General features: G+C 41.6%; 10 protein-coding genes and 2 long non-coding RNA genes across 22 annotated transcripts; 4 read left to right on the forward strand and 8 right to left on the reverse strand.

Annotated features, from left to right (window-relative positions):
* Window positions 1–4,903: 4,903 nt before the first annotated feature.
* thoc5 (THO complex 5) lies at window positions 4,904–19,034 on the reverse strand. 2 transcript variants are annotated; one of them, XM_072709115.1, is made up of 20 exons: window positions 18,894–19,034; window positions 18,483–18,607; window positions 17,981–18,124; window positions 17,694–17,807; window positions 17,291–17,388; window positions 17,018–17,164; window positions 15,097–15,211; window positions 14,752–14,884; window positions 14,463–14,540; window positions 14,119–14,162; window positions 13,062–13,161; window positions 11,706–11,814; window positions 11,487–11,588; window positions 8,639–8,735; window positions 7,845–7,956; window positions 7,464–7,567; window positions 6,961–7,048; window positions 6,526–6,641; window positions 6,216–6,406; window positions 4,904–5,072 (listed from the first exon to the last, which is right to left on the reverse strand). In XM_072709115.1, exons 2-20 carry the CDS (start codon window positions 18,576–18,578, stop codon window positions 5,009–5,011), a joined length of 2,052 nt encoding a protein of 683 aa, XP_072565216.1. In that variant the 5' UTR covers window positions 18,579–18,607; window positions 18,894–19,034; the 3' UTR covers window positions 4,904–5,008. The 2 variants fall into 2 exon arrangements, with proteins under 2 accessions (XP_072565216.1, XP_072565215.1); XM_072709114.1 differs by having other exon boundaries at window positions 13,062–13,164.
* A 1,778-nt stretch (window positions 19,035–20,812) lies between these two features.
* Window positions 20,813–46,465, reverse strand: tfip11 (tuftelin interacting protein 11). Of its 3 annotated transcripts, none has more exons than XM_023837110.2 (14): window positions 46,343–46,465; window positions 45,168–45,392; window positions 37,894–38,053; window positions 34,067–34,223; window positions 33,826–33,953; window positions 33,538–33,693; window positions 33,120–33,311; window positions 32,262–32,576; window positions 32,074–32,180; window positions 27,300–27,468; window positions 26,906–27,149; window positions 23,368–23,510; window positions 22,014–22,179; window positions 20,813–21,305 (listed from the first exon to the last, which is right to left on the reverse strand). In XM_023837110.2, exons 2-14 carry the CDS (start codon window positions 45,380–45,382, stop codon window positions 20,956–20,958), a joined length of 2,502 nt encoding a protein of 833 aa, XP_023692878.2. In that variant the 5' UTR covers window positions 45,383–45,392; window positions 46,343–46,465; the 3' UTR covers window positions 20,813–20,955. The 3 variants fall into 3 exon arrangements, with proteins under 3 accessions (XP_023692878.2, XP_023692876.2, XP_072565214.1); XM_023837108.2 differs by lacking the exon at window positions 46,343–46,465 and adding an exon at window positions 45,607–45,737; XM_072709113.1 differs by lacking the exon at window positions 46,343–46,465 and adding an exon at window positions 44,437–44,481 and having other exon boundaries at window positions 45,168–45,300.
* Window positions 46,428–52,509, forward strand: srrd (SRR1 domain containing). The gene is made up of 7 exons (XM_023837111.2): window positions 46,428–46,570; window positions 46,785–46,825; window positions 47,129–47,298; window positions 47,459–47,557; window positions 48,848–48,999; window positions 49,396–49,441; window positions 50,614–52,509. Exons 1-7 carry the CDS (start codon window positions 46,428–46,430, stop codon window positions 50,806–50,808), a joined length of 846 nt encoding a protein of 281 aa, XP_023692879.1. The 3' UTR covers window positions 50,809–52,509.
* On the reverse strand, window positions 51,069–69,496 carry LOC111856843 (clustered mitochondria protein homolog). Its single transcript, XM_023837107.2, has 26 exons — window positions 69,080–69,496; window positions 67,378–67,493; window positions 66,958–67,129; window positions 62,225–62,362; window positions 60,565–60,725; window positions 60,206–60,360; window positions 60,000–60,122; window positions 59,353–59,485; window positions 59,147–59,239; window positions 57,767–58,479; window positions 57,036–57,109; window positions 56,832–56,936; window positions 56,238–56,338; window positions 55,996–56,148; window positions 55,831–55,893; window positions 55,503–55,738; window positions 55,339–55,423; window positions 55,096–55,249; window positions 54,727–54,866; window positions 54,438–54,518; window positions 53,573–53,698; window positions 53,357–53,466; window positions 53,074–53,167; window positions 52,737–52,868; window positions 52,035–52,108; window positions 51,069–51,937 (listed from the first exon to the last, which is right to left on the reverse strand). Exons 1-26 carry the CDS (start codon window positions 69,123–69,125, stop codon window positions 51,397–51,399), a joined length of 4,119 nt encoding a protein of 1,372 aa, XP_023692875.1. The 5' UTR covers window positions 69,126–69,496; the 3' UTR covers window positions 51,069–51,396.
* A 3,448-nt stretch (window positions 69,497–72,944) lies between these two features.
* dhx37 (DEAH (Asp-Glu-Ala-His) box polypeptide 37) lies at window positions 72,945–113,250 on the reverse strand. Of its 3 annotated transcripts, none has more exons than XM_072709105.1 (28): window positions 113,041–113,250; window positions 112,715–112,831; window positions 112,196–112,359; window positions 109,408–109,520; window positions 107,916–108,285; window positions 106,546–106,694; window positions 106,150–106,242; window positions 105,600–105,696; window positions 105,374–105,487; window positions 105,133–105,234; window positions 104,774–104,888; window positions 87,733–87,831; window positions 86,987–87,045; window positions 86,649–86,787; window positions 85,868–85,944; window positions 85,524–85,756; window positions 85,326–85,437; window positions 84,981–85,087; window positions 84,554–84,742; window positions 83,826–83,950; window positions 83,379–83,495; window positions 82,864–83,036; window positions 82,624–82,738; window positions 81,916–82,053; window positions 81,327–81,421; window positions 79,429–79,502; window positions 78,935–79,032; window positions 72,945–75,667 (listed from the first exon to the last, which is right to left on the reverse strand). In XM_072709105.1, the coding sequence occupies exons 2-28, from the start codon at window positions 112,815–112,817 to the stop codon at window positions 75,591–75,593; spliced, it is 3,447 nt and encodes a 1,148-aa protein (XP_072565206.1). In that variant the 5' UTR covers window positions 112,818–112,831; window positions 113,041–113,250; the 3' UTR covers window positions 72,945–75,590. The 3 variants fall into 3 exon arrangements, with proteins under 3 accessions (XP_072565206.1, XP_072565207.1, XP_072565208.1); XM_072709106.1 differs by having other exon boundaries at window positions 113,171–113,248; XM_072709107.1 differs by lacking the exons at window positions 112,196–112,359; window positions 112,715–112,831; window positions 113,041–113,250 and adding an exon at window positions 109,607–109,735.
* LOC140587649 (uncharacterized) lies at window positions 95,490–99,011 on the forward strand. Its single transcript, XR_011989342.1, has 3 exons — window positions 95,490–95,799; window positions 97,163–97,272; window positions 98,096–99,011. It is a non-coding gene; the product is annotated as an uncharacterized lncRNA (long non-coding RNA).
* Window positions 113,251–114,766: 1,516 nt separating the features above from the next.
* Window positions 114,767–117,413, reverse strand: gp1bb (glycoprotein Ib platelet subunit beta). Of its 2 annotated transcripts, XM_072709110.1 has the most exons (3): window positions 117,349–117,413; window positions 116,496–116,582; window positions 114,767–115,761 (listed from the first exon to the last, which is right to left on the reverse strand). In XM_072709110.1, exons 1-3 carry the CDS (start codon window positions 117,399–117,401, stop codon window positions 115,203–115,205), a joined length of 699 nt encoding a protein of 232 aa, XP_072565211.1. In that variant the 5' UTR covers window positions 117,402–117,413; the 3' UTR covers window positions 114,767–115,202. The 2 variants fall into 2 exon arrangements, with proteins under 2 accessions (XP_072565211.1, XP_023692869.1); XM_023837101.1 differs by lacking the exon at window positions 117,349–117,413 and having other exon boundaries at window positions 114,767–115,870.
* septin5a (septin 5a) lies at window positions 117,131–157,909 on the reverse strand. Of its 5 annotated transcripts, XM_023837098.2 has the most exons (12): window positions 157,626–157,909; window positions 157,416–157,426; window positions 127,128–127,218; window positions 126,644–126,730; window positions 125,127–125,250; window positions 124,555–124,689; window positions 122,718–122,835; window positions 121,938–122,039; window positions 121,661–121,757; window positions 120,897–121,032; window positions 120,414–120,516; window positions 117,131–118,659 (listed from the first exon to the last, which is right to left on the reverse strand). In XM_023837098.2, the coding sequence occupies exons 1-12, from the start codon at window positions 157,666–157,668 to the stop codon at window positions 118,597–118,599; spliced, it is 1,110 nt and encodes a 369-aa protein (XP_023692866.1). In that variant the 5' UTR covers window positions 157,669–157,909; the 3' UTR covers window positions 117,131–118,596. The 5 variants fall into 5 exon arrangements, with proteins under 5 accessions (XP_023692866.1, XP_023692867.1, XP_072565210.1 ...); XM_023837099.2 differs by lacking the exon at window positions 157,416–157,426 and having other exon boundaries at window positions 157,626–157,728; XM_072709109.1 differs by lacking the exons at window positions 157,416–157,426; window positions 157,626–157,909 and adding an exon at window positions 147,183–147,511.
* A 1,296-nt stretch (window positions 157,910–159,205) lies between these two features.
* zgc:63587 (septin-2) lies at window positions 159,206–190,669 on the reverse strand. The gene is made up of 13 exons (XM_023837087.2): window positions 190,525–190,669; window positions 186,713–186,758; window positions 185,804–185,903; window positions 185,099–185,185; window positions 184,673–184,796; window positions 182,517–182,651; window positions 181,307–181,424; window positions 170,242–170,343; window positions 167,797–167,942; window positions 166,970–167,053; window positions 166,654–166,711; window positions 162,102–162,181; window positions 159,206–161,324 (listed from the first exon to the last, which is right to left on the reverse strand). The coding sequence occupies exons 2-12, from the start codon at window positions 186,737–186,739 to the stop codon at window positions 162,113–162,115; spliced, it is 1,050 nt and encodes a 349-aa protein (XP_023692855.1). The 5' UTR covers window positions 186,740–186,758; window positions 190,525–190,669; the 3' UTR covers window positions 159,206–161,324; window positions 162,102–162,112.
* Window positions 190,670–194,738: 4,069 nt separating this feature from the next.
* cldn5a (claudin 5a) lies at window positions 194,739–196,517 on the forward strand. The gene has a single exon (XM_023837088.2). It carries the CDS (start codon window positions 194,958–194,960, stop codon window positions 195,603–195,605), a length of 648 nt encoding a protein of 215 aa, XP_023692856.1. The 5' UTR covers window positions 194,739–194,957; the 3' UTR covers window positions 195,606–196,517.
* An 8,187-nt stretch (window positions 196,518–204,704) lies between these two features.
* Window positions 204,705–211,314, reverse strand: LOC111856828 (uncharacterized). The gene is made up of 5 exons (XM_072709251.1): window positions 211,218–211,314; window positions 207,196–208,227; window positions 206,879–207,034; window positions 206,677–206,769; window positions 204,705–205,800 (listed from the first exon to the last, which is right to left on the reverse strand). Exons 2-5 carry the CDS (start codon window positions 208,216–208,218, stop codon window positions 205,492–205,494), a joined length of 1,581 nt encoding a protein of 526 aa, XP_072565352.1. The 5' UTR covers window positions 208,219–208,227; window positions 211,218–211,314; the 3' UTR covers window positions 204,705–205,491.
* A 7,182-nt stretch (window positions 211,315–218,496) lies between these two features.
* Window positions 218,497–221,326, forward strand: LOC111856827 (uncharacterized). The gene is made up of 6 exons (XR_011989386.1): window positions 218,497–218,604; window positions 218,735–218,824; window positions 218,986–219,074; window positions 219,247–219,352; window positions 220,851–220,903; window positions 221,143–221,326. It is a non-coding gene; the product is annotated as an uncharacterized lncRNA (long non-coding RNA).
* The last annotated feature ends 67,032 nt before the right edge of the window (window positions 221,327–288,358 follow it).

Here is a 288,358-nt window from a genome sequence, read left to right on the forward strand (position 1 = left end):
CCAACCCTCACTGGAAACAAGTCCGACTTATTGCCGCCCATGCAGACCAGGCTCTGGCACCAGTCATACAGGGACCGAATAGCCCTTAAAAGGAAGCCCGACACCCCCCACAGGACTCCCCAAGGGGCACGGTCGAATGCCTTCTCCAAGTCCACAAAACACATGTAGACTGGTTGGGCAAACTCCCATGAACCCTCCAAAACCCTACGGAGAGTATAGAGCTGGTCCACTGTTCCACGGCCAGGGACCACACTGCTCCTCCTGAATCCGAGGTTCGACAATCCGGTGGACCCTCCTCTCCAGAACCACCGAATAGACCTTACCAGGGAGGATGAGGAGTGTGGTCCCCCTATAGTTGGAGCACACCCTCCGGTCCCCCTTCTTAAAGAAGGGAACCACCACCCCGGTCTGCCAGTCCGGAGGCACTGCCCCCAATGTCCACGTGATGCTGCAGATGTGTGTCAACCGGGACAGCCCCACAGCATCCAGAGCATTAAGATACTCCGGGCGGGTTGTCTGCTAACAGCGGGTTGTCATAAAATTTTACAGTACAATAATACAGTATTATCTTTTTGCAGTAGAGGAGTGAGCCAGTACTCCCCAGCACACATTAATTAGCAAGCATCTGGTAGTGACTTTTCTGATAGTGTGTCTTAAGGAGTTGGAAATTTAAATAATTTAAACATTATTTTCGTATAATGCTGGTACACCTGCTTGCAGTTGTAGTGTAAACGGTTTTATTTGATGTGTTTATAGGGTGCCACATCTACAGTTAAGTCAGTTAACACTGACCTGCCTAATATTAACACATATTAATTAATTAAAAGTGTTTTTCTTTTCTTTTGATAGTTGGCTATTGAAGTAACTGCTGGCATTTTATTTTTTTTTCAGCCTTGCATGTGAGACCTGAGGGACTGATACTCAATGCTGATCTAAGCTAATCGCAAAAGTAATTATTATAACATTTTTCTGTTATGATTATTTGCACACAGTTTCTCAATGTTGAATACATCTACTACAGCAGAATTTGAAGCCACCCTGACTTTACTGGCCAGCCCCTGTCTGATACTGCTTAAGTGAGGAATAGAGTAGGAACAGTTTGGTGTTGTAGAATATTCACACACATATTTTGTATGATAACTCCATGACTCTGATGGAGTACCTCACAGAACCTTAATTTGAATGTAATTTGTGATTACACAGAAGAGAAGACATGAAAAAATATATACATAGTTCCACTGGAATTTCTTGGAAAAAGTAAAAAGTTTACCTATGTATACCAATTATTGTATAAAGCCAATTATTGTGTCTATAACAAACTACAGTAGTTGTATATGAACAATACAAGATAACTAAACCGTTATCTCTGCAACAGGCGGCACTAAGCAAGTCATAATTAGATGGATGGTCAGCACTGAAAGCCGAATTATCTTTGAGGAGACCCAGCCAACGTTTGTTACAGGGCTTGCTGCAGTGTTTGCCACATTTTATGTGTTCAACCTACAATACCAAGATGAGGCAGCTAAGACGCTGTAGTTCATTCAGAGGTAAGGCCTCTGGAATATACACTCACCTAAAGGATTATTAGGAACACCATACTAATATGGTGTTTGACCCCCTTTCGCCTTCAGAACTGCCTTAATTCTACGTGGCATTGAGTCAACAAGGTGCTGAAAGCATTCTTTAGAAATGTTGGCCCATATTGATAGGATAGCATCTTGCAGTTGATGGAGATTTGTGGGATGCACATCCAGGGCACGAAGCTCCCGTTCCACCACATCCCAAAGATGCTCTATTGGGTTGAGATCTGGTGACTGTGGGGGCCATTTTAGTACAGTGAACTCATTGTCATGTTCAAGAAACCAATTTGAAATGATTCGAGCTTTGTGACATGGTGCATTATCCTGCTGGAAGTAGCCATCAGAGAATGGGTACATGGTAGTCATAAAGGGATGGACATGGTCAGAAACAATGCTCAGGTACTGTAGGCCGTGGCATTTAAACGATGCCCAATTGGCACTAAGGGGCCTAAAGTGTGCCAAGAAAACATCCCCCACACCATTACACCACCACCACCAGCCTGCACAGTGGTAACAAGGCATGATGGATCCATGTTCTCATTCTGTTTACGCCAAATTCTGACTCTACCATTTGAATGTCTCAACAGAAATCGAGACTCATCAGACCAGGCAACATTTTTCCAGTCTTCAACTGTCCAATTTTGGTGAGCTCGTGCAAATTGTAGCCTCTTTTTCCTATTTGTAGTGGAGATGAGTGGTACCCGGTGGGGTCTTCTGCTGTTGTAGCCCATCCGCCTCAAGGTTGTGCGTGTTGTGGCTTCACAAATGCTTTGCTGCATACCTCGGTTGTAACGAGTGGTTATTTCAGTCAAAGTTGCTCTTCTATCAGCTTGAATCAGTCGGCCCATTCTCCTCTGACGTCTAGCATCAACAAGGCATTTTCGCCCACAGGACTGCCGCATACTGGATGTTTTTCCCTTTGCACACCATTCTTTGTAAACCCTAGAAATGGTTGTACGTGAAAATCCCAGTAACTGAGCAGATTGTGAAATACTCAGACCGGCCCGTCTGGCACCAACAACCATGCCACGCTCAAAATTGCTTAAATCACCTTTCTTTCCCATTCTGACATTCAGTTTGGAGTTCAGGAGATTGTCTTGACCAGGACCACACCCCTAAATGCATTGAAGCAACTGCCATGTGATTGGTTGATTAGATAATTACATTAATGAGAAACTGAACAGGTGTTCCTAATAATCCTTTAGGTGAGTGTATATTCCTGTGATTCCAAACTAACCAGAAGAGTCATTTTAAATGTAGTTGTTTCAGTTATATAACTTATTTTATAAAAATGGATTGATGTTTTTTGAGGGCATCAAAATGACTTTGCTGTTCTATATCAATGTACACTCACCTAAAGGATTATTAGGAACACCTGACTTGCGCGCCCGTGTCACAGAGGAAACGGCGGCCAGACACAGCATCCGTGACGAAGAGCAGGCTGCTGGAACTGCCGATGCTCGCTGCCGCTAACGAGCGCCGGCCCATGCGTTTCCCGTCCCCTTAAAATGGCAAGGGGGGGTGCATTTTTTTGCTTTGTCACCGAAACGTGCATGGTAGAAACAGAGACCTGGTATACCGCTCCGCTGTGCGGCAGAAACAGTAGCGGCGGGGAGCTATCCGAGCTCCGAGCACACACGGCTGCACAAGCTGCCAGCCTGGTGGTGTGTACTTTGTCAGCCTCCCTAGCAAGCTCCCTACAGTCCTTAAGCGGGAGGTTAGCTAACGCCCCCCGCACGTCTGCGGGCAGCTGTTGCATGAAAAGCTCTCTGAAAATAAAGCAGGGCTGATGGTCACCTAGGAGAGCTAGGTATAACATAATTTGCATGAAGACCCAAACAAAATAATAACCTTTATAAAAAATAATGCTTCCAATTTTTGTGTTGTTTCCTGCAGTGTATATCGTTTTTACTCTGAATGCTGTGAGGTTCATGTGCTCTTCAGTGTTCAAGACATTCTGCATTGGTATGGTGGAGAAATGCAAAAATGCAAAACAGAGAAGACTTTCTACTTGTACATATTGAAAAACATATTGGAGAAAACAAGTCTTTTTTCATCTCTGATGCCGAAAAGAATGAAATGATATTGATATTTTTCATACCAGGAACTTGCATGGCTGCCGACAGCAAACTGTATGTGGACTGATGAGATAATGAACCCATTAAAAAGTGATCAGTTAAGGGAAGTAGCCAGATGCAACTATGTTTTTCAAACAATTATTTTTTTTTACTTTGTTTTAAAAAACATTGACTGCAATTTGTCATACACTGCAGCCATTCAATAAAAGTTATGATCCATAAAAATGCCTTGTCTTTTGTGTGTGGTTTTAGTGGTTATGCATTTTTAAAACTGCAGAGCTGATTATTGTTAGATCTCAATCCTGGATCACAGAGATTAAATGCTTTTCGTTATTTACATGTATGCAATTATTTTTTAAAATAAATTTTAATACAAAACTTTAAAGTAGTTTATAGTAAAGTTAAAAACTTCTGTTATCAGTTACTGTTAACTGTACATCATATACACAGCTACAGGTTTAAATGGTATACACCTTAAATTCTACTCTAAATAGAATTTACTATAATAAATTTTACATTAGTAATGACACTAATACAGTAAAATACTGGCAACCACAGCTGCTTCTAGAGTACTGTAATAAACTTCACAGTAATTGATGAGAAAAATACAGTAGTGATACTGTAAAAATACAGTAATACATGGGCAACCACAGCTGCCAATATTTTATTATAATTTTAAAGTGTTTTACACCCTGAAAAAATGCAGTTAACAGATTCATATAAACTAAGAAAAAAAGAGGGGTGTATGTACAACTATTTTAAAGCAGCATTTAAGTCAAGTGATCAGTAAATTAGAAGTTAATTTGGAAAGTAATTGCTAATAAAGAACAAGGTGAAGTGATGTTCAATACCGAGAATGAGCTTCAGTGTGTGTGGGAACCCAGTGTAACAGAGACCAGCTTGTGTAAAAAGGTGTCTGGTAGATAGGAGGGCATCTGTATGGAACGTGGGAGGAGATCCTGGGGATTCGAGAAGAGCCTCTGTCATGTGGGGTTTCAATGACTCAGCGCAAGACTGAGGGCTACGGCAGAATGCTAATCAGCTCTGGTGCAGCGGCTACTATTTTTAGATAGTGCTGTTAGTCTTCTTGGAGAAGAGAGCTGGGTGGGTGTTGGCTGGTGGGGAGAACAGAGACTGCAGCAGGAGAGTGAATGACTAAGTGATACAGGGAAAACTGAATGGAGAGGAAGAGAGCATATAAACCAGAATGTGTCAGTCCGAACATCTCCAAGACACGGAAAGGCATTCTCAGAAAAACAACCACCTTTATTGTCCAATTCACAGACAAGTAAAAAAAAAAACAAGCCATTCAAGGGAGAGGCTGGCATGTAGCGCAATCCTCATCTTCACTCAGCGGTGACTGAAGAAGCCCTGGGGATGGTTGTATTTAAAAGGCTTCAGCCTGTTCGGACCCCTGAAGGACAGAGGAGGGACATCACAGCCTCCATGGAGGGAATGTTTTCACACACTTAAAAAGCCAGCATGTAAAATCATACATGGCTGTCAATGTTTTTACATATTACATTGAGGCATAAGTGATCAAATAGTAAAATACACAGCAGTTAGGTGCGTTTCCACCGCACCAGGTACTGTATTTTTGGTACTAAAAAAAGTACCAGAAGTACGGTACTTCAAGTTGTTGGTTTTACACTAATGCAAAATGTGCTACCGGAGCTGAATGATATCACAATGCGAGGTGGGGTACTTAGTACTGAATTTGAAAAAAATGGCTGTAGCATATTATACGGCAAAACGATGTGCAATATTAATTCTGTCATTGTATGTTAAGCACATACAATTCTTACATTGCTAGTCAGATTAATATCAGGCTTTTTCTTCCATTCAATTCTGTTTGGACATTGCAGGGAATTTCACTAAATCTGTCAATAGAAAAAAATGATTATCTAGTAGGCCTATATATATATCGATCAATTTAAAGTTTACCTCCACTGCTTTTGTATGAGTGCTGCATACATGCTCTGAGACAATCAATCATTTTCATCCTTGCAGTTTAAATCACTCCAAAATGGGTTTGTGAGAAATTTGTTTCAAACAAATCTTCCATTTTGTTTTATAAATACCCTAATATTTATTACAACAAAATACCATGCTTTCCAAGTATATTATATAAAATACTTTATTCATGCCATTCTGATTGTATCTGTTCTTGCAACCAGATTGCAATTTAAGCTTTAATTTCTAATGGAATTGGTACATAAGCAGAAGTACCAAAAAATATGGCACGTGGCGCAGTGGAAAAGTGCCCCTAGGCTTTGTTTTACCATGGGTGACATACAGCTGTGTGTACAATTCAAACACTGAAATAAATACCCAAACAGCATCTGCGTGATAGCTGGATGAGATGTGGGATGTGGCACGCACACTCTCAGTATGAGGCCCTGCTCACAGGCTTACCTCACTGTCCATGGGTGACATACAGCTTTGTGTGCAATTCAAACACTGAAATAAATACCCAAACAGCATCTGCGTGATAGCTGGATGAGATGTGGGATGTGGCACGCACACGCTCAGTATGAGGCCCTGCTCACAGGCTTACCTCACTGTCCGCAGGCACATCTTCTCCCGAGGGAACTCACGTGGGCCCTCTACGCTATCATCCTGGCTCTCTGTCTCCAGATACACGTCCAGGCACAGGCAGAGCCGCTGCAGCTGATTGGTCAGCAGCTGATAGCCTGGGCGGGGCCCCTGCAGCTCCATCCTGAACACATTCACCTCGCTCTCCATGGCCTGAGCAGAGGGAAGTGTCAGTCAAGCCAGAGATCCCTAATACTTTGTTTTAATGCTGCTTCTGGCTACGAAACCTACAGCCAAGGCAGAGTAAGAGTAAAGTGGGGACAGGTGCTCACCCTCAGGTTGTCATCAGTACGGCCAGTGCGCTCCCCTTTCCAGTTGAGGGAGAGTGCAAACAGCGGGGTGACCTCAGGGTAGCGTGGGTTTAGCACCATTGCCGCCTGCAAGCACGCTGGAGAATAACAGAGAGATAGGAATTACTAGTACAGCACCCTGAAGCTGTACTGCCTGCCTGTATTCCCATCTAAACAAGGCCACCCCACACCACTGCATCACCACTGCTGCCTGCAGGCATGCTGGAGAATAATGGGGAGGCAGGAATTAACACAGCAGCCTGAAGCTCTGCTGCTTGCCTGTATTCCCACCCTAAGAGGCCCACCATGCCCCTGCATCACAACTGCCACCTGCAGGCTCACTGGAGAATAACAGGGAGGTAGAAATCAACACAGCAGCCTGTAGCTCTGCTGCTTGCCTGTATTCCCAGGACTCACCAGTGCCTCTTTCTACCTGAGCCAGGAAGTACAGGTCAGTGTCCTGCGCCAAGCCAGCCTGGACTACATGCTGGGTATAGGGAAGCTCCTGCAGACACAGAAACACAAGCTGCCATCAGACGAGCATCACCTTAACATTACGCTAGCTACAAACAGAAAACTTAACGCTTATAACTTATGATAGTACTGTTAACCCTCTGCAAGAGATCTAAACTGCATTTTGCAATGTCTATACAAACTTAAAATAACTAATTACAAACTTAATATAAATCTTACATATTTACAAAGTACATTAAAATAAAGATGAGTTTAATGCCAAAACAAATAAATAATTAATTTGCCATGAATTAAGTTTATGATATTGAATGTAATGTGTGATCATGCCCCAGTCAGTGAATGTGTGTTCCCTACCCCTAGACCCCAGATGGTTAAGAAGGGTGTACCTCCCGAAACAGGATCCACCACCTGAATTACTGAACTACAACAATAAACTCAGGACTTACCGCATACTCCAGGTAGGTCATAGTGGTCCATCGGGCCAGACGGGAGACCACTTTGGCTGGGAAAAGGTGCTGACATTCGCTTGATACGGGTACTATGCTGTGCTCTGTAAGACAGTTATCACTCTGGCTGTGACTCAAACTCTAGGTGAAAAAATACGTTCAGCTAAGAAAGGCATACAAAGACGAAGCTGATGAACTTACACAACTGCTAAGCTAATAAGACACACACACAGATGAGGACACACAGGAAGAGATGGGCAGTAATGACTGACATGCACGTATGCAGGGAGGCACACATGCACACACGCACCCTCTCAGCACACTGCACCCCACATAAGCAGACAAAGCACAATGCAGGCTGCTGCAGCAGCACAGTCTCACCCAGGGAACTGAACTGCTTGTGCAAGGCAAGGCGAGACTGCAGGCGGCCCTTCAGCAGTTTCATGCTGCTCTCCATGTGGCTGGCACTCAGGGATTTTCCATCTGGGGGAGCCTGCGCACACCATACCATTCATTACACACATAACATTACGGCTGAAACAACCAATCTCTAATGGCCACAATAATCAGTAATAATGATGATGATGATAATAATAATAATAATAATAATAATAATAATAAATATTTATATCACCAAATGGTTGTGTTTTTGTGGTTTGCGGTGTAAACTGCAATAACATCGACACCTAGCAATGTCAAGGTGTTAAGCCTAGTTTATGTTTCACTTTTCTGCGAGACTTTACAGTCCATGCACAGTTGTGCGTGCGGTATTTTGTTTTCACTTTTCCATGGAGCAGACAGTCAGCGTATGCATGTAGCAGTGATATTCCACCAGACCAGCAGAGGGGAGATGTATTGCAACAAACACAAATACAAGCAGTAAAGCGAAATGTCAAGATTTAAAAATGATGGAATAGTGTTGGTTTCAATAGAAATTCTCTATACCGGGTAAAGTTGTTATACCTGTGACTTAAAAGCAACATCAGGTTGTATCTTTAACAAAGCATTTGCACTTTTCTTAAACCCTCCATTTTGGCCCAACTAACTGATTAGTTGATCACCTGACCACATGACTATAATTATACTAAAGTAATTTCTTCCAGCCCTACATTAGATAAAGAAACATAAATCATACACACACATAAGCTCAGACACACACTCAGACATATTGTCACCTCTGGCCTGTCGCTGGGGAACTGGAGCCCTCCAAGATTTTGTACCCAGATGTAGGGGTGTCCCAGCTCTGACACGTAGTCCCCAAATGTGGCAATCCTGTGTGGTCAGAGCACAGGAGATTGGCCGTGGCTAATAAACAGCAAGACAAATCATCTGAAACACATGCACACAAACTATGTGCCATGAAATGGGAATCTACAGCATGGGCCTCTAACAGCATCTACAGATCCACAATTAAAGTGCCTCAGTACAGAGGAAGAGTCTCACTCAGGTAAATTATAAATTCAAGCAGGCAGAAAGAAAACCTGCACAGGGCTTGCAAAATTTTGAAATCTGCAGGCAGACATTCTTCTGATCATATGCACAAGCTAGAGTGCAAATGGGACTCAACTAAGCTAGAAGTTTTCAGATCTGCCTGGGAAGAGAGCCTCTCTAAGTACAGACAAGCACTAGTAACTGCTAGATCAGTGACTTTTTCCAGACTAATAGGAGAGAACAAAAACAATCCTAAATTCCTATTTGAATCTGTGTCTAGGTTAACACAGAATTCTTCGCCGTTAAACTCGCAAGTACAACGTTTTATGAGTGATGACTTTTAAATTTTTTAATGGTAAAATAACTTCGATTAGACAGACCATCCAGTACACGTTTGTAGCTACATAAAGCTACCAGCCTCCTGCTAGTCCTATTCATACTGATAATGACACCTTTGAATCTTTCCTTCCTATAAAACAACCGGAACTTTTGAGTTTAGTTTCCTTCTGCAAATCCTCTACGAGCCCTGTAGACCCATTTCCTACAAAATTCCTCAAGGAGATTGCACCACTGATTAGCGCTACCCTGTTAAACTTGTTAAACTCATCCATAAGGCTTGGAAATGTTGAAAAACATTTAAGAATAGCTGTTATTAAACCAGTTCTAAAGAAACCATATTTTGAACTTAGTGATTCTGGAAATTATAGACCTACTGTATATCAAATCTTCCATTCATTTCAAAGAACCTGGAAAAAGTTATTGTTCATCACCTGTCATCTTATCTATAGAAAAATATTGCTAATGAATCAGTCTGGTTTAGACAAAACCATAGGACAAAAACAGCTTTAATCAAAATAGTGAATGATTCTGCCCGTGGCTGTATATCTTTGTTGGTATCAGTAGATTTAACGGCAGCATTCAATATGTGGACCATAAAATCCTCTTGGACCGGCTAGAATCTGTGGCATTAAGGGGACAGCCCTCTCTTGGTTTCACTACTATTTAACCGATTGTTATCAGTTTGTCCATGTGAACAATAAATCTTCCAAGGCCACCAAAGTCAAATATGGGATTGGTGCTGTTGGCTTTGGATAAAGTGAGCTGTCAGTGCTGTCACTCTAGCTTCACAATCGGTTGTGGAATTGGGAGTGCTGACGTTTCAGAGACTCCCCATGCCTGCATTCCCACCTGCCTCTCCCTCCTACTTATACTGCCACAGCCATATCTGCCGGAGCTTATATATTGCACACACCGAACTGTTTGCACTGCCTCTAGTCTCCCCTACTTTGGCTAATTGCACACATTAATTGCACATCCTGGGCTGTGCTGCCTGGAGACCCCAAGTAATCAAGATATCCTGCCTATCCTGTTGCATATGACATCTCCACTACCAGTGGCGTCATTCTGGTCCACTCACCCTTCTGCCTGTGACGTCTTCCCTATATGCCCTGCTGCCGTACCACTGTTCATCCTGCCATTTAAAGCAGCAGCTGCCTGCCATCACCTGCCTGCCCCCCGCTTTGAGACTCAAATGTTAAAATTGTGACAGTGTGAATTGGGACTTTGCCATCTTGCTCATTTAACTTCCTCTGCCAGTCCCAGGAGGATATGCTCCCCCTTTGAGTCTGGTTCCTCCAAAGGTTTCTTTCTTCCAGTGAGCTTTTCCTTGCCACTGTCGCCTCTGGCTTGCTCACTGGGGGCTTTGGGCGGGAATGTTGGAAATCGCTTTGAGACAATGTAATGTAGTGAAAGCACTATACAAATAAAACTGAATTGAAAAATTCAATCTTCATATTTTGGTAAAATGAATTCTGACAAGTCCAATCCTAAAGGCCATTCTTATCCATTCATGTTAGGCAAACCAGTCAAAATTAACTAAAACCAGCAGTAAATTTGGGACACAGCAGTCTGTTAACAACACAGACATCAAGCAAAAAGAAACAACTCCTCAGATAGTCCATGCAGGTACACATACAGGGATAAAATAAATCAATCAACAATTTGCTTTCTTTAAAGTACTCAGAGTAGTCTATTAGGCTGACCGACAATGCACTGAGATGATGGCACAAGGCGACTGTGCAATAAATAGCAACCCTCCTATAAGTCACTCCAGGCACCGGAAAAACTTCACACTGTTCCATTCCACTCAAACTGGTGTGGTGCTGTGGTATCACCCACCGCACGACTGCACTCGGGTCTCATCCGAGGTGGTTCATCATGTGATGGGTGCGGCAATGCGCTGCATCAGCACATGGTCCTAACCTCTCTCCACTGTGCATAAATCAAGGTTTTAAGTGCACACTTCCTAGTGGACAAACACGTCATCATGATCAACATTTTGTTTGGTTTTCAAAGTTTTTCATCCAAATATCAAATTAAAAGGCCAGAAAAGGGTAATAAAGTAGAGAATTAAATTCTACTTAAATAACCTGTTGGGCAGGGTGTTACATTTTGGTAGCCTGATTGTCCCGGGACATCGGGCTAGCGATTTTGGTGAGGCTTGCTGCACACTGCAGCCCGCCAGGATGAGGTATAAAGACCAAGCAGTTAAATACATCAAGGCCATGTACCATGAATATGAAAATATCTTACCCCACTTTGTCAAACTGGTATCGATTGGCTGGATTAGGAGTCTCTGAACCTTTGTCATTAGCATACAGGCAGCTGAGCAAAGTCTCTGAATTCAGCAGCTCTCTGAGTGACAGAAGACAGGGAATAAGAAATCAATCATTTCGGTGTCAGTATCAGAAACTCAGGAGTGTGCAAGTATGATTTTTCATGTCTGAGAAAGAGCAATAATGCAGGTCTTACCCAGCACTGATGGCTCCGGCCAGGTCTGCAGCTGTAGACACCTTGGCCTTCACAGTCATAATGTTCAGGTTCATCAGGTAGTAGAAGAATAGATGCAGAACACTGCCATCTACAACAGCGAAGCGGTCCGTTGGCTTCACGGCGATACATCACAGACTCATGGGGTCCATGGGACAGTTACCATGCTCTAAGACATAAGGCCAAACTCCAGATATGGCAGTAAACCGAAAGCTATCGTCATTCCACAAGGTCAGATGCACAGTTTCTGAGTCCATAGCGGCATTGGCAAGAGCTGCAGCACGTTCAAACAGCCCAACCCTCATGATGCTGTCAAAGTACCAGCAAGCTGAGCTTATGCGTTAATTAAATGCTCAGCAATGTCAGAGACAGACTGAAAAGGGGCAAAGAAAAAAACACAAAGGTGACCTTCAGAGAGAAAACCTCTGCCTACAGCTCTGACCTTGGGCTCCTGCAGAGCTCTGACAGAAAAGAATGACTCCTGCCCACTGGAGTCAAAGTAAAAAATCCTGCTTGTGACATCATTGGTGTGAGAAGCTGCTCCTCTAGCCCAAGAAAATAATTAAACTTCCTGCCACACTGACAGATGCTGCAGCACATTCCCTTTCTTCACTAGTCACAAAAAACCTATTACACTAGCATTCTAACTACAGTTTCAGGGTATTTTTCCCCCACGCTGCCAAAGTTACACAGCATAAGATTTTCACAGGGAGTGTTAGCTAAGCATGTCAGCTACAGGAATAATGTGCTGCAGTGCAGCAAAGCCCTTCATGAGGCTCTCCCTGTGCATCATAGCAAAGCAGGAGGCACATTAGTGGATCAGAGATGATGCAACAAAGCAAAGAGTAACTTTCAGTCCCTATTGGGCATGTAGACATACCTCCCATAGGCAATTCTAAAGCAGAGTTAGCCTAAGCTGTGTTAAAACAGATGAGGAGAGCCCAAATTGAAGCAGCCACCACATGTTAGTAGCTGGTAGTTTTTCTGCAGCCAGTCTACGTGCTGCAGCTCGGCCTGGAACTGGCTCTGCTGGAGAGTAGCTGGCAGAGGCTCTGCGTGACCTTGGATCCCCTCTGGCCGTGTGGCTTTGCATCACACACAGGGGCAGCCAGGGCCACAGGATGGGATGTGGGGATGGGGAGGGGAAGAGGTCAGGTTACGCCTGCAATGCAGAGGCAGCCCACGCACCCACACAGTCACTGCCTGCAGTATCCAAAGACAGCACTAGCAGTGAGTGCTACCGGCCCGCTTCACCAGACAGACACCGCACGCAGGGCCCAAGCAAAATACCTTAACAACTGGAGTTAATGGTGAGGTACTTTCAAGGTCTACACACACCTTTACACTTGAGGTCCACACAGAGGGACAGGGGATGAGGCTTCAGCATCTCCCTGCGCTTGTCATCCAGCTGTACACCGAGTGTTGGCCGCCGTCTCTTCTGCTTAAAGAGAACAGCAACACAACAGAGCCAAGAGCATCTGTCAGACTCCACCCTCCATCACACTGCTGCTGCTTAAACTGGGACAGGACGCCCATGGAATGCTAACACTCACTCTGATTATACATACATACACATACATATGTATCTGACAACCACACACAAATCAAAACAGAAAATGTATATGCTCATCATGTTTCACACGTTTTAAACAACTCAACATACACATTAATTTGCAGACATGGAAACATTTGCTTGTTTGTTTCCAGCAAGCTGTCAACAATTTCCCCAGTGTTCTGTGTACTCGTGTGTGTGTGTGTGTGTGTGTGTATGTCTGTATGTATGTAGGCGATCAATCTTAATAGGTTTTGTTTAGCCTAAAAAGTCATGTTTGATCCATATCCAATATTTTTGTGTGATACGAACACAAATCCTAACTTGAATCATCTTCATTTACATAAACTGACCATAGGAAACACTGGCATAGGAAACACTGTGAAACAGAACAGCCAAGAGAAGCAGGGTGTTCTGTGAAAGAAGTCCAAATAGAAAAATTAAAATGGGACAGGAAAACCTGAATGAAGCAGAGAGCCTCAGAGTATGACACTTACACGACCACCAAGCAAAACGGACAAATTGGAACACTGACACACCCAGCAACCTTATTGATATACCACTTCCCAGAATTCACAGCAGGCAAAGCTTTGAATCAAAAAAAACTTTCCATTTATCATGGGTATTCAAAGGCAATCGATTGAAATCCTTCCCATTTTTCAGGGGAACAGAACTGGCTACTCTCTCAGCGTACTCACTGACCCCACTGCAGAGTACAGGCATACCCAGGAAGGGGTTTCACTGGGATGGCTCTGCAATGCCACCCAGTGGTGCCAAAGGGCACAGGTCTACCTGAAATAGGTAACCAACACGTATTGGGAGTAAAATGTGAACATCACTCACTGTGTTCTGAAGCTCCTCCTCTGCGTCAGAATCGCTCTCATCATCTGCGTGACGTAGAGATGGAGAACAGAGTTCACTTTAACTGCCTGTGCCACACACTTGCATGAACATTATCACTAAATAAATTTAGAGGTCTACAGCAGGCATGTTTGTATGAATGTTCAATGCATATTAAAGAAATAACAATGCATCTTTATATAGATGTGGAGTACAGCACCACCTTGGTTAAAGGTTAACAAAATTTCACATGCTTAGATACGCCTTGGGCACTGACTGTCAAGATTAACACAAACACTTTATTGGCCATTCTGAGTAAACCTGAAGGCAGCATGCAGGACTCTTACCTTGGGAGTCCTCTGGTGGTTTGGACAAGGCCTTGGCTTCATCCACATCACCACTAATTGACACAGTGATGCTTTTATCTGCAACAACACAGACCCATGCTACCAGAACTGACCCACAAACAGCACTGGCCCAATTATGTCCAGACCAAAGATGCAAAAGAGCTGAAGTGCTGAATACTAGCTATATCAAAATAGCTCAGCGCACAAAGGTACAGTGGTAGTTTAAAACAAATGAAAATGAAATGAAAAACAGGCATTTGAATGAACGGTTGAACAGTGCATGTCTCACCACAGGCCTGACTGTAGGCATTGACCTGGACGAGAAGCACATACAGAGGCGGGGGCAGGTGTCTGGCCACTTCATTTTGCTTCTGCACATGCTCAAATGGCATGCACAGGTACTCCTGCACAGGAAGGGAGGCCTGGGAGGCACAAAACAAATGGGAAATCTGGCTTTCAGCTCACCATCACTTGAACATGAACATCTTGTGTTCAACTCAAGACGGGCCTTAAGGTTTAAACTAGATCCCAAAAACGATGTAAATAGGTGTGGAGAGATCTACAATAGGTACTCAACTGGACACAGAGAGATCTGAACGGGTACTTAACAAGACTGTGTGGATTTGGCACCCACCTGCATGATAGCATTAAGACCTGGCTGCAAGCTACTCAAGTACTCCTTCTTCACCTCAATGCTCTTCAGAATCTTTTCCTTACTAGCCAGTGAGTCTTTGTACTTTTCTGCAAGTCTGTAGAGCAGAGACAGTCAGGTTGGAGGCCAGGGCTGACCAAACAGGTGTGATGTGGACTGCAGTGCAGCAGGGAACAAGTAAAGCAGGGATGGGGACAGGTACTGCAGTGCGGGGGGGGGGGGGGGGGGGGGACAGCAGGGGCACTGCAGTGCGGAGGGGTAGGTATGGCACAGACAGTACAATGCAGGGGGGGACAGCTACGGCGCAGACAGTGCAGTGGGGGACAGCTACAGTGCAGACATTGCAGTGTTGGGGGGGACAGCTACGGCATAGACAGTGCAGGGCAGGAGGGGACAGCTACAGCGCAGTGCAGGGGGGGACAGCTACGGCACAGACAGCGCAGTGCAGGGGGGAGACAGCTACGACACAGACAGTGCAGTGCAGGGGGGGACAGCTACAATATAGAAGTCTTTCGATAATATCCAGGGTGCCCTGCGAGATGAGGCACCTCCTTCTGGAAACACCACCACTAAGGGCGTTTTTCCACCGCACCAGGTACCGTACTTTCGGTACTTCCATAAAGTGCCAAAAGTTTGGTACTTCTTTCATGTCGGTTTTCCACTGGCATAAAAAATGGTACCGGCGCCAAATGACATCATCAGTGACTGCCCCTGACTGACAGCCCAAAATTAAAACTAAAAGTTGAGGCTGGAAAATGCGGTTTATTGTTATGTCAGCTTCTATCACAGTATAAGATTCAGTAAAATCCAAATCATGCTGCCATCAATTACGTTTACGTGGGTACACTTACTTTGGCTAAGCTGATCAAAGCAGTAAGAATTAGCTTACTGCTAATTCAGTCTTTTGAAAGCAAACAAATTATTTAATTATGTTTTTTGATTTTCAAGCGGCATTGTTCGGTGTTTCGCGTGTGCCGCATTTCTTCCAAGCGGCTTGGTATTACGGTGTTCCGGGCAATTCAGTTTCCCTATGTTTCTCCTGTCTATGAGGAAATAATGTTTCCCCTAATATTAAAGCAAAGAGGTATGTGAAATGTCTGAAAATCATTCAGGTACATTATTACATGTGAATACCGTAGATCGTCACGCATTATATAGTCTTATAAGAAATACTATACCGTTTTCATAAAGAAATAAAGAAATCCAAATCCCACTGGATCTGTTCATCCAACCATATGGCGATTAAAGCCTGTGTTTCCTCGTTTGTCCATCCTTCCATTTTACTTTTTTATATTTTTGTTTCAACTGCTTTTTATTTTGTTTCTCGCTGTGATCGCTCTGTTCGCTGTGTGTTTCAAAAGATGGCAGTTGTATTTTGTGTTTCAGCAGCAGGCTATTTGCATAACCAATCGACAGCAAATACGTTTGCAAGTCCCACCCCGAAGTACCGAAGTATCAAAGAAGTACCCCAAAAGGTTTGGCACTTTCGGTACTTTTAACTTTCGGTACTGGTACTCGACCGGAAGTCAATGGAAAAGCGAAAGTACCGTACTTTGTGCGGTGGAAAAGCGCCCTAACATAACCCTCAGCAACCTTAAGGGTCTTACCACAGAAGGCCTCTCGCATAATTTTCTTTTACTTTTTTCTTTCGAGCATGGAGGCTTTGCTGGTAAGTTAGCTATATTGACTTTTAACACTATGCCAGCAACCAGAACTATATTCATAGCAAAAGTAAATGGAGAGTAAACCAGACTGAACAATGAAAATGGGAAAAACTTGATTAATAATTATAAAATGTTACAAACATTTAAAACAATCTAAATGAGATGACATTGCTGGCCTAAACACTGTTGCTAAAGAAGGTGATCTGAGGCTGGGGTGTGCCAGTACGGGCAAGCCGAACCTCTTTCTCTGCTCCAGCTCCCAGTCTAGGCGGGCTAACGTCTGCTGGTGGGGGTCATCCTTTGTGAATTGTAGCCGAGAGATTTCAGGTGGTGCTTCCTGGAAAAATTCATCCAAAGTAACAAGTTCTATCTCTTCGTGCTTGGACCTGCACATGAAGAAATAACAGGCGGGGAGGAAACAGAGCATTAGAGAAAGATGTAAAAATGTGATGCAAGTCAAACTGAAGGCTCCCCACTGAAATCACCTCCCGCTGCATTCTCAGCTCACTCACTTGAATTCAAGACACTTGCTGATCTCTTTCTGAAGGTGCATGACTTCATACAGCAGATTCTGCAGCTGCAGATGAAGGGCATCAACTCGCTGCTTGGCCTGAGCAGATGAACAGAGTTACTTACAACTTGTTTAATACATACAAATAACTGTAGTATCTACACTGGGAAGATGACAGCATATTTCAATCAAGTTCAGTTATCAAAACCTTTCTACTTAAGTCTAATTAACGGTCAAGGTTCATGTATTTGTAAATAAGACACAGTATATTAGTAGATTAGGAAAATTATTAGCATGGAGGCCAAGTATTTACTCGCCCATCCCATTGATGGGAAAGTAAAATGTGACAGCAATGTGTAGCTGATGAATGTTTAGTAGTAAATGATCGTAAGACGCATGCTGACCTCATGGGTTTGGTCACGCCCCTTTTTCAGCCGCATGTGTGCCAGGCGGTTGAGCTTCTTCAGCGTCATGAAGTGGATGCAACTCTGCATTCGGCGCTCCTCAATTTCTACTGACTGCCGCAGACATACATGGGAAAACCCATGATGACACTTAATACTTTCTCTCTTTATCATTTGAATACAAAACCACAGTAAGCATAATCCAAGCACAGAGAATTCCTCAAAATAAATAGGAACAGAGTAAACAGGAGGAAATCTCCAAAACCCTGGCAGGTGTATTCACTCACTCCATCTTTGGCTCCTGCACTCTTCAGCTCCTGGATCTCAGCCATGAGCCTAGCCAGACTCTCACAGGTCTCCTTGTATTGTTCATGGTCTTGAGCGGGGCTCCTGCCTTCCAGCTCCGCCTCCTCATTATATACCTTCACATCCTACAAATCAACACACATATACATATACACATATATATATATATATATATATACACACATATATATATATATATATATATATATATATATATATATATATATATATATATATATATATACATACACACACACACGCAAATCTCTATTATACATACTACATATAAATTCATAGTAGGCCAATTAGTTGCATGGTCTGGAAATAGTTCTATACTTATCAAGACTTGGAATACATCGGAAACATCATTTTCCATTCTACACAGGCTTAAGTATGATGTCTCTAATAACTACGCCACCAAATGGAAGGATGGGCTAATTCTTAAAACTCTCTACACAATAAGCTACAGTTATAGATACTGGCCTGGTCACCGTCCCCTCTGCTGCGCTTGTTCTCTGGGGTGCCTCCCTCGTTGCGGATCACTTTAGGTTTTCGCTTTTTCAGGGCATCGGAAGACATGACAGCAGCTTGACCCGCTTATGTGGCTCCTAAACACAACAGCAGTGGTGTAAATTTAGCTAGCAGTTTATCTACACGCTAGCAACTGAAAAGCGCAAATGAAACCGCATCATTAAAAAAAAAAAAATCACCGCGGATTCTTAGTGTCCGGTTTGTGTCGACATACACTGACTATAATTAACTATTATCCGTTAATGTAAATGAAATTATGTTTACGGATAAAGGATTAGCTAACTTTCAATAACGTAGTCGTATTAGGACATTTAAACACCGTGGAAAGTTAAGATAGGTATTTGATACGTCTTTTTAACTTACCGGGAAATTTAAAAAGAACAGCTTTAAAAATATGTTTTACAAAGAAAGAAGACCAAACTAGGTGCTACACACTGCTCCGAGCCGGTCGCACAGCACTCTACGTGATCATACGTATTTCCGGCTTCCTCATCACACAAGTAACGACGAAGAGAAACTTTGCCGCCGCCTACTGCACCGGAGGCAACTGCGTCCAGTATGGTTATTGTATTCCCTGAACTTTAAGGTTTTGGGACCTCCGCCTTAGATGCGTAAGCAAAAAGAGGGCAATTTTTACTCTTTTGTGCTCTCTATGGGAATACACAGCGCTGCTGCAGCCAGCCACAGAAAGGCTGTACGCATCATGGAGGAGATGGGGGAAAGCCCTTCGGAGCCCTATCCCCGGAGGAGTTGAAACCGCCAGAGAGCCAATACGGTCAGGCCTGTTGGGAATAAGAACTGGTGTGGTGCTGAGGCATCGCCCGCTGCACAGCAGCACTCAGGTCCTAATCTGAGGTAGCCCATCTGAGTAGGCATGTGGACCGTCTTTCCCTTTCTGTTGGGGGAGCTTTGTGAACTTGATATGCAAGCTGGGGAGTGGCCAGATCTCTGTAGGTGGGTACACCTATTATGGGCCTTGTCCAGGGGTATTTCTGGCTATAGAAAAGATAAGGAGTTAAGTCAAGTTTACCTTGGGCTTGACTTTTGTCTGATGGAAGACTGGCACCGGGGTTAAAATACTCAGGGCTATAGCTGGATCGGACTTAAGGATGACCATGGTCTGGTTGCACCGATGGCTGCCAGATTCAGATAGTAACTTTTACTGTGGCACATCAGCTCCTCCCAATGGTGTCATTCCTTTCAACAAGCATATTATGAGACTCAGATTAAGGCACTCTCTGGATGTCTTGTTTGTCTTAGTATATGCTCCAACCACCATGAGTGATGTCTCTACGAGGGAGACATTTTATTCACAACTTTGTACGGTGGTTGACGGGTGCCCAAGAGGTGACACTCCACTGGTCATGGATGACTTCAGTGCAGCCACTGGCACTGATCGGTCCCCCCAGGTCTGGTGATCATGGTGAAAGTCGCTCCATATTCCATGGCTTTGCACAAGGTCAGGGTCTATGGGTCGTTGGATCCTGGTTCCAGTGCCCAGAGCCACATCGTTGCACTTGGTACTCCAATACTGGTAGTGCAGCAAAGGAGATCAATCATATTCTCAGGGGCAGATGCTGGAGGTTCCTACAGAAATGCAGGGTCAACAGACGTGCGCAGTGAATTTTGACCACAGATTAGTTCTTGCTACTCTGAAGATTCAGCTTAGGTCCAACAGACTACCACCTACCAGGAGAATAAAACCGGACCTGGCCAGACTCCAAGATGGGTTTGCATGCAGTTTGTGTGAGGAACTTGCTGATTCTACTGGTGTGGGAGACCTCTCATGATAAGACCTTTAAGGTTATCCAGGGTTAAAAAAGTTATTACCATGGTACACTACAAAAATCTTAATGGATTTCCACTGTATTTTATACTATGTAGTATACCATGGCATATAGGTGGCCACATTACAGTGGTTTTACCACAGGGGTACTACTGTACTATTACTTTGATAATACCATAGTACTTTTTTGTAAGGGTCATTTTCAAACTTCACATAGGTATTGTATCAGTGCTAAACTGGAACTATTTAAATTTTTAAACAAATCCCCCCCAAAACTGAGACAACGCCGCTTAGTGACAGCAAAGAGGATGCAATGATTAGAGGATTATTCTTGTAAACAGGATCATTTTATTTAATTGCACCTGTTTGTATATTTAGAGACATGTTATTTTCTGTGTTTTTTTTGGAATTGGGGGTGGTGATTGGATGGCTTTGTATTATTATTTATCCCAATACTTTTCAGTAGAAATATCTGAACCCATGATTGCAACCAACATTCCTCATTTCAAAACATTTATTACTTGGGATAAAGGGGACATTATTAAACAAATAATAAAAAAACAGGCAGGGTAAACCAAGCAGGGAGCTAACAGCTACTGTGCAGCAGGTCAGTCTGTCCGTGGCCGGTCCCCTGGCATGTTACTTGGCCTTATCAATGAGGCTCTGCAGGGAGGTGGGGACCCAGGTCTTCTCCCCCTGCACAAACACCACACCGCGGTCAATGTAGATGACGATGCGGCCAAACGTGTACAGCTGCTTGCCCTCGTGCCGCTTGGCCACCAGCGGCATGAACACTATGTTGTTCTCCTCAGCCTTGGCCTGGACCAGGTCCTTGAAGTTGGTGGGCAGGCCGGCTGCCCCGATGGCGCGCTGGGCCACGCTCTCAGCCTCGCGGCGCTCCTGCAGCGCCTCATACTGGAAGTCTTTCCGCCTCTCCGTATGCGTCAGGTAGGCAATGTTCTCCCGGGCGCCTGGCTGGAGGTACCCACCTGTCACAAGGGGGTTAGGAGGGAAAACAGAGCCGGAGGGAGATGGTCACAGACATGTGATACATCTGAGACACAGCAAACATTCTTCACTCCATCTGTCCAAGTGTCTTACATTATCGGCTGGATTCTTCAAGCAGTGCTCAATAATAAGTAATAGTCACTACCACTACTCGATTCATACACAGTTACTAAATATTAGATAATCATGTTCCTTATTTAGGAGATGCTGAAGCAGCATGTTTTTCTAACCAGAAAACTATCCACGATCTCTAGACTCTACTCATTAGCTATTCATTTAGTTTCTGAAACATTGGAGGGGGACAAGCGGTGCCAAAGTGACTTTTTGAATGGGACCCAGAAACAACAACCCCAGCCCTGTTAACAGTCAAATCTCTTGCAATGTTGCTGCTACATGCTATGTTAAGCACTCTGGAGGTCCTTTGAGAGGAAGAGCTCTATGTACAAAATAAACTTAAGGGAAGAGAGGAGTAGCTGATGTCACCAGTTTGTCACTGGTGCACAGATGATCTGAGGCCAGAGTGTGTCAATAACAAATGTATGTGTTTTATAAAGGTAAGCAATGTGGTACCATTTTTAATAGGAATATGAGAGAAATCCTTGAACATGGAGACTATGCTGATTGCATTTGAACTAGAGTGCATTTTAATTTCAGGTGACAGGGCAGGCTAAAAGCAGGGCCCAACTGACCTATTCCAGAGGATACGGCGCGGTTCATGATATCCAGTGCCTCATTGAACTTCTCCTTGACCAGCGGGTGGGCCAGCACAGCATCGGAGAACATGGACTTCCAGCCCAGGTACCACTTGGTGATCTCCTCGTAATTTGGGCTGTTGCTCAGCCAGGAGCATAGAACCTGATGAGGAACATGAAGCATTTTGGTATGTATATCTATCTTCAAAAGGCACCTGTTAACTAAACGCCAATATGCTGTCAGGGTATACGTCTACACACATCACTATATGGTTTACTCTTTGTATGATTGTTTTCTCTACCTCCGGTTGTATGTGTTAGTAAATAATGCATATATAGTGATTAATGTACATAACAGCATGTTAATATCTCTCGAGACAATAAAGTGCCTTGGCCCACTCTGAAATGATGTTGTTCTGGAAATCACGAATATAAATGACTGGTGAAACCTGACATTATGCTACAGAAGCTGTGAGTAGTAGGGTAACATTTCCTGTCCTGTGGGGTGTACTACAAAGCGAGTTTTACATACCAAGATAGAACTGCTAAATTTTTACTAGAACAGTGGTTAACTTGGTAAGTTGACCAAAGGGTTTCTTAATCATTCTGCGCATGTTCACAAAACAGGGGTGATGCTGGCAATACAAACTAAGAATGGAACAAGCCGCTCCTTGATTGGTGGGTAATACCCAGTCAGATAACTTTATCAAAAAGAAATTCTGTGGTATCAGACAATCACTACTATTCAATCAAAGGGCAGATCTTACTTAGGCTACATCTATGGTGAAACAGTGGTTTGTATATATGTTTTCGTGAAGGGTGGGACTTATACCTGTTTTAATTCAAAAGGCTCACTTAAACTTACTCTGAACAGGTTAGGTGTGCAGCGTAAATTATTATGGTAATATACCCTGTTTAAAAATGAGATGTAATTCATACTACCAAAACTTGGAAGTCAGCCTCAAGAAACCTTGATAATCCTGCTTTCTTTATAGTACACCCTTCTGACAGATGACTAGGCAGCTTATTAAACTGTTCTCAGACAAGTACTGAGTGAAATTCAAGAGGAAGAACACGACAGAGGAGAAGACGAGGAAGATGAAGACAGGCATGTTGTGTCTGGCTATGGTTTGTGTACCGGTTAGGCAGATCATTATCCTGCTACAGATACTGCTGATTAGCGGTTTATACTGTATTGTTAACCAGTAATCAATCAGGATATGGTATTAACCAAAGTTATAGGATACAAAAAATGTTAATCTGCACCACATAAATGTAATAGAAATCTAACCAAATAAATTATATTCCTGCCTTAAGTCACATTTAAACCCTCAGTTTCTCATTCTCTTACTTGCAGCCACTTGGGGAAGAAGTTCTTGTCAAGAAGCCCCACTAGGCTGGAGAGCGAGAGCATGCCCTCCCAGTCCATGACCCAGTGAAAAGGATCCATGTGTTGCTGGTGTGGGTTCACCACCAGTTCGCCCAGACATAGTGCTGCAGAGACAGGGCAGAGCACTTTCAGTAAGAGCAGCGAGAATGGCATACAGCAATATAACTGATAAGTATAAATAACAACACTGCAGGGGCCAGATGCCCTCACATCACATCAGTGGTTTTCAACCTTTCTTCCACCGCGACCCAATTTTTACCATACCAGCTGAGCCGCAACCCTGTATCAAGTATAAGTTTAATAAATGTGTATATATAACATTTATATATTTATACTATATATTAATATGTTTTACTTAATAAATATAAATAAGAAAAATGTATGTATGAGACATTTTGGAGTTCAATTTGAATATCTTCTAAGCAAGTGGCGAATTACACGGTCTGTAGGGGCTGCGAATGTGGGAGCGGGGAGAGCATACCGCTCCGTGTACAATGAGCGGAACTTCTCATCGTACCGCTAACATGCTCTGGTTCTGCTACACATTCTAGCATATTCTCAACCAGGGATTAGTTGTGCTTCACGCACCACTCACAGTGCCATGGGGAGCGTGCCACACATTTTGAGAAGCACTGTATTAAATCATGAGCACAATGTAGTTTAAGGAAGAAATTCTAAATCCAGCTGACGTAATTCCTAAAATGCACGTTAACTTATTTTGTGCTTTCAATTTAGTATTTGGAGCTCTCATAATAATTTTAAATTTAGTTAATGTTTTGATTATTTGTGTTCTTGCAGAAATAAAACATGATCACATTGCCAGACGCTAGAGTGAGCAAATACTCTGGGTTGGACAGAACTAAATTTATTAGCCGAATAATTGTATAATTGTAATATCATCAGTTAGTTTAAGAATTTGCTTTTTATTTTAATGAGTAATTTACACAGGTTTACATTTTTTTTTTTTGTGCAATACATTACAACACAAACACACAACGGGGTCAGCTGTCCCTGCGCCCTGGGACAAGGTGGGTTCAAACCTTTAAATAATTTGCTTGAATAATTTATCAAAAATACATATTTGCGCAAACTTTATATAGTAGTCGAACTTCGTTACAACGTACCTCGGGGGACATTAAGAATTTGTACGTTATAACCATAGTACGTTGTAACCAAGTCCCTCAAAATGAATGATAGAACACAAAATGTATATAAAAAACTTTTATAAAACACCCCTTTAGTTGACACTATGACATACAGCTTGTGTAGTTTGAAGAATATAGTTCCTATTCTGAATAGGAACTATATTCTTCAAACTAGGTTAATATCAGTTACTCATAGACAGCCGACATAAGCTGGCAGTGGATTTTGCGTTATCGTACAAATCGCCTTACTGTAACCTAATGTCAAACTGAAATTATGCACCTGTATGATTCAATTGGCTGAAATAAGTTTCGATACCATGACACCATGCAAAACCATGAAAAAACGGGGGCTGCATGCAAGGAGTCCGGCCGGCGTGGAATGCTTCGTGAGGATAGGTTCATACAGTTAGGCGTTGCTAAGCAATGTAGATGGCCGGCAACAGCTGATTCTGAATTGTGCTCGCGCTCGGAAGATGAGGCTGTACATTGTAACGAAGGTCAGTTTGCCTATTTTCCTCTGAAAATCATACGTTATATCGAAGTTTATGCTGTAAAGGTGTACGTTCTAAGCGATACCGGCAAATGGAATAATGCATTACGCGAATTCGGGACATTGAAATTTGAACGTTGTATTGGTGTAAATGTTATAAACGGGGTACGTTGTACCAAGGTTCCACTGTACTTGTAAATCGAGTAAAAGCTTATTTTTTTATCTTCCTAAATTTCAAATGTCAAAAACACTTTTATTTCCCTATGATGCAAAAAATGGTTTGTCTGTCACGCCATGGTAAAGTGAAAAGTGTAACATTTAGTCAGTCACTCCCCTTCAGTCAACTGTCAAAATGGCAAGTCATCATAAGTCAGTTACTCAGAAAGGGAGAGAAAAACGTAAAAGAGAACAATAGTGAAGGTGATTAATGATATTGACACAAATACATACAGTAAACTGGTTAAATTTGCAGTCGACACCAAGGTGGGCGGTGTAGCAGATACTGATCTAGCAGCAGAGAGGCTTCAACGGGATCTGGATTTAATTAGCGAATGGGCTGATACTTGGCAGATGAAATTTAACACAGATAAATGTAAGGTAATCCATGCAGGGAGCAGAAATATAAAGTACAGATATTTTATGGGTTCCACTGAAATAAAGGTAGCTGATTACGAGAAAGATCTCGGTATGTATGTTGATGCTTCCATGTCCCACTCTCGCCAGTGTGGGGAAGCAATAAAAAAGGCCAACAGAATGTTGGGTTATATCTCTAGGTGTGTGGAGTTTAAGTCAAGGGAGGTGATGTTACACTGATATAATTCCTTGGTAAGACCCCACCTAGAATACTGTGTGCAGGTTTGGTCACCATACCTCAAGGAGGACATTGCTGCCTTAGAAAAGGTGCAACGAAGAGCTACGAGAATGATTCCTGGTCTTAGAGGAATGTCTTATGAGGAGAGGTTAGCGGAACTGAATCTGTTTAGCCTTGAGCAAAGGAGACTAAGGGGGGATATGATTCAGGTCTATAAGATTCTAACGGGTCTGGATGCTGTTCAGCCAAATGACTATTAGTCTAAATACTAGAACTCGTGGCCATAAGTGGAAATTAGCGGGAGAACATTTTAAAACAAATTTGAGGAAGCACTTCTTTACACAGCGTGTAGTTAGAGTATGGAATAGTCTTCCTGCTAGTGTAGTGGAAGCTAAAACCATGGGTTCCTTTAAATCAGAGCTAGATAAGATTTTAACAACGCTGAGCTATTAGTTAAGTTCTCCCCAAACAAGCTTGATGGGCCGAATGGCCTCCTCTCGTTTGTAAATTTCTTATGTTCTTATGACTGAAAAAACAATTTTGGGTTATTATTAATGAATATGTTGGTTTGTCACAGACAACACTTAAGCCAGGGGTTCGAGTGCAGGGTCCGGCTATTTATCTGGTGACCCTGGAGCACTTTGTGTGACTTGTCTTAATTAGGTTCCCCAGATCTGCGCCAGTTCTTTCATGTGTCACCAATGACTTGGACTATGGTTAAGTGATCTAATTCAAGTGATTCAATTCCCTCATGATAAATTCGGCCTAGTGGGAAGGGGGTGGGGGGTGGGCTGGGTATTTGTCCACAACACATTTTGAGTACCTCAGTATAAAGAACATATTATCATTACAAGCCTACCTTACGCACTCTCCCCACTTCTCCAAAAAATGTGACAATTAAATTGTCCCACAACTGTCTCACAAAGTTTGAAAAAGATCCGTGAAATGGTTTGGAGTTATCGTCTTAGCAAGCAAAGCATCACCATTGGTGGTGCACTGGTGCTAAAACCATGTATTTCCAGGGCTGTAACACCATAAAGGTGAGGGCCTTACCCAGCTTTGGCACGATGTTCTTGAGCATGAAGGCCTCCCAAGCCCCGGGGGTGAACACATCCCTCCAAGGCTGTAAGATGAGGCGAGCGGAGCCGTCGCTGGGGTGCCAGCGCTGCAGTGCATGGGCAAGCTTGCTGCGGATGGGGGGGTACAGCGGCTCTAGCCGGACCTGCAGCAGTGGCAGCCAGGGGTGTAGCCAGGAATGGATGGGCACCGTGTCTGTCAGGGGGTTCCAGGCCTCCACCTGCAGCAGATGCATCACTGTGACCAGAGGACAGCATGGAGTACCCACAGCATGTGGAATGGAGGGCACGGAGGCACACAAAGCGCATGGTACACACACAGCGTACAGTATACACCATAACACACATCATATAACACAAAGAGTGCTCACCTCTCTCTGCAAACGTGGAAAGATGAGCTGCTCCAGCACATGGTCCAGGATCCAAAGCGGCAGCAGAGGCGACCAGCTCTCCACGCAGTCCACCATGGCGCCCACAATGCGGGGCTGCCAACTGGACACAGTGCTCCTCATCACAGGGACCCAGACCTCCCACAACAACCTGCCAGGGTGTGGAAGCACACACAGCATATAGTACACACACAATAATACACATCATATAACACAAAGACTGTATAACGCACACAGCATATAACCTAAGATAGCAAAGCAGCAACTGGAAGATAGAGACTACTAAACACAAAGCCGATAACTGCATGCACACCTGATTCCCTAACAGGTTCAGTCTGCCTTCAGGTGGTGACACGTGCTCTTGGGCTATAATGGAATACGTATTCTTTGTGGGCCATACTGTACAGCATTTTCATTTGTGGACCGTACAAAGAAACACATGGACACACTGACATGGGCGGAACCTAACTCACAAGTAGAAAAATATTACGCCATTTGTGGCTGTGAGCTGATTATGGCTAATGCTGGTTACAGGTCAGGTCAGGTCAGGTCAGGTTGGGGAGCTGCAGCGCATTGCCGCACCCACCACATGGCAAAACTCCTTGGGATTCTGGCTGGCAATCCCCCAGGCAGACACACGGTCCAGTCCCATACTCTGTAAATGGCCATCCATCTGCCACAGTCAGTTGTTACGCGGTTGTCCTCTCGGCCTGGTCCAGCCCCTCAGGTCCTCAGCAATGAGGATCCTGCAAGCCGGATCACCCTCGGGGAAACGCGCCATATGGCCATAGTGCCATAACTGATGCCCCCTCACAATGCAACTATGTACCTGCAAGATCGCTATTTTTCTTTTTGCTGCAATTGTTTTCATTATTACTTTTTTTAACTTGACACTTCACATCTTTAAATTCTCATCCTTGCATTAGAATATATACCAGTTAATACTGATGGTATCTCATGCTGCGTCATATGTTTTAAAATTACTACACACTGAATATTGAACTGAAGCTTGACATAAAAAAATTAAACCGCAAATCAAATCGTCAGAAAAATCGTGATTCGATATTTTCCCCAAATAGTGCAGCCCTACCCCAGAACCAACTGGGAAGAATTCAGAGGTTCTCCTTCCACTCTGCACAGCACTCACAGTAGATGGCATTTTGCTGGAGAGACAAGATGTTCCACGGGCCTACTCGGTTGGGCTGACTGAAGTGCCGCCATGCAGCAGGCTATACCTTAGCACCACACCAGCCCTGATCCCCAGCTGAAACTATCAAAATCGAATGCTGGTTACAGTCAGCCATAACTGCAAGTTTGGGAACATTTTGGTTTCCCAATAGATTACACCAGCATTGGAGAGAGTAGTTGATAAGACCAAGACTGTGGTGTGGTATACCAAACTCCGATATGCTTCTGAAAACACATCCAAAATGCTAACACATTTGAGATGACATCATCCAAATGGGTGTACAACTGAATCAAGATATCTAAGGTGCTTTTGCCAGGAAACTCAGACCGGGATAAACTATAGCTATAAGAGTGCTTAATCACTACAGGAATGTGACCAAACTCTGTAGTAGCGAACATGGAATTTAGGCAGGATTTAGCAGATTATGATTGTTATGATGCAGTCTTGTTTGTAAATTTTCATATATTGTACATATTTATTTTTACAACATGCAAATGAGTGTCTCTGTTGTTATTCAGACACACCACCATTGGTTTACAAGTGTTTCTAATTGCAGTTTTAATCTTAATTTCAAACTAACTTCAGTTTTCCCTGCTGTACCAAAAGGTGCACCAAACTGTGAACCAAAAACTGAGGTTTGTACAGAACTGGGAATTTTGTAGAGATGCACTGATCCAATATTCATATCGGTATCAGCACCGATCCAGACCTATTTGATGGAACAGGTATTGGCCATATGTGATCAATCCATGATAATTACTTATTTTGTTTTTGGCAGTTTGTAAAAAGATGCATGATTCTGCTACAATAGGTGGCAGTATTGGGCTTTTTCTGGTTGACCCATTACACCACAGATGTAAAAAAAAAATAATTAAATTAAAATGAATGAATTTGTGGATAAATTAAGTGACAAGCTTTAATCTGTTCAGAGGAACAGATACAACAAAATCAGGATAGCATAACGAGAAATAAAGCATTTTGTATAATATACTATGACAGCACAGTATTAGAAATTGTTTAAACATTGCAATGTGATTTTGTTGTAATAAATATTGGGGTATTTATGAAACAAAAGGAGTTAAACATAAATTTTTCACTAACCCGTCTAGGAGTGATTTAAATAGCAATTAAGAATAAAAATGAGTATGATCATCTTGGAGAATGCATGCTGCGCCCATGCAAAAGAAGCAGAATTAAACTTTAAACTGATTTTTAAACATATACCAGATAATCTTGAAAATTGCAAAACTTGCTAAGTTTTGTTTCCTATGAAACTATGTAAAAAAGTTTTAGTGAGTTCCAGTGTTTCCCCTACCATTATATTTGGGGGGCACCCCACCCCGCCTCACCCCACCCCCCCAACGGCACCTCCCGCCCCCTATTGAAGGTCAAGTTAATTTTATATTCTATATAGCGCTAGATCACAACAGAAGTCATTTAAGGTTACCTTTCCTATAGAACTGGTCTATACATTGTCCTTTTATTAAACAAACTAAATAGCCTTATGTTATTTATCTTATTTACACAACATTTTTGTCTCTACATGGTCGCGTGTTTACAATTCTCCTCTGCTCTCTGTATCGCGCATGGTGGAGTTTGGCCCCAATGTGCGCGCACAGACACATGCACGCACACACAGGTGAGCACACTCCCACCAGCGGACAGAGAGCGCGAGCCGGAAAATATGTTGCGTCAACCACCCGAAAAGCAGACAAAAATATCTGCGTTTTTTAAAGTCCAGAAAGATACACTGCAGTGACAAAAGCCGCACACTTTGTGGATAATTGTCATAAAAAGAAATGTTCTGGTGTTTAGTTCAGTTGTTATACTGACTGCTGTCATTAAAAGAAACACATGAACACCATGAATCTTGTTCTTGCGATGAGTTCTTGCGATGTGACAACTGTATGTCATGAAATGCCAGGTCGATATTAACATCGCACATGGTGCAAGCCTGTCAGGGTGGCACAGTGGCACAGTGGGTAGGGCTGTTGCCGAACACCGCTGCTTTGTGTTTGTGGAGTTTGCATATTCATCCTGTGTGTGTGTGTGTGTGTGTGTGGCTTTTCGGCAGATCCTCTGGTTTCCTTCCACTGTCCAAAAACATGCAACTTAAGTGAATTACAGTGCCTAAATTGACTAAATGTGTGATTGAGTATGCAGTCTGCAAAGGCAGGTTGGCTACTACTTTGCAACATTTGCAAGGTATACATTTCATATAAACTGTGACTTGATAAATCCTCACATTAAATCAGATTACTCAATTATTGATATAATTGATATTGACAGCCCTAATTTCAATTTGAGATTAAAAGAAAATATTGTAGAATACAAACAGTGTCAAACCAAACTCGCATTATACGAGTATGAGTTGAAACCCTCCCAAACTTTTGACATTTTTAAACTTTTGTTTATAACACTCATCTCTTCCTTTCGCTCCATTCAAGTGTTCCTTCAGGTTATTAACCTCGACTTGAAAAGGTAGCTGCGAGAATCTGGTAGTGCTAATCATATAAATCACAATACAATGCAGCTGCAGTTTAATGGGTCAGTGCATTCGGTGAAAAGTTCCAAAGCTGCTCATTCAGCAAAATTATCATTCTGACCACTATTATTGGTATAATAAAAATATGAATTCCTTAAAATATTGCTGAATAGAATTAGAATTGCTCAGGGTACTTCAGTGGTGCCTTGCTGGTCGGGGATTCAAACCGGCAATCTTTCAATTACAAGTGCACTTCCCTAACCATTAAGCCAGCACTGCCTCCATAAACTGGGGAACCTAACTATGCTAGCAGCTCATGCTAACAGCTTACTGCCCTACCTACAAATGGGAACAGTGTGTAAAACCATTATTTAAAAAAATATTTTGATAATGAGATTTTTGTACATTCTGGACTGTTGTGTAGACAATGAAGATGTGCAATAAACTGAAGATTTTGGCATGTTTTAATCTGACTTTCTAAAAATGTTATAGGCTTTAACTGACCTGATTATAAACTGACCACAGCCAATTTTCTCTATTCAAAGAGACTAAACAAATGTAATTAAATTCTCTCTTTTTCAGCAAACCACAGTCCCTTAAGGGCAACATTATGATTGTTCAGCCATGTTCACCTGAGCAGGCAAAGATTTTTACTGACAGCATTTTGAACTCACTCATTTGGCATTTATGTGGCCCCTTTTTATATTTGAAACTTCACCTTAGCAGTATAAACAGCCAAAGTTAATGAACAGCGGCATGACATGAAAATCACTACTTGTCTGTATTAAAGAGATCTGGCTGGCATAAGTTCTTTAATTTATTCTAACACTAACAAAATACATATTTAACCCAATTAATCAATTACTAATCAATAAAAATAATCGATAGTGAACTGTAAAAACAATCGACAGTTACAACCCTACATAGAATAGCCTTTAAACACAGTAGTTCTAAGGCAGCAATAGCCCAAAGACAGTCCACTTTGAAATCTGACATCACTAATTAAGCTCCAAAATGAAACGCCAAATATAAAAAGTGTAATATCACCACCAAGTTAACGTTACTGACAGGACCATACTGACCTGTGATATGGGTCCATCTGTGAGCTATCAGGGGCATTGTGGTGAATCTGCCGGGACTCCAGAATGGCTCTCCACTGGCCCACCTCTTCCAGGCCATATGTGCTGTCCTGTTGAGAAAGTGAGCGTCACATAAGAACAATGTACACGGCAGGTGTACCAAAGACGTCCAGTAGGAGTCGACAAATGACCTTCAAGGGGTCCCAGCTGCGGAGCTTCTCCCTGAGCAGAGGGTGCACCACTGACACGGCAAGGTCCCCCAGACCCAGAACCTTATACTCCTGGTAATACTCGGACTGCAGCGTCTCAAAGATACTGGCACATTCCTGCAGGGTGAGCGGAGTGCCCCCTTCACCATCAGAAGCCTCGAAACGCTCCACCAGGTCCAACACAGCTTCTAAGCGGCCCAGAGTCTTCTGCTCCTCAGTCAGCCGCTCCTGCAGGACCGAGCTCTCATGTGTCAGGGACACGACTACGTCACGCTCGTGCTGCAGCCTCCGTGCGCTCTGTTATCATATGTGAAAGGAGAGCGGAAGAAGTGAAAGGATGGAGGGGGAAGGGCTCCAAAAATAAATAAATAAAATGAATACATTATGAATGTATTTAAGAACGTTTACTAAGCCAAGCATAGTCGAGTAAATGTATGAGGAAGCTGATAATAATAATCGATACTTTATTGATTTGTCTTTACGCCTCCCTCAACTTGCTCTTTGTAGAGTAAGTTGGCCGTGAAGGGCAGCACTTGTTGGGGCACCCAGGGAGCTGGGGGTTAGGGGCCTTGCACAAGGACCCAAAACATGCTGAGGCTGGTGACCTTCTGATTACAGGCACACAGGCTTAGCCCACTGAGCCACACGCTGCCCCGGCATATGGGGGAAAGGCAAAAGAAAATGCCAAGAGCTAAGACAGAAAAGTCAGTCAAGTGAAAGCATCTTTATTGTCATCTTTAGCTATGTGATGCGTGGGTCCTATACAGTGATAATACTAAGAAAAGAAAAAGGTACGAGTAGCATAGATGAGTGGTAAACTGGGCTGGGCCTACAGCAAACCTGCAGGATGTCCTGTTCTGTCAGATCAATCAGCAGCTGAAGATTATGTTCCAGTTCGGGCAGTGCAAAGCTAGAGCCTTTCTGGTCCCGTGCTTCAATGCTCAGCGGGGTCTCCTCTGGCACGCTGTGCTTCTGACTCATCTGCCTGTAGCTATAATATACCTTCTGCTCCCGACCAGTCATGTCAATGACCTGTAATGGAAATGCAGTGTGCACATTTATACAGAGACATGGGCACACACATCCCATGCATTGGTACTCTAGCACATGGCCATTTCTGTAGAGAGAATGTCTGTATTTTCAGGAGAAGCAATCTAGGAAATTCCTTTCAAATTAAAGAAAAAAAATCTGTGCGCAGACATTAACAGCGGAGTGTGTACGCATGCAGATGAAGATGCGTGCAGATGCAGATGCCCACCTTGACCTGAGCCAGCTCTGCAGCAGGCGCGCTCAGACTCTTCCCGGCCACCTTGCCCCGTGCTTTCAGCTCCTCCACGGTCTTGTAGGAGTACTTTGGCTTCTTCTTCCCTACACCTGGCTCTCGGCGCCACTGGCCCAGTTCCCGTTGAAATTCCTGTGTGATGGTTACATGACAAGATTGACAAACCACTTTCATGAAATGGTCCAAGCAATTGAATGTACTGCTTGTGTCATGGTGGCAGTACAGGAATATAAAACAGGGACATGTTCACTGGGTAGTACTCACCTTCTCTTCTTCTTCTTCCGAGTCCACAACGGGGAAATCCTGCAGGGACTGCTGGGTCCTCTCATTTCCATAGGCTCCTACAGCACCTTTGCCCTTACGCACTTTGGCCTCAATCGGATTCACAATACCTGAAGGACACCATTCAGAAGTGCTTTGCAACCCAACTAGATAGGCCACATTAATGATGCAGTATAATGAAATGCCTGTAACTCATGAAAGCACAGATTCCCACGAGTCCTACCCTGGGAATTCTTGCCCAAGCCTTTTCCCGGCACATAACCCATCTTCTGTAGCAGTTTCTGCCCAATCCCACGAGTGTGCTTCTCCCACGTTCCTAGGTCATGTCCAGCCCGGATTCCACCAGCAAACGTCTTCTGGGAGCTCTTGAAGTTTCCACCCTAAAGAACATATCATATGAATAATTTAAGTAGATCAGATTAGATTAACTTTACTGATCCTAGAGGGAAATTCATGTGTATACAACAGCAAGTATGTAGACTGCAGGCAAACATACATGCAGTGCAAAACAGACATGGTGCAAAGACAGTACACATAGTGCAAAGTAAAAACAAACAAAAAAAAAAAGTAGAAACAAAAGAAAAAGTAAACAGTGCGCAAACATAATCTTAGAAAAAAAGTATTAAAAAAGTAGCGGGTGGCACCAAACTTTTTCCATTGCCAAGACAGTTTGCTTCCTGATGCGTGATGGCTGTAGATGGGGAATGGCACGTTGGAAGGTGGTGTTGGGGAGTCTGATGGCAGCTGGTAGAAATGATCCCTAGTAGCACACAGTGGTGGAATGAGTCAACAGTTAAATGTGCTCCCGGATAGCCCTCCCTTCAGAGGATGGCCATAATTGTTCATAATATTGTCCAATTTTGCTAATATCTTCTTCTTTGTTACTGCCTCCAGTGGGTCCAGGGTCAGTCTGTGATGGAGCGGTTTTTTATTGGCATCGCCTGCATTCATAGCACTTCCCCAGCAGGACATGACATAGAACAGCACACTGGTCACTATGGAGTAATAAAACATACACAGCAGCTTGGCACACAGATCAAAAGACCCAAACCGCCACAGAAAGTAGAGTTTGCTCTGGCCTTTCTTATACAGTGCCACTGTGTTATCCACTCAGTCCAGTCTGCTGTACAGGTGAACCCCCTGGATCGTGCAGCCCTGCACCACCTCTACTTCCTCCCTCTGGATGGTGACTGGTCTCAGATGCTCCCTGTTACACTGGAAGTACACTACTAGCTCCTTCTCCTTGCTAATGTTGAGCTGCAGGTTGTTCTCCCTGCACCACAATACAATATCTCGGAAGCATAGTCCCAGAGCCTCACAAACTGCCATTTGTTAGTCAGGTAACGCATGATCCAAGAGACTGTTGGGGCATCAATTTGCATTATCCAATCAGAGAGGCTGAATAGTGTTAAAGGCAGTGGGGAAGTCAACATGATCCTGACTGTGGTGCCAGCTTTATCAATGTGGGAATTGGCTCTGTGATGCCAGTGGATCAGAGTGTCGTCCACACTTGTGTGCCTGGTAGACAAAATGTAGGGTATCCAGCTCTTCTGTTACCAGTGGTCAAAGCTGCTTCAGTATCATCCTCCTAAAGGCCTTCATAATATGCAATGTAAGAGCAACTGGTCTAAAGTCCTTATGTTTCATCAGATGCTACAGTTTTGACAACTAGTGTGTTTTGCATACATGCGCGCTTGTGTGTGTTTGTGTGTGTGCGAGAGAGATGTCTTTCGTGCAATTTTCTGCAATCCTTCAATAAATAACGACGTAAAAATCGATCTTTCGGTTTGTTTGTTTTTGTTTGGTACACAGTTAATCTTGCATAAAATTGTGTCATCATCTTCAATGCGAATCTAGCACAAATCTATGTCATCTATGGGTTACAGTGTCACAAATGACACTTAATTGGTAGGTTCCATGGCAATACAGGCTCACTGGTGTTTTTTTTTTTTTCGGGTCGGGTTTTGGGTCATTATCCATGCGAATTTTTGCAGGTTGGGCGGGGCGGTTGGGATTTCCTGATGGGACGGTTTGGGGCGGGTGTTAAAAAAAGCCGACCCGCGCAACACTAGTAGGCACGTCCGACACAGACAGTCTCTGGTTGTGTGCCACATGTGTGAACGAGCAACTTTGGAATTTGCCTTGATCTGATTCTCGGGACAATGTTTGGAATTCATGCAAGAAAACAACTCGAAGTGGGAAGGGGGAGGGGGACCTTGGGTTTGGTGTCTTTGATAGGCAAGTCACAGGGAGGAGTGAAGATTGTGGAAGGGGGAGGGGGCAGTGAGAGGCCTGGAAGCCCCTCAGCTAGCACACTGAAGACCAATCCACACTTCACTTTTCCCTGTGCACTTTCGGTCTGCACACAGGGTGACTGACAAAAATTTCACCATCAGTGGTTTATGCGGAGAAGTGCGCATGTAACCCAGATTTTTATGTCCGGTGAAGATCATGCTCTTCGACTGCCATGTGCAAGGAAGCTGACTATGTGCTTGCTGTCGGTGACAGCACTAACTTTCATTGAGCAAAGGCCAATCAAGAAATAGTATCAAGAAAACCCCATTTCCAAAAACAGTTGGGATGCTGTGTAAAAGGTAAATAAGAACAGAATGTAATGATTTGAAAATCATGTAAAGCCATATTTAAAATTTCAGTTTCAACATTTGATATGTTATCTTTCTTCTATTTCCAATGAAATATGGACTTATATGATTTGCAAATTTGAAACATTATGTTTGCAAATCATTCTGGTGGAATATCACGGCTGTATGCACGCACTGACCACAACCACGATCTAATGTAGTATGAACATAAGCTACTGTACAGCCTGAAAGCGCAAGTGGAAAAGAAAAGTATGAGCTAGGCTTAAGGCTGATGGCACTGAGGGAATCAAATCCGTTGAAAAATAGATTCAGCTCATTAGTCCTGTCTGTGCTCCCTTCCACTGCAGTGTTACCAGCTTGCTTGTAGCCGGTGATGATACTCACTACATTCCTCACTTCCTTTGTGCTGTTCTGCTGTAGCTTATGCTCCAGCTTCCCCCTGTAGAAGTTGTTCGACTGGCGAGGTTGAATCTTCAGTTCTTCAGATCTCCAGACCTGCAGGCTCTCTTCTTGTGGTTAAGAAGGTCCTTCAAGTCATTTGTGATCCATGGTTGGTTAATGGGAAAACAGCGCACTGATTTCTGCCGATGGGGTTGCATACACAACCAAAACATAGCGTGCAAAAATTCCAGTGGCATGTTATACAGTCGCAGTCCGACAGCAAAAAGCTCCTCATTTCAGGTCACACACCTGTGCTTTGACTGAAATGTGTACAAGACTACATCATTTCTTATTTACAAAAACAAAAGTCCACTTCCCTTCTTCTTCCTCTTTCGTGTTTGCTCCTGTCAGCACAAGCAATGTTAAAGCTATCATCTGTGACCACGAAGTCCAGGCTTTCAGCTCTCAGCCAGGTTTCCGTGAAGCACATGAAGCTGCAATGTTTGTACTTCCCCGTGATTCCTGGTCAGCGCTGAGAGCTCATCTGTCTTGTTGTTCAGCGACCTTACGTTGATGAAAGGCAAGTAAGACTTGTACCTTCTGCCTTTATACCGCAGCCTGTCTTCTCTGGCGGCACTGCACCAGATCTGCCTGCAGCTCAGCAGCTTTGGCAGCGAGGGGGACGCAGGTCCTGCTGCGTGTAGGCGAACAGCAGTCCCTCCTTATTCGTGATTGAAATAAGCATACCAATGTCTATAAAAGCATATAACGGTTCCCGATCCATGCCATGGTAGTGACAAACTTTAGAAATTAAATAAAAATGCGAATTCAAAAACAAAGAAAATGAATAAATATACAAGAAGCAGCCGGAGCAGGCAGCCACTTGAGGCAGCGTCCGTTGTGTTCTATGATTACGGCTACAACAGGACATAAATCATACATCCACCACAATTCTGACAGAGTAAAACGTTCTAAACTGATGTGTAACCTCCTTTCTCACATTAACACTGTATATTGGATTATACATAAACAAATTTGAGATAAGAAACATGAACTACTGCAATACCGTTTGCAGTTTCTTTGGGGCGCTCTCACGGGCAGGTTGCACCCCATCTCTGTCTGAATCAGAATCATCAGAATCCTGCTTCTGCTGCTCTCTTTCCTCAGTGGCAGTTTTGCGCAGTCCTGCGCTCACAAAATTGACAGGGGCTGTGTAATCCTTTGACCTGGCCACAGAGAAAACACAAGTAAAGAAGATGCTTTTAGAAATACACAGATCCAAACACATACATTTTTCATCCATCCATGGTCTGCTGCTTATCCAGATTCAGGTTGTGGGGATTGCAGTCTGAGTAAGGATTTCCAGCCCTCCCTCTCCCCCAGCTCCTCTGGGGGAGGGGAATACTCAGGTACTCCCAGTACTGTGCAAGTGCTGGTGCCAGTGCTGACAGTGAGATGGTTCTCAGGTGGCATTTCCATAGGTGACAAACAATATGTATAACAGAGAGCGAGTATGCACATGGCGACATGCATGTAACACTTTAGAGTTTGTTGAATGTTTTTTGATGAAGAATGTTTAGGCTAATGCTAACTTAAGCGTTAACATTTTTAACATTATTCGAATCATGTGTTTTCATTTTGAAACATTTGTTACCTACATTACGAAGCATTACTAATATTTATAACTAATTTAGAACTACTCATACTGAAGGGATGTGAGTAATTATAATTAGAGCCCGACTGATTTATCGGCAGGCCGATATTATCGGCCGATATTAGGCATTTTCCAAACTATCGGTATCGGCATTTATAATGACCGATAAATGAATATTTAAAAAATAAAATAAAAACGGACGAAACACCCTTCAACCATGTCATGAGTGTTGGCGTTGTATAGTTTGTCCACCAGAGGGCACTCTACACCGTCCCTGTTGGCAACACTCGTGTATAACGCGCCACACATCCTGCAACCTGCTGATCCAGCCAGAGTCGGCAGAGAGAACCAGTTATCCGCGAGTGAGATCATCGGTGAAGTGTGTTCATGGTGAGTTGGTCACGAGACATACATTGCTTGAATAACAATTAAAAGAACATCCCCATCAGTTCTCTTAACTCAAATAAGCATGACAAAATTTGTGACTATCATGTCCAGTTTTGCTGCTGTTAAATAAGCCGAGAGTGAAGCGGAATTAGCTAGTAATTACGTTACGTTGTTACAGTGTAGTTGACTGACTGTCCTTTTAACTTTTGACAATGAGACTGAAGTATTTCTTTAATAGCGTGACAGTTATAGCAGTGAGACGTATCATCTCTCCTTGGCCTGTTATATTGAAAATGTATGTTTTACAATTTGCAGTATGACGTTATCCATTGCTAAATTATGGCTCATCATAGACTAGCTAACCACAAAGCTAGCTAATGCCACTATCAGTGGAAGACCGCTAACGTTAACATTAATGAGCTTGGAAACCACAACGAACTTATTCTGCCTAAATAAAGTAATGATTACTGTATTTATAACTAGCATATCTCTAGTTACAGTCCCTGCATTGTAAAATGTAAGTTAGACATTTGCGAGGAGTGAACATTTAGACATAGAGAAAAAGTATCAAACGTAGCTTGTGCATAAAAGTTCTATTGCTTGTGCTATTCAAAGTTATATTTATGAAGCTTTATGAAGTCTTTTAAAACTGGTAACTTTGATTTGGTTGTTGTTGTTTTTGTGTTTTTGTTCAAAGGACTTTACGTTTCATATCTTAAGTTTATATTTTTATACATTTTATTTATCAGAACTTTAATATATTTTGATGTTCCTCTGTTCTGTTGTGACAATAAAAGAAACAAGTTTCTTTTTAAAATGCATTATCATATTATGTTAGTTAAAACTCATAAATAACTACAAATAACTAATGTTAGGGAAATCTGTTAATGTTTTGTTGCGTGTTTCTGAAATTAAAAAATATATATATAAATATATACCTGTCCCAGAAAGAAGTCCAAAACCTACTTTACTTTTGCAGTTAATGAAGTTTGTAGTTAACCATTACACCACTAGTGAGTACAACATATAACAGTCAAGACTTTCTTCCTTATTGGAGTAACTCTCAATGTGCTGCTTTACAATGACAATATACCTAATATTCTGGTAATATACTCAAAATTCACTCACATTAACATTAGGCTAACCATAATCTAAACAGTTGTTAGTAAATTGTAATAGGTTAAATTAATAGGATTTAATCCTTATGCAATCTTATCTTTTCTACTAATTTTTGGCACAAAATAACTTCAGTATGAACAGTTATACTCAGACCCAAATAGATTTCCAAATGAAAACACAAGTTAAATTAAATATCCAACTTAATATGCTTTTCTTTACATTTGACTAATAATGCTCCACTACAGTCAGAAAATGCACTTTAACTAGGGATGCAAAGATACCGAAACCGGCATCGGGCTGATACTGCGTTCATATACTCATACTCGTAAAAACTGTCCGATACCAAGGACCGATACCACTTAATTGCAACAATACGTTAAAACTGAAAGCTGCGGCATTTTGTCACTGTAACATCTGTTCTCCTAAAGTGTCAAGAGGAGGAAGGGACAGCATGCCACTTAACATAAGCAATTTGATCAAAAGATGTACCATACTGCATAGTACATATAGTTTGCTAATGCTAGCAGAGAAAGACCACAACAACAAACTTTAGTGCAAATTATGGAGAAGTGAGAGAAAATGAAACAGAAAATGAAACATTAAATATGTTTAGTTATTTAATGTTAGATATAACTACCACTTCAGGTTCAATCATCAATATAAGTACACCTAGGTGTTTGCGTTCTTCACTCCTATAAAAAACACGAATGCTACCAAGCGGAACAGTCACAGTTCTTGCAGTCTGTGTCGCTGTGACGTGTAGGCAAATTTCTGGGGAGACGCACGTCAGGCTATGGCGTAGGGTCCACAGCTATGTCGTACTTATGGTGTCAATTCAACACAAGTATAAATCAGCCTTTACAGTCAAGGTTTTGTTCCTTTGTAAAGACCTTTCAAACTGAGAATCCTGATATAAATAATTGAGTTGAAAACTCAGGTTTAAAGTAAGGTAAATACACATTGGAAACAGCTTATAGTGATCAAGGTTATAGTGATCAGCCGCTTATATAAATAAAAAAGCTTGGGGCAGAATCACTCCTGTACAAATAGTTTAAATAATTCACTCATAGTAAACAAGTAGTCCACTTAAAGTGTTCATTTTGGGTCTTCCTATAAATGACAACATATGGAAACTAAGTGTTTTTTTTGTTTTTTTTTACTTTGCCTTGCGGTAATTACTCCATCTGCTTCTAGCTAGCTACCTGAGGCTAATGCTGCATGCATAGAAAACCTGACGGGGGGGGGAAAGAAGTCATTTTCTCTCAATGACGATATGATACATTGCCAAAAACCAGTCAACGAGATGCAACAGTGAAACTACAGTAAGCTATATATTATGTACAGTGGGCTACTGTATTATAGCATATTTATATAATAATAATAATAATAATAATAATCTTTATTTATATAGCTCCTTTCATACATAAAATGTGGCCCAAAAGTGCTTTACACTGAGAATAAAAATGAGAGGAAAAAAGCAATAAGGTAAGCAAATAGAAAGTATACAGGTGTAAGAAGATGGTACAAAAGAAAAAATATACAAATTATAAGAAATAATATGATTATATAAAAGGCAAAAACTAAATCTAAAATTAGACAATAATTTATGCATAAAACAGAATTATATAAAAAGAATACAGGGACAAATTAAAAATACTAAACATTAAAAGCCAGAGTCAAATAAATATGTTTTTAAAAGCTTTTTAAAACAAGAACATAAGAACATAAGAACATAAGAAATTTACAAACGAGAGGAGGCCATTCGGCCCATCAAGCTCGTTTGGGGAGAACTTAGCTAATAGCTCAGAGTTGTTAAAATCTTATCTAGCTCTGATTTAAAGGAACCCATGGTTTTAGCTTCCACTACAATAGCAGGAAGACTATTCCATACTCTGACTACACGCTGTGTAAAGAAGTGCTTCCTCAAATTTGTTTTAAAATGTTCTCCCGCTAATTTCCACTTATGGCCACGAGTTCTAGTATTTACACTAATATTGAAATAGTCATTTGGCTGAACGGCATCCAGACCCGTTAGAATCTTATAGACCTGAATCATATCCCCCCTTAGTCTCCTTTGCTCAAGGCTGAACAGATTCAGTTCCGCTAACCTCTCCTCGTAAGACATTCCTCTAAGACCAGGAATCATTCTCGTAGCTCTTCGTTGCACCTTTTCTAAGGCAGCAATGTCCTTCTTGAGGTATGGTGACCAAACCTGCACACAGTATTCTAGGTGGGGTCTTACCAAGGAATTATATAAGTGTAACATCACCTCCCTTGACTTAAACTCCACACATCTAGAGATATAACCCAACATTCTGTTCGCCTTTTTTATTGCTTCCCCACATTGGCGAGAGTGGGACATGGAAGCATCAACATACATACCGAGATCTTTCTCGTAATCAGCTACCTTTATTTCAGTGGAACCCATAAAATATCTGTACTGTATATTTCTGCTCCCTGCATGGATTACCTTACATTTATCTGTGTTAAATTTCATCTGCCAAGTATCAGCCCATTCGCTAATTAAATCCAGATCCCGTTGGAGCCTCTCTGCTGCTAGATTAGTATCTGCTACCCCGCCCACCTTAGTGTCGTCTGCAAATTTAACCAGTTTACTGTATGTATTCGTGTCAATATCATTAATGTAAAGAATGTGACTCTTGCTACTGATAACATGTTTAATTGCGACTGGTAGTTTGGGTGCATAATAACTAAAAGCTGCCTCCCCACAATATTTCTTTTTAACTCTTGGTATTTATAGACTCATAGAGTTTGAAGACCAAAGACCCCTAGAGGGAGTATAGATAGTTTAAAGAAAGGTCAATAATGAAACAAGGTGCCAAGCCTTTAAGTGTTTAATAAGTCGGTAAAAGAATTTTAAAATCTATTCTAAAAGACACGGATAGCCAATGAAGTTCATACAAGAGTTGTGCAACATGATCAGATTTCTTTATCTGTTCTAGCAGTGTTGGGATCTAAAACCTGACTGAAATGTTTCAAATATCTTGTAGAGAAATTCTATTATCTGGGAGGTACACAACCCTTTCTAAAATTGTACTCAAAGGGAGATTTGAAATAGGCCTAAAATTACTAAGAACAGTATTATCTAAGGCAGGCTTTTTAAGTAGTAGTTTAACCATAGCACATTTTAAAGAATCTGGAAAAGTGCTTGTTAAAAGTGATGCATTTACAATGTGTAAAATTAATTCAGAAAATAACAAAGGTTTACTTAAAATAATAAAGAAGGAATTGGGTCAGTACGACATGTGGATGGTTTCAGCTGTGAGACTCTTTCCAAACATTCAATCCCGTTAAAAGAATCCATCAAGGCAGGGGCTCCGCTATCTGAGCTACATGGATCATAACTTGGTGCTATAGAGGCTCTAATACTGGTTAAAGAACAGTGTGAATTGCTTCTTCTACCATCGGTTGTGAAGGGTGGGGGAGCCTATTAATAGCTGAAAATAGTACTCTAGAATTGTTTTTGTTGTCAGCAATCACTTTTGAAAAGTATGCCAGTCGTACTTTATGTTTGGCATGCTGATAAATTGAAATGCTCTTTCTAAATACATCTAATCTAGTTTTCCTCCATTTACATTCTGCTTTTCTGCAATTTTGTTTTAACTGATTAATATCTGTAGTTTTCCAAGGTACAGAGTGACTACACATTGATATTTTAACCTTTTCAGGAGCTGCAGCATCTAGCGCATGTCTTGCTGTAGAGTTAAAATCACATATAAGTTCATTTACAGAAGGACCAACCAACTTCACACCCATCTCGGCTATGAGTTCTGAAAATCCCTAAACAGCAGTTAAATCAATTCAATCCCTCCTTATGTCCCTTTCATGTGTTCTAAAATCTATGTTCAGTTCAAAGAACACCATGTAGTGATTGGATACAGTAAAATCTTTAACTGATTGTACAATTATTTTAACCCTATGTGATATAAGATGATCTAGGGCAGGGGTGTCAAACACACGGCCCGCGGGCCGAATACGGCCCACTATGGTGTCCAATACGGCCCGCGGGATGATTTGAACAATAGTATTAAATATCAAATCTTTTTTATTATCATCATTATTATTAGTAGTAGTAGTATTAAAAAGGAATGAGTGTTAATGAACAGTTCCTGAGGACTTGTTAAATGCAGTTTTACAGAATATAGTGCATTTGTTGTAATTTGATGCACTATGATTAAAAAAAAATAATAATAAATTCGGCCCGCACATGGTCACATTTTCTTCTCATCCGGCCCTCACCCTAAAATGAGTTTGACACCCCTGATCTAGGGTGTGCCCATACAGGTGTGAAGGCTCGTATTTGAATTATATACATTTCAGTAATTTTATTGATACAGTACTGTAATTTGAAACAGCTGTACTGTATTTTGAAAGGGTTAGGGAGAGTCAGTAAAATTCAGTAAATAGCAACGCTGTCCATTTTATTACCTTTTAGTCAGGTAATAAATATACAAATGTCAATTTGATGATAATCTGTCAAGACAAAGAAAATGAAAAGAAAAAAAAGGTTATAATGATCATCCGGTTATACTTATCACTAAAGTGGTTTCCACTGTGTATATAGGCTAAATGTACTGAATTGAAATTATATATATAAGCTTTGTTTAAGTTATGCTTGATGTTCCCTGACACACAAAGGAATGATCACATTTTCTTCTACACAGTGAGGTAAAGTCTACAGCTTATTAATTAAACACTGGCATCAGATCGGTACTCTGTATCAGCCAATACCCAAAGCTCAGGTATTGGTATCGGTATCGGTTTCCACCAATTCAGAAAAAGGACTACCTTAATTTCAGAGACAGTTTACCTAATCAAGTGTAAGTACTTAAAAAGAATATGCCATTAAAAATAGTAAAAAGCAGACATCTCACGTCTATATATAGTTCAGGTCAAAGTGTGCCTGTCTCACAGCTTCAAATACTCTTATGTCCAAAATATCTAAAGGTTTTGGCTGATTTAATGAGAGGCGTATCCAGTAAAAATCTGAACTACAGATCATGATTCCATTGAGTTAATTTATACATTCTTAAATCACTCATTGACTGAATTTGTGCAGTAACCGACATAATTTCGCATAAGTCCAGTCCGGAGCGCCTCCTGATCATCCCCTCATCTTCACGCAGCACCAGCCGATCGTGAATTCAAATACTCGGTACCTCTTCCCCCCGAAGCTCGGCCTTTCCTCATCGGAGTCATGCTCGGCCCATATGCCGTAGGTGGCGTCCTCTTTGGTTTGCCGGTGTCTACGGCGGTCAGGGTTGAATTCATTTGCTAGGTCCCACTCGGTCACCTCGAAATTCTCTATCTCCACTCCGTCGTCGTCATCCTCATTATTATTGCCCCTCCGTCCGTACAGGTGGGACATGGACATGATTTATGTTCTATAAGCAAAAGTAAAAGTAATGAGTAATATAGTCATGCACATAGATAAGCAAGTAGTACACCTAGCCACAAACTCAACACGTTTAAAGCTTAAAATTAGCCAGTTAGCTAGCCATGTCAAAAAGACTAGTAGACGAACTAAAGGTTTGATTACAGCGTTAAAACATAACCCACAGAAACGCTTCAGATTACAAGATAAGATAAACAACATACTTAAGAGACCAGTTCAGTAAATAAAAATCGTCCAGCTCCTCAAGTAGTAACAGTGTAGCGGAAGCAATAACATGTCGGAAAAATAATGTTCTTCCGGGAGCATTTCCATGAGCTATTTTTTTCAAATTAAGGGCTTTTTCTTTCTTTCTTTTTTTTGCATATGCGCTATTTATTACTGGAATTTTAGTAGTAGATAATCATAATTATGTAGTAGTATAGTTGAAAATGTGTCATTTATATATTTTTTTTCATTGTAACGTTGTTACAATGTGTTATTAATTGTTTATTATTATTATTATTAATATTATTATGCTATTTCTAAATTTTTTAATCGGATTGGATTGCGGGGTAACACTCAGAATCGCAAAATAGTTTTGGTAAAAATAAGGCTTTTATTGTGTCTTATTTTAACAGGAAATTACGTGACTCCCTAACTTCCGGTACGCCGAATACGTTATCCCCATGTAGTTCCTGCTTGTGCGCTGTGAATATTTTTCAGTAAGCTGCTTAGATATAAATTCGATATCGAAAGACTTTTATAGTTTCAGTGTGAAATCGAATGTCAGAAATTCATGCAGGTTGTTGGTTTTATTACCTTGTATCGGTATTTAAATGTCTGAAACGTATTCCATTCATCAAGGGGAAATTTGATAGTGGAAGGACTACGCTTTGGAAAGTTTACATAATTCTAGATAATTTCGTCTCTTTGATATTCATCTAATAGTGTCAGACTTACCTTTTTTATCAGGTGTCCAGGGTAGTTATTATTCGGTATAAGCATTTGTTTCTCTTTTTTTTGTCAGGCTTAACTCGCCTGCGGGATGGCTGGGAGCGACAGCGAGTGGCGACAAGTGCGGCGTCGCAGAAAGAAAGCATGTGACATTAGCACATGTCAGCTGAGCCCTAAAGATTTCATGGGCTCGGTGGACATGAGCAAGATACAGGAACGAGTGAGAGAGGCAAAGTAAGAAAGGGAGGAAGATAATCGTCCTATGAACAATGCCACCCAATACAATAAAGCTGAGCTACTCAATACTGATAACACATTAACCACTACTACTAAGGTCTATAGCTGTCTAGCTTAAAAACCATTAAATAACAAAATTAACATTAACATTTCTTGTCATTTAAGAAACGAAATGATACTTTATTTTTATACGTTTTGGACTTTTTTTCAGGATGGAACTGACTTGCGAAGACATCTGGCAGGATTGGAGAGGTCAGGCAGATATTGTGTTCAGTTTATAACTTGTCCAAAACAGCAAATTTCTGTACTGCCACTGCAAATGGTCCCATTGCTTGTTGTTATGAACACCTTTGTCTCTGTCTTTAACTGTAGATACAGACAGAAAATGGTGTAGACATTGATATGGTTACCTATTTATAAATTATTAATTTACTCGATATGGTTATTTCATAAATGCACATACTGGCAAATATTAAACATAATAGAAATAAAATAACACTGTATGAGTCGTGTCAGGTTTTGTAGCTGAGGTGTGACTGCTGGTTACCCCCTCAGAGATGCTGACGGGCTGTCTGCGTCTCCAGAGCCAGGATATCACAGAGAGCGGCCCTGACCCACATGGTCTGGAGCTTGACTGTGTTTGCTATGGGTTGGGCAGCTTCTTGTCTGGCGTCGCTTCCCGGTACCAGCTGGCCATGCTGCTGTTGCTTCTGGAAGCGCTAAAGGTGAGCCCCACTAACATTATATTATTAGTACCACAATTCTGTCAGAGCAAGTCATGGGTGTCAGTCTTCCTCTTTACAGGGCCTGGTTGGATGTTGTTGCTTCATTAATGTTTGTTAAACTATATTTACTCTATGCTTGTGTTAACACTCTCCTTCTCAGATTCCCCATGGACGCTGCAGTATGTTCGACCCTGTCTTTTCCCCAGCTGAATGTAATATGCTCCGGAAGATGGGCTTTACTGTCCTGTCTGAGAATGAGGTATGTCCCAAACACAACACCCTTACAAAGGCAGCTTTTCTGTGTAATCACTGCATCTGCAGTCCTGTCTGCGAATGGAGTATGCCCAAAAACCAGCGCCCCTACACAAGCAGCCTTTCTGTGTAATGACTGCATCGGCAGTCCTGCCTGAGAATGTGGTACACCCCAAACCCTGAGAGTGAGGTATGCACCAAATATAGCACCCCTTCAAAGGCAGCCTTTCTGTGTAATCACTGCATCAGCAGTCCAGCCTGAGAATGGGGTATGCTCCAAGCACAGTTCCCTGACACAGACAGGCTTTACACAGGCAGTTTGCCTGGTACATGTGACACAGTTCAGTCATGTTACTGAATTATATACTACTTCTTTGATGTGAAAACTGAGGTGACCTGGTGCATATAAATATATATTGTTTTGTATATATGTTTTTGTAAAGAGATTGTGCTGGAAGTACCTTTAGCTTTCCCTTATTTTTTACATTATTATCAAAATTAATAATTCAAATATATTGGTATATGAAAAGTGAAGCCCTTAACAAAGAGAGGCTGTGGTTAATATGTGCTAATCATTTTTGGCCAGAGATTTTCAGTGTTATTATTAGTGTTTTATTTAGTTGATTAACACTGTCTTTTTATATTATACCTTTAGTTGTTACTCCTATGCTGCACTGTCTTGTACTGTATTAGGGTTCCCAATCTGTGGCTAGTATTCCACGAGGCCACGGGATGCTGGGCTTTTGTGGAGGGGTTGGTTTATTTCAAAATTTAAACAACGTATTCCAACTCCTCACGTTCACGCTTTCTGTTTGCTGCATCTGCAAAAAATGCAAATGGGCAAATACATAAAGTTATAAAATTGCTGGTAGGTACGCTGCCCCTCCCCCCCATATACTGTACATGTGCAGTATAAACTGGCAGACATCAGAAGGCTGGTATTGCACTGCTGTTTGTCTGCTGCCGTCTCATCCCTCCATGCGCTCATTGCCTCTGCTCCAACAGTGCAAAATGTAAACCAAACACCAGAATTACATTTCATAGGTCAGACACTATTTGTGGTTGTATTGATGATTTGCATTTGTACCTGCTTTTAAACTGATGAGGGAAGATTGTTATTGATTAATATATTTACCTTCGATTTCATGCATATTTTGGAATATATAAAAATAACCAAAGTAGTAAATCCCAATTTGTCTTGGATGTTTGATGTAAGGGGCTGTGTTGTGTCAGCCGTTGATTTATTATGAAGCGGATTACCTGGTCATGGTGCTGTGTCTGTATGTGGCTCCCTTAGGAGGGTAAGAGGCCAGTAAGCCACCCCACACTCTTCTACCTTCTCCACTGTGGGACAGCTCTGTACAACAACCTTCTTTGGAGCAACTGGAGTCAGCAGAAGCTGCCACTGCTCACCATCATGGGCAACAGCTTCCAGGGTCTCCAGGACAGGTGAGGCACCAGCTCGATTTGCTTTCTTTTAGTTGTTGAATATATATGTTTTTATATGTGAGTTATATTTATATTAGAGTTTATATGTGATTATTTCATATGACTGGATATTGTTTTTGAAAAGTGAAGCAGCATTCAGTAAGTCAGGTACTCAGTCACTTTGTCACTGTGGTTGAAGAGTATCACCCCTGACAGATTTTGTTTTTAGCTCTTATGCCTCAACAAAGTTTATTTGCAAGTTAAAACTTGAACCAGAAATTTGTTTAATGTGTTTGACTGATGAATTCCTGATTTCATTATTTACAAGAATGAAATAAAAAGCTTTGCGCTGATGTGATAGGAATGTGCATCTGATGTCTTTGTAATACGATGTTTACCATCTTCCACATTTGCTAGGATGGTGCAGCAGGACCTTGAGAGGGAATACAGTTTTATTGCTAATGTATCCTTTAACATGGGGTTTCTCAGTATTTCCAGCCATGGCCCAGCTGCTGACCAGTACAATGTGTCGGCTGCCCATCAGAGAGGGGTCCCCTCAGTCATTTTTGCCAACCGGGGGGTTCACCCGCAATAAATTTTGCTCGCAGTACCTGCGTTATGTAATGGATAATGTATGACAAGGTATGCATTATACACTTTTAAATGCACAATTGCCAAGGTGAACCACCCAACATGCAGAGCGTGCATGGTGTGTCATAAGGCAAGGCTTGTCATGCATTGACCCACTAATTCAATGGTTACCATACATTTGGCTTATGCATTACTAATGTTAGTGCTTGAAAGTCATTATTTTCACATTGATGAACTGAAAACGCAAGTATTAGAAGAACCATTGAAATACTGTATATTACAATTTTAATGTCTGGAGAGAATGAAAAATTATATACCACCCAACCCAAGTACCGTTAAACGTTCTGCTTAGATACGACCCAAGCTACCATCATTATTTTGAAAAGAATCTGTTGTAAAGACTATAAACTAAGTGGTTAGTTTGAATTTGACTTTTGCTAAGCCCAAAGGCCAATCTTTAGGTACTAAGGCGAATATGTAATAACTGTGGTATTAGCGGGTTAATGTACTCCAAGCTATGCATTGCACTTTTTTAAACATATGGCTGTAGAAGCATATAAATGTGTTTTTGTGTGTGTGTGTGTGCGTGTGTGTCTTAATTTAGCTTAATGTACTTTGTGGTATTCAACTTATGTTATGAGTAAAATCCAACATATTCACTGTTTGTCGTTTATTAAAACTGGACTTGTGTGCCATCTCGTTTAGGCAGGTTACACAGGACTGTGAAGTATGACTGGAAAAAGAATAGAAACTTATATGAAACTTACATCTGCAACTTGTATCTAATTTTTTTTAAGGCTGCCGATCGGGTCCCTGCAGCAGCTCATTATGGTCCAAACCATGTTTAGCTCATATAGATCTGTGACGCACTGCAGGAGTTGAGAAACCCTGCTTTAATGTATTCAGTATTCTCTCCATTGATTTGTTGGATGTAACATTTTCTGTGAATCCAGTATTGTGTTGCACATTGTATAGCTTGCCTATGGGTGATGGTACTATTGATAGTGTCAGTTTTGTGTTTGAGTCCTTTACGGAGACTATCAGGTGAGTACAGTATGCCAGGAGACATCCCTTCCGTGCTCAACACGCTTCTCTGATGTGTTCAATGACACGGTCGTGTTGCAGTTCCCCCGACATCGACTGAGCACTCTTCCGCTGCATGTGTGGACCCATGCCCCTGAACCCAAGTACCTCAACTGCAAGGATCTGGAGATTATACTGAGGGAGGTATCAAGCTGAGGCTCTGGATAGGAACTGCGCTTGGTTCTGCTCCCACTGCTACCAGCTGGCCTCCAGGTGACTGGGCACCAGGTGTCTCCAGTCCTGCTTAAGGAATGACTTGTAGGTGGAGTCAGACACCAACATGGTCTAATGGTTTGTTGTTGTTTTTTTAGCCTTTTCACTGGAAGATGCCAATTGAGTTTGAATTTGCATGTACACATCATTGTTACACAAATTATGTTGTTTACTTAATTTAAACGTTATTCAGGAATCTACTATTAAATTTCCAGTAATTTTATTGTATATTTTTCAAAATACAATGATTACTCTGAACTCCCAGTTTTTTAAACCGTACTTGCAAGCCTAACTTTACTCATTGGAATTTAAGATTCCCATGTCTTTTAGGTCTTTATTGAGCTAGACAATATGATCCATGAGCTGCCTATGGTGATTTTTTTTTTCCTGGGCCCTTCCAGACTCACTGTTGACTTCTAGGATCTCCTCATTTCGTGTTTGTCAGTTGCTTGCATTCTCTGCTCCATACTGGTTCTCCATACGTTATTAGCTGTTGTTCTTGTAAGACTGCTTTTCTCCATCCTTCTGTGCTCACTTTGCCTTGTCCACAGTGGAGGCTCCTACTCCGTTAAACTCTGTTTCAGAGTCTTCTGTCATTATGCTGGTCTGTCTTTCTGTGTCAGGCTTTGCTAGTTCCAACTTGTCATCACTGGCTCCAAGGCTCCCTTTCCCATTGCATTGTGCTGTTCCTGATTGGTCAGTTATTTCTAAACCCTCCCCGTTGACAACGTTGGTTCCTGGTTTATCACTCTTTCCCATAGTGGCTGTCTCCCCAGCTTTACGGTGGTCAGTAGCTTCTTGTGCCTCTTCTTCAGCATGGTCTAGGTTCTCGCTGAGATGGTTGCTGCTCTCTGTTTCCTCTGGGTAGGGTATAGGTGGCCTTTGTTGTGTGTTCTCTTCAGGGACACTACTGGCACTCACGTCAGAGACCGTGACGTTCTCAGCAGCCTCCGCCTCATCAGCTGGGCTGCTTCCTGCCACCTCACCATTGCTGGGTTCTGCTTTCTCACTGTTAGTATCAGCAGTAGCTCTGAGCTCCCTGAGTTTCGCTTTGATTTCTTGGACCTTATCACTAAAAAATGACAATATGGTAGTAAAGGTATGAACTACTGAAATAAGTTGCAGCACCCACATTGTTTTGCTTTAAGAATCCATGTGAGGAGCATTACCTGACTGATACTTTCAGGATGTCGTTGACAATGGCCAGCTGCTCCAGCGTTGTCTCTTTTGAGGGAATCAAACTCTACAATAAAGTCAGTTTGTTTTTAAAATAATGATAGTTTTGTCTGGCTTGAGCACATACCGTAACCATTTGTGAGATGATGCATTAGAAACCTTATGTATTTCAGAAGGGATCCTTGAAGACTGTTTTGGTGAAGAGTTAAATACACCATTGAGTTATGACTCCCTTCTCTGTGCTCTGCGGTTCTGATGTTATATGCACATTAAGTGTTGAAAGAGTACAAGGATGGCCAAATGTGTGCAGATTCGTGTTGTGAAATCATCCAAATGTGAGTAAAAGAAAAAACCTTTAAACAGAAGTGGAAATCTCAGGGAGTACACACAAAATTTGTAACCCTTCCCTCTAAGTTGTGTTGCATAAAAGCATCAGATAATTTAATAAAATTTTACATGTAAATGGAAGTATTTGCAGGACTGTTCCTACTGTGCATACAAGGCAGGCGTCTGCATTTGCTCATCTCTGCAGTATAAACAGGACTTGGTGTGTGCTTGCAGTCCCTGACCGTGTCTGCAGCTCTGTGTGTCTTGAAGTATGAACAAGCCTTTACACTGTAAATATGTGGTCTGTGCTACGGGGTGTAGCACAGACCACATATTTACAGTGTAAAGGCTTGTTGGACTGGACTTACTTCAGGAGGGGGCACTGTGTCCATCAGATCACTCCCACCCTGTCGCAGGGAGCGCTCCACACGCACAGCCTGTTGGGTAACGGCCTTCAGGAACTCCGTGCTACACTTGGTCTGCACATGGTTGTCTCCAAACTAGGAGCAAACAAATTCTCAAGTTTAACTCTTACGTAATGAATTGATCAGATGTCTGAGAATCAGTCTTTGAAAATTTGTCTTCTTAAAAATACACAGGCCTTCTTGAAATGTATTAATTGTGCAATGAGTTTGCATAACCCTATGAATTAAGCTTGATATAGCATGTCGTGTGTTTGGGGCAAAGCCCACGGAGATATCAGACCTTTGCCTGGAACACGGCTAGTGCTTGTCTCTCGTGGCTAATGGCCTTCCGGTAATCTCCAATACAGCAGAGCCTTTGGGCGAGCAAATGCTGGCTGTAAGGGGGAGAGTGAGATGCAGCTAAAAGGGATGGCTGGAGAACGCAATCATCTACTAAAATCCACTATGATGAACACATATTGAATACTAACAACTTCCATGGTGATATATTCCCATAATTCTCAAATCTTCCCATAATTATGTTTTTTAGGTCATAGCAGCATGCGATCATTCGGCTTGGTTACTTTAGAGCAGTGTGCAAGTCCTCCAGGCCTCTGAACATGGTGTTGAGTCTGAGCGCACTCTGTAGATACTGTACTGACTGCTCTCCCTGCAGCACCAGACCTAGAGAACTCTGACAAATGGACCAAGATCATGTTTTATCCTTATATCTTGATAGAATGAGAACATTTGTAACTTTAGCGAGGCCCCCTAATAGTAGTGGATGGTCTCATACTCACATCCAGTGTAGCCATGTAGGGGTGCTCCTCCCCATGCACCAGCAGCATCAGCAGGCGCGCGCGGTACAGGCAGCGCTGTGCTAGGCCCAGCTCTTGCCCCGCAAACACATACATGGCCAGCAGGGCCTGCGGAACCGCCAAGTCACATTCAACAGCAATGAACAATACAACTGAGAGTTTATAGAAGGCAGCTTATTGATGGATAAACAGGGTTGGTTTGTTAAACACAGATGCATAGGGTGGTCTTTGCTTAAATAATCCATAAATCATGATGATAAAGTACAGTGGCTCAGTCCCCTCGTGTGCTGACTTTACTTGTTCTGCATGTGTTGACTTGTGTTTGCTCTAAGTGCTCCAGGTTTTTCTTGCTGTCCAAAACCACGGTGAGTATGTGTATGTTTGAGTGTGTATGTGCGCAGGTGGCCCCCTGCCTTATGCCCTGTGCTTCTTATTGTCAGCTCCAGGGTCGCTGTGACTGTATACTGGATAAGTAGTTGGAAGATGGATGCATGGTAGTGCTTTAGCTCCTGCGCTACCAGTTTTCTTAAGGTAAGGAGCATGCACTGATTACAGTGTGTTGCTGCACCACCACATGACAAACCACCTTTTTATTTACCACTAGGGAGCGTATAAATACACTCCAGTGACACGTGCATTTTATGGTGTTACATTTTCAATCACTTTATTCTTTAAATTTCAAATAAAGGAGGCATTGAGAATAATACCAAAGGAGAGGTTGAAGTCACACTTTTATGTGGGCTGAGCCAATTGAGCACACGGTGAAATGGGAACTGAGCCAGTAGAGAACATTCTGAAGTGACATTGGATGGACAAATGGCCTTTATTCCACTGGCACATCACTCACATATTCCTGGATAGTGCTTGGATGATCGAATCCAAGGACCCTCTCGCTCAACACCACAGCTTTCATCTGTACGCTGCGGGCCTGAAGCACAGGAAGAGTGTCCAAAGAGAAAGATGTTAGGCAAAATCCAGTCACGTGTCTAAAGAATGCAAGCAGGCATGACACCTAGAGTTTATCTGTGACTGCTGGAAATGATCAGTTTTATATATGGTCATGCTGATATTGTGATTGTGTGTCGGTGATACAAATGCAAAGAAGTGCCAAGCTGATGCGATCTGCAATGACACACCTCTGTACGGTTGCCCTGCAAGTATGCCACCCGGGCCAGGGTGCTGAGGCACATGCTTGCCTCCGGGTGCAGGTCGTCACACACACGGCCGAACAGGTACGTTGCCTCCTTCAACTGCTCATAGGCCCGATCCAGCTGTCCTGGAGGAACAGGAGCAGACAGCCTTAGGGGAGAAGCTGAACTTGAAGTTGTACTTGTCTCTGCAAATCTTGAACCAGTTGTTGCATCATTACATTTAATGGTCATATAATAAATCATGACAAATCTACTGTAAGCTGTGTTGGATTAAGGAGAATCAATCATGGGACTTGCATTATGGTTAAAATTTGATACCTTATAAAGCCATATAAGTAATTTTCTGACATTTACCCTTTTCAATGCTCTTCTGAGCAGAGTTGAACGCCTGCGTGGCATCGCTGGTTGTCATAGTTACATGCTTAACGACAGGGAACATGTTGATGATGTCATCTGGGCTAATGGGGGCCTTGATGCAGTTATCCAGTGTATAATCTCTGAGACGCAGCTGTAGGGAGGTTCAGAAAGCGGTTTGAGAGTAATACATGCTGTTAAAAGTCCTGGTTCTGTCAGTTGTTTCAATTACATGCCTCCTACCTGTATTCCTGTCTTCAAACTGAGTCCTCTAAGCAGGGAAAATTTCTGCAGTCCGTATTGCTCCATTAGATAGTCAGCACTGGTCCTGTAACAGCAATATACTTTAAGTACTTTATAACGCATCTGTATTTGCACATATAAATCATTTCTAAATTCCCACTCACCCTAAACCCTCTGTAAGATGGTAGGTGTCTCTAGCATCCTGGTTTAAAAGTCCCCACAGCTCTGTGCCACTGAGCGCGCTCCATGCCATTGTGTCAGATGTTGCCCCACCCCCTCGGCTACGCTTCTTTGACCGCTTTTTTGACTCTTCCGCTGCAGAAATGGAGCTGAAGTGGGGCACCAGCAGGCAACAGAGGAAGTGACTGACTGCTGCTGATAGGCTGGATACCTCCACATTCTGTAGCAAGAAAAGGGCTCACAGTTATAAATTATAAAGTAATGACAACACTCAAGAGATGCTTACAAATATGGTGTAAATCACAGACTCGCCTGTACATAGGAGCTGAAAATGCGTCTGGCTGAACGGATCACTATCTCACCAAACACAAGTCTCTGAGGGAGAGGGAACAAGAGTGAGAGAAAGTTTATTGCCACATGTTTGTAATTCATTTCTAAATTATGGACAAAGAGTACAAAGAGGGAACAGAGCCTTACAGTAACATGCTGCAGCCTCTCTCTGTGTTCTGACTGGCTGATAGCTATGGCCAGCTCGCCCAAGTACCGAAGGTTGATGCCTTTCTGATGCATGGCCTTACACAGTGTGGCACCATCCACTGGGTTCACCCTGAACTGCAGGCAGTCGTCTAGCTGAATATGCAAGAAAATAGTCCGCTGAGGCAAACATGACATCAGCAGCAGGTAATGTAGGCTGAAAAATGAACTGCGCTGGCACTCACAAAGGCAGGAATCTGATTGGTGATGAGGAAGCTGGCTGCTTCTTTCAGGAGCGTCTCCTGAAGGTGAACACTGTTGCTCTCTGAGCTTGGAAACTGCACACCTGCATTAGGTTAATCAAAACAGTGCGCACACACACACTCAGGTGCATAGACTCATTCTGTGAAGCACAAACCACTGTACTGTAGGGAGCTGGCTATTTATGTAACATACAAATTAAATATGTGCTGGTATAAGCAATGAGGGAGGAAAAGGGAACTTGAAAATGTGCCCCTCATCCAAGGGCATAGATTTGGGTACGGATGGCAGGGATATGTCCCTACCAATATTGTGGGAGTACCATGTGTATTTAGGGAGGCGGGGTGCTCGGGGCTGATTTGGTCCCTACCAATGTTGAAACCGAACCTACACCCTTGCACCCTCATGCCAATTAGAGGTCAAAGGATTCCGAACAACCTGATAGCAACAAGGTAGGGATAGATTTATTTTTAAGGTCTGCATGATATATGACGTCACATGACACCAATGAGTTCTGAGAAATGCATGAGACACAAAACTTGAGTAGTGACACAGCAGCATTCCAGAAGGGGGCGTACCTGGGCAAAATACATCAGGGTTGAAACGCATCTCAAAGATGATGTTACTGACTGAACCCACATCCTTACAGGCCCCTCTTATTGCTTCTGTCCCACGTGGATCTCCTGCACGATCGACACACACATCCAAGTTAAGAACTATTTCAGCTGAGAGTCTACTATATCCCTGAAGTAAAATCCTGAAGTAAATTCACCATTCCTTACCAGTCTTTGTGCATTCTGCAATCCCCCCGGACTCCTCCATTCTCTCCTTCACACGCTGAGTGAACTGGGACTGCCTGGCAGAGAAAAAGAATGAGAGGCAGGGGTGGTGAGGTTACTAAATCTCAGACGGTTACAATGGGAGATGCTCATGCAGGTAAGTCATTGTAAGAACATGATGCTACAACCAATTTATATTTAAAAATTCCTTGGATTTGTTATAGCAGTAACTGATCATATCATTGGTTAATCTTCAAGATCTGCAAGATCCAGATCATGGTGAGCCTGGAGCCAATCCCACAAGGCATCACGGGGCACATCCACACACACCGTTTACTTAACTGCATGTCTTTGGGCTGCCGGACCCAGCCCTTCCAAACACATGCAGAGTGCACACACATAGAGCTAGTGATGGATAAATCACAGCAGCAGTCAGAGAAATATTGCAGAAATATTGCTCCTTTCAAATATCAAAGAGAGTCAGAGGCATTGCATGGCCTTAATATTGACATATAGGCAGTCCTTGGCTTAAGAACATCTGTCTTATGGACAACTTGTACTTATAAACTGACTGCCATGAAACCTATTATATAAAAAATAGAGTTAAATACAATTGTTCATAATAAGAAACGCACACAACAAATTCGACCTTAACAGACACAGGGAACGGATCCTGTTTTGTAACGTGGGAACTCTGCCTGTGTTCCTGAATACAGGTATGGAGTCTTACTCACTTGTGCTGGATGAAGGCCTGGATGAGCTCTGGCCGCAGGAGGCAGAACTTGTGTGGGAAGCAGCGAGGGAATCCCCTGGAGGAGCAGTACTCCAGCCAGCCAGCCTGTGCCTCCTCCTGCACAGCCTGCTCCTCATTCTCTCCCACATGGTAGTTGGCGTCGGCAGGGTGGACGTGGAAGAGATTGAGCAGGTATAATCTGCCATCGGCGCCCAGCAGGCCCTGCGTGTGGACGGAGCTGAACAGTGGAACCTGCTGGCCGCTGGGGCTGAGCACCACATGCTTCTGGATGTTTAGGCTCTTGGCAGCATGGGCCAGCAGCTCTAGCAGCTTGCGTCGTTGAGGTCCCTCACTAACGGCGGCCGAGATGCCATACAGAAGCCCCCTGGCCTCCCCTCCCATGCCATCGAGACCTGGGGCCAGCCCTTGCACCAGCAGGCGGGAACCCCTGTAGTCCACCACAGCGCTGGGTAGTGTGTGCAGACCCAGCAGGTGGCCCAGCAGGTTGCTGTACTCCTGCACCCCCTGCAGCTCCAGCCTCTGTGCTGCCCTGTTGGCACGTTCACCCCCCTCACTGGCGCCGCCACGGCTCACAAAGAGGCCACCGCACAGGAAAGCCGGGTCCTCCTCCACTCCGCCATTGATTGGTGTCACGCAGCCATCAACCACAGCCTCCACTGCCTGAGCGGCCGCCCACACGAAGGCACTGTTCACCTAGCCAGACATACAACACACTGTATATCATAGAAGATAATAAAGGCTGCCAGTCCGGCTGCCTGCCAAAGTGTCCCCAGCTCTCACCCAGGATGTATCTCCATCATAAATCATGACTTCGTAACGAGCACACAGGCAAATGTCACATTTTTAAAGGATGCGATGTAAGAAAGATTTCAAAATAATTTAAAAATGATCAAGATTTCATCATTTAAAATAAGATTAACACTGTTTAGAGTCCAGTTTCACAACTGAACACAACATAATTAATAAACATAACTGATCTATATGATAAATGGATACAGGACTACAGTCTTCTTTAGGTACCTGTTTCGTCCTCATGCTTTGAATGTGCAGTGAATTTGCCTCAGTAACTTGCAGATTTATAAAGAAAGATAAGGAATGTGCTCTTAACTCATCTCATGTTTCATCTGAATCGTGACAGAAATGCTTTAAATAGGCAGTTGCGAAACCCAAAAAGATCACAATTTGATTTTTTTTCCAATACGGTTCAACCTTAAACAGATATCTGTTCATGTTTGTTTTTTGGGAAGAAGTGGGGGCATCTTCCACTTGTCCCCCACATTTCCAAAGCCCCTGCTGTACGCAGATAACAGCTGACCATCTGATGAGGGCTGAAGGATCTGATCCAGCATTGTACTGGTACCTGCAGTAAGACTCTGTCCCGGTGAAGACGCTCCTCCAGACTGCCCTGAGGAAGATCCCTGGCTGTCTGAAGCTCTTCATTCCAGTCTGGAGCCTGGCAAGCGTGAGGACAGCCAGGTGACATGTTTTAATGAGAGGCATGACCTGTAAGGCACTCACATGGCCACAGACGCGGTAATGACCGGGGTAGCATACAGAGGTACACACCTGTGCTGCCCCCTGCTCTTCCAAGCCTGAACGAGTAAACGAATTACGGTGACAGCGCACAGCGGAGGGGGGGCCCAGCCAGCTAAGTGTGCGGTAGGGAGTGGGCATGTTCTCCAGGGGGGGTGGCTGGGAGCTGAGAGGAAACAACAACACAAGGGTTCAGTCACCAGTGGGACAACATCACTTTTTTTTTTTCTTCTCAAATTGACCCTTAACAACCTATGAAGTTCCAAAGACATGTTTGAGCACATTCTGTTCAGTTTAATCAGGTTTAATCAGGTTGTGGATTGTGTGAATTGCATTGATGCAATTATTTATTATGTATTTATTTATTGTGTGATGGACATTATTAAACTTGCTGCATTTATGCAGACCTACTGCAAAAAAATAATTTCCCCCCTGGGAAAAAAGAATATACATTCCTGCCAACTTGCTACACACAGTCTTTCTGTCCTGACAATAACGCCCCAACCCCCTGTTTATGTGAAATTACAAAAGAAAAACAGTTTTTTTTATTGTCTTTCATTGATGCTTCTATTCCAAGTAATTTTTTTATATCCAACAAGCTTTGATGTGGTTATTTATTAGCAGTGCTTCTTTGCTTGTGTGTGTGCGCAGGTGTATATATCTGTGTACGTGTGTGTTACCGGTTCCTGAGGGTTGTGAAGGCTTTTTTAAATCCGGGGCTGATCTGAGACAGCAGATCTGACAGACAGTGAGTGGGTGGTGATGATGAGGCCGGCCGTGGGTCAAACACATCTAGAGTAGACCTTCAGAACAAACAGTAACATGAGAAATGGCTGACTCTTTCACAAAAGACAGGACAATGTAGGCATTTTGGGGAAAAAAGGACCTGTTGAGGAAAAATCCCTTGGGACAGGAAGTGATGTCACACCAGCGGCCCTCTAAAGTACATATGGTTATGTACAAAAAGTCTCCTTGTAGTTTACGGGTTCCTGGAGGTGGGTTCCAACAACTGAGGGACAGGTCTATGAGGCAGTTTGGGACCTGGGAGAGCAAAAAGGATAACTTTGATATGACACTTGTGTGTTATCATCAGCAGTGTGACAGTACACACTGTCAGTCATAGCTTGGCTAAACACAAAGGAAGCCAATGGGGAAGTGGGTCATTGAAAGCACATTGTAATTCCACCTTACATTGGGCTTTGAGGTTCATTTTACCCATCACTACTCGTCATTGTTGAGCTGTACCTCAGAGTGTGTATTGTTAGGCAGCAGTGGCACCAGGGGTCGTTCTTTGGAACCAGGAAGGATGTAGTCAGGTGGTGGCCCCTCCATGCTCTGCTGTTCTGGTTTTGAGTCACTGGGAAGGCGCCTTGCACCCCTCCCGCTATGACCTCCCGGAGTATTCTCTGAGTCAGGGATAAAATGTTGCCATTATCCATCTACCACAGCTTTGGTCCAGCCCTTGTTCGGACAACATAAACAGGGGAACCCCAAGCTTTGCAGTTCCGCTTCTGAATATATACTGGGCACCCCATCCTTCTTCAGTATTCACATTCAGACTAAAGTTCACAGCACCCAAATTTACCATAGCCTTTTTTAATCTTATGTTATGTTAATGGTGCTTGGAGGGGTCTCGATTTTATAATCATATAATGAAATATGTATAGACCAGGGGTCACCAACATGGTGCCCGTGGGCACCAGGATGCCCCCAAGCACCACATGAGTCGCCCGCAGACCTGTTCTAAAAATAGCACCACTCACCAGTGAACAACATCTAAAATTTAATTTTATCATGTTGTTATTCTTCTTTAATCACATTTGCATTTATATGGATTTGAAAATGACAATATCTTAAAAAAGCATTTAAAATATGTTTATTATACAAAAAGTTTAGATAAGTTTAGGAGGGCATTTCAAACTGGTAGCCCTTCGTATGGCTCAGTACCTGTGAAGTAGCTCTCAGTTTCAAAAAGGTTGGTGACCCCTGTTAAAGACAATATGAATTTGATTTTATGATTATCTACTCCTGTGATGGGTTGGCGCCCCATTCTGATTGTCCCCTGCCTTGCTCCTCTAGACTCTGGGATATGCTCCAGACCCCCCGTGACGTAAATAGCAGCAAATAATTAAATAGTGACATGATTAGAAACAGGTGATATCAACAAGTGATTGGAATAATGATTTGGTACGGGTGGCTGCCCTTCACGGACAACTTGCTCTACAAAGAGCAAGTTGAGGGAGGCGTAAAAAGAATTTCCCCATGGGGATTAATAAAGTGTAAATTATTAAATTATTATTACTCAACCATAATTATTACTTATTTATTTCTCCCTTTTCTTTCCCATATCTCACTCAGTCCAAGTTTTGTGTCATCAGAGGGAGTTAAGCAAGAAGAGCTCAAAAGCCATCAGTTTTAAGAACTTGCCTTAGCCTGTATGGCAAATGCAGTACTGCAGCCAAATGACTCACCAGAAAACATCTATCTGCAAGTCAACTGGCACCAACACACACATTATATTTTCTATTTGTTTAGTCAAGTAGGTTCACAGTCAGTCTAGGTATTCTTCATATTTTTAGGTGGACTCCCTATCAATTCAGGTTATAAAGCAGTCTGACATTGGTTCCCTAGCCATGCTGGATATAAAGCAGCCTGAGATTGGTTCCCCTATCTATGCTGAATATAAAGCAACCTGACACTGGTTCTCTACCCATGTTCGATATTAAGCAGCCTGAGATTGGTTCCCTACTCATGCTAAATATAAAGCAGCTGCACATTGGTTCTCTACCCATGCTGGATATAAAACTGCCTAACATTGGTTCTCTACCTGTGCTGGATATAAAGCAGCTTGAGGTTGGTTCCCTACCTCTGTTGGATATAAAGCATATGTGGATTGGTTCTTTACCTGAGTTGTGTGCTGGAGAGAGGGTGTTGAGCAGACTTGGGGAACGACCCTCTCTCAGGGCATCTTGTGGACTTGGGGCCCTGAGGAAATCTTGCAGGTGGGCCAGGTGGACTCGGACTGTTCTAGGAGTGTAGGAATCTGGGGGGAGGATTGTGGGCCAGAACACTAATTAGGAGGTCATAGTGAAATGATAAATTCACTAAAAGCCATATTAATTCAGAGTTACCTATGAAATAGTTATAAGTTTGCATCTGGAACTTGGTGATATTTTTTATAAATTCATTTTAAATGTGAATTTCATTTAAACCTCACAACAAACTGATTGTTTAAACCAGTGTAATCCATATTGTTCTCTTTAGATAAGAGGAAAATTAAGATTATAAAACATTACTGTCATGCCCAGCTCCGTCCGATCCTCGTGTGTGCCATGCCCACCTCGTTACCTCGTGTTAATTCCCGATTGTAATCACCTGTGACTTGTTAAGTTCAACCTGTCTTGTGTATTTAGTCCGTGTCTCAGTCAGTATTCCCCAGTTCTGTGATTGTGGTGTCATGTATTGTCATGATGTTTGTCGACGTCTGCCCGGATCTCGGCAATAAAGCCCGTTCCCTTGAGGAATCTCGCCTTCCTGCGTCGTCCTTCTCTGCCCAACGTGACAGAATGACAGAACTCTTCGAAAGCACAGCAAAGCAGACTGAGCACCAGCGGCTCGGTCTGCTGCAAGAAGTTGTGTATTGGCGGTCCCAGCCCGAGGTCCAGGAGGACCCCGTAGCCCTGGAACTGGCCAACCGGGGCGCGGACCTCCTCGTGAAGGAGCGCCCGCCCGGGCAGGAGTATCCCCTCCATAGGGCGCGAAAATGCCTCCAACGCCTGCGCCAACGCTTGACGGAGCGACGGGAGGAGCGCGTCGCCTGGAGCCTGGGCGATGTGTCGGAACCGGTTCCGCCTTCCGCAACGAGCAGCCGGAAGAAGCGGAGAAAGAAAAGCAGAGTGCAGCGGGAGGAAGCGTCCACACTCTTCCTGGGAACCTGCTGTTTGTTCCCCGCCTGGGAAGACACCGCTGCTGCCCGCCTGATCAGCCTCAACTGGGAGAAGCCGCCTCCCTTAGAGGCTTATAGCTACCGGCCAGCGCGCCTGGCTGGTAAGGGGATCAGTGCCGTGAGGGACGCCATTCCCAGAATCCCCACGGCTCTTAAAGGGGCGACGTCCGCTTTACAGATGCTTGCCCGGGCAGCCGTAACCAGCGTGCCAGACCTGCCCAGCGTGCCAGACCTGCCTGTCTTGATAGCGCCGCCTCTGCCCGCTGCTTCGCCTGTGGCCCCTGCTGGCCACGTGTTGGCGGCGCCCCCTGCTGGCCACGTGTTGGCGGCGCCCCCTGCTGGTCACGTGTTGGCGGCGCCCCCTGCTGGCCGCACACCCGAGGTGCCCACTGAGGGGCCCCCTGCTGGCCGCACGCCCGAGGTACCCGCGGAGGCGCCCCCTGCTGGCCGCACGCCCGCGGCCCTGCCCGAGGCTGCCGCTCTGCCTGGCTCGCCCGTCCAGCCCGGCTCGCCCGTCCAGCCCGCCTCGCCCGTCCAGCCCGCTACCACCTGCTACCTCACTGAAGGCCCTGACTCCTGTCCCCCCAGCACTGGTCCTAGTCCCCGAGGAGGTCCCAGACAATCAGACCCCCGCTCCTTTCTCCTTGGAGGAGGAGGAGCTTGAGTGGGACCCCTCGGGGACCTCTGTCATGACTCCGTCGATCTGTCACGTTGGGCGGAGAAGGACGACGTAGGAAGGCGAGATTCCTCAAGGGAACGGGCTTTATTGCCGAGATCTGGGCAGACGTTGACGAACATCATGACAATACATGACACCCCAATGACAGAACTGGGGAATACTGACTGAGACATGGACTAAATACACAAGACAGGTTGAAGTTGTTAAGTCACAGGTGATTACAATCAGGAATTAACATGAGGTAACGAGGTGGGCGTGGCGCACACGAGGATCGGACGGAGCTGGGCGTGACAATTACTAATTATTATTATTAGATTTTTTTTTTTTATTGCCCACCACCACCACCCCTCTTCGGAGGACAACTTTATTTTACATTAAATTCAAGAGCAAAGAGTGTGGCCACTCTGAACTCACCCGTCCTAGTACCGTGGAGAGAGAAAAAAAAAGGGGGGGCGGATACAGAAGCAACAATCGTAACAATAACAGATATTAATCACCATGGGGAGAAAAACATTACTAATTAATCCCAAATCAGAGAATGCAAAAAAAAAAAACGGCGATTTCTAAATTTACTTTGACTTGGATTTCATTACAGACAGTACGAACAAGGTATTTCATGTTTTAACTGATCAATTTATTTTATTGGTAAATAGACATCCATTCCTGCCATTCAGGCCTGCAAAAATTCCAAAACAAGTTGGAAAGATAGTTATGAGGTAAATAGCAGCAAATAATTAAATAGTGACATGATTAGAAACAGGTGATATCAACAAGTGATTGGAATAATGATTTGGTACAAAAGCAGTAAATGGGCTGAGGATTGCCGATATGGCAATAAGTGTGTGAAAACTTCATTGGGATGTCTGAAAACAATGTTCCTTGATGAACATTAGGAAAGGATTGGGATATTGCACCATGTACAGTGCATAACATACTTAAAAGATTCAAGGAATCTGGAGGAATTCAATGCATAAAGGGCAAGGGCGCAAGCCTAAGCTGAATAACTGTGACCTCCAATCCGTCTGATGGTACTGCATCATGAACAGTCATTCATCTATAATAGATATAACCACATGGGCTCAGGATTACTTTAGCAAACCTTTGTCAGGCACTGCAATATGTTGGACTGATTTCAGACAATAATGAAACGCAATATAGAGAGGAAATAGATAGATTGATAGACTGGTGTGAGGACAAGAACCTCACACTAAATATCACAAAGACCAAAGAAATCATTATCGATTTTAGGAAATACCGTGAGGACCATGCTCCCCTAATTGTCAAGGGTGAGGAAGTGGCGAGGGTCACCAGCTTCAAGCTCCTGGGGATTTATGTCAGCGAGGAGCCTCACATGGTCACCTCATCTGCTCTGGTAAAAAAGGCTCCACAGCGGCTGTATTTCTTATGGACACTGGAAAAAAACAATCTGTCTGCAGGGCTACTCAGAGCCTTTTATTGCTGCTCCATCGACAGTGTTTTAACATACTGCCTGATATCATGGTATCCAAACTGCACAGAATCAGACCGGAAAAGTCTCCAGCGGGTTATAAGAACCTTGGAAAGGATCGTCGGACTCACCCTGCCCTCTCTAGAGGACATTTTCAGAACCCGATGCCTCCGTAGAGCTATTAACATCGCGAAAGATACAACCCACCCCTGTCATCGTCTGTTTACTCTCTTACCTTCTGGGAGGCGCTACAGAGCTCTCAAAGTCCGCACCTCTAGATTTAAGGACAGTTTTTTCCCCAAGGGCCATAACTGAGCTGAATAAATCTAAACACTGCCCCCCCACTGTGTTACATTCAGCTGCAGTAAATATGCAATAATGGGACAATTTGTGCAATAAGATTTAGGAGACGCTTTTATTCTCATTATTGTTTTAGATGTTGGCTTTTATGTATTTATTACGTGTGTAGGTATGTATGTGTGTATATGTGTGTACATGTGTATATTACTTTTAAATTCAGGCTTGGCATAGAAAACAATTTCGTTGGACTTCGGTACAATGACAATAAAGTCTGTTTGTCTGTCTGTCTGTCTGTCTGTCTGTCTATCTATCTATCTATCTATCTAGGTACATCCACAATTTCAACTTACTGTCCCAAAAGGATGTCCTGTGTTAACTGTGTACAGAACCACCGTTGATTTCTCTGGGCACAGGGGCATCTGGGATAGACCATTGCAGAATGGAAATGTGTATTCTGGTTAGACAAATCAATATTCCATGTCCTTTTTGGAGGACCAAAGAAGAAAAGGACCACCCAGACTGTTACCAGTAAGGGCAAAAGTCAGCATCTGTCATGGTATGGGGTGGTGTCAGTGATTTGGCAAAGGTGACTTTGCCAAACTGTGATGGCACCATTAATGGTGAAAAGATATATAAAAATTCTTGAATAACATATTCTGCCTTCAAGACAACATCATGTCCAGGGATACCCATGAATACTTCAACAAGACGATAAAAAACCTCATTCTGCACGCATTACAAAGGCATGGCTGTGGAAGAAGAGGGTGCAGGTGCTGGACTGGCCTGCCTCTAGTCCCAACATGTCCCCAATAGAGAATGTGTGGTGCATACTGAAATATAAACATGACAACAAGGACCCCATACTGTTGTACAGCTTCAGACTTGTTTGCAGGAATAATGGGACAAATTGCAGCTAAAACATTTCATCACTTTATGTCTTCAGTCCCTAAACATGTAAGTGTGTTTTAAATGAAAAAGATTGCCAACAAGGTGTAACTGCTTTACTGTCCCAACTACTTTTTAAAATACATTGCAAAAGTCAAAATTTAAATGTTTATTTTGGAAAAATTGAGGTACAAAATCACATGTCGTGCTGTTGTATTGTTTTCAAAGTAATACAGGTCAAAGAGAAATTTCAATCAATTTTGATGTAAAAAATATCTCCACTTTTCTGATTTGGGGTTGTACATTTACAAAGCCTGTTTAAATGTAGCACAAATAAATGTGGTTGGGTGATCTGTAGAAGACTTTTATAAAGACTCTTACCTTCCACCAGCCTTAGAGTGGCCCCAGGTTTGAGACCCTTAATGGTCTGGAGTTCACAGATTGGGTCCAGTATGGTCCCTGACAAAGAGAGGGACAGCGAGGTGCGGGGGGCCACCTCCTCCCTCCCCAGTACAGCCATAACTGCATCCTGGACCAGCCAGAACCTGTGGACCTGAACAGAATGCTCATTATGACACCTCCACATATTCATCGTATTAGTGGACCCACACAGGCCAAGCAACATCCACATCATCACGTCTCCTTAAACGGCACCAAAGCTCTGAAAAACTGCCTCACAATTTCAGGTTGCATGTTATTTCTTAACTGAAAGGCATTTTTTTATTCCTCAAATCAGCCCTTCTAGACCCAGACAGATACAGCAATTCCTAGTTTACAGCAGAGTCAGACACCATGCTTCACCTGAATCTCAAAAGGTTCAACTCCTGCTCCCTGAATCTTCACAGGAAATGACACGTCTTCTTCTTCTCCTGCCAGCTTGAGCCCCACGGCATTGCCAGGAAGTTTGCTGCCATTGGCTGAGCATGGAATATGACATTCATGACAAAGTTTAATTACAGAATGCAGAATGCACTGCAGTGTTAAATCTTTCTAATGTTCAATCTTCACTCCCACTATAAATACGATTGAGCAAGATTAAAATGCCTTGGGGGAGTGTGCAGGCTGCATAACCTGATGAATGACCACTTAGCAGGTTTGTAAAAACAGGTGGAGCAAGAAAATCAAGGGACCAAGAATGCTCATAAATACAATGCATCTTTCCTTATTTCAGCTGTACATAATAAAAAAGTTTTGGAGATACCTGAGAATTTGAAAGAAACATTAATGATGCACATTTTTGTATTGTTTCTTGATTTATTGAGCTTTCATATACACCAGGCAAGTAATTTTCCACAACTCAAGCAACTGTGAATGTTTCATTTTTTTAATTCATATTTTTTTATAGACCTTTAAGCCTTAAGACTACCAACCAATGAAACAAACTGGGCAGTAACTCATGATCAGTTATGCTAAAGCCTACATTTGAATGTGAGTAACCTCCAGCAAAACAAGACCTGGCCTGAATCTGGCGGGACTCGTTTCAACCTGACTGCTGGAATTTGCCTACAAGCATGTGGAATACTCTGCCCAGGTTTGGCAACGCTACAGAGGCACTAAAACCATCTAACAAAACCACCTCCTGAATATTAGTGGGTGCTTGGCACTCAATGAAAAGCTCAATGCATGACTCAGTTGAAGGAGTTATGCTCACATGCCACCTACATTTTCCAGCTGGTGATTCAGTGCTCATTGATTTATTTTTTTCATGTAAATCTTCAATTACGAGTATCTGCAGCATCAGAATTTCAAGACTGACTAATTACTGTTCAGAAATATTATTTTCTGTTTCCAGTGCTAAAGGCAAATGGACAAATGTTCATTTTGCCCACTGTAGTAACATGTTAATATTATATAATTTTCCTAACATATTACAGAGTAACAGAAATGGGGTCCGTTTGTCCTATTTGCCTGTTTGGGATTAATTTTAAGGTTCAGTACAATGTCTTTGAGCTCCATGCCCCCTGTAGCCTGCCAAACTCACTAGTAATTTATCTGCCCTGCTTACAGTATTTGTCACTTTATATTAAAGCACCTGAACAATAAATATATGTAAATTTAATGTGAGAAACATTATCAAACAACATATACCAAATCTAAGAGCTGCATTTTTGCTCTGGGTAAAATATCTGTCACAGTAAAAAAAAAAAAAAGGAGCAAATTCTCTAGTAACTTTTACAATGGAGCAAGTGTAGCAAGCAGCCCAGTTTTACTGTTACTTCTATAGAAGTGATATACCCAAGTAAACAAGTTTTTAACATTAAGTGTCATCCTCTTTGTAGCCACCAGGGACATAGACTATAGACTAGAAAAGATACCCATAAACAGCAGAAAAACTGCACTGCACATACTGTAACAGTAACAATTGTTAATATTCACCAGTATTTATGTCAATACTTAAAAGCAGAGAATGACAGCATTTTCATTTCTGAGCAAGACAGCACACATGCAAAAACAGCACTGCTGTAGTCCAAAATAAGTCATGTCAAGAGACAGAGTTTCATACCTAGTTTTGCAATACTGTCTTCTGCTGGCTGCACTTTGTCCTTCATTTCTCTCTGAAACACAATATCTCTATTCCGTCTTCTGCGTCCGTCTGGCAGCGGGTCACAATCAAGAGAATTTGCCCCCTTTTTCTTCTTTTTTTTCCTACACTCCCGCACACGCGTGTGTGGAGTAACAGGGGCAGTAAATGTGCCTCTGTGTTGCTGTGGTTCCTACTTCTCTGATTATCAGCTCTTATCTCTCACAGTCTTTGTGGCTCGCCACGCCCTTGTCTTGCTCAATCCGAATCCTATCTCACTTTTCCTTCTTCTTTAGGGGATTTATAGCTGGAATGCTGTCCCTACTCTCACGCTGTGCTTTAATGGCTGCCCTGCTTCACCTGGGTGTTTCTGAGGTGTGTCTAGCCCAGCCCATTCTGAAACTGCCCTTCCACACCCTGTGTACGTGTGTGTAAATAGGGTGTGGCTCCCACACATCATCTTTCACATTTGCCCTGGGGTGGCAGCCCAACTGCAGTCTGAACGCTCTCATTGCAAAACCCATCTTTGTCTCAGCGTTTGGGTAATATAACACCACTTCACACTTTTGCAGAGAAAAGTGCACTTAACATAACTCACCGCTTTGAACGGGAGAAGGCAGCCAGACAGGACTTGAATACCAGACATTTTTTTTCTATACATTATCCATTTTAGATTAAATTTTTTCAGCGAGGTTGTTTGGCATTACAGGTGTTAATTAAAGAAAGTGTAGTACACAAAAAATCTGTCAACATGTTTGTCATCTAGAATTATTGCTACACTATATTTCAAGGCAACAGGCCCATACTGTATGTATATCTAACCCTGTAGGAAACATTAAGTGCTAAAAAGATAAAAGACAAGCATTACATAACTTAAGTAAATCCCTTTAAGCATGAGAAAGTACTAAGTTTGTAAACACCAGGAACTGAACCCTCTACCTGCAAAGTGTAGGTTCAGGCACCAACCTAGATCTGCTCAAACAATGCCAGAGTGGTAATCTGGTAATCCGGGGCTTTGTAGAAACCACCCAACATTTGGTCTACGATCATTTCTGAAGTGTGATTCAAAGAAAATGATTGTACGTATAAAAAACACACATACACCACCCTCTCAGATAGGCAATCTATAAACTGCAAATGACTGTAAAATCGTGTATAGCTGAATGCTTTTAGAGTTCCACCATGAACATGTCCCTTATCATTAGCCTACAAATGAGCTTGAAACAAAGCCCAAATCATCAACTCAATAATCACGTTACTCACATCTATCCTTTACAGTATATTACAGTATATAACCAAACAACCAACTGACTGCAAGTGCTACAATCAAATATACACAGTGTTCCAGTTTAACACGGACCATCAACAAACAACCAGCATGATTATGGTTTCCTCTCTAGGCCTGTGAAGTGTAGGGTGGGAGAGAGTGCTGCCTATAATGCCTGTTACAGAAGCACTATGATAGCCTGCCTGTGGGCTACTTCTTGTTTGGTGGAGGTTGAGGTGAAATCACCAGGTGTGCCAGAGTGATGTGAGCTCGTTGGAGTTGTGCTTGACAGTTACTCCCCCAGGTTAGAAAGGGGCCCAGGGGAGGTAAGCCAACCTCTTTACCATATGCTCAGTATTTTGTGCAGAAACTATGCACACACTAACCAATGTAATAATTAAAAATGGGCAGGACATGTAAAAACTCCTAGGGGCTTTTCTCTGCTGAATGGGGATGCTGATCTGTATCATCAGAAGTAGGAGCCTCTGTATTGTCTATAAAGTGACACTTTCCATGTGTTTTTTTCCTGCATGTAGAAATGTGCGTATACTTACAAGCACTACGTTCATGAGTACGCACAAACCCCTAATGCCAGAGAAGCGTAAATGAAGCAAATCCAAACCAAAACTAATTATAGTTCATTTACAACAGCATGATAAAAATAAAGAAATTTATGATACCAATATCTGCAATACATTGAGTCTTTAAAAAATTAGAAAAACGCTTTCCTTTATAAACCAGTGAAATTCTTAATGTAACTTTGAGGTTATGAACCACTACAGTACACCCCTGATTAAATTTTATCAGCTATCAGTCAGAGTTTTGATTAATTAAGTAGACTAGGGAAACAGGGGGGGGGACTTCAGTCATGATTTCCTGTATTATTTGCAATTAATTGCCCCCTAACTCTAACTTTAACAAAATTTAGTAGATAGATTCAGCTGATTGAACGTGGTCAGGATTGATTACGGCCTGCCTGTTGAACCTAAACCTCATTTATAGTGAACATTACATCATAGTCAAGTAGTAGCACAGTCTCTCTATATCACTATCAAAGGAAACTCCATAAGTCACAAAAGAAAAGTTGAAATATATCATTCTAGAAAGGATTATGAAGCTGTACATAAGATTCTAGGATTCCACTGAACCACAGTGACTCATTATCTCCACATGGAGAACACCTGGAACAACTGTGAATCGTCCCCTGGATTGGTCAGCCAGCCTGCTAAAATTTCTCTAAGGGCATAGTGACGACTCATTCAGGAAGTTACACAAGATCCTAGAAGAACATTGAAAAAACAGCTGGCCTCTCTATTCTTGGCTAGTGTTGGCGGCACCACGATGAGAGACTGAGCAAAAGGGGGATTCATGAGAAACTACTGACAAGCACAAAAATCCTCAGTACTCTTCTCACATTTGCAAAAAAAAGGCACCTGGATGATCTCGAGCTCTTTGGGGTACTGGTCTATGGATAGACAGGTCAAAAATAGGAACTTCTTTGACAATACACTGCATAAATAATTATTATGCACATTTGTTGTTTTGCAGATTTTTAAATATTTTAATAGACACATTAAAAGCAATTCCAAATCACTCCTTATAAATGTCATATGCACTACCTTTCAAAAGATTGGGGGCACTTAGAAATTTCCTTGTGAAAACATACACAAAATGAGTTTGAATAGGAAATACAGCTAAATAGGAAATAGTCATTGACATTAGAAGTAATCATTTTTGAAATTAAAATAATAATTGTGTTCTTCAAACTGTGCTGTTGTCAAAGAGTCCTCCATTTGCAGCAATTACAGCCTTGTAGGCCTTGGGCATTCTAGATGTCAGTTTGTTGAGGTAACCAGATTAGATTTCACCCTGTGCTTCCTGAAGCATCTCCCACAAGTTGGATTGGCGTGATGGGCACTTCATATGTACCATTTGGTCAAGCTGCTCCTGTAACAGCTCAATAGAGCTGAGTTCCAGTGACTGTGCTGGCCACTCCATCATACACAGAATATCAGTTGCATAATCTGGAGCTGTGTTTGGGTCATTGTCCTGTTGCAGGATGAAACTGGCTCCAATTAAGCCCTGTCCACAGGGTATGGCGTGCCGTTGCAAAATGTAGTGATAGCCTTCGTTCTTCAAGATTGCTTTTACCCTGCACAAATCTCCCACTTTACCATCACCAAATTAGTCCCAGACCATCACATTGCTTCCACCATGCTTCACAGATGTCATCCAGTACTATTGCAACACCTTTTAATTTGTTCTGTGTCTCATAAACGTTCTTATTTATGATCCCAACACCTCAAACTTAGATATGTTTACTCATAACACTGTTTTCCAGTCTTCCTCTGTGTTCATTTACCTATGTCAATCTTTTCTTTTTTTCCTGGACATTTTGAGATACGGCTTTTTTTTTGCAATTCTGCCTAGAAGGCCAAAATCCCGGAGTTGCCTCTTCACTGTTGACGGTGAGACTGGTCTTTTGCGGGTACTATTTGATGAGACACTCCAACTACACACTCCAATATATTTATCCTCCCTCCTATGATAATCACTTACAACATTAACAATGACAACACAGAATTTCTGTTATTTTAATGGACAAAAGCACGGAAATCTCTAAGTGACACTAAACCTTTGAACAGTAGTGTAGCTATTGATATTTTACATGCAGGATACACTGCCTGGCCAAAAAAAAAAAGGTCACCGCTTGAAATTAAATCAGATGTACTTAAAAGCCAATGATAACACCTTTATTAAAGCTTAGCAACGTTATGGAGCAATAAGGTGAAGTCAGCTGAATACCGGAATCTACTGAAGGGCCAGGTTATCCCATCAATGGATTTTTTCTAACCTAAAGGCATGGGCATATTCCGGGATGATAATACCAAGATTCATAGGGCTCTAACTGTTAAAGAGTGGTTTAGGGAGAAATCTTTTTCACGAGTGAATTGAGCAGCACAGAGTTTTGACCTTAACCCCATTGAATGTCTTTCAGATGTGATGAAGATGACTTTACGGAATGGTACTACTCACCTTTCATGAATACAAGATCTTAAAGAGAAATTAATAAAATTTTGGATGGAAAATTTTTTTTGAGATGCTGCATAAGCACATGGAAACAATGCATTAAAGAATGTGCACCACAATCAAAGTTACATGGGATCCAACAAAATATTAAACTTTGCGACTTTTTTTTTTTAAGCCAGGCAGTGTATAATGACCAAAAAGTAGGTCAGTGATCCTCTGTTTATTTGATGTGATCATGCCCTACTTTAGCTGAAGCATCCAAGAAAGATGCCCATTGGCTGTTCAGAGATGTGTGGCCCTCTTTAGGAGGGCCCACAGGATTTTCAATTGGGGTCAAATTAGCAGAGCAAGGGGGCCAAGTTATCATGTTACCATCTCTGAACCCTTTGCTGGTTAGCCAATGCTTGGACCAATGGAATGGAGAATTGTCTTACATAAGGATCATGAACTTTTGAATGACGCTGGCATCTTCTGGTACCAATCCATCTTCCACTCAAAATGGATCAACCAATTCACTCATCCATCCACAAAACCTTTGAAAAATCTCTCTTTGTGAATTGTTTTGCCAATTCTTGATGCTTTAGGTTGTTTTTCATTTAAGGGAGGCTATTTTTCTGACCTTCCCAGGTATGCAAAGCATTTTGCACCTTATGCTTCTCCAGAGTCCAGGAAGGCTGCAGTTCTAGAATGGTATTTGAGACTAAATGATGCCTGGATACTTCCTGTTTAATTATTCTGTAGTCTCTTATGGTTAATTTGCATAGTTTTTTTCTACGTTTTCTGTGCCCCTGTGATCTCACAATCATAAATCTCGTTTGTGATCATGGCTGAAAATCTTCGGATTTTCAATTCTTTTGTATCCCTCTGAAAGCCAGTTAACTATTTTTGCGTTTCCATCAAATGACGTCTTTTTTCGCCTCATATTCCCAGCAGCAAAAAGCTGCCTAATAATGATGCACATCAGAATTTAAGGCATTCCTCATTTTACACCACAACCACTTTCAATAAAGTAATAAAATCAACTGGAAATGTTTACACCGAATGCATAGAGGTTAGTATGGTTTTCATTTTTTAAAAAATGCTCTTGGAGATGCTATTTCATTACAAATAATAATATTATGCATTACAAATAATGCATAATAATCATGTGCACACTGTGCATATCCCATTATACTGGACGTATAGCAAATACAGCATTTTGCTGAAATACCGTCACCCCAACCACCAAACATGGCAGTGATAGTGTGGTGACACTTTGCTACCTTGGGATCTCCCATTATTGAAGAAACCATAAGCATAATTGGGTTATGCAGCAAGACGATGGTCAAAAACACAAGATCCAGTCCACATTTAGATGGCTGAAAAGAAAATTAGTAACTTACTCAAAGCCCTCACTTGAACCTGAAGCAGGATCTGCGACAAGCAGTTCATTCTTGAAAACCAATTCTTTCAGAACTACAGCATTTTTGCCAAGCTTAGGCTAAAATTTCTTCACAGCCATATGAATGATTGATATGAAATTATAAGAATAGCTTGACAGCAGTTATCGCTATAAACAAGCAAGTTTAAAAGGCAACTGCCTTTTCATACAGGTGTCTGGGTGCATTTTAAATATTTTAAAAAAAAAAAATATATATATATATATGTATTTACTCAGGATTTTTGTCTAATACTTTTTGTCCCTCAAGATCTTTGAATATTGATTGCGACAAATGTACAATACATTTTCAAATATGGAATATAATTTTTCATAGATGAACACTGACGATACCTGAATAAGAGTACTATAAAGTATCACATTTCATATTGTTTAAATGTCTCCAAATATGCTTTTTTGCGTTGTACTATACTCACAGTACTCAAAAGTAAAACATGACACAAATGTAATGAGTACAAACACATTTCTCTTAAAATATATGCACACAAAAGAAAGTCCCATAAAGACCAGATGTACACAAAAGGTGCTTCACTCAGGCATAATAAATCATTCTGCCACAACAGGAGGACTGACCAGAGCTGTCCTCAAAAATAAATTCGAGCCCACTGCTCCACATTATTCATAATAATACAGTTCAACAGAAACTTCAAGAGTTCCTGATATCTGACTGAGCAGAAGATGAGAGCTGCAGCACTGTGGAGGTCGTGGAGATGGACAGACTGTGATGCCAATCAGAAGATCACTTGTCCACTGTCAGTTCAGATAGGCGGCCAGCTCTTGGATACCTTCTCATGCAAAGACTCAGGGAGCCACTGGCAGTAAGCGGACAGCAAGTCTGCAGGGGAAAGAGCATTTGATTCACTTGGATGAATAGATACAGGGTCCATAATGTAGGGAGAAAGCCATGTATTTTTTTGCCACTGCATGCCACAATTTTAGATTTGTAATCAAACAATTCACATGTGGTTAATGTGCACATTCTCAGGTTTTAAAATTGGGTATTTTATACATTTTGGTTTCACCATGTAGAAATTACATCGCTTTTTATACATAGTCCCCAGCCATAAATAGTCTTGTTGCATATTCTTTTCATGCAAATCAGTGCTTGCCATCTACAAATTTGACATTACCAGGGGTCACATTCATCAAAGTGTGTGTAGATGTCAGCCTAAATGTGTGTGGATGAATTGTCGGTACGCAACAGGAAAACTGGTATTTATTACTCATGTGCATGAACAGCCATACAAAGTGAATGTTGATAGCAGCTGGTCATAAAAAAAGAGAAGGACCTCACATGGGGACAGGTAACTCATACAGTTACTGCTGTGTCACCTGTAATGAGAACGACGGTTCGATCTGAAAATGACCACCAAAAAAAGGACTGCAGCTCACAGATCCCATGTCCGTGCCAGAGGGGGTGACCCAAGCACCACGTCAATCTCACCTCTGCATGGTAACATGGCAGCCTTCATTGGCAAAACATCTCTAACAGAACTCATTCCAGAGGGTGACACTGATAGTACAGCTCCATCAACCAATGGATGAGGCTGGGCTGTCAGAAATAGATAAGATACTTGTGTGGTTGCATTTAACTGGCTGTAGCAAGTAATGCATATGGAACGGCAGAGTAGACCAACAAGTGAATGTTGCTGAAAATGAATTGTGCCAGACATGTCAATTGTCTTGTAAAGCATGTAACTGACAGTGATATATTACTAATTTGGTTATGGACCTTACATGACTTTGGAACAATTCATTGTCATTAGCATGTCCTGCCTGCACATACTTTTGTAGGAACAGAACTAGCTCATTATATTTGTCAGTCAAGGTTGATTATTAAGTGGGAGTATATGCGTATCCTTTGTATCGATCAGTTTGCCTCAGTTATGCTTCTCTTCCATTAGGGGTTTGTGCATACGCATGGTCAGGAGTGTTTGTAAATATATGCACATTTCTATGTATAAGAAGAAATCGGTAAATACCATCCTATCCATAAAAATGTGCATACACACAGTTTACACCCGAAACTCTTCGCAAGCACGGTTAAAAATGAGACTCCAGGTGCTGAGTATCTTAAATGGTGATGCTCTGCCAGGCTTGGGCTGAAGCCATCTTCAACCTTTGCTTGTTTCAAGGACAGGTTTTTTTCTTCAGCATATAAAAAGCATGCTCATTTCGATTGAGACTGGGTGGTTGACTTGACGTGGCCAGTCAAGAATTTTCCAGTTTTTAGCTTTGAAAAACTTCTTTGTTGCTTTAGCAGTATGTTTGGAAACATTGCCTTGCTGTATGATGAAGCGCTGGCCAAAGAGTATGAAGGTATTTGCTTGAAGCTGAGCAGATATGTTGTTTCTGTATACTTCAGCATTCATTTTGCTATGGCTATCAGCAGTTACATCGTCAATTAAAATAAGCATACAGCCTGCGGCAGCAATACACGCCTAGGCCATAACACTCCCAACTACCCCAACCACTCATGTTTCACAGATGAGCTGGTATGCTTTGGATCTTAGCCAGGTCTGTTCCATCTCCATACTTCGCTCTTGGCATCATTCTAATACAGGTTAACCTTGGTTTCATCTGACCATAATATATCTTTTTCCAGAGCTCTGCTTACTCATTCAAGTACTTCTTTGCAATCTGTAACCTGACTATCTTGTTTTTGTGGCTAACTTGTGGTTTTCTTCAAGCACTGTAGCCTCTGTTTTTCTATTCATGGAGCCTTCCACAGATAGTAGTCACTGACAAATCCACACCTGCCTCCTTAAGAATATTTCTGATCTGTCGGATTTTCTGTGCCACCTTACTTTTCAACTTCAAGTTTCACCTATACAAAATTTTTAAACAATCAAAAAGTCCATATTCATCCAAATGGCAATAACAGACTCCAAATGTTATCAAAAGCCTAGAAGCTGAAAGCTGTCTAATACCTGCACTATCAAAGTAATTAAACAAGGCCCATAACAGGTAGGTTAATTTCATAAAAGTCATAATGCATTATTTCTTAGATTATGTTTGATTACAAATATGGTATTTTGATATAAAGTTTAATACAGTTTAATAATTGAAGTTTAATAATTCCTACTGGTTGAGAACAATGCAAGAGCTTTAATAGTGATGTTGCACAGAATCTCAGAATTCATAGCTAAAAACAAACCACTCAGTATCTCACTGGGAAGCTGATGGAGGGCAAATGGAAAGACAGTTAATTTCTTTTTTAAAATATAACCAGATAGCTCAGAGCGTAACAAATATTTATTTTATTTTATTGAGGACTAATACCTTAAGTGATTTATTAAAGTCTGTTAAGTGGACTTTTAATGGTTTTTTGGGCTTCTATTTCTGTCTGTTAAATATGTTTTTAGCAAATATGATTTAGGTTTTTTGTTCCTAAACATTCACCTTGATTGGAGAACAATATCATACACTGAGAAGGAACAAAAAAAGTCTGATGGAGGACATAGTGAAGTGAAACACTTTTATGTTGTTTTATTTCACCCATGCAACACTGATAAAGGCATCATTTGTTTTTGTCTTTATTTTTGAGACATATTTGAAATACAATTCTGAACTGAATATACAGACTACAAAATCATTTTTTGGATGGTACCTCAACATTACTGTATATGCTATTAATTGTGATTTAAAAAATTGACAGCCCTGATTATAACAAATAGAAATTAATAATCTGTAGATCACAAGTTAAACCATCAAGCAAATATTAAAATACCTTGTATTAATTCATTAACTTGAGGTTTCAATGTGTAGTTATGACTATAGCTTTTAATGTAAGGCACAATTAATGATGATTAATCACAAAAAAACTGAATAATTTTTAAAATCTATTCACAGCCCTTAATTAAACACACCTGAGCACTCAGAAACACCTGTGAAACCATGTGTCCAAAATATTATGGTGTCCTGAAATGGGTGGGGGGCAAATAAAAAAATATATCTGCCTTTGAAAAAAAACAACCATGGAGGGCACAATGCATATAAAAGTGTGTCAGTTAACAGCTGTTTTGTTTGGCCAGTTTTTCTGGTTCAGAAACAGCAAATTTTTGTGCCATATGGTAGGAGCCTTGCACAGGGGTTAACTTACATGTACGGTCTTTCTTCCAAGCTGAGAGCAGGGCCTCTCGACAGTCTGTCTTCTCTGATACCAGAGCCCCAATTAAGGCTTCAGTACGGGGCTGCAATCTATATACGGAACATGATGTGCCCAGGAAAGCAAGGCACATAAAGGAAAACACACAAAGCACATAAGCACAATACATTTTCACTTAACAGAATAAGCATTATTTACATTACATATATCACATATATATTATAAATATTATATGTGACATTACTTATATCATTATACTATTTTAGTGCAGGGATGTTCAAATTCAAACATACGCTCCCAAATAACCATTTTATTCCAAATGGATATTTCATTTTGATACCCAATCTGATGGTTTAAGTGAAAATCACAAAGTTGGCCAAAGTATGTGAGCACTACAGCTGCATAACAACTCTGGAACACAGGCCACACATTCTCATATTACTATGGCAATGATATTCATGAAATAATGTATGAAATAAAGAGCTCACTTGGCCCAGGTTTTCATCATGATGGAGGGACTGGAGAGGAGGCAGCTGGTATAGCTGCCTAGCTGTGGGCACACCTGAAACAGTTACACACAAGCAGATCGATGCTACTCTGGCCCAAATTCATCAATTAGTGCACTTAAGTCCACAGTGTATTTTAGAGACTTTTCATAGAGTCCCTCAAAGTTATGTGGGACTGCGGACCATTAGTATAACACTAATCATCGGAGTCATATTCAAAACAGTTATATATTGTGCAGGAACATATCACTTCAAAGCATAAAACCCATAATTCATAAATATCATGAATGAAAATGCTTATATTCATTGAAATATAAATAATTCTTAGTTTCAGAACAAATTACCAACTAAACTGTGACCAGAGTCAAGCAAGGCTTAAGAGCACACCTATTTTTTCATCTTGTAGATATAAGATGATAGGGAGTGTAACTATCAATATACTATGGAGATAAATTTATGTCTAAAAGTAATTGTACCTAAATATTATGACAATCTCATAATTTTATGAAATGCAAATCCATATTCAGAGTTGTAAATGTGTACCTGTGCCTGCCACCGAAGGTTCATGGATACAATCCTCATTTGACAATTACAAATCCTCATTTATGAGTTTACGATGTTGTGATTACAATTCACAGTTCAAATTTCTGAATCACTAGTTACGTGGGGAAAGTTACATTGTCAGTGGCCAATGGGATTTGGCGAAAAAAAAAGTCACTTATCAAGTTCCGAAAAGCATAAGCGAAATGGAGAGCTCCAGAGAGCTGAACGTAAATTATCTTACTAGAAGCTACGAATAAAGCATCAGTGGATATTTTATGGGACTTCAGTCCTGCTTCTAGCAGCCTGATATAAATTGTCCTAATAGTGCACTTCACACTGCACTGAATGTTTCCCATTCCTTTTGAGAGTTACTTGATGTCATCTTCCGATTCATGAGGAACTGTCAGATAAGTTAACGGTCAATACTGGAATTAAAAAGCTGCTCTCGCCCATTACCTGGCTGTTTTCTGGTCGTTTCCAATGTCTCCTGCTTCACCTTACTCTTTTGTACTGGTGTCTTAGAAATTTTGAACCTGGAAGTAATCTGCTTCTCAGTGCAGCGTTCTGCCAGCAGAACCACGATTAAACCAGGATTACGGATTAAAAATTACGGATTTACAAATATGATTTTAGATTTGCAATAAATTTTTACATACGATTATTTTAGATGTAAATCTACTTCCACACAGTACTGCCACTCTGATCAAAGCAATTTCTTTATTTATAGTATAAGAAGGCTGGGTCCCAGGTACCTCTTGGTAAGACTTTGTATTATCGCATCTTGATTTCAGACATGCAGTGTCATTCAAAAGTCTGCTGGACACCTCCTTTTAATGGATATGTTTGTGTTTTAACTATATTATTCACCTTATAGTAAAAGGCCTCAAGGCAATGAAATAATACATATCAAATACTGCGACGACCTAGAGAAGTGTTTAACTACACAGAATTTTCTCAAATTTTAGACTTTGGTTTTGATTACAGGAGTGCAGACTCTTGGCATTCTTTCAAACAGCTTCCAGATGAAACCACCTGGAAGGCTTGCCCAACAATCCTGAAGGAGTTTCCAAAAGTTCTGGGGACAGTTTGGCTACCTTGCACTTACTCTTCAATCCAACTTAACCCAAAACAGCTCTATAGGGTTTAGGTTGGGGGATTGTGGGGGCCAGGTCATCTGCCTCAGCACTCCATCTCTTTCTGCGTTCACAATACTTACTACATAACCTTGAGGCGTGTTTAGGGTCATTATCTTGTGATTTACAGTAGATGTGTTCAGACCTTTGACTGGCTCTGTACTTTAATACTATGTCATCCCTCTCATAAGCTATGGTCCTTACCTTTCCTTCAAGCAGGAACTTGGCAAAGAGCTTATAGCGATCCAGCCCTTCTGGGTAATCGACTTCCACCGGAGGAAGCTGCCAGCCAACACGGACTGAAATGTAAAACAGAGTGTTTGCTGCTTGATGTGGTTTGCGGAAAGCTCACAGGGGTAAAACTACAATTAATACCGAATCCCATTCTTAGCTTAGCAAGACAATTCACTTGCATTTGAGGTCCCCAGGACATCTGCTGCTAAAACGTTATTTTTATTCATGGTGGATTTAGGGATGTACTTAAAGGTATAACAGCTAAGAACCAGCTAAGATTTATAACAGCAAAGGCTAATAAGAGAGAAAAGGTCATTCCCAATATTTGTACCCTGTTATTTAAAATTTCAAGCCAACAGGTAGTGCCCCCTAAACGTGAAAACAGAATAAGTAAAATGTTCTCTAATTTCAATTACAGCAAGACGCATGGAGCTGAAAGAAAGCCGTTGTCATTATGGAGTGGTGAAACATGCAGATGAAGGTAATCTGAATTCAGATCATAGCTGATCTTCAGTGAGAGCTCAGTTCTACAATACTCCATAAGGCCAATGGGACATACAGAAGGTGCTCTTGCAGTGGCACTTCACTCGGCCGCTTTCCGAGCAGAATCGCGGCGGTGGCGTCTCCAAAGGTGCCTCAAAATGGGAGTACTGGGGCAGGATCCCGGGGATCCACTCCTCCTCCACTGCTGACACACCTGCATCAGAGAGCAAATGTGTCATGCCAGGATGCATTTCCAAAAGCCTCCATAAGGATTACTGACTGCCATCAGCCATCAATGACAGCGATAAGTGTCACAAAATAAAATCAGAATCAGTTTCTTATGGTTCCAGGGACCAATTGTCCACAATTTATATTTTAAAGAATTCCTACAATAATTTGATTTAGACATCACCTCTATTTAGTAGTACATATCATAAATGGCAAAAATCAGACTTTCAAATTTTTTATTGTTTCAAGCCATGGAATACTGATGTGACTAATAGTTATTTATACATTTATTTGCCTGACCTAAATAGTTTTACAAGGAACACCCATTTAAAAAAAGTCACATTTGTCTTTCTGTCATTATAAACATTTACATAAAAACCAAGGAATGCGGGAAATCAAAAACAAAATTCAGTCAACAGCTATTTGTATTTTGATTGATCAGGAGCTCAGCTATGATAAGGACCAACAGGAAAACGATGATTCCTATGGATAAGTCACTGCAAAGCATGTTCTACAGTCCCTGAGATGGCCTCTGAATCAGTGGGGGTGCGAGTACCTCTCATATACATCTTGGATGTCTCCAGAACTTCCTGGTACACCACATACTGTGGCAACTTCTTGAAGAGGGCCGAGTTGGGGTGTATGAACACTGGGCCATCAAGAAGAGGTGTCTAGACACAGGGAAGTCCAGCACACACCGTCAAGCAGTCATCCTACTGAAGTAACATTCAAACACATAAACGTATGCTGCCAACAAACACTAGATGCTAAGTGCAACCTCTAGGGATGACCACACCTTGTAGCCATTGCGCCATTTGGGATCCAGCAATTCTTCTGCTTGCACCCGGCGTGCAAGGTGGTCACCCAACCCTGCCAAAACAATTTGCCGCAGGCACACCACCTGGCTCTCTGTAGGGGGTGCCATTTTGGCATCGAGGAACACCTTTGCTTCTGGGTCTACAGCATTTACTGCAAAGTGCAATGTAAGACAAGACAGTGTCACCGTCAGAAACTCTATTAGAAGGATGTTTGACTATTACCATTGAAACTACTTAAAATGTTCATAGAATTTAACATCAAATAAAGTTCATTCAGGGTTTTCAGTGTGCCAGCAACATTATCGAATTGTTCATAGAACAACATATTGACAAAGTACTACAGGTATTCTGTTGATTAATGGTTGTTTGTAAGAGCAAATTTGTGAATTAGAGTAAGTTATCATCAAGCTACAATCAATGCTACACTTAAATGTTCCTGAAATGCCACCTGGACTGTATTATCTATGGAACATGGGTAGAGAGCATAATATACCTGCGGTTGTGAGCTGCCCTCTCAGTCGCCGTATCTCCACTATAGCTTTGTAGCGCAGCCCGTTATCCTGACAGAACTTAGGGGTGCAGCCAGCATACTCACAAGCTCCCACGGCTCCTGCACACAGGAGACAAAGCCCATGAGCACAGACACTCTGAGATCTTGCAAACTCACACAGAGCAGGGACATGAATGAAAACCCCAAGTACTACAACCCTGGCCACTGCTGACCCCTTCAGATATCCAGCTTTGGAGTTCAGGTTAAGAATAGATGTTTTTAAGCCCATTTTGCTTGGTTTGTGTACTAAATATCTGTGATATTTTAATATTTATTGGATTATTTATTGTGATCAAATGTACAAGTTTAGGCCATTTTTCGTACTAGACTTTGAGCTTGTGATGGTTTGATCATGAGTCCCCCAATTAGACCCTTATGGCTGAGTCTTACCCAGCATCACCATGAGGTCCCCCAGCAAAGAGGACACCCCCTCTCCAGCCCACAGCCTCCTCATCTGGGTGAAACGCAGGCGTCTCTGTGCCAACTTGGAGTTGTCCTCTTCACTGCCCGCAGGTCTAAACACATAGAGAAACGAAGTCGGAGAAAAACATTAATTGCCACACGTGTGCCTTGTCAGCAGCATTGAAACATAATGCTGTAGAAAGGGCACAGTGAGAGAGTGTGGCGCTAACTGCTGGGGGTGTATGTCTCTGCACGTTAGGGCTCTGTCACCTAGGGCTGGGCGGTATATCCGAATCGTGACTATGCACATTCATATTGTCATATGAACACACTTGTTTTCTTGTATAATTAGCTAATTAACTGTTATAATACATTATTTTTACACAAATCAGTTGGAGTAATTCATCATTATACTTGTCTCGTGCTCCATACCACTTTGGTCATTATAATAAGAAAATCTCAAAACCACCTGACATTTTACTGTTCTCCACAAATGTATATTAGAATATCAGGATAATTATTTATATTGTGAAAAATCTCTGAAAATATTGTGATATCAATTTTAGGGCACATCACCCAGCCCTAATTTAACCGCTGGGCTCCTGAGCAAAGCGCCTCGGTGCTCCAGGGACTAGCTGACCCTGCTTTATCAACAGTACATCACATTGATAAAAGCGGCTGCTAAATAAATGCACTCAGATTTCTGCAGTACCAACCTATCCAGTTCCTCGAAAACCTCCCGGACCGTCATGGCTGCTACGATGGTGATGACATAGGGCAGGCAGGCCTGCTGCCTCCCCAGGGCCAGCATTTTGGCAAAGCGTGGGGCTACAGGGAAGGCAGCCATGGCGCGGCCCAGGGGGGTAATGGGACAGCTCAGCCGTGCCCGCTCCATCTCCTTCACCCTGAGGGGGGCAGTGAAAGCAGAGAGGACACCACATTCAGGCAAAAAATAAAACGCCCATAAAGACGACGCAAACGCAAAGAGAGCTGGGTCTGGATCAGGGCTGCAGCTTTCAGGGCAAACACTTTGCTGAAAGGTGGGACACAGGAATGTTTTATTCCGCTCCACAATCCCCAGGACACCTGCTGCCCCCACAATAACAAGCAGAACGTTCCAACACGCGCATCGCTAACTCTCACCGGCCGCCATGTCGTGGCCCTTCCAGCGCTCCCAGGGATACCAGCAGATGCTCCGCCACTATGAGGGCCTCAAGTGAGGGTGCAGTGGGGAACGGGAAGTTCACCACCTGGCCACAGACAGAGAAATGCTGTTATACTGAGGTGCATAATGTAATATTAGTCCAGGCCCACAGCAGATGTTTTTGAACAGAAAAAGCTGGCAGTTTAAAAATCCTAAATCTTTAATATTCTGCACAGAAGAATAAAACAAACATGTACTGGATTTCTGTACTGCCTTTATTTAATAAAAGGAATATGCATTTGTATACAATCGGTGTAACAATAATGAGCCTTCTTTTTCATCACCTTTTCAATGTTAAGATCTTTCATCTGTAGGACAAGATCATCCACGGGCCGTCGTGTGATTTCTGCCTCTGAGAATTCCTCAAAATCAGAGAAAACTGCAGAGGAATACAACCTTCACACACACACAAAGTTCATAAGCAACAAATGTAAACAAGGTTTATCTTAACATCAAATACAAACTAAGTTTATAGTACTGACCTATAGCAGTGGCCAGGATCTGTACGCCCCGCCCTCCCTGCTCTCTGATTGGCTGAGGCCTGAGATGTCCAGGTCACTTTGAAAGAGGAGATGCCAGTGACGCGGTCATAGAAGCGCTTCTTGACACGGCCACAGTCCACCACAAACTTGATGCCCGGGATGGTCAGAGAGGTCTCCGCCACGTTGGTGGCCACCACACACAGGCGGGTACCCGCAGGCGCTGGCTGGAACACCTGACAACATTTTCCGAGAGTGGGGGGAGGGAAGGATTTCAGACCCTTCTCAGTCCGGTGCAGACCTTGACACACAACTACACTGATTCAGAAGAGGAGTGGTTGATATACCTTGGCCTGTCGCTCTGGAGCCAGGAGGGAGTAGAGAGGGAGAACGAAGAGAGGTAGTGCAGGGTCACCCTTCTCCTCTAAAGCCAGAGTACAAAAACCAACGGAACATATTGAATTTTTATCCACAACTATTCAGTCATTTTTTTGCCTCGTCTTAATATGGCATGGCTATATGTCATACAGATTTATTTATTACCTTGCAACACTGAAGAACAATATTTCGTCTCGGTATATGACTAATGCATCACAGAATTTAGATGATACTTTGACTTTTGATTCCAGTTGTTTGTGCTATTGTCTGTATAAGCTTAGACTATCAACCTGGCAGACCAATCACCTTCTCACTCTATACTGCCCCATTCTGGGACTGTTCTCCTGTAAGCACCTAGTCACTATACTGCCCCATGCAGGGCCTGTGGCCCCGTAAGAACCCAGTCACTATACTGCCCCATGCAGGGCCTGTGGCCCCGTAAGCACCCAGTTACTATACTGCCCCATACTGGGCCTGTGGTCCCGTAAGCACCCAGTCACTCTATACTGCCCCATACTGGGCCTGTGGTCCCGTAAGCACCAGGTCACTCTATACTGCCCCATACTGGGCCTGTGGTCCCGTAAGCACCCGGTTACTCTATACTGCTCCATGTTGGGCCTGTGCTCCCTTAAGAACCCAGTTACTCTATACAGCTCAATGCTGGGCCTTTGCTTCCTTAAGCACCCTGTCACACTATACTGCTCCATGCTGGGTTTGTGGTGCTCAGTTCTGAAAGCAGATTCTTTTCACCTGAGTCATGAGGATCATCTCCCAGTTCCAGGTCCAAATCAGACCCCTCCTCCTCATCGCCAATTCCAGCCAGGCGGTCCTCATCTCCCTCATCCACTGGCAGCGCAGAGTAATTGTCGAGGTTGATGCAAGGAAGGCACTGGTGAAGTGGAGTGATATGGCGATCACATGACCTCATTCAAGGGGCCAGCTGAGATATACGTGCATCACAACCTTTTACACAATGCTATTCTCTGCAGAATTGGTCAGAGAAAAAGGACAGCAAGGGCCTGTTCTATTTCAACAGGATCTCACTTTAAAGGCACTATAAAGCGGGGGGGGGGGGGGGGGCTGCATACCGCTGGCTTTTTCTGCTTGGTCTTCTTGAACTGTCTGTCCCCCATCCCATCTCTCTGATCTGTTTCCGGTGAGCATAAATAACATGAATTCATTTAGTCACTTGTGAAAAAAGTTACATATCTTTCATATTTCTATGTTGCGTATTCATTATTCTGATGTGGTAAGTAAATCATTTATGTAGTACTGCATTAGACATTAATTTAACACTAATTTTTTTTTTATTGAATAGTCTAAAAAGTTAGTCGCATTGACATATAATGCAATGCCAGCACCCAGGGCTATATTCCTATATTCATGGAGAGCAAATGGACAGTAAAATAGACTGAACAAATAAAGAGCTTAAAACGTCATAAATGATGAGAAATTGTTAAAAACAGCCAAAACAATCTAAATAAGATGTTTAAGAGTAGTTTTCAGTAAAGGAACATTAAAAAAAATAAGTATCTGTCTTACCTGTCTCTGTTTTACTACAGCTACAATAACGGATTATGAATTTGAAACTTAAGTTCTTATCAGACACAAGATTAATTTTATTTGATACCGTAGTTCCCATACAAAGTTTAAGTGGCAGGACCCTTAGTATAATGACAGCTTAAGACAGAGATTTGTTTTCGGTGCCATACCAAGCTTAACAAGGTAATCCAAAAAAAAAAAAAAGTCACTTGAGTGGGTACTACACAGGGTATATTACGGTGTCATTTGTTTGTTTACATTTGGGGGGGGGGGGGGAAACAAACAGTCTCACCCGATTCAGTCTGGTTGGGCCGATAAGGGAATGCTTTCCTCAGCCTTCTGCAGACAGAATGGACCTCAGCCTGGCCTGTGAGGAACACCAGAATCCCACCTGGCAGGTGGACAGAGTAAAACAGTACCATACCGATGTTACATATATTTCAATGGTATAAATGCCACACACCAAACACACACCATGGTTATAGCAATTTATACTAGAGGTTGAATTATATGGGTTTTTTTTAGTGCCCACTGCCAATATATTTATTTATTTATTTAAAAAAAAAATTTTGGGGGGGGGGGGGGGGGGGGCAATTTTAGTTCAATATTCTTAAGTAGAAAAGAAATGAGAAATGCAGCTGCTTAACTTCAAAAATGTATTTAACTTTAATAACATACAAAAACAACAACTCTAAATATTAAACAAGGGCAGCATTTAAAAAATACAAAAAAAATTACTAAAAAAAAGTGAAGCACCCAGATGGAGTAGTGGAAATAAAATGAATCTGCATGTGGTGAAAAGTCATGTGACTGAAACTGATATAGTAAATGAGTTTGATAATTATTTTACACGGGTATTCACAGGGCCCTGATATACGGCGGCCGAGAAAGCCCAATGAAATTCAAGATAAAGAAACGCACATCTAATAGAAAAACGCGCTGCAAAGCAACAAAGCAACTTCATATATATGAACACTGCACTGCACTGATATTCATCAAAAAGCTTGGGACAGAACCAATTTTGTACAAATACTGTTTAAAATAATTCGTTTTTAGTAGTCAAGTAGTCATGACAACATATAGAAAAAAAAAATCAATTTTTTTACTTTACTTTGGAGGCCCTACTTTGCCTGTCTGCTTCTGTCTAGCTATCTGAGGCTAATGCTGTGTGCACATGCTCGTGCCGATCCTCCTGTGTGCCACCCCAGCAAACATGCCCTTTTTTGGGACCCGTGTGGAGCCACTGCTCACAGGGAGTGCCTTTAAATGGGGCCATCAAGGTATGATCAATAATTGTTTTAATTAGCTTTCGCTGTCGCTTTCTCTTCTAACGGTGTTTTTGATTGGAAACTGTCTCGAGATCGCGAGCTTCCTGCTGCACTCAAACGCCCAGCGCGTGTCCCCATTCCATCCATCCATCCACCTTCTGTACCCGCGTGTCCTATTCAGGGTCACTGGGGGTTCGGAGCCTATCACAGAAGCTACAGCACAGGGCAGGGAATGTGTCCCCAGTGAGTACACAAAATAAATGGCGGAGCCAGAACACTCTCTACGATGAGGTTGTTTTCTAACCCACAGCCAAAATGAGGTACACAGCTTTAGATACTAATAATAATAAACATTATCATTGATAAGAACTAATTAAGTAATAACAAACAACAATAACTTATTATTGATGTTTGTTGATAAATTATTATTAATTAATTTCATTAATCACTAATATAATTAATAATTACTTGGCTTGGTGACTGTGTGCAGTTCTAATTAGAAAGGGGCTGTCAAACAAAACTGCTGCAGGCCCTGCATATGGGGTTACTCACAGGGGGCCTGTGTGGGTTTTCTGTGGGCAAGCCCAACTGTGGGCTGGCCCACAGAAAACCCACATAGGGGCCCCAAAGGGCAAAACACTGGCCCACAGTAAACCCACACCTGCCCATGCGGGGCCCAAATGGGCATGTTTGATGGGACGCACCCCTCACTACTTCGTGTGGGAATCCCCATGTCATCAGCTGTTTCGAGTTGTGTTTCATTAGTTCAGTGTATTTAAGTCCGTGTCTGTGCACCTTTCGTTATTCCATTAACATTGCAATGTTGGATGTTGCTCGGTGTGGTTTCCCTGGTTAAAACCCCGTGTTCACCCGACTCCTGCTCCTATTTCCAGGGCCCGTGCACCCTCGCTACATGACGGAAAATAGAAAGTTATTTTCTCTCAATAACAAATATGGTCTCATCAAAGCTTATGATAAACTGCTAAAAACGAGCCACGGAGATGAAGTAGCAAAACTACAATAAGCTATTTTTCATGTACTGTATTATAACGTATTTGAATTATACACAGTTCAGTATTTTAGTTTGTACAGTACTGTAATTTCAAAAGCGTTTGACATGGTCGTACTGTATTTTGAAATCAAAATTTTGTAAATAATGATACTGTCCATTTTATTACCTTATATCCATGTAAGAAATATACATCGGTTAGATGGTAATCTGCCTGAGACATACAGAAAAAAATGGGTTATAATGATCATCTGCTTATAGTCAATTTCAGCCAGACAGACGTGATCACTGTAAGCGGTTTCCACTGTATCTTCTATTTGAACAGATTGCTACAACAATAATCAAGAAGCTATGTGGTAAATGGTAGGATTAATGTGATTGATAACTGCTGTACTATAGCCTATTACTGCTCAGAGAGCTACAGAGGTTAATGAAACACAGCTGCCACTAATTATTTACTGTACCTTAAAACCATGCACGTTTACGTCAAAAACATTATTACTAGCATGTGACCACCCGGACAAAGTGTGCTCCGGAAACACTTCCGTTGTGTTGTTGCTAGTTGCAGCGCGTTTCCGAAGCTGCGGTTGCTTTGTAGCGCGTTTCTCTATTAGACGTGCGTTTCTTCATTTTGAATTTTATTTGGGCTTTCTCGGCCACCGTATTGATGGCATCTTTTAAAAAAAAAAAAAATAATAAAATTTCCTTGGAAATGTCAATAAAATTGAGTACAATGAACATTTGACAGACATTTCCCCATTTTTCCCTTTAACACTGTATGAACACCGAACAACCCCCACCCCTCCCCCATAACATAGGGTTCACTCACATGGGCCAAAAAAAAGAAACACTAGTAAAAAATTACAGAGATAGATAACCAAAAGGGGAAGCTGCGTACACCAAAAAAAGGACTACCATTATGGAAGTGGACATAGTTTTAATCTTACCCAAGTAAGACAAAATCAGACCCCAAACAAAGAATTTATTTATTTATTGTAGAAATTGAGACAGATCGGTCAACCATAAGGACAATCTGGGAGGGTTTGCTGATTTCCAATGGAGTAATATTCTTCTACGTGCCAACAGAGTTGTAAATGTGATAATGTCTTTATATCTTTTCCCTAAGCACTTAACACCAGAGACACCAAAAATAGCTGTGAATGCATCAGGCTGAAGATATACATTGAGAGCATCCAATAATACTTTGAAAATTCCAGCCCAATAGGCTGTCAGGTTTGGAATGGCCAAAACATGCGAGTTGTTAGTGGGGGCATTGTGGCATCTATTACATGTGGCATCTAGATTAGGATAGAATTTGCGCAATTTGACTTTTGAAGGGTGAGTTCTATGTAATACTTTAAATTGTATAATACTGAGTCTAGCGTAGGAGGCACGGTTATTCACCCTTTATTGAGCGCAATTCCAAACGACGTCATCAATGTCCACCCCTAGCTCATCTGCCCTAATCTTTGAGATAGTGGTTGTCTTGAGAGAAGTTATAAGGTCATGTATTCTTGATATGAACCCCTTTAAATTTTATGTAATCCCCAGAATTGTATCTATGACTGATATTGAAGGTGCATTTGGGAAGTTGGAATTGTGACTCTTAAAGTGACGCGCCTGAATATAACGAAATAGGTTAGACCGAGGTTAATTAAATTTCTGAGAGTTCATCAAAGTATGCAAATACTCCATCTTTGTACAAGTCCTTGAACATGGAGATCCCATTTCTTTGCCAGAGGGAATATGTTGAATCCAATTTTGCAGGGAGGAAAAGGTGATTATTACATATTGTGGCTAAAGAAAGAAAGGCCTTAAACCCAAAATGCTGTCTAAATTGGAACCATATCGGTGTTTGTAGCTATTGGATTATTAGCAAAACATGAAACTGAGAGGGGCAGACTGGAATAGATCAAGGCTGGTAGGCTTGTGGGAATACAAGATCTGGCTTCTAAATGTCACCAGCTCATATCTGGGTCATGAAGCCAATAAAGAATCTTCTGAATGTCTACAGCCCAATAATAGTAGCAAAGATTAGGTAAATCCAAGCCACCCTGATGCTTAGGCCTCTGCAATAATTCTTAACGTATTCTGGGACACTTGCCATTCCATAAAAATGAGGTAAATTTTATCAATCAGTTGAAAGAAAGATTTAGGGAGATACACTGAAATAGATTCAGAAATTTGGGGAGCACGTTCATTTTTATGCAATTCCCTTTTCCTGCCAAAGATAGGAGTATGTTCCATTCTGGAAAGTCAGTCTTCATATTCTCGATAAGAGGGGGAAAGTTTTCTTGGAAAAGGCTTTGCATATCTCTAGTAATATTGATTCCCAAATACTTGAAGCCAGTCCTGGCCATCCAGAATGGTAGTGTGTTATCTTGTGTTTTAAGGGCCAGATCGTTTTACCAAAGTTAAGTTTGTACCCAGAATGCCGAATGTCTCTAGTATATGGATAATATGGTGGATACTTGAAATAGGGTCTGAAATGTACAGCAACAAATCTGCGTACAAGGAAAGCCTATGCTCCTGCCCACCTATATAGAGTCCACTTACAGATGACAATGATTTAAATGTGATAGATAAGGGTTCCACAGCTAGGGCAAATAGCAATGGACTGATTGGGCATCCTTGACAAGTCCCTCTAGAGAGTTGAAAATATCCTGATTGTTTACCATTTGTGACTATAGAGGCTTGTGGGGAATTATATAAAAGCTTAAACCAAAAAATGAAACTGGGGCCATATTCAAATTTCTTTAAGCATTCAAACAAATATTCCCACTCGACCCTTTCGAAAGCTTTCTCTGCATCCAGTGAGACAACCACTTCTGGTACCTTTTCAGATGCGGCAGAATAGATTATATATAAAAGTTAGCGGATATTAGTGAATGAATGCATGCCTCTGATAAAACCGGTTTGGTCAGCGGATATCACTTCTTGCATTGCAGTTTTGAGACTAAGGGCCTTTGCCAAAATTTTTACAGCACAGTTCAGGAGAGAAATGTCGGTAGGAGCCACAATCTGTGTTCTCTTTCCCAGGCTTTAACGAAGTGATTGATGCCTCAGTAAATGTTTTGGGTAATGACCCAAGAGAGAAAGCGTCAACAAACATATCAAGAAGGATGTTAGATAACTTATTAGACAATGTTTTAAAAAATTCAATCGGGTACCCGTCTGGGCCAGGTGATTTACCGCTTTGCATTGAATGTATTGCAGCAATAATTTCTGTTTGTTGCAATGGGAGTTCTGTTCTAGTCCTAAGTATTGTACCAATAGAAGGATTTTGAAGACCATTGAAAAATCATTCCATATTGACTCCACTAGCAGACTGCGATGTCTACAAGTTAGTAAGTCGCAAATGTTTCATTAATCTCCTCTGGATCAATAGTCAGTTCCCCATCTGGTTTCTTGATCTGTGTGGCTTGCAGAGTCAATGAGCGGTTCTTAAGTTGGTGTGCCAAAAGACGGCCAGCTTTGTCACCATACTCGTAGACATAACCACGTGACTTCAATAGTATACGCTCTGTCTCAACAGTTGATATAAGGTTGTACTGGGTTTGGAAATCTAGTTTCTTTTTATAGAGTTCAGGAGATCGGGAGAATTGGGCATCGAGATTAGCTATTGCTCATATGAGCTGGTCCTGTTTGAGTCTTCTCATTTTATTAATCCTAGCTGAGTATGAAATAATCTCACCTCGAAGTAACACTTTTAGTGTTTCCCATAAGAGTGAAGGGAAAACACCATTATTCTTGTTTAATTTGAAAAAAATAATCAATTTTCTCAGATATTAGTTTACAGAATTCTTTATCAGCTAAAAGTGTTGTGTCTAGCCTCCAATGAGGACATACAAGTCTGAAAGAGAATGTAAGATCGAGCTTGACTGGGGCGTGATCCGATTCAACTACCCAGAGGAAAAGAAAATTAGAAAAGAGCTCTCAAATATATTTCCTTTATTTCTCCTAGACAAGTATGAAGTCTGTGAGAAACCATAACGAGACTATGGCTTATTTCTCCTGTTTCTCATTTTATTCTCCTGAGCAAAAAGATGCACAAAATCTCAAATTAGACTCCTTTTAAGTTTCAAATGAGATTTCATCAAGGTCTAAAATAATTCTCATATTTTCTCAGCTTTTGTGTCTCTTTTTGATCTCAGGCAGAGAAAACCAAGAGTGCTCCCTATGAACTTATTCCATTCTCATCCCAACTTCTTTCCTATGTCTCGATCATACTAATTTCTCTGCCTTTAATGCATATATAATAATATCTTAAGTTGATCTCATTATCCTCCACACAATTTGTTTATAATTTTTAATATTCTGTTATAGGCTGAATGAATTCAAAATGACTTTATATGCTGCAAAGCTGGTATTGGTATAGTTATTGGTAATAACTATATTTTCTGTAAGTATCCCATGAGACATAATTCAGTTATGTTTCATGGACCACCTCATAAAACAGAGTTTAAGGCTACATTCACACTGCCAGCCACATTGTTCAATTCCGATTTTTTGCTCAGATCGGATTTGTCTATCTTGACGGTTCACATTCATAAGTACATGTGAACTGTATCATGAACGCATCAGTCCTCCGAAACGTCACGCATGCGCACATTGATACGTTTTTACACGACTTTTTACACGGGTAAAAAGCTGGTCGTAAAATTGGCACGTTGTGCGGCCGTGACCGCTGAGCTAATTCGAGTCTTTTGCCTCTTTAAACTTTGACTTCAGGCTCTTTATTTTTCTTTGGCATTGTAGCCACGTGGCAATTATTTCAAATACTACTATATTACGATAGGTTCCTTCCATTTTAGTTTGAACAGATTCATTTCCCCAAATAGTTTCATTTGCGTGTCCACACAGCCCTGAAAAGATCAGGGGTGAGTTTCCCGAAGCGTTCTTAACGCTACGTCGTTCTTAAGTTCTGTGTTAAAAGATATAACTAACGAACGACGTACTGTAGTGTTAAGAAGGCTTCGGGAAACTCACCCCAGATCTGTGTCACATTAAGGCAAAAAATCCGATTTGAGTTACTTCAGCATGGCAGTGTGAACGTAGCCTTAGACTCATTTGTCAGTGCGATATAATTACTATTTCAACGCAGTGCAATTTCAAAATAAAATCCGTTCTTATATATTTTTTTAACCTCCTGGTTGGCTCTCACTTAAAGTTTTCTATATGAAAATGTCTTCCATTTTGCCACCTTGAATCCTCACACAACATAGGCCTGTTACGCAATCATTAACAACAATAATAATTTGTAAGAAGATATGTTTAGTGTTCAAATGGCCTTACTTTTTGAGAGGAGGGGTGGATTGTGTTCGGAGAGGGGAGAGGGGCAGGCACAGTTTTGCAAGAGACGGACAGGGTGAGGAGAAACAGGCGGATTAGCGGCTCTACGAGTATAATTTTAAAGCAACTTTAACTATATCGATATAAACGATATTGTCTCATCATATATCCCGTATGAAAACATATCGACATATCGTAAAAAGTCGATATATTGCCCAGCCTTAGTCTATACAGTATATGTGTTTTAAAAAAAGACTTATCCCACTACCATTGAAATTCAATATTTGTCCCTGAAATCTAGTCGAATTAGATGTGCCATGAAATAAAAATACTGAACTAAAGTACAAGTATCTTAGAATTGTACTTATAAGTACAGTACTTGAGTAAATGTACTTATAATTAGCCTACTTATATGTACATACCATCTTCCCACTGATTCACCAGTCGCAGATACTTTTTCCTACCTCTGAGTACAATCGAATTCAACATACCTACACTTGCGTACTACTACAAAAATTTAATTATTCATTCTTGGGTAAAAGTAATATTTAATGGCTTTATATCCACTTACCGCTTTCTGAAGTTGTACAAACTTGGCGCAAAAAGCTCTGAACTGTGAACCTTCTGGCTGATGTACTGTATAGGCACAATGTCAGAATTAGAAAATGTCATTGGTGAAGAGCGCTATCTATTACACATGGTGCATCGTGATTGGTTAATTTACAAATTAGGCTGACTTAAGCTGTGACCGTTAAGTGAGCGCGAAAGATGCGAGGGACGAAGGAGAGAGGTACTGCCTCGTAAAAGAAAGAAAGATAATTTTTTGTTGAATATAATTTGAGTGAAGTTTTGTATTTATGTTGGTTACAATACTTTTTGAAATCTGGTCGGCATGTGCGGCAAATAGTAATTACTGCAGGCTGTCTTCTGAAAACTGCGGGAAGCCGACGACTTCGGCCGAAATACTCTATTTTAATGGAGGTTGTAGCTTTTCAGTTATAGCTGTAACTTAATCATTAGAATCCGACATATGCAAGATGCGTTGATTTTCGCACCCATTAATCACAGGTTTGTAACTTTGGATAGGTGTACAGTACGTACGCCTAGCTCTCAGTTGGTCGCGAGCCCTGCTGAGATAAATAGGGTCGCTGGCTTATTCGCGTATTAATCCGTTAATGACGTTAAAACTACGGTAGAAATTTTAAGAAGCGTCAAGATTTTATTGTTAAATAGATGAGAAATTAGTTTTTGTCTTGTTTCAAAACTGGAATTACAATTGCGTATTAAGACTAACGAATTAATTTAGCCATCAATGTAGGGCTGCACATATTGAAAAATTACATCGCAGTATTTCATAATGTGATTAGGCCTGCAATTAAATGCTAATTGGAAAAGTAAAATCCTTAATACTGTAGATTTATCAAGGTAATAATTATGAAAATCGAGCCGGCCCAGCAAATATGTTGTTATAGAGCTAAATAGAGTTAGAATCAATAAAACATAATCGCCATTTGAGCTAAAAATGTGACTTTGTCGAGGTAAAATAATAAAGGTTAAGAGAACGTCACTATCTATCTGAATATGCATTTCTAATCTAACATGTTTGTTATATGTAAACGATTTTTGTTAATTAAAAATCTTTTTTAAAAATTCGTAGACGTATTTTGTATAAGTAATAATATTAGGTATGTTACAATCCCCGCGATCGGCGGCGGCCTTTTTCTCCAGCTGCACCTGCTGGGCGCTTGATACGTTGCTCATGGGCTTCCCCCAAAAACTCGGCTGTGGATTGACTGTTTTTGGGTATACCATGGTGATTCCCTCTTATGGTGTAGAGGAGAAACCCCTTTCCTGGCTCGTTTTCGAATTTGTAATTTATGTTGAGATTTTCGTGCTTTCCCGTCGTTTCAAAAAATTTGGTCCACTTTGACGTGCTACAACTACTCGTCGGATGAATGGACACTGATATAATGTCAATGTCTTTTCTGTTATAATATGGTTAAATTCAGTTCCAAAACTGTGTAGCAAATGGTATCAACCAAAAATTGCTGCAACAACTTATGAGATGTACTTTTAATATTAAATTAAAAGAATTGAAGCTGAATTAACATAAGAACCACTTTAAAATTGAAATACTGTACTGTTATTCACAGATTGGAATGCCTGCCAGGGGAAAAAGATTTGCCCAAAAGAGCACGCTACCCACCAAAGAAGATGAGACTTTATGAACAAAATCCTGGCTCATCCAAAGATGACCAAGATGGTAATTGAATTATTCTTACATTACTGCACAACTCTTTTATACTATTTCTTAAAATCTTTTTATTTTAACTTTTAATTTTGGTGATATGGCAACCAAAATCTTAGATGATACCTAGTATCTAGGGTGGGGGCCACAGTGGACTGAGTGCACTCTACCTGGTAGCATACATGAATTATAAATAAACATAAGAAGCTGTTTCATTTGCAGCATATTAAATCATTGTAACATTATATACTGAAATAACAGACCCAAAGCCAACTAACATGGACATGCCCATATTCATATGATTTGGGCTATGATAAAACACTGTTTCATACAACATTGTCTGACAACAGGCACAGAAATATGCTAATGGGACCAACTATATTGTGAATTTGGCTGCAACAAAACCATAAAAGTAATGATGGAGAGCAGGAGGTTGAATGCTGAGTAATAGGCTCTGGCTGCAGTGAATTGGGTCTGTATCGCACAGGAAAGACGGCAGCTTTCTGTTGATTTTAACTTTTATTGTGAACACTGGTTTTCCTCAGTACTCTGTATACTACCTATCTCCCCATACTCTGAGATGATGCCATCGTTCATCACGTTGTTTCATTTTGAACATTGTGATATGACAGTTCATTAGGCATCACCCTACCCTGTTTTGAGTAGTTTATAAATTAAGATGTAGTAAAATCTCCATTATTCACTCTGTCTTCATTTTAAGGTCTTTTTGTGTTTTTGACATTTGAGGATGGATACACTACAAAAAATTTTAAGGCTTTTTAAGAATTTTTTAAGGTGATATATTATAGAAAGATGATAAACCCATTGCTTGCTTCAGAGATCTGAAGCCAGGAGATGTAGTACTGGCAAGATGGTCTGACAACAAGTTCTACAGTGCCACAGTGGACTATATTGGAACAGCTGACAAGACGGTGGATGCTAAGAAGGGCACAAGGAAGGACATAAAAACAAAAGATGCTGCTGCTGAGAGATTCTACAACCTCCCATCACTGCCTCAGGTAGTTCAATCCACCTCTGCACAGCAATACCCAATTTCTGTGGCGTGCAGTGTCAACCAGCCTCCACCTATTCAGTCACCTCTGCCTTATAAGCTACAGTCCCAGCCTCCACCTGCTCAGTCATCTCCTTCTACCCACCCACAGTATCAGCCTCAACCTACACGGTCATTGCCTGTTACTCAGCCATTGTACCAGCCTCAATGTTCTCAGGCAATACCAATGACCCACACACAATACCAGTGGGTGGGTTCTGTATTTGGTAGGATTTGGAGCGTTTGCATTGTAGTGATGGACACTAAATTTGTGGTAATATGCTATTCATCTGTTAAAAATTAATGTGCCAATGTGCAAAGTGTTGTAAACTTGGCTGTTTTAATAAAGGCCTTAATTGTTTCAGCATTTATAAAAGTGTCCATTACTGTAATATTGATTTTGTGTGTATGTGTGGGTGTGGGGATTTGTTTCTCCGTAGTGGCTCTAGTACTGCTCATTTTCTTTTACTAAGGAGAAAAAATGAGCCATTAATAAGACTGAGTTGAGTTTAGTGAGCCATCTCCCTTAAGTCTCAAGTATGACTCCTGTTGCTAGTTGTCCTGTCTCATCTATTTCTCCTAGTGAATTTTAGGAGAAACATATCAGAAACAAACCACACAAAATGGAAACTAAAATGAGGCTGAAATCAGAATCTCAATTTTGTTTCCTGAGCTGTAGAAGAGCAAGCTTTGAGCAGCAAATTTTTGCTCTGGGTATAGCTAAATTTTCTATTTTAGTAACGTTTGAGAGAAGAGTTTTATCAATAAAAAAGTAAATTCTACTGTACAAGTGGTGTACTGAAGAGAAAGAAAACGCTTGGCCTTGTGGAAAGAGCGAGCACCAGGGTTTTTATTTTTTATGTATCAGTATTGCTGTGCGACGATTTTAGAGTTCAGGCTAGAGGAAAAAAATTTGTCCCACCCAAGGTTTCCCAAGTCTAACTTGGTCTTTCAACAACAGATGGGTTTCTTGAAGAAATATGATGTCAGATTTTAAATGGTGAATATTCTCTCTTTTTACAGGCCCGTTAAGTCCTTTAACATTCCAGCTAATGAATCATATATCAGTTTTCACTGCGTTAGAGCTTCCCATAGTGATGATGTCTGGAATAAAGGTAATAAAGTGATTATAACAATGTACACGTTAATGAAAATGAGATTCCTCAAAAATTCAAATAACGGAGCTGAGGTCAAAAATCCAGAAGCAACCCAAACCACAAACATTACCCCCCACCCAAACGGAAATAAAATAAGAACTCTATCTATACTTGAACTTAACATATTTCGCTATGAGGTGTATACAATATCGATACCATCATAAAAATGATAGGTTCACGTTAATATATGAGCATTAACGTCTGTGTGAATCATCATCTTACATCGCCTCGGGCGCGAGTCTTTTATTCCGTCCTGAACTTCTACTCGTAAAACTTTTGCGCTTCGTCAGCTGAGTTAAAGGTGAGCATATCGTCCTTGAAGAACACGTGCAGCCGGGCTAAATAGAGTTGTTGAAATCAAACGTTCTTCTGCTATAGGGCTTGCTTTACACCACTGAATGCTGCCCGTTGTTTCGCTAGCGCTGGGCTAAAGTCCTGATAGATCCGTATCGTGGCACCTTGAAACTTCAACTCGTGGTTTCTAGCCCGACGGAGTGCGACCTCTTTCGAACTGGAAACTGGAGAAGCAAACCAGAAAGGGACGCGGGGTTTTCCTTTGGCCAAGACTGAACGTCAAGGACCGGTGAGCTCTCTCCAGACCAGGTAGGACGGTAAACACCTCGGGGCCCAGTACCTCCATCAGCAACTCCGACATGAATTTAATCGGATCCTTACCCTTTTCGCTGCCTTTGGGGATGTTTAGTATTCAAAGGTTAGCTCTTCATGATTGGTACTCAAGGTCATCGAGCTTGTCTAAAAGGGATTGGTTTACTTTACAAAGCAGCTGGATAGTGGCCTCCGCTGTTGCCAGACGTTCAAAGTTTTGCCTACTATAGATTCCACCAAGGTGAATCGATTCTATAAGGAGTTCACTGTTGTCTGTAAGGTATCCAGCAAAGCTTGGAGTGGCTTTGTAGACTCCCCAATCGGGGAAGAAATGTCCTACTTTATCAAGGATCTCAGCTTCACCAATTCTGCATGCAATAGTTCCATCGCAACTGGTGAAGTTGTATTGGCTTCTTCGGGTGTTGTTGTAGAGCTAGCAGTAGGCAGTGGATTAGCGGCGGAAAACAATGCCAGCTTACTAGCTGCGTTAGCTGCAGCCTGTGTCACTGGAGTGTGAGCACTATTGCTCTGCCTGTTAGACTTAGAGTGGTTCATTTCTGCAGATAAAAGTCTAAACGCAGACTTACACATAAAGTGGCTACATAATAAAGAAAAGGTTTCATTTAATAGAAAAAAGAAAGATAATTAACCCTAGGAGCTCTCTCATATGCGTCTGCTTCATACATTACAAACCGGATGTATGGTATCTTAACTATAGTTTTAAAAGAGATGAGGGATATTATTAGCCAATCTTTAATTTTACTATTCCAGAAATCATTAGCTGCTAGTGTGGTACCTTCTGATTGGAAGCATGCTAATATAACGCCCATATTCAAAAAAGTGGATAGAAGTAATCCAGCAAACTATAGGCCAATCAGTTTAACTTGCACAACTGGAAAAGTAATGGAAGCGATAATCCAAGTGAAAATGGTAGATTACCTGGATGCAAATAACATTGAGGGATAGCCAATAAGGATTTAGGAGAGGTAGATCCTTTTTAACTAATTTCCTTGAGTTTTTTGAGGAAGCTACAAGAGAAATTGATCACAAAAAGGCCTACGATGTGATCTGCTTAGATTTCCAGAAGGCCTTTGATGTTGTGCCCCACAACCAGCTTGAGCTCAAAACTGCAGGGATTTTAGGAACTGTAGCAGCTTGGATCAAAAACTGGTTAATTTACAGGAAGGAGCAAGTAGTTATTAGAGGCACAATGTCACAGTGGGCCTGTGTTCATAGTGGGGTATCGCAGGGTTCAATTTTAGGACCACTATTGTTCCTAATTTACACTAATGATATGGACACCAATACATACAGTAAACTGGTTAAATTTGCAGATGACACCAAGGTGGGTGGTGTAGCAGATACTGATCTAGCAGCAGAGAGGCTACAATGGGATCATGATTTAATTAGAGACTGGGCTGATACCTGGCAGATGAAATTTAATTTAAGATAAATGTAATCCATGCAGGGAGCAGAAATATAAAGTACAGATATTTTATGGGTTCCACTGAAATAAAGATAGCTGATTATGAAAAAGACCTCGCTGTATATGTTGATGCTTTCACGTCCCACTCTCGCCAGTGTGGGGAAGCAATAAAAAAAGGCCAATAGAATGTTGGGTTACATCTCTAGGTGCGTGGAGTTTAAGTCAAGGGAGATGATGCTACGATTATATAATTCCTTGGTAAGACCCCACCTAGAATATTGTGTGCAGGTTTGGTCACCATACCTCAAGAAGGACATTGCTGCCTTGGAAAGGGTGCAACGTAAGGCTATTAGAATGATTCCTGGTCTTAGAGAAATGTCTTATGAGGAGAGGTCAGCTGAGCTGAATCTGTTCAGCCTTGAGCAAAGGAGACTAAGGGGGGGACATGATCCAGGTATATAAGATTCTAACAGGTCTCAATGCTGTTCAGCTAAATGACTATTTCAATATTAGTTAAAATACTAGAACTGGTGGCCATAAGTGGAAATTAGCGGGAGAACATTTTAAAGTGAATTTGAGAAAGCACTTCTTTAGACAGCGTGTAGTTAGAGTATGGAATAGTCTTCCTGTTAGTGTAGCGCAAGCTAAAACCCTTGGTTTCTTTAAATCAGACTTAGATAAGATTTTAACAACTCTGAGCTATTAGTTAAGTTCTCCTCAAACGAGCTTGATGGGCCGAATGGCCTCCTCTCATTTGTAAATTTCTTATGTTCTTATGTATCACAATGATTATAATATCAGATCAAACGGACAACAGAGTTGGCAGTATGGGAATACTGCTGGTCCCATGTCAATAGGTTGTCGCACTCCCTTGGGCCAGGATTCATGCAACAATACGGTGTGGAAGGAAGTCGTACTGCTGTAGGATCCTCTCCTGTGGCAAGTCGGGCCATAGCTGTTGCAACTGGCCCTTGAAATCCTGCAGATTGGCACTGGGTCTGAGTTGATGTCCAAGGTGATCCCACACATATTCCATTGGGGAAAGATCGGGGGACCTGGCTGGCCACCTCAATATGACAAAGTAAGTCCATAGACAAAGGTGCAGTGTGTGGACTGGCGTTGTCTTGTTGAAAAACCAGGGTGCTCTCTCAGCACGGGTAAGACATGCGGACGTGGCACTGCGCTGTCAGAGTCCCCTCAATCACTACCAGAGATGACCTGGAGTCATACCCTATGGCTCCCCACACAATGATGCCAGGAGTAACACCGGTGTGTCTCTCCAGAAAATTGGCAGGATTTTTCCTCTCCCCTCGGCACCGCCATACAGGCACACGATGGCCATCCATGATAATGCAGAACCGAGATTCATCACTGAACATGGTACGACCCCACTCATCATCAGTCCATGACACCCAGTTACGGCACCACTCAAAACGCAGCTGTCTCTGAGCTGGTGTTAACGGCAGCCTACACAAGGTACTGTGAACCTGATGCCAGACGAAGAGACATTGTGCAGGATGACATGGGGTGTTGCAGAGAGTCCACTACCTGTGTCTGGATGGCAGGTGCAGATGTCATGGAGTTCTGTAATGCTTGGCGCACAATACAATACGACGATCCTCCCTTGTTTTGGTCTGTCTTGGGTGACCATAACCTTCACAACGTATGTGGGTGCAATCACTTGCCCATTGGTAACAAAATCAGGTGACTGCGACATCTGCATGCCCCACATGCTGGGCAATTGCACGATACGACCTCCCGGCCTCACACAAACCCATGATGCGACTCCTATCAAAATACGTCAAGTGCTGGTAATGCTGTCTAATACCTCTACAAGGCATCCTCTGTGTCTGGTGACTAGACATTCCAGCTACTTTCAAATCAAATCATTTACATACCCATCACTGGTTTGCACGTGTACCAAATTACATCCAAACTGGACCATTACTTCTGGGTGCTTACCGTATTTTGCGCACTATAAGGCGCACTTAAAAGCCTTCAATTTTCTCAAAAATCCACGGTGCGCCTTTAAATTCGGTGTGCCTTATGTGTGCACTGAGTTCCAAAATCTGTAAAAATGTTGTTGTGCATTTTAGTAAGCGCTCCGCTTGATTGACTGTCGGACCATTTCCTGCCGACATAGGGACGTACGGTAGTAATACGTACACTATGTACGCTGGCAGCGATAAACCAATTGCAGAACATTATGTAAGTCACGTACAGAGGTACGCGTACCTCCGCCACGCCTACGGCAGGTACGGTAGGTATATTGTAGTACCGGTGCGCTGCGAAACATTTGTTTAGCTAAGGACCCTGAAAATGGCATCAGAGAGGAGACATGCTTACGATGCACAATTCAAACTACAGGCTATCAGTTACGCGGTTGTAAATGGGAATAGAGCAGCAGCGAGAGAATTCAAAATCAATGAATCTATGGTTCGGAAGTGGAGGAAGCAGGAGAATGACAACAGACTGATCAAAAAACAATGTGAGTGTATTTTTAAATATGTAGTAGAATAAGGTTTAACTAAACTCACTGTTTTGCTTTTGTTACCTTGTTTTTGCATGCGCCGAATAATACCTTATGTATGGCTTAAGTACAGAAATAAGCCCCGCAATTGAGAGTGCGCCTTTCAATCCAGTGCGCCTTATGGTGAGCAAAATATGGTAACTTTTTTTGTCACTGAGTGTAAAAATAAATAAATAAATAAAATTTAAAAATTGAGATCAGTCTGGCTTTGTGGCAATGTTAACATTAGGTAAAACTGATGTAAGCGGTAGGAATTTAGAATTCTTACCTTTGATTTTCTGACAGGTTCACTACTGTAGGTGCTGATAAACCACACTACAACACTGACGAAGTCAGTGCTCTGCATGGCTGCATAGGAATCACGTGCTACCACGTGCAAATATGTGCAGCCATCACACAAGCAGCCTGTCCGATTAAATCAGCCAAAGGCGGTTGCTACAAAATGCTTACAATATGAAGGTACAGGTTCTTCAACAATTGGACAGCTAATTTTACACCAGCTTTGAGGGAAACATTTGGACCAGGTTTCACCCCCTTTGGATTCAATCTGGTGTTTTCCTCTTCATTCAGTAACACGGTACATATCAGGATCCTGCATGAAGTTACAGGTATCTAATCTGATCTGGTGATCAGGTCTGTTCTGGTGAGGCCTGAGTCTTTAGAACCAGACCAATGCTATACTAATGCAATGCAAACCTACCTAAGTGAGTATAGCAAGTACTCAGCTGATGCTGCCGGTGCCTCACCTGGGGGGAGCATGCGGTGAATTTTGCAGGTCTTCCGGAATGCCTCCCCCATGTAATCTTCCATGGCTGTGCGCTTACTGAAGTGAATGGTGACAGGAAACTGCCGTGCGTCCACCTACAAAGCAACAAAGAGACGTCAACATGCAATTGAGGAGGCTTCTCTAAGAAAAAAGGGAGAGGTTAGCTAAGGCCGAGTGAGCTCTGGGAGTCCAGTCATGTCATGAGTACATCACCCAGAAAACACATAACTAAAAGGGCTCATTCTCATAGTGTGGTTACTAATGTTTTAAAGGTGTCTGAAAGGTGAAATTTTCACTAACAGACAGGAGCCTGAAAAACATGTCAGGGTCAAAGTTCACCTTGATCACAGGAGGAGGGGTGGAGAACAGCTTCCGGTTTTCTGTGAAATCCTCGACACGGAGGGTGGCTGACATGACTATCAGTTTCATGGGATGTCCTTTCTGCAGAAAAAGTACATGAGTCTTAAAGCAGTGCCATATAGCTAGACAGAACCCTAAACAAATGCTTCACGTGTTTTAGCCATCAAACTCATTTCCAGCTCAAAACCGATGGTAGCACATCTTTCCCATTGGATCTCACCTTGTTGCGCAGTGGCACGATACGTGAAAGCAGACCAATCAGAATGTCTGTGTACACACTCCGCTCATGGGCTTCGTCAATTATGATGACTTTGTACTTCTGCAGCAGGAAATCCTGAGGAGAACCATTGCCCACATAGAGAGGAATCAGGTGTGGATTAATCATACTTCTGCTGGTTTTGGTTGACTGCATGAACAGTATGCATCTTCCTCAGAAACAGAATTACCTTTTGAATCTCCTTCAGCAGAACACCATCAGTCATAAACTTAATTTTGGTGTCACTTGTCACATTCCCTTCATACCTGATCTGGTAGGACACCACACTGACGACACAAAAAAAAATAGTAATAATGTCTAGGTCAGTACATAACTGGAAAATTGGTTACCATAATTGTCCATCTTACTTTCTAATATTTTGACTACTTTCTTAAGCAGAGGGTTCTAAAAACATCATCTGAGGTCTCCCTAATATTACAGATTACTGAAAATGCATCTCAATGTCAACTAATCAAAGACATAAGACTGGCAGTTATTTGGTTGAATAAATTCTTTAAATGCATTAAAGGGTAAATAAGACAAATGCATGATAAGATACCCTAGGCTAAAAAGGAGGAACTGATGAATGTTCAGTCATATCTATAACTATTTCCCTTAGAAAATGTGGTCTCATGATGAGAAGATCTAAACGTCATCAACAGAGACCTCCTGATCAGAGTCAGCCAGTTACATAATGGCTACTTCAAGGGAAAGCCCCCAAAAGCCTTGACCGCCCTCACCGTGAGGACAGGTTCATCTCCGTGGCAACTCTCTGGGACATGCTGACTGCTGCCACACGCCTGGGCTCTGTGATGCCAATGATACCATCTTCACTTTGGATGTTGAGGGGAAGAATTAGGAGGAGAATAAGCAGAGTATGAGGGTTATGGGCAGAAACAGTATACCCTGTGTTACACCCAAAAACCGCATGAACATTTACACCTTTATTCTGATCAGGCAGATTGACAGAAATGCGACAACTCAGTTTGGGAGGAATGAAAAATCACCTGATTGCTCTGCAAGGAGTTATATTCATGCTTCTTTCCTTAGCTTTATTTATCATGCATGTCATTAAGGTTAAGCTACAATACACATGTTGTCCTGCGATAAATGTGCACAGAAAGCCTGAGGAGTACCTGGCGTATCCAGCCTCATAGAGGAACTGGGGCACCTGGGTGGTCTTTCCGCTGCCCGTCTCCCCACACAGGATCACGCACATGTTCTCCCGAACCGCCTCCATGATGACTTGCTCCTCTGCCAACACTGGCAGCTTTAAGCGGGCCTCCTGAAACACACACCCCCACGCTGGCTGCTAAGACCCACACAGCAAAACTCTTGATCCTTTCACAGGCTTCCAAATACACATTGTAAATTCAACTTAATCTGAACCACATATGAAAATTATCAAATATGAAAATTAGAAGATATTGAAGAGTGTGTTATTAGGACATTCCTACTTTTTAACACCTATTCATAGATGTCTGATCCTTCCACCTTTTACTTCCTTGAACCACAATGGGTTTTATTATTGTTTGAGACCTGACTTACTTAACTATGAGTATGACTGAGCGACAAGAGTAGGGCATAAGGATTGGAGAAATTACTCTTTTTTTTGGGAAATAGTTCATTTGATTCAGTTCACTTTTAAGATGCATTCTGTGAACAACTTGTTCAGTGGCACTTACTATTTGCATAGAATAGATCTGAAACACTTGCTTACCAACATCAAAAAACGTATTTTATACGTTATAGGAGTTAAATATAACAAATAAGTCATACAAGAAAGATATTTGTTGTTGAATTATAGTCTAAATCTCTCAAAATAATATCTTAGGTACTTGTGTTTGTTAAAAATGAACACCTAACAGCTCATCACAGTCAGCTAACGAGTCCGGATGCTAACAAACCAAATCATTTTAAATTGTGAAAAAATGACATATCTAAAATCCAATTAGAGCATACACGAAGTCACTGCACATGTAGGCTATACATTACACTAGCAGATGGTGTATTTCAGTCCGAATTAAGGTATGGCTCTCATGTTCAGTAGCCTATCAGAGTCTATGGTTCACCGACTCACTCACCAACTCTTTCACTCCTTCAGGTCTCATGTTCAGAATTCTTTCAGAATGAAAATGAGATCCAAAGGAGTGAGTGAGTTGGTGTGTGGGTGAATGAGAGGTTCTCAACTTGTTCATTCACTGTAGGCGTATACTTTTCAGTCCCAGGTTTAGTTACAGCATGCCCTTACATGCCTCATTGGCCATAGCTGAGGAGTGAAGCAGCTTTCAAATGACATTTCTGAGGACAAATTCTGAGGTGTTATTAACCACTGGAAATCAGACAGGTTCTTAGGTCAGGCCACTTAGGCACCACCTGAGAGCCAGCTCCCAGTCAGCATCAGCACCGCGGCATGACACTAGTGGAAAAGAGATAAGTAACATAAATGTCATATTTTTTGGGCACAATCTGTTTTAGATGTACCATGTGGGCCACTTAAACTCACCTGGACCTTGGGCAGTCTATCAACAGGCACAAATATAGCAGGTTCTGATGGTTCCTTCTTGGGCATCAGTTTAGGAGGAACGTTATTTGAAGCAGCCTGGCCTTGGATTGCCTTTGCAGTGCTCTCCGCGGAAGGACCAGCAGGAATCTCTGGTTTATGGATCTCACTGTTTTCCTGTGCTCTATTCTTGGCCTCATCGTTTTCTTCATCATTGTCAGAGGAGTCAGTGGTTTCACTATTCTCTCCATCTTTCTCCTCCACCTCCTCCTCCTCCTCCTCTTCGGTCCTCCACTTTCTCTTCCGGTTGGCACCAGTCAGACTACTGATCTTCGGGAGCCCTGATGTCACATCCTGAGTTTCCTCAACACATCTGAAAACACAAAGATAAAAAGTGCATGAAGGACACCAAAACGCTCTTAACCCTCTGAGATCGAGTGCATCGTTGGCAATGCAGCATATTTTTCAGTCTATTTCAGTTTATATCTTACTGAAGTCTTTATGTAGAATCATGAAAAAAAACTGACAATCTGTAATCTGTCTTCTTTTCAAAACGTCAAACCATGTCACCTTTCTTTTATCTGCATCGGGGGCGGGTATATGGCGTTAAATTAGTGCCAAAACTCGCGCGCATAAGAACCACGCGCGCGTATGCGCTAGCGAGCAGAAAACCCATCCTCTCTACGCGCTCGCATTTGCACAGCACTCGCTCGCTCGGCGTTACATTAGTGCCAAAAGTCAAACCACGCGCTCAGGACCCCCCTGACAGTTAATACATATTGTTATACATATTGACAGTTAATTGATAACACAAATTAATCCATAAATAAGTTGTAAAGTGTGATTTAGGCAGTGGACCGTGGGACCGCAGTTGAATTGTTTGATTACGTGTTTCGTCACATTTAAAGTGATATTGAAAATCCAAGGGGTGTGCATTATCCCCCAGAGTCCACTGATGAAAGCACACGTACTCCATAGGACATGGCTGTCCCATTTTGTTTTAGAGCTATTAACCCCTTAGTTGTTGCTCCATTGCACTTTAAGTGGATGCAATATAATAATTAATAACTATTACAGACAAAAATTATATGAAAATCCATATGAGGCTAACTTAACCGCGGCCAGTGACAAGTTATCATCATCTTCTACCAAAGCAAATAGCCAATCGTAGTCAATATTTTAAAAAACCAATCAAAGGAGCGGAGATATTAGGCACTGTTCCCGCCTCCAAAGTGTCCCAAACTGCATTTTGCAATGTCTATACTTTGATGTCAAATTACAAACTTAACATAAATCTGACATATTTACAATATACATTAAAATTAAGATCTATTTTACCACAACCAAAACTACATAACTGTAACTGGTTTGAATAGAATACATGGATTTTCACGTTTTTAAGCTTGTTTGGAAATGAGCATCAATCAACACAATAAAAGAGCAAATTGAAAGAAAACAGAAGCACCAATACCTAACAACAGAAAAGCCATCATACCGTTTATTCAGGTAAAGCTTGTCTCCGGTTCCCAACTTAGATGTAGTATAAAGTAGCTTCATCTCAGATTCAGGTGCCTGAATCGCCGCCAGCTTGCCCAAAATGTCCTCACGCTGAAACAGAAAAACAATGTGATGACAGCAGGATCCAGAGTCAAATACGACAAATTTCATCCATTAGTGGAAATGTACAGGCTTACTTTCTACATTTCTACTTTCTAAGTTTTTTTGCATTATTGATTTTGAAAACCATGGCATTTTTTGCAACTTTCACTGCAAGCTAGCCTTCCGGTCAAGCCTTTTCACTGTACCTCCTACTCAGTCTGAAAATCCTGTTCATGGAGGCTTATGTTTATGAAGTTTTTCCTATTTTCATATCAGGGTATATACAGAAATCCAGAGGTTAAATTTAACACTTTTTAATGCCTTTTTTAATACTTTCTCAATATTTTTTAAAACCCGCACGGCATTGAGTTGCAACCGTTTTTAAACAAGTTTCAAACTGATTTAAAGATTTATAATGTTACACAATTTTGGCCTGTACAACAGAATTTAAATAGGGAACATGGGTCAACAGAATAAATTTAGTGACTGTGATTTTGAAAACATCTTGCATTTAACTTCTTCAGTCACAAGTCCATATCTTTATCCACTAGGCTATTCATGGCAAGTGCCTTAATTGTTTGGCTTTTTCTTCAATGAGTTTGTCGATTTGCTTCAGTTGACCAACTGCTCTCATCCAAGCATTCATGATTTATGAGTTGTGCATCGCATATGCGAAAAGAGAGCGCTGACTGTCATTATCATAAATTTATCACGCTGATTTAAACTCTTGGTGTGTAAACCTTGTAGTTGCCTGTAGGCATCTTACGTTAGCAAGATAAGTTTGGTGATCATTAATGCAGCTAGCGAATTACTTGCATAAAAACCTACTACTTGGGGTTGCAATAAGTTATATCGTATTGACCAGTAAACGACAAGAAACATAAATAACACAATCAACAAAAATCTGCTGCCAAGTCAATCAGTACTTGTACTGATCGCTTGCTCCATTTTGATCGCGGTTCCCGAAGAGAACTTTATCGGCAATCTATGGCTCATCCTGCTAGTCCCGGATGTAGAGGGTTGAATTTCGGATCGTATTTTAAACCACTGAAATTGTGGCAGCGTATTTGAAACAGCAAAAATAACGGGACTGAATATTGTAAAGCAGAAATAAGAGGACTGAATGTTACTGCTTGAATAATAAAGATGCGAATAAAACACATGGAATATTTTCAACTGAATTTGTTCTTTTGAAATTTATTTTGAGGCGAAATTAAATTAACTGAATTCATGTGGATGAATTATAAACATGCACTTTAAAATACGTATCTTTTGGAACTGAATTTTGGAAGCCGAATATTTTTGTACTGAATATTTAAGCAATGAAATTACGATTGAAATGTTTCAGTTGAAATGTTCAATGTTTAAATGTATGCATATATTAAATTACAGTCCCCAAAAATTCAAAGCGTCATTAATGCAATGCATTTTTATTCGATAAGTGTAATTCAACGTGTTTTTTTTTCCATCAACGACTTTTGTCATTAATTTACTTCCATAGTGCTTAAACTCTGGGTCCTCTAACCACTTACGTGCAAATTTGCACTTACCCATGATGACTATGACTTAGCTTTTCTGAGTGTAAGCAGCCAACATGTACTTCAGCGCGCAAACTGTTTAAGACGTCGCTCAACCACCGAATATGACGTCAGCATCACAGAGATCATCTATGAATGAAGGAATGAGCTAATCCACATTTAAAATAATTTGCGAGAAATTTTGCAGATAAACTTTAACACACAAATTGACAATTTTTAGTTAAAAAAAAATCTAAAATTTAATACCTCGTAAATTTGCGTGTAATACCTTTTAATACTTTTTAATGGCTTTAATTTTTGCTTATGTGATTTACTACCTTTTAATACTTTTTAAAACCCCGCGGACACCCTGCGAAATATTACTGTCCTGCTATCAGGAAGAAAAACTTGATTTCAGCTTATCAATGAGAATTTGCTGTAAAGCGTAGAATGTGGTGGTGTGATCAAGAGAGTCGCTTATGAATCAGAAGCTTTGGGTTTGAATTTCCCCTTCTTTTCTAGTGGACAATAAATGGGTAGAGTATGGGCCAGGCCTTCATCTTGTAAGACAAAGGAGAGATTCTCTGAAAAGTCCCAAAAACACATTAAACACTTTAGGTATGCTATTTTAGGTAGGCTATTTTTTATAAAAGAAGCAGATTAAAAGAGTGATATTAGTGTGTAGTTTCAGTGATATTTTCTGGAAGTTCAGAGCCTCGTATCTACTACACCACTTTAAATAACACTTTTATTTTCCGTTTTGAAAGCAGTACTTTCTTCCCAATTAACATTGGGAATTAACAGTCCGTCAAGGTTTTAGTAGTACACAAACATACACCTGTGAGCCAATAGTACTTGTACCTAATGTGTTGAATGGAGAAGGAATAAAGAAGCAGGAGAAAAGACCTGAGTTACTTTGATAAGGGTCAAATTGTTATGGCAAGAGCAATCACAAAAATTGCAAAGTTTGTGGGGTGTTTACGGTTGGCCATGGTGAGTACATCCTATTTCAGGAACCTACATTCTATGTTCAGGACCCACAAACTTCTGTCACATTCCCACCACAGAAACTTGGCCCATCTATATATATCTGTATTTAAGGCTATCAGACATCTAAAAATACCAGGGAATACATTAACAATATAATCAGTAAGATGAAGCCTTTACCTGAGCTTTTTTCTTCTTCACCTCCAAGACCTTCTGGAGATGTTTCTTCTGTTTCTTAGTCAATGGCTGCTTCTTGGGAACATGTTTCTCCACATCCTTCTTCTTTGTTTTGGTGGCTGGAAGCACCAAGGCATTGCACTCGTCGACACCTTTCAGGTTTTCATCTAAAGAAAGTAGTACATTAGTACTAGTCCAAAGGCTTCTCATTTAAACATGCTGTAAAGGCTGCGATCAATGGTATAAACTAGTTCGTATTTTGTAGGTGCCAATACTGTAGTTAATCTCTGGGTGCAACATTAAACATTAAATTTACCTCTACGTGTAGAGCACAGCAACGTAAAACCAAGAGGGATAACAAAACATGCAGTAATCAACGACCCAACTTGGCATATACATAAGGTTACGCTAAGCTTCCAAAGAATCCACAGGTACAAGAGGAAGTACCACCGGATAAACAGCAAGATCCCTAATCCAGTAAATCAAGTAATTAAAGTTACATGTAAAGTTCAATGTGCTGACCTTCAAGTTCCACAGTCACGTCGCTCCGCACCTCGTTTGTCTCGGCCTTTGAGTCAGATTGCTGTCTTCCTTTCCAATTGTGTTTCTTTCTCAGTCTACCCATAGCCAGCACATGCACTGTAAGGAGTGACTGAGCCTAAACATTATAACATTCTTGCATACAACTAACATGCAATAAAGATGCATTAAAACAATACACAGTAAATATATTTCTATATAAGGAAAGTTAGAACAATGTGTCAAACGTGCTATATACGGTTCAATGCGTTTCTATAAATGTCTACGCATAATTGACACTGTTGTATCTTAATCAGCTTGTGACTTACCGAAGAGATGCTACCCAAGTTTGATGGATTGAATAGTACAGCAAAATCGCGCTAAAACCGGAGCCAATGAACCGTTTTATTAAAGCACAATAAATTAAAACTGAATATGAAAACGATGTAAAAATCAAACCTAGAGAGGGTTCCAAATGTAATCCACATGTGAGTACAAACGAATGTGCATCCAACTAACAGTTCCGCCGTAACACCGGGATTCTGAAATAACGTTCCGGTGTCGAAACTTATGTTTCCTATCGAAATATGCTACTAATCTCAGGTTCATATTCGTTATTTTTTCAGCGCCTGTAAATTTGTGTTTCCTTGGTGTGGAAACTTCGGCCGGTGGTAACAGCATATAAATCTGAAAACACGCATTTTGACTAGGAAACATGCTAGTTTTGCTGCGCAATGCAGAAGTTAATATATAAAAATGTAAATAAAAAAAAAAGAATAAAAGGCATACTTTTCAGGGGAAAAATATATTATTTTCAAAGAATTACGATATCATCGTGCCATTTAAGTACGATTACTTCAAACATAAATCTATCTCCATGATTTAACTCGAATGAAATGTATTCATAGTACTGTATACAAACTTGCGCACAAAACAGGAAAACATTGTAGTCGAGATGCCAGTCCTTCGCTGGGCACACAACCAAACTCTGAAGGTAATTCGGAGAAAGCAGTTAATCTGTTTTTTGTACTGCGGGAGGAAATTTGCACAAACGTGGGGAAGACAGGCAAAGTCTCACCTTTCCACCCATACTGCTAGTGTCATTGCCAGGATTGCCAACTTAATTGTTTAGCTGGTTGGCGTGAGATTTTTAGTTCGAGATAAGTCTGCACGCACACTTACATGTATGTAACAGTTTTATTACCTGGTAAATAGTCTGTAGATTTTGCAAACGAACCCAGCGCTTTTGATGTAGCTAATTTTAGGTTTATAATGTTTATAATAAAATGCATGGTGTCAGTTAGTAGTTTCCTGCAGCTCAAACTAGTTTCACAATGTGTCCAAGGATATCGATCCCTTAATTGACTGAAAATGAATTCTGGGCCACATAATGGTACTGGTTGAACGACCTTACTTTTAAAATAAGACAAGTTTAAGAGTAATTAAAACATCCATTAATTAAGTGAAGGTCACAGCTACAATAATCTCTAAATTAAATAACATGGAATCAAATTCGTTTTAATTTGAAGTTAAAGTAAATGTTTACAGTAGCATACAGTAGGATCAGGCATAGCATACAAAGCTGCCAGTGCTTCCTCATATAACACAAAATACACAGTGCGTGGCATGTTTCATAGTTTTTCTCTTTTTGCCGTGAAATGTTTATTATATGCAAGTATAATTACTAGGATAATCATACTAGTGTAATATATATAATAATGACTGTTGAAGGCCAAACTGATAAAACTAAACTGATATATATATCTAAGACTAGTGAACTACTACATATGGCTGCAATAAATGAGTGTGTAATAGCTCTGTTAGATACTTCCAAATATATGTGTTAAAAAGAATGTGTAAAAAAGCATCAAAGGGTGCATGTTACTGAAGAATCTTTTCATTCATTCATTGCTGTAAATAACATTTTGTGTCCGGAAAAGCTACTTTTGCATCGTGGTGTTCTTGTTACAAAGCATAAGCCCATCTTATTCAAATATGATATATTTTATCTTCTAGGACATACAATAACAGGTATAAAAAGAATACACACAAATGTTTGGTAAATGATTTTTTCTGTTTAATTAAAGAGACAATGAATACAATAACTTTTTTATTCCAATACAATGTTTCACATACTTTTTCCAATTCTGAGGGGATAAAACAAGGCCCTTTGTGTAGGAAGTATCACTTTGTTGATTTAGGGGTTACCTGCCGTGTATCAAAATAGAATCCTTCTTGGCTATTCAATAGACAATGTTACTTTTATACTAGGAAATTACTTTTGTAATAATCTTTTATACAGGACAAGGTACGCCCGATGAGTGAAATGAAAACGCACAGCCTATCCAGCTGCCATTGAACTGCATGAAAATGAGCAAATTATTATGCAATAATGGGTGTCTGTGCAGAAGCAGAAATTGTACAGCTATCCTCTTCCAGGGAACGCCTAATTATTTCAGGGCTCACACTCTTACATGTACACAAGCACCCCTCACCTTGTCCCCCTTTTGCTCCCAGTTTCAGGCAGTCCTTTTAGTGGCACATATTCTTCTCCATTCCCTCCATCATCTCCTGCGAAGCTTTCTTGAACTGTCCTTCGGGCTTCACGGGACAGTTTTTCAAAACGGCGCAGAAAAAAGATGATTGAGGCCAGCAGGATGGCCTGCAGCACTATGAAGATGAAGAGGCTGACCTGTGAGGCAAGCGCCAGGCTGCAGTACCAGTACCTGCAGGACTCCAGTACTTCTTCCTCTGCCAAGTACATGACTAGCCTCCCCTGCAGACCCGGAGGCGAGCTGCAGGTGATATTGCGATAGTTTTTGCGGTTCTCCTGTCTGAGAAGCCAGCTGCGCAGGTAGAGCACGCCACAGTCACAGACCCAAGGGTTGCCATAGAGAGACACAGAGTGCAGGGCGAGCATATGGTCCAGCAAGCCATTGGGCAGAGAAGTGAGCTGGTTGTCATGGAGATGGATCTCTCTGGAGTCGGGAGGGAAGGCATTGGGCAAGTTGCTGCCTCTTAGCATACGGCCACTGCAATCAACATACCCCCTTGAACAGGAACACACAGATGGACAACCCTCAGTCACCAGTAGAGGGAGCAGGAGATACAGGAGCTGACTGAGGTATGGATAACTGATCTTCATTTTTCAAATGGTGCCTGGAGACAGAACCATTAAGTCAGATAGTGCTGAATTTAAGGCGTTAAATAAATAGTAAGGATGACTGAAATAGCCAAGAAATGAAAAAGTAGAGTAGCTATATTACAAAGGGTTTGTCAGAATACATGACTAACACAATCGACAATCTGCAGTGCAGGTGAACATAGTATTCTGTGACTCAGATCTTGTGCTGCCAGTAGTAAACACATTGTTTTACTATGACGCTGATGTATGTGTTTCCATCATTTTTCAGTTGGTTTTGTTCTTGGTCCTGTTTCTTTTAATAAACATTCTGCCCATAATTTAAGCACATCTAGACCTCTCCATAATAGGATTTTAATTTTGTAAATCTGAAAATATACAAAACAGCTTAATAATATATGCATAAAATGTGCACTAGCTAAAAGTTACTGGTTCATATGCTATAAGTGATTGTTGTACCTTGAAGAACTTACTTCCATAAATGTCTAGCTGTATAAAAGGGTTTAGGTTACATAAGTTTAACTTACATAAATTGATTAGAATTATTTTTTGCAAATTGACTTTAATGACAACAATAAAAAGCTTGATAATATTGCGTTGTAAGTATTCAAAATACAAACCAGTTATGAGCATGATGCTTACCTCGTGTTTGCAAGTTGTAGCACAGACAGGCTTGTGGAGAGGTTCCTAATAGGACTACGACAGCTGCCCTCTGTTGATAAAGCCCCTCTGACAGGGACAGGAAACAGGAAGTGTACTTGATCTGACATTCAGTCCATCTTCACCAATTGCCATAGCTCCATGCAGTCCAAAAGTACAGTCAAGCTATATTAGACAATAACAGGGCACTGGCATGGCACATCCTGCTCAATAAACCACAGCCTTCTGGTGACATCTTCATCTGACTTCGCGTTAAGAGCTGTTGGTGGCCTTTTAGCAATTTATTGTCATTTGTCACAAAATCAATACACATATCACCAACCATGGCCACATATAACAGTGGTTTAATATTTCAATTATATTTGACCACGTCTGTGAGAAGATGGAAAACCAGCCTTTCAAAGCCATGTAAGTGTTGTTTAAAGGAGAGTGACGTGTGGCTGAGCTGGAGAAGCGAGTGCCATGGAGATAAGCGGTGACTCAGCTCTCTGGTTTGGGTCAGATGCCCAGAGTTTGAGCCCTGGGGTTAACATGCTGAAACGTTGCATTTCAAGTGGACAAAAATGTCCCAATACTTAAGAAAAACAATGCAGACTGAGAAACAGCAAGTGACCAGGTTGGTGTATGAGTTTTAATTCATTGTCGTCATGTGTGCAGAAGTTTCACTTGCACAAAGCAGTAGTACTAAAATAAGCAACGTGGTCCACTAATAAAGCGGATGGCACAGCTCATATACAGTGAAGTGTGTACAAAGGGGCTCTAAACACACACACATACACACGCACAAGCATGTTATCACCTCCTGAACTATGCTCACTCACATTTCCATACGTACCTTGATAATTTACTTGGTGGATCTGTAAATCTTTCCAAAAAATTATTTAGCATACACAATTTTAAAGTCTGAAAGCCAAGCAGAAACAGAAAATACAGTCTATTCTGACCAATCAGAATCTTCTTCAATACCAAGAGAATAAGAAAAAAAATCCTGACAATGTTTTTTGCTGCTCTGCATGTATCTCAGTTTCTATTTATTTAAATAGTTTAAATACAAAAACACACAAAAAGTATTATGATTAAAGTACAGGAAGTGCGCTTCGTCTTGAAATAATGTCAGGCACTTACAACCTGCGTTTCCTCATTTCCATTGGCTATTATGTGGATGTGTAATAGTACACTAAGATGAGAGTTGCCATTTCAGTAAAAAAAATATTGCATTCACAAGAGATATCACATGACTTGATGAATAACTATTTCTTTTGTTATTGTTTTTAAACTTATTATTAACTACACCGAATAGCTGTTGTCTTTAGCACACGTACCTGCTGTGTTGGCTTGTATAAACATAACCTATACATCTTTTATGCCTGGAACAAAGCTTTCTTTTCATTTAGCTTTTTAATGAAGCAGTTGCTACTGGGAAGTGGATCTTAAAGAAACACTCACATACAATATCCAGAAATGAACTGACTGGCATGAACACAAGTAGTACAACTCACAGACAAATCAAAATAATTCTGTAAGTGTCCTGTTTCTTGGAATGTAATTAATTCTGTTCAGGACTGTGGAGCAATTTCAGGGATTCCAGAAAATCCAGGTTGGACAATCTTAAGATCCATGTCAATGCAACACTCTCACTCACACTCACTCTGAAAAATAATCATGAAACAAGTAGAGAATAAAATATTAACACCATAAATTGTATCAACAGCTTGGACAAACTTAAAAAGTCATATTCATAAATACAATCTTTTAAATATTACACCATATTAATTCTGTTAATATTATTAATAGGTTTTAAATGAACATCAAGTACAGTTTAAAAAACCATGAACTCCTAAACACCACATTGATCATGCTCCTGCATAGTGCCATACAGACCAGTGGATATCACAATTATACAGGCCCATTCACTGAACAGCAAAGAAGTCCTATATAGCTATATACACATTAGATATTTTGTGGGCATTCATTTTTATAATGTAAATAACATAGTTTAGTGACCTTAAGAAAAACTGCTAGTTTGGAAAGAGGGGTCCTTTGCACTACTGTGTTTTCTAGCATTTTGAAAGCAAAAAAAAAATCACTGATCCTGCTCATGCATTTGCTGTTGCATCTTCTGAATCATCTCCTGCATCCTCTTCAGCTGTAGAGACAGGGAGAGCTGCTATGAAACATACTTATGCAGCGTGATCCCATTTCAATTGGTAAATATCCTGATACTGCCACCATGTGGACAACATTGCTGTTACCTTACATTATGACTACCCATAATTACCAGCATTGCTTCTTCTATAAATTGTTTGTAAGGTTACTAACATATACATACATACTTTCAGCCGAGTGACCATGTCGGTATCTACAGCACCAGTAATCAAGGTTTAATTTTATCCAGCAGAAAACCACAGATATTAGGCACCACAAGGCCCAGAATCTGTGTAGATTTTGCGAAACAGTGATCCTTTACCTAGCAGTTTTTAGTCTTTTTCACTTCATGTTTATTTAAATGTGCATCTATATATAGACTATATTGCAAAAAGTATTGGGACATCCCTCCAAGTCATTGAATTCAGGTATTCCAATCACCTCCATAGCTACAGGTGTATAAAATCAAGCACCTATGCATGCAGACTGCTTCTACAAACATTTGCGAAAGAATGGGTCGCTCTCAGGAGCTCAGTGAATTCAAGCATGGTACTGGTACTAAGGATGTGCAATAAGTCCATTTGTGAAATTTCCTTGATACTAAATATTCCACGGTCAACTGTTAGTGGTATTATAACAAAGTGGTAGCAATTGGGAATGACGGCAACTCAGCCACAAAGTGGTAGTCCATGTAAAATCACAGAGCAGGGACAAAAGCACACCACCACTGGACTCTAGAGCAGTTCTCTGGAGTGACGAATCAGGCTTCTCTGTCTGGCAATCCGATGGATTGGTCTAGGTTTGGTGGTTGCCAGGAGAACGGTACTTGCTTGACTGCATTGTGCGAAGTGTAAACTTTGGTGGAGGGGGGATTATGGTGTGGGGTGGTTTTTCAGGAGTTGGGTTTGGCCACTTAGTTCCAGTGAAAGGAACTTAGAATGCTGTAGCTTTCTAAGCCATTTTGGACAATTTCATGCTCCCAGCTTTGTGGGAACAGTGGGATGGCCCATTCCTGTTCCAACATGACTGCACACTAGTGCACAGAGCAAGGTCCATAAGGACATGGATGAACGAGTCTGATATGGAGGAGCTTGACTGGCCTGCACAGAGCCCTGACCTCAACCCGATAGAACACCTTCGGGATGAATTAGAGCGGAAACTGCAAGCTAGGCCTTCTCATCCAACATCAGTGCTTGATCTCACACATTCTCTCCTGGAAGAATAGTCAAAAATTCCCATGATCGCACTTCAAAACTTTGTGGACAACCTTCCCAGAAGAGTTGAAGCTGTTATAGTTGCAAAGAGTGAGTCAACTCCATGTTAAAGCCTATGTGTTAAGAATGGGATGTCATTAAATTTCATGGGTGTTTAAAGGCAGGTGTCCCAGTACTTTTGGCAATATTGTGTATTACAGTATATGCTCACACATATATACACTGTACAAAACTCTGTACTTTCTTTTTTACTGCTATCATAGATTCTGTATTTACATATTTATACCACACCATTGTAACACTTTATAGATGCAGATTCACAGACTGTTATATTTTATTATTTATCACACATGAATTTGTTATACAGCTGTTTCTAATACTTTTGCACTGTTTTGCAGTTTTTAAATTAGACACCAAATAACATTTCATTGCACAAAATATTCTACTTTGTGCAATGACAATGAAGTTGAAGTCTTATCTGATATAATTTTATGTTCAGAGAAATTCAGAGATGCTTCACACCAAATCAACAGGAACTCACCTCCTCATCCTTCATCTTAATCAGCTTCTCCGTCTCCACGTCCGGGGTGGGCAGGGGCAGGATGGGTATTGGGCTGTCCATGCGATTGTCCTGGGCCAATTTACTACGAGAGACAAGATGTGCAGTGAGTCACCCTGGTCAAAATCCACCCACACACACCTAAAACTGCAAGCATACACATGCAAAACATTTTAATTAATTTACAATTAGTACTGATATAAGATATAAGATAATATATAAAATATTAGATAAGATAAAAGATAACAGTCATGTGTGTGGAGGATGAAAAGAAGCGGGCTGAGCACACAGCCCTGTGGTGTCCCGGTATTGATACTGAAAGCAGTAGAGGAGTGGGAACCCAGTCTGACCCTCTGGGAGCGACCTGACAGAAAGTGCTAAAACCATGTCTAAGCATTCATTTATACATGAGAACTGAGTGAGACGCCATTTGCACATGTGATCAGGTGTCCAGCTCTGTCCTACCTGGTCATCTGCTGTATGCACTGTGCTCTGTAGTTTTCATAGTGCACGTCACATGTCACATCCTTTAGATCATGCATGTGTGTTCGGATCAGCATGTTTCGCAGCTTCACAAAGTCACAATGCGATTGGTTCTCCACTGTGGAAGCAAAAGGGATGAAGTGGTCAAAGGAAACTAAGAATCTCACCCCCCCCACATCGTAAAATAATCTGCTATAGATATAAATAACTCAGGACTTCAATAGAATTCATCTATGATAAAGTTGAGTACTCTGTGACTGTGACTCTTTATACTCAACTGCTTGGTTGAAACAAAATTCTGGTTTGGATTTTTACTCTCTGGACCTGAAATGTCCACCTCTGAATACAACATTACAGCACAACTGAGAAAGACAAGCACAAGATAAATATGCTACTAGTGCTGGACACAAATTCCAGTTTCTGTTCATACAGAAATACACCTACTGCTACCATATGGACAACAGCTGTAATAAACTACTGCAGAGACTGATTTTGGTATAAACATGCTGAATATAAGCCAAAACAATAATCAAGCCAGAACAAAGTCAGACTCCAGTGTTTGAAACAAAGAATAGAAACATGGTTGATTGAAATCAGCACCAAGCACTCTTCAAACATCTGCTAGCCAAACTGATAATCAGTCCCTCCAGGATTGTGTTATTCTGTGATTGAAGAAACAAATGCAAAATCAAGCAAACTCCCAAAGGCAGAGTCTCCCTGACATATTACAAGAGTACAGTACCCACCTTCCACAATGCCCCAGGGGTAGAGTCTCCCTCGCACCCGCTGACCTCTGGCCTCCACTACCGTATTGCTCCCAATCACAGCAAAGGGGGTGCTCTCCTGAGATTTGACAGTGAGAAACATGTAAAATACGCCTCAGATCCTCAGAGTTTAATTCTCTGATTTATGCAGTGTCAGCCTTCAGCAGCAGGACAGTTCTGTTAACTATCCAACTCTAATTAGAATACCAGTGACAGTATTTTATTGCTTTGCAAGATAATAATTATAATTTTCACTGACTTTCAGTTCTTTGTCTTGCTGCTTAAACTCATCATCCTCATCTGAATCACAGTCTGGAAACTGGTACACTTTGATCCCAAATTTGTCAATCTCTTCCCGTATCTGGAATCGAAAGGATTAAGCCAGACGTAAACCATCTGACATGTATGCAGTGGAACACACAATGGCAAGTACTGTGACAATGCACTCTAGAAAAAACATTATTTATTTATTTATTAACCTTTATTTAACCAGGAAGATCCCATTGAGATTAAAAACCTCTTTTTCAAGGGAGACCTGGCCAAGATAGGCAACAGCAAATGTCTCACAGTTACAGAAAATTAATCAAACACAGACAGCAACAACACACATACCAAAGTAAATGAAATAATACAATAAAATAAAATTCAATAAAATTTAAAGTAAAATAACAGTTAATCTAATTGAAACAGTTGCATGTTATGGACTTAGCCTCAAGGATTCGTAATTTAGATTTAAAGACACTTAATGAAATAAGTTCAGTCAATTTCCATTCCTTCTGCAATTTGTTCCAAGCCAAGGATGCGAAATGGACAAAAGCTCTTTTACCAAATTCAGTTCTGCATCAGAATGGGAATTATCCACACACTGTGAAATGACATGAAAGAAATCTGTACAGTAAAGGTTCACATTCAGCCAGTCAGAATGAAACAGTGAAATGAACAGAAATACAGAGGAAGGCAACCACAGGAAGATACTGAAGGATGCAGGCAGGCAGGCCACCAGAGGAAGACAGACAGATGCAAACAGCTGCCATCTCACCCTGTCCTTCAGCTTCTTGATCTCATTTGGTGTCAGACAGTCTGCCTTGGCAATGAGAGGCACCACGTTCACCTTCTCATGAAGAGCCTTCATGAACTCCACATCCACAGGCCTTAAGCTGATTGACAGGCATCAAAGGCATGTTGAACAAGTGGTCAAAGCACAGACCATTAAAAACATACATAGATGCAATTTTATCCATTCTGCCAGAAGATTAGTTTATATATTCAGGGTTATGCAAAATGTTAAAGTATTAGTTGTAAAATGGTAGCACCAATAAAAGATTAAAATGTATCAAAAAGGTGACATATTGATATTATACATGGAGAAAGTACAAATAACTTTGGGTAAGAGTGTGTGTCTGTCTATCTACAAGATATTTCAGAATATACTGAATGCCATTTATTTATCCATCCATCTTCCACACAGTTAACTAAAACAGGGTCAAGGTGGCCGTATATGTACAGTGGTTCTCCCATATCCGTGGGTTTGGTGGCTGCAGTTTACCACGGTCCAAAATAAAAATGTAAAATGTGTAACATGTTTTTTTCATTGTTTCTTTGTCCATTAGATGCAAATGTTTTTTTGCTCTATTATCTCTTGAGAATTAAACTAAAACATCAGAATCACTTTCATTCAAGAGAGAGAGTACAGTACTGTATAATAATGTATAATATACTTTATTAATACTGTATTTAATGTTGCTAATGTCTTACTGTGCGTGATTTATCAATTACATGTTACCATATTTAAGTACACAAAAATCTCATTATATATCCGTAGTCGATTTTGGAACATATCACAGGGGACTATTGTATTACACTACCAGTCAAAAGTTTTTGCACACTGAGATTTTCTACATTTGCATGTTGTTATTCACTGAGCATTTACTAAGAATGTACTCAGTATTCTTTGCTAACAAATAAATTTACAGTATCTTCACCATTTGGGCACCTTTATTAGCAAGAAGTCATATCTTTGATTTGTCAAAGTAACCTCCTCTAGCAGTTATAACAGCAGAGAAAATTCAAGGCATTCTTTCTACAAGGGACATTAAATAATGCTGTGTTTCATGGGATGAAAAAGGTAACTAATGCATTTAAAATTAAAGGATAGCCTAGAATTTGAATATGCCATCACCACACAACCAGTTAGTAGGATGTCAGACATGCACTGTTACATTCTCTTTCCACGTTATAAAGAAAACTTGTTTTATTTGACTTATATTTTTATTTATAGTTGTTCACTCAGTAGGAATAAGAAATAATAAATCTACAGTTTATTAAAAAAATGGAAAAGTGCTAACAACCTTTGCGTGCAAAAACTTTTGACTGGTAGTGTATATTTTCATACAGGAAGCAATCTTCTCATTCTAACATTTGTTTATTTAGGGTGATGCCCCTGGGTTTTTGCTTTTAACAAATTCAGTTCTTTCAAATCACATTAAGTACTGTTTGTGAGTACCAGTTTACTTTTTATTAAGAGCTGCAATTTGTAATGTGCAGCTGAAGGTGTCATGCTCTAATTTGTTTGTCACAGAATGACGGGCAAGATAAAACTTGCTGGCATTGTCAAGAAATGAAGTTGCTCGGTATAAACACACCCATCGCTCTGCAATCCATTCACCTGAGGCACTGGACACGCCTACTCTCATCTTATATTTGTAAATACATATTGTATTTGTCTCAAGCCCTAAATAGAATGCTGAGTAAGGTAAGGTGTGATTATAAAATAAATACAAATGCATATTATTATGCAACTAAAACACCAATAAACTGCATAAATGACTAAATCTGGTGACTGAGAGATGGGACCAGGCACAGAAAAGCCGACGAACCCGTGACCGAATGGTGCAATGAAGTATAGGCAGCAGTGCACTCGGTTATCCAGAATGTTCTTCCTGTTGAGGCCGCTCTCGTCTCGGAAATACTGCTCAAATTGCTGATCAATGTAGTCTGTGATTGGCTTCCAGCTGGGAAATGCAGACACACAGAAACCATCGTTGCACAAACTGTCATTACATAAGTTTCCACAAAGCTCTATTAAAAATGTGCAAAAAAGCTGTTTATTCAAGGGTGGCCTGAACCCACACCAGGAGAAATCCTGAAAACATTTCAATTATCATAATGAGGCAGCTTAGCCGTCTGACTGTCCATACAGATAGAAAACCTACAGGAAGTAAAGGAGTTCAAGAAGGGTTCTAAAAACTGATATGTCATTGGTTAAGTGATTTTTTTCTTGGTTTGAATGTTTCTTTGTTTAATTTTAAGTGTGAGTTGATATTTATTTGACTTATACTCCTGTTTTATTTAGAGGATCACTTTGGCTATGGGAGCTCTGACACAACAGTGTCATCATAGCATGTCTCCTAATAGTACTAACACTGAAAACTGAAACCATACTGCTTACCACTCATTGTTGTTAACAGCGTCTCCAAATCCAGGAGTGTCTACAATGGTCAGTTTCAGCTTTACTCCCTTCTCCTCAATATCCACTGTGTGCTTGATGATCTCCACCGTCTGGCTGATACGCTCTAGAGGTCAGACAAAAATTAGCACTTCTGCTAGGAATTTTACTACATGAGACACTATTTAGCTTATCCACATATTGATTTATTCTGTATTGAAATGGATTATACGACAATATGCAATTGTATGAAAATCTTCCTCAGCAAGGATATTTGCAAGGATATACACTATATGGACAAAAGTATTGGAACACCTGGCCATTATACCCACAGGAACTTTTATGACCTCCCATTCTAAATCCATAGGCATCAATATGAAATTGGTTCCCCTTTGCAGCTATAACAACTGGAAATATTCTGTGAAAGCTTTCCACAAGATTTTGGAGTATGTTTGTGGGAATTATTGCCCATTCATTCACTGATGTTGGATGTGAAGGCCTGGTTCACAATCTCTGTTCTATTTCATCGCAAAGGTGTTTAGTGAGGTTGAGGTCATGGCTCAATGATGGCCAGTCACATTCTTCCACACCAAACTAACTCAACCATGTCTTTATGGACCTTGCTTTGTACACTGGAGCACAGTCATGCTGGAACAAAGAAGGCAAACTGCATAGAATTCTGTTTTCATGCATCCCAGTTGCCCAAAGGAGGATGGGGTCCCCTTCTGAGTCTTGGTTCCTCTAAAGGTTTCTTCCTGCTAGAGGGAGTTTTTCCTTGTCACTGTCGCCTCAGTCTTCGGGGCTTGGGCCGGTTATATGTAAAGTAGTTTGTAACAATGACTTGTTAAAAGTGCTATAAAATAAAATTGAATTGAATTCTCCAAAAAGTCTTGGTATGTGGAAGCATTAACACTTCCCTTCACTGGAACTAAGAGGCCTAGCCTAACTCCTGAAAACAACCTCATATCATTATCACTCCTCCACCAAACTTTACAGCAAGCATAAAGCAGTCCGGTAGGTAATGTTCTCCTGGAATCTGCCAAACCCCGACTTGTCTATCAGACTGCATTGGTGACTTCCACGCATTATGCGCCTTAGCAGTCGCCGACCCTGCTCTGTTACTTTTATGTGGTCTGCCACTTCGCAGTTGAGTTTCTGTTCTCCCTAAATGCTTCCGCTTTGAAAGAATATGACTTACAATTCAAAGTGGAATACTTTGCAGAGAAGAAATTTCACGGACCTACTTATTGTAAAGGTGGCATCCTTTGACAGTACCATACTTCAATTCACTGAACTCTTCAAAACGACCCGTTCTTTCACAAATGTAAACCTGCTTGCATGGCTAGGTGCTTGATTTAATACACCTGTGGCAATGGGTGTAAAGGAAATTCAATAATTAAGGGGTATGTACTAATACTTTTGTCCATACAGTATATATATATTATAATAAACACAGATATACATTATAATAAGCTCAGTGGTACAAGGAGTGTGTAGAGCATTGCTTGCAGAATACCTACCCTCAGCATTCAAAAGCTTGCGGTCTTTGTACAGGTCTGTGAGGAACAGGCTATTGACCAGAGTGGACTTCCCTAATCCAGACTCCCCTGAAGCACAGGCAGACTGTTACTCCCAGTATTTACCATCAGAGCCCTATAGCTGCAGCCATGACTGTACATGACAGGTACAAATAACAGTCATCATAAGCTGAGAAATATAAAGTGAGAATCTAATAACATACAACAAATTTCATAACTTCTTGACTATCTTGATTTACTGTTTAGTTTTCTATATAGTTATTCTTTACCTCTCGTCTATATTGTTTGTTTCGAGTAACAATGTTTTTGGGAGTCACTAATATAGTCTTGTTGTAACTCAATGACAATAAAACCTTTGAAAATTGACACTTAAAGAGAGGATTCCCACTATTACACAGGCCAGTGTACCATGTGAAGGCTGTTTGTGACACAGTTTGACTTGTGACAAAGCCTGGCTCTGCCTTACCTGCTACCATGAGAGTGAAGTCAAAGCCCTTCTTCACAGACTTCCTGTGTACCTGGTTGGGGAGGGTGGCGAATCCCACATACTGCTTGTCCTTGAGATAAAGTATGACAGATAAAGTAGAAAAAAAGAACGGCTGAGGACTTGTTAAACAAACACAAACAGGACACACTGGCATGACGAGTCAGAAAAAATGTGTTTGAAAGACAATGCCTGAAACAACAAGGAGAGGCTGCAAATGGCTCAGAAAGGTCATTACATGTCACGTATGATTCAATGAACACATTACAAAACACCCGAGAAAGGGTAAAAAGAGGGTAAAGGGTAAAAAAGTTTAATGGGCCTTTAACAAGGCACATTGTTGCAAATTACACTATGACTGTTGAGTGAGTGCAATGGGAGAGTAATTTCCAACTGTTTTCATGTGTGAGGGATAAGTCTTTGGGCCTGTCAAATGAACAACTGTGGGTCTTGAGGGCCCATAGTAGGGGGAAGAACACAAATGCTAGCATGCTTCTGAGCTCCCATCCCGGGCTGGCTGGGAATGGAACACAGGGCCTCCATTGAGCAGGCCTGAATGGCTCTTTCACCAGTCTTCCTCACTCGCCATGCAGAAACTCACCAAGAGCTTCCAAATCCCTGCTGAGGTTGTCATAACTGTCACTTGCCTCCCAAGTACCCCAAATATTTCACAAACACCAACTGTAAAGTACGGAAACAGTAAAAAAAAAAACTTGGACAGACATTTCTGTTTTTGTAACTGGGAACAGTTGGAATTAGTTATACTGGATATACAGTGGGTGTATTCAGTGTGCCATCTCTTACAGAATGTGGCTAATCCATAGCCTTTTTGTTTTGTTCTGTTAAGCATGTAAAACAGAAAGATCTTACAAATCAAACAGCCGTGTGCATCATGGTGACCTGTGATGAGAGGAATGGCACCTCTCTCAGGGCATTTCTCCCGAGGGCTGTTTGTCTGTGCTAGATAAGCATTCTCATAATGCCCCACTCATGGTTGGACATCCATAACAACAGGGCACAGCAAAACTATCCAGGCACCCACTGGGGGGCTCTGACAGTGCCCAAAAGCCCCCTCTAACCCAACATCATATCCTCTATGCAGAGGGTTACACAGCACAGTACACATGACAATAGCACCAGAGTAGTAAACAGGATCTCATCCCTTCCTAATCTCCAAACTTCCCTTCTATAGTAGCAGACCCTTGACCTGTTGAACCCTGCCTAGCTTTTTCTTCTTTTCTCTGATTTGTTCAAAGAATCCACCATCATTACTCCAGTCAGCACCAATAAGACTTCATATAGGAAATTTGTCATTCTGGTTTTAAAGCCACCATTGCTTTAACCTGCTCTAAACCTACCCCTATTCCTCTCAGAACATCTGCCACCCAGCTGTCTGCTCTGCCCCTTTCCCCCTAGGAGATTTGGTTAGCCATACTCCTGGGCCAGGCACCATCACTATACCTTCAGCCTTGTTGTCCTCACTTTGGGGGAGAGCAGACGCTCCACAAGCTTCTCCTGCAGCATGATGGCATCCATCTCAGACAGAGCAGACAGACAGAGAGGCAGAAGCTACGCAACAGGAGCAGCAGCGGTGCTGCCAAGAATAGACTTACTAGAGGAATGAGACGGAAACCACCTCCCCCTCCTACTCTCTCTCTCTACCTCTCTCCCTTAAGGGCTGCTGTTGCCTCGTGTTCTGGCATGTTCTGGAGGAGCCTAGGACTCATACATCACAACTGTTTCCTGTACCCTGCCCTGACCAGGTCAGGGTGGAGCTTCAGGGGAGGCGGCAAGAGTAAGACAAGGGAAAAGGGGGAAGGAAAAAGTACAGAGGGACAAAGAGTAAGACAAGAAGTGGGTGTGGCCAAGGGGGATAAATGCCACATTCATTCATTCAGTCTGCTATTTTTGCAGGAAAACTATACATTAACTCATGTGGTCTGAATATTGAGAAAAATGTGAGGAAAAGCTGCAAAATTCTGTGAACAGTGTAAGAAATGTACATAGCTGTTCAGAGTCAATGTCAATATTGACCAATATAACAAGATGTATAACCTACAATAATATAGATTAGTAATATATCACATAGATCAATAACATATCGCAATAAAGTATATAGTCATGTGTCATGGCACAACATAGATTATATCCACATATAAATAAAGGTTAGAGTCATTATATAATATTACTTAATCAGGTCATGTATGACACAGAAAAAAGTTGTGGTCTAAGCAAAGTCAAGGGTCGATGCTTCAGGTTCACAGACACGTGCAGTACCCACAAATTTCTCTGCACTGGTTGAAGAATGACAGGAGGAAACCAATGAACAGGAAGGCTATCAACAGCATCTTGTGAAACTTCCATTGTACTCCTTTTCTGAGTATTTCTGGTTCATTGGCCACCACATGCCTGCTGTAATTGCATTCTGAGATGGATAAAAAGACTAATGAAGGGATAAGGAGAACAATATTGTCTTATGACACACAGAACCTCAATTTCCCAGACAAGTATGTAACTCAGAATAAGAGGCGGTCTGCGTTTCCAGGGGTTAGGACTCCGTGCTGGTTCAAATCCTGTGGTGAGCAGCATGATTTCACCATTGGGTCCTAGAGCAAAGCCCTAAACCTTAAGTGCTCCAGTGGCTGATCCTACTCTCTCAATTGAACGTTTCTCTGCATAATGGCTTCTGCTTCTAAACAAATGTTATGTTCTAGTTCTGGAAAGGGACAGAGAGACAACAAACTGATAGTGTCCCAGTGTGGGAAGTCAGGGACACTGAAATATGGATATGGCGGTTCAAGTGGATGTTCTTCACAAATGCTGCTTCAGCAAGCTGTTTCCACAATACATCACACCACCTTAGCGGGGTCACAACAGAATATACTGCGCCATAGGTCTCTGTTCAGATCATTGTTGTCAAATACCAAAAGAGAATTTCTGTTTTTCAATAACTCTTCTCTTAAAATTAAGAGTATTAAAAGATACTGGGTCACAAGCTTCTCTCAATGTGTGTCCAGAAAATTTGAGGTTGTATGTGAAATAGTTGTGAATTGTTTTATTTAGGCATTCCTACTTGATTTTTATTATCCCTTTTTTGTTTGCAACTTATGAATATTCCTTTATGCTTGTGAATGCTATAAGGACTGTTATTTTGGTGAACGCACGTATTATTATATTTTTTTGGTTCTGCGTGAATATGGCACGTGGTGCGCTGTCCATCTCGGGAAAAAAAAAAGGGAGAGAACATAAGTCGGTAATGGCAGTTTAAACAGCAAGGGTTTTGGTGCCTGGTTGGAAGGGTGATCAAGGTACAGTGTTTCTTTTACTGTAAAGTTTAAGCTGTGCAGCAGTGGAATCTAAGAGGAGCTCATTTATGTTTATACGTTGTGGAATGTATTTATATTAATCTTTATTTTTTCCCCTTTCTTTTAGCTCTTACGATGAATTCATGGAAAATAAAGCCCCCCCCCTTTTTTATGAATCATCAGTCCCTGAACTGTTTCGATAATTCAATGGGGTAGCTACAGTATGGTCAATTTTGGTCATTGTGCCTTTTATTTATAATTTTTGACACGGCAGTTAGTAAGTTACAAATTAAGCATTGACTAATCTTACACACTCTCCCCAATATTTTTTCCCTGATAAATTTAGCTGACCAGGAAATGGCCTGCTATGGATAAAATTTCCTGAATGGGGAGGCTACCAATGAAAAATCAATATAAACTTTATTATAGAATATTCAGAGCATCATCTCGCGCCCCACAGTATTAGAATTACTGACCTGTACAATGTGCCTGAGAAATTTGCAAAAAGATTCACGGAATAAGTTTAGATGGCAGATGGTTGTGTTCACAAGATGGCAGCTGCAGACTACATTTTTCCTCTCAGCTGCCCTCTGTCTTGCAGTTCCAGTTTTCCAAACAAGTGATTTGAGATGTAGATTTTCAGGTATAGATTTTCATGCATATAACTTTTGTGAAGTGGTAATAAGAACCACAAATTAAATATCAAATAGAGTAAATATAGTAATAATAACAAATAGAATGATCCTGTTCATAATGATAATCATCTCATCCTTCTCTTTGCTTTCACTAAGTCTCTTTGCTTCAATGTTGGTGTGATTTGTCTCAAAATGTTATTATTTCTAGTTTGGCACCCATACAACACCTCTGCAAAGTTTCACAAGATCTTCACCTTTAAAACATGCCTGAAAGGTTGATCTTTCAAATACTTTTTGAGTTATGTCACTCACAGGATGAAATATTTGAAGCTATCCTACTTTTTTGATATCATTATGTGGCACTGCTTCAGTTTTCAGGTGATCTGTTTCAAAATGTGATCACTTCGAGTTTGACAACCCTACAATGTGCCTGCAGAGTTTGAAAAACATGCATAAAATAATTTTACAGTTAACGTGTACACAAGTCCAAGTTTCTTCTACTGCTGCTGTTTTCCATTTTTGCTGACACACAGTGCTACTGTTTTGTTTTTGGGGCAATTGTCTGAAAATGAAAGCCAATATACATCTTCATCCATACAATGTTCTTCTGAAGCAGTAATTAGATACATCACATACATTTTGATTTATCAAATTTACAAGGTGAAATGTTGTCTTTCACCCTTCCCTTTGCTGCCACTAAATGGTGTTGCTTCAATTTTGGGGTTATCTGTCTCAAAATTTACATAGTTTCAGTTTGGCACCAATATAATGCCTCTGCAAAGTTTGAAAAATATCCATCAAAAACAGTCCCGCCTTGGCACAGGTGTTAACCCCTCCATGAATCGCCACCTAATTGTGGTGGAGGAGTTCGTCTGCCCCTATGATCCTAGGAGCTATATTGTCTGGGGCAATTGCCTCTGGTAGGGTCTCCCAAGGTAAATTGGTCCTAGGTCAGCGGCCAGACTAAGTGCAGTTCATAATGACCCCTATGACGAAGAAAATCGAGGTTAGATGTTAACCCCACCTGGACTGGGGAGACCGGGCCCTGGAGCCAGGCTTAGGGCAGGAGGTCATATGCATAGCCCAAAGGGGTAACATAGCCTGAAGGGGTAACATGGGTTCTACCCCTGTGGGCCCACCACCTGCAGGGGGAGCCGTGGGGGTCGGGTGCAGTGTAGATCGGGTGGCAGTCGAAAACTGCGGCCTTGAAGGACCAACCGTCGGTTGCCCAAAACTGGCTGTCAGCACATGGAACTTAGTGGGAGGTAGAGAGATACTGATTAGATATAGTTGGGCTCACCGAATGCACGGCTTAGACTCTGGAACCAAACTCCTGGAGAGAGGCTGGACTCCATTCTACTCTGGAGTTGCCCATGGTGAGAGGCGCTGGGCAAGTGTGGGTCTACTTATAGCCCCCTGGTTTTGTGCCACTGCGTTGGAGTTTACCCTGGTAAACGTGAGAGTCACCTCTTTTTGACTTAGAGTCGGGGGAAGGGCTCTGACTGCGTACACACCAAACACTAGTTCCGAGTATATGGCCTTCTTGGAGACCTTGGAAGGGGTGCTGGAAAGTGCTCCTTCTGGGGACTTCATTGTTCTGCTGGGGGACTTTAACGCACACATGGGTAATGACAGTGAAACCTGGAAGGGTGTGATTGGGAGGAATGGGCTGACCAATTAGAATCTGAGTGGTGATCAGTTATTGAACTTCTGTGCTAACCACAGTTTGTCCATAACGAACACCATGTTCGAACAAAAGGGTGTTCATAAGTGTACTTGGTACCAGAGGACCCTAGGCTGTGGTTCAATGATCGATTTTGTAATTGTGTCATTGGATCTGTGTGGAGGAGGAGCTGAGCTGATCAACACCTGATAGTGAGTTGGATCCAAAAGCGGAGGAAGAAGCTGGATGGACCTGATAGACTCTGCGTCTGGCAGAGGCCTCTGTCCGGGAGAACTTTAACTTGCACCTCCGGCAGAAATACTTTTCGCTCCTGAGGGAGTCATGGGGCATGGAGCCTGAATTGGCCATGTTCCAGGACTCCATTGATGAAGCGTCAGTGCAGAGTTGTGGCTGTAAGGTTGTTGGTACTGTTGCAGTGGCAATCCCCGAACCCAGTGGTGGACATCAGCGGCATAGGGAGCTTTCAGGCTGAAGAAGGAGTCCTTCTGAGCTTGGTTAGCTTGTGGGACTCCTGACGTAGGTGGCAGGTATCGGCAGGCCAAGTGGAAAGTGGCTTTGGCAGTCACTGAAGCAAAATCTGGAGTGTGGGACGAGTCAGGAGACTCGGGAGCGGGGGGGAGGGGGAGTAAGGCTTTCCTCATGCTATTTACTGCACGGATGGAAAACTGTTAACCTCAACAGGGGATATAGTCAAGTGGTGGAAGGAATATTTCAAGGATCTCCTGAATCCCACTGATGCGGCTTCCTTGGAGGAAGTAGAGCGGGAAGAATCAGAGGGGAACTTGCCCACCTCTAGGGTTGAGATCACTGAAGAAGTAAAAAAACTTCAGTTGTAAGGCTCCGGGGTTGCATGAGATTCATCCTGAGTTCTTAAAAGCTATTGTTGTTGTTGTGCTGTGTTGGCTGACATGCCTCTTCAACATTGCATGGACGTTTAGGAAAGTGCCTTTGGATTGGCAGACTGGGGTGATGGTCCCAATTTTTAAGAACAGAACCCAGAGGATGTGTCCCAACTACAGGGGGATCACACTCCTCAGCCTCTTTGGTAAGGTCTATGCTGGGGTACTGGAGAAGAGTGTCCGTGCGTTGGTTGAACCTCGGATCCAGAAGGAATAAAGTGGATTCCATCCTGGCCATGGAACACTGAACCAGCTCTTCACCTTCAAAAGGATACTGGAGGATTCATGGGAATATGCCCAACCAGTCTACATGTGCTTTAAGATAAAAAAAATATACCAAAAAAAAAAATTCACATAAATAATAAATTCTAACTACATTTTTATGAACAGAATACAAAGTGGTCATGTGCAATTAGAGTGCAAATGAAAAAGACAAAGACGTGCCAGTTGTAAAAAGTGCAAATTTGGCATGAGGTAGATATGTTTGACAGATTCGATTGAGGTGTGCATAGTGTGAACTTCCAGATTGTAGTGTTTCTGTGTTGTGGGTCTAAGCAGGGATGTCTAACCCAGCAGCAGGCTAACCCCAGACACGCAGCAGAGAATGGATGGATGCATGGGCGTAAATCCCGGGGGGGACGGAGGGGACATGTCCCCCCCTATCCGAGGGTTGTCCCCCCAAAAAAAATTATAAAAAAAAAAAATCGCACTATCTATTGTGAAAAATATATGTATGTATACCTAAAATAATTCTGTAAGTGGAAAAAAAAAACAAACGCAAAAAATGCATTTAGAAACAGTTGAGTTCCCCCTCCCCTTCCTCACAGTGGTTTGGCCAACTGCCTGCTTTCCCAGGTCATCTCACCTACTCTACACACACGAATCAGGTGTGTGGCTGCGGCTCAATTAATGTTGAACTGCAGTAAGTAGGGTATTTTATTCACTTTAAATAAAGCGATTCTCTTTAATGTAGTTGATGCAGACTCATTCATAAATTAGTTGCGGCAAAATGCTGATTACCGATGTAATTTTCCACGAATCTGCTATATTAGCGATTAAAATATTACTTATCTAGTTAACGTTAGCTTGTTTACAATAGCTTGTTGCATAGTGCACTGCAACTAACACGCCAAAGCCGTTTTCCATGCATTGTTTTATTTGTGACGACTTGGCATAATGTTAACTTAACATTAACGGCCACAATTAGCATATTGTGTAGCTGTGCATTTACTAAATGAGCACTGTGCTACGTCCGAACTGACCCCACTGTATTTTTTTTGTTTAATCAATATCTATTATGCATTTAAACAGTCATGTTTAAATTTTATTGTATGTTGATGGCTTGACTGTAAACAACATAACAAACAATGCAATAAATAGTTTTGAAGAAAAATCTGCTTTGTCATTGAACCTGAGAAAAACTTTGAAAATAACCATAATGACGCAGTCTCCATGCTACAATAATAATGATAGAAGCAAAGTTTTTCATTGTGGGGACATATCTTTATAAGTACAATTTGACTGTATTATTTGTGTCCCCTTCAACAATTGCTCATGAGAAATTTTATATTAAATTGTCCCCCTCTACTGTTAAATGTAATTTACGCCCATGGATGGATGGATAATTCATTACAAATTGTTCTCTCTCTCAAGTACCTCCTGAAAGAACTAATCCTTAACACATATCATATCTAGCTGGAGGAGGTGGCTGGCAATCCTTGCTTAGATTGCTGCCCCTGCGACCCAACCCCGGACACGCAGCAGAGAATGGATGGATGGATAATTCATTACAAATTGTTCTCTCTCATGTACAGTACCTCCTGAAAGAACTAATCCTTAATTTACTCCTGACTGTGCGATATGACCAAAATCTCATATCCCGATATGTCATTTCATATCCTGATAACGATATATATCAGGGCTGCACCTCATATTTATATATTTTTTCTACAGATCAGCTGCGGTAGGAACTGGACAAAGATCCATAAATAAAAAGGAGCTAGGTCACAAATTTAATATGATCTACAAAGATGGGAAGTGATCCAGTAATTTGCAAAACCCTTTTCACATGTACTGTACAAATCGGTCCATATTTTTGTGGATATGATTTTACACAATACAAATAAAAATACATATTTGTGGATAGTGATGTATTTGTCATTTTTTTCTACATATAGCTGCATTATACAAGTCCCTAAGAGGTATGGGTGGGAAAATATGTTTTGCATTCACTCACAATACTTTTTCATTGCTAATAATAACTGTATTGTGTCCATGTAAAGTACAAAAGATAGAATTAGTGGACTAAGTATAAACTTAAATGATACAGATATATCCAGTTAAGGGAGTTTAAGCATTAAACTACAGGGGACAATGCACACTATGTAATTTTCATATACAGTGGTACCTCAGAACTCGAACTTAATCCGTTCAGAACTACGGATCAAATCCTAAAAAGTTCGAGTTCTAATCGAATTTTCCCCATAAGAAATAATGGAAGACCAATTAATTGGTTCCCGGCCCCAAAAAATTACACCTAAATATGTTTTCTTTTTTGCTTTTAAACACAAAATGAACCGCATAAAACAAGAAGAGCATATACTGTACTAAACACATCTGTACTAAACACATCTAAGCACATTTATCAAAACAGTAATTTGTAAAGTAAGAAAATAAATGCATCCAAACAATGTGTAAAATAAACACTGTCCGATCGTCCGCTCCTTCCGTGTGCCACGCCCCCTAGTTAACCTCTTGTGGAATCCCCGTGTGATCAACTGTTTCCAGTTGTTGTCATTAGCCCTCTTTATATAGTCTGCGTTTCAGTTTGTTTCCCCAGTTCGGTTATTGTATTGTCCGTCTGCGTTTTGCCTGCCTGATGCCTTGTCCACACGTACACGGGTATATTTTGTAAACTGTGTTTTTCCTCCTCCGTTTAAAAAAAAATCCCCGTCCACACGAACATTGTCAACTAAAAAATTTCCATCCACATGAAACCCCTAAAACGCGCTGTCAAAAGCATGACAAAACAACAGGCGGCATTATAACTCTAACCGTACTGCCATGTTAGCCAATCAGAAGCCTAATTGCCAGTCCTGTTAAGTTGAAAACCATGGCGCACTTTCCGACGCCTGTGTTGATCAACATTTATCTGTACACATGTAAGAAGTCCTGTCAGCAAGGTTAGCACAAGCACTATTTCGGCTAAGTCCACCATTGCTCAAACTCACCTAATGTATACAGCAAACAGCACACGCTCTGACGTTAAACAAAGTGCAGGACAACGGCGCAAAATCTGACGTTTTGAGCCAAAAACTCAGTTTTCCCTGTTTACATGTCAACGCTGAAAACGGAGTTTCTTAAAATCTTCACCCTGGATGGAGTTTTGCAAAAGCTCCATTTTCAGTGACCTGAGATGCTGTTTACATGTGGACAAAAGCCCAAGACGTATAGAAAAAGGTACGTTTTAAAATATACCCGCGTACGTGTGGACAAGGCATTACCTGTAATTATACCCCGTATTCCCTGATACCCTGACGTCTGTGCCTTTGTCTCCGTTCCATCCCTGCTCTGCACGACAATATTATTTTAATTAAATGTATTAATGGTTTATTATTAATATTAAAATAATTAATAAGAAAGTTTTATTTTTAAATGTATTTTATTATATAATAATAATTACTGTTACTGTCTATCATCTAATCCTTACTGTCTAAATATATGTATTCAACTAGTTTAAACATGCACGATGCTATCACAGCGAATGCGAGGCTGAGACTGAAGTATTACCCTTTGTTTCCGCTGAGAGATGTGCCAAATGACTCATTTCCGCACGTACAAGTTATCTTAGGTCGGCATTCACGGTTTGACTTATGATTATCAGATCGAGTTCAAGGTAAATTTTTTTCCGAACTGGTTGGTTCGACTTTTAAGAAATTTGAGTTCTAATGAGTTCGAGGTACTGAGGTACCACTGTATTTTTAACTCTTGCCTCTTTCACTTTTCACAGTATATCAAATCGTTGCCCAGAAAACAACAGGAAAATTGGCAAACAAGTAACTTTCTCTTGCCTGATGGCTGAAATCACTTTTTAAATGGTTAACCACTCTCCTTTTCAGACATACTCAGACAGACACACACACATATTCATATTTCATTGTGGGGACTCTCCATTAATTTTTATGCGCATAACCCTAATCTTAACCCTTAGGTCGGCGTTCTAGGTTAGGTTGACTTCTGAGATTCAGATCGAGTTCTACGTAATTTTTTTTCCGAACTGGTTGGTTCAACTTTTAAGAAATTTGAGTTCTAATGAGTTCGAGAACTGAGGTACCACTGTACATGTTTTTAACGTATTTAGTAGGCATGTAATGATGAATCGTGAATCGGTTAAAAATCTATGTAAATGTACTGTATGACGATTTAAACCGGCTGATGTGGAAAATGAATCACTACTTTAGGAATATTTCACATTACTTTACTTAACAGAAAAACTGGCGTAATATTACATTTGATTTCACAACGTCAGTTTAACGTCAGATGTCACTGCGTATTCACGTCAACGACGTACGTTATGGTGCGTTCGATTATTTCTCTCCAAGTCGGAACTCAGATGAAAAAGTCACGAAACGTCACGAAAAACGTCACTTCCCGTTGGAAACACGCCTCTTTTATGACGTTGAAGTCGGACAAGATTTTGTTGTCCGAGTTGCCCCAGTGACGTAATTTGAACATGGCGGCTTACACACTCAACAGTAATTCTATTTTATAAATCTTTAAAAATGTTTATTTTGTTAAATGTATTGTTATAAATGTAATTGCACGTGTTCGATTTAGAGAATATCATAACAGTATCCTAGAATGCAATGTCAGATTTTTACCAGACTTGTTGTCTTTGGTTTGTTTGTAGTTTGTTTGCCTCTTGAAAAAAGAATATCGCTATGAATGTACTAAAATACTTTATAAAGCTTTTAATGCGGTTTGACTAGTTTATGTTTCTTGTTTGTTTGTCTCTCGGAAAAAATAATCTCACTCCAAATTTGCTAAAATATAAAGTAACAACACACAGCAGCATGTTCATGGAGGCAGCCATGTTTATTCCGAGATGTGGGTAGCTTGAACGGGAGATTGTCACTCAACTCGGAATTTCCGAGTTCCGAGAGAAAAACGAACGCACCATTAGTTATTGGTTTTGACCGAACGCGAGATGGCGAGCGAATTTGAAATTGAGGACACACCCCCTGATCTTACATCAGCAGCATGGCAGCATTTTAGTTTTCCGGTAATCTCAAACGAAAACGCAGAGAAAAGCAAGACAAGACAAAAACTGCATACAAACATTGTAAAGACTGATAACATACACAAATAGCACAACGAACATGCTTCATCATGTTCACCAGCTCAATTGACCACCGCCAGAGCAAAGATTATTAAAAGGGCAAACCATGCTAAAAAGCTGCACATGCAAGCCTTAGTTTATTTGGTAACGCTTTATATTAAGTGCGCCTTCATAATGCATTCATTATGCATTTATAGAACATTCAGTGCACATTCATAATGCATTCATAGAACATTCATAAGCAGCATGCAAGTACACTTTAATTCACCACCTGCTGCCATGCACGAGGCCCCCGCTGCTCCGCCTACTGTAGCTGCCTGCGCTCAACGCCCGCCAGCCCGTCCAGCCCGACTCGCCTGTCCTGCTCGTCCTGCCAAGCTTGCCTGTCTGTGCTGCGCCTCCGGCTGCGCGCGAGGCCCCTGCTGTGGCACCCCCTGCTGGCCATGAGTCGGCAGTGCTTGCTGCCACCGCTCCGCCCATCCTGCCTGTCCCAGAGGTGGATGCTCCGGCCCCTGTGGCCAAGGTCCCGGCAACGCCCGCAGCCCGCCTGCTTGACGCCACCACTATGCCCACAGCCTGCCCGCCGGTTGACCCTCCGCCTACAGCTACGCCTGAGGTTCCGGCGCCGCCTCCGCCTGCAGCTGGCCACACGCCCGAGGTGCCTGCTGAGGCGCCCCCTGCTGGTCACACTCCCGAGGTGCCTGCTGACGCCGCTACGCCCATGGCCCTGCCTGATGTCTCGCCCGCCCTGCCTGCCTCGCCTGTCTCGTTTGCCCGACCTGTCTTGTCAGCGTCCCCTGCTGGCCGAGAGTCGGCAGTCGCTGCTGCACCGCTCGAGCCGCCGGCTGTCGCCGCTCTGCCCGAGGCGGCTCCTGCTGCGGCTCCCTCTCCGCCTGCAGCTGCACCCAGGGCTCCTGCGACAGCCCCGCCTCCTGCTGCACCCGTGGTCCCTGCTCCAGTCCCCCCAGCCCTTGTCCCAGCCCTGGTCCCAGTCCCCGAGGAGGTCCCAGACAGTCTGACCACCGCTCCTTCCTCCTTGTAGGAGGAGGAGCTCGAGTGGGACCCCTCGGGGATCTCCCTGACTACTCTGCCCTCTACCTGGCGAGGTCGATCCCAGCAAGAGCCCTGCCTGTCTGTGTCCCGAAAGAGGAGAGGACACAGGCGCAGGGCCAGGGTCCCGCCCGCCCTGACCCCTGGCTCGCCCTGCCCCCTGACTCGCCCTCGCTTGCCTTAGCTGGGGCTTGGGGGGCGCCTGCGGGTCCAGCGGCTCCGGGTTGGCCATCGCCTGCGGGTCCCCCTCTGACGCCTCGTTGCCTAGCCTCGGTCCTGCCTCCGACTCCTCGTCGGCTGCCTGTGGATCCTCCTGCTCCCGCACGTCGCTGGACAGCGCCTTTGCCAGCTTTGGCTGCGCCGTCGCTTGCGGTGGCTTCCTCCCCCTCCTGGCCTTTGCTGGTGTCCCCTCTGACTCCCTCCTTGTCCCCTTCGTCTGTCCCTCACCTTGTCTCCTTGCCCCCTGATTTTCGCCTTCCTGCCTCGTCTTTCCCCGCGATTAAAATTTTATTCAATTTCAGTTACACTGTTAAGAAGAGGACACGTTTTGCACAGTTTAGAAAAAAGATAAAGGAATACTTTTTAATAAATTTGTCTGCAGCTCATTCTGTTAAAAAATCATGAGAAAATCATCGTATTGTGAACTGAATCATGAATCGTATCGAATCGTGAGCTGAGTGTATCGTTACATCCCTAGTATTTAGTAATAATTGCACTGTGTCCATTCGCCGTCAGTGATTTTAAACAAGACAACTGGGCTATTTAAGGTGAAATGCACACACAAACATTGAAATATGAATTAAAATTTACCTATAAAGAAATATGGAAAACTAAGGGGTGTTGCTTGCTTTTGTTGAAAGATGTTACAGCCAGAAAACTGAATATAAAGCTAATTTTACTGTGGCATCATAGTTATAAGGTTTAAACCTGAACCCACTTTCGGGTATACCTCCCTGGTATTCTCGCTTGATGATGTATGTGGGGATATGCAGATCTATACTGAAATATTCCAGGAAGTGGGTTCAAGTTTAAACCTTAACTCAAACACCATGGTAAAGTTAGTTTTATATGCAGTTTTCCAGCTCTAATACAGTGGACCCTTTACTAACAAACTCAACTTGTTCTCGAGGGCTGGTTGTAACTCAAGTTAGTCGTTAGTCAAGACTATATAAGAAATAATGGAAATACCGATAATGCATACCAAACAATCCAAAGCACCTATTACCTAACCTTTTCATAATAAAAAAAGGGTTGTATAATGTGTGTAATTTACCAGAAACAACAATTTCATATTGTACTCACCATTCAAGTTGACATCTTTGGCTTTCAGGAAGGGAGGAGGGGGAGGGTGAAATAGAAAGTAGATATTGTTTGGAAGGAGAGTTGAGATTGTCGAGATGGTGTATTTCAACATGATGCATATATTAGCGAGATCTGTCACACAAATGCCACTCATATTTCTACATAATTTCCTTCTTCTTTTTGATTGTGATTGCTTTCTTTACCTTCTCTTCCTTCCTTAGCTTCTTTTCCAGCTTTTTTGGGGCCATTTTGATAGCAATTAATTAAATGAATTATGTAAAGCACTGCACTGATCAAAATTATGTCCACAAACGCGTACCTGGGCTCAGACTGACACTTATGAACGCCTCTCGGGCATCTCGGGGCATCTCGTATCTTTGTTTATAACCGCACCAGCAGATTCATGTTTTGGCCTCGACTGGCATTCGGGTCGTAACTCAAGACTTTGGTCGTAAGTCAAAACTAAAATTTTGGTTGTTCATATGTCAGGCTGGTCGTAACTCGAAGGTCCACTATATCTTTCAATATTTGTGAAATATTTCAGTGTTTGTATGTGTGCACTTCATGTTCAATAGCCCAGCTGTTTTGCTTAAAGTCACTGGTGGTGAATGGACACAGTGCAATTATTAACAAATAATAAATAAAACACTTAATATTATATTTAAATGGTGTACATTGTCCCCCATAGTTTAATGCTTAAAGCACACTTTGCAGGACATGTCTGTATTATTTAGATTTAACCATGTTGTCAAGTTACAGCAAATAGCAAGTGAGCAAGTGGGATTACAAAACTATTGCGAGTGAACATAAAACTCCACAAATAAATAGGAGGGAAGTCCCAAATGTAACGCAACCCTCAAATAGACAGGACGTGATCCACAAATGTGCAAAACATGTTTCACATGTAAAATTACCACATCACATGTGGTGATGTGTAACCTTGTACTGTCATCAAATGATGAAAAAATGTTGCCATAAACAGTGTATTTTGTGACACCATAAAACAAATATTCATAATATGAAATGATAGATGTTTTTATTTTGTCATCCAATATATATCATCATATTGCATAGCCCTATTCCTGCTGAGAGATTTTATTATATACGCGTCCGGCTGACGTTCTGTCAAATAGGATGTTAGGTGACTGGGACACTATGCCAAAGTCATAGACACTATTTACCTACCTATACAGTATACTGCATCCATGCTGTACCTGTACTCTAATGATGGCCAAAACGATGCTTCATGAACCATTTGCTGTATTTTCTGACCCCACTAGATGGTGCTGTCTGTTCTAAAAAGGGCTCAAAGCATGTCAACAACAGCACCCTGCAGTGGGGTCAAAAATACCACAAATCACTGCTGAAAAAAACAGCTTAGACCAGCATGATTTTAGGTGCTGGTGTAGGTGGTTGACCAGCATAGCTGTGCAGGTCTACCTACACATGAAGCTGGTCCACCAGCACTATTTCATTAATGAATGACCATTCGACAAAAGAGTATTTGCAAGTCCCACCCCAAACTACAAATGAACCAAAAAAGTACCCCAGCTGCTTTGGTACATTGGGTACTGAAACTTTTGTTACTAGTACTCAACCAGTCAATAGAAAATGGAAATTACTGTTCCAAAAGAATGGTACCTGCTGCAGTGGAAAAGCACCCTTAAAGGGATCAAATAAAAAAACTGCCCTTTTCTGGCTATCACTATGTGGCACTGCTTCAGTTTTTGGGAAATCTCTCTCAAAATTTAATCATCTCTAGTTTGTCACCCGTATAATGCCTTTGCAAAGTTTGAAATAGATCCATCAAATGGTTTTTAAGATATTGTCTTAACAAACAAAACATCTACTGCCCGGCGACAAAACCAAATGTATTCCCCGGAGTGTTCACCAAGAATACAATAAACAATATGTCTGTATTTCAGGAAGTTAAGCATAATGTGTCTATTATGTAAAATTAACAAATTTCCTCAAAACTGACAAGAAGTCTGTTTGAAAGAAGTGAAATGACCAAGAGCAGGTCATACTCCAGCAACGTGATGTTTTGAGCTTGAAAAAAGACTAATGATCTGAGAAATAGTGAATGTGAAATGTGGGACCCCAAGCCAGCTGCTCTTGGGGATGGTCAAAGGAGGGGGATGAGGGTGCTATATTGGATGATTTTCTTTTTGTTGCCACCCCCATGGGAGACTGATGTCTCTTGAATGGAGCAGATGTCTTGCTGTGACATCAAAACTAAAGGCCAGAGCCTTAACCCTCCCCCGATTTTTGATCCTCTCGGCTCTGCACTCACCCTGGGCAGCCCCCCACCTCCCTCACTAGCAAGCTGCTCTACCACCCCAGCACCAGTGAGCCACGCAGAGATGGGCTGAGCAAAGCTGATGGTCTCAGCCCACCAGCCCCACCCAAACTCAAGGACACAGCCTCATTTCAGAGCCACACACCAACACATACAGACACCCCCACAAACAACTCCCAGCCCAATCACACACTGAAAACACACTGACACACAAAGGTAGAACTGAACTCAAAGCTTCCAGCACTTGCTTTCAAGTATTTCTATGAAGGAAGCACATGGAGCAAACCAAACAGGCACAGGATGCTGCTCTAGATGCAACATCCCTCCTCAGTTTGGTTACTTCCGTCACCTCCAGCTGATCAAACAGTCCAGTGGTCAGCAGATCATGAGGTCAGTGCCAGCCAAACTGCACTCACATGAGGTGGAATGCTAATAGGCCTTTTAAAACTGCTGTGTCTGTTTACTGCCCATAATGCACTCCACCGGCAGAAAACTGTAACACACTGCATCCTTACAAACTCACAGACACTAGATATAGATGTCCGTAAATGTTCAATCCTTCAATGACTTCAATAACAAAATTCAGTTTTTTAAATAAATATATACTGTATACAGTGGTACCTCAGTTCTCGAACTGATTAGAACTCGAATTTCTTAAAAGTCGAACTAACCAATTCGAAAAAAAAAAAAACCTAGAGCTCAATCTGAATCTCAGTAGTCAAACCGTGAACGCCGACCTAAGATAACTTACGTGCGGGGAAATGAGTCACGCGGCACGTCTCTCAGTGGAAACAAAGGGTAACGCTTCAGTCTCAGCCTCGCATTCGCTGTGATAGCACCGTGCATGTTTACACTAACTGAATAGTCTACATATATTTAGACAGTAAAAATACATTTAGACAATGACAGACAGTAACAGTAATTATTATTATATAATAAAATACATTAAAAAATAAAGATTTCTTATTCATTATTTTAATATTAATAATAAACCATTAATACGTTTAATTCTAATAATATTGTTGTGCCGAGCGGGGACAGAATGGAGACAAAGGCGCAGACGTCAGGGTATCGGGGAATACAGTGTTTAATTACAGGTAAGGCAGGCAAAACGCAGACGGACAATACAATAACCGGACTGGGGAAACAAACTGAAACACGGACGAAATACAGAGGGCTAATGAAAACAACTAGAAACAGCTGATCACACGGGGATTCCACACGGGGTTAACGAGTGGGCGTGGCACACGGAAGGAGCAGACGATCGGGGCAGGACACATTGTTTGGATACATTTATTTTTTTACTTTACAAATGACTTTTTTGATAAATGTGCTTAGATGTGTTTAGTACAGTATATGCTCTTCTTGTTTTATCTGGTTCATTTAGTGTTGGCCTCATCAGACCGTGACCTTCGGCTCTCACTGGAACAGTTCGCAGCCGAGTGTGAAGCGGCTGGAATGAAAATCAGCACCTCCAAATCCGAGACCATGGTCCTCAGCCAGAAAAGGGTGGAGTGCTCTCTCCAGGTCGGGGAGGAGGTCCTTCCCCAAGTGGAGGAGTTTAAGTATCTCGGGGTCTTGTTCACGAGTGAGGGAAGGATGGAGTGGGAGATCGACAGGCAGATCGGTGCGGCGTCAGCAGTGATGCGGGCGCTGCATCGGTCTGTCATGGTGAAAAAGGAGCTGAGCCAAAAGGCAAAGCTCTTAATTTACCGGTCGATCTATGTTCCTAACCCCACCTACTGTATGGTCATGAGCAGTGGGTAGTGACCGAAAGAACGAGATCGTGAGTACAAGCGGCCGAAATGAGTTTTCTCCGCAGGGTGGCTGGGCTCTCTCTTAGAGATAGGGTGAGGAGCTCGGTCATTCGGGAGAGACTCAGAGTAGAGCCGCTGCTCCTCCGCATTGAGAGGAGCCAGATGAGGTGGCTCGGGCATCTGCTTAGGATGCCTCCTGGACGCCTCCCTGGTGAGGTGTAATCACTGATGTTGTTATAATTCTTGTTGTTTGACGAGTGTTATGTTTCTTATGGTTGTTTGTATTCTGTATTCCCCTATACTTAATTTTTTTCCATCCCACCTACATTATTAGTGTTATTATTTCTGTATACCTTTTTTTTTTTCTCTCCCCCTCTCCCCATGTTGATTGATGTCTGTTATTGTTACGCTTGTTGTTTCTGTATCCCACCCTGTTTTTCTTTTTTTTTCTTTTTTCCACGGTACTGGTGAGTTCGGAGCGGCCACACTCTTTGCTCTTGAATGTAATGTAAAATAAAGTTGTCCTCTGAAGAGGGGGGTGGTGGTGGGCAATAAAAAAAAAAACTAGATTTAGTGCTGTGGTTTCAGCATTGTATTCCTCAGACAGCGCTATCATTTGGTCTGCCCATCTACTCCATACTCATCCTACACTCACCAATTTGTGCAATTTCTAGAAGTACTGGATGCATCACCTGGAAATGTAAAAGTTAATAAAGGTGTTTTTACTTGAATGCTGTGAGTCTTTGTTGTGATATGTAGGTATACTTACTCATTTATTGCATACCCCAATTGAAAGACAATTTGAAGTATCTTTCCCTACCAATTAAGTGGTATTGTTTTATGTATGTTTTATTGTCCATGCTTGATAATTTTACAAATTGTTACATATTTATACCATAATTTTCTTTGACACAACAGTAACAATTGTATCAGACACACTAATGGTATACACTGAGGTTTCAGTATATATGACGTACATGTGATTAATTTATATATAATTGTTGTTTTTATCCAAGAAGGTTTACTGTAGAGGGAAAAGGCACAATTTATGTACAATTCATGGGATTTGAATCCCTAAGGTGTACTTTGTTAGCACAATGCTCTATATGTTGAGCTACTGGAAAGGTATTGACACATGACTAAATCGTGCTTTAATTTAACATGCTCATTAAATACTAAATCAAGCTTACAAAACTCATAAAATGTGCACAGAATTTACTTTTATTGTGCTTTTAATATACTATTTCCAGGTCTCAAATGAACTTTAATATAATTAAATTTAACCTTTTGGTTATTTATTAAATAAACCTTGACTGCAAAGCCACATGCTGTAATGACATATGCGAATAATAGAGGTTGTACGATAGTAAATCTATTTGCTAAAATCTTTGTAATAATGCATAATATAAAACCCAACTTCTCCCTTTATTTTAATAAGTACACTATACAGGTTTAATGTTTTCTTTATATCACATATACATATACATTCATATCTATATATGGGATATAAGGGAGGCCACTCCTCTACCTTCCCAGGTCGAAAATATGAGACAAAACTTGTCCCATATTGGATGAAAATTGGACACAACATTTCATTTTTCAATAATCCACACGTTTTACGAAAACACTTAATTGCATGACTACATAGACATGTTCCTTTTGTACAAAAAAAACTGAACAAAAATGAACACTTATTTATAGTATGTCACACCCTGCCTATACCGCCCTCATGTGGGCCACACCTTCCATGTGGAATCGTTCCGTTTACCTGCTGTTTTGCATTTCTTGCTTGTAGTCCTGTGTATATTAGGCCGTGTTCAAACGAGATGTTGCCGCCCGGGAACGTGCACTGCATCGCGGAAGTGCGCGAAAACCTCCGGCAGTTGGTGACAAGGGTGACGGAGGGGCGGCTCCAGCCGCTCACTCCCTCTGAGGCGACCCCGCCTCTAATGACTCGCCAAAGCCGGAGGAAGAAGAAGAGAAGACAGCGGAGACAGGAGGAGGAACTGGCGATCTTCCTGAGGGCTTGCTCTCTTTCCACCGCTGCTTTCTCCGCCTGTCCTGCCTGTCTCACTTGACTTGCCTGTACTGCCTGCCTGTTCCGCCCACAGCGCCCGAGGCTCCTAGGCCTCCGCCCGAGGCTCCTAAGGCCCAAGGTCGCTGTGCCTCCTCTGCCTGCTGCTATGCCAGAGGACGCTGCGCCTCCTGCTCCACCTGAGGTCCCTGCCGCGCCTCCTGCTCCGCCCGAGTCCCCTGCTGCACCTCCTGCTCTGCCCGAGGCCCCGGCTCCAGAGGCTCTGGTACCAGCAGCTGCTGCATGACCCCCCGGAGATCTAGCTCAACCTAGCCCCGAAGTACCTAGCCTGCCCGCTTCTATATTGCCTGTCCTGCCCGCGTCTGTTTTACCTGTTCTGTCTGACTCAGTGGATCCCGACCAGTTCATCCCGGCTGCTGCGTCGCCGCCCTCCGGGGTTCCTGCGGCCCCGCCTCCTGCTTCACCCGGGGCTCTGAATGGCTCTGCCCACAGCGACCGAGGTCCCGGCTCCGTCCGCAGCGCCTGAGGTCCCGGCTCCGCCCACAGCGACTGAGGTCCCGGCTCCGCCCGCAGCGACCAAGGTCCCGGCTCCGCCTCTAGCTCCGCCCGAGGTTCCTAGGCCTCCCTCCGATGTCCCTGCAGCCCCGCCCGAGGTCCCTAGGCCCCTGCCCGATGTCCCTGCTTTTCCACTCGAGACTCCTAGACCTTCGCCGCCTCCACCTCCAGCACCGCCCTATGGCTTGGCGGCTTCGCCCGCGCATGCCATCCTGGCTCCACCTGCTGTGGCGTCCCAGGCGGCCAGCGCAGGTAGCTCAACCCTTTTCGGGGATGCGCTGGGCTCTGAAGAGGGCCAGGTTTGGGGGGACTGCTATCCCGCAGGTCCCAGAGATCCTCGAGCAGACTCATTTCCGTGTGTACAAGTTATCTTAGGTCGGCGTGCACAGTTCGACTTCTGAGATTCAGATCGAGTTCTAGGTAACTTTTTTTCCGAACTGGTTGGTTCGACTTTTTAAGAAATTTGAGTTCTAATGAGTTTGAGAACTGAGGTACGACTGTATTTTTAATTCTTGTCTCTTTCACTTACAGTATATCAAATCATTGCCCAGAAAACAACAGGAAAATTTGCAAACAAGTAACTTTTTCTTGCCTGATGGCTGAACTCACTTTTTGAATGGTTAAAGATGGTTAACCACTCTCCTTTTCAGACATACTCAGAGAGACACATGCACAGTTCATATATTCATATGTCATCGTGGGGACTCTCCATTCATTTTTATGCGTATAACCCTAATCCTAACCCTAATAACCCTAACCCCTACCCAGCCTTAACCTTAACCATAAGTAACCAAATAAAATACAAGTCTTTTGGCATTTTAAGTTTTTTGATTGCAGTCACAGATTTTTATAAAATTGAATTTCCCCTTGTCGGGACCAAATACACAGTTCTTAAAATTAAATTAACAGGTTATCACATGTAATGTAATGTATACTTCGACCACATGCACACACACACACACTCATACAGTTGAGAGTGAAGCTTGGGGTCTGAGTGCACGGCAAAGCCATTTATCTGGCGACCCTGTAGTGTGATAAATTTTGCCAAATAAAAATACTGTAGTCTGTATTGAATATTATTATAAGCCTACCGTACACACTCCTCCCACCTCAAAAAAAAAGTCACATAATTAAATTCTCCCACATTTCTCTGACCGGCTACTGGATTACTATGGATAAAATCTGCCGAATGGGGAGGCCATCGATGAAAAATCAATATAAACTTTATTATAGAACATTCAAAAAATCATCCTGTGCTCTACAGTTTTTGAATCACTGTACTGTACAATATTTCTAGGAAGTTTGCAAAAAGATCCACAGAATAAGTTTAGACCAAATAACTGTGTTCACAAGCTCGTGACTCCAGGCTCCATTTTCACTCTCAGCTGCCCTCAAGCTTGCAATTTCAATTTTGCTGCTCTCTGTCATTGCAGTTACAACTTTGAAATGATTTTGAATATGATCAAGTGTACATGTTTATGTGTAGATTTTCATGCATATAATGTTTTTGTTAAGTAGTAATAAGATCTATCAAAGATCAAATAGAGTAAATAATAACAAATAGTTTAAGTCTATTCACAATGATAAGCTTCAAATCATTTTGCTATGACTATGGGGTGCTGCTTCAATTTTGGGTCAATAAATCTGAATTTTTTAGTTTCTCACCCATTCAAAGCCTGTAGAAAATATTAAAAAGATCCGTCATTTTTCTGAGCAATCGCCTTGCATGTCAAAGCATCAGGTCGGCAGCAGAAAGGTGCCAAAACTATATGTATGTATTCCCTGATGTCTGGGAAATATAATTAATAAAGTAGGTTATCAGTAAACTGATGATGCCAGATCCTGACACCCCTGAATAAAGAGGCAGGATTCTCAGTCAATGCTGCTTAAATTTTTATGTAAACTGTATATTAAAAAACTAAACACAGTAAATATAATAAATAAATGAAACTGAATGGCCTGGACCTTTGAATAAACTACGCTAGGACTATTTCAATAAATCTGTATAAACAGAAAATTAATTGCTTTTTAATCATTTGGATCTGGACCTAAAACAATGCAACAAAGACATTCCTTGCACAAAGACAAAGAGGTAACAGCATGAAAGGAAATCAGCTGAGCTATCATGGCCGGTGTGCATATAATGTGAGGCTATTCAGCCTATAGTATCTTTAGTATCAGCAGTCTGAAAGACATACTTGTAAACATTCCTCATCCTTTAACCCATTCTCTGTCACATTTAAGCACATTTGAACAGGTCTTTCAGGATTCCTGACATTATTTGTTTAACTTAATGGAGGTGTAAATTAACAAAGGACAAATACTTTGTTAGTGTACTTTTTTTTTAACTTTCTGAGTCAAATAACACATTTTATTATATAATACTATTTGTGAAAAGCAAGCAACACACCTGAGTGTAGGGCTACATGATTCTGCATAAAATATGGATCACAATTTTTTTTTTCCACTCAGAACTGAGATTGCAATTTTCTCTCACAATTCTTGAGCAACATATTTCTCTGTTAGAAAATATTATTTTTATTATTACTATTATTATTGTTGTTGTTGTGTGTCACGCCCAGCTTCGTCCGATCCTCGTGTGTGCCACGCCCCCCTCATTACCTCGTGTTAATCCCCGATTGTGATCACCTGTGTCCTGTTATTTTGACTAGTCTTGTGCATATTAGTCCGCGTCCTCTTCTGTTTCCCAGATCCGTCATTGTAGTGTTACTATGTTTGTGGATGTCAGCCCTGTTTCCCTGCCTATTAAAATCCCCGTTTACCCGTCTGACCGGCTCATCTAGCCTGCTTGCCTGTTCGCCTGATCCCGTAGCGTGACATTGTGTAGTACGATTTACTTTTGATAATTAAGTACTTTTAAAACCAGGTATTTTTTTTTATTATTTGATTAGTATTTTACTGGATTACATGCATGACATTTTGGTATTGTATCTGAACTTCTGCTTAAGTAGGAAAATTGAGTACTTTTTCGATAATTGATGAAAAAATAGCATCATGTAACAGGAACTGAATAATACAGACATAGAAGCACTTACAATAACACACAATTTATACACTTGGTCTACTTGTTGCTGATAAGTTTGTATAGATAATTTTGTACAGGTCAGTAAAGCCTAAAAACTAGGGAATTATGAAAGATTCCCTTGTGCCAGCAGAATAAATCAGGCATGTTTGAATAAACAGATACAGACACACAGCATGTTGGCACTTTCCTGTGTGCTTAGTTTCATTTATAAATCTAGTAAAAACATTACAGGATAAAGAGCCATGCTCACCTCCTCCTCACTGTTATGCAAGGCTGCTCACAGACACAACTGGGAGATAAATATTTGTTGCAACATAAAAACCCACAACTGTATCATGAACTTAGGAACTGTGTCACATACAAGCTATCACCTCCTACACTGTCATCACTTCCTTTCCAGCATTTTTGTTACTCACTACAAGACTTAGTTAACACTTTTATCTATAGAAACTCACAGTTTTGCAAATTATACAGCTAAATATTGTTTTTTTTTGCTCATTCAATTTAAAGACCTTGCTCAAGGGTACTAGCCATCCAGGTGCCAAAAATGGCAACCTTCAGTATGAGTCAATGTCCGCTTCTGAAACATGCAGTGAGGATCACCTCTGATGATTTGTACTGTGTGACAAGACAACAGAGGGAAAAATAACAGAAATGTGCAGCATAGCTGTATTAAAGCCCAAATTCTCAGTTATCTGTCAAACATTACGATATTATCACTTTGGTTTTTATTGAGGCATGGTGCTCAAGCCACCTAATACTGAGTGTGGCAGAACAGAAAGGCTAATTGTAGATTTCTGTAACACCAAAGTGGGGTACCATTTCTGTAAATGAAAGAATAAGATTATAGAGCTCAAAACCTGCATTCCCACTATATTGTCATGGGAACAGCCTTATTCTGACTGTCCAGGACCTTGGTGCTGTGTTACTGCATATCATGTTGTCCTTATATTGTGTTCTTACACTTTGACGCACATAATGTAGCATGAGAAAAGTGCCCTTTAGCAATCTTCCAGTTGCAGCTTCCGGCTAATTTGCTCTGAATGCCTTCAGCATTATCTGGCACAATCACTGACACTGCTGAGTGAAGCTTAAAACAAGCCCTTCAGAGAGCCCTCTGTTGGGGCTGGGCCATCTGCCTTCTAAACCAAAAGAATTTAACTAACAATGAGTAATAGCATAATGGGTCCATCTGCAAGCATCCAGGAGAGAAGCTGACCAGACAGCCCCCCAACTCAGAAGTTCAACTTCAGTGCTTGGGAGTGAGATCCTGACAACATTTATCGCCCTGAATTAAGAGTCTTGACTTGTGACAGGCAGAAGAGTGAACAGCAGAAATGTAAGAGGCCACGAAAGACACTCAAGAAGAATCACCCGTAGCTCAGTGCTGGATGAAATGCAATGTCCTTGACTCCTACAGGTTCAGCAGAGAGTAGAAGCAAGCTGCTGCACAATACATTCTTCCTTATTTAACATTTACTTGCATATTTTGGCAAAAACTTTTTTTAGTTCTTAATATTAAATTATATAGCTGAGATTTTTGTGCAGTTATACAGGCTACATTTCACATACACACAACAGGCAGAGCTCAAGCAACTCCATATGTGTTCAAGTTTTCAAAAATCGAAACTAAAAACTTGAACTTGACACAGCAGGCCAGTGTTCTCTTTGTAGTTTTACAAACGATGGCTTCCAAGATATCAATACTTTTCATTAAATTCAACAGTAAAAGTTTTTACTCTGAAATGTGAAATGAGGTCCATCCATCGATTTTCTATACCCACCTGTTTTGTGAAATCATGAAATAAAAACTAAATCTAAATCTAAAGCTATGACACTCTTTACATCCCTTCATTGAAATTTCACCAGCATTCATTTACTGCATCAGGGGCCATTTTTTTTATTAAAAATAACTGCTAAATTGTATTTGCCAAGATCCACACCAGTGGATGCCAAATCCTGCATTCTGAGCAGGAAGTACCACTGGCTTTCACAGCCAATCCCCTTATTTCATCTGATGTTTACTTGGAATTGTTTCAATGGTGGTAACCCATTCCAGCATTGAAGAAAACAAAAATGAAAAAAAGGCATAAATGGAGGCTTACCCTCATGTTCTGAACTAACCCTATGTATACCCTTCATCTATCCAGCCATCCAAGGCAGTGACATGAACCCCAATCCAAGAAGTGTCAGGTATCAGTGCTAACCACTGTACCACCGTACCGCCCTGCTAAATATATGCTATTTATAATAATAAAGCAGTGCAAGCACAAGGGTCTGATGTGTACATCAGAGTGTAGCATGAAAACATCTTTAATTACACAAATAATCAGAAGTGGGCAGAGAAGGGAAACTGATGTGTGTAAATGGGGGAAATGTATGGATAAATTTCTGGTATCACATTCACTCACTATAGTCACTGGGTTCTGCCTAGCCTTAGACCAGTGCAGTGAAGTAGGCAGATTTTCATTAGCATCATTTTGCTCAAACCCCTCCCTATTAACATCAACCAGATGGGAAGAGAGAAGGATGATATCTGGACACTCAAAGAATGTAATGCAGCAAATTAAAATTTCAAACCAGGATAAAATGTGTAAATATGCTTAAGTGTTTGTAGCAATAGGCTTCTACTGCACATCAATCAGAGTATGGAATAGTCTTCCTGATAACATAGTGCAAGCTGAATCCTTGGGTTCCTTTAAATCAGAGCTAGATAAGATTTTAACAACTCTGAGCTATTAGTTAAGTTCTCCCCAAGCGAGCTCGATGGGCCGAATGGCCTCCTCTCGTTTGTATAGTTCTTATGTTCTTATGTTCTAACACCAACAGCAATAAAATCCTCCTCACCCAAACTGGATGTGGTATTGGTGCATTGATAGAAATAGAGCATCTCTATAAAACTGGCTGCCAACATGTCACCTGTAAGCTATTAGCTAATGAGTAGCTCACTAGTAGCTAACACTTTTTAGAAATAGGATCAGTTATGTCAGTTTTGCAGTTTTTAGTTATTGTACATTGAAGCATTACACAGAATTTCACTTCGTTTTGGGTGATGAGCGCCACACTGTCACGCCAAGCTACAGAGTGCACGTGAAAAGAGAATATATGTTGTTGGCAACTTTCATCATCATCAGTCACATGGCAATTCTAAAACAAAATTCAAAAATAAGAAGCATCTTCCAACATGAAAACACAAAAACATAACCACTCTGTAAAACTAAAATCATCAAGAAAACCCCCGTTGATGGAAGACCTGCATGCTGAGAAGAAACACAGTGACCAAAGTCTGCTGCCATGGTAAAAACCATTCTGCAAAAATGTCTGGAACACAAGGCCTGGTTCATGTTAGCCAAAGGAGCTATGGTTGGTCTCAGCAGGGCTGTACTAGGTCACCTGATGATGTGACCTTGTTCAGAAACCCGTTTAGCAAGGTACTCCGCAAATACCCAATCATAGCAGGCGTTTTGGATATGTATCAGGATACGGTACACATCATAGATACTGAGACACAATGACCATACACACAATCCAAAGTAAAATCACATTTTTTACACCTTACTCATCTACTGCTACTGCTGTTTCTTATATGAGTGTAACAAAGATGAAAAAAATAATAATAATACAATCTTAAAGTGTGGGTAATGCTGGGTCAGTTTATATCTGGAGATCTTAGATCTTGTGTCCTCCTCAGGAGTTTCTAGAATGTGTATGGACACAGAGGGCAAAAAGCCATCTGATTATTCTCTTCATTATGCTGGAATAGAGACGAGATGGATAGAGAGCTGTTGCTAAGCAACACAGCATCTTATTTAATATTGAATATTATCATTGGGGTGACTGATAGAAAGTTAAGTTTTGTCCTTACCAGAGTATGTGAATGATGAGTTATCTAAATATTCAGTAGTGAGGTATAGAGACCACTCTGAGTAGGTACTCATGAGCACACCACAAACCTTGCCATTTCCGAGAAGCTCTGACCAACGTCTGGCCATAATGATTTGGCCCTTGTCAAAGTCATTCTGATCTTTATCCCTGCCCATTTCTTCTGTATTCAACATGACGACTATGAGTATGAAATGTTGGTTTACCATGTAATATATCCCAGGCCTTGACACATATTCCTAAACGGACACCCCAAAAACATCCAGACCTTGACACACATCTTTTATTAGATAGTCAACATGATTCGATTCACATGCAGGTGGTCAGAATGTTTTGGCTCATCAGTGTGTAAGATTGGAAAAGATTGGAGGTCACAGAAAATGGTCCTGCTGAATTCTGATATTAGCAATCTCTAAATTTGACACACTATATACATTTTAAATGGCTTCTGAGTCAATGTAGATATAGCAGTGAAGAACCGTGTTACAATTCACAAAGACCTTTCAGTAGACTGCTAATTCTGTCTACACATGATATGTGAAGCAAGACCTATAAACTAATTTATTATAGTGTTCAACTATTTAGCTGAGCAATACTTCAGCTGGTACAAAATGTAGCTGCAAGAGCTGTTACTGAAAGTAAAATGCTATCTTGGCTGATCATCAGATGTAGAGTGGAATATAAAATAGCATTTTCCCCTTTATAGCATTAAATGAACATGCACCCAAGTATCATAAGGATCTGCTTCTCCTATACACTTCAACCTACCTTGGTTATCTTTGTTGTACTAACAATTATGAGCACGGAAGGCAGCAGTTTTCTTAGTCTCTGGGTGTAGTCTCTGGGTTTTCCCATAATTATGTGTGTCTGGTCATAGTTAAGGTTAATGGGGTTACTGCATCTGGAGAACTCAATTGTCGTGTTATCCATTTATGTATGCAGCATTTACCTGTGTTTTCTGTATTCCTGTGTGCATCTTTCCCCTACTGGAGATAATCTTTTAATTTCTTCTGGTTATCATAAACTGCTGTAATGTGTTTTGTGAAACTTCAGTGTAAAAAGAGGTGTCATGCTAATTAAAATCTGACTGAGTCTGTTGCAATGTCACTGCACATCGCTGTGTGGTAGGCAAACAGCAGTGGGGCCTGAAGGGGCAAACAAACATGTGTCTGCCTCTATTCAGTACCATCTGGGTCCGGGCTGATCTTCAGCTGGATATACATGCTTGCAGGACCAAAGTACTGATCTGGATGTTTGCGTCAACCAATTCTTAGTCACTTTCACTGGTCACTCTCAGGGATTCTGATCACTCCAACTGCTGTCTTAAACATTTAAGACATTAGTACACCATTAAGACCATTTTAAATACTAGCCACAAATGCATTTGTGTTTGTTCATTCAATTTTTCCCAGAAATACTACCTCACCACCACTTTTCTAAAGTAATCAGTATATATAATTAAGCAGTCCTAATATTGGCATTTTGGGATACTTCTCTATATTCTCTTCAATTTGTTAAATTACTGTCACTACAATAGGAAGGTGCCTACAAAATATGCTACACCAACCAAAATATGATCTTAGCACATTCAATAATTGATGAAATCTGACAAATCCCAGAACGACCTAGATCATCTTATATTTCTGAAAATGTATTATGCAAAGTATCAACTTTCTTATGCAATAAAGATCAGTTGGATTTAAACAGATTTGTGTTAAACCACAAAGCCACTATAAATACTTTTTTTCTGCCCTACTTGGTACAACCCGGCTTTTATGACTTTTGCGTTTTCATAGAAACCCCCGATCACGTCTCCACGGGATCCCGGGAAAAGATCAGAGCAGCACAAGGGAAGCTGCACTCAACTGACCCGGCATCACCTGTTCACATGGTTCCCCTTAGGTACCCCTACCGCTACTCGGATTTGTTATATCCGAGTACATCTGTACTTCACAGTATAACCTGCTGAGATATTCAACAGAAGATCGTATCTTGCGCTACACAATAATGGATGAAAATGGTATATAGACACACTTCTTTTTCTATTAATCATTACACGCAGAAACACTCCTAAACGTCGTAGCACAAGCAAGGAAAAAACAAAAACGGTTCATATTCCTAAATGGACACCCCAAACCCATCCAGTAAATGCTGTGCTGGGAAAAAGAGACCGACACCGCAGGCGGAGGGTAGTGCTTATTACATGATTAAATTATATAACATTATCATCTCGTAACAAAAGATGTATGGAAATGATGTTTCAAATAAGCGATTAGTAACCTGAAAATACTGAAAATGTTTATTCAGCTCGTAACATTAGCATCTCCGTTTTGATTTGGGAATAGGCCAAAATGGCATGGTTTGTTTTCTTATAATGTTTGAAAATATTACCACCAAATAATACTTTTTTTTTTATCACACTGCTACCGAAATAAACGGATGAGCACAATTAAACTAAAAGAGGGTCTAGCCCGTTTTCTTACCTCGGAATCTTCTGTTTAAGATTTTTTCATTAAAAACGATGAAGATCCGAAAATAGAAACAGGTGAGAGGATGCAAATCGACGCCCAGGCATTTCATTCAGCGTGAAAGAGAGGGGAGACAGTAAAACGTGACAGTGATTCGCGATCTCAGCTTCAAATGCAGCTTAAAAATCCATATTTCCGCAGAAACGCCGTCCTTGTCGGACTTACCCGATTTTATCACCCGGCTCTTGTATCTTATGTTGGTAGTCATCGTCAATGTCCTCTCTCGGTACCAACAACCTCGTAGCAGCAGCAGCCTCTTCTGCTTCGCCTGCTCTTACCATTCGAGGAAGACATAAAAGCATAAAAGGCTCCGCCTGTCGCCCTATATCACCAATCACACACCAAAGGACATTATTTATTTAAAGCCCCTGAATTATGGCAAACACTTCTGTCACTGTTACTGTATATTTCAAAATTATTAATGCCGCTTTCCCTGATCATATTAAACGTGCAGAATTGGTAACGCAGTGCAACGGTGCTGCTGTAAGACATCTCTGCGTTGTAATCAATTTCTGATAAGCAGTTTATTTCAACAAATGGTATTTTTTCCTTTCTGTATATAATGGACGGCAACCTAAACTGTCATCCATTCATCCATCCATAGATATATACATACAGTACTGTACATCCATCTCCCTATCCTGGTAAGGTTTAAAACGTATGTAAGAAAATTGACCAACAGTCCGTTCATGTTTTGCCATACTTTTATCGTATTTTGAGCAGGTCCATACAAAATTGTTTTGTAGTATAATGATCAAGTAAGCTTCCGTTAAGCATAATAAGTGTAACTGAAATATGTGTTCTCATACCTTTATAGAATACTTTGTAGCACTTTTTGGTAAGACAAAATACAAAATAAGTATACAAACATGCAAAATATTCAAGCATAAATAACTAATGTCTATTAAAAAGGTATAATTTCTCAGAATCTGAATCAGAATCCTTATTGCGGCATGACCAAAGCCTGTGAAATATTTTTAATATAACATCACACTACTACTATATGACAGAATTAATTTAATTTGTATTTAAAATAATAAAACATACCCCATGGTTCCTACATCCCTGCTAATTGGTATGGTGTGCCCTTTATCTTCTTATATTCATTTTTAGATTCATCTTGTTAGTCAGTATGATTCCCAATTCAACTTTTCATGTTTCTATCATTTTTTCTAATCAACATATTTTTCATCAGTTGAAAAATAAACTAAATGCCCCCCCCCCAAACAAACAAACACACATACACACACCAGAGAGCTGGCTTAGGCTGGAAATACATATGATGTAAGAGTTTTCAAACTTTCAGTTTTATGGGAAGAAAACAATATATAATTAAATTAAGAAACAAAGTCCCATAAGTTAATGTGGTGAATAGTTTATTGTATGCATTTTGGAGTATAATTTTACTAAAACTCTGTTACAGCGTTTAATGTTCTGATTCCTAGGAACAGCCAAATGGAATCGTATGTTTCCTCCAGACACAAAGTGATACCTTTCAATGGTCACAACCCAGATTTGCTTATGCAGAGAAGTGTCTATTTGGTGGACTGAAAACCAGAACTTCTACATTGTGAAGTTGTTACCACCATCACTTTTGTTTCAGCCAGAATATTTTCTGGGTGACGTACAATGTATGACGACAGGGGAAAGAGCCATTGTTTAGATTATTACTATCCACATTGCAAAACTGACCTTGTGTCCATGCACTGTATGCAAAATATCAACAAAATAGGGTTCAAACAGACTTTCTTTTGAAAAACTTTATTTTTCAAATAGTTGAGTAAACCATTATGTTAAGGTACAAAAACAGTGAAAAATGCAGTACAGTTTTATAGTTTACCCCACATGGTTTGGCAGCAATTAAAAAAAAAAAAAAAAACTAGTGAAATAAACTGAGAGGACAAACTAACAGTGAACCTCTTCCGGGTTTTCTCACAGGTCTCTGAAACATTAATGCCCCTGGTAAAACTTAGGGAGAGGAGCACTGTCAATCACCATCTTGGTTATGGGCTGAACTTTGTGAATGTCATTGTCCGAGCTAAACTGGGCTTGCTCTGTAATGATTTCATAAATATTGACAATAGATAGAGCAAAACAAAATAAATGTAATAGCTGAAAAGCAACCAGTGTATTCTGTGTTGTTTGTAGGTGAGAGTTGAATAAATATTTATGAAGTTCTCCAACACAAAATGGTCAAAACAGTTAATTCACCTCTCACTGTATTTCAATTGTCAACTATGAGAAGTTTGTCATTGAAAGAGCACATAATGCACCCTAAGGTTAGTGGCTTTGTGATTATGCAAATTATCCAAAAAAAGTATCCCAAACAGAATTCCAGTAAATTGTGGACAGACATTTTAAAGACCATAATAACTACTTTTAAAATATCACTCTCAATATGCAGATTTCAGTATATTGAGAAGTGGATGAGCAAAGACAGGCAGTTGCCTAATGAACCCTTTCATAGAAGACATGTGACACTTTGCAATATAGTATTCCTTTAAATTCACACTTGCAGACACGTGAACATCATGCCACATTGTAAAGGAACATTATGCATAAATATTAATTAGTGTTCTATCTCTAGGAGAATAAAAGTCATTAGATGCTATTTGAACATGGTGGTGGGGTCTAAAATGAATAATAGCCAATAGGAAAAAGCATTGAAGTCATCATTGTCAAAAATGCAAAGAAAAATCATCAGTTAGCACTAAGTTACCAAAATAAGAGTGTTTACATGGCACATAGTTTTATAAAAATCTGAAAGAATGCAGTCCCTTTCCTCCCAGTGATAAATACTGAAATCCTATAAACTTGGTTCAGGTCAAAGTCATGATCATACCATTTGTATTGTAAGCTCTGTACAAAAGTACCAGCTGGGTGTTAAATACAAGCATGACTGATAATTTGACAGTGTTATAATGGCCAAAACTTTTCTAGATGTAAAACATTGCAGTTTGACCACTTCTGAGCTTCAGAACATTGGTAAGACTGTGGCTTTGTACATTTATAAATATCTTGGTCAAACAGCACAATCAAATTCATTTACCAATGGAATCATACTCATAAATGTGGGTAGTTCAATGGTTAACTTTATCTATCAAGTTCCTTCTGCTTTCAGTATTTGGGAGGTGTTTATAATGAACCTCAGCAAGGGCACTTAAAGGCAGATGGAGAAAATAATGGGAAAAACTGCATGAGGGGGCAAACCAGTCTCAAGGATCTGGAAGTAGTGAACCTTATTGGATTGTTCATTCCCTGTGATTTATATCCACAAACATTATTTCCAGAAAATATAAAACATTCTTGAACCTGCAGCAATCTTGTGAGAACTTCAGATGTTTCGGATTAATTACATACCCCATCACAGAACTACATGAGTTTAGGGTATGAGGTATTTATTTTGGTACCATGAAAAAATAAAATAAAATCAAAAATCATTGGCTAAGGTAGAATGTCTGTACTAGATTAGATATGTTTGTACAACTTCAGTACCCTCAAATTTACAGATTATGTGACATTAAGAGGAAACACGTTTATTTTCACTACCAAGACAGGACACTTAAATTCTGTTGTTCTAAACTTTAACATTTCCTAATGAAATGCATTTAATGTCTGAGTATTCAAAATGTACCCCTCCAATGAGGCCTAACACTGATGATATGACAGCTGGTTTGCTGGGGCTCTTCCAGAACTATAGTGGGGTTACCACAAAGTCATGAACATGGGGAGGGGCTGCTCCAGTGGGGGGAGGGGCTGCTCCAGTGGGGGGAGGGGCTGCTCCAGTGGGGGGAGGGCACACACACAGGGAATCGTCCAGGTAGTGGTCTGTGCTCGGAGGGCCTGAAGTTGGGGGTTGGGGTGCTGGAAGGAGGAGAGGAATAATCTGTCATTATTAAATATTATGTTAAGATCATATGTGATGACATCATGACTGAATTCTAATAGTCTAAACTCGTATTGGTTAAAATATAAAACCCCAAAACAGGAGGCTTTTTCCTTTTTCCTTCTCCAGCTTACAGGAAGTTGTACTTTTCATGCAGGAGTGCAGGTTTTTTTATTTTGGGGGCAGCATGTGGCTCTGTGGGCTAAGCCTGTGTGCCTGTAATCAGAAGGTCACCGGTTCAAACCCAGCCTCAGCACATCTGCGGGTCCTTGAGCAAGGCCCTTAATCCCCAGCTCCCAGGGCACCGCTACAGGTGGCTGCCCTTTGCAGAAAGTTGAGGGAGGTGTAAAGACAATTTCCCCACGGGGATTAATAAAAGTATCAATTATTATTATTATTATTACATGAAATAGCTAATGAGAAATGTGAGAAGATTTCCTGTGATGACATGCAAAATGCTCAACTAAAGACAATTACATTATATATGGACATTTTTGGCATGGGCACTCTCAGAAAACATTTTTATTCTTGTGTTCAGGTTCAATAACCAACAGATTAACAGTATATATACCTGTAGATCAGCAAGTGCTGGATAACTAGGGCAGGATTTCATACATGTAGTGCTATGCAAGAAGTTACACCAAATCAATATATACAATGAAAAAATAAAAACTCAAAAAGTTACACAAAAATTTTTGTGAAAAATTTCTAGAATGTCCACCTGTGTGTGTGTGTGCACATGTATGTGTCAGTACCTGTTCACCTCTCACTCATCTCCTGGCTTCATTCGCATCTGCGCCTGCATCATTGCAATCATCTCCTGCATTCGGCGCAGCTACAGAGAGACAAGCCACATCTGATCACACATTCAATCTCCATATACCCTCTGAGTGCACCAGTCACTTTGTTAAACACATTGTTAAAGTCACAATGCAGATGTTATGCAGAACTAAAATTCCTTCTCAAAACACTTAACATACATACATTTTTCATTAAGGAATGTGTGACTTAAGTCATAACTGATATTGCAAGAAAAAAGTAAAATGACTAGACTAGCTAATTCTTTCCCTGATTACTTACTGGACATGTAGTATCTGCATAGATTAAAACTACATGAAATTTGAACTACATATTGTACAGCTACTTGCCAGAAGATATGTTTTCATTTGTCAGCTCTATAAAATGTTATTGACACGCTTAATGAATTGCAGCGACAGCAATTATCTGACTGTCAGTGGCACCTTTATAAAATGTCTCCATCTAGTGGTTAGATTTCCCCACACAGTGTCAACTCTAACTGCATATTAGGGATATGATGGAGCCAATGTGATACACATCTCGATGCATTGCCAATAATCCAGTACATTAAAGATACTTATAAAACAACTGCTAATCCATCCATCCATCTTCTTCTGTTTATCCAGGGTTGAGTTGTGGGGGCAGCAGTTTAAGCAGGGATGCCCATACCTCCCTCTCACCAGCCACCTCCTTCAGCTCCACCAGGGGGAATACCAAGGCATTCCCAGGCCAGCTGAGAAATATCATCTCTTCAGCATGTCCTGGGTCTGCCCCGGGGCCTTCCCCCTGGCTGGACATGCCAGAAACACCTCACCAGGGAGCCATCTAGGAGGCATCCTAGATAGATGCCTGAACCACCTCAATTGGCTACTTTCCATGTTGAGGAGCAGTGGCTCTACTATACTGAACTGATCCAACTCTCGATCTCCCGCTCCCTCTTTCCATCACTCGTGAACAAGACCCCAAGATACTTCAACTCCAGCAACTCAACCCCAAACCAGGAGAGGGCAATCCAGCCTTTTCTCTGGGGCCTGTCTAATGCAATATGATACAATTCACCCTTATTACAATGCAGTGTGATTTGACACAATTTGATTCAACGAGATACAATGTGATGCAAAAGAATATGATGCTATGCGATTCATTATGGAACAGATACAGAAACACTTCAGGGAGGGGGAATCAATCTAAATATAAAATTATTGGACAAAAATTATCAGTCACATTTCTAAATAATAAAGGCATAGGGCATCTATAAATAATTATATATTAAATACAGTCAGGTCCATAAATATTGGGACATCGACACAATTCTAATCTTTTTGGCTCTATACACCACCACAATGGATTTGAAATTAAACTAACAAGATGTGCTTTAACTGCAGACTTTCAGCTTTAATTTGAGGGTATTTACATACAAATCAGGTGAACGGTATAGGAATTACAACAGTTCGTATATGTGGCTCCCACATTTTAAGGGACCAAAAGTAATGAGACAATTGGCTGCTCAGCTGTTCCATGGCCAGGTGTGTGTTATTCCCTCATTATATTATTTACAAGGAGCAGATAAAAAGTCTAGAGTTCATTTCAAGTGTGCTATTTGCATTTTGAATCTGTTGCTGTCAACTTTCAATATGAGATCCAAAGAGCTGTCACTATCAGTGAAGCAAGCCATCATTAGGCTGAAAAATAAAAACAAACCCATCAGAGAGATAGCAAAAACATTAGGTGTGGCCAAATCAACAGTTTGGACCATTCTTAAAAAGAAAGACCGCACCGGTGAGCTCAGCAACACCAAAAGACCCGGAAGACCACGGAAAACAACTGTGGTGGATGACCGAAGAATTCTTTCCCTGGTGAAGAAATACCCCTTCAGAACAGTTGGCCAGAACAAGACCACTCTCCAGGAGGTAGGTGTATGTGTGTCAAAGTCAACAATCAAGAGAAGATTTCACCAGAGTGAATACAGAGGGTTCACCACAAGATGTAAACCATTGGTGAGCCTCAAAAACAGGAAGGCCAGATTAGAGTTTGCCAAATAACATCTAAAAAAGCCTTTACAGTTCTGTAACAACATGCTATGGACAGATGAGACAAATATAAACTTGTACCAGAGTGATGGGAAGAGAAGAGTATGGAGAAGGAAAGGAACTGCTCATGATCCAAAACATACCACCTGATCAGTGAAGCATGGTGGTGGTAGTGTCATGGCATGGGCATGTATGGCTGCCAATGGAACTGGTTCCCTTGTATTTACTGATGATGTGACTGCTGATAAAAGCAGCAGGATGAATTCTGAAGTGTTTCGGGCAATCTTATCTGCTCATATTCAGCCAAATGCTTCAGAACTCATTGGATGGCGCTTCACAGTGCAGATGGACAGTGACCAGAAGCATACTGCGAAAGCAACCAAAGAGTTTTTTAAGGCAAATAAGTGGAATGTTATGCAATGGCTAAGTGAATCACCTGACCTGAATCCGATTGAGCATTCACTTGCTGAAGACAAAACCGAAGGGAAAATGCCCCAAGAACAAGCAGAAACTGAAGACAGTTGCAGTAGAGGCCTGGCAGAGCATCACCGGGGATGTAACCCAGTGTCTGGTGATGTCTATGCATTCCAGACTTCAGGCTTGCAACCAAGTATTAAAAAGTGAAAGTTTGATTTATGATTGATTGGTAAAAAGTTTGATTTTACCAACGCAAAGATGGTCGAAGTGATGCATCCCGAGTTCACTCTAAATTGTATCTGACACACAATTTTTATTTTATTTTTATTTTTTTTTTTTAAATCTGGGCAATCTCATTGTGAACTTTGTTGCACCACCGATGCGAATCAGTGAATCTTACAATCCCTACTGATATGGCTGAATTGTTCTCACAATGCAGTTACATGCTCCCTTTGGAGTTCAAAGACCTGAAAGAACTAACCATATGCTCCAGATTACAAAGGCACAAACAGGAGCACCATTGTTTCCTCAGCAAACATTTGATTTTGAGAAAAGCTAAATCTGTTCCTGCAAATGGCATCTGTTTCCTGTGCTTTACTAGTGCCAGGACCTCAGTGGCACTTTCATACAACTGGTCTTACATGCACACACAGGCACACAAACCACTCCATGCCAAATCACTGAAACACAATAATTGGCGAATTATATGGTGTTTATTTACTGTATAATTGCCACTAAGCTAACAGGGACAAACCCTTTAATACTGCAGGGCTGCGCTAATCAGTTTAATTTTGCAAGCTGCTCTGCAGCAGGAATGCGCGTTCACAAACTGTGGCTGGGGGAAGGATTCCAATAAAGTGAGAGTGGTCTCAATAGCACCACACTGCAATGGAGGTCGTCAATTTCCCAAATAAACAGTCATATGCACGGCGTGTGCTCTGCCAGCAATTACAGTGTGTTTATACTGTAAGGACAGAACCCACCTGCTACTGCACATATATAATTTACGCAACACTGTCAACGCCAAGTGAACCTTCCGTTGACTGATACTATAATTCCTTACAAGCATTAGTTTTATTATACAGCAAATCTATCTGCTGTAAGCCATCATTCTGTCATTCCCACACAGCTTCATAAAACATTCTGCATTATACAAGTACAAATTTGAATTTATAAAATCCATTTATTCAGCTGGAGTAATGGGAGTTGTGTGGTAATTCCTGGCATATCAATTGCTAATGAAACTGCATAGAGCTTTGAGGGAGACAAACGCAGATATTTACTGAACCCAGTGGGGTCAAAGAAGTTTGCGGAGAATCTCTACAAGTTAAAAGGTCTGCAGTGACACTGCAACGCACAGGACAGTGAAGCATCAGCTATCTGTCCATGTTTATTAACCACTGAAGTTTTAAGCACATGCTAAACAACAAGAGCATTACATGCTTGGAATAGCTCATTCTCACAATTAACTTGGTCAAGCTAGGGAACTTGTAATCAGTGGGGAAGGCAGCCTCATTTCCTGTGCAGACATGTGTACAACACCCCTGATTATATGACACACCCCACCCGGTCCAGCCAGAGTCTGTCTCTGTGAAACAAATAGCAGACATGCAAAATTACAGGAGATTCCTTTTCACAGTATGACAAGCTAATGGAATTGTGAAATGCTGCAAAAATGTGATAAGCTTCCATGTTTCTTTTACGTATTTGTTGCTCTGTCATCATGCAGTGCACTTTGAAAGCAAAACCCCTTTAGTAGAACACAGTGTCGATGCACAAGAAGGTTTCAAACTTAGCAGACAGACCAATGGAAGCAGTCATACCTCTGTCAATAAGCTGTGACTTCACATTCTCTGCTATCAACATGTGGGCATTAACTGAGACAAGTCTGCTTGGTATGGATGCATTCTATTCACTCTTAAAACAATTCACTATGCAAAATGTAAAAGCGTTGGGAAACCTGCAGAAAAAATCCCTTTACTTATTCTAAAAACTATTTTATGTATCTCAAAATGTTAAATGAACAAAGACACAAGGACAAACCCCCTTTGTTTAAACATACCTCAGCCTCTTTCTGCATGAGGATTTGGTCCTTGTCCATGACATCTTCCTCCACAGCCCTGGAACAGAGGCCTCCAGTAAAGAAAGTATACTACTGATCCCAGCTCAATTCACTGGACAAATATCACGGAGGTTAAGGGATCCACCCCCCCCCCCCTCCCCTTTTATTCCAACTTAAAGAAGGCAAGTTGCAAATGACAGAATTGTGCAAAACATGGAAAGGAAAGAACAGAGGCTTTGCTATAAAGATGCCTATTCCGACACATACTGGGATACTCTGATAATAAGACAGGAGGCGTTTGTTAGAAAGTGCTCACCTGCCTGCCCTCTTCAACCTCTCGGAGCGGAAGTTCTCATAGTGAAGGTCTTGGGTCACCTCCTGGAGGTCTTGCATGTGGGTGCTGGTGCCAAACAGGGAGCAGGTCAATGAGCAAACAGGTGCTGGGTCTCAACTGCAGATGCAGGCTGAGCTAAAACTCTGACCACAGGCAAAAGACAGCACTTCTACACAGTTACATAGAACTGTCCTACATGCTCAACCAGAAAGCAGAGAAAAAGAGAGACAATTTTAAACATAAACAGGGAGTTATTTAATACAGTGTTGCCACTGCATCTCAAAGCAGGTACTCAAGGTCCTGGTAATTACTTAGGAAACAGAAGAAGAAGATAAGAATAATGTGGACTGTCTGGGGAGACCTGAAGACAGATTAAAATTAATTAATTAAACAATTATCTTCAGACCATCTCATCAAACCATATTATTTTCGTTCCACCAGAGGGCAGCATAAAATCACCTCAAATATCAAAGGGCAAGAAGTGGTGAGAGGTACACAGTCCAAAATGCCCAATCCTACTTTTCAAAAACAAAATTACCCATCGTATTAATAAAATAGCACCAGCAGCCTTGTAGAAAGCACACTCCAATGTTATTTATGAAGTCTGATTATAGAAATGATTGGTACACTAATGGAATAATTCCTGACTTGAAATAACTAGAATAATGAAAAATTGAGCTTTTTTGTGAAACATTCTCATCTGACCTACATTTAATGAGCAAGCAAAGAGTCTTGGGGCATCTCCCCGCCTTGGGCATGCATGTCTGCCTGGGGAAGCCGTGTGCCTGGGGGTCAGTTTGGCGACTCACACAAGCATGGTGCGCAGCTTGAGGAAGTCGTTGTGTTCGGGATTCTCCACCTCCACTACCCCCCAGGGATACAGCCGGCCCCGGATCTTCTTCCCCTTCACCTCAATAAGTTGGTTGGATCCGATGACTGCAAATGGAATACTGGCCTTGGAAACAGCAAGATGATCCAGATCACATCACTTGTTAAATCAGTGCTTATTTATTCTAATATATGGCTCTGCAGGTTAGGCTTCTGTGCTTGTAACCAGAAAGCCACTGGTTCAAATCTGAAGGTCGGCAGAGTAATTCCTCCTTTGGATCCTTAAATCAATTATTCTGACTAGGGCTGGATGATAAAATGATTATTATCTCGATATAGAGGCGACACATGCTCGATAAAAGTTAGATACGATTTACAGCTCAACGTGTTGCCAGCAACATGTTTTGCAACACAATGAAATGACGTCACTTTCTCTGTGACAGCTTGTCAGGACTGGCAGTAGAGTAGAAGCGCAAACACAGCTGTGGAAACGGGGGATTTATTGAACAAATTGCATACTGCTGTATTGCATTCTGTAAACAAACCACTCAAAACAACAGGGCTTATTAGGAGAGCAGGTAAGTCCAAAGCAATGCCTTCAATAAGGGTAATCCAGTGAAATCTAAAAGGACAGTTCACAGTTCAATTTAGTCAATGAGAAATCCTGACAGTAATAATCCACAGAGAATTAAGAAACGATAGGAATGCAAGTGGCAGCGTTTTGGCAGCGATGTCTAAAATAACCTGTTCATGTTCTATCTCTTATGAAAGACTTGTGAAATGCAAAGTGCTGTTTGGTAGTGATGGCCAAAACGTTTCATGAAGTATTTGTGATATTTTCTGAGCCCATATGGCTCAGGATGCTTTGAGCCCTTTTTTTAAATAGAGCGCTTAATCTAGAGGGGTCAGAAAATAGAGCAAACTGTTCTGGAAGCGTCTTGTCACCATCATTACTATTTGGCAAGCATTCGTCACATTCTGAGAATGATAAAGAATATTTTATAACTATGACTAACCAACTGGTTTCCTCAATTTTAACTCAGTAGTAAAAATCAGCCTGTAAACTGGAGAGAAATAACGACTTGACATTTATCATGAAGTATCGATATAGACTGATATGAACATTTTTATCCCAATAACATTTTTGGCCATATCGCCCAGCTCTAATTCTGACACTACTTTCTCAATACCACATCACTTTACATCAGAGCTGGGAAATATGGCTATAAATGTTATTATGATTAACATTTTCATATTGGCCAATGTCAATAGTTATCGTGATAAAGTCATTATTTATAAATTGATGAAACCAGATGGCTAATCGTAGTTATAAACAATTCTTTATCTTCAGAACATAACAAACACTTGCCAAACAGTAGTGATGGCCAAAATGACATTTTGGGAACAATTTGCTATATTTTCTGACCCCACTAGATGGAGCTCTGTTCCAAAAAGGGCTCAAAGCAGAAAGGAAACCAAAAGCACCATGCGTACCGAACGGCATTTCACATTTCACAAGTCCTAGATAGAAGATGAGCAGGTTATTTTAGTTATCACTGAAAAAATCTTATTACTGTTGGGATTTCTCAGACTGGATATTATTGTAGATTTTCCTTTTGGATTTCACTGGACTACCCTTATTGAATGGGTTGCTTTGGTCTTGCTTGCTTTCCCGGTGGGCTGCCCTTGACGGTTTTGTCTGTTGTCTGCCAACCTGCCCTATTGTATTCTCTTGGTGTTCAATAGATCCCCCATTTCACGGCTGTGTTTAGGCTTGTGTTCCACTAATGGTCCATAGACAGTGACCTCATTTTGTGAGGCAAGGCGTGTTGCCGCCGTCATATCACGTCTTAAATCATATCAAACTTTTACCGAGCATTTGGCATATTGATATTGAGGGAAATTATATCGTGATAATTATCATTATTGTTTTATCGCCCAGGCCTAGGATAAAAGTTTCCGCTAAATAAGTAAATGGAAATTTATTATGTCTACTTTCTTATATTGCACATTGTATCGCACTGATATTTGTATTATCCTCCGATACACCTCTCTCCTATGTCCCTGTGTCTGTGGCACAAGAATTTCACTGTATTCCCCGAATACCAATAAATCTTAAAATGTGAAGGCAGACGGCTAGGAGGATACTATTACGTTACAAATACTGACAAGCCAGACAAACAAGTCAAAAGAAGGTATTTTTATTGTCATCAACAGCTACATAATGTACGGGTCAGACATTGACAAATTTTTATCTCATTGGTTGTAGTGCAAACAAACAGTAATAAATAGAATACGAATACAAAACATTTGAAGATGACATAATGAGACATGGACATAAGAGAGAAGCAGAGCCTTCTAAAAAATATTCTTCTATAGATGCTGCTATTGATCAACTGACTGCACCCTTGGGTAACGGCATTTACCTTTAACACACGTGTCTGCTCCTTGAACTCCTCATCTTCATCTGAGTCAGCGTCCGGGAGCTGGTAGATACGAATTCCATGCTCTGCGATCTCGTCCAGAATCTGCAAGTTTCAAACAAGAGACAGAAGAGCAATCATTGTGATTGGTGTTAAATCGTTGTGTTAAAACCACTCACAAAAATGCCCCATAAACCCCAAGACAGGAGCTTGCACAGGAAATTATACTCAAACCTAACAGTTCCAGTCCCTCTAAAAAAGTCTCAAAAAGATAACTGGTCAAGTACTAAATAGTGAGGAATTATACTGCTACGTTTTGTAAAAAAATTTAGATTCCTGTTAATTTTAAAAGAAATCTGTGGAGTCAGATATTTCACTTGAATAGGGTAGTGGTATCCAAACTTTTTTCACAGAGCCCCCCTAGGGCAGAAATATGCGCCCTAATCCCCAACCCACCAACACCCCCCCCCCTCCCCTGACACACACAAACACACACACACACACCTGCATTCTAGATATGAATTGTCATATTTTCCATTTCTACTCATTTTAGGTGTTCCTTTGACAAAATATTTTTTAACACTACTAGCAGCTAGAAATTTTTACATGGTTCCTCTAAGTACGTCAGCAATACCTGAGCAACTTTCCCACTGTAAACTTTCATTGCGTTATTAGTCATAACAGTCTTATCTATTCACTACTCGGTATCTATTTTACACATTTTAATTTGTTAGCATCATATGATGTATAGAGGCATGTATTAAATATTAGATTTTAATATTGCTGAAGGTTGCAATTTCAAAACAGACCTGCCCCCGGCTCCCCCCCCCCCCCAAATTCCCAGTGTGGCTCACAGTTTGAATACCTCTGGATTATGGCACTGTGGTGTTTTTCTCTAAATAGACAATACTGATACAAATATACTGAAGAACTGTTTAACCAGGAGGCAGACGACACTGGGACACTGGGATGCGTGAGCATTCGAATCACCATCTGACCGCAGAACTGGGAGGGGCATGCTCCCACTGAAAATAAATCCGGGGAATACCTCACTGGCTCAGATACTTTAAATGAAAGCGCTCACAGTGGGATACATAAGAGGCAGTGAATGGTTAGAATGACTTAGGAACATCAGGGCTGATGTCCAGGACAGCAGACATGAAAGCCGCCTTTCGCCATTCTGTTAGAACCTACAAGCAGCAAAATGCAAACAGGAACTACTTAAAAACAGATGTACCTGGAGGACATACATTTTTAAACATCAAAACAATGTTTGTTTATGAACAGCATACAAAGCATATTGTACAAAAAGGAAACAATGTCCTGCTTTCTTTTTTTACTTTCTACTCTCACTGCATGTAAAATGGGCTGAACTGAATGATGCTTAAACCTTGGAGATTGTTCAGTTTTCCCAGAAGAATCCCTTGTTATGACTAAGGATTGTTTTCTTAGAACAGGCTCAAAGTTAATGCGAGGGGGAGGTGGCAAGGGCTGTAATTATTGTTCAGAGGTACTGAAAATAAACGCAGTGTTCACAGAGCCTCTGAGCGTGACAGCTGGCCTGCAGTAATCCTGATCAGACACGGCCCCAAATCCTGTCCAAGCGAACATCAATGCAGAACCATGCTGAGTCTGGGAATTTGGGGAGTCTTATTCATGAAGGAAAAATAAACAGTTGTTAAGACAATGGGGAGGGAAGAAAGAAAAGCAAACGCATAGTTTACAAACTGGAATACATGCTTGCAATAGGCTGTCGTTATTCAGCAAGCAGCTGAAGATTGTGAAAAGTACTCAGTGCATAATGTGAGTAATGTTGGTGTATTCACGAGCCCCTGGCAAAGGTTCCCTGACTGACCCACTGTCAGGGGTGCCATTAAAAAAGGTGTTGGGGGGGGGGGGGGGGAAGAAATAAGATCCTTCCAAGGGGCCCTGAGTAAGAGAGGCTCTGAATTAATTTGGAACATAATTGGATTGTCTGGGATGGGGACCCAACATAATGTGCTTTCATGGTGCCCAAAATCTCTAGCGGCACCCCTGCCCACCAATAAAACAAATTAAAATGAATGCACAGACATAAATGCACAGACATATGAAAGAGTACCAGAGGTGCCAGTCCACAGAACCTTCCACACACTGTAGGCCTACTAGCTACTATTTTATTGTAACATCAAAATCAAAAGCACATTTAATGCCTTAGATTACAACAGCTATCCAAACAAAGACACTGCTAATTACTAGTACAGCTTACCATTACCTACTACACGTACTAAAGCAAAAAGAGGAACAATACTATGAAGGCATTCAAGGGTACCTTAATTGCAAAAGGAAAGCCACCCTGCTGACCTTCACTGTAATGTGTTTGTTATAGGATGCAAGATACAATCTGGCAACGTGTTCCCTTGTTGGGAGTGAAATAGCTGCCAGCAATCCATTGACAGGCCATAGGGATATAGTGCAGCTTGCAAGACTAACTTGACTGAAGTTTATGGACAAAAAAGGAAAAAAAATAAAGAATATGCCACATTACTGGTAACAAATAACTGACAGAGTAGCAGGAAACAAATACAGTAGTCCCCCCCTTGTATGGTATCATACAGTGGATAGCTGAAAACACAGATAGTGCACAGTCCTTGGAACCCATATATAGTTGTGATTTTTGTGTTCATACACATCGTAATGTTTTATTTATAAATTACACATAGTAAGACATTACCAATATTAGCAAGTGTAATAAAGTACATTGTTCATTATTATTAAACACTGTACAGGATTCTGATTTCAGTTTTAGCCCAATTCCCAAGAGACAACAGAAAAATGAAAAAATAGCATGTATCAAGGGAGGATGGAGCAATAACAAGTTTACTTTTTATACATTTTTATAACAAACACTGTAATAACGCAGCAACGAATGTGAAAACCCTAGAGGTAGACTGGATGAGAATTCTGCTGAGAATTGTGGGTATGGGGACAAAGGGAGATGAGTCATTTACTAGGTGTAACTGGGCTGGTGGATCACCATGTTACAGCCTGTACTCACTTGGCATGCGGTGTGAAACTTATGAACCATTTATTTCTGGAATTTTCCACTTTTTTTGTACAGGATATTGAAACCGCGGAAATGGGGATCCCATTATACTGTATATCAGGGGTTCTTAACCTGAGGGGTAAATCCCCTTTGTAGAACACAACATAATTCCAGGGGGTTGGGAGAATCATGAAAAAGTCATGAAACACTAAGGAAATCATTTGGGCGCTTTTCGGTACTTCCATAAAGTACCAAAAGTATGGCACTTCTTTTGTGTCGGTTTTCCACTGGCGTAAAAACTGGTACCGGCGCCAAATGACATCAGTGATCGCCCCTGACTGACATCATCAGAAAGTGCGGCGCGGTATTTCTTTCGCTGAATTCATACATGTTATTATGATCCTTCACTTTCCTGTAGTCCTGCTTAAGTTTTTTGATCTTCAAGTGGCATTGTTCAGTGTTTCGCGTGTGCCCCATTTCTTTCAAGCGGCTTGCTATTACGGCAAATACTTTTTCATTTCGAGTCCTGCCATCCAAATTCCGCTGGATCTGTTCATCCAACCATATGGCGATTAAAGCCTGTGATTCCTCGTTTGTCCATCCTTCCAATTTACTTTTTTTATATTTTAGTTTCTACTGATTTTTATATCGTTTCTTGCTGTTCGCTGTGTGTTTCAAAAGATGGTGGTTATATTTTGTGCTTCAGCGGCAGGCTATTTGCATAACCAATTGACAGCAAATACGTTTGCAAGTTCCACCCCAAAGTACCAAAGAATCAAAAAAGTACCCCAGCTGGTTTGGCACTTTTGGTACTGGTACTTGACCGGAAGTCAATGGAAAAGCGAAAGTACCGAAAGTACCGTACTTTGTGCGATGGAAAAGTGCCCTTACATGCTAGCTCTTTGGCACCTTAGCAACACCTACTGGACAGGCTATGCCTTCTCATAAATGTTGCCACATTCTTTCTTAGGCATAATAAGGCAGGAGTAGGGCTGGGGAATATAAACATTATAAGAACATAAGAAATTTACAAAGGAGAGGAGGCCAATCGGCCCATCAAGCTCGTTTGAGGAGAACTTAACTAATAGCGCAGAGTTGTTAAAATCTTATCTAGCTCTGATTAAAAGGAACCCAGGGTTTTAGTTTGCACTATACTAACACGGAGACTATTCCATATTCTAACTACACGCTGTGTAAAGAAGTGCTTTCTCAAATCCATTTTAAAATGTTCTCCCGCTAATTTCAACCTATGGCCACGAGTTCTAGTATTTAAACTAATACTGAAGTAGCCATTTGGCTGAACAGCATCCAGACATATTTTATATACCTGGATCATGTCCCCCCCCTTAGTCTCCTTTGCTCTAGGCTGAACAGATTAATCTCAGCTGACCTCTCCTCATACGACATTCCTCTAAGACCAGGAATCATTCTTGTAGCCCTACATTGCACCCTTTCCAAGGCAGCATTTCCTTTTTAAAGTAAAAATTATATGGACTCAGTCATATAAAATTTTAACAAAAAGAAAATGAGAAACTGTCAATAAGGAACAGTCTGATATCACACAATTAGAATAAGCTTTAAAATCACACATCAGCCTATCACATCACCGAAACAAACGTAATTCCATCTGATCATATGGCAGTTTTCTAAGAATACCCTATAGCCAACAAATGTATACCTAGGTTGAAGGAGTTAGCCGAGCATGCCACATACTACTGTTTCATCAACATGGAAGAGAGAAAGCAACAGCCCATGCGGCCACATCATCTTTTAAAAATGGTGATATCATGGATAAACAAGGTAAAAAGATGTCAGTGTTAGGGATGTAACGATACACTCAACTTATACTATTCCATAGGATTCACTATTCCGAGTTCACGATACAATTTTCTTACGATTTTTTCTCACAGAATGAGCTGCAGACAAATTTTTTCAAAAATATTCCTTTATTTATTTTTCTAAATTGTGCAAAACGTCCTCTTCTTAACAGTGCAACTGAAATTGAATAAAATACGGTTTATAAAAAAATCCCAAATCAAAATAAAAAATCTTCAAATAAACGCTTTACATTAACTGCACCTTCATAATGCTTTTATATTGCATTCATAAAACATTCAGTACACCTTCATAATGTATAAAGTATTCAGTGCAATTATTACTAAATACTAGGGATGTAACGATACGCTCAACTCATGATTCGATACGATTCACGATTCAGTTCACAATACGATTTTCTCATGATTTTTTAACAGAATGAGCTGCAGAAAAATTTATAAAAAAATATTCCTTTATCATTTTTTTCTAAACTGTGCAAAAGGTGTCCTCTTCTTAACAGTGCAACTGAAATTGAATAAAATTTAAAAAATCCCAAATCAAAATGCATTGAAAAAATCTTCAAATAAACAGTAACGCTTTACATTAACTGCACCTTCATAATGCTTTTATATCGCATTCATAAAACGTTCAGTATTCAGAAATCATTCATAAACATCATGCATGTATACCTTTACATCCTAACATCCCTTTACAGCTGTAATATACATTAATTACAAACATTATATAATAATAACAAACATTATAATTGTATAATCATGTAATTGTTATTAATGTATATTAAAGCTGTTAAGGGATGTTAGGATGTTAAAGTGTACTTGCATGCTGCTTATAAATGTTCCATGAATGCATTATGAAGGTGCACAGAATGTTCTATAAATGCATAATGAATGCATTATGACGGTGGACTTAATATAAAGCGTTACCAAATAAACTAAGGCTTGCATGTCCAGCTTTTTAGCGTGGTTTGCCCTTTTAATAATCTTCGCTCTGGCGGTGGTGTATTGAGCTCACTGTGGTGCTGGTGGACATGCTGAAGCATGTTCGTTGTGCTACAGTATTTATGTTTTTTACAATGTTTGCACGCAGTTTTTGTCTTGTGTGTGCTTTTTTGTTTGTGATTACCGGAAAGCTAAAATGCTGCCACACTGCCGATTTAAGATCGGGGGTGTGTCCTCAATTTCAAATTCGCTCGCCATCTCGCGTTTGGTCAAAACCAAAAATTAACGTATGACATCGACGTGAATACGCAGTGATATCTGGCGTCGAACTGACAGTGTGAAATCAAATGTAATGTTACACCAGTTTTTCTGTTAAGTAAAGTACCATGAAGAACTCTTTAAGTAGCAATTCATTTTCCACATCAGCCAGTTTAAATCGTCATACATTTACAACAACTTTTAACCGATTCGCGATTCATCGTTACATGCCTAGTCAGTGGTGATGTGGTACTTTGGCAATTAAAATTTTTTGAATCCCAAAAAAAGTTAAGAACCTCTGCTTTGTATAAAAGTATAGTCAAACCTCCCTTATCCGGACCTCCAATATACAGGCACCTCCCTCTACCGGACAGCTCTAGGCACACGCATCTGCAAATTAATCTTACACAGCCAGCAGCTGTGCAAAATCCATGGCTTCAAAAAGGAAGCGTAGTGTAATGTCCTTCCAAAAGCTCAAACTCATTACAGAGATACAACAAGGAAAATCACAGAGTTGTTGCAGACCATTTTGGAGTGGCTAAGTCTACGGTAGGCAAAAAAAAATAAAAATCTAGAAGCATGCAACAAATAGCGCTAATCCTGCATTAGCTAAGAAGCGTTGTATTGTTAGAGATGCACATTCCCAAAAGCTGAATGAAGCTCATTACCTGTGGTAAATATCATGTAGTTTTTATGTGTACACATGTACATTGTACTGCACTGTTCATGCATTTCTAAGTTACGGGCATTTCTTACTTACGGGCACGCCTTGGTCCCATTATGGCCAGATAAGGGAGGTTTGACTGTAATGATGAAATTCTGTGTGACTGGTTGAAATGAAACTGTTTAGATCCTGTTTCCAAAGAGAGTGAATGAGATAATGCATGTCCCATCACTCAGGAACGGTTGGCAACCCCTCAGCTAAAGTGTTTCACTGAAATAGTTTCAACTCGATTCTTTACCCCCTGTTTTTGTCCTACTAGATAATTTTTGTGTTATTTATCGGAATAGCTTTTCTTAGGTTAGTTTCTAACAGGTTCATTTATGTAGGTATGATCTTGTGCTTGCTGCTGGTCAATCACTGGAGACTCTCAGCCTAGCAGCATATGTACCCAAGGAAGCTCCTTCACATCTGTATTACTCATCTACTTCACTTGCACTTGGCTTTGAACACAAGGGTTTGTGAAATAAATAAATGTAAATATCAGTTTCAACAAAATTAGAATGTGAACAAAAATGTATAACACTATGATCGTACTATTTTGAGATATTTTCCATTAAAGCTCAGCAGTTGCCATAAATTATTACAAACTGTCCAGCATACATTCATATTCATCAATGTCCAAACAATAAAAAAAACAGTATAAGAATCTGCAGGAAGCAGAAACCAGGATGAAAACTGTGACTCGACAGCCCTACTGACAGACAAAGTGCTGAGAGTAGCGATGGGCAATGAGCTGGGAGCTCGGGTAGCTCCTCCATCGGCACATTCCTGCAAATGACAGCCAGTCTAGCGCCACCTCCGATAAGGGCCACTCCAGGGAGCAATTTAATTACATGGTTGAACTGCCTGGGCTTCCATGAGTTAATGTGTCCACACAGTGGTTACCACAGCAACCATCAAGTCACAGTGCAAAGGGGTCTGAGGAGAGAATCATAAAAACAGATTCTGCTATGGCAGTTAGCCATAAATCCAAGACCACCCAGCCCACTTCTCATAACTTGGCTTCTGACAGGAAAAAATGCCACATATTAATTAAAAAGGCAGAATCCCAGGCGGGATTTCAGCATAAAAAGTGTTCGCCCTTTGTGTGCCACCTAGATAGGAATTAACTTTTACATGAATAACCCATTTTTCCCCCTGAAACATTTTTAGACTGAGCTGTTAAGTGAAGCCAAATGGAAATCCATATTTATTTTCACCCATGTAATATAAGAGACGTCACACTGAGCTCACACTGTGTGTACAATGCGCAGTGAAAGGGCAATGCATAACAGTAACCCCGACATGGGAAGGAAGCACATGGCACACGGTGGCCTGTGTAAACAGAACAGAGGACAGTCCATTCTAAGGGCTTCTATTACACAACAACCCCCACACCCATTCCTCAGGCCAAACCTTTTTAGCAGATGAAAACCTAATTTACAGTATATGCATCTACTCAAAATGTATATAGTGACATTGTTTCCATGTTAGTTCCATTGCCATTTTTACTTCAAACCCTAAAATAGAACACTTACGTTTTTAATCTATCTACGATACGATCTAATCTAATCTAATCACTAATGTTTAAGAACATTAGGCGCTCAATGGGGTTGAGGTCAGAGCTCTGTGCGGGACAGTGCTTGTTTAGCTCCAGACTGTCTTACAATTGATACATTCTGTGTATATTTTAATACACTGGTCAAACTAGGCTGAACTTCTTTTTGCCTCTGATGCAGGCAGTAACTCAACCTAACTGTATGTCAAATGGTCAAAAGACGAGCTTTGATATTTGATATTCTACTGCTCTTCCTGTACAACACAATTACCATTATGATGAAAAGCTCAAACCGTTAAGACAAGAAAATATACGCTAGCTAGAGGCAGTAATATTGAAATGAAGGTGGCTTAACTACCCTGTTGCCAGGCAATACCGTAATACCTTAGGATCTTTATTTACCAGTGAAATGTTCATCTAGATAACTAGGGCTACATACAACCAACACATTGATTATTTTAAGTCTGGGGACTGGAAAAAAGATAAATACTCTACCTGATAGAAATCTCTATGGGAAAAGATTTATCTCTGAGGAGATTTATCTCTCTTTCTGTGGAGATTTAATCTTATTTTGTTTTTTTGTTTACATTAATATATAACTATATATAATTAAATATAATTTTCTAAAAAGAAAATGCTGCAAAAACAAAATACGTTATATAGGAGGTACTGCATGTCAAAACAGCCGAGCTGAAGGTGGTCTGGGCCTTGCAGATGCCAATATGAAGGGCTGAAACCTTGTAACAGTTTATCATGCAAAGTGGCATTTGAAAAATTAAATAAAGTGTAATCTGTGTTGGATTATTTTAAGGGACCATCATTCTTGGAATGTTAAGATTTCTACCAATGGCTGAAAGTTTAGCAGCACTTTGACTAAGTAGCAGTCACATGGTTTTACCAATGTTTGACTATAGGGGGCAATGTGTGGCTCTGCAGGTTAGGCCTCCGTGCTTCAGATCAGAAGGTCGAATCCCCTCGTCGGCGAATTTAACTGAATTAAACGGAACACTTGAGTAATGCCCTCTAACCCAATTGCTTCATGGAGTGGCTGACACCGTTTTCTCAGTTGTAGGACCATTATGCTAGGACCATCATGCATGTTACTTAATGTAGAATTATCCTGTACGTGTCATGCATGAATTCAGAGTAGGAGATAAAACATGATAACATGACCCTCAATTTCCTCTGCAGCTTGTTATATTAAACAAGCCCACTAAGTTTTATTCCCAGAGTCTTCCTGCTGCTGATAACACAAGCATTAACAAAACACTGAGCCTTCCCAAATTCAGCAAATTTAAGAAGTGCTTAATTGCACTGCTTATGACAAACATAAGGCAGTTCTGGAATTCTCAGTTAGTGGAGAGAATTCCAAAGCTTCTTTCCACCTATTTTCCTGTATCCTGGAATTGCTAAATGCTCTTATTTTTAGTGTTGAATTTGATTAAGTCTACACGAACATTTGTTACAGTCTCTAGTGGGGGTAGTGCATTATCTTCACTCCATTTCTGGTATCTTGTACCAGTCTTTTACACATTGTATACACCTGCAAATATTTGTGTCTTAAAAATGAGGACAAAAGAATGAAGTGGGGAACTACAGAAACGTCAGATTCTATATGGCAACAATGCAAATATGAGTTGCTGGAAGACTTCGGGCATCTTGAGTTAATTCTTAACTATAAACCAATTCTTAATTATAATTCTTAAGCTATGGTTACCCCTTATAGTCACCACAAATTCATGGATACCCAAAACGCAAAATTGTAAACCTTAGCTGTACACCATGTGATGGAATTATTAGCCATGCATTTACTAAATAAATCAATCAGCCAATTTCCTGTTATAACATTGAATCTGTTCATACAAAGCTAAGGGGTAAATTAAGAGTAGAGGTAGAAATGAGCATTCAGCAGCCTGCAGGAATGCCTGACAGATAATGGTTTGTCTGATAAGACTTCAAAGGAACAAGTGAACGGAGCAGAAAAAGAAACAATACATCCCCTTCAATGGAAACAATTACCTAGCAGCTGGGCTTTGGGTTGTAATAAGTAATATTACAGTGGCAGGAAATCCTATTTATGCAGTTTTATTCTTTCTCAGAGCTGCCGTTTATTTGTGTTATGGGGCCCGGTACAGATGGCATCCGCCGCTATGAGAGCTCCTTCAGTAGTGTGAGATGAAAGCACAGTTTTCCAGGACTGGGCCCTGGCTTCTGGACGCAGTACAGTGCTGCAACACTTGTTCCACGCGGAGGAAATGTGTGAGCGGAAGTCTGGGGAACGTGCAGAGGAGCAGACACCTCAGACGGGCATGGCACGCAGGCAGCCAGATAACATCTGGCCAGAGCCTTACTGAGATGTACTCCTCTGCAATGCGGCCCTCTCATCCTGCCTGGCCAGCACTTCACCCCGGCATATCTGACAGAACAGGCTGATTACTCTCCTACAAGCCACATATAGCTGCAACTGGAAGTTTATGGTAAAGCCCAAAATCTCCCTTTCAGCTCATTTTAAAGCTCATTCGACCTTTGTTAGTGACAGTCTAGTTCTAGTTCTGCTTTTAACACATGACTGAAAGGACCAGTACACAGCTGTGAAATCATATCCTAGCCACATCTTCCCACTGCAAGAAATAACTGAGATAACTCAAGTAATTACACTTAGTTTAAAAAAAACACAAACTATGATTTCTCCATGAGTAGAACAGGCTAAACCTCAGAGAAAGAGTGCAAAAGTGAAAGACAAGCCTAACCCTTCTCTTCAGGCGATCTCGTTCCTTCAGTGTCAACGTGTCAGCCTTGGCGATGACGGGCACAATGTTCACTTTGCTGTGGATGGCCTTCATGAATTCTACATCGAGGGGTTTGAGTCTGAAACAAACATGCCATTATCATTGAGCATTTGAGATTAACTCCACACTATTGGTATATGTGAATGTTTTTCCAGACATACAGTATAAGGACAAGAGTATTGGGACACCTGGCCATTACACCCACAGGAACTTTTATAACATCCCATTCTAGATACATAGACAATACAGAGTTGTTCCCCCTTTGCAGCTATAACAGCTGCCCATTCATCCAGAAAAGCATTTGTGATGTCAAGCACTGATGTTGGATGTGAAGGCCTGGCTTAAAATCTCTGTTCTACTTCTTTTCTACCCAAAGGTGTTTGGTGGGGTTGAGGTCAGGGCTCTGTGAGGGCTAGTTATGTTTTTCCCCACACCAAACTCACTGAACATTGTCTTTATGGACCTTACTTTGTGCACTGGGGCGCAATCAAGCTGGAACAGAAAAGGGCCTTCTCCAAACTGTTCCCACCAAGTTGCAAGCATCCAAAATGTCTTGATAGGCTGAAACATTAAGAGTTCCCTTCACTGGAACTAAGGGGTCTAGCCCAACCCCTGAAAAACAACCCTGTACCACTATCCTTTCTCCACCAAGCTCATCCATTTGTCACTCCACAGAACATGTTTCCACTGCTCCAGGGCCCAGTGGCACCATGCTTTATGCCACTCCATTTGACACTTGGCATTGCACTTGGTGATGTGAGGCTTACATGCAGCTGCTCGGTGGAAGCCCATTCCATGAAGCTACTGGCGCACAGTTTTTGTGCGGAGGATAATGCCAGAGGAAGTTTGGAACTCTTCAGTTCAATCAACAGAGCTTTAGTGACTTTAATGCGCTGTGTGCTGCAGCACTTGGCGATCCTGCCCTGTGCCACTTCGTGGATGAGTTTCTGTTGTACCTAAGCACTTCCACTTTACAATAATACCACTCACAGGTGATCCATGGAATATCTAGCAGGGAAGAAACTCCATGAACTGACATATTCACAGTATCATGCTAGGTCTGAAAGAAACACCTAAATTCAGTGATTAAGAGGTGTGTCCTAATACTTTTGTCCATATAGTGCAAGTTTTAAGAGTTCAGAGCACACATAGCATTCTGATGGTCATGTACCCATGGCCAAAGGGTGAAATGAAGTAAAAGCAGCAATGAACACGGTTGTCCACGATGTGTCTCCGGTTCAGGCCGCTCTCATCATGGAGGTAGCGTTCAAACTGGTTGTCAATATATTGGATGATGGTCTTGAAGCTGCAAAGCCAAAGAAATGAAGAATGAAGAAAAGGAATGTCACATGATACTAGCCAACAGCACTATATTATGCAACAGCCAAAACACTTAGTATGGCAGACAGCAGGTTCACTTAGTAGCACAGGTAGATTATTTTTTTTTATTATTGTGTCAGCTTTCCTTACACTGCCTCAGAACCACAGCATTTATCTTGAGAATAACTATTTTGGCCCAACCTCCAGCTTTGGTAATAGCCTCCGCTGATACTTTGTGTTTGGGCATAATTACTGTGATTCAGTACAGGAGACTCCAGCTCAGCCAGGAAGCTGCTCAAAGCCCAGGGAGGCCATGTTATCTAACCATCTTCCCACACACTAATGACTTCCCACAGGCCAATTTGGCGTGGTCAAACTCATTAACAATGCAGGCTACTTCCTTTAGCTGTGAAATCCGCAGTCAACAAACTCACCTGATTCAGATGCGGTTAGAAATAAGAATCCAGTCATGTAAACAAGTATTTTAAGCTGTAAACCTCAAGAAAATTAAATACTTAAAATTAATTGTATTTGAAAAGCTTTGGTTTTTCTGTAGCTCCCTGTTGAAGTGTCATGCTGGCTTGCCGGGTAAGGGCCAGATCATAAACACATGAATCTCAGGACAATCAACAGGAAGCAGAGATTGCTGGACAATGCCCAGCCCACAAACTCCAGCAACCAGAGAGGCAGGAAGCACTATGGCGTGGCAAGGTACAGCGACTCTCAGCAAGAAACACCAAATCAGGAGACTTTCTGTACAGTACACCTTAATGACGAGTGAGCTCAGAAATGTCCAAAACACTGTATAAAAATACACGCTGCCTCTGTAGATAGTGACATCATGACTACAAAAACATCTATTTAAATCAAGATAAGATCTTTATTTGTATTTGTGACAGTATCTCCAAAGACTATGTCCTAGAAGAAATGATCTCCTCAGGAAAAGCCAGCCCTGAAGTAGAAACTGATTAAATTCTCCATGCCTTTATACTGAAGATATAGGTATTTCTAGCAATTTCCTGCCAAGCAAGCAGACCTCAATAAGGTTACTGCTCAGTAAGAGAAAGACCAACAGAGAAAATGACCCTGTCTCAGCCAGTAGGCTGTTAGGGAACAGAATCATTTGTGGTTGAGTTTTTGACCCAAGCTAGATAATTCTTATTCTTCACAGAATGTAGGAAGTGGGCAGCAGAATAAAGTTTACAGAAAGAAGTAGCACATGCAAAGAAATAACCCTGAGAAATACAAGAAAAAACCAAAGAACATGCAAACACCTAACAAGTGGATGTCATGAGTATGTACTGCCCAAGCATTCCAGAATGTTTATTCTCCAGAGCAAGGCCATCATTAGAATCTGGAAAGTATCCTCCTAGTGTGACTGTGAGGCATTGTTTAAAAAACAGGCATCACACTGGAAAAGGTAAGAAGTTTGGCTTAACAATATAATTTGTCTGCCTGTGCCTCTTCTGAACAATCCACAGCAAGAGGTTTTAACAGTGGAAACTACTAAATTTGGGTGACAAACTACAGTAAAATCCAAAATTTAAACCGTATAACCCAAAACACAAAACTACACAACAAGATATACAACAGAAACATTTAGTCCATAAGTCAGTGGGCAGCACTACAGACTCACAGCTTCACTGCTGTGGGTTCAAAATGTTCTTTCCATGTTTCAGAGGGTTTGCTCCCACAGTATACACATTCTAATGAGACTAAAATGAACAGATTACTTCAAATTCTGTGTGTGTACCCAATGAGGGACTACAAGTCTGTGTAGCGTGTCCCCTGCCTTAGATGAAGTTAAAGTTATGGCACAGGTTGTATATAGATCAAATGCCTTAAAAACAAAGTGCTTCTGAAACAATCATTAACCAATCAGTTGCTTCTATAGAAATGAAAATTTTGCGTCACAATTTAGCCTTATTTATGGTAAATGTTAGTTGCAGCATATGGGACATACACTTAGTGAAAAGAAGAACTTTCCAGGTAGCACAAAACGCCTACCAATCCTGGCTGTTGATTGCATCTCCGTACCCAGGCGTATCCACCACTGTCAGGCGAAGCTTCACCCCCCGCTCCTCTATTTCTACGGTGGATGCTTCAATCTGCACAGTTCGCTCAATTTTCTCTGAAGCAACAATAGAATTTACACTGCATGCGCTATGAACACACCTCAGATTAGAGGAAAGAATTTTTGTTTAATGAAGTATTCCGCTGCTTCAGATTGCTTACAGGAGGCAAAACAGAACTATTCCTCAAAGAATATCAAAATCTATGAGTAAAATATAATTAAATAATCTCACTGGAGAGAAATAAGCATAAATGGAGAAAAATTACTGTGAGACACAAAAAACAGACTAAAAACGTACCGAAACAGGGCACTTGGATCATCTTGAGAAATATGACCTTGTTTAATGGAAGTGACCTTACCTGCAGCCCCAGGTATGTAGCGTTCGGGGTAGAGGTCCGTCAGGAACAGACTGTTGATCAGAGTAGACTTCCCCAGACCAGACTCCCCTGTAATGAACATGTTATATTAATGTTTTGGATTAGTTGCCACATAAACCAGTTGGTTCCTAGTGTTTATGTAAAATAATGGGCAACAAACCAAGTTCCCTAGTCTATATTGTCACTGTCGAATGAAAAACTTGCGTCTCCAAAAATCCATTATTGCAGGAGTGTATAAAAATGCATTTTCTAAAACAACATAAAGACACACCTGTCTTTACATAGCTGTCAGTGAATGATTTAATGTTTTAAACGAACATGGATTGTCTCAGCGAGGAAAATGTCAGTATCGATAGGATACAAACTAATCTTGCTTTATATTCACTGTTAACAACAATGTTACATAGCTACCCATCAACACTAAGTTGTTAAATTTAGCGATATAAAACAATCCAAACAGATAACCTCATGAATAGAAATGTTAACTAATACAAGCATAACTAGTTAAACAAATAGCATCTTTTATTTGGTCAATTACATATCAGTAGACAGAGGAGAATGGGCATATTCCATCTATAGTAAAAAATTCACAATTGTCTAAAAGGGAACATATCGTGCAATAACAATATATTACGTTTCAGAGTAGGGGATAATAAAAACAGAATCAACCCATTAGACAAAACTCACCCACAACCATCAATGTGAACTCAAAGCCCTTCTTCACAGACTTCCTGTGGACCTGGTTAGGCAGGTTTGCAAAGCCCACATATCCTGCTGCCTCGGGAAACTAGCAAGATACAATTATTCATCTGAGCATCCTGCAGCCAGTGCTAGGGCCTGCTTCTCTAGATGTAGATCATGACCGTCCACATTTTATTATTTATGTTTTCCATTTATGAAAATATAGCTATATGTCAATGTTCAGCTAAACAGAAGCTGGGTTAATGTCTTGAAATAGTGTTTTAGCATAACTAAAGCTCTGCAGAATATCCCATTTTTTTCCATGATAAATAACTGATCATATTCCATTTCAATAAACATACAGTACCAGTCAAAAGCTGGGTAACACCTTCCCATAAAAAGATTTATTTGTATTACTCTCTACATTTTAGAATAAAACTATAATATTGCTCAAAATAAAAACATCCAAACTATAACAGAAATGGAATTATGCACTAACCAAAAAAGTATTTTAAAATATTAATTTGCTTGGGAGGGAGCAGATCTGTAGGTTGGCATAATGATCCCACCATTGGGTCCTTGAGCAAGGCCTTCAACCCCAATTGCTCCAAGGACTGGCTGACCCTACATTCTCCTCCAAGCCATTTTCATGAACTGTCCTGAAGGTGGCCAGATCATGTGACGTGACACTATCACTCTCCTTTGAAGGCAGCTTGTCGTGTCCAAACTTTTGAATGGTATAGTACCTCTGGAACATTCACAGAAACTTTTTATGTCCCCAAAATTAACAAACTGATTCATGGAGAGCACAATAGCAGGTGATGGAAGATGCCAAGCAAAATGAACAAAAATTCAAAGCAGGATAAGGACATGAAGGTAAAAGAGCTGCTAACCCACGACGTCTAAAAGTCTTACCTTCCCCTTTTCTGCAGATTGAGACATTTTTCTGGTCTCAAGTCAACTAAAAATATGAAAAACAATAAGAACAGGAATGTATTACTTAAGAGTACATTAGCAATTATGCTTTTCATGTCTATAGTGTGCGTACTAGCTATTCCTGGGACGGGGGGGGGGGGGGGGGGGGGATTTGGATAAAAATATTCCAGATTTCAATGCCATCAAGTCATTGTAGGTCATATAGACAGCAAAGGTAAAACAAATTCAGATTCAACAAATTCAGTAAATTGTGTATATCTGAAGAGGATAAGTCCTGTTCCAACTCCTAAACAATCAAGGTTGCGGATTTTCTCATCAATCACCCAACTGCTTTTGTAATGCAAGGGTCCTTCTTGCAATCTATCCCAGGATGCTACAAAAGCATGAGAATATCCGGAGCTGTATACCAGTCCATCACAAGGTTCACACAAGCACACACCATAGTCCATGTCATCCAAATGTTCTGTTCGGCTGAGACACCGAGGAGGCAGTTACACCCCCAAAGCCAAACTACAATGACAAACAGAACACTAATGCTTTCAGATGCATCTTTCCCTACTAAGGTGGATACTTGTATTCCTTTGTGTATGTTTTAATGTCCATGTTTGAAAATGTTATTCCTGTTATTTATATTTGTCATATGTTAAGATATTTGTACACTACTTATTTCTCTTTTGCACTATTACCAAAATCATCTGTGACATAACAGTAAGGACTATAACATATACACTAAAGGAATATCAAATGGAATTTCATGTAATATGTTTGGATTGCAGCAAACAACAGGAAACCATGAAAAGCAAAACCGTCGACATAGGGGGAACTACTGCATATAAATTCCAAAGGAATATTGGTGAACAAGTGACTATCTTGCCTGATGGCTGAACTCACGTTTTGAATGCTTAATCACTCCTCTTTCCAGACCTACTCAGACACACACACACTTATACAGTTGAAAGTGAAGCCTGGGGTCCAAGTGCATGGTGAAGCCATTTATCTGGCAACCCTGGATCACTTCATGTGATAGACCTTACACACTCCCCCCACATCTTGGAAAAAAGGGACATGATTAAATTCTCCTACAACAAATTTTGCTGAGTTGCCCATGACACATTTTGGCAACTACCTACCAGACTGCTACAGATAAAATGAGCTGAACAGGGAGGTTACAGACCATCTATCAATATAAAATTTATTTATGAAATATTCAGAAAAATCATCCCATGCTCTACTATTTTACAATCACTGACCTGTACAATGTTGCTGAGAAGATTGCACAAAGATCCACAGAATAAAGTTTTAGTTCACAGGCTGGTGGCTCCATTTTTGCTCTTGGCTACCCTCAGTCTTACTGTTCAAATTCTGCTGCCCTCTGTTGTTGTAGTTACAATTTTATATTGGTTCAAGTTTTTTAGGTGTAGATCAGGGGTAGCCAATCTTATCCGCAAAGGGCTGGTGTGTATGCGGGTTATCGCTGCAACTCCCTAATTAGATTACTAATTAGAGGACTGATTGGCTGAAAGAGTCCTCACACCTGGGTTTGAACAGCTGACCTACAGGTTATCCCAAAAACCAGCATACACACCAGCCCTTTGCAGATAAGATTGGCTAGCCCTGGTGTAGATTTTCATCCATATATTGTTTTGCCAATGGTAATAGATCTATTAAAGATCTAATAGGGTAGAAACATTAATATTGATAAACAAACAATTGCGATTACTGATTATTATTACTGATTATTATTATGTATTATTACTGATACGATTACTATTATCAGTAATTATTACCATTACTATTATGTATTATGCCAGATTCTGCTCACAATAATAAGCCTCTAATCATCTCATCCTACTCTTTCCCATCACTCAGCACCACTGCTTCAGTGCTGGTGTGATTTGTCTCAAAATTTGAACAGTTCCAGATCATCCCCCACATACTGTGCCTGCAGAGTTTGGAAAAGATCAAATGATACTTTTTGAGTTATATTAAAGGGATTAAGTGTCAAAATTGTCCCATTTTTAAATATATTTATACGCTGCAGCTTCAAATTTAGGGCTCTCAGAATTTCAGTGCCTCTGCAAAGTCTAAAAAAGATCCATCAACCAGTTATTGAGTTAACGCCTTACATACCACAGTATCTGTGGCTTTAGACAGGTACACACACACACACACACACACACACACACATACTTACACACACACATACAGATAATCTGATAAACAGCCACCATTAAAACTTGCTGGCCAGGGGAAGGGTTTTTTTTTTTCTTAACATCGTCAACTACTGATAATATAATATCACGTGGCCTTAATGTATAGACATGTCTTCATTTTAGCAACCACCAAACTTGAGTTAAGCTTGAAAAAACCTGCTAAGAACAAGTGTTTGAATGCTTGGTGTCAATACTTGGAGTGCCTTCAGAGTGACAGATTTTTTAGTATATGACAGGGTAAACTGTAGCTTAGCAACTACAATGATAAAAACTTGTCACACAAGCTCCCTAAATGCACAAAGCAATGCAACATTTTAGTTTTTCTACTTTACAGTACTAATAAAATACTTTAGTCTAAGAAAAACAGGAAAGGGAAAATAAGCAGTCTGATATACTCCAGCTCTGGAAAATAAATTCTTAATTCTTTCCACCCAATACATGAACTGCCCATTCCTCTTTATGTTGACACCTTTAATTTTAGTCTAAACCACTTTTCTCATGTGTGTGCAAAATATTTCTAACAAAAACATGTTAAATTCCTTTATACGTTAGGGATGAAAGAGCAATGTTACAATAAATAATGCTCAAAAATCAGATGTTATGTTCAAATTTCATTGTAGAAATCCAGTATACTTCAATAGTGTTTACAGATATGAAACCTAAACTATAGGTAATCAGTGATCTAGTGTTTGTGATTTCAAACAATTACGCTCTTACTAATAAACGCTACTTTAATTCAAATTATAAAACCAGATACAATTAAAGTAGATCTTAATTCGTTTACGTAGTTATGAAATATACAAAAGTTCAAAACCAGTTGGATGCATTTTGTAAACATTTTTGCAACATCAGATTTTTCTGATAATACTGTTTATTGTAGGAAAAGAGGATTCGGTTTCAGACAAATGATTTTCCACACACTGGGTACAAACTTAAGTAAGAAATATAAAATGCGGTACTGGCTTCTGGCCATGTACCGAAGTCATATAAATATAATCGATAACGTCTAGAAACGTGAATTTAATTTGTTACAATTCTGACTTACTACCCACGCTTCACTTCGAAGTTGGCCTTTTAAACACCACTTCAAATTGATTGAAAGACTGGACAGCACTTCAAAAAATAGCAGTACTCACTACATGTAATTTCATATAATAATTTATACTCATTTATTAATTTTAACTTTGATACTAACTCTACGAAAATGAGCCATGTTTTTCGTTTTTAAAGAGCACTGTAGGAAAACTGGGTCCTATAATAGACAACCGGATTACTTCCTAAATATGCCCACGCCCTGTTTTAAGTCCACAGACACAATCGGTAAAATGGATTCAGCTTTTTTTGACAGAAGATCAGAACTATATCATAAATAATATCACTTTTCGGTTTAAATATAACTGGTTTAAACTTGTATTACATTCAAATTTTAAAATCCAATAAGCTAGTATACTTCTGGGTCGTCAAGTTTTACCCACTGCAATAACTTTTTTTTCTCTTTTACAAAGTTTTTCCATGATAAGGATCAAGTGCCAAGTAACCAAAACCAGTCTTAACTCGGTTAATGAAACGAATCCTTACCTCTGATTAATGTACGTAAATAAATAATTACTTAGGACGTCCTGTTTCTACCTATTCCAGGCCAATCTAGGGAATCCGGAACCTCCCAAATATATTCCGCCTTTATCCCATAATGCCAATTTTTCCGCCAGCGTGGGAGGGACCCGAAAAATTCCAAGAAACTGCCGCCATTGTGACTCCAAGCCCTAGTGCTGCTATATTTTTAAGCAGTCGACAGCTGAGAGCCAAAATGGCGTCTACAGGGCACGTATACTTCACTACGCCGTATTCGTTCCCTTGAATTGAATTCGCTGCATCTCCGCACGTTTCAGTTCCTTAGACTGCACAAAATACCATGTACGTGCATGCCCATGTCTTTCGTGGTGAAATTATATTATTTATATCTGTCCCACAATTTATTTAAGCGTAATACTATAATTAAATATTAATGTCAGGTTTATTTTTATTTAAATAAATTGTGGATCATCCAGTATCTGAAGAATACAACTGTTAGAAGTCTAAACTATGACACATCAAGTAGGCAAGGATGTTGAGTAATGTTTCATTTTCTTTGAGCATCTTCCTTTCGTTTCGGTTCTTTATTCAAAGTAGAAAACAAATGGTATAATGTCACATTAAAATTTAATTCCTTAAGAAAATATACCTGTTAGCTGTTACACTGTGCCCCTTGTAATCTGCTATATGTGTATGTTGAAGCCATTTGGAGTGTACTAGCTGTCTCACCTACTTTTCAATTTGATGGATGGATGGATGATAGTGTGATGGAAATTTAGATCATTAAGAAGTTTGATAAGAGAAAATTTTGATTATAATATTGTTTGCCTCACCTCTTTCTGCAAGACAGGAATAAACAGAAAACGAGTGGTGAAGTAGGTGAAAGATCAAGAGTGCAGCAGTTCATAATAGATATGTAGGCTACCGATCCGATATTCGGATCGGTATCGGCACCGATCCAGACCTTTTAGACGGATCGGACCATATAAGTGACGGATCCACGGCCGATACTTAGGCCTATATATATAGTTTTCGGCAGCGTGTAAAAAGATAGATATCCTATTTCTAGTTCAACCGATCTGTACAATCAATGGCACATCTCTTTCCTATTTTAGATGTTTTTGTGGTATTGATGATTCACGCTAAGAACATCAGATAAGAAGATGACGATCTGTATTTTCCAATTTTATCAAGTAGCACAGCGATTTGCAATCTTTGTAAAAACAAAGTTTTGAGATATGAAGTAGCGTTTAGTGAAAACCCCCACTAAACAAAGCGCACGCATTTGTGCGAGACAACGCGAGTTATATGAAAAAAGCAGTGGATGATCTGGGAGTTGCTATAGCTTGGACTGTTATGCTCATTCGCAACAGCTTGTGATACGGGGAGGAGGGGGCTGCTATCGCAGCGAAGTGTATGTGACGCTGTTGCCAGCGGGAGAAAAACTGTGGAGCATTTTAAGCATTCGCTACATGCTCTATTGGAAGATATTCCAGTTGAACTGCAAAATGACTCAAAAACACAGTCTAAAATAAGATGTATAAACGAGGTGGAACAGTAGAACTATCACTATGTTGTCTATGTTTGTAGTAGCCTAATTAAAGATTTTGTGGCATAGGCCTACATTTTTTATTTCTACTTAGCCTAATAGTTTAAAAATATGAATAACGTATCAAGTACAAATATATCTAATGTATATTTATTATATTAAGATGTTAAAGTAAAAAGCTCTTGTATCAGAATCTGTATCGGCAGTTGTGTATCGGAACTGAAAAAAATATGGATCGGCCTATATCCTTAGTTCATAAGAACAACGTGAATGTTAAAGTTCTACCAACATTATTTTCTTAGAAATGTATGCATGTTGAAGGTCATATGACTTGTGGGTTTGTGTTACAAAAGAACCTATATAGTTGGGTAAGGAGTTCGGAGTTCTACAAACACTGCACTGAGCATGTTGTTGCGTGACTCTCCTCCGCAAAGTAAAGAATTTCAGTTAAGTTTCCTTATAGTTTTTTGGACCTGATCAAAAAATTGAATCGACAATGGATGGATGGATAGCTGCACCTGCACTTTGGAGTAGTACAGAAACGCTCAGTATGGGGGGCTGGGGTAAAATTCTACTTCAATGAGAGAGAATTAACTTGTTATGAATCTGGGCGGGTTTCACGCGAGGACGTACGTGGCATGATGCCAGCAGAAATGTTTTAGGACCCACTTGTGGCTCAACAATACAAAACAGGGTTTATTAAATTAACTAAAAACACAAGAAAACACTAACAAAACAAAGGACCACGAGGGGTCAAAAGTAAATGGGGATAAACAAAGACAAATTACAAAACAGGGGCAGATAGGCAGGCAGAACGTACATCTAACACCAAACATTAACCATCACAATCAACAGAATATTCAACAAACCACTGGAGAACTGAACAGAAGCAGAGACTTAAATATTGAAACTAAAACTGTGTAACAAGACTAACACGTACAGGACAGGTGAGACTAATTAACAAAACCTGGAAAACAGGCCATAGATGAAACTAATTAAATCAAAGGAACTAAAACAGGGAAACTAATAACTAACCAAGAATTCAGGAAAAATAGAATCTAACACTGGAAGTAACAAAACCCAAGAAAACATAACTAAGGCTCAAAACAATAAACCAAAACAGAATACAAAAATTACCAGACGCGGGAACTAGAAAAACTCATACAAATGAAAACACTAGGAACAAATAAAAAAGGAGGTGGAATTCAAACATGAGACAGAAGGGTTCACAAACAACCACATGTTCAACAAGTTGAGCTATGCAGCGGACAGGGAGCAGAGGAAAACACAAAGACTGCCAACACGAGGGACGGGATGACCAGCAACGCCTGCAGGCCAAACGGGGAAGGGATAGAGAGTGGGACAACAGGGGGCTGAGCCTGACCGAAGTTCGATGTAGCCAATTAATTAGCACTGCGGTTTCTGGAGTTTGGAAATGGGCGATTTTACTTGGGACTGGTTGGAGAAAAATAGCTGGATATGAGCTGGTTGTTGATGTTAGGAAGGAAGGATTTGATTACCTTTTCTAGGAAGGTGGGGTCAGGGTTGAAGAAGATAACGAATGATTTCTCTGCTTCGCTCGGCCTAGTGGAATGTGAGGTTGCAATGCAGTGCAAGTAGCACTTTTGTCATGAATGGTATTGGTGTCACGTCTCACGTGTGCCCCAGTTAGAAATATGGTTAGTTATCGGACATGTTTTATGAATTGCTTAATAAAGTGATCGATGGTCATAACTGTCACTTGTAAGTTTCATTGTTCAGAGCCGTAGCCTTATACTGGACTTTTGCAGACTTTCAAAGGTGGTAGTAGAAATTTCACTATAAACTTTGGGAATCCCGTTACACCACGACTTCTGAAATTTACTACATTTGAAAATGGAAGTGTTCTGATCACAAATGAAAAGCGTAAAAGAGAATAATTCTGCCCATATTTGGCATTCATGTTTTACCGGAAATCAGATCAAAGCACAATGCAGATTGTACGACGTGATGCCAGTCGACAGTAATTTATTGGAGACTCAGACAGCCTAATAGTAAAACATCAAATTAACGTACCATACGTGTTAGGCTATTTGCTTCGCACATAGAATATAATGCGGATAAATTTGGGCGAAAATGAGACAAAATCACAACTAGACCTACGTGTCAGTATTCCTTCTCTTTTTCTGATGTTTGAAGTAACATTTCAGAAAATGCACCACGAACAAGCACATGTCGCATGTCTAGAGGCTGTTGATGTATAAAGGACACTAAACAGATAGTTTACCCTACAGCTTTAGACAAATTCATATTCCCGACATAAACCCAGCCATCAATTTATTTCGATGTTGAAGCGATTAAGGAATGTTATATAAACGTTAACATGTTTTTGCTATGTATTAATTATTTGTTCTGTGTTTAGCATATTCTAACCGTGGCAATAATGACACGATTACTTTAACGTGTTATCAAATATTGAGTTACTGTATGTATATAAACTATTGTAAACTAAATTATTGAAAAAGAGCTAGAAATCTTTACTATTCCGGCGCGCTCCTATTCATCATAGAGCAAGTGCTCTTTCACTAGTCCGCTCGGCAGCTTCATTGGTTGAGAGGGTGTTTTCTTAAATCTGATTGGACCAAAGTTCTTCCCCTTGGTTTAAGACTTGGGAAGATAGCCCACCCCACATACAAAATATTCTTAGTGATTTTAATGCACCTCAGTCTGTGTGATTGGAAGAGCGGAGAGAGCTTTGTCCTAGAGAACGTATTTCCTTAAAGAACAATGCACCCTTAGGAAGAGAGTTACAGCTGAGGCAAGTTGGATTTTAATTATCTGCAGCAGATCGTAACAGAAATAGTGGGCCACCTAGTTAATTTGGCAATTAAGACGAAAACAAATTTCGAAAATGGTTTCTGCTGGTTTGGAGATCCTTGGTTTAACGCTGTGCATCCTTGGCTCGTTTCTTGTTATGGTGACATGCGGTTTACCCATGTGGAAAGTTACGGCTTTTATCGAGAGCAATATCGTCGTCGCCCAGACCTTATGGGAAGGACTATGGATGTCCTGTGTGGTGCAAAGTACAGGGCAAATGCAGTGCAAGATACACGACTCCCTGCTCGCTCTCAGCAACGACGTGCAGACGGCGCGAGCCCTCACTGTCATCTCCGCATTAATGGGCGTTTTGGGGTTGATGGTAACCATCGCTGGCGCTCAGTGCACCAACTGCATAAAAACTGAGACGGTGAAAACTAGGGTGGTGAACGCCGGAGGGGTGATCTACATAATCAGTGGTATGTTCGTCCTGGTTCCCTTGTGTTGGACGGCTAACAGGATCATTTCTGACTTCTACAACCCTAACGTACCAATAGGGCAAAAACGAGAGATTGGAGCCTCACTTTACATCGGATGGGCAGCGACTGCGCTCCTGCTACTCGGCGGCGCGATATTATGCTGCTCTTGTCCATCGTCCGGGAGCGCGTCTTACTCGGTCAAATACGCCCCGACAAAAAGAGGCACATCCAACGGAGACTATGACAAAAGGAATTACGTGTAACTTTCCCAAAACGACAGCTGTCTCCCTTCTGATTTAAAACTTTGGGAAAGCAAGTTTTTGAACTTTTTTTTTTTTTTTTTTGGACTTGTAACTTCAAAACGAAATGCTTAGTATGAACGACATCGTTGGAAATGGAACTGACTCGTCTGAACAAAAATGCATAAATTTGGAATTTTTTTTTTTGTAGTTTTTTTTTTCTTACATTATAAGGATAATGTAACGTAGAAAAGTATAATAGGTACATGCGTTTCGATTTGCAGAGCAAAGATCTGGCATGTTCATGAATCAATCTAATTTGTTATATGGCTGTTGTATTTTTAAATGTTTACCATAACACAAACTGTTCTGGACCGAGGAAGTATTGAAAATATGTTCTCTATTTGTGTTTTTAAAAACGTAATCTAAGAAATGTATAAATAGATAAACTCATATACCTGAACTATTTTGCGCTTTTGGTAATAGCTTGTTTTCATAAGTGTTCGTTTAAATGTTGCATTTTTTTTCTGTCATCCGATATTTCTCAAGTTGGCTAAAAAATTTCCAATACCAGTTGTGGTGAATGGAACAATTCTAATACGGATCGACATATAGTGAAAATTAAACATAATCTCGGTTATGCTGAAAACATTGCACAATGTATAGCTTGGCTGTATTTGCTTTTCAAGTAGAAGGTAGAAAATCGTAGTTTTATTGTTTGGATTGTACACCACATCTCACCAAATATTTAGTAAGAAGAATCAAAGCTCAGTTTTTCAAAGGGCACGGCTCGTATTTGTAGCTTTGCTAGATATTTACAAACCACATCTCCTGCACCAAAATATTTTTGTATATATACCCAAACCAATTCTGTACTTTGAAGCCATTGAGTTGTTATATTTTTAAAACGAAAGTATAATAAACAGTTTATAATTACGTTTGATGTGATTGGTATTAATTAATCGTCAGTTGAAACGTTTTTTTTTATATATATTGGGCTTTTTGATTTATTTTATTTTAACCTGGATTTTAATTTAATACATTTTCAAGTCCATTATGCTGAAGCATCCTCAACGCATTTAAACGGATTACTTTCACTTAATCGTGTTTTAAATTATTCAAGCACCATGGGCATGGTTGTCTATAATGAATGCTTGAGAAGTACAACATGGAAAAAAATAGCTAAAGTAACCCTTCATGCACTTGGTTATTAGGAAAGGCTTCAGGCTTTTTGATGTTATACAAAATATTTAAAACTATGATCTAATTTATGATTTACAAAAGTGATGTGTTCCCTCATAATATGGTTTTACTCTGCATTCCAATACTGGGCTCTCCAACTCCCTTCCCAGTGGGATGGACAATTTCAGTAAACCATTAAAAGGCAAATGACAATATGTCCATCCTACCCAAAGTCTCCCTTCCCCCATTCAAACCACCGCTTGTACCCTCATCTAAGAAGAATAAAAGGCAAGAGATGCAAGTCAAAAGAAGGCTGGCTGGGAATGTGTTATATTCCAAAGCTGTTAAGTGCAAGCAATTGATATAACATTTCACCTATTACCGAATTCAGTGTGATGACCAATAGTCCTTTAATGTTAGTCCAAGAATATTTTCATGGGGGTTTTGGGAACATGAAAAGTTTTCACATAAGTTTAAAAGATGTATGCTGTCACAGAGGGCCTATGCTGTGCATGTCATTTATTTGTTGGATACTTTTTCGACAATTCATAAAGAGAGGAATTTAAAATATTTCAGTATTCATTTTCATAATGGTATGTTTCATGCTGCTTTTTCAACACTGACTGTTCATGAAGTTGGTATAATATTTAATCCGAACACTTAAACCGTTGCAAGGGAATTTTAAAGCTTAGTTAAAGACCTACCAAATAAGACTCTTATCCAGTCATATGCTTATAACAACTTTGATGGCAGGCATGCTATTGAGAACAATTGGCTATGGACAAAGCTGGCTGTGAAGTGAGACCATTTATTCTCTGCATGGTTGTGTGGTGTCTTGGTAGGTAACATTATAGCTTGGCACCTGCCGCATTTGTGGGTTTCTGTTTCTGCTCAGTTCTGGCTTTGTGGGTGAGAGTTTCCCTGCTAGAGATGCACCAATTTGGTGTTTTGAAATTGCTCTTTGGGAGTCTGTTCTGTGATGGAAATATTTACTGTTATGGTGGTATCCAATTAAGAACAAAATATCTGGGTACCCTGGATTTCTATCTGAATTTACTGTCATTCTTATTAACATTTAGCTGTTATACATAACGTAAACGTTCAAAAGGCTTTTGCACAAACCACATAAGAAGGTGATATATAGCTGAAGTGTCCATTTTGTGACAAGATTTTTATGACTTTAGGAAGCAATGCAAAGCATCATGGTCAAATCAGAATCCAGTGTTTATGTGATCTAAAAAAAACAAAAAAAAAAACACATTTTCTTCACTAAAGGGATATTTTAAAAATTGGGACTGATGGCAATCTCCCATTGATTTCCTTCCCTAATTGGCATTCCAACTTCGGCACCTGTTTTATACTTGGTACAAAGGAGTCAGAGTACTATCTACTAAGGCAGAGGCAACCTCTTTGACATGTTTATTGTGTGATTGTTAGTTCCAGTCTATTTGGAATAAGGTTTAGAGCCTGTGGGGGGGAGGGTATTTAACCCCCCCCCCCCACACACACACACACACACACATTATTCCTGTTTGTGGTGAAAGAGAGAGGGGGGGTGATGGGGCAGCAATGTCACCGAAAGAATTCTTACCATGGCAACCATCTAGAGCTCGTAACTGCGAAAATACAGGGACAAGTAAGGCAACCATATTTGTACAATGAATATAAGTGGTTATGTGTTGAGATGTTTTTCATTCATACCTGCCAAGAGAAATGAGATTCTTAGCATAAACATATGACACATTAAAGAGTGTAAAAGAGAATGAAACTGTGAACTGATTTGTGAATAGTTATTACTCAACACAGACATAGGTTTGGTTTCAACATTGGTAGGGACCAAATCAGTCCCAAACTAGCACCTACTAAACACACACAGTACTTCCACAAAACTGGTAGGAACATGTCCCTATCATCCATTCCCAAATCTATACCATTGCTATTCAATGGTAGAAATGTTAAAGAATTCAAAATATGTATTTTGTGTAAATCCAGTTTCAAAATTTTTTGAATTTCAGATGTCTTCACTATATATTTGGTTTTGTCTCATTTTCTAAATTCTGACCATCTACTTACTCACAATGTAAGTAATTGAAATCAATGAAAAAATAAATAAATTTTTAAGTATCCAGCATTATTTGGTCACCTTTCTTTAAAAATGCCTTTCTAGCATACATTCTTCTGCTGAAGTTGTGCGTGTCCAACAGAACTGCATGGGAAATTGCAATCAATGAAAAATAAATAACAAACAAGTCATGATCCACACAGCACAGGATCCTGGGTCAAACTGCTGGCATTGTTTTGACACTAATTGCTTTGTGGCGGAAACTTGTGACGTGTTACTATTCAGAGGCCAGAATTATTTTTAGCTCACAATGATAGTCCAGTAACTGAACATTGCACATGAAAACAGCAGTAGTTAGAATACCTCTGTGGAAATTTTATGTGACAATTATTTATATTTTAGAACTTTATGTTTTTCTGCTAATTACATTCTATATATGCTGCTCAAAAAAATTAAAAGAATTAGCATCAAGTCAATAAAATTTCTGGGATATGGATCTGGTCATTCAAGTAGCAGAGGGAGTTGTTAATCAGAATCAGCTACTTTGGTAACTGGTGCACTATTGAGACGACCGCCAAACAGGAATGGTTTAACAGGTGGAGGCCACTGACATTTTTCCCTCCTCATCTTTTCTGGCAGTTTTTTTCACTAGTTTTGCATTTAGCTCTGGTCAGTGTCATTACTGGTTGCATGAGTTGATACCTGGACCCTACAGAGGTTGCACAGGTAGTCCAACTTGCCATTGCCAGAAGGTTTTCTGTGTCTCCCAGTACAGTCTCAAGGGCATGGCGGAGATTCCAGGAGACAGGCTTCACAGTTACTCTAGGAGAGATGGACAGGGCCATAGAAGGTCCTTAAACCATCAGCAGGACCAGTATCTGCTCCTTTGTGCAAGGAGGAACAGGATGAGCACTGCCAGAGACCTACAAAATGACCTCCAGCAGGCCACTGGTGTGCATGTCTCTGACCAAACAATCAGAAACAGACTTCATGAGGGTGGCCTGAGGGACCGACATCCTCTAGTGGGCCCTGTGCTCACTGCCTAGCACCATGGAGCTCGATTGGCATTTGCCATAGAATACCAGAATTGACAGGTCCGTCACTGGTGCCCTGTGCTTTTCACAGATGAGAGCAGGTTCACCCTGAGCACATGCGACAGATGTGAAAGGGTCTGGAGAAGCTCTGGAGAACATTGTTCAGCAAGACCGTTTTGGTGGTGGGTCAGTGATGGTCTGGGGAGGCATATCCATGGAGGGACGCACAGACCTCTACAGGCTAGACAACGGCACCTTGACTGCCATTAGGTATCAGGATGAAATTCTTGGACCCATTTCAGACCCTACTCTGGAGCAGTGGGTCCTGGGCTCCTCCTGGTGCACGACAATGCCTGGCCTCGTGTGGCGAGAGTATGCAGGCAGTTCCTGGAGCATGAAGGAATTGATACCATTGACTGGCCCCCACGTTCGCATGACCTAAATCCAATAGAACACCTCTGGGACAACCACCAGGTTGCACCTCAGACTGTCCAGGAGCTCAGTGATGTCCTGGTCCAGATCTGAGAGGAGATCCCCCAGGACACCATCCATCATCTCATTAGGAGGATGCCCTGACATTGTTAGGCATGCATTTAAGTACATGGGGGCCATACATACTACTGAGTACGATTTTGAGTTGCTGCAATGAATTTTCAGCAAAATGGACTAGCCTGCTGCATCATTCTTTCACTTAGATTTTCAGGGTGTCTTTGAATTCAGCCCTCTGTAGGTTTGTAATTTTTATTTCCATCAAACGATGTGGCATCCTTTCACTCTTAACACATCACCCAGTTCATATCAGTATAGATAAACAGCACGATTTTTTCCCCATTGAAATCTGATGCATTTTCAAAGTATTCCTTTAATTTTTTTGAGCAGTGTATTATATACACTCACCTAAAGGATTATTAGGAACACCATACTAATACGGTGTTTGACCCCCTTTCGCCTTCAGAACTGCCTTAATTCTACGTGGCATTGATTCAACAAGGTGCTGAAAGCATTCTTTAGAAATGTTGGCCCATATTGATAGGATAGCATCTTGCAGTTGATGGAGATTTGTGGGATGCACATCCAGGGCACGAAGCTCCCTTTCCACCACATCCCAAAGATGCTCTATTGGGTTGAGATCTGGTGACTGTGGGGGCCATTTTAGTACAGTGAACTCATTGTCATGTTCAAGAAACCAATTTGAAATGATTCGAGCTTTGTGACATGGTGCATTATCCTGCTGGAAGTAGCCATCAGAGGATGGGTACATGGTGGTCATAAAGGGATGGACATGGTCAGAAACAATGCTCAGGTAGGCCGTGGCATTTAAACGATGCCCAATTGGCATTAAGGGGCCTAAAGTGTGCCAAGAAAACATCCCCCACACCATTACACCACCACCACCAGCCTGCACAGTGGTAACAAGGCATGATGGATCCATGTTCTCATTCTGTTTACGCCAAATTCTGACTCTACCATTTGAATGTCTCAACAGAAATCGAGACTCATCAGACCAGGCAACATTTTTCCAGTCTTCAACTGTCCAATTTTGGTGAGCTCGTGCAAATTGTAGCCTCTTTTTCCTATTTGTAGTGGAGATGAGTGGTACCCGGTGGGGTCTTCTGCTGTTGTAGCCCATCCGCCTCAAGGTTGTGCATGTTGTGGCTTCACAAATGCTTTGCTGCATACCTCGGTTGTAACGAGTGGTTATTTCAGTCAAAGTTGCTCTTCTATCAGCTTGAATCAGTCGGCCCATTCTCCTCTGACCTCTAGCATCAACAAGGCATTTTCGCCCACAGGACTGCCGCATACTGGATGTTTTTGCCTTTGCACACCATTCTTTGTAAACCCTAGAAATGGTTGTGCGTGAAAATCCCAGTAACTGAGCAGATTGTGAAATACTCAGACCGGCCCGTCTGGCACCAACAACCATGCCACGCTCAAAATTGCTTAAATCACCTTTCTTTCCCATTCTGACATTCAGTTTGGAGTTCAGGAGATTGTCTTGACCAGGACCACACCCCTAAATGTATTGAAGCAACTGCCATGTGATTGGTTGATTAGAGAATTGCATTAATGAGAAATTGAACAGGTGTTCCTAATAATCCTTTAGGTGAGTGTATATCTTCATCCATCCATCCTCAAGTTATGATGGTCTCAGGCAGACGTGGAGCCAATCCAGGCAGCATAGGGCAGAACACTAGGCTACAGTTTTGATGGGATGCCAGTTTCAGGGAACATACACTCACCTAAAGGATTATTAGGAACACCTGTTCAATTTCACATTAATGCAATTATCTAATCAACCAATCACATCTCAGAAGTCGAACCGTGAACGCCAACCTAAGATAACTTGTACGCGCGGGGAAATGAGTCAATGAGTGATCACACGTCTCTCAGCGGAAACAAAGGGTAATTGCTATAGTGTTGAACACGTATTGATACTAATATATTTTATTTATAATATATAATAAAAAATACAAAGGTGTTCGTAAGAGTTTTTATTTTAAAAAATAAAATATAAAATGCACACACAAAATATAAATTGCACACGTTACAAAAATAAAAAAACAGAAAAATAAATAACTATTGGACACACATGGTCAGCCTGTCACGAGCCACTCTTTGATGGTTGTTTCAGCTTCAGTCTCATTAGGACTAGACACCAGTGGGTTTCGTAATGCAGACTCACTTACATTAGACCTTATTAAATGGTAAATGTCAATCATGAACAGGTGAGTTTATTGTTATTCCTTTACGTTGTGATTGTTCACTTTTTATCTGCAGTCTGAAAAAAGCAACTTTGGGCATTAAAACCAATGAAAACTATGGGAAATAATTATTTAACGTGCATGGGGACGTTAAATCCATATTGTGTTTAAACTTTTAGGATAGCAAGTTTATCCTGAAAAGTCAAATTTACTTTTGCTTAAACATTGGTTTTACTTACGGATAATCACATCTATGATGTTTGTATTCCTCATCGGTGTTTTGTCCCCTCTGCCACACCAGTGTAATGAACTGCCAACTGGGGAGCAAACACCTTTCCACAGATCCTCCAGACTGTTTTCTTTAGTGTTTGCCCCCCAGCCAGTGACAGTTTGGAAACCTGGAGGTGACAACAGATTTTTGGTCATACAAAATTTATTACATACTTTTGGGTAGTGTGTGTGTAGCCTATATAAGTATATTATATTTCTTAGTATCCATGTATTAGCTATGCATAAGGTAGTTTTCTAAAACTATAATCATACCAGTTTGTTCTTTAAGTCAACATTTCCCAACTTCGATGTTCTTGCAGTGGAAGTCCACCATCCTCTGCACACTGAAAAAATAGATTCTTATAGAAAGACCTGTAAAAAGTATTTTAAAAATCTCTGTAACTGAGTTAATAGTAATTCACTTAGAAATATAATTGGTATGAAATATAAACTTAAATACACCTTGAAACTTTATTATTTCGACTAGGAAAAAAAAACATTTCTAAAATCAATCTAAAATAATTTAATTAAAATAGATCATAAAGCAATTTTGTACAGTGCACTTGCCATTGTTAATGGTGTGTCTGCAGGACTGTTACCCAAAAAGGGAGGTCTTTGGGTAACAATCTCTGTCAGGTGCTGGACCTGGCTCTGCAACTCCCCCAACATTTGCAGAAGGACGGTCCGACGTTTTCGCAAATAAAACGCTGTATTTCGTAATGGAACACGATCCGATTGCAACTATCCGTCGTTTATGCGACGTATTGCCTACAATCTGTACTGATAGGGCAGCTGAATACATATATTTAGACAGTAAAAATACATTTAGACAATGATAGACAGTAACAGTAATTATTATTACATAATAAAATACATTTAAAAATAGAGATTTCTTATTAATTATTTTAATATCTTTTAATAAACCATTAATATATAATTATAATAGTATTGTCGTGCCGAGCGGGGACAGCTCGTAGACAAAGGCGCAGACGTCAGGGTACAGAAGAATACGGGGTTTAATTACAGGTAAGGCAGGCAAAACGTAGACAGATAATACAATGACCGGACTGGGGAAACAAACTGAAACGCGAACTAAATACATAGGACTAATGACAACAACCAGAAACAGCTGATCACACGGCGATTACACGCGAGGTTAACGAGGGGGCGTGGCTCACGGTAGGAGCGATCAATCGGGGCACATTGTTTTTTTTTTTTAAACTTTATATATTGTTTGGATACATTTATTTTCTTACTTTACAAATTATTGTTTTGATAAATGTGCTTAGATGTGTTTAGTACAGTATATGCTCTTCTTGTTTTATCCTGTCCATTTTGTGCTTAAATGCTAACAAAGAAACATATTTAGCTGAAATTTTTGGGGAACAGGTGTTGTGCCAAAAAGTGACTGTCTGCCAGAAACTGATTACGATCCGCGGGAGCGCGCACAGCCTGTTCAGGATGCATCGCAGTTTCTGTGCGACTAAGGCGGGTAATTTCGATATCAAATCTTTAAGTGCAAAAGGTATAGGCTACAGTACATGTATCCCCGAGATAACAGCGAAGGTATGTCTTTGTCAGATTTAAGGGTTTGGTGAATTTTTAAATAAATAATTGCAATAAGAGTTAAAGGAAGCCATTGTCATGTAAAACGCTTTAAAGCAGTCCTCGGTCATAACTGCGTTGTAAAACTGTAACCTTATGTCATGGAGCCATGGAAGTTCAAATGCGACACATTAATGTAGACATATGTTTATAAATGTTCCTACGTCTAAATGAGTTTCACTACACAACCGATGTGGATTACTTATTAAATAAAGACAATTCTTCATCTTGCAGTCATATTAAAGAGTCAGTGGATTTTTCCTACACTGAAAAAAATAATTAGCTGATTTTACTCAAAAATGTAGTGCACCATTTTTGCACCCTTGTTTTTAAGTATATTCTACATAAAATTTTAGGTAACTTTTACTTAGACAACTTAAACTGAGACTACCAAATAATATGTATTAAATTTAATGTCTTTACTTAAAAATTTATATTTCTCCAGCCAATGAAATTAAGCAGGTTAATTTACATTTCCTTAATATTTAAAGACACATTTGAGTAATAATCTGAGTTATTACTATCACCACCATAACCACTACTTTATTTACTACTGCTACTACTAAAAATAGCAGGTGGATGTTAACATGTTAAATAATTTTAAACATCACAACACAAATAAAAGTCTTCAACTTCAAATCTGTATTACTTTATTTTCTGAAAATACAAAATGGTATACAGCCTTTCCTTTAACAGCCAATGAAAATAAATGGTCAAAAAAAAATCAATACCATTTTTCGTATAACTCAAAACAAAAATGTTACCGTTCTGGAACATAAGTATGTCTGCAACTTAAACACAAACTTGCAATGCAGTAAAATCCCCTTAATCACTGCCCACTGAAAACCTCTTAAAATTTTAACTGAAAAACATAACAGGATGTTATGTTAAATATCCTCACTGCCATAAACTAATAACACAATAAAATAATACAAACCCTTTATCAATGGAAAAATAAGAAAAAAAAAAATACTGATCTTCCAAGATCTTAGAGGTCTGATGTGGTAGTACAGTATGTGGCTGCATTTTCAGCCGTATCAGTGTTTACCCTGCATTTATGCCAACAGATTGTTCTTTAAAGACAGCATCTTTGGGGACAGTTTCCCACTGTCGAGTTCTAGTAGAACTTTTTGGAAGAATTCAAATGTGTATCTCAGTGGCTTGGGATAGCTCAGATTAATCACATACATCAGGCCAAGAAGGATGACACATGCATTTGGGACACTTTGTAATCCTGCCATCACCTGTGTCCCCTCCAAAACAATCCCTGCCTCTAACGGACTGCCATCTGCAGAGCCCCCTTTGGTTACAATTTTAAGAGTGTGGTTTTTCAGGTCATCCGGGTTCAGGTCGCCATGAGTATCCTGCAATAAACAAACATAATGGGCAGTTTTATTATATGATACAGCTTGCAAACCTTCTTACCAAATAGTGTTTATTAATTTGAACAACTACACCGCCAAGGAAATGTTTTTTAAACCTAGTCTGTGAACACTAAAAGATTTGAAGTGAAAGTCATGTTACAAAAAAACTGAGCAGAAAAATATTGTGATAGCAATAATTACAGGGTTATTCCATATCAAATCAACCAATTTTCCATAAATCCTACACACTTCAGTCTCAAAAATTCAGAATAAATACCATGTTTACCCATGTAGTCAAGTCTGTGATGGGAGACGGGTGTCAGGGTGACAGGCAGAGTTTTTGATGAACTTCTCAAAATCATTTATCAATAAGTAAACCACCTAGCAGGCTCCAGTTTTGCATACTGGTACCATTACAGTCATTCTATACAACAAAATCAAAGTGTTTGATAGAGATGACCACTTGGTAAGAGCAGACCTTAAATTGGAAAAAACAATTGCATCTTTGGTTTTGCCAGCTTGAAACAATGTGGCTTGTGATTTATTTGTTTCCATCAAAAATTACTGATTGAAAGGTCAAATATCTGTTTCTGAGGGCTAAACATTGTTAAAACAAAAATCTAATTACATTTTGGCAATTTTAAGGATATACTTTGACCATGCAGGGTCATCTGGACCAAATATTTTAATTACGTAATGTACCAGTTTGCAAAATCTAAGCCTGCTTTGTAGTTTAGTTCTTGAGCTATGGACTTGTGAAATTTGATGAGGCTAGATAAAATCACATCTGTAGTGGTAACAGAGGCACTTCAGGATGCAGCTGTACTACACATGACAGGGAAAAGGTGTGGCAGATGTACACTGTACTACACTAACCTGGTAATGTGTAATGAGGTGCTCAACATTTTCAGAGAAGTGTACCATCAAGCCACGAATCACTACATCTCTACGGTTGTCCACACCAGCATCCTTAATGGAACACAAACACAAAAAGGTTATAGGTTTATTAAATCTGTTTATTTACAAATTATTTAGTAAATACTAATAAATGATTCATTAGTAAATACTAATTTGTTACCTGGTCCAGCAGGATCAACAAGTCCTGCATTTTACGTGCAGCATTCCCTCCCTTGGAGTGGTATAAACTGAGGAGTCTATCTGTGTATTTGTCTAGGTTAGAATACAACTGTGATTCCAAATCAATGGCTGTCAACCTTCTGAATTCTTCTTTTACCTGAAATACAATATTTAATCATCATTAACAAAATTTTCTATAATTAAATAAATATACAGTAACATGAAGGATACAATCAATATTCACCTGTTTAAATTCAATGATATTCAGAAAATAAAATAAAAACGTTTTAAAGCTATTATTAAAATCACTGAAATTACCTGAGTGACATCAAAAAGGGCTGGCCATCTCTGCAACAGGTCGTGTACAGGAGGGCTGTCCTCAACTATTTCCTGTCTGCGAGAGGAAAAGGTTCTGGCCATCTTCTCACTAACAGCTTTCCGATTGTCTCGAACCTTGATGTCACTGAGAAGCTCTATTCTCAGTCTCTCCAAAGTCTGTTTGTTTTCATCAGATGGGAGAGGGGGAAGGTAGTTCAACTCAGCTTTACGTGGCTTTTTTATTGCAGCAGGCCTCTTGTTTTGTGAGGAGTTAACAGCCAATTCAGGGCATCCAAGCTGTTTTAGTTTCTTTCTATAGGTGGCCATTTTATTCTTCAATCTGGATAACCAACCATCATACCCAGACAATGACCCAGGCTCCCTCAAGCATGGATACTTTTCAATTAAGGCCTGTGCAACTGCACATACCTGATTGCTGGAGGGGTATGCACAGTACTGGAATATTTTTTTGACTAGTGTGTCAGAAATCTGAGACCTCACACTGTGATTGTTTAAAAGAACCCCATTTTTAAGGAACTCATCATTTCCTGTCTGCAGAGTCAGCTCTGTGTCATATGGAAATTCAGGAATGTCAAAGTGAGCTGGCCAGTGTTGTGAACGCAACCCTTGACTCCTCAGAGGGGATAGCAACACTGTATCATCTGATGATTCATGCTGAACAGATGAGACATCTGATGAATTGACTGAAGACACAGTTGACAGGACATCTGAAGATGAAGTAGAGATATTTTGAGGGCAGTCTATTGCTGTTAAAGTAATAAACACAGACTCTACAAAAACCACCTTAATGGTATCTTTGTCCTTCAAAGTGGCTGTAGAAGTCAACGAAAAAAAATCTCCAAATTCTGTATCCAGGTAATGCAGAACAAAGCTGTCAGGTACATTTAATTCCTCTTTCACTGCCCTCTCAAGTTCTTCAACTGAATCAGGAATCCCAAAAGGTAGGCTCAGTTTACGTGCATCATGTTTAATCATCACTCGTAACATTGTTGGTTTAGACATTTAGTTAGTCTGTTCCAAAAAAAAAAGAGAGAAACTGAATGTTACATATAGGAAGGCCCTTAACATAGAACACAAAACCATTTTTTCTCAACAATAATTCTATTAGCATAACAAATACCTTAGTCATTCATCAAAAAAACAAACAAATGTCAAGCGATAACTTATCAACTAGAATGGCGCATCAATGTACCGTTTCAGGGTAACCATTGATTTGCCCCCAACACAGTACGCAGCCAATGGCACAGTGTCATTTAAGTCACTCTGGAGAATGAACTTAAGATGTCCTGGTGCCTCTAGCTCAAATGATCTCATGTGCTCATCATACCATGCCACCCGGGTCTTCACAATAAACCCAACTAAATTCTCAATAATAGCTATTTGGTGAATTTGCGCAAAATCTGTGAACCCTGCAGTACAGTCATGGGTCAGAATCATACCAGCACAGTATTTTGTTCCATGGCAGGACACAGAGTTAGCCAATTGTACTGATGTCTGATTTGGGAATTTGCTCAGTATTGCTTCCTGCATGTCAGCCTTCAACAAATCCAAAGGCATATGTCAAACATGTGAAACAGACAGGGCTGATTTTGAAAAAAAGCAATTCCGTGATTGATATGCCATTAACAGTTGATGTCTGGTAGCAAGAGATAACAAAATGTTTCTGAAAGAATGTGTATGCTGGACAACACGTTTAAAAAAACTATGTTTAGCTTCAAAGCGCATTGTCCACATAGCCACAAGAGGTCCAAAGGCCTTTATCAAGTCGGGATAGTGCTCCAGAAAATGATGCTTTGGTATCATTTTTTCACCTGGGAAGACATGCAAATATCTATATCTGTGCTCTGATATTTTGATACCTAAGTAGCAAATGGTCTCATTTGTGTGGACTGGAGCAGCAACCAGCTCAACAATTTCTTTCAGATCCATTAAAAGTTGCCATGCTGGTTCATCAGCTGGTATTTTCATTCCAATTAGAAATGGCAAAAATCTTAACAGAGCCCAGTTTTCGTGTGCGTTTCCCCCAATGCTCTTCCGGGTGGCAAATGTGAGAGGTACTGGCTTTGGACAGTTAGTTTTGTCACTCCATTTAAATGGAAAATGTTTGATTGAGTCATTGACCTCAGACAAAGTCAAATATTTTTTCTGAATGAAAACTTTCAAGCTTAATGCTATTTCAAGAGGAACAATCCCTTCAAAAAGATCGTGTAATAAATCTGGAGGGTACCCTGTCAAGACATGAAAGTTACTCAGTTTTTCAGTCAGCACACACTGTTTTTTGACACCAAAGCAGTGGGACCTACTTTGGTCATGCAGCACTGTCTGAACATGCAGTGAGTGTTCCTGTTTAGTCCTTAACTGAAACTGACCTGTGCGTACCTCCTTCAACTGATAATCTGAGCGGTGACCAAGACAAAATCTGCATGGGAACTGACCTGAAAAACTTTCCACAAATCCGGCAATTGAATGTGCACCTAAATTGTCCGCTATAACACACAGTACGGTACCTTTCACATTTCTGGCAAGGCTTGAAACAAAAATTCCTTCTGACTCTAAAAGTACAAGGTCTTTCAGTAATGGTTCTAGGACCACTGTATAGCCATGTGTTTTGACATCATCTGACTGACAAAGCACTGCTAAGTGAATGGAGGTCAATTCAGACCTTAGTTGCGATGGAATATTTCCGAACACCCAGTATACAGCCGTTATCTTGTGTTTCTTTCGGGAGGTTCCTAGAGGATTGCATACCTCAAAATCATCAATGTACAAAATTAAACACACCCTAAATTCATCTCTATTCAAAAAACTGTTCTCTTTAAAGTATGCACCATCATAGAAAGATCTGTATTGATGTGTCACTCCACATTTTGAGGTTTCAGTACTTTCAACAACTTTATCCAAAACATTTTTGTTGTTCAGTAACTGGCACAATATTTTTAGAATGGGAACATATTGAAAACTCCGTTTTGCCCTTGCATCAATTATATACTGTACTGGTTCTATGACACTGAAATTTTCCTCAAAATATCTTTTTCTTTTGTATGCCGTGTTAAAGGGACCATCCACCCCAAGTGCTGTACTTATTGGTCCTGATTCACAAAGCTCCTTTACTAAATCTGTAATTGCCAATTCAGCAAGTATGCAATTGTTTCTCCAAAGTTTGCTCAATAATATTTTTGAAATCATGAGCTGAAGCTACAGATGAAATAAACTGCAAGTCCTCTACTAACTCACATTCACACATTTTCTTGATACATGGAAGAGGCTTTCCAATTTAAGCAGCAACAAACCAAGCTTTTTCACAACAATATTTTGCAAAGTTTCACTTTCATGAAAAGTCAATACACTGTTTTCAGCTATTTGTTCTGTATCAGTTATGCTAATGACAGAATTACCAGTATCCAAGTTTCTCTGCAGAACCGCACATTTAAAATCAGTAGCTGAATGAGGAGTATGTTTTCTGCTTTTATGAGCTGCAAATGTCCCATAGACATTTGTCTTAAAGTCACAGCCACTGAAAACACAGTCAACTGTTTCTTGCTGACTCAGATGGCGTCTTAGATGAGCAAAAAATTCCTTTTCTGATGTGAATTTGTTTGATCCACAATTCTGACAACAGAATATAGTGACCTGTCCACTTATTGACACATCAGGGCAATGATGTCTTGTCAAATGTGAGCGCAGAGAATTGTGAGTTTTGAAGGTGCAGGGGCACTCGGAGTATGGACAGGGCTGTGACTGGTGGTGCCCTAAACAGTCATGATCAAGTCTGTAATGTCTTAGAAGGTCTCCTCTCCTTGAAACTTCTTTTTGGCAAAGTTTACAAATCCACTTCATAAAATTCTAAATGAGGACAAACACAACAAAACAATCTTTCTATGTCTATGACTAAAAGTAATGTTATAATATGTTATGCTATTGAAATATGTAATACATATTTAGACAAATTACTACCAAATGCTAAATACTGAGTATAAATATAAAAGTGCTGATGTTCTTACTGTCACTTGGACGAAATGTCCTTGAACCACAGATTTCCTGAATCATAACAGAAAAATAAACATGAGTTAAATCAAAAACATTGAAAGACACAATATACTAATATAATATGAGCTGTCCTCATTAATCTTATTATTATTAATAATAATAATAATAATAATAAATTACCATGGAATTCTTGTTGTTTCTCAAATAATAATTAGAAAACAAGTGTTTATAGTGAGAATAATCGGAAATATACAGTGACTGGATATAGCTAATTACGTGTTTTTCATACACTTCAAAAATAAAAATAGAAATGTCATATATTTAATAATATAATAATCTTATACATTTAATTAATGGGTGCGCAGTGTACAGGCCTATTTACCTGCCTCGTTTGGAGTGTGGTACTGGGTTTGGATAAGTCCTTTTTAATACTGCATTTCATAAGTACGATTAATTGTCTTGCTACACAGCTGGCCGGATTCTAGATGACGGAGTGGGGGCATTTTCGCGTGTGCCGCAGCCGCGGAGCGTACGCTGTGTGTGTATCATGCGCTGCACCTATTCGCCACCGCAAAAATACATTAACGAATAGTTCCTGCAACCACCCCCGCATGGAGAAATCCTACGCAGCTTTGCTTTATTATATACGAATTAGTCTGAAATATTTAATGTATCACAAAGAGAATTACATTTACTACATTTGACACATACTTCCAAGACACACGTAGTTTCCAGACTGCTAAAGTTATCATTAGCCTTCTGATGTGAGCACGTGTTAAACTAGCTAGCCAGCAAACTAGCAGAAACATCAAGTGCAGGTTACCATGCAGTGATTTGCACGCACAGCTACTGCTTATGATTAAAATTAAAACATGTTAACGATATTCGTGTCAGTAGCTGAAAGGTTAGTTTAAATACTATTAAAATCTCGACTCAAGATTATTAAACAATTCGGGCACTATTATGTCTTATTAATTTCAGTGATTCAGGTCGCGGCGAGTTTATGTTGCTCTTAAAAATCCTGCTCGGCACAGCATTTTTATCAGCGCATTATACACGAGTTATAGCAATAATGAAATGAATTCTAAAAACTGATCTAACTTTGAATTATAGTGAATTTACAGTTACAGTTAAACCGATTTTAATTTACAGGCCAGTATAGCCCATGCAAGGTACCTTATATTTCCCGCCGTCAGCCAACCGCAGACAAATTCTGTGCGGTGAAAATACCTTTTTTGTGTAGATGTACACTAACAGATAATATGCATGATTGTGTTTTAAACTCAAAATCCATTCTTTACCTTAAACACGTCAAAATGAACAGTCAGTCCGCTCTTACCTGTAAAATTATTCGTTGGTAAGCATCCAAACGTTTTCTTCACCCTGATTTTCTGTCACGTGTAATCCCAATCTTAAAACGTGTAGTTAGATGTGCTCACTTCTAGCGAATGTCGGTATTCCTCAGATTTATTAGTACCGTTTACACAAAATTTTGAGTGTCATAAAAATCCGAAATATTGGGCTACACATACTCATTTAATTAAATACATTTAGAAAAACGGCATTTTAGGCAAAATCTTCTCATTTTAAAGAGCAAAGATTACTAAGGTCAAGAATCATTTTTTTCAGTGTACTCTGTGCAGCATTATCAACTATCCAGTCCTTTTTACCACTTTAAACGCCTCTATAGGACCAGTATAACCAGTACAGTGCAGTTCACCCATTGCCAAAAAGTGATTGCACTCAATATCTCTTTACTGAATGGCTCTTTCTGCCTGACTTTAATTGTTTTACACTCTTCTGGGTTATATTTACAGGATTAGTAAACATCTAATTCAATTTAACTTTTTATCTTTTTCTATTTATTTATTTATTTTAAATTTTTTGAGTTCTTTTTTAGACGTATGATTTTTTTTAGACACCATATTTTTTCAGGTAACTGTTAAATATTGTTTTGTCAGCTACCCAAAAGTGCAATTTTCGTAGAAAAGCTCGACGTTTTGAGGTGCAAGGTGAATGTTATTAAACCCGTACACTGACGCTACATTTTTATTTGCGTTAGCTAATGTACGTGTACTGTTATTTATGCATATATCATGATTTTTTCATGTACATGTAGGCGTAAAAAGTGATGTTTAGGCATAAATAGTTATCTTCTAAACATTACATAAATTGGACAAATTAAAAGTAGACTGCCGTCTGGGATTTTTTTAGTTACCCTTTAAATTAATATAGTGTGAACTACGTACTGCAAGTAGCCAATTTGGCGTGACATTTTTTTGTCTGTGCTGGCTTCCCAGTAGAGCTATATTATCGGAGAAGACATGTTTCCCAGGTTTAAATCCTTGGGTTCCTTTAAATCAGAGCTAGATAAGATTTTAACAACTCTGAGCTATTAGTTAAGTTCTCCCCAAGCGAGCTCAATGGGCCGAATGGCCTCCTCTCGTTTGTATAGTTCTTATGTTCTTATGTTATGTTCTTAAACTAAAACGTGTTACCTTCAGTTACTATGAAATTCGATAATGGTACCTTAATTATTATACGCTATAGTAATTGGCCTAAAAGAAAGATAATTTGCTATATATTTGTTTAATTACTAGATAAAGTGATATGTTTTAACTAGAAAACAACACGTGAAAATGCAAAAGGTTTATGTCTTGTAATGGTCATTGTTATGGATCGTACGCGCCCGGAGCGCAGACAAACAAGACAGGAATCCAGGGATCAGGAACACGGGGTTTAATGGCAGCACAAAGCACGCAACGAAACAACTTCAATGACCGGACTCGGGAAACAAACGGAAACGCGGACTAAATACAATGAACTAATGACAACAATCAGAAACAGCTGTAAAACACTGGGATTCCACATGAGGTTAAGGAGGGGGCATGGCACATGAGAGGAGCGGACGATCGGGGCATGACAGAACCCCCCCCCAAAGGCGTGCACACCGGGTGCGCCCCAGGGGAGGCGACGGACGCCACGAGACCGGGGACACGGGACCTGGAGAGACAAAAACAAGAGCAAAACACATCAACGAAGCACAGGAAACAGGACAGACACGCAGAACAGACACAGGGACAGCAACTCAGACAACCACCGACAAACCACGGGAAAAGCAAACAGACACAGGGGCAACAACGGAGACCCAGGGGAAACACCAACGGGAGGAACGAAGGGACCAGGAGCGAACGAAGGAGAAACAGGAGGACGAGGAGCAGACACAGGGGGCACAAAGGCAAAGGGCGGGGGGAAACAGGGAGCCGGAGGGAACCCCAGCAGGCGAGGGGTGGAAGCTGCAGGGGCCACCGGCGACCGCGAGGAGGGAGCAGGAGGGAAGGCCGAAGGTGAGGAGGAGGAAGGCGAAGGGAGCAACGGAGGAGTCAAGGAGGAAGACGAAGGGGACACAGGCGGAGGGAAGGAGGGAGCAGCAGCCGCGGCAGGCGAAGACGCAGCCGCCGCCGGCCAAGGCGTAGGCGACCGATGAGTCGGAGGCAGGGGACTCGCAGTCGACCGACGAGGCCGGAAGCGGGACCAGAGGCGACCACTGAGCCGCAGCCAGGGGGGCCGCAGGCGAGCCAGGGGGTAGGGTGGGCGGGACCCGGCGCAGGTGTCCCCTCCCCTTCCGGGAGATCGAGAGGCGGGGACCCGGCCAGGGTCTGTCACACTGGGTTGACGGTGGCGGAGTCACAGGGGAAGCCACGGGGAAAACCAAGGCAATCCCCGAGGGGTCCCACTCAAGCTCCCCCTCCGACTCCACTATGGAGGGAGGAGCGTCAGGGCAGCAGTCAGGGACCTCCTCGGGAACAGGGGCCTCAGGAGCCTGCACAGGTGTTAGTGCGGGGGGGACAGGAGTCAGGACCTCAGGCGAGGCAGCAGGTGCGGCCGCAGGCAGAGCGGCGGCATCAGGCAGGGCCGCGGGCACGCAGCCAGCAGGGGGCGCCTCAGGCGCCACAGACTCAGCACCAGCAGGGGGCGCTACAGGTACCTCTGGGGGCTGAACGGGGAGCACAGGGGCCTCTGGAACCTCAGAGGGCAGTGGTACAGCAGGGGCCACGTCCTCCTCTGGAGGGGCCAGCTCCGACCGCAACCGGAGCAGCACCCTCAAGGTCTCCTCTGCCCTCTCCAGCTGTTGAGGTGGAGCCGCCAGAGAGATGGCGGTGAACTCCCTCCGGAGCTGCTCCAGGAGCGCAACTGCCTCCGGGGAGCCCCTTATGGCAGGTTCACCCACCACCCGCCAGTATAGACCCTGGAGGGTGAAGAACCTCCTAGCCGTCTCCAGGCAGGGCAGTGGCTCAGGAACCACGGGGGGCGCTGCAGCCTCTGGAACCACGGGGGGCGCTGCAGCCTCTGGAACCACGGGGGGCGCTGCCTGCTTCCGAAAACGCGGAACCCGCGGGATAGCGTCCTTAATGGACTTGGCCCCTTTAAGGGCCAGGCGCGTCCCGAAGAAGGGGCAGGCTGCTGGCTCAGGCAGAGAAGCGGCGGGCAGACGGGCCTCGGGCGTCCGCCTAGGCAGAGCGGCGGTGATGTCACCCGCAAACACCGCTGGGTCGAGAATCGGGCGAGGATTCTTCCACCACGCAGCAGGGTAAGCGGCAGAAACAGAGACGGCCCCCAGACAGACCTCATGCGCCCGGAGCGCAGACAAACAAGGCAGGAATCCAGGGATCAGGAACACGGGGTTTAATGGCAGCACAAAGCACGCAACGAAACAACTTCAATGACCGGACTCGGGAAACAAACGGAAACGCGGACTAAATACAATGAACTAATGACAACAATCAGAAACAGCTGTAAAACACTGGGATTCCACATGAGGTTAACGAGGGGGCGTGGCACATGAGAGGAGCGGACGATCGGGGCATGACAGGTCATAATTTTCTTCTCAGTATGACATCATAAGCAAGGAAGATTAAACACTGGAAATAAAAACTTATTGAGGTCACCTATAGGGGTGCTGTTTCTGCACAACAAGAATAGACAAGCATACTTTCCTAAAATAGCCTATTATTTCCTTAAGAAATGTACTTCTCTTAATACTGTAAATTACCAACAATAACACCAACAATGTAGTAGGTCTTCATTAATGAACAATTGCTGTTGTCTCAATAACAACTTTATGTAGGTATTGTTTAAAACTCAAAATGTCCAATATATGTAACTTAAATATAAACACACTTATTTATTTTACTATGTTAAAATGCAACGCAGTCAAGTCTGTTAACTTTTATTGTTATATTTGAGTGGCTCATATTTCATCCCTGGCATTTTTGGCTTCTTACAGATGGCCAGTTGTTTTATGTCCGGTACAAAGGGACAACTAAGTCCCTCAGGGCGAAGGTTTTATGTGGTCCTGAAGAGGCAAATGAAGTCTTTGTAGACTTCCATGCCAGTAGTGGAGGTGCACACTGCAGACAAAAAAAAACAAGGGAAGCAATTTCTCAAAGATTTTATTGGCCTGGGATGTCAGAGGACATTAGTTTATGGGTCTGTATGCACTTACACCCGTCATACATGGATTTGGTGTAATAGAAATAATTGGCAATTTGGATAACACCTTTAACTGTCTTTTTGTCTGTCAGGTTGAGTCAGTGTGTGCAGTGCCAGGCCAGCAACATCACAGTAAAGCAGGAAGTGGCCTACATTCCCATCAAGGTGAAAATGTTTATGATTTGTTTTTTTATCTTTATCAATTTAAATCTAAGGACAGTTATTTATTTGACAATCAGTACTGTTTTTACTTGTTTTAAGGTAACCCAGCCATTTGAATTAATTGGAATGGATTTGATTGGAAAGCTGAAAAGTGGAGGACAACTTCACAAATACGAGCAGTAAACAATCAAAACAAAAGAAGAGGATAAAAGAAACCAGCAGCCCTGCTTTTCATGTTGGCATGAAAGTGTGGCGATTAAATGTGAGAAACCAGCAGAGGAGAGGGGGCAAGTTGGATCCTAACTACCTTGGGCCCTACACCATCACAGCCATTGTTGATAAAATTGCTGATCTTTTGGACAGCCAGGGAGTCACAATATCCAAAATCAACACTGATCATTTGATTGAGTACAAGGAGGAGCACCCACGAGTTCCACGAAAGTGTTCCTTGGACTCTCCTACCACCTTATCTGGGCCACCTAACACCACTACCTCCTCTGGGCCGTCCACTACCTCTGCTGCACCATCCACTACCTCCTCTGGGCCGTCCACTACCTCCTCTGGGCCGTCCACCACCTCCTCTGCCACCACCACCTCCTCTGAAACATCTACCACTTCCTCTGGAGCACCCACTACCACAGTCCCTGGGCAAATGACCACCACCTCTACTAGTCCAACAGTGGACCCCTTGATCACCAACAGTATGTGTCAAACCACTTCATGTAAAATTTTACAAATCATAACAAGTACATCAAATAAAGCTAATAAAAATATTTTATTATAACAATAGTTAAAACATCTCCGCGACCCTGCATAGAATAAGCAGTTTCAGAAAATGGTTGGATGGATGGAGAATTAAAACATTTAAATCAATTTTAATTCCTTCAACATTTTCTTCTCATAATTGCCAAGCTTACATTGATATGAATTATAATTTTTTTCATTAGTCATACATGTAAAATATTACAGAATAAAGTAATATTACAATTACTATAGGAATAGATTCAGTAATAACAACAATCATCCATCTATCCATCATCCTGAACGCTTTTGCACTTAAGGGTCACGGCAGTGCTGGAGCCTATCCCAGATGTCACTGGGTGAGAGGGAGGGTATAACCTGGACAGGCCCCAGGCTATTGCAAGACTGACATGTAGAGACAAAATGTAGGATTGATTTATTTACCAACAGGTTGCAATAAGTTTCTAGCCTTATTCGTCATAGTTATATTTGTAGACAGGGAACCAAGAAAATGTTAAAGTATCAGTGAAATTAGGAAGTCCTGTAGTAATATAATATTACACTCAAGACTTTAAGACAAATTACTTTAACTGTTTTGTTACATTTTACAGGTGTGAAAGATGCATGGGGGGGGGGGGGGAAATATATACGTCCTTCTATCAAAGATTGGACCTTACAAAGTATTCTACGCAGACATTTTTAAGACAGCTCCACAGAGACACATAGAGAGTGAGGTGAGGTATTGACATTTCATGTCAATTATTTAATGTATATGTATTCTAACACTATGATTTTTTCATTAAACATCAGTCGAGGCATAACGTCTGTTCTGTATTTTGACATGTCATTTGGATGTTTTGACCTGGTGTATTTTCATGACAGGTTATTAATGCATATCTCACGCTCCTGGTGAGAAACTTTAACAAAGAAAGTGCACAAAAATCAACTTAAATTGATACATTTGAGATGACTGGTATATGGGAAAAGAAGAAACCCAAAATTAAGGTAATAAACATCATTCCTTTGTCAACAATGCACAAAATTTGTTTTCCGTACCATGTCAAAATTATTTGGTGTTTTGTTTTTGTAGTTGTTATTACTTTGTTTTGTAATTTTGTAATTTTTTATGTTCCAGGTTGACCTTATATATATATATATAAACAGTAGTGTTGCTTTTCAGACTGTCCAAATTAATCTGAAAAGGAAAGTTTGACTACATTACACTGTATGTACAATCATTCACATGTCATAATTATGGTATATGATGTTTTGACATTTAATGGCATTTTTAGTCCAGGGTTTACAGTATTGGTCAGAAATTGTATTAATGCATTTATGTGGCACACAAACAGGTCCTGTAATTAATTGCAACTGTAACATGTGTAGGTGATTATACCAGGAGAGAGGAGAAGCCTTTTTTTAGACCCATTGGGGGAAACTAAGGCAAAAATAAAACACTGTGAGGACATCACACGGTAAATATAATTTTATCTCCAATTTTTTTATAGAAGAAGGATAACACATCTAACAGAACATCATCTTTGTGTGTAACATCTTTGTTTTACAGAAAAAGATAAATAAATATTTATTTTGACTTCAATTCAGTGATCAGTATAGAACTCTACCTGTGTACCATCTGTATTTTAGTTCATTTATGAGGCAAAGAGGGCTTAATCCATCGAGATGGGCATGTGATACACTGCCTCACCCACTTCAACAGGATGCCTCTTCCTGTGGGGCCTTTGTATTGAAGGTATGTATGACAGCAAAATGAAGAAGAATAATTGGATTTTAATGCAAGAAACAATTGATTCACCCGGGTGCATGTTGAGAATGAGGAGCATGACAAAGGACACATTCTATACCCCAAAATGGCACAGTATAAGTTAAAGGTCATTTCAGGCCTCACATCACAGGGACAGTTTCTTCTAGTAGCCTCCATAGCAAGGACTCAGGTCCAACAATGACACATACGCCACACATACTACTACTACTGCATTAAATGAATTCATCTGCTCTTTTTTACATTGCAAATCTCAGGGCATGCCTCTGTACTGTCTATATTTATGACTCTTCTCTATATGACTTATTGTGTGTTTTGTAATCTCCATTTGTTTATCACTACTATTACTAATAACTGACCAACACACATTTCTTGTATTCCAAACATGCTTTGCAAACAAACAATTTCTGAGGAAGATTCTGATGTAAAATCACTTTTAAAAGATTTTGACCATTTGTGTAATTATTAAAGGCACAGTTAAAATGCTCTAATAAGGGCAACCCTTATGGGTTACTTGGCACTCATTAAAGCTTTGTTACGTTAAGGTAACAAAAAAAGACTAATACTTTTTCTGCAACAGGTAAAAGATGTTTCAACCACTATTGTTACCAGCTAGTGGGCCACATACAATAATTCTAACTTGTTTAAAAATGTATCATTTATTCACAGTTTGCTGAGTGCATCTTGCTTGGTTGTTCAGTGTCATTTGACAATTCATGCTTAAGCATGAATGCCACAAGAGAGCAGATTGCTGTTTGTCTTCTTCAGAATACAGGTGTTACAGTCCCAGACCAAATGTCGGGAGCAACGCAACATAAGAAAAAGCCACAGACTTCGGTCTAACAATAATTTATTAACAATTCTTCACAATCAAAACATTGACGGTTGCAAAACACACAATCACAAAAAAAAGAAGAAGAGCCCTACCCTTACTTCCTAAGAAGTATAAACCATTTGCCTACCTCCCGACCAAGGTCCAAAAGTAGACAACCAAATAGGTGAGTCTTCCGAAAACTAACTTATTACACTAACTGATCCTAAACCAAAAGTGCAAAAAGGTTGGCAACCCATCAAAAGCAGCATATCCAAAAAAAAAACAACTTAACAATAAGCAATACAAAAAAAATATTAATTAAAAAAAAAGGTGCCAGCATATCAGCCAGGGGTAAAGTCAAGGTCAGACATCTTGAAATGAAGGTGGTCTTTATAGGCAGGATGGCTGGCCCCAGCCATGACCTAATCCAATCACCACCTACAGGACAAATCCAAACACACACCAAAACAACTCAACCCCGTAACAACAGGTTAGACTTCTTATTAGGATTTTTTACCATAATTATTTGTGAAGCGGCTGGAGGCAAATGCATGTTACTGTGTTCACTCTACTCTACAATTCAAAATTGTACTTGTCATGTAAAAATTGCTGATCATTGTGAACTTGACGATGTTATACACTTTTTTTTTGTAGAAGACACTGACCTGTGTCATTTCTGCGGGGAGCAGGCTGGTGACACTAATTGGGTAAGTGGTTATGTTTAACATGGTCCTTCTCCAAAAATATGTGGCTTTAAGACACTTAAAATTTGAGTTTTCACTTAAAAGTATGGCTTTTCAAGAAACAATAAAATCTTGTGAAATTACACAGTAAATGTAAATTAGTTTGAAAACATCCAGGTGTTAAGTTGAGTGATTATGAACAATTTTGAATACTGTCGGGTGACTTTGTCAATATTTTTTTCTTTTTTCTTTTGTCTATACAGATTGGCTGTGACATTTGTCCAAGATGGTACCACAGGGGCTGTATCAACAAACCTAGAAAAAAGCAGTTCATTTGTGAGGCCTACCAGTAAAATCTATTCTTCACCCTGGTGTCTTGTAAATATATTAGTTCTTTTTGCATGTATATAGTTTTTTATATTTTGGTCTTACAAGCATCTGTTTTTATTTTAGCACTAAGTATTGAAAAATAAACACGTTGAAAGTAATACAAAGTTCTGTTTTGATTTGTATTTTTTTGCATCTATGTTTTTTGGGGAAATATTAAAAAAACCCTATGTCCAACCACATTTATCGAAGATAAGAACACTCCTAAACTTATTAAGAAATCTAATCATGTAAATACAACCCAGAAGAGTGTAAAACAATTAAAGTCAGACAGAAAGAGCCATTCAGTAAAGAGATATTGAGTGTAATCACTTTTTGGCAATGGGTGAACTGCACTGTACTGGTCCTATATAGAGATGTTTAAAGTCATAAAAATGGGTTAGTTGTTTACTAATCATGTACATACAACCCAGAAGAGTGTAAAACAAATAAAGTCAGGCAGAAAGAGCCATTCAGTAAAGAGATATTGAGTGTAATCACTTTTTGGCAATGGGTGAACTGCACTGTACTGGTTATACTGGTCCTATAGAGGCGTTTAAAGTGGTAAAAAGGACTGGATAGTTGATAATGCTGCACAGAGTAGGAAAAATCCACTGACTCTTTAATATGACTGCAAGATGAAGAATTGTCTTTATTTAATAAGTAATCCACATCGGTTGTGTAGTGAAACTCATTTAGACGTAGGAACATTTATAAACATATGTCTACATTAATGTGTCGCATTTGAACTTCCATGGCTTCATGACATAAAGTTACAGTTTTACAATGCAGTTATGACCGAGGACTGCTTTAAAGCGTTTTACATGATAATGGCTTCCTTTAACTCTTATTGCAATTATTTATTTAAAAATTCACCAAACCCTTAAACAAAGACATACCTTCGCTGTTATCTCGGGGATACTTGTACTGTATACCTTTTGCACTTTAAGAAATTACCCGCCTTAGTCGCACAGAAACTGCGATGCATCCTGAACAGGCTGTGCGCGCTCCCGCGGATCGTAATCAGTTTCTGGCAGACAGTCACTTTTTGGCACAACACCTGTTACCAAGTAATTGGTTTTCCATTATATCTTATGGGGAAAATTCCAATCGGAACTCTAAATTTTTAGAATTCGAACCTGAGTTCTGAACGGATTAAGTTAGAGTTCTGAGGTACCACTGTATGTTGGATTGCATAGTAATTATACTGAGCAAAAACAAGTGATTTGTTGGCACTGCTTTGTACTGTCTTTGCACAACTTGCGGCAACAAGTATAAGAGAATGATTATGCTGTTCTCGTTAATTTTATATATATATACACACTCACCAAAAGGATTATTAGGAACACCATACTAATACGGTGTTTGACCCCCTTTCGCCTTCAGAACTGCCTTAATTCTACGTGGCATTGATTCAACAAGGTGCTGAAAGCATTCTTTAGAAATGTTGCCCCATATTGATAGGATAGCATCTTGCAGTTGATGGAGATTTGTGGGATGCACATCCAGGGCACGAAGCTCCTGTTCCACCACATCCCAAAGATGCTCTATTGGGTTGAGATCTGGTGACTGTACCATTTTAGTACAGTGAACTCATTTAGTACAGTGAACTCATTGTCATGTTCAAGAAACCAATTTGAAATGATTCGAGCTTTGTGACATGGTGCATTATCCTGCTGGAAGTAGCCATCAGAGGATGGGTACATGGTGGTCATAAAGGGATGGACATGGTCAGAAACAATGCTCAGGTAGGCCGTGGCATTTAAACGATGCCCAATTGGCACTAAGGGGCCTAAAGTGTGCCAAGAAAACATCCCCCACACCATTACACCACCACCACCAGCCTGCACAGTGGTAACAAGGCATGATGGATCCATGTTCTCATTCTGTTTACACCAAATTCTGACTCTACCATTTGAATGTCTCAACAGAAATCGAGACTCATCAGACCAGGCAACATTTTTCCAGTCTTCAACTGTCCAATTTTGGTGAGCTCGTGCAAATTGTAGCCTCTTTTTCCTATTTGTAGTGGAGATGAGTGGTACCCGGTGGGGTCTTCTGCTGTTGTAGCCCATCCGCCTCAAGGTTGTGCGTGTTGTGGCTTCACAAATGCTTTGCTGCATACCTCGGTTGTAATGAGTGGTTATTTCAGTCAAAGTTGCTCTTCTATCAGCTTGAATCAGTCGGCCCATTCTCCTCTGACCTCTAGCATCAACAAGGCATTTTCGCCCACAGGACTGCCGCATACTGGATGTTTTTCCCTTTGCACACCATTCTTTGTAAACCCTAGAAATGGTTGTGCGTGAAAATCCCAGTAACTGAGCAGATTGTGAAATACTCAGACCGGCCCGTCTGGCACCAACAACCATGCCACGCTCAAAATTGCTTAAATCACCTTTCTTTCCCATTCTGACATTCAGTTTGGAGTTCAGGAGATTGTCTTGACCAGGACCACACCCCTAAATGCATTGAAGCAACTGCCACGTGATTGGTTGATTAGATAATTGCATTAATGAGAAATTGAACAGGTGTTCCTAATAATCCTTTAGGTGAGTGTATATATATATATATATATATATATATATATATATATATATATATAATTATTTATTTATTTATTAGATTTATTGAGCAAGGACAGCACAAAAGACAATGTTACATGTGAAAAAAAATGTGTTTTGTACGGAGGTTTTCTAGCCAAAGGCTAATTTGCAAACCTAGTCCTTGGTTGGACTTTTAAGAACAGACAATAACAGCAATATATATATTGAGGTCATCATTGTTGTTGTGAAAAATATTCATGAAATTCCTGTTCTGTGATGATAATTAAAAAAGAGTGAAGCTTTTTGGGGAGTTACCCAGAATGCTCCCAGCAAAGAAATTTTTATTTGGTAGTTTTTTTTTATTTAATTTGTTTTTGGCCAATTTTCAACTCCTTTTTTGTTTTATAAATTTTGTAGTATTTATTGCAAAGATTTCAGATATTGCAATGTATTTTTTTTTCCAATACAGTTCAGCCTTAGTTTAAGGGGAGGGGTGGGGATCGGGGCTGATTTAGTGGCATCAATCTGCCTTCATCTATCTGTCACATGGACGTCCTCTTGGCCTGATCCAGCTGCTCGGCTCCCCAACAATAAGGATCCTGTGAGCCGGATCACCCTCAGCGAAACACGCCACATGGCTATAGTGCCCCTGCCAGCTCCCTGCCAGAAACTCCACATTTTTACTTCTTGGAGCTGGGAGGGAGCAGAAATGTGGACTGTCTGAGGGTCCCTGAGGACTGGTTTGGGAAACATTGCAGTAACTGACATTAACTCATAATGCAGTAGGGTCCAGGGTGTGTGGGTTTTGAGTCTCATCATGTACTCTAAATTCAGTCACAGGTGGCCGGGTAATATTGGGGCAAGTGAACTAGCAAGAGACAGAAACAACAGACAAGAATTGTTTCTGAGACAAGAATAACTGGCTGATGTTAAGACAGCTGCAGGATTTCCAAGAAGGGAGACCAGAGCTAACTTAAGATGTTTGCTGCAAAAAGAGGAAGCCATACTATTGATCATGTACTGCAACATGATAGACTGTACTAATGCAGAATATTTTGTTTGTATAAGAAACATATGTTCTTAGTCTGACAGCAGCAGCACCCTGCCTAACCTGCCTGCAAGTCCTGCCTTTTCCTCCTTCAGCCCGTCCTCTCCACAATCTTCTCCTCGGTGTTCTCCCTGTGTTTAGAATCTTGGTCTTCGGACTGTTCTCCCCAGGTTTGGACCCTTTGGATTATGGACTCACAATCCCGATTTTACTCTTTTCTGGTTGTTTTATGGAGAGTGTCCAATAAAACCTTGAGACCCCTCAGTCTGTTACACTGTTACACAACTTGAAGCATTTCCAAGAACTTCAAGAAGTATATTCAGTAAGGGACATTGGTTAGTCGATTAGTAATATAGGTACAGATATTGAAAAGAGTGGTACCCAAGCATTCTCTGAAGAGTCTCAGAAGAGTCCAGTCATGCTCTCCCAATCTGACTACTGACTTCATAGGTGTCATGGACTCATGGTGTGCATGGGGCATGGTCCGGGGAAGCAGAGGCAGGACTCAAGGAATCGGGGAAACACAGGGTTTAATTCAGAGTGAAGACAAGCAGGACAGAGAGCAGGCAGAAATCACGAAATGACGTTAATGACCAGACTGCCGAAACATACTCTAACATGGACTTAAATACATCAGACTAATTAACAACAATGAAAAACAACTGGTAACATAGGGATTCCACAGGAGGTAGTGAGGGGGGCATGGCACACGGGAGGATTGGATGATTTTGGAAACAAAAGCAAAAAACATTAATGAAGCACGGGGAACAGGACCGGCATGCAGAACAGACATAAGGACAGCAACCAGGACACCAACTGACACACCACAGGGAATGCAGACAGACACAGGGGCACTAGAGACAGAAACGATGGAGGAACAACAGCAGGGGGCACACCAACAAAAGGAGGAGGGAAGGGGCCAGGAGGGAACAAAGGCAAAATCGAGGATCGAGGAGAAACCACAGGGGGCAAAGAGGCGAAGCGCAGGGGAAACCAGGGAGCTGGAGGGAACCCTGGCGAGAGGAAGGCGGAAGCCGCAGGGGCCACAGGCAATCGCAAGGCAGGAGCCGGAGGGGACACTGAAGGGGGTGAGGAGGAACACGGAGGGACTGCCGGAGGAGGCGAGGAGGGAGGGATGTCAGCAGGTCCTTTTGTGGCAGGGCTGAAATGCAGTGGAAATGGGTTTTTTGGCATTAAGTTCATTTTCATGGCATTTCGATTTTGCAATTAATTGCAATTCATCTGATCCTTCTTCGTAACATTCTGGAGTATATGCAAATTGCCATCACAAAAACTGAGGCAGCAGTGAAAATCAATATTTGTGTCATTCTCAAAACTTTTGGCCATGGCTGTAGAATCATCAGCAAAAATTAAGGCCGGTAAGTTTTTCTTCACAAACAGATGCCCCATGGCCAATGAATCCACTGAGAAGAATGCAGAGGTTCTCCCTCCACTGTGCACAGCATGCACAGTGTCATGATATGTAAATAATTAATCTATAGTTATCCTGATGCACAGATGTATGATGGGAATGATGGGGCGGAGCTTAGTATAATAAAGATGGCTAACTGATTATTAGCACACAACACTCTCGTGTCTGTTCATCAAGCAATATCAAAACATAGTGTCAGAAGTGCAATAATAGATCTTACAGATGTTGACGAATATTGTGAGTATGGACTCAAGCCACCCACTGAACTGGATTTACTGCAAGGTAACTTGTCGAAAAACTGGAGGAGATTCCGGCAAAGATTTGAGCTGTACCTCGACGCGACTGGGGGAGCGAGCAAGCCTGCCAAGGTACAGTCCTCTCTATATCTTCATGTAGCCGGTGCAGAAGCTGTAGAAGTATATAATACCTTCATATTTGAAGAGGATGGTGACAGAAACAGTCTGCCAAAAATAATGGAGAAATTTGAAGAATACTGTAATCCAAAAATGAACATAACCTATGAGAGATATAAGTTTTTCAAATGCATCCAAGGGGACATGTCCATAAGCCAGTATAGCACCGAGCTAAAGCTGAGAGCTAAGTCATGTGAGTTTGGCCAATTGCAAGAATCCCTTATCAGAGATAGAATTTTTTTTGTGGTATTACGTCAGATGCGATGGAGGAAAGGCTGCTAAGAGAAGTGGACATTACTCTTGAAAAAGCAATCCAGTGTGCATCGCATCAAAACGACAAAAGCGCAAATTAAACAAATGCATGATGAGGACAGTAATGTACAAAACTCAGCACGTGAAGGCAAGCAAGTAGATGCAGTGAAACAGAAGCAGACACTCAAAAAAGCGGCAAAAATTTAAGTAAATTGAGCGAAAAACTAAAACAGGCACGTTTAATTGCTAAAGATGTGGGACAGAGCGCACCTTATACAAATGCCCTGCATATGGCAAACAGTGCAAGAACTGCAGGAAAATGAACCACTTTGCTAAAATGTGCAGATCAAAGAAAGTTCACGCAGTTGAGGACGATGATGTCACACATCAAAGATCGAGTCTGTTTGTTGGTGTAGTGCAAATGCAAAGCCAGACAGATTAATTGACAGCTGAAATAAAATTGAAACGTGAAAATGTAAAATTTAAATTAGACACTGGAGCACAAGCCAACGTAATACCTTACACCCTGCTGCAAAGACTTGGGAAAAAGAACATACTCAGATCCATAAATGTGAAACTGTCTACATACACTGGAGATCAGATACCTCTAAAAGGAAAGTGCATGCAACTGGACAGTGAAACACAACAACAAAACATATGTATTGATATTTATTGTAGTAAAATCAAATGTGAGACCAATATTAGGAGTTCATGCTTGTGAACAAATGGGGCTGGTACAGAGTCATGACACTAAGCAAAAGTGACAAAATGGATGTCTTCAATGAGTATGTTGATATGTTTAGGGTATAGGTTGCTTAGAAGGGGAGCACACAATCAGAATTGACAAGAGTGTGACTCCGAAAGTACACCCACCTAGAAAAATTCCAGTCATCTTGAGAGAAAAACTAAAAGCAGAACTGTATAACATAGAAAAAATGAAAGTAATAAGTAGGATTGAAGAACCAACTCAGTGGGTCAGCCCAATTGTAATGGTTGAAAAGTCGAATGGGAAGCTAAGAGTCTGTTTAGACCTCCGTGATCTCAATAAAGCACTAATGAGAGAACATTACCAGCTGCCAACAGTAGAGGAAATAACTTGCAGACTCTCCAAAGCTAAATATTTCACAGTGTTGGATGCAAGTTCAGGATTCTGGCAACTCAGACTAGATGATGCTAGCTCTCGCCTTTGTACGTTTAACACCCCTTTTGGCCACTACAGATTCCTCCGACTTCCGTTTCGAGTTAATTCAGCCTCGGAAGTGTTTCATAGAACGGTAAGACAGCTCTTCGAAGGAATTGAAGGTGTAGAGACATACATAGATGATCTTCTAATCTGGGGTGAGATGAAAGAGCAGCATGATCACAGACTGAGACAGGTGTTAGAGGGCCAAAAATTTCAAGCTGAACAAGTTAAAAAGCAAAATCGGGCTGGAAGAAATCAAATATCTTAGTCATATCTTCTCAAAAGATGGTCTAAAGCCAGATCAGAGCAAAATAGAGACTGTAAAAAAGATGCCCACTCCAGAATGCAAGAAAGATATGGAACGATTTCTGGGAATGGTCACATACCTACCGAAGTTCATTCCGAATATGTCACAACTGTCGAAGCCATTGTGTAAATTGACTTGAGATTAAGTTTCCTGGCAGTGGGAGGATGAACAACAGTGTGCATTCAACAAGCTGAAAACAATGCTTACAGAAACTCCCTTACTCAAATACTATGATGTTAAACTTCCGGTAATACTGTCTGTAGATGCATCGAAAAGCGGACTGGGTGCTGTTCTTCTCCAAGAGGACAAGCCAGTAGCTGATGCGTCATAAGCGTCGACTGAGACGGAACAGTGTTATGCGCAGATAGAAAAAGACAGCGTTTTCATCAGTACAGGTATGTGTATGGAAGAGAGGTTGAAGTGCAGTCTGATCACAAACCACTTGAGACAATCATGACAAAGCCATTGAGCAGCACTCCAGCTAGAATACAGAGACTGTTAATGAGACTTCAGAAATATCAGGTGAAAGTGCTCTATAAGCCAGGTAAAGAAATGCACATATCAGACACATTATCAAAAGCTTACCTACCAGAGACTGCTTCACCAGAAATAGAAGAATAGAAGCACAGGTGCATATGGTAATGTGAAATTTGCCTGTATCAAATGATAAATTGGAAGAATTCAAAAAAGAAACGAAAGAGGATGCCATATTAACAGAAGTCATAGAAATGGTATTAAATGGATGGCCTGAAAAGAAGAGTGAAGCGCCAAAACAAATACATGCTTACTGGCATTACAGAGAGGAAATTTCAGTAGTAGATGGAATTGGATTTAAAGGACAACGGCTCATTGTACCAGCAACAACAGCTCAGGTAACAAAACCTTCTGAGCACCCAAGATCCTACGTTGTTTGGACTCCTGAATAAACAGAAAGATACGCACCAAAAGATACAGACAAGCTACATGTGACTACACCAAACTCCTCAAAGGAGAGGCATGAAGTGAATCTTCAAGACACAGCACAGAAAAGGAACGTCAGTCCGACAAATCTGTCAAAGTTTCCTGTCAGAACAGCAAGCGGTTGAGTTGTAATCAAACCCAGAAGACTTATTGAGGAGTAGCACTGTGGACTCTGCTAGCACTATTTTTGTGTTTAAACAGTGGTGTTGCAGAATGACTCAAAATCCCTGAAATGTCAACCCATTTCGGGCAGTTTTAGTGCATTCCATTTGCCCTGGGAACTCGTATTCCGAGTTGTGTTCCGGAGTTTTGAATCCGGAAGTGACAATATACGCGCTCCTGTTTCTCGGAGATCCGAGAAATATGTCGGAGCAGCACAGAGGATCCCGAGTTCAGAATCCAAGATGGCTGCGCCTTTTATCAACAGAAGGGAAAGTTGTAGTTTTATCCTGTTTAAGCACTACTTCTCATTTGTGGCTCATTAAGGGTGCTTTCACACCTGCCTCATTTAGTTCGGTTGAATCGCACTAGAGTTCGTTTTCCTACTTGGTGCGGTTCGTTTGGGCAGGTGTGAATGTAACAATCGCACCCGAGTGCGCACCAAAAGCGGACCAAAAAAGCGTACCGAGACCTCCTTGAAGAGGTGGTCTCAGTACGCTTTCAAACGAACACTGGAGCGGTTCGTTTGTGGTGAGAACATGATCCGAACTCGAACAGACCCAACTCTCAAATTCGAGGACCCAGCACAGCATAGTGAGAATGTTTATAATGAAAACGTGTAGGCTTTACTGCAGAAGCTCACAGAAAACAATTTTAAACAGAGAGAGAGGGCATAACATTAACTTACCTGATGGATCGTTGGTAATATTTCCGGAAGATGACCATGTCACAGTTTCGCGAAATGAATTCACGCCTCCTCCTGAAGTGACTTGCGATGCGCCTTTGCCGTTTCCAGTGCATTAAAACATTGTTTTTCAGCCGCATCCGCGTTTCTTTCTCGAAATGTATAGTTTGTCTAAAGTGATGTATACAAACTATATGGTATACGATGACCAGCGATACAATCAGCCAGCGCAGTCGTCCCTCCATACTAAATAGCGGCATGTTGTCTACCGGCTTGTTGTCTCCTCGCTTTGTTTACTTCCGGGAGTTCCATTGGAATTTTCCCGCACGTTAATTCTGACCAATTAAAAAGCAGTTTACGAAATACGTTTAATGGCACATCTGGCCAACGAGTGATGTAGATGTTGTCACATGACTGCATTTTGGTTCGTTTCAACTGGTTCGGACCAGAGCAATCAGTGTGGTGTGAAAAAGACCCAAAACGGCAGAAAAATGCTACACTGTATCATTTGTTGCCCTTGGTCCGGACCAAATGAACCGAACCACAGATGTGAAAGCACCCTAAATCGGTCGCACACATTATACCGTCCAACTTATCTGTGGACGTGTTGCTACGGAGTTTTATACGTAAAGCACCGCGCGTAATGTGTTAACTGATATTGCTAACAATGGCAATTAACCGGCTAGAATTGGATTTCATGATTAGTCGGATTATTTATTTACAGTAGTTTGGGCGAATTGTAAGTGAACGAAGATAAAGACCATTTAAACTGAGGTACCTTAAATACGACAAGTTGTCCGGCTAAGCAAGAAATCTTGCTTTTTGATATGGGTCCATGGTATTGCACTTCTGTGGCAGACGGAATGCATCGGACTCGTGTTCAAGATGTTCAATAAACATAAACATGATAAGTGCATATACAGTATATTCCCTTTATTCTTGAGTCCGTTTGCTCATGCAAAATGAATTGTGATTAATATAGATTAAAAATCCTCTCCAGGAGACGACACCTTATCGTGGTGGAGGGGTTTGCGTGTTCCAATGATCCCAGGAGCTAAGTTGCCCAGGGCTTTATGCCCCTGGTAAGGTCACTCAAGGCAAACAGGTCCGGGGTGAGGAACCAGACGAAGTGCGGCTCACAAGACCCCTAATGATGAAAAAAATAGTGGAATCATGGTTTCCCTTGCCCGGACGCGGGTCACCGGGGCCCCCCTATGGAGCCAGGCCTGGGGGGTGGGGCTCGATGGCGAGCGCCTGGTGACCAGGCCTGTACTCATGGGGCCTGGTCAGGCACAGCCCGAACAAAGCACGTGGGTCTCCCCTCCAATGGGCTCACCACCCATAGGAGGGGCCATAGGGGTCGGGTGCGATGCGAGCTGGGCAGTGGCCGAAGGCGGGGACCTTGGCGGTCCGATCCTCGGCTGCAGAAGCTAACTCTAGGGACATGGAATGTCACCTCTCTGATGCGGAAGGAGCCTGAGCTGGTGCGCAAGGTTGTGAAATTCCAGCTAGACATAGTCGGGCTCACCTCGACGCACGGCTTGGGCTCTGGAACCAATCTCCTCGAAGGGGGTTGGACCCTCTTCCACTCTGGAGTTGCTCATGGGGAGAGGCGCTGAGCATACTTATTGCCCCCTGGCTGGGCGCCTGTACATTGGGGTTTACCACAGTGGAGGAGAGGGTAGCCTCCCTTCACCTTCAGGTGGGTCCTGACTGTAGTTTGTGCTTATGCACCAGGCGGCAGTCCAGATTACCCACCCTTTTTGGAGTCCTTGGAAGGGGTGTTGGAGAGCGCTCCTCCTGGGGACTCTCTTGTTCTACTGGGGGACTTCAATGCCCACGTGGGCAATGACAGTGAGACCTGGAGTGGCGTGATTGGGAGGAACGCCCCCCCCCGATCTGAACCCGAGTGGTGTTTTGTTGTTGGACTTCTGTGCACGTCATGGATTGTCCATAATGAACACCATGTTCAGGCATAAGGATGTTCATATGTGCACTTGGTACCAGGACACCCTAGGCCGTAGTTCGATGATCGACTTTGTAGTCGTGTCATCGGACTTGCGGCCGCATGTCTTGGACACTCGGGTGAAGAGAGGGGCGGAGCTGTCAACTGATCACTACCTGGTGGTGGGTTAGCTCCGCTGGTGGGGGAGAAAGCCGGTCAGACCTGGTAGGCCCAAGCGTATAGTGAGGGTCTGCTGGGAACGTCTGGCGGAATCCCCTGTCAGGAGGAGTTTCAACTCCTACCTCCGGCAGAACTTCTCCCGTGTCCCGAGGGAGGCGGGGGACATTGAGTCCGAATGGGCCATGTTCCGCGCCTCCATTGTAGAGGCGGCTGACCGGAGCTGTGGCCGTAAGGTGGTCGGTGCCTGTCGCAGCGGCAATCCCCGAACCCGCTGGTGGACACCAGTGGTGAGGAATGCCGTCAAGCTGAAGAAGGAGTCCTACCGGGCCTTTTTAGCCTGTGGGACTCCAGAGGCAGCTGACAGGTACCGGCAGGCCAAGCGGGTTGCGGCTTCGGCAGTCGCTGAGGCAAAAACTCTGGTATGGGAGGAGTTTGGCGAGGCCATGGAAAACGACTTCCGGACGGCTTTGAGGCGATTCTGGTCCACCATCCGGCGGCTCCGGGCGGGAAAGAAGTGCAACATCAACACTGTTTATGGTGGGGATGGGGTGCGGCTGACCTCAACTCGGGACGTTTTGGGTCGGTGGAGGGAGTACTTCGAAGACCTCCTCAATCCCACCGACACGTCTTCCAATGTGGAAGCAGAGTATGGGGACTTGGGTGTGGACTCCCCGATCTCTGTGGCGGAGGTCGCTGACGTGGTTAAAAAGCTCCTCAGTGGCCGGGCCCCGGGGGTGGATGAGATCCGCCCGGAGTTCCTTAAGGCTCTGGATGCTGTGGGGCTGTCCTGGCTGACACGCATCTGCAGCATCGCGTGGACATCGGGGGCAGTGCCTCTGGACTGACAGACTGGGGTGGTGGTCCCCCTCTTTAAGAAGGGGGACCAGAGGGTGTGCTCCAACTAGGGGTGGGCGATATAACCAAAATCTTCTATCACGGTAGAAGCAATTTTCTACCTCGATAACGATATATATCACAATATAGCAATTTGTATCTGGAAATGCATAAATAAAAATTCAAACACAAATAAACTTTTATATAATGTAATTTTATTTAAAATTGCAGCATTACTTTAAGTAAAAAAAACAACCATACTGTTTACTGCAATGTATTGTACTGCATTTTTTGACATATTCGTTTGGATGCTTGGATTTGAGATGATAGAAAAGGTTTGACGTGTTTCCACCGCTTGCTAAAACAGTGCTCTTGCATACCTTGCAAATCACGTTCGTCTCATTCGTATTCACTTTTCCTATACTCAAACCAATTCCACACCAGAGCATGTGAGCGGAGCGGAGCGGTGAGAATTTCCGCTCCTCGCTCACGAGGCTGTTGGCTCCGCCCGCTCCTCCGCTCTAATTCGCACTACGCCGCTCCGCTCAACACCGCTCCTCGCTCCACTAAAATGTCCTCCCGCTCCAGTCAAATCGCTCCACGCTCGCTCCAATTTAAAAGAGGGACAAATAATCTGCATGCCTAACAAATGTCACCTTAAACCGAAGCCTTATGTCATAAAGAAATATGAGCAACGGCAACATTGCCAGTCAGAACAGAAAATATTTATTTTTAAGCAACCTATCGGCAACAACGGACAGGTTTGGAAATGGCATTCCACACAAAAATAGGCTTAAAAATAAAGGAATCAGTGGGTTTAATAGCCTAAAGAATATACAGACACGTTTTAAATTCCTCAATTTTTTTCTGTTGATGCAGTACGTCTCTAAAATAAAATTTTACGTTACGTGAAATAAAAAAAAAATCTTATTAGACTTACTTTGAATGACAAAACGAATTTATTTGATTACCAATATTTACTTTATAGGCTTTTATACTTTATAGACTTGATATGCTACAAGTTACAACCATATAAAACTTGCACGCGTTTTGCTCTGGCTTCCGCTTGTTCACGTAGCATACTCATGTTTCTGAGAAAAGTGATTCCAAAGTGAATCTTTACTCACTAAAACAGTTTCACCACATTGTTGTTCTTGCTGTACATTCTTGTCATCTATATGTTTGATAAGAATAGTACACTTGTATGATTTATCAGTTTCCTTTGTGAAATACTTTGCGAATTCCATCTCGGCCAATTTGTGTAACAGTCTTGATAATTGTACAGATGAATTCGAAATTGTAGTGTGAGCAGTATCGGAGCGAAATTGAAGCGAGACAAAGCGACCGCTCCAGTCTTAATTAGAAAACCCGCTCCGCGCTCTGACCAAATTCCGCCCGCTCCGCTCCTCTCACATGCTCTGTTCCACACCACAGACGATGCACCTTTTTTCTTTACAATCTCCTCCTTGTTGGTTTCGTCACATGTAAGCAAACTCACCGCTGCACCGTCTTCTTCCATTGTCGAAGTGAATGTGTATTGCGTGGTTACCCAACGTGCAACGTCACGTGATCTCAATCGCGATTAAGACGATAGACCAAAATCTCTATCGGTTGACAAATTTCTACCGGTTAGTCGAGTCTACCGGTATATCGCCCACCCCTAGCTCCAACTATAGGGGGATCACAGTCCTCAACCTCCCTGGTAAGGTCTATTCGGGGGTTCTGGAGAGGAGGGTCCGCCGGATTGTTGAACCTCGGATTCAGGAGGAGCAGTGTGGTTTTCGCCCCGGCCGTGGAACAGTGGACCAGCTCTATACTCTCCGCAGGGTTCTGCAGGGTTCATGGGAGTTTGCCCAACCAGTCTACATGTGTTTTATGGACTTGGAGAAGGCATTCGACCGTGTCCCTCGGGGAGTCCTATGGGGGGTGCTCGAGGAGTATGGGGTGCCGGGCTTCCTTTTAAGGGCTGTTCGGTCCCTGAATGACCGGTGCCAGAGCTTGGTCCGCATGGGTGGCAATAAATCGAACTTGTTTCCGGTGAGGGTTGGACTCCGTCAGGGCTGCCCTTTGTCACCGATTCTTTTCATAGTTTTTATGGACAGAATTTCTAGGCGCAGCCAGGGCATTGAGGGTGTCCGGTTTGGTGACCTCAGGATCAGGTCTCTGCTTTTTGCAGATGATGTGGTTCTGTTGGCCTCATCAGACCGTGACCTTCAACTCTCACTGGGACAGTTCACAGCCTAGTGTGAAGCGGCTGGGATGAGAATCAGCACCTCCAAATTCAAGACCATGGTCCTCAGCTGGAAAAGGGTGGAATGCTATCTCCGGGTTGGGGATGGGGTCCTTCCCCAAGTGGAGGAGTTTAAGTACCTCGGTGTCTAGTTCACGACTGGGGGGACGATGGAGCAGGAGATCGACAGGCGGATCGGTGCAGCATCCGCAGTAATGCGGGCGCTGCATCGGTCTGTCATGGTGGAGAAGGAGCTGAGCCAAAAGGCAATGCTCTCTATTTACCAGTTGATCTACGTTCCTACCCTCACCTATGGTCACGAGCTGTGGGTAGTGACTGAAAGAACGAGATTGCGAGTGCAAGCGGATGAAATGAGTTTCCTCCGCAGGGTGGCTGGGCTCTCCCTTAGAGATAGGGTGAGGAGCTCGGTCATTCCGGAGGGACTCAGAGTAGAGCCGCTGCTCCTCCGCATCGAGAGGAGCCAGATGAGGTGGCTCGGGCATCTGATTAGGATGCCTCCTGGACGCCTCCCTGGTGAGGTGTTCCGGGCATGTCCCACTGGGAGGAGGCACCGGGGAAGACCCAGGACACGCTGGAGGGACTATGTCTCTCGGCTGGCCTGGGAACGCCTCGGGATTCCCCCAGAGGAGCTGGATGACGTGGCCGGGGAGAGGGAAGTCTGGGTTTCCCTGCTGAGACTGCTGCCCCCGCGACCCGACCTCGGATTAGCGGGAGAAAATGGATGGATGGATAGATTAAAAATGAATGATATTTAATCGTGAGTAATCTAAATTAACACACACACAGCACAGCAACCCTGTGATTAATCTGATTAAAAATTGTAATTGTTTGACCGCACTAATATACACTCACCTAAAGGATTATTAGGAACACCATACTAATAAGGTGTTTGACCCCCTTTCGCCTTCAGAACTGCCTTAATTCTACGTGGCATTGATTCAGCAAGCATTCTTTAGAAATGTTGGCCCATATTGATAGGATAGTATCTTGCAGTTGATGGAGATTTGTGGGATGCACATCCAGGGCACAAAGCTCCCGTTCCACCACATCCCAAAGATGCTCTATTGGGTTGAGATCTGGTGACTGTGGGGGGCATTTTAGTACAGTGAACTCATTGTCATGTTCAAGAAACCAATTTGAAATGATTCGAGCTTTGTGACATGGTGCATTATCCTGCTGGAAGTAGCCATCAGAGGATGGGTACATGGTGGTCATAAAGGGATGGACATGGTCAGAAACAATGCTCAGGTAGGCCGTGGCATTTAAATGATGCCCAATTGGCACTAAGGGGCATAAAGTGTGCCAAGAAAACATCCCCCACACCATTACACCACCACCAGCAGCCTGCACAGTGGTAACAAGGCATGATGGATCCATGTTCTCATTCTGTTTCCGCCAAATTCTGACTCTACCATTTGAATGTCTTAACAGAAATCGAGACTCATCAGACCAGGCAACATTTTCAACTGTCCAATTTTGGTGAGCTCGTGCAAATTGTAGCCTCTTTTTCCTATTTGTAGTGGAGATGAGTGGTACCCGGTGGGGTCTTCTGCTGTTGTAGCCCATCCGCCTCAAGGTTGTGCGTGTTGTGGCTTCACAAATGCTTTGCTGCATACCTCGGTTGTAACGAGTGGTTATTTCAGTCAAAGTTGCTCTTCTATCAGCTTGAATCAGTCGGCCCATTCTCCTCTGACCTCTAGCATCAACAAGGCATTTTCGCCCACAGGACTGCCGCATACTGGATGTTTTTCCCTTTGCACACCATTCTTTGTAAACCCTAGAAATGGTTGTGCGTGAAAATCCCAGTAACTGAGCAGATTGTGAAATACTCAGACCGGCCCGTCTGGCACCAACAACCATGCTACGCTCAAAATTGCTTAAATCACGTTTCTTTCCCATTCTGACATTCAGTTTGGAGTTCAGGAGATTGTCCTGACCCGGACCACACCCCTAAATGCATTGAAGCAACTGCCATGTGATTGGTTGATTAGATAATTGCATTAATGAGAAATTGAACAGGCGTTCCTAATAATCCTTTAGGTGAGTGTATATATATATATATATTATTGTTCGAAAATATCCAAGAAAATTATAGATTTTTGTTGTTGTTTCTCACTTTGGCAAAGAATATATTTGTGATCACATCCTTGATGTGCTAGGCAGTGCTGTGCATTAGTTTAATGGTACATAGGTTGTTCCAGGTGTGATTTTGTTTAAAAAAAAAACAAAATGGGGATGTCATGATATATAAATAATTAATCTATACTTATCCTGATGCACAGATGTATGATGGGAGTGACAGGGTGGAGCTCAGAATAATAAAGATTTCAAAACACACAGCACTGGTGTATAGACCTGCCATGATGTTCAGCAACTTTTGGGGAATCTCACAAAGTCTCAGGTTGTCCCATAGGAAGACTCGATTAACTGAGTCAAATGCTTTAGAAAAATTGATAAACGATGAAAAGAAACACTGCTGATATTTGCATTAAATTTGCACTCAAGGAGTACCATCAGTACCTGGATGTGGCCCATGGTAGACTTTTTAGGGCCGATTTAGACTCAACACTCACAACGTGTACGCGTATGCATTATGGCTGCCATGTGTTTTCTTTATTGATTACATGTGTCGTCTGTGCACTTACAAAAGGAAGCATGCGCGAGTTGCAGTACCTCCAGAAATTAGGGTGGCAGTACAGTATTAAAGGTAAGAGAGATATTTTTGTACAGGTCTTCAAAATTTAATTGCAGATTATGTTTATAAAGCAAGCAGTGTCATGTACAAAGTATAATGAAACTCTTACTTGAAATTGGAAAGGCATGTGGAACATTTTGTCTTTTTGGTACAATGTCAGAGGAGCTTTGTAAACTCTGCATTTCAGTGGCAGCACTGTCTCAGGTACATATTATCGGGGAGTGGCTAGATTTCTGTAGGTGGGTACACGGTTAAGGCAGCGTTTGGGTGCTCTGTCTATTGTCCTTGTTCATGCGATATCTCAATGAGGGAGACATTTTATTGAAACATCGCTTGATGGGTGCCCATGAAGTGATACTCCTTTGGTCATGGGTGACTTCAATGTGACCACTGACAGGGCTGGCTATGAGGACTATGTCTGGTGACCATGGTGAAAGTGGCTCCATGATCCTTGACTACGCAAAAGATCAGTGTCTGCGAGTCACTGGATCCTGGTTCCAGCACCCTGTGGTAGAGACTCCTACTGAACTGCAGGATCTACAGAAGTGCCCAGTTTGTGAATTCTAACCACAGACTTGTTGCTACTTTCAAGATTCAGCTCACTTACTAGGAGAATGGGGCTTGACCTGTCCAAAATCAGACTGTTTCTAATGAGATTGCATACAGTTTGAGTAATTTGCAGACTTGCGTGCAACTGCTGATTTTAATGTGATGTGGGAGACCTTCCATTATAAGAGCATGTAGGTTGCTGAGAGTTGTGCTGCAATTGCTGGAGTTTCCAGAAGGAAGTGTTTCATCTTGCACGGCATCCTGTATATTATTGAGCAGTCTCAGCACATGGCTTCATGGTAACTCAGTCTGGTCTGTACCAGAACTGAGAGTGACAGCTGTGTGGACACTGAGGGCAGATAAGGAGGTGTTTGTTAGAGGAATCTGTGAGGAATGGTCTTTATAGATGACATTGCAGTTGTGACCCACTAAGCTGGCTTGAGCAGCTGTTGAAAGCTGATCCTCCGGCTAGGATGCTGGACATCTCTGGCTCCATAGTTCTTTTAGCTGATCCTCCAATTAGCTGTGACCCACCCAATCTCAATGAAATTGCATTGGTGATAAATCATCTGGGAGTAGTGAAGGTCACAGGGATCTGTGGTATCCTAGGTGAACTTCTCCAAGCTGGTGGTAAGGCTGTCCTTCTGGCATTGCAAGAAATCTTTGCTTCAACTTTGTGACAGGCATCATCCCAACTTACTGGAAAAGGAAAGGAGATCGATTGGATTGCGAGAACTCTTGGGGGATGACACTGCTCTTTGTGCCAGGCAAGGTCCTTGCTAAGGTCATCCTTAACAGGGTCCATGATCACTTGGTCACCTATCAGCAACCTGAGCAGTCTAGTTTTACACCTAAGTGCCAGGATATACTTCACGCTACACGTACGCAATGAAATGCATACAATACGCAAGCAGTGTACTGACTATACTTATGTGCGTAGTTTGCATCTATCTGGAGGATTAAAGGTCATGTCCACCAGGGGGCAGTGCAAAAAAACCGTCTTCGTCAGCTCCTTCATTTCTGGTCTTGTTTGTATGAGGTTGTGACATAAAATGTTGTACACTGATACTTTATGAATGGGCCTATTCATTTCAATGAAAAGGCCCATATTACTCTTCACCTAGTAATTATGAGCCTATTCATTTCAATGGAAAGTAAATGATACTTTATGAATTTGCGGTTAGTCATTGAAATGAATGGAACTCACTTTGGTGCCAAGTCGAAGGGCTTACCTACACAGACGGATTGACATATTGTTTGTCTCGGTACACCTTACGGATAGCGTGCAATTTGCTTGCAAAGGCGAAAAAAGACTTTTTATTTATTATTCTTCCATGAATTTCGCCGATTAATGCGGGCCGTACCGTAACGTTCACCCAAGCAATCTATATATCAAAAGTTAGTCCTTTATGGTGTGAGGTGTGCTATTACTTTTGTTGGCATTTTGCATTACCATGGCGACAGTATTCATGGTCAAACAGACTAAAAATCTCATAGGAATGCATTGAATGCTAACTTTGGCTATTGTTAACCTATACCTAACTACTGCCATTTAAAACCTTGTGAAGAGTAATATGGATCTTTTCATTGCAATGAATAGCCCAATAATAAGTAGAAGCAAAGCTCCTGCCCAATCAACAAACACAATGACCCACGCACTTCTGAATCTACCTAGCACACCCTAGCAACCACCTAGCGACACCGTAGCAACCATGTAGTGATGCCTAGCAACAACCTAGCAACCACCTAGCAATGCCTAGCAACCACCTAGAAACCAGCTAGTAACACCGTAGCAATGCCTACCTACATCCTAGCAACCACATAGGAACACCCTAGCAACCATCTAGTAATGCCTAGCAACACCCTAGCAACCACCTGACAACACCTAGCAACAACTTAGCAACCAGCAACCAACACCCTAGCAACACCTTCTGACACCCTAGCAACCACCTATAATTGCATAGCAACACCCTAGCAAACCCCTAGTACAACCACTAGCAACCAGCTTCCGACACCCTAGCTACGCCTTCCGACACCATAGTAACCACCTAGCAACACCCTAGCAACCACCTATAATTGTCTAGCAACACCCTAACAACCACCCAGCATTCAGCTACCGACACCCTAGCAACACTTTCAGGCACCCTAGCAACCACCTAGTAACACCCTAGCAACCACCTAAAATTGCCTAGCAACACACTACCAACAACCTAGCAATCACCTAGCAACCAGCTACTGACACCCTAGCAACCACCTAGAAACACCCTAGCAACCACCTAGCAACCAGCAAGCGACACTCTAGCAACCACCTATTAACCACCTGTAATTGCCTAGCAACCACCTAGCAACACACTAGCTATGCCTACTGACACCATAGCAACCTCCTAGCTACACCATAGCAACCACCTAACAATGCCTAGTGACACCATGGCAATCATGTAGCAGCACGATAGCAACCAGCTAGCAACATAGTAGCAATCACCGAGCAATGCACATACCATCCACTTTATTAGGAGTACCAACTCTTCCAGGGTTAGCAGAATAGGTCCATCTTAAAATTTCTTCAGGAATTTTCATTCTAGTTTTTTAATACTGCTGCAGTATTCTCTATATTCTAATCACTGCTCCACATGGTTTTGGTTCTTAGCTCTGCCACGTGTCACTTTACTACCACATGTTCAGTGTTGCATTGTATGTTGTTAGATATCTCGTAGTAGTTAGAATTTCATAATTAAAATGCACGATAATAGTAAAAATCCATTTCTGCAATAAGTATTGAAGTATTTATAACAAATAGACAAACACATTTATTCATGTGTGATTTAAACAGCAAGGATTAAAATTATTAGGATTGGCTCAGAGAGTGCATGCAAAGCTCATCCAAACGTAGTGACAGTAAATGTTAAACTAAAATCATAGAGGTGCGGCAAGACTTCCATGTGATTTTGAGCATCCCTTAAGTCATAGGCATGGTTGATAGGACACGGATCCCCATTGCACAGCCATCAGTGAACAACTCATCCTATCTTTCTTTCAAATGTTTCACAACCAGATGTCTACTCACTTCAGACACCAATCCTGTGATACAGCACAAACAGGAGTATAAGCTGTATAAGGAGTATAAGGAGTATATACTGTTCACACTCACACCTGCAACATTGTAGAATGCACAACTGGCTGGTGGAAGCAACGCTATCAGTGTCAACATTATTTGGCAGGGGGGCTACAATTTAAACCAAACAAGTGTTGTGTGGTAACGGCCATTACAGTCATGCTGCACAATATCGCATTGCCAGAGGAGCAAGAGGAGGAGGAGGAGGAGAAAAAAGACAAAGATGTCCACAATTTATTGGTGGGTTTAGCACCGTAGCGGCTCCACTGACTAATCTCTTGAGAAACGGCTGTAAAAAACTCATCTGGTCCCGAGCCTCTTCGCAAGCCTTCTCAGAGTTAAAAGAGAGATTCTGCACAGCCCCAGTGTTACGACAGCCCGATCCAGAGGAGCCCTTCATCATTGAGGTGGATGCTTCTGAAGTCGGTATCGGAGCGGTGCTCTCGCAGAAAGATAATAGAACAGGTAAAGTGCATCCTTGTGCATTTCTCTCCCGGAAACTGTCGCCCGCTGAATGCAACTACGATGTCGGGAATCGCGAATTGTTAGCCATCAAGATTGCCCTGGAGGAGTGGAGGCATTAGCTAGAGGGAGCTAAACACCCTTTCCAGGTACTCACGGACCATCGGAACCTGCAATATTTGCAATCCGCTAAACGTCTCAATCCCCGTCAGGCTAGATGGGCTCTGTTCTTCACCTGTTTTACTTTCCAGGTTTCTTTTATCCCCGGAACGAAGAACGTGAAGGCGGATGCGCTGTCCCGCTGTTTTCCTCACCCAAAGACGTCCGAGGAGCCTACCCCGATCCTACCTCCCACATGCTTTATTTGTCCCGTTCAGTGGGATCTGGAGCGTCAGCTCCGTCAATTCAACGAAGGACACCCTCCGCCTTCAGATTGCCCTCCTGACCGTACGTATGTCCCATCACAACTCAGAAATTCCGTTCTCCAGTGGATTCACACATCTTTAGGCTCAGGGCATCCTGGGACGGACGCTACTACCCGCCTGGTAGCGAAACGTTATTGGTGGCCCGGCTGGAGATGCGAGACGTCGCTTTACGTTTTATCTTGTCTGATCTGTGCCCAGAACAAATCCCCTACTCAACCCCCTGCAGGATTGCTGCACCCTCTTCCAATACCTACATGTCCGTGGTCTCATGTGGCCATAGATTTCGTGACCGACCTGCCCTCTTCACGGGGTTACACAACCATCCTAACCGTAGTCGACCGTTTTTCTAAGATGTGTCGGCTCATACCTCTGCCGAAGTTGCCATCTGCCCTAGAACTCGGGGAGCTGCTTATCCACTGGGTGTTTCGATTTTACGGCTTGCCCAAAGACATCGTGTCAGATCGAGGACCCCAATTCACCTCACGAGTGTTCTATGCTCTCTGTGATAAATTAAACATTCGGATTAGTCTAACCACGGCGTATCACCCTCAGGCCAACGGACAGGCAGAACGTCTCAACCAGGAGATCGGTAAGATCTTACGTTCCCTCTGCTCCGCCCGACCCCAGGAATGGGCTCGGTTCCTTCCTTGGGCCGAGTATGCCCGGAATTCCCTTGAGAATCCGGTCACGGGTTTAACCCCCTTCCAATGCGTGCTGGGTCTACAGCCTCCGCTGTTTCCCTGGACTCCCTCTCGCACTGGGGTACCCTCTGTCGACCACTGGTATGGGCAGTGCAGAGAGGTGTGGGATATTGTGCGCCAACAGTTGTGTAAAAGAGCCGCTCGAACAAAGGCACAAGCGGATCGACGACGGCACCCGGCACCGGCATATCGTCCGGGAGATCGGGTTTGGCTCTCGACACAACACCTCCGACTTCCCCGAGGCCGTAAGCTTACTCCGAAATATATCGGGCCATTCAAGGTTGCGGCACGAGTGGGACCTGTCACTTACCGTTTATTCCTCCCCAGGGTGTACCGTATTCATCAAGTCTTTCACGTTTCTCTTCTCAAACCTGTTCGTTACAGCCTTGCTCACTCCCCGGCAGATGCTCGAGAACCCCCTCCGCCGATTCCCTTGACCGATGGAGAAGCCTTCACCGTGAACGCCCTGCTGGACTCCCGCCGCCGTGGACGGGGTTTGCAATATCTAGTGGATTGGGAGGGATATGGCCCCGAGGAACGCTGCTGGGTTCTTGCCTCGGACGTCTTGGATCCTGCGCTTATTACTCAATTTCATGCGGCTCACCCCTCCAAGCCAGGTCCTCGGTCCCGTGGCCGGCCCCGACGCGCCGATCGACCGCCGGGTGTCGTCGTCAGAGGGGGGGTTCTGTCTGTAGCGCGAACTGGGAAGCGTTCGGTTCACGATTTTTAAATTACGGTGTGACCACAACTGCGATACAGCAGCAACTATGTGGGATTACCTGGACCAGAAGTCAGAAGACAAGGGTCGACTCACTAGAGCAAAATACATCAAAATATAATAATTACAAGAACTACTGAAATGCAAAGATCAAGGAAAAGGTAAGTGTATTGTTCAGTTTGGTTTGCGTCTTTGAATAAATTGTAACCCTTTGAAATTAAAATAATAGAGAGCTAACAAAACCCATACAGGGAACAATACCCAACAATAGTTCAAAACAATAACAAATATATATATATATATACACACATATCAGAGTTCAAAGAAGGTTCAGTGTATCAAAATCAGTTTCCAAAGCTCACATCAATCTCTGAAATTCACCCTTAATTCTCAGTTCCAGTATTAGTGTCTCAGTTTCAAGTTCAGAAAGTCTTAATTCCAATTGTCCAGGAGCAGTAATGCTCATCGAAGGGAGAAATGGTTCAGTCCGTGAGAGAAAAAACTTTTAGTATCCAGGGAAGTCCAGATGAACTTAAAATGTGAATATGTGCAATTCTGTCCTACCCAATTGAAAAAAATTGACTCTTTAACTGTTTCCAGGTACGAAGTATTTGGATGGCTCGCCAGTCCAAACCAGGAACAGGAATCCACGGCCCAGACAAGATTCAAAATCACAGCAGCGGTTTCCCAAACACTCAAAAAAAAAAGAGAGGAAAACAAAACGAACAAGAGGGAAAAAAAAAACCCGGCCTTGCAAAAACAAAGCCAACATCAATCATTAGTGACTTGTTCAAATAAACCATTTTAAATAACTAAAATGTCTGTTCCAATTATTTGCATACACGCAACACATACATGCTAGTCGCCATGTGCTTACTTAACACACTGCAGTCTAAACGCATCATTAGCAAAGCTAGCAACACAGGGTCCACATTCTACACAAGACAATATTACGTCTTCTCAAATATAATATTCTTCAACAACTTGAAACGTAACTATCCACTCTCACAGAGCATATTAAAGTACAAATAAAGCATTTCAAACACTTTTACGTTACTCTCTTACAATCGTTGTTAACTTTACAACCTCCCATAGTAGTATTTACATTCAGTTTGGTTGAATACTCTCCTTGCAACCAAATGTATACTCACCAAGGAAAAAAAACGTATCAAAAAAAAGGGGAAAGTAAATAAAATATTCCTCCGAAGAAATACAGATCAAGCTCGATTTCACCAGCTCCTTGCTGAAGCTTTCGTTCAGTGACGTTTTTTTTTTTTTTTTTCTTTCAAGGCGGAGCTAACCCTTCCCCTCACCAATCAGCAATCAGTTCGGGAAACTCGGTTTCTCTTAATTATTTATAACAACATAAATAAATATTACTTAATGAGTTTTTCCTTTTAGCTCTTCAGTAGCATGAATCAACTATTTTAAATTTTATATTATATTTTATTATTTTATATTAGACACTTACTAGAATATTAGATTAACTATCTGGGTTACACTCTCCCCTCTTAAATGTATGCAGGTCCCTCTGCATGCTTGAATTCAGATGATTTCACAGGAGAGTAATTTCTTGAGGGTCTCAATACTTCCAAAGAGGTAGTAACTGCAGTACTCAGACTAGAGAATAGGGACTGAATAACTGAACTGAGAGGATTACCCAGCTGTGGGTAATTAAGTCTCTGTGGAGGTTCACAGTGTCTTCCTGAACGTCTGAGGCCTTCAGTCTCATTTACTTCACTCTGGTCCCTTTGAGACTCTCTGGAAGTGCTACCTTCTCTCTGGATGGAATGGTGACCCTCACCTTTCCTACTTGAATTTTCAGATGATTCACTATGTGCATCTGGTTTCCTTTGATCTCTTTGAGCAATTCCTTTTCCAGATTCATCAACTGAGCTTCCAACAGGAACTCCAACTTCCAGCCGATCTGATAGATTACTCTCTACTGGTTGCTCTTGGATAGGATGATCGGCCTCTTGTGCATTAAAAGTTTCCACTTCAGGTAAATTTCCATTATCAACAGGTTCTGTCGAAGCAGGATGTCCTTCATCCTCTTCCATCACAGGTTCAGCACCAGGTAAGTGGACTGTTTCTCTACTCTTGGTAGGAGGAATAGGTTTTGCATTTGACAGAATTCTGGTTTCAATCCCAAAGGACCTTCCAGGGATACGATATTCAACTGGGTCATCTTCATATTCTGAACGTTCGCTCATACTTTCAAACTCTTCCACCTTCCCAGCACTTCTAGTTTTAGGTTTCAGATTCACTTTTCTTTCAACAAGCTTTTCAGGTGCACTTGTCGACAGGAATCCACAAGGCAGCAGCAGATCCCTGTGTAGAGTTCTCAGAGGTCCATCCTTCCTTTCGGGCTTTACCGTGTAAACCGGTAAATCACCTGCTTTCTTTATTACCACATAAACATCGGTTCTCACTTATCTGCCAGCTTGTGTTTGCCTTTTAGACGGACATTTTTCACAAGCACACGATCGCCGACTTCAAGAGTGGAAACAACAATGTTTTTGTCGTACCTCTTCTTATTTCGTTCCGCTACCAAACTAGCTCTAGCGGTCTGCTGGTTCTGATATTTACCAATTGAGTGGCTTTCTCTGGAAGAATCTTTCGTCGAATACAACGCTCGCAGGTTTTGATCTTCTTTTCCACTGCTGAGCACATCTTAGGCCAAAAGAATCTTGATCGAATGAGGTCGAGAATTCGCTCGATCCCCATGTGACCCATTTCATCATGGAGTTCTCTCAAGACCATATCACGAAGGTCAGCTGGCAATGCTAGTTGGTACGACAGATCCCCATGCTCTTGTCTCCTCCTGAACAGTATGCCATTTCTCAACACCAGACGATTCCATTCTTTAAACCATGGAATTAATCCAAGTGGGGTAGTCTTAAAACAGGGCTTTTCTTTGGATTCCAGCTGTTGAATGACCATTCTGACTTCGGGATCTATTCTCTGTCTTTCTCGCAGTTCTCCTTCAGACAGTTGGGGGATCTCTGTGAATTGGTAAACATCCTCCCGTTGGAATGCTTGAGGCAAGGCATCTACATCAATAGTTAGAGACTCCACTAAGGTAACTGAGGGGTGTGAAAAATCAGGATCATCACAGGGCCGGCCAATTTGATGACGCTCACAGATAGCTTTTATGGTTTCTTCAGAAACAACTCTTGAGGGTTCTCCTGACAAGTGATGGTGAGTAAACTGTCTAATTGTTTCTCGCTCTTTCTGTGTCTCCAGATCATCTGGAACTTCTGCTTGTGGCCGCATCCTGGTTTCTACTCCCAGCTCGGTACTGTATCTTGAAAGTGAATGTTGACAAACTTGACAACCATCGGTAGCTGGTGGCGTCTAATTTTGCAGAGGTCAAGATGTAGGTCAATGGATTACTGTCGGTTATCACTGTGAATTCAGCCCCATACAAGTAATCATTGAACTTGGTCGTCACAGCCCATTTTAATGCTAAAAATTCTAACTTGTGAGCGGGGTATTTTGATTCACTCCTCATAAGTCCTCTACTTGCAAAGGCGATGACCCTCAACTGTCCGTCTTACTCTTGGTATAATGCTGCACCAAGTCCAGCGGTGCTGGCATCTGTGTGCAACACATACGGGAGTTTAGGGTCAGCAAATCCTAAAACTGGAGCAGAGGTGAGTTTCGCAATGACAGTATCAAAAGCCCTTTGACAATCTTGAGACCATCTTTCTCCAAACTGTTCCTTCGGGTTGAAATATTGCTTTGTCTCCTCAGCCCCTTTCTTGCGGCCTTTCTGCAGTGGAGGATACCCGGCAGTGAGATCATTAAGGGGCTTCACAATCTTCGAATAATCTTGTACAAACCTCCGATAGTAACCAGAGAATCCAAGAAAAGATCTGAGCTCCTTAAGATTCTTCGGCCTCGGCCAGGTTTTGAGGGCTTCGACCTTTGCTGGGTCAGTTTCAACTCCATGCTGGGATACAATGTGGCCCAGGTATCTAACAGATGTTTGGCAAAACTTACACTTTTCAGGTGAGAGTTTCAGTCCAAATTCCCTTAATCGCTTGAGCACTTGCACCAGCCGAGCTTCATGTTCTTCTAGAGTCCTTGAAAAGACTATTAAATCGTCAATAAACACGAGCACTTCCTTCCGATTGAGATCTCCCATACAGCGTTCCATCAATCGTTGGAACGTGCTAGGCGCGTTCGAGATTCCTTGAGGCATTCTATTAAATTCTCAGAAACCTAAGGGGCATACGAAGGCGGTCTTCTGCTTGTCAGAATCTTCCATTTCAATTTGATAGTAGCCCGACTTCAGGTCAAGGACTGAGAACCATCTTGATCCGGTTAAAACTGAAAAGGCCTCTTCCAAATTAGGAAGGGCATATGCATCCTTGATTGTCTGGGAGTTTAACTTCCTGAAATCAATGCACAATCTCACAGAATTGTCCTTTTTTCGCACCACGACTATAGGAGACGAGAAAGGAGATTCAGACTCCCTAATGACCCCAGCTTCAAGGAGCTCTTGAAGATGTTTCCTGACAGCATCCACATCTTGCGGGTGAATCGGTCGAGCTCTGTGCTTGAATGGCGTTTCATCACTGAGCTTTATTCGGTGTTTCACTTGGTTAGTGTGACTGTAATCCAGATCATGTAACGCAAACACATCAGACATGGAGTTTAACAGGGATGTTATTCTCTTTTTCCACCCTGGTGAAAGAGGAGAATCTCCAAAGTCAGTTGGAACCCTGGGGAGATTTGCCTCCACCCCCTCACTTTCAGCGTCAACTTTGGAAAACTCTTCCTCCACACGCTGGACTGCATGGACTTCAGCTAATACGGTCTTCGGGAGAATCACTAAATCACTTTGTGTGTCATTCCTCAATATGACTGGTAACAGTGCAAAGCGTTGCCTTAAAGGTAGGCTGTGCAAGCAGCTTGCCACTAAAAGACCACCAGGTAGAGATGATGTTATCGGTGGCTCCACTGACACCCATCTCTCAAAGAGATGACCTTTCACCTGAACCAGTCCTTCCAGAACCACTGTGCATCTTGCCGGCACAACCTTTTGCTGGTTCCCCTTCAGCGTCACACATCCCACAGCTCCACTGGAAGCTTGCCGTTTCCTCTTCTCGAGTACATTTATCACAGCTTGATAACCATAGCAATGTGGCTTGAGAATATTTCTGTCCCCTTGCATGCAGTTAGTGTATAACACATCAAGTGAATTTGTACCGATTAGGACCTGTGGTATGTTCGTCAAGTCAGGGACGATCAAAGCTAATGTTGGGACTTCTGCTTCCTCCCCAAGGAAATTCTTAGGAAACTTCAAATTAAGTTCGACATAACCCAAATAGGGTACTGCTTGTCCATTAGCTCCCTCAACTTTTAGATGTTCCAAGGATTTCATGGGGTGCTTGCACAAATATTTGTCATAGTAGGACTTAGGAATGGTTGTCACCTGCGATCCTGTATCTAGCAGGCAGTTCACTTCTCTACCTTCAATTTGGATTCTCACGGTGCACCTTGTTCCTACTAATCCTGTAGGTAGTCCACAACATTGAGACTCATGAGCATGCTGGTGAAACAGATATCTATTCTTCTTAGGACATTTTTCTCTTCTAGTCTCTGTCCGCCCTGTGACAGACAGATTTCAGTTTAAAGGCCTCAAGTTGGAAGCATTCTGGAGGTCCCATTTGGCCTGTCGCTCTCTTAGCTCGCGTCGCTTCTCTTCAACTTTGTGAGAGTTCGAATCATTCTGACAGTTAACAGCAAGATGTCCATCGTCTCCGCAATGGAAGCAATAACCAGGACGGGGTCTGCTGTGGAACTGCCCGATTGGTCTAAAACTCGTATTCATCTCAGGCCCCATTGGCTTGGTTTGGTGTTTCGCAGGAAAAGTGTGCAAAGCTGGAGACTTCTCTTGACGTTCCCTTTGAAGTCTTGGAATGAAATTAGCTTGGAGCTCAGCTATCTGGTGTCTCAATTCAGAGAACTCCTCTACAGTAGGGCTCCTCCTTTCTTTGCAAACCGGCTCTGTCTTCATCATACTGATCTGGGTTTGAAGTTTTGAAACTTCCTTCTTCAGGATTTCCACTTCAGACTTTTCAACTTTACTTTTTGACTTGGCTGACTTCTGCTTTGCACTTGGCACTTCTTCATTGGACTCGTCAGGCACATTGCTGCAGTACACAAACTGTTTGTTAGTTACTGCCCGTAACTTAAGTGGAACAGGAGCATGTCTGTTCAGTCCAAGGTGTTTCTTCATCCTTTCTTCTTTAAGAGATTGCTTATCTTCCGCAATGCGGACAAGCACCACAAATTCAGTGAAAGAAAGAGGTGTGACTCTCTTTCCTTCTAGCTGTAGATCAGTGATTAGGCTGTTGTCCCAGCAACCTCTGCAAAATTGCTTAAGGAGACAACGGTTCCTTTCAGCCTCAGCAACACCACCTCGTCTAATCGCAGCACTAAGCATAACATGAAGGCGATGGAGGTAGGTGGAAGGTTTTTCTCCTTGATTTTGCAGGGCACCAATGAACTTTGCAAACAATTCGTCTCCGTCTTCCACTGAGCCATAAACAGACTCCAACAGCTTCAAACACTCTAAAGCCGAGGCAAATGGAGCGACGTGCTTGACGACATCCGAAGCTGGAGGCAGCAGACTGTCAAGAACTTTCCCAGTTTTGTGCAAATCAGAGAGAGACTGATCATTCAATAAGAAGTCCACACTCGCACGGCAGGTGTCAAAATCTGGTTCATGGCTGGGGCGAGGAATTCTTCCTGAGAAGGCTTTGAGACAAAAGGAAACATGTGAAGAAGTCATGGAATCACTGGTTCTTACCACATGCTCCATTACTACTCGTTGAATTCCCGGCGGATTCAAAGCACTGGTAGGTATGTTCAAGGACATGATTTCAGCTTCAGCAACACTATCATCTGGGCTCCTAGGTTGGTAGGGTGACTTTGTCGGCGTACTCCTCTTGGCAGGGTTTTCAGGTTCTCTCATATGCATACTGCTGTCATGCACAGACTGTGCAATTTCTGGCTCAGGTCTTGAAGATACATTTTCTGGAAACATCAATGCAAAGATCTTCTGCAGCTCACTCTGCAACACCACCTACAGAGTTTTTCCACTGTCTCGAGCAATGGCCTGCAGGTTCTCCAAGTAACCTTCAGTAACGTCGCTACTTGTTGGAGGGGTGTACACACTTTCTAAGCTGCGCACATAAAAGGCAACGGTAGTATCAAGTGTACTTCTAATGGTCATGGGCAATAAGGACTCTAAATTTTGCACAGCAGATTCACAAGAGAATTCCACAATGGCGCTGCGGTGGTGCTCAGATTTGGGATCATCAATAACTAAGCTGCGCCTGATGGATCCATATCTCTTCAAGCAGGCTTCTAATTCTTGATCAAGATCAGAGAGGGTTAAACCGCTCACAATGACTGCTTTCTGGACATCAACGTTTTCACCTTTCACTATTTCCATGACTGAACTTCTACAAAGAGAGGGTGAGTTTACCACTTTTTTTTTTTTTTGTTTTGTTAATTTAATCTTTTTACCACCTATTGTGATTATCAAGTAAGCTTATAACTATTACACCATACTGTACTTTTGCTCCTGGCTGGCTCGCCAAGTTTTGTGTAGCGCGAACTGGGAAGCGTTTTAAGTTCATCGGGAAACTCGGTTTCTCTTAATTATTTATAACAACATAAATAAATATTACTTAATGAGCTCCGATCCGCCCGACTCTCCATGCTCCCGCTTCCTGCTCTTCCCCATCCGTCCCATTCCCTACCGACCCAGCCTTGATCTTCCCTCGTGTCCTCTCCCGGTGTCTCCTGTCAGCGTCCTCGGACAGACCTCCCGGCTTACCGACCACACCGCACCCGACCCGACAACGAACACGGATTTCCCCTCGGCTTTGGTTTCTCGGACTGGACGGACCTCGGCTTTGACCCTGCTTGGACTTTGGATTGCTCTTTGGTTTTCCCTAATAAAAGACTTTCGAACCCTGCCCGGGACTTCTGTCGTGACACTGACCATATGACTCAACGATCGAACCATGGGATTGGATAATAAATCTGTATCAAGGTTACGTTATTTGACTGAAAGATACCGCTGGTGTTCAACAAAAATGTTCAGCATCACTATTCATGTCACACTTGGGCACAAAGGGAGCCAGAGATGCAGGGACAAGGGATCTTTATTGTAAGAAGCCTAGGACAGGCACCAACAGGAAATGCCTTCAGGTATCGAGGGAGCGATGCCTCCAAAGCCAAGGTACTGACGGTGATCGCCGCAGGGAATCGGGCAATCTCTGAGGAAAGGAGCCAGAGAGGAAGTGCCGAAGGGATATGCAAAAAACGAGGTCCAGGTCCGTAAGCGGGGTTCATTACTGGGGGGATCCGTCCGACGGGAAGGTACGAGGACTGGACACACGAGGAAGGGATCACGGGATATGCCGGGATCAGCGGGACAGGTAGGTCACTGGCGGGAACTGGGCTGAGGAGAAAAGGTAAGAAGGTAAGGATGACATGCACGGATGACAGGCAAGGTAAGGGAGAGCGGTCAGACGAGAGACAAGAAGAACGCTTGGTATGGCAATGGAACATTGGCTCAATACTTCGCGAAGGTGATTTGCGATCGCTTCGCTTATAAGGCAGGTTGATTGACAGATGACGCTCTGCACCTGTCGGACCCCGCCTCTGTGGGCGTGACAATTCACAATAAAAAAAAAACAATATATAAAAAGCATAAAGGGTGTCAATGCTGAATAAACACGCGTGTATATATAGTTCTTATTTTCTTTACTTAAGCCAAATTCATGTGCATGAGTATCAAGGACTACATCACAGTTAACAACAACTGCAATATTACCAATACAATCACACATACACATACAATAAGCATGAGTAAACTTGCATATGTTGTTGTGTAAACGTCAAAGTTAATAAATATCTTAGTTTGTTCTTTGATGAAAGACATATCGTTTTATTATACAGAAATGCAATAATTTACTGTTGTGATAAATGATTTCCCCAGTAAACGGCGTGAGGGCTCTTGGCATCGTTCATTTGAGTCACCGACTGAGTGTCCGAAAACCCGTAAGTTCGATTCGTTCATCGAACAGGTTCTTTTGAGTCACCCTGTGTCCGAAAACCCGTAAGTTCAATTCGTTCATCGAACAGGCTCTTGGGTTTTTTGGAGTCAACGAGTTAGAGACCAGGGGCCTCATGTATAATGATGTCCGTAGAATTCACACTAAAACATGGCGTACGGACAAAACTAGGAATGTGCGTAAGCAAGAAAAAATCCAGATGCATAAAACTTTGCGTAAGCACAGATCTATGCACATTCCCTTTATAAATCCCAATGAGCGTGAAATTTTATGTACGTGAACGAGCCCACAGCCACTCCCCCGACCCGCCCATAATTATGTATATTTGCATATGTAAATCTGTATAAATACCCGCTTTGTTCTATGTTTTTCTTAAACAACAATGGATAAACCACGTGGGAAAAAGAAGTATTTCAGCGAGTGCGAAGTGGAGGTCATGTTAACAGAAATCGAGAAAAGAAAAGTGATGTTATTTGGTGTTTTAAGTAGTGGCATCAGCAATAAACGAAAGTTGACGGAGTGGCACAGCGTGGCGGAGTCAGTTATAAGTGTTGGTTCCAAAATTCGCACGGTGGCCAAAATTAAAAAGAAGTGGTTGGACATTAAAATCGACGTGAAAAAACGAGCAACCGCTCACCGTAAGAGTCTTGACAGCAGAGGCGGAGGTCGCGGAATTCCCGGCCTGCAACGAGTTGCTGCAATGATGTCAGCGTGGGTGAGTTTTTCTCATACCGTACTTGTTTGAATTACTTGCATGTTTATGAATAACACGTAGGGCGCAGATGCGGTGTTACTTTCATTTATTCTTACAGACAATAGTACAAGAGGTGCCCCCAGTGCGGAGGACGACACAGGCGGTGATGGTGCTGCTGTGCTGAGCAAATCTTTGGGCGCTGGCTGCACACATTCCCGTGCCTCAGAAACCGGGGGGTAACCGTGTGCTGACTGAAGCTGTGCTGCAGTCACAAAAAGAAATTGTGAATGCTGTAAGATGTTGCCAATGAATTAAAACATCTAAATGATATGCTGTGTGATACTGAAGTTGTTTATTGTATTGTATTCATTGGTATGTTTGTACAGTATGTCTTTAGGTGTTAATATTACATGTTCTATGTGTATGTTGTTTGTTTATGTTAGAACTTTTGTGACTTAGTGCTGCCACCTTGGCCAGGACTCCTTGTAAGAAGAGATAATGTATCTCAATGGGACATTCCTGGTAAAATAAAGGATAAATAAATAACACTGTTTCATTTGGCAGAAAATTTGGTGGCTCAGGGTCAGGTTCATCGTGCCTAAGCTCTTCAGATACCGGCAAGCCACGATTTTGTGCCAGATTATGCAACACGCTACATGCGTGTACAATGCAACACATTTTTGCGGACTGCATGTGTAGCAGCGTCCAGGCAGCGCCAACAGCCTTAAAGCTGCCCTACAGTGCGCTCCACCACCGCCGAGGCCGAGAATGGGGGGCAGCATTAAAATGCCGCTCCTCTTCATTCTATGGGTTTGCGAGCAGCATGAGAAGCCACGACTTCAGTGGGTACCCACTGTCCCCTAAGTTGTCAAATGGTTAAATCAAACAAAGCTTGCAGTATTGGGCCAAATTATAAAACTGGAAAAATCTTCTTACCGAGCAGCCAGCCATCACGTACCACCCCATTTTCAAGTTTGTTTCCAACACTACTGTTTCTGAAAATGAACAAATCATGGGTTGAGCCAGGCCATCTAGTCACAACATTAATGCATGGGCGTCATAAGCATTTTGAATGGGGGGGACACACTGGCGTAAAACTAATGTTTTTTGATAAATGTGGGGGGATCCAAACGAATAATTATGAAATGTGAGGGGGACACGTCCCTCTCAGATTTAATGGCAGCGACGCTCATGCATTAATGAGATGTTCGAATCGCACATATTTTGTACATTAATAGAGTGAAAGTGCTTTCTATTTACATAAGAATAAGCAAATTCGTTCTCTGAAGGTGCCTTTATAGCAATGTTTCCGCACTGTCGATGGCTCTGATTACATTGTGAAAACCGGACATTGCTGCAAATTGCGCTTTAATCTTTGCCTATATATTTGGGTGACAAGCGGATTATGCCGTCCCATATAGCTGTCATGGCGCGACTCAGTGTTGACTGAGAAATACCCGATCGGTCCACAAGTTCTCGATGAAAAGCACCTGTGGCTAAGAACCCGCGAGTGGACAAAACTTGTAAAGGAACAGGTATAGTGCAATTCCTCATCATCTGCCTTTGTAATGCTGGCCCCAGTTCAACACACAGCTCCAAAAGGATTGCTCTTGGAGATCTGAATCGACTTAGAAACCAGTCATCATCATGGGCCAAGAAATCACTATGATCCCTGAATACGCGCTCTCTTCTAATTCTTCCATAAGCTATGTCTTCCAATAACGCAAGAGCTGCCATGGTAGTTGTAATAGTTCGGTCATTTTCTGCACTGTTTTATTGTTACAAATTGATTAAAAATCAGGTGCCGTACATTTGTAAACATTATACAATTAATGTCGGTGTTGTAATAACCCGGTGTACAACCGATTGATACCACCATACAGGAATCGCAGTAAAGGAATGCTTTATTGGGGAAAACTCAACTGATTCGTTTGTCAGCCTGCACTCGCGCTCTCTGAACTACCCTAGACAATGGATAACACCCCTAATGGTGAGGAGTGGTATTTCAAGTAAAATATTATATAAATAGAACCATCAAGATACCACATCCCTCCCTTCTTAAGAGTAAACTACTCAGGTTAACTTTAACACTAGTTATCGGTTTAAACTGCTCCCAAATTATACTGGACAGTGAATTTGTAATTATACCATCAGGTACTACTTACTATAACAAAATCACACAGGAAACACTATTACATTGTCTTAAGTGTTGACATTAAATATATATTTTTTTTTCAACAACATTTCAGTTCTTAACATTACAAAACAACTCCCTAGGAAGGTGGGTAGACTACCATCCTTCCTGTGATCCCAGAGCACATTCTTGCTCATAAATGGGGAATCACACTACTTGTCTTACATAATCTTCCAGGTAAGAAGGACTCTGTCTGGCACGCTCAGAGCGGCGTAGTACTGGCAGTAGGTCTGCTCCCACATCTAGCGTAGTGTCAGCTGGAAGGCTGGGCTGTCTCAGTAGACTCTGTCACCTTTCCTCCCACCGACGCCGGGACAACAGTCTCCGTAGGCAAGACCCCCGCAGCTTGCTCCGGAATATTAAGACTGGCAGGCTCCACTATGACCTCCGGTCCAGATGAGCCAGCCATGGTCGCAAGCCGTTTCCTGATTTGGTCAACATGACGTCTCATGCTGCGTCCATCTCCCGTCTGCACCAAATAAGACACCGGTCCAGTGAGTTCTTCAATGACTGCGGGGACCCACTTTGGTCCGTGACTATAATTACGGATGTACACATCATCACCAGGGGAAAAACTCCTCCACTTGCTGTGTGTGTCATGTTGTAGTTTCTGTTTGAGTTGCTTCCTGCGTATTTTTGACTTCAAGTCCAGAAGCAGAAGATCCAAAGTAGAACGTAATCTCCTGGACATCAGCATTTCAGCTGGTGACACCCCTGTGGTGGATTGTGGGGTAATCCTGTAACTGAACAGAAATCTTGCTATTTTTGTATCCAAGGAGTCTCCTTTGATTTTCTTTATGCCTTGTTTGAATGTCTGCACGGCTCTTTCTGCCAGGCCGTTGGATGCCGGATGGAAAGGCGCAGATGTCACGTGCTGTATACCATTTTGCTTCAAGAATGTCTGAAACTCTTGGCTGGTAAAACAAGTTCCATTGTCGGGTACTATGGTCTGGGGTAAGCCGTGTGTGCTAAAACACTGTCTTAGCTTCCCTATAGTAACTTGACTAGTTGCGCTCTCCGTTGGATACACGTCCATCCATTTGGAGTGTGCATCTACAATGATTAGAAACATCTTGCCCAGGTGTGGGCCTGCATAATCAACATGCAGTCTGCTCCACGGTGTCTCAGGCCACTCCCATGGATGAAGTGGTGCCCCAACTGGAGACTTCCTGTTTTCCTGGCATGTGTGGCAAGACTGTACTTCCTTTTCTATTTCTGAGTCCATCCCTGGCCACCACACATAAGAACGTGCTAACCCCTTCATTCTGGATATACCTGGGTGCGTGTGGTGCAGCTGTTTCAAAATGATGTTCCTTCCTGTCTTTGGAACAACCACTCTAGCTCCCCATAGTACACATCCATCCTTCACGCTAAGTTCCAGCCTTCTCTGGCTGTAAGCTTTGAACTCCGTTCCCACCTCTTTAGGCCATCCTTTCAGACACCAGAGTAACACTTGAGAGAGAGTCTCATCTTTAAGTGTCCACTGCTTTACTTGAGCTGTTGTGATTGGTGGATCTTCCATCACCTCCAGCATGAGGACCTGCTCTGTATTGTCCTCCTCTTCCGTTTGTGGCAGTGGCAATCTGCTCAGCGCGTCTGCATTTCCATGTTCTTTGCCTGGTTTGTAAATGATTTTGTACTCATAAGCTCTCAGGAGTGTCGCCCATCTTTGCACCCTTGGTGACACCATCTGTGGAACTGGCTTCTTCTCTTGGAAAAGCGATATCAGCGGCTTGTGGTCTGTGGTAATTGTAAACCGCCGTCCATAGATGTATTTATGGAACCGCTTGATCCCAAACATGATGGCTAACCCCTCCTTGTCGAGCTGTGAGTAACGTTTCTCAGCTGGGTTCAGAGTGCGGGACATAAACCCTAATGGCTTTTCGCTTCCGTCTTCCATTACATGAGATAACATGGCGCCCACTCCGTATGGTGAGGCGTCGCATGCCAACACCAAGTCCTTGTCCGCTGAATAGTGACAGTACTTTAGCTGATTTTAATAGTTGTTTTGACAACTGAAATGCGTCTTCCTGCCTTTTGTTCCAGGTCCACTGAGCCTCCTTTCTCAACAATTGATGTAATGGTGCTAAGCGTATGGCCAGCCCAGGGAGAAACTTGTTGTAGTAATTTAGCAAACCAAGGTATGCTCTTAACTCGGTCACTGTGGTTGGCAGTGGGGCCTCCTCAATGGCGCTCACCTTGTCTTGCAGGGGGTGCAGGCCTTCAGCATCAATCTTGTGACCTAAGTACTCAACTTCATCTTGCAAGAATGCACACTTGCATCTGCAGAGTTGTAGGCCAGCTTCTTTTAGTCTCCTGAGTACCTCGTCCAGCGTGCTCAGGTGCTCAGCGTTGTCTCTCCCAGTCAGCAAGATGTCGTCTAAATACACAGCTACTCTAGGCAGGCCTTGCAACAAACTTTCCATCGTTCTCTGGAAAATTGCTGGAGCGGATGATACTCCGAAAGCAAGCCTACTGTATGTGAACAGGCCACGATGTGTGTTTATCTGGCTCAAATCTAGCTTAGAGAACTGTTTTCCTCCGGCTAATGTGTTGAACAGGTCTTCCATGTGTGGAATAGGGTATTGCTCTAGCGAGGAGGCGCTGTTTACTGTTAGTTTGTAATCACCGCATATCCTGACAGAACCATCCGGCTTCAGGACAGGTACAATGGGGTGCTGCCCATTCGGCATACTTAACAGGAACAATGATGCCCTCCTTCTGCAGCCTCTCCAACTCTTCTTCTACTCCTCTGAACTACCTCACCCCTTCTTCACCCTCATGGCATATGGAACTGAGCAGGGTCGGTAGAACTTAGGACGGGCTACAGCAGACACACAAATTTTCGCTTTCATGCCTTTTAACATGCCTAGTTCTTGTTTGAAAACATCCTCGTGCTTTGTAAGTATTTCCTGTAGTCCCTGAGCCTCTGTTCTCATATGTTTTATTTCATCCCACTTCAGCTTGAGGGCCTCTAGCCACCCTCTTCCTAACAGGCTAGGTCCAGTGCCTTGTGCTACAACTAAGGGCAATATCTTCATCTGCTGCCCATAGGTCACTACAACTCTAGCTATTCCCACTACTTTTATTTTCTCTCCAGTATAAGACCTAATTATGAGTTTGGTTTCCTTTATTTGCGGGCGTTTCTTTTCTTCCCACGTCTCATTAAACTTAATTTCATTCATGATGCTCACACTACATCCTGTGTCAATTTCAAATTTTACTTTCTTTTTATTCACTTCCATTTTTACTTCAAATGGCTTAATTCTTTGTACTGAGATTTCTGTCTACAAGCAGGCTAATGTGAACGCATCTTCTTCCTGCTCAGAACTATCGTTATTCTGCCTTTCAGATACATTGTGTGATCTATGTGGATGCACACGACGATCTTCTCTGTGTGCTTTCTTTTCGCTGGGCCAGGCGCCTTCTTTACGTTTATTTCGACAAGCCTACTTTCCCACAACAGTGACACTTTGCTTCTTTAAACTTGCATTCGGCTGCCCCGTGTTGTTTTCCATGACATCGGTAACACTCTCTCTTTTTCCAATCTTCCCCCTTTCTCTCTCTTCTGTACGTTCTCATGCTGTTACACGCTAACGGTGCCTTGGTCTGTAGGTCTTGTGTGTTTTTATTAGCGGCTTCTGCTGCCACGGCAATCTTAAATGCTTTCTCGAACGACAGGTCCGTTTCTGACAGCAAACGTCTTTGAATTCTATCATCGTTGATACCGCACACCAAACGATCCCTTAACATCTGCTCCAGGGTAGCGCCAAAATTACAATCATGAGCTAGCCATCTCAGCTCAGCTACATATGCACTGACATTCTCACTGGGCTGTTGGGAGTGCGAGTCAAACTTAAATCTCTGCACAATCTCGCTCGGTTTAGGATTGAAGTGCTCTTTCAGTAAAGTTGTTAACTGACTGTATGTTTTCGAGCTGGGCTTCTCTGGGCTCACCAGGTTCCGTATGAGCTTGTATGTAGCTGGTCCCACGCTGATGAGGATAGCTCTCTGCTTCTCGCCGTTGTCAATATCATTTGCTACAAAAAACTGCTCAAGAATCTCACAGTACTCTTCCCATGACTGCTCCTTTGCATCAAACGCTGACCGGACACCTATCATCGCGTTCATGGTTATACGTGTGCCCGTTCAATCCTCCGATCCTATTTTTATTTTATTTATTTATTTTTTCCGTTACTATTCCCCTATTTTACACACACCCTGTTCATGCCTCCAAGATCCTCGTCGCCAATATGTAATAACCCGGTGTACAACCGATTGATACCACCATACAGGAATCGCAGTAAAGGAATGCTTTATTGGGGAAAACTCAACTGATTCGTTTGTCAGCCTGCACTCGCGCTCTCTGAACTACCCTAGACAATGGATAACACCCCTAATGGTGAGGAGTGGTATTTCAAGTAAAATATTATATAAATAGAACCATCAGGATACCACAGGTGTACTGGATAAAGTCAGCGTCATGATTGTGAGTTTAAAAAGGGAAACCACATGCAGTAGCAATGACATGGCACTAAATGCCGTCCGTTTACAAAACCGAGCAGAAACGTGCGTACGCCATGTCTGGAGCTGCCGTGAGAATGTGCGTAGCGGTACGGCAAGTTTCGTTTTTATACATCTCGACGTGAGCGCGGAAACGGACGTACACAACATTTTCGTGCGTACGCACCGTTTATACATGAGGCCCCAGGTACTCGGCCGTCCGGGTGTCCTCGGCACCAGACGGAAGTCTACAAACGCAAAAGTGACGAATGTAAGTGATGAGCATAAGAATAAACCTAAAAGTGATGACAAGCGTAGACGGAACATGAAAAATCCAAAATCGTGGGGCATGCTTTTGGATGTTGAATAGCCAAAGATCAGTTTTAAAAACGTTTTAAAATAATTTTAAAAATCGATTCATTCAGACTTATGAATCGTTTCAACCGAATTAAAAAGAACGATTCGTTCATGATTCGGCCTTCACTATTAACAATCATCCTCTTTAACAGGTCTAATACTTAAAGCTCGAATGTGCTAACAGCATTCTCGAAGTATTGTTGCCATGTACCGGAACTTTACCAAGCATTCATGTGTCTCGTGTCTCCTCTCCTTTCCTTGCCTGTGTCGTCGTGCCCTGCTGTCCCGCTCACCCTGCCTTCATCCCCGTTCCTGCTTACCTCGCCTGCCCTGCCTGCCTGCTCCACTCGCCCTGCCCGATCCATCACATCGTCTCCTCGTCCTGTCCCTCTTTGTAGGACTGATCTCCCCGGTTTCGACCCTTCAGCGTTCGACCCGACTATTCTCCCGGATTTCCCCTTTGGCATTGTGTGTTATCAGCTATGTCAGTCTCATTAAACGAGTCTCCTGCATTTCGGGGTCTGCCTCCTTCCTGGATCGGTGTTCTAACAGTGTTGCCGTTGCTCATATTTCTTTATGATATAAGGCTTAGGTTTAAGGTGACATTTGTTAGACATACAGATTATTTGTCCCTCTTTTAAAATGGAGTGAGTGTGGAGCGATTTGACTGGAGCGGGAGGAAACTGTAGTGGAGCGAGGAGCGGTGTTGAGCTGAGCGGCTTAGTGCGAATTAGAGCAGAGGAGCGGGCGGAGCCAACAGCCTCGTGAGCAAGGAGCGGAAATTCTCACCGCTCCACTCACATGCTCTGCAGTGGGTTGCACCAGCTAAGCGTAAATTCGATCTTAGCCTATGATGGACGTAAATTGGCCCTACGTTCGAGTTTACTCACTACTAAAAAATAATCTGTTGCACCACGCTCTTACTTTCTGTCACGTCGCGTGCAGCACGGATCGGGGAAGCAGGCGAATGGACGTCAGGGATTGGGGAATACGGGTTTTAATGACAGCACACAGGGCACAAAGCACACCACAACAACGTCAATGACCGAACTGGGGACGGGGCCGCGGGGAGCTCAGGCGGGGCTGCGGGGAGAGCGGCGGCCTCAGGCGGGGCCACGGGCAGAGCGGCGGCCTCAGGCGGGACCGCGGACGTGCGGCCAGCTGCAGACACGGGAGTCACTGGGGGCGCAGCTGCAGGCACGGGAGTCACTGGGGGCGAAGCCGCAGGCACCTCGGGCGTGCGGCCAGCAGGGGGCGCTGCAGGGGCAGGAGATGATACAGGCGCCTCTGGGGGCGCCGCAGGGGCAGGAGACAACACAGGCGCCTCTGCGGGGCGCACTCACTCCTGGCATGGGGACCACGGGGAGTTCAGGAGTCACGGGGAGCTGAGCAGGGGTCGTGGACGCCGCAGCAGGGGCCGTGGGCGCCGTGGCAGCAGCAGCAGCAGGGGCCGTGGGTGCCGTGGCAGCAGCAGCAGGGGACTGAGCTGGGAGCTCAGGCACTGGAGTCACGGGGAGCACTGGAGTCACGGGGAGCACTGGAGTCTGGACAGGCAGTGCAGGAACTACAGGAACCTCGGGGGACGCTGCCGGCGCCGGGCCAACAGGGCGTGCTGCAGGCAGAACAGGCGGTGCCGCGGGCAGCGCGGCGGCAGTAGCAGCAGGTGGTGCTGCGGGCAGGTCCGGAATCGGCACCAGGATGGGCGTCGGGCGAGCAGGCGTTGTCCCTTTAAGGGCTTTAGGGACCCGGGGTATAGCGTCTCTTAAGGCGCGTATGCCGGCGTGCCCCAGATACTCCGGCCGATAAAAATAAGCCTCTAATGGAGGCGGCTGCTCAGCCACTGCGACGGGGGCTTTGGGTACCTGTGGGGGCATCGCTGCGAGGGTGTCCATGGTGCTCAGGGATTCCCCCTGATCACCAGCAAGGAGAGAAGCAGCTCCCAGGCGGATGGTTGGGGCTTCCTCGGGTGCGTCTCCCTGTCCGCGTTTCTTCCGCTTCTTCTTTGTCGTGGGCAGCGGCGTTTGGGACACCTCCGGCAGCTCGGAGAACGGACCAAAAGGCAGTCCGCTGGCGAGGGCTGCCTTCCGCATATTGGTTTCTGCCACCCCGCGTCTCAGCTGCCTTAGGTTGTCACGCACCTCTTCGGTCAGGTGCGCATCGCCGGGTAGGGACATCACCTCTAATACGTCCCTGCTCCGGTAAGCTAGAGCCCGAAGCAGGGGATCCTCCAGGACCTCGGGCTGAACGAGCCAGTGCAGTACCTCGTCGGTAGCGCTGAGGTATTCTTCCTCCGTGAGGTGAGGTGTCTTTCTGCGGAGTTCGGTCATTCTGTCACGTCGCGTGCAGCACGGATCGGGGAAGCAGGCGAACGGACGTTAGGGATTGGGGAATACGGGTTTTAATGACAGCACACAGGGCACAAAGCACACCACAACAACGTCAATGACCGAACTGGGGATACAAACGGAAACGCGGACTAAATACACTGAACTAATGACAACAATCCAAAACAGCTGTAAAACACTGGGATTCCACATGAGGTTAACAAGGGGGCGTGGCACACATTAGGATCGGACGGAGCGGGGTGTGACACTTTCAACGTAGTACTAAGTTATAGCGTAAATTTTACACTACCTTAACATTAGGTGTGAAGTCCATCGTAAGAAAGATGTTAAAAAGTGGTGAAAATGGCTATCCGTTTTGAACAGTGGGAAGATGAAATTAAATGCAGTTTACGTCGAGAAAGAGTCATTCATGACCGATTACATCCCTTTGAACAATACGATGATGTTGATCTGTATGCTCGGTTTCGTCGTGCCGAATTTGTGTTTGTTATAAAATTATTGAATTTGGACTCTAATGTCAATTTATGTGCTTTGTATTTTGTAAGGAGAATTATGACCTCTTCATGTGTAAAATTTTTCTTTCTCGGCCTACGGTCTGACATTTTTCTGAAAAAAGAAAAAAAAATCAACATCTTCAGGTTTAACAAACACCCTTACCTCATCTCTGGGGTCAATTTCACATCAAAGAAATATATACTTCTAGGTAAAAATTTTAAGTTTTCATCTATTCTGGTGTCTCTATGGAGATCTACAGCAGTGAAACTGGACCTCTGCTGCCATTATATGGTAAAGAAAAGTTACCCAGTGTAATGTAAAAGATGGCCCTTCATAGTGAAACAGGTGGAGTGTATTAGTCAATGTGAAAATTATTATAGTCTATAACGTTTAGTACCGGGGTGAATTTGACTCCAAAACAGCACAATAAGATTGGCGATACATTAATTAATGGCGATCCCATTAATTTTCCATACAAACTTCTTGTTGCGTTCGCCCAGCAGGCAAGAAGGCAGCGAAGCCATGAAGTCAGGAATAGGGGTTTATTGACACGGACAGGGCAGACAGTGACAAACATCAATGACCGATCTGGGGAACACTAACTCAGACGCGGACTAAATACACAAGACACGCAGAAAATAACAGGTAACAGGTGATCACAATCGGGGTAGTACACGTAGGTAATGAGGGGCCGTGGCACACACGAGAATCGGACGAGCAGGTCATGGCACTTCTTATCTGAAGTAGATATAGGGCCAGTAGTATAACATTCAGACATCATTTTAATAACTTTCTACCTTTTCTGCTGATTGAAGACAAGTTCCGTGGCTTGATACGACCAGTCAGCTAACGTTAGCTGCCAAGCTAGAGAAATTCGTTGCCCTGCCGTCGTGTGTTGCGTGTGAACCCTGTTTGTATTCCTTGAGCTCGAGCCTTACATGTAGCAGAACAAGCATCCACAATAAATTACTAAGTTTACCACGAAATTACCACAAATTTGATAAACATACCTAGCGAACACACGTCTTAGGGTGACGATACATGGCAGCCTTTTGAGCAATGTTGCTGGCAAATGTTTCTCGGGCACTTTCCTATTGATATTGGGCCACAAAGTTCTATTTGAAAACCTTCGATCAACAGCTGCCAACATTTCGCGATCATCTAGATCCAGCAGATGAGTTGCCCTGTGGTTGAAATTCTTCTCACAGATACAGAGAACATAAATCGTAGCTATTTATAACCCAAGCTTAAACGATAAGTTTGGGTTTTAAATTTTCATCCCAAACAACTAAGCAACGCCTGTAGAAGGACATTACTAAGGCTAGATGCAAAATGTGTATACAGTAATCGAAAAGCATGGAGAACAGCGAGTTAGTTCCGGTAACATCAAACAGTAATATTGATTGTGGTGATGGCCGATACGCAAACGAATCGTTCTTTTTAACTCGGTTTTGTAGCGAACGGGTTGAACCGATTCGTAAGTCTGAACGAATCGATTTTTAAAATTATTTTAAAACGTTTTTAAAACTGATCTTTGTCTATTCAACATCCAAAAGCATCCCCCACGATTTCGGATTTTTCATGTTCCGTCTGCGCTTGTCATCACTTTTAGGTTTATTCTTATGCTCGTCACTTACATGCGTCACTTTTGCGTTCGTAGACTTCCGTCTGGTGCCGAGAACACCCGAACGGCCGAGTACCTGGCCTCCAACTCGCTGACTCCAAAAAACCCGAGAGCCTGTTCGATGAACGAATCGAACTTACAGATTTTTGGACACTCGGTCGGTGACTCAAACGAACGGTTTGCGAACCGATCCCAAGAGCCCTCGCGGCGTTTACTGTGGAAATGCAGTTACGCTGTTAAAAGGAATAAAATAAACACAGCTCTTCATGATTTATCACAACAGTAAATTATTGCATTTCTGTATAATAAAACTATACACTCACCTAAAGGATTATTAGGAACACCTGTTCAATTTCTCATTAATGCAATTATCTAATCAACCAATCACATGGCAGTTGCTTCAATGCATTTAGGGGTGTGGTCCTGGTCAAGACAATCTCCTGAACTCCAAACTGAATGACAGAATGGGAAAGAAAGGTGATTTAAGCAATTTTGAGCGTGGCATGGTTTTTGGTGCCAGACGGGCCGGTCTGAGTATTTCACAATCTGCTTAGTTACTGGGATTTTCACACACAACCATTTCTAGGGTTTACAAAGAATGGTGTGCAAAGGGAAAAACATCCAGTATGCGGCAGTCCTGTGGGCGAAAATGCCTTGTTGATGCTAGAGGTCAAAGGAGAATGGGCCGACTGATTCAAGCTGATAGAAGAGCAACTTTGACTGAAATAACCACTCGTTACAACCGAGGTATGCAGCAAAGCATTTGTGAAGCCACAACACGCACAACCTTGAGGCGGATGGGCTACAACAGCAGAAGACCCCACCGGGTACCACTCATCTCCACTACAAATAGGAAAAAGAGGCTACAATTTGCACGAGCTCACCAAAATTGGACAGTTGAAGACTGGAAAAATGTTGCCTGGTCTGATGAGTCTCGATTTCTGTTGAGACATTCAAATGGTAGAAGTAATCCAGCAAACTATAGGCCAATCAGTTTAACTAGCATTACTGGAAAAATAATGGAAGCTATAATTCAAGTGAAAATGGTAGATTACAGTACCTAGATGCAAATAACATTATAAAGGATAGCCAACATGGATTTAGGAGAGGTAGATCCTGTTTAACGAATCTACTTGAGTTCTTTGAGGAAGATACAAGTGAAATTTATCACAAAAAGGCCTATGATGTGATTTACTTAGATTTCCAGAAGGCCTTTGATGTTGTCCCCCACAAACGGCTCTTGCTAAAGCTTAAAGCTGCAGGGATTTTAGGAACTGTGGCAGTTTGGATCAAAAACTGGCTAACTGACAGGAAGCAGCGAGTAGTTATTAGAGGCACAATGTCACAGTGGGCCTCCGTTCATAGTGGGGTACCGCAGGGTTCAATTTTAGGACCACTATTGTTCCTAATTTACATTAATGATATTGACAGAAATACATACAGTAAATTGGTTAAATTTGCAGACGACACCAAGGTGGGCGGTGTAGCAGATACTGATCTAGCAGCAGAGAGGCTTCAAAGGGATCTGGATTTAATTAGCGAATGGGCTGATACTTGGCAGATGAAATTTAACACAGATAAATGTAAGGTAATCCATGCAGGGAGCAGAAATATAAAGTACAGATATTTTATGGGTTCCACTGAAATAAAGGTAGCTGATTACGAGAAAGATCTAGGTATGTATGTTGATACTTCCATGTCCCACTCTCGCCAGTGTGGGGAAGCAATAAAAAAGGCCAATAGAATGTTGGGTTATATCTCTAGGTGTGTGGAGTTTAAGTCAAGGGAGGTGATGTTACACTTATATAATTCCTTGGTAAGACCCCACCTAGAATACTGTGTGCAGGTTTGGTCACCATACCTCAAGAAGGACATTGCTGCTTTAGAAAAGGTGCAACGAAGAGCTACGAGAATGATTCCTGGTCTTAGAGGAATGTCTTATGAGGAGAGGTTAGCGGAACTGAATCTGTTTAGCCTTGAGCAAAGGAGACTAAGGGGGGATATGATTCAGGTCTATAAGATTCTAACGGGTCTGGATGCTGTTCAGCCAAATTACTATTTCAATATTAGTCTAAATACTAGAACTCGTGGCCATAAGTGGAAATTAGCGGGAGAACATTTTAAAACAAATTTGAGGAAGCACTTCTTTACACAGCGTGTAGTTAGAGTATGGAATAGTCTTCCTGCTAGTGTAGTGAAAGCTAAAACCATGGGTTCCTTTAAATCAGAGCTAGATAAGATTTTAACAACTCTGAGCTATTAGTTAAGTTCTCCCCAAACGAGCTTGATGGGCCGAATGGCCTCCTCTCGTTTGTAAATTTCTTATGTTCTTATGTTCAGAATTTGGCGTAAACAGAATGAGAACATGGATCCATCATGCCTTGTTATCACTGTGCAGGCTGGTGGTGGTGGTGTAATGGTGTGGGGGATGTTTTCTTGGCACACTTTAGGCCCCTTAGTGCCAATTGGGCATCGTTTAAATGCCACGGCCTACCTGAGCATTGTTTCTGACCATGTCCATCCCTTTATGACCACCATGTACCCATCCTCTGATGGCTACTTCCAGCAGGATAATGCACCATGTCACAAAGCTCGAATCATTTCAAATTGGTTTCTTGAACATGACAATGAGTTCACTGTACTACATGGCCCCCACAGTCACCAGATCTCAACCCAATAGAGCATCTTTGGGATGTGGTGGAACGGGAGCTTCGTGCCCTGGATGTGCATCCCACAAATCTCCATCAACTGCAAGATGCTATCCTATCAATATGGGCCAACATTTCTAAAGAATGCTTTCAGCACCTTGTTGAATCAATGCCACGTAGAATTAAGGCAGTTCTGAAGGTGAAAGGGGGTCAAACACCATATTAGTATGGTGTTCCTAATAATCCTTTAGGTGAGTGTATGTCTTTCATCAAAGAACAAACTAAGATATTTATGAACTTTGACGTTTACACAACAACGTATGCAAGTTTACTCATGCTTATTGTATGTGTATGTGTGATTGTATTGGTAATATTGCAGTTGTTGTTAACTGTGATGTAGTTCTTGATACTCATGCACATGAACTTGACTTAAGTAAAGAAAATAAGAACTATATATACACGCGTGTTTATTCAGCATCGACACCCTTTATGCTTTTTATATATTCTTTTTTTTTTTATTGTGTATAGTCAAGCTGAACATTTTTGTTGGACACCAGTGGTATCTTTCAGTCAAATAACGTAACCTTGATACAGATTTATTATCCAATCCCATGATTTGATCGTTGAGTCATATGGTCAGGCGCAAAAAAAAGACGAAACAAAGTGAATCATAGAATCGGTTTTAGAATCGATTCATTACAACGGACAGTTCGAAAGAATCGAATCAGTTAATTGAGCCGAACTTCCCATCACTAATTGATTGGTTGTCCACGGTGAAAACGTCACTCTTTGCGACAGTAACTTTATTTAATAGCTACTAACTATGATGTAAGTGGCAGTGGTGCAACCGACAATGAACGCAGCGCTAGTTTCAAACTAGCTAGTTTCAATGTAACACTTAAGGTATACTTTACACCCGACTTTACGATCAAACTTACGCTAAGCTGGTGCAACCCACCACTGGTGTGTGTGTGTGTGTGTTTGAAAAGGACAGCGATTAATCACATTTAATCATTCAGCGGTACATTTTCCATACAGCGATGGAAGTTAGCATAGACGGTGCATCGTACTATGTTTGTTCAAAATAACATCCAAAGTACGACTGTTTCCCAAAACCGCAGTACCACAGTAATTTGAACCATGTTGGTTTGAACCACCGTAGTTCAAACTACAGTGATTCCAGAGGTGACTGGTCTGACTCTAATGGCGGGTTGCATGCAAAAACCCACAAACCTTGTAATATTATTTATAAATACGATGGTTGTGCCGATATTACTTCATTAATTTATTGTGACAGTTATACAAGTATATGGTAATTACTGTATTTACTTTTGGCGCCAAATATTTTCATAAAGACTCAATGTAGTTTTCACCATTGACTGATCTGAACTACACACTCTCCCTAAGTGTCACGCCCCCTCATCTACCTCGTGTGGAATCCCCATGTTATCAGCTGTTTCTTGTTGCTGTCATTAGTTCAATGTATTATGGTTTGCATTAGGTATATTTTCCCCAGTCCGGTCATTAACGTCCATCTTTTGTGGTGTATCATGTTCCTTGTTGCTTTCCTAATTAAATCCTTCGTTCGCCTGATTTCCCGGCTCCTGTGCTGCTTCCCCGCTCTGTGCCCAAGCAAGTGCAGGACAGAATGTCCGGACTCGAAAAGAAGACACCTCATCTGACCGAGCCGGATTACCTCAGCCTTGTTAACGAGGTAATTTATTGGCTGCAACAGCCTGAGGTCCAGCAGGACCCCGCGGCTTGCGCCCTGGCTGCTCGCTCCGGGGACATTCTGGAGAGGATTTCCTAGTCAAAAGACTCTCACCTAGCTGAGGAAGTAAGAGTAAACCTGCGGCGGCTAAGATGTGGGGTGGTGGAATCCAATATAACATCCAAAGTCCAAGAGGGATGTTGAAAGAAAATTGCATTGGAGGCTAAGGATAACAATAAAAGTTTCTTCCAATACTTTAACTCCAAAAGAGCTCTAAAAGCTGAAATCACTAATTTGCAGGATAGTAAGGGCCTTATAATTGAAAATGAAATTGATATAGTAAATGAATTTAATGATTATTTTTCGGGGGTGTTCACAGTAGAGAACAAACGTAACTTACCACCAATTAGTACGAATGCAGCATCGTCTATGACCAATATATATGTATAACTGAGGCTGATGTGGTACTAAGCCTAGGTAAACTCAAAATAAATAAATCGCAGGGCCCTGATGGCATCTTACCTACAGTTTTAAAAGAGATGAGGGATATTATTAGCCAACCTTTAACTTTAATATTCCGGAAATTGTTATCTGCAGGTGTGGTACCTTCTGATTGGAAGCATACTAATATAACACCCATATTTAAAAAAGGGGATAGAAGTAATCCAGCAAACTATAGGCCAATCAGTTTAACTAGCATTACTGGAAAAAAAATGGAAGCTGTAATCCAAGTAAAAATGGTAGATTACCTGTATGCAAATAAAATTCTGAGGGATAGCCAACATGGATTTAGGAGAGGTAGATCCTGTTTAACGAATCTACTTAAGAACATAAGAACATAAGAAATTTACAAACGAGAGGAGGCCATTCGGCCCATCAAGCTCGTTTGGGGAGAACTTAGCTAATATCTCAGAGTTGTTAAAATCTTATCTAGCTCTGATTTAAAGGAACCCATGGTTTTAGCTTCCACTACAATAGCAGGAAGACTATTCCATACTCTGACTACACGCTGTGTAAAGAAGTGCTTCCTCAAATTTGTTTTAAAATGTTCTCCCGCTAATTTCCACTTATGGCCACGAGTTCTAGTATTTAGACTAATATTGAAATAGTCATTTGGCTGAACAGCATCCAGACCCGTTAGAATCTTATAGACCTGAATCATATCCCCCCTTAGTCTCCTTTGCTCAAGGCTGAACAGATTCAGTTCCGCTAACCTCTCCTCGTAAGACATTCCTCTAAGACCAGGAATCATTCTCGTAGCTCTTCGTTGCACCTTTTCTAAGGCAGCAATGTCCTTCTTGAGGTATGGTGACCAAACCTGCACACAGTATTCTAGGTGGGGTCTTACCAAGGAATTATATAAGTGTAACATCACCTCCCTTGACTTAAACTCCACACATCTAGAGATATAACCCAACATTCTGTTCGCCTTTTTTATTGCTTCCCCACATTGGCGAGAGTGGGACATGGAAGCATCAACATACATACCGAGATCTTTCTCGTAATCAGCTACCTTTATTTCAGTGGAACCCATAAAATATCTGTACTGTATATTTCTGCTCCCTGCATGGATTACCTTACATTTATCTGTGTTAAATTTCATCTGCCAAGTATCAGCCCATTCGCTAATTAAATCCAGATCCCGTTGAAGCCTCTCTGCTGCTTGATTAGTATCTGCTACCCCGCCCACCTTAGTGTCGTCTGCAAATTTAACCAGTTTACTGTATGTATTCGTGTCAATATCATTAATGTAAATTAGGAACAATAGTGGTCCTAAAATTGAACCCTGCGGTACCCCACTATAAACGGAGGCCCACTGTGACATAGTGCCTCTAATAACTACTCGCTGCTTCCTATCAGTTAGCCAGTTTTTGATCCAAGCTGCCACAGTTCCTAAAATTCCTGCAGCTTTAAGCTTTAACAAGAGCCGTTTGTGGGGGACAACATCAAAGGCTTTCTGGAAATCTAAGTAAATCACATCATAGGCCTTTTTGTGATCAATTTCACTTGTAGCTTCCTCAAAGAACTCAAGCAGATTCGTTAAGCAGGATCTACCTCTCCTAAATCCATGTTGGCTATCCTTTATAATGTTATTTGCATCTAGGTAATCTACCATTTTCACTTGAATTATAGCTTCCATTATTTTTCCAGTAATGCTAGTTAAACTGATTGGCCTATAGTTTGCTGGATTACTTCTATCCCCTTTTTTGAATATGGGTGTTATATTAGCATGCTTTGAGTTCTTTGAGGAAGCTACAAGTGAAATTGATCACAAAAAGGCCTACGATGGGATCTACTTAGATTTCCAGAAGGCCTTTGATGTTGTCCCCCACAAACGGCTCTTCCTAAAGCTCAAAGCTGCAGGGATTTTAGGAACTGTGGCAGCTTGGATCGAAAACTGGTTAACAGACAGGAAGCAGCGAGCAGTTATTAGAGGCACAATGTCACAGTGGGCCTGCGTTCATAGTGGGATACCGCAGGGTTCAGTTTTAGGACCACTAAATTACTAAATTCCTAAATTACATTAATGATATTGACACCAATACATACAGTAAACTGCTTAAATTTGCAGACGACACGAAGGTGGGTGATGTAGCAGATACTGATCTAGCAGCAGAGAGGCTACAACGGGATCTGGATTTAATTAACGACTGGGATGATACTTGGCAGATGAAATTTAACACAGATAAATGTAAGGAAATCCATGCAGGGAACAGAAATATAAAGTACAGATATTTTATGGGTTCCACTGAAATAAAGGTAGCTGATTACGAGAAACATCTCGGTGTGTTTGTTGATGCTTCCATGTCCCACTCTCACCAGTGTGGGGAAGCAATAAAAAAGGCCAATAGAATGTTGGGTTATATCTCTAGGTGTGTGGAGTTTAAGTCAAGGGAGGTTATGTTACATTTATATAATTCCTTGGTAAGACCCCACCTAGAATATTGTGTGCAGGTTTGGTCACCATACCTTAAGAAGGACATTGCTGCCTTAGAAAAGGTGCAACAGAGGGCTACGAGAATTATTCCTGGTCTTAGAGGAATGTCGTATGAGGAGAGGTTAGCTGAGCTGAATCTGTTTAGCCTTGACCAAAGGAGACTAAGGGGGGACATGATCCAGGTCTGTAAGATTCTAACGGGTCTGGATGCTGTTCAGCCAAATGGCTATTTCAGTATTAGTTTAAATACTAGAACTCGTGGCCATAAGTGGAAATTAGCGGGAGAACATTTTAAAGCAAATTTGAGGAAGCACTTCTTTACACAGCGTGCAGTTAGAGTATGGAATAGTCTTCCTGCTAGTGTAGCAGAAGCTAAAGCCCTGGGTTCCTTTAAATCAGAGCTAGATAAGATTTTTACAACTCTGAGCTATTAGTTAAGTTCTCCCCAAACGAGCTTGATGGGCCAAATGGCACCCTCTAGTTTGTAAATTTCTTATGTTCTTATGTGGCAGGTAGCCCTAGACAGCGGACTTCCCTATGGTCTGCTGTCTAAGGTACCAGAAGTGCCCCAGACAGCAGGAAAGAAAAAAAAGCGGAAAAGCAGAAGACAGGAGAAGACGCTGGAGGTCTTCTCCGCTGCCTGCCCGATCTTCAATCCGGCTATTTTTGCGCAAGATGTCTCCGCTGCCACTTCGCACGAGTGTGCACCCAGAAGGGTGCTAGGGCTATTGGGGACGCCATCCTGCAGGTCCTCAAGTTCCCTAAATAGGCGGTGACCACTGCCGAGGAGCAAACGCCTGCTCCACCTATCTCTGTGGTTCCTGTGCCGGTGATTCCTGCTCCGGTGCCCATGGTTCCAGACCCTCCCCCTGGAATCTGCTCCCGTGCCTCCGGCTCCCATGACCCCAGTCCCTGTCCTCAAGGAAGTCCCTGACTGCCAGACCACCTCTCCTCCCTGCGTTCCCTGTGGTTTGTCGGTTGTTGTCTGAGTTGTCCTCCTTGTGCCTGTTCTCTGCTTCTGTGTTGTTCCATGTGCCTCGTTGATGTTCTTGCTTTTGTTTCCCACAGATTTCGTCTCTTCACTCTCCTTGGACGCCCCTTTGGGGGGGCGATTCTGTCGTCCCCTGCTCGTCCGCTCCTCCCATATGCCATCTGTCTCGTGTGGAATCCCCATGTTACCAGCTGATTCTTGTTGCAAGTGCAGGACACTAAGGGATGAAATTGGTAACCAAAACCAACTCAGCAGGTGTTGTGAGGAAAGGAGTTCTAAGAAGAAACTACAGTTCAGTGGTTCTGCCGTAATTCAATGGATGCAATCTGAACCGAGCAATGGAAGTAGTGTTCATGAAGAGGATTTTTTACTTGGGGACTGAAAAGCAGCAAACAGCAAAGGTAAAAGCGTCATGATTATAAATGCATTAGCATTAGTCACAGTTATCAGGTCTGATGTTTTTTTTTCCTTCTCCAAAATCACTTTTATTGATTAAGATTGATTAAACTATTGTTGGATGATCACTTTTCTATTTTTAGTGTCCGTATGTGGTAGGTGTCATTTATTGTAATTTAAAAGAGCTAACATTAGTTAACTTGGTGCTTTGTAATGTTATGTAACTAAAAATACTGATTTTTAGAAAGTGTTACTGCAATATAATACGCAAGTAATACATTAATAAACTAATAAAATAATATTGTCATAATATTGATTAGCCAATTGAGTGAATGTTTTCCCCATTGCTTCGATCTTGTCAAAAGATTTGTGGTGAGAATAAATCCTGAGGAAGGAATAAAATGCACTGCTAAGACTAGAGTGAGTCGCAAGACAGGAGAGATGGTGAAGAGGAAGATTGCAGTGATTAACAACAGAGTGTCTTCCTCCCTTCGTCCACTAACTGAGGTCGAATGTAAATACTCAGATTAGCAGAGACATTGGTGAGTAGTACATGTACAGTATACGCACAGTTGGTAGTTAATTAGGTTCACCTCCTAAACTGAACATGAATACAGTATAACTATATTGTGTTATACTGGTATGTGTTTGTAGTATTTTTTGCCAGTTTATATCAGCATACTGTTTCAAAAACTCATTGTAAGATGAAAACTAAACATTGTAATTTTCAGCAAGATTTGATTTATTTTCAATAATTCTAATTTTATTATAGTCCCCTTTGTGAATCGCCACCTTATTGTGGGGGATAGGTTTGTGTGCCCCTTTGATGGTAGGGTCTCCCAAAGCGAATTGGTCTTATGTCAGTGGCCAGAGTAAGTGCAGTTCATATTGACCCCTATGACGAAGAAAATCAAAGAGGAAATTACCTACATATAGCCCCCCGGTTTGGTGCCAGTGCATTGGAGTTTACCCTGGTGAACAAGAGGGTCGCCTCCCTTTAACTTTGAGTTGGGGGAAGGGCTCTGACTGTTGTCTGTGCATACGCACTGAACACCTGTTCAGAGTATCTGGCCTTCTTAGAGACCGTGGAGGGGGTATTAGAAGGGATCCCTTCTGGGGAATCAATTGTTCTGCTGGAGGACTTTAATGCTCATGTGAGTAATGACAGTGAAACCTGGAAGGGTGTGATTGGGAGGAATGGCCTGCATGATTGGAATCCAAGCAGAGATCAGTTATTGGACTTCTGTGCTAACCACAATTTGTCCATAACAAACACCGTGTTCGAACATTAGGGTGTTTGAACCTTGGCACCAGAGCACCCTAAGCAGCAGTTCAATGATTGATTTTGTAATTGTGTCATCAGATCTTTGTCTGTATGTTTTGGACACTCTGGTGAAGAGAGGAGCTGAGCTGTCAACTGATCACCACCTGGGCAAAAACTGGGATGTGGGAGGACTTTGGTAAGGCTATGGAGAAGGAGATTTGGATGGCCTCAAAAAGGTTCTGGCAAACTGCCAGGTGATACAGTGGGGGAATCAGGTTTATAGCAGGGATGGAGTCAGGAGGTGAAAGGAATAATTTGAGGATCTTCCGAATCCCATTGATTCATCTTCCTTGGAGGAAGTCGAGCTGGAAGACTCAGAGTGAGGTCACTGAAGTACTTAAAAAAAACTGTGTGGTGGTAAGGCTTTGGGGGTAGATGAAATTCGCTCTGAGTTCTTGAAAGCTGTTCATGATGTTGGGCTGGCTTGGCTGACACGCCACTTCAACACTGTGTGCACATTGGGAACAGTGTCTTTGGATTGGCAGACAGGGGTGGTGGTCCCAATTTTTTCAGGGACTGGAGGATGTGTCCCAACTACAGGGGATCAATGTTAAAAATAATCTAGAATTTATCTTTTAAAATATATGCATAATATTCACTTGCTTGATATATAGCCATACCAGGGACGGATTATGGGTTGTGTGGGCCCCTGGGCAAAACGTTCGCGAGGGCCTCCCCCTCACCACCACCACCACAACCACAACCACAACCACCACAATTCAAGGGCCCTTGGCAGCCAAACGCCCTCCCTCCATGTTTCCATCAGAGGCCCTATAGGGTCAGGGGCCCTTGTAGGCAGAGGATCAAAGAATGTAGGCCCTCTAAAATAGACAAACGAAAATACATTGTTGATAAGCGTTGCAAATTGTTTTGGGTCCGTAATCCGTCCCTGAGCCATACTAGTTATTGTATCTGAAGGATTAAGGATTAAGTTAAGGGTTTCATTACCATTGTCAGGTAATTACCACTGGCTTCTGCAAAAGGTGCCCTAATCCAATACATCAGGCAGCTGAGAAAGCAGGGTAAGAGTCCCTGGAGCAATTGGGGGTAAGGACCTTGTCGGGGGGGCAATGGTAGAATCGTTGAAGCAGGTATAATTTACAAGGCTAGAAAGGACTCGTTGTTTCAGTGAAGCATGTGGATAAGCATTGTTCTGTGAAGCGCATGACCCAGCACACCGAACAGACACACACTCCAGAAAAACCATTAATCAATCCAGTAGAACATCCCACAAAAGCAGGGTAGGTCACTCTCTCTTTCAGACATCTATGAATGGCTCCCTCTTAAAGACAGAGGTTACATCTGTATGTCAGAGACTTAGGGTCAGATTGAAGTTACATATTGTCAAAATTATCATTGGCTTGGTATTAAAAATATTCAAGCAGGGCCCTTCTGTCTGGAGCCTAAAATATTCACCACCTCAGGGAAAAAATATTAAAGCCCTCCCCCATCCTTATTTCTTAATTAGCCATGTGATCTCTGGTCTGTTTAGCTGGGGGTCCTTAGTTTCTGAAGGGTTGAAAAACCCTGCTAGAAGTGTAATTTTTGCAATAAGTGAATAATCGTGTCTGTGCTGATTATAGTTGGTCAAAATTGGATGTCTCCAAGGACACAATGAAGAATCAGCTGAAATGTAATCTTTGGATTTGAAATGTACCCATACATTACAAGAGCTGACATTGTAGTTGTATAGCTTATCCAAAATAAACCAATGAGATTTTTGTCAATAGAATGATGTTAGTGTTAACTATATCATCAATATGATTTAGCTGTCAACATTTGCCAATTCACCTGTGTCACATGATAGAAAACAATGAAGTGGCCCTATACTCAAGCTGATAACATCAGCTCCAGGCTCCTCAGGGAATGCGCAGACCAGCTCTGTGAGGTTGTTCTGTTCATGTTCAACCTGAGTCTCAGTCTGGAGAGAGTCCCGGCGCTGTGGAAGACCTCCTGTGTGGTCCCAGTTCCCAAAATATCACATCCTAAGGAACTGAACCACTACAGACCTGTTGCCTTAACCTCCCACCTGATGAAAGCCATGGAGAGGACCATCCTCACCTACCTCCGAAATCAGGTGAGCTCAGCACTGGATCCGCTGCAGTTTGCCTATCGATCTGGCATCGGAGTGGATGATGCCATTATCTACCTGCTGCATCGGGCCCTGTCTCACCTGGAGGCCCCTGGGAACACTGTGAGGGTCATGTTTTTTGATTTCTCAAGTGCTTTTAACACTATTCAACCATCACTGTTGAGAGGGAAGTTGGAGACTGCAGGTGTGGACCAACATCTGGCTGCTTGGATTTTAGACTACCTCACTGACAGGCCACAATTCATCAGGTTGCGTGACTGTGTGTCAGAGGTGGTAGTCTGTAACACGGGGGCTCCTCAAGGGACGGTACTCTCCCCATTTTTGTTCACCATGTACACAGCTGATTTTAAGTACAGCTCCCATCACTGTCACCTGCAGAAATTCTCAGACGACACCGCCATTGTTGGTTGTGTGTCCGGGGAGAATGAGCAGGAATACAGGGGGGTCATCACTGACTTTGTGAACTGGTGTGAGGAAAACCACTTGCTACTGAACACCAGTAAGACAAAGGAGCTGGTGCTCGACTTCAGAAGGAACGCTTCAGTGCATACTCCTGTGAGCATCCAGGGCTCGGACATTGATATTGTGGACACTTTTAAATACCTGGGTGTTCATCTCAATAATAAATTGGACTGGTCAACAAACACAGTTGCCCTGTATAGGAAGGGCCAAAGTCGCCTCCACCTGTTGAGGAGACTGAGGTCCTTCGGGGTGTGCAGAGAACTCCTACGGACTTTTTATGACACAGTAGTGGCCTCAGTAGTTCTCTACGCTGTTGTGTGCTGGGCAGGGAGTAGCTTGGACAGAGACAGGAAAAAACTTAACAAGCTTGTTAAGAAAGCTGGCTCTGTCCTGGGCTGCACACTGGACACCATCGAGGAGGTGGCGAACAGAAGGATGCTATTAAAACTGTCATCTATTATGGATAACCCCTCCCACCCCCTGCACCACACTGTGGAGGCTCTGAGCAGCTCCTTCAGCACAAGACTGTTACACCCTCAGTGCAAGAAGGAGCGCTTCCGTCGATCATTCCTCCCCACAGCTATTAGACTTTACAACACATCACTGCAGTGACCACATAATCAATCAATATATATATAATCCCTGTATATGTACATATGTGTGTATATATATGTATATGTGTGTGTGTGTATATATGTATGTATGTATATATATATATTAGTGCTGTCAAATGATTAAAATTTTTAATCAGATTAATCACAGGGTTCCTGTGGATTAATTTTGATTAATCATGATTAAATAACATTCATTTTTAATCTATATTAATCACATTTAATTTTGCATGAGCAAACAGACTCAAGAAAAAAGGGAATATATATGCACTTAACATGTTTATTGAACATCTTGAACATGAGTCGGATGCATTCCATCTGCCACAGAAGTGCAATACCATGGACCCATATCAAAAAGCAAGATTTTTTCCTTAGCCGGACAACTTGTCGGATTTAAGGTACCTCAGTTTAAATGGTCTTTATCTTCGTTCGCTTACAATTAGCACGAACTACCATAAATCCGACAAATAATCCAACTAATCATGAAGTCCAATTCTAGCCCGGTTAATTGCCATTGTTAGCAATATCAGTTGATAACACATTACGTGCGGTGCTTTACATATAAAACTCCATAGCAACACATCCACAGATAAGTTGGACGGTATAGCGTGTGCAACCGATTTAATGAGCCACAAATGAGTAGTGCTTAAACAGTATAAGACTACAACTTTCCCTTCTGTTGATAAAGGGCGCAGCCATCTTTGATTCTGAACTCGGGATCCTCTGTGCTGCTCCGAGATATTTCTCGGATGTCCGAGAAACGGGAGTGCATGTAGTCACTTCCGGCTTCAAAACTCCGGAATCCGACTCGGAATACAAGTTCCGAGGGGAAATGGAACGCACTAAAACTACCCGAAATGGGTTGACAGAGACATTTCAGTGATTTTGAATCATTCTGTGCTGCAGATGGGTTAATTGCATTAAAAATTTTAATCAGATTAATCATGGTGATGGATTAATCCGCGTTAACCCGTTAATTTTGACAGCCCTAATATATATATATATATATATATATATATATATATATATATATATATATATATATATATTTCAGCAGCTGCTATCCATATACCTAGCATTGTGTATATGTCTCTTTTTTCTTACATTTTTACTTATATATTTTTACAGTTTTAGAAATTGTTTTTCTATTGTTTTTATTATCTGTATTGTTATTTTTTTGCTGATCCTATGGATCCTGTCCTTTTTTTGTACTGTCTTTTTTTCATTATTGCTGCTATTTTCTCAAAGAATTTCCCCATTGTGGGATTAATAAAGTCTAATCTAATCTAATCTAATCTAATCTAATACCAACTGTGACACATCCCTTCATAGATTTTCCATTTACTAGCTATTTTCAATATTCAGCTTGGTTTAAACAGCCTCAATAACACTTACAACTTTTTTTAAGCTATGAGCTTTTAGATCTGACAAATGTAGAATGCAGTTAATTCATTTAACACACTTGTTCTATATGATTGATGGAACTCATTCGTGATTTAACACAATGAATTAGCGTGGGCTTTCCACTATAGTCCATCACAGTCAGATAGTTCACTCATCCAGTCATCTTCTACCCACTTACTCTGGTCGGGGTCTCAGGGTAATCGAGTTCAAACATCAGTAACTGAGGCCGCCTTGAGCAACTGAAAGTCTTATCGCCAATTAACAAGTGAATTTAATGCATGAATGAAGTAATTCAATGTTTTTGACTATTTAACTTTAGATAATCTGTCATTTAAACACTGTATACTATCTGTAGTTTTTGTCCACTTCCTATCTGTGGCCATCATTAAAGATTTCTATATTATCTGTTTTAGGATATTCCTCTGAACTAGTTTGGATAGAAACTGAAAATAGCAATGATGCTTATATATATATATTTATTTATTTCATTTCATTCAAATATTCTTAATTGCTCAAGTCGAGTTATTCAGAAGGTGGCTAAATCTCAGGCAGCTAATGTACTGTGGTCACTTACAGTGTTCAAAGATTAGGTATAATGCGCATATACAAACTTTGTTGTGTTACTAGAGATCTCACTACCCTATATAGGTTAACAACCTTTGGTAAATTTCTTCTTAGTTTTGTTACCATGTAATAGGATAACCTTTTGAATAATATTGTTTGTTTAAGGGCAGAAACCTCCTTTCTTCCACATGCATGTCCAGTCTGAAGGTAGCTCTGTCTGCCTGTGGGCATGCAGCACAAATCAAAGTACATTCCTGAGGGGCAGGAGGGTGGAAAAAGTACTAGTGGTATACACAGGGGGTGGGGTGTGCAGATGCCACTCTACCCGGGGGGCCAGGGCGTAATTAGAAAAGGATGATTTAGCCTTGGAAAATGACCACAGATAAACATGATTATTTTAATTTCATTTCATTCAAAGTACCTACCATAGCTTATTTTACAATGTATTGTTTCTGTCAGAGACGTTCAGGTAAAATTGAACTGCAAGGCTACTATTCTCAGCCAGTACACTGGTTCTGAGGAGTAGGCATTGCTGTCCTGCTATATCTACTTACACCACAGGGGCTACTGTGATCAGATCTTTTCCATGGATCCCCTTGGAATGTATGCCATGTGACCTTTGGGGAAGGTGGACTATAGGATTAAAAAGCCCCCTCCTTCTCCCCCACCTGATGCAGCGCTTCAATTAAAGAATTAAGAGCCGACATGTACAGAGCTGACAGCTGGGAACTTTGACAGGGCAACAGAGAACAAGAAGGAACCAAAATAGAATCAGAAACAGCAAGTCGAAGAAGCAGCAAATAGTCCATGCTCTGTGTTTGCTGCAACATCTTTGATTTTCTACTTGATAGTATGAACTGCTACCACAGTGGGTGGCGGCTGTGCATCTAGTCTAAGGCAGTCCTTATTCCCTTGTGAGAGCTGGAGCAGTAATAGTTAATGCTGATTTGTTTACCCAGAAACTTATCTCCCAAGCAAAGGGCAGGCTAACAATTATTTGGCTCACTTGGGCCCTCTACCCAGCTTAAAATGATTACCCTAGAATGTTATGAGATACTCCCTACAATCAAAAGGGTACTTAGAGCAGTGGGGGTGGCATGCACACAGGGCTTTTGCATGCATAACTCCACGGCTCAGCTTCTAGCAGCCCTCAAAGCAATAAGCAAAACCAGCCAAGACATACAGAACCCTGGACTCCAGCAGGGTGGCGAAGCGTACAACTATCACAAGTGCAGACTATTTATATAGGAAAAAATCACTTTTTCACTAAGTGGCAAAGCCATTGTCATGAAAGAAAGCAATCTTACATCATTATGTGGTAGCGGCAGCATTAAATAATCAGGAAACAGGAGCACAAGTAACACTGAAAAATTACTAACACAAAACCCTCATATAATGAAACAATAAGTAATTGAATTGTGGAGGTCAATAAAGTAGCTAGATCAGTAGTGTGCTACATTTTGAACTTAGTGAGTGGTAGAAACTGACCATTTCTGAAGATTTCTATGCCATCTGCCAGAAAGAAGAAGGGTAAAAATGGCTGTACAGGGTGACAGGAGTCCTTGGTGATGGTTTGAGCAGTCATCAGCACCCTCTGTAATCCTATACTGTGCAGCTCCCATACTACAATAGATTCAATTATGCATTTTATAGAATTTGGTGTTTGCTATTAGATCATTTGAAGAATTAAAGATGTTGCCGTGCTTTGATTTTTGCAGTTCTGTTTTGAGTCCATGTGAGATTTTTGTGATAGTGAATCCCAGGAACTTACATCCGAAGATCCTCTTCATAATGGAACACGGTTTGGCTCCTGCTATCTGAAAAAGGTCACTGACAGTGATGGAGATGTTGTTCTGGCACCCCTCAGTCAGAAGCCTGGGGTATTCCCTATAGCCTGACTCGTAATTGTTTGTGATCTGGTCCACAATAGAAGTATCATCAGTAAAGTCTCTGAAGGAATATGAGCTACACTATATTTCCAGAAATGTTGGGGCACCCCTCCAAATCAATGAATTCAGGTGTTCCAAACAAGTTCCATTGCCATAGGTGTTATAAAATTAAGCACCTAGGCATGCAGAATGCTTCTACAAACATTTGCGAAAGAATGGGTCACTCTCAGGAGCTCAGTGAATTCAAGCGTGGTACCGTAATAGGATGCTACCTGTTCAATAAGTACATTTGTGAAATTTCCTCACTACTAAATATTCCACAGTCAACTGTTAGTGGTACTATAACAAATAACAAACTGGAAGCAATTGGGAACAACAGCAACTCAGCCACGAAGTGGTAGGCCACAGAGCGGGGACAACGCATGCTGAGCCACACAGTGTGCAGAAGTCGCCAACTGTCTGCAGAGTCAATAGCTACACACCTCCAAACTTCGTGTGGCCTTCAGATTAGTTCAAGAACATTGTGTAGAGAACTTCAAGGAATGGGTTTCCATGGTTGAGCAGCTGCATCCAAGCCTTACATCATCAAGCACATTGCAAAGCATTGAATGCAGTGGTGTAAAGCACGCCGCCACATGACTCTAGAGCAGTGGAGACATGTTCTCTGTATGGCAATCTGATGGTTGAGTCTGGGTTTGGTGGTTGCCAGGAGAACGGTACTTGCTTGACTGCATTGTGCCAAGTGTAAACTTTGGTGGAGGGGAGATTATGGTTTCGGGTTGTTTTTCAGCAGTTGGGCTTGGACCCTTAGTTCCAATGAAAGGAACTTAATGCTGCAGCATTCAAAGCCATTTTGGACAATTTCATGCTCCCAAATTTATGGGAACAGTTTAGGGATGGCCCCTTCCTGTCTCAACATGACTATGCACCAGTGCACATAGCAAGGTCCATAAGGACATGGAGTCTGGTGAGTCTGCTGTGGAGGAACTTGACTGACCTGCACAGAGCCCTGACCTCAACCCGGTAGAACACCTTTGGGATGAATTGGAGCTGAGACTGTGAGCCAGGCCTTCTCATCCAACATCAGTGCCTGACTTCACAAATGCTCTCTTGGAAGAATGGTCAAAAATTCCCATAAACACACACCTAAACCTTGTGGACAGCCTTCCCAGAAGAGTTGAAGCTGTTATAGCTGCAAACGGTGGGCCAACTCAATATTAAAGCCTAAGTATTAAGAAAGGGATGTCATTAAATTTCATATGTGTAAAAAGGCAGATGTTCCAATACTTTTGGCAATATATTGTGTATGTTGAGTAACACAGTCATGTATGAACATAGATCATATCAAGGGGATTCTAAAATTGCCATATGGAGTGCCTGTGTTAAGGATCAGGGTGGAAGAGATTTTGTTTCCCATTTGTCTACTTGTGAAAAAGTCTACTGGTAGCAAACAGAAAAAAAACAGACTACATTTGACCTTATGAATGCAGTAAGTTAAACAATATTTGATGGGACTACTGTAGAAAAACACTATATAGGTGAAGATGTCAGATATTTTGACTGCAGGTAGAGGTTGTCCCAGTGAGAACAGGGCACATGGCTGGTACCTGGATAGGATGCTGCTCCATTTCAGGGCACAAAATACTCAGTCATATACTATGGGTAATTTAGAAAAACAATTATTATAACTGCATGTCTTTGGAATGCAAAAGGAAACCAGGGCACCCAGAGGAAACTCAACACTACTGAAGAGAATGCAAACTCTATACAGAGCAGAGGTGAGGTGACCTCAGCCCTCTTGGTACTGATTTGCAGAAGATTTTGCATGAAATATTTTGTTATAGAGTATACCACAATAAACATAGTCAATATCTGAAAACTTTGCTAGGGCACCACAGCATCAATTAGCAAGCCAAATAGTCTTGTTCAGAATCTCAACCCATAACTAAGACAATTATTATTAGGATACTATGTAAGTCCTAAATAAGATTACCAAAAGACAATAAACCAACAAAAATGTCACTGCAAGCCAGTTTGGTTATTCTCCAGCGCTGGACTCCATAATCCTACTTATACAACCAACATTGCCACATCAAAGAATGAAACATCATGGCTGGATTGCACCAACATGGATTAAATTAATCCTGGTTTGGGCTTAATGTAGGGTTGGCAAATCTAGGTTTTTAACAGGTTTATAATTAATCAGAGACGTATAACACATCATAATTTTAACCCTGAATTAGTTAAACCTGTTTAAACAATGATTAAAATAAGATTAATTTAAGTGCAGTGTCTGCATGATGGATTCCGATGAAATGTAAACAGATTCATGCTGCATCCCAGGCTAAATAAATATTGCCCTAGATAAAACTAATGCAAATATCTCATGAACTTTTAAAAATAAAAGCTGCTACTTGTACCACACTTTCGCCCGGAGTTATACCGAACCGAAGTTATATTGATTTGCTTTTCATACACAACTTGGACATTAATTGAGTAGTAGTCCTTTTCATTATGAAAAATGGCCTGGGTTAGTAATCAAAATGTGGATACCGTCAATAGCTCCAAGTACTCCAGGAAAACCTTCTCTCCTGTAAAATCCAACTGTTATGTCCCTCCTTAGTTCAAAATGAATGTACTGGTCCTTTAAACATGCAATTTCCTTTGACACTCTGCTGACAATTCTGCCAACTGTGGACTTGTGAACACCAAAAAGATACAATCATATGAAAGCTCCCTGTAGCAAAAAAACACAAAGCTATTAGGAGCTAGAGAAGTGGAGATACAGCAGAGTTCCGTTCACTTCCATGCATGATGGCTGGTCCAAGCTCCCAATTCAGAGATGTTCACGAGTCACAAAATTAGAGTCTGAATCAAGTCTCAGGTCTTCATCATGGTTCAAATATGACCTATCTAAATGGGGACCATCCATTTGTTTCTATGGAGAAAACCCAAAGCCCATCATGACACGCTTAACCCCTACCTAGCCCTAACCTTCACTGTAAGTAACCCACCAGAATTCAAGACTTTTGGCATTTTCACTTTTTGATTGCATTCACAGATTTTATTTTATTTTTAAATAAAATCTAGGTTATCCAAATGGAGACCTGTAAAAATGCCCCCCAAAGTAAGAGAGTTTCAGGTTTTACCATACTTTGTGGACATTTTAGTGTGTGCATTCAATAGAACTGAGCTCACGACACAGGATGAACATGCAACTGAAACCTTTCCCAATATGATTAACAAAAAATAAGCTTCCTGTGTATGAGGCAGCCAGACCAAACCATGGACCACACCATGCCAGACTCCGCTCTCAACTACATTAAGGGGATGCGATTTGCTAATAAAAGCGTATAAAGAAGACCCTGTTTGTTGTGCTGTGAAAGTAAATGAATGCCTTCTAAAGCAAAAACTCCTTTTGTCTCTGATTTGTCTCTCAGCTCGTGTGTGTGCAATTAAACAAATGATTATGCAAGTAACACCGCAAGCTCCATGTTAAAAAGTTAATGGGTGCTGTCCTGCTGTCTTTTAGTTACAGGAGAGCAGTCATTGATATTACTGTTCAATACAATTTTTTGTTGCCGTTATGTTTTTAGGGGGCGGCATGGTGGTGCAGTGGTTAGCGCTGTTGCCTCGCACATCTGGGTTCGAGTTTCCGCCTGGGTCACATGCGTGTGGAGTTTGCATGTTCTCCCCATGTTGTCGTGGGGTTTCCTCCAGGTACTCCGGTTTCCCCCCCACAATCCAAAGACATGCTGAGGCTAATTGGCATTGCTAAATTGCCCTTAGGTTTGAATGGTGTGCTAGTGTGCCCTGTGATGGGCTGGCCCCCCATCCAGGGTTGTTCCCTGCCTCATGCCCATTGCTTCCGGGATAGGCCCCGGACCCCTCGCGACCCAGTGGGATAAGCGGGTTGGACAATAGATGGATGTTTTTACTCTATTAATAACTGTTACATTTGAATGCATGACAGAAATCCAAATAATTTAAGACACTACACGCAGTACACGGTGCAAGAACTTTTCAAGTTCTAAGAAAATACAACTTGACTTGCAAAGGTACTTCAGAAACGATTTTGAGACATTCCTGCTAAATAATCAGATTTATGGAAATTTATGCCCATCTGTGTCACTATCTGACGCTGTGGAGAGCATCCTCACACAGCATCTTGTCCTGGTATGGCAACAGCTGTGTTTACACTGCTATGACATTGCACAATGCACTTGAACTTTATAACTATATATTGCACATCTGTAAATCTGTATTATATTCAAAGTTCTATTTAAAAAATTTTATTCTTTTTTTCATATGCTTTGTAACTATTCTTGCTTGTTCCTTCGTCCATCCATCCACCCATCATCTGCCGCTTGTCTGGGGTTCGGGTCGCGGGGGCAGCAGCTTCAGGAGAGGCACCCAGACCTCCCTCTCCCCAGCTACCTCCACCAGCTCCTCGGGGGGGACACCGAGGTGTTCCCAGGCCAGCCGAGAGATATAATCCCTCCAGCGAGTCCTGGGCCTGCCCCGGGGCCTCCTCCCTGTAGGACATGCACGGAAAACCTCTCCGGGTAGCCGCCCAGGAGGCATCCGCACCAGATGTCCAAACCACCTCAACTGGCTCCTTTCGACGTGAAGAAGCAGCGGTTCTACTCTGAGGCCCTCCCGGATATCCGAACTTCTCACCCTATCCCTAAGGGAGAGCCCAGACACCCTGTGGAGAAACCTCATTTCGGCCGCTTGTATTCGCGATCTCGTTCTTTCGGTCATTACCCATACCTCATGACCATAGGTGAGGGTAGGGACAAAGATGGACCAATAGATCGAGAGCTTGGCTTTTTGGCTCAGTTCTTTCTTGGCCACGACGGACCGGTTAAGCGCCTGCAGAACTGTAGACGCCGCTCTGATTCGTCTATCCAGCTCCCGATCTCGCCTACCCTCACTCGTGAACTTAAACTCCTCCACTTGAGGCAGTACGTCTTCCCCAACCCGAAGAGGGCAAACCACCCGTTTCCGGCTGAGAACCATGGTCTCGGACTTGGAGGTGCTAATCCTCATCCCTGCCGCTTCGCACTCGGCTGCGAACCGCTCCAGTGCATGCTGGAGATCCCCAGCAGATGAAGCCAACAGGTCGACATCGTTCGCAAAAAGCAGCGAGGCAATCCTGAGGTCACCAAACTGGACACCCTCGACACCCTGGCTGCGCCTAGAAATCCTGTCCATAAATATTATAAACAGGACCAATGACAAAGGGCATCCCTGGCGGAGCCCAACACGCACCGGGAACACGTCCGACTTATTACCGGCAATGGGGACCCCATACTCTCGAAGCACCCCCCACAGAGCACCTCGGGGAACCCGGTCGTAAGCCTTTTCCAAATCCACAAAACACATGTAGACTGGATAGGCAAACTCCCAGGCCCCCTCCAGTACCCTTGCAAGGGTATAAAGCTGGTCCAGTATTCCACGGCCAGGACGAAAACCGCATTGTTCCTCCTGAATCCGAGATTCGACTATCGATCTCACCCTCCTCTCCAGTACCCCGGAATAGACTTTCCCAGGGAGGCTGAGAAGTGTGACCCCCCTGTAGTTGGAACACACCCTCCGGTCCCCTTTCTTAAATAAGGGGACCACCACCCCGGTCTGCCAATCCAGCGGCACCGTCCCTGACCTCCACGCACTGTTGAGAAGACGTGTCAGCCACAACAGCCCCCCAACATCCAGAGCCTTCAGGTACTCCGGGCGGATCTCGTCCACCCCCGGGGCCCGGCCACCACGGAGCTCTTTAACCACCCTGGCCACCTCAGCCCCAGTGATGTGCAAGCCCTCCCCAGCACCCTCGGGCTCTGTGCCCTCAGATGTCTCAAAGGCAGTGTGCGTAGATGTATTTGAGGTAGGGTTGAGGAGGTCCTCAAAGTA

The sequence above is a fragment of the Paramormyrops kingsleyae genome, chromosome 2 (genome assembly GCF_048594095.1).
Source record: "Paramormyrops kingsleyae isolate MSU_618 chromosome 2, PKINGS_0.4, whole genome shotgun sequence".
Taxonomy (NCBI): domain Eukaryota; kingdom Metazoa; phylum Chordata; class Actinopteri; order Osteoglossiformes; family Mormyridae; genus Paramormyrops; species Paramormyrops kingsleyae.

What these genes read in the sequence shown, in the direction of transcription:
- LOC111856828 (XM_072709251.1), bottom strand. Translation starts at nt 208,218, where the DNA reads ATGTCTAAACCAACAATGTTACGAGTGATGATTAAACATGATGCACGT. An exon ending in TGTTGATCCTGCTGGACCAG is followed by an intron (nt 206,770 to 206,878) that starts GTAACAAATTAG and finishes TGTTCCATTAAG; the next exon opens with GATGCTGGTGTGGACAACCG. An exon ending in ACCTCATTACACATTACCAG is followed by an intron (nt 205,801 to 206,676) that starts GTTAGTGTAGTA and finishes TGTTTATTGCAG; the next exon opens with GATACTCATGGCGACCTGAA.
- LOC111856843 (XM_023837107.2), bottom strand. Translation starts at nt 69,125, where the DNA reads ATGAAGGACAAAGTGCAGCCAGCAGAAGACAGTATTGCAAAACTAG. An exon ending in CTCTCCAGCACACAACTCAG is followed by an intron (nt 60,726 to 62,224) that starts GTAAAGAACCAA and finishes TCCCTGACTCAG; the next exon opens with AGAATACTCCGGGAGGTCAT. An exon ending in TGCAGGGCAACCGTACAGAG is followed by an intron (nt 54,519 to 54,726) that starts GTGTGTCATTGC and finishes CCTGTGCTTCAG; the next exon opens with GCCCGCAGCGTACAGATGAA.
- dhx37 (XM_072709105.1), bottom strand. Translation starts at nt 112,817, where the DNA reads ATGGGTAGACTGAGAAAGAAACACAATTGGAAAGGAAGACAGCAATCT. An exon ending in TGCTGAAGGAGATTCAAAAG is followed by an intron (nt 105,488 to 105,599) that starts GTAATTCTGTTT and finishes GGTTCTCCTCAG; the next exon opens with GATTTCCTGCTGCAGAAGTA. An exon ending in TTGGAAGAAAGACCGTACAT is followed by an intron (nt 75,668 to 78,934) that starts GTAAGTTAACCC and finishes TTTCCCCTGCAG; the next exon opens with ACTTGCTGTCCGCTTACTGC.
- cldn5a (XM_023837088.2), top strand. Translation starts at nt 194,958, where the DNA reads ATGGTTTCTGCTGGTTTGGAGATCCTTGGTTTAACGCTGTGCATCCTT.
- zgc:63587 (XM_023837087.2), bottom strand. Translation starts at nt 186,739, where the DNA reads ATGTCTCAATCTGCAGAAAAGGGGAAG. An exon ending in AATCTGCAGAAAAGGGGAAG is followed by an intron (nt 185,904 to 186,712) that starts GTAAGACTTTTA and finishes GTATCTTGCTAG; the next exon opens with TTTCCCGAGGCAGCAGGATA. An exon ending in TCATGCAGAAAGAGGCTGAG is followed by an intron (nt 162,182 to 166,653) that starts GTATGTTTAAAC and finishes GTCTCTCTGTAG; the next exon opens with CTGCGCCGAATGCAGGAGAT.
- gp1bb (XM_072709110.1), bottom strand. Translation starts at nt 117,401, where the DNA reads ATGCTAAATAATTTTTTGGAAAGATTTACAGATCCACCAAGTAAATTA. An exon ending in CCACCAAGTAAATTATCAAG is followed by an intron (nt 116,583 to 117,348) that starts GTACGTATGGAA and finishes TGTCCCTGTCAG; the next exon opens with AGGGGCTTTATCAACAGAGG. An exon ending in CTACAACTTGCAAACACGAG is followed by an intron (nt 115,762 to 116,495) that starts GTAAGCATCATG and finishes TTCCTGTTCAAG; the next exon opens with GGGGTATGTTGATTGCAGTG.
- septin5a (XM_072709108.1), bottom strand. Translation starts at nt 127,995, where the DNA reads ATGCTTAACAGAACAAAACAAAAAGGCTATGGATTAGCCACATTCTGT. An exon ending in GCTGTTAACAACAATGAGTG is followed by an intron (nt 124,690 to 125,126) that starts GTAAGCAGTATG and finishes TGCATTTCCCAG; the next exon opens with CTGGAAGCCAATCACAGACT. An exon ending in TGCATACAGCAGATGACCAG is followed by an intron (nt 120,517 to 120,896) that starts GTAGGACAGAGC and finishes TGTCTCTCGTAG; the next exon opens with TAAATTGGCCCAGGACAATC.
- srrd (XM_023837111.2), top strand. Translation starts at nt 46,428, where the DNA reads ATGGCTGGGAGCGACAGCGAGTGGCGACAAGTGCGGCGTCGCAGAAAG. An exon ending in TGCTTCTGGAAGCGCTAAAG is followed by an intron (nt 47,299 to 47,458) that starts GTGAGCCCCACT and finishes TCTCCTTCTCAG; the next exon opens with ATTCCCCATGGACGCTGCAG. An exon ending in AATACAGTTTTATTGCTAAT is followed by an intron (nt 49,442 to 50,613) that starts GTATCCTTTAAC and finishes GGAGACTATCAG; the next exon opens with GTGAGTACAGTATGCCAGGA.
- thoc5 (XM_072709114.1), bottom strand. Translation starts at nt 18,578, where the DNA reads ATGTCTTCCGATGCCCTGAAAAAGCGAAAACCTAAAGTGATCCGCAAC. An exon ending in GCCGGAGCCATCAGTGCTGG is followed by an intron (nt 11,589 to 11,705) that starts GTAAGACCTGCA and finishes TCTGTCACTCAG; the next exon opens with AGAGCTGCTGAATTCAGAGA. An exon ending in GTACTGATGACAACCTGAGG is followed by an intron (nt 6,407 to 6,525) that starts GTGAGCACCTGT and finishes CCCTCTGCTCAG; the next exon opens with GCCATGGAGAGCGAGGTGAA.
- tfip11 (XM_023837110.2), bottom strand. Translation starts at nt 45,382, where the DNA reads ATGTCCATGTCCCACCTGTACGGACGGAGGGGCAATAATAATGAGGAT. An exon ending in CCGAGCTTCGGGGGGAAGAG is followed by an intron (nt 38,054 to 45,167) that starts GTACCGAGTATT and finishes CTCTGTGGCCAG; the next exon opens with GTCAAAGGATTACACAGCCC. An exon ending in CCCCAAAGAAACTGCAAACG is followed by an intron (nt 34,224 to 37,893) that starts GTATTGCAGTAG and finishes TATGTTCTTTAG; the next exon opens with GGTGGAAACTTCAAGAGCTC.